The sequence below is a fragment of the Phalacrocorax aristotelis genome, chromosome 1, assembly GCF_949628215.1.
Source record: "Phalacrocorax aristotelis chromosome 1, bGulAri2.1, whole genome shotgun sequence".
NCBI lineage: Eukaryota > Metazoa > Chordata > Aves > Suliformes > Phalacrocoracidae > Phalacrocorax > Phalacrocorax aristotelis.
The window spans coordinates 103,184,809-103,415,988 of record NC_134276.1 but is presented as its reverse complement, the minus strand read 5'-3'; the positions used below and the strand labels follow the sequence as shown (position 1 = coordinate 103,415,988).

Below are 231,180 nucleotides of genomic sequence, written 5' to 3'. Positions count from 1 at the left end.
TACAAACGAATAATTAGACCCTATACAAGGGTACTGGTCGCCTGTCAGCCCATGAAATGCATCGCTCGACGTCTCCAAACATTGTTCTCTAGACTTAAATTGAAACCAGAGCTTTTGCTTTCAGCAAGAGTTATTCCCGGAGAAGCACAGTGATAAGGAGGACTGGAAAAAGTCTTGTTCTGATAAACTGTTAGATATGAAATGCCAACAGCTGAAACAGCAGTGGAAGATGAAGGAGGTTGTTACGTCAGAAAGAGAAAATTAAAATCAAGTCAGAGATCGATCAAAAATTTGATTATTTTTCCTATTTACAAGTAATAAATAAAAGCAATATTAATATTTTTACATTTTTCCGGACGTCAGTTTTAGTGAAAACTGTTTTTTTAACAAAATACTGTTTAAAAAAAAAAAAGTGATCCAGAAGAGGGCAACATTGAGAGCCGTTCTAGGATTTAGGATGGACAAATGCTTTAATGTTGATGGAAAATGCTGCAATATTCTGAGAACAGATGGTGGGGTAAAATGAAGGTGAAGTTAGGAGGCACAAAAGGGTAAAATAGAAGGACTACATGGGACTGGGAAAAAAGGAAACATGCAAATAAGAGTTGCTAGATACTAGATACAAGGGCTTTTAAAAAGTAGCTTAGAAGAACAAGGCTAAAAAGCATCTTAATGCTGCTAGTTACATCTTACTCCAAACTGCTAATCATTTATCATACTTCCAGAAATACTTAATTTTAACTCGGTAGATTTCAACTATTTTTCTGCTTGTTTTCATAGCAGTTTCATTTGGAATTCACCATAATATAGCAAATTCTGTGCAAAGGCACAATTCAATTCTTCCATAAAATTCTGTTCAGTTCTTCCATAAAACATTAGTGATGGGTTGTTCTGGATGAAGGGAAACCTTTGTTTCAACCTTACAGTTTTCTTGAAAATTAATTGAAGGTATGCAGATATACAAATGTATTTGCAATTTCAGAGGCTGGGGGGGACGTAGTAAGGAAAGTAAATAAGATTCTCAAGAGGGAGTTCTGTTTTCGAGGGGATGAAAAGGAAGGCTAGAGCTAGTAGAACCGAACAGTATTTATTTAGCACAGCTTTTAAAAGGCTCAAAGCACCCACAGTGATATCTTCCAGGTAAAAGTCACAGGCTTACAAGCCTGATCACTATCATCACACCATATTTCATAGAATATGTAGTATAAAAATACTACTGCAAAATGCTAGTGAAAATTATTTTTATTCCAACTTTAAATTCAATGATTCTCCCCCCTCACTGCCTGAGTAGCTGTCATAGGCTTTAATGAGAATGGTGAGGAAGACTGCTAGTTTCACTTCAAGACAGATTACTTCCATGTTCTTGCCATAGTGTACTTTGAAGCCTATGTCCTTTTCTTTCTCTATTATATTTATTACAATCTTTCTCCCCCAAGTCTGTTTTTTGGCCAGCTCCATTCATGGAGGCCCAATTGAAGAATGAGACCTCAAGTTCAGACAAAGTTCATCTGCTCTGTTTTGCCTACATGTTTAACAGATGTAAGCAGTGAATGAGTCGTGTTAATTTCTGAGCTGCCCAGTTTTCAGTAAATCAAGATATACTTCTGTGATTCTTGCCAGATGAACCTATAATCATATCCAAGATACACATTGCCCCTTTGCCATTTTCTAGTCTGAAAAATAATTGTCAGTCCCTCTCATGAACCTTAGCTCTCGCCCTTGTTCAATGAACAGTTCCAGCTACAAAACTAATTGAGCCAAGTGACCCTTTTCTGCATCAGCCATAATCTGACCTCTGAAGCCTTTACTGGCTGGAACAGTATCTAAAGTAACAAGCCCCAGCCCTGCAGTCCTGCCTAATTTGCCTTTGCCTCCCAAACTTAATCCTTATTATTCCTAGCTCTAGCATCCTCACTCATGCAATCCTGAAGACAAAATCGGTTTGGCAGATTAGGCCAGTTCTTACCCAATAGCTTCACCAAGGTCTTCTGGTTTCAGCCCTGAACTCTCCTATCCCAGAGAGGGACCAGGGGGAGAGGTAGGGTTCTCTGGCCTTTAGCTATAGCTCAGCAATACTTGCTGTGCCAGCCCTGTAGTTTAAGTCTGCTGGTATGAACTTGTATCATTTCCTAACTGTGCCCTGGTGACCCTTACTAAGCTCAGCCTGATATCCTGATGCGCAACCTCACACTACAGATGAGCGACTATCCCTATGAGCAGGGCTGCTGATAGACCCATGCCTAAATAGAGCTTTACAGCCCATGATAATCCCGGATCAGACTTGACCACTGATGTTTGGTTTAATGGAGCCCCTGGCAGTTAGAGTAGCACTACACCACTACTGCTGTCAGTGGTGGTGGTATTACTTAATGGCCATATATGAACTGTGATCCCCTACTCCAGACTAATTTTGATCAAGAGCGTGTAGGAAATGCAGTAGTTTCTTACCATGAATTTTTCATTTGATGTTTAAAATTGATGTATAAATTATAGAGAGCATTCAGAGGGACTGAATTACATTTAAAAAAATCTTTAAAATGGTCATTCTCAATGTTCTTTCATGGTTTACAGAATTATTTCCTGGAAAAGTTTCCTTCAGTTCTTCCCAAAATTTCAAGTTCCTGTGTGGCATACAGCTGTTTATCAGACCTTTCTGCTTTCCAGCACTTGACACCTGAGGCATGGGATCAGAGAGGGCGAGAGGGTGGATGCTGCCAAGAGGTGGGCTAAGTGTCAGAACCACTTCCTCCACACAGCCTTGCAAGACAGGACTATTGCCAACATGGCCCAACATCATCACTTTTTCCTCATCACATGCCCAAATACCCTGTGCCCCATGCTCCTACCACCCTCGTTCTGATCAGCCCGGTGTCAGCTCACACGCTTGGGGACATAGACATTGCAAAGCTTGAATTAGAGAAATTTAGAAAGAAGGGGGCTGGGCAGTGCACATGATTGGTGTATGGCCTCAGGAGCTACGTGGGCAGGCTGGGCTGAGGCAATAACCCCAGTGAGACTGCCCTGCAATGCCAGTGCCTCTCTGGCAGAAGCAGTTACAGCAATTTAGTAAAATCACAACTTTTTTTGCTCTTGACGCTGGAAAAAAAAATTACATGCACACCCCTCCTCCTCCAGTCTCTTAGTTATTTCAGCTGGAGCAGCACTTTTCTGAATAGCTAAAGGAGTGCATTTTAAAACCTGACTAATGACAGTTTATCTTCCCTACCATTACACTAGAGCCCTATCGATATCAAAGGACCTACCTCGCCTGCGGCGTCAGCAATACGAACATGCATTAGCACCAGGGTTTTGAGCCAGGGCACAGTGTGAGTTAGGAATCAGGCTGCTTGCCCAGACGCTGAAGATGGATGGAAAGATCAGAAACGAAGGGAAGAGGACAGAAGAGCAGGAAGGTCAGTGAGCAGGCTGGGATGAGCTAGAGGAGGTATAAGCTGAAAGCAGCTATGGGTATCTACTTGTGATAAACTGAATAAACCCTGTAGTTCAATATACAGAACAGGACCTTTGGCACTACAGGATAGTTACATCCAGGGGCAAAAAAAAGGTATCTTCCGTGCACACTGAAAACCTTCCCACCTTCTATACATGGAATATCTCCAACCCTCATCAAGCCTGAATTAGTTTAACCATAGTCACTGAGCATCTCTTCAGAATTTACCACAGAACCCTTATGGTCCTGAGAAGAAAAGCGAGCATTTAGAAACAGTGCAATATTATTGTCAAATTTTGTTATTTGGTTCTAATTTTGGGGTGCTCAGGTTGAATTAGTGTGAGGTCTGGATCTCAAACCTGTTAACTGTCACTGATTAGATAGTGATAACAGGCTACTCTTCTGAAACACTACCAGGTTTGCATGCTTTTGCATACCTCACTTGAGAGACCTTGAGACCTGATTTTCCAAGGCTATTTAAAAAGCCACCAATTTTTCAGTGCTTTGACATTGATTCTGTGGCTTTAAAAAGCTGCTGTCTTGAGTTTCAAGTATACGAAATCATCAGTTATTTTGGAAAATCTGAGCCTAAATACATATTAAAGCAGAAACAGTGACAACAACCAGCCAAAAGGCAGCCTCGTAAACCCATTATAAGGCACTTTCAGAAGTAAACAGGCTGACTTCCAAGACTGTGGTCCACCCAGCAGCTCCGTCCTAATGTCCTTCCTAAACTGAGAGGCAAGACGCATGGTCTGTTCCAGTCCATCTTTGAAGATTCTTCTCAGGAAGTGACAAGGGATGACTGACATGCTTTAAGAGGGCAAGGACAACAATGCCAGGACCTTTTTCTTGGTGCGTTTGTTCTTCCTCCACCTTCGGTCTTTTTTCTTCTTTCCAGCAGTAAGCTGTGTGAGATGGGGCATGCCTCTTACTTCATGTCTATACAAGTGCCCAGGTGTACTGCTAGAAAAAATAATCTGTATACAGGAGAGGTGCCAGTAAGGCTGGCAGCATTCAGGAGGATGAGGAGCGGTGACCTTCCTGCTACGTGCAATGAGGAAGTTGGAATAAGATTTCATTCAGATGGGATTAAACACGAGGAGATGGGTTTTACAAACTTAATGTTACATCTTACTGCTTTTTTGTGAAGTGCTCAGGGTCTCTATGACATTCTGATGAGTTTGGCCAAGAGCTGACTATGCAGGAAGCAGCTGACCACAAAACACAAAACTCAAAACTTGTCAGCTAACTTTGCCCTCTCTGAGTCCAAAAAAATGGCAGAAAACAGCAAATGTTTTCCCTGCTTTAAACCTGCTGGGTGAAGTACTGTACTCTGTATTCATTCAAACTTCTGCTTACATGCATAGGAATGTTTCCTAACTACGGCTTGCAGAATTGGTCCTCTCAAGGTCAAATTGCTGCACACTTGAAGATCTTCTTAGAACTTAAAATCTGTAGCACCCCATGAGTATTTACAGCATCCAAAACACATTTAGAATTGAAAAAATACAAGAGAGGCTTCACTACCACAGTTTTCCTTCATGTATCCATAGAAATAGGGGTTGAATTGGGAAAAATGTGCTATGTTATTTTAAGTAATCACCATATAGTGATTACTGTAAAGCATGCGCTTTGTTTTAACTGGTCTGACACTCATTTCCATAGAAACAGGGGGAGGATAGCAGCCCACTTGTTTGAACTGTCTTGTAGATTTCATCTGTGTCAGAATGCAGGAATATAAAGCATTTAAAAATGTGGGAAAAGTCTGGGGTTTTATGCTTCTTTTTTTTATTATTTTTTTAATCTCCAAAAGCCAAAAAGAACATTAGTGAATTTCTTGGAAACTTTATTCTGGGAGAAGAGAATGAAAATGACACATATCTGCTTCTCCGCTTCCAATAAATTTATTGGGGAGAAAAGAGGAAGAAAAAGTAGTAGTAGGTACAGCGGGGAGATGTGTTTATATAGATGTAAAAAAGTGTTTTCTGAGCTTATATATTTCTGATAGTTTTTTTACTGTGCTATAGCTCTTGTAGTGATTTTTTTTACTAATAGAAAATTTTAGGCCATCTAACTCAACTGCCTTCTATTATTTCACACTGTTTGTTTATTTCCTAACTGACAGCACTGATTTTGTTTGAATTTCCATACACTAAACCATGATCTGAGTTTCAAATTGGCAGTTTGGCTGAAGTTCAGAGAAAAAAAATGAAAAATATGGAGAGAAAAATAAATGGAGAGCTCATATTTTGGCCTTGCTCTTGCAAAGCTTCCATGCAACTCCACAGTTCCTGGATTTCTGACACTGTGACATGATTTCTCCCCAAACTCAAACGAGAGAAACTCTTTGAAGCAGACATGATACCTAGCCTGGATTGTAACTTACAGGCTTTCATTTTTCCTTGGGGGTTAAAAATGGATCTCACTCCTGTTGATCATAAGGAAAGGCCAAGGCTGATTCTGTAATTCTACATGCTGAACATGTCTGGATCAGTTATGTTGTCTTCCAACTACTGAGCATTGCCAGCTTGTAGAAACTGCTTTCAAGGCTATGGCAAGGAAACACATTCTGCACATCAGGAAAAATTATACTTTCTGCCTCCCTACCTTTGTGTTGTTTTACACTGCTGTCTCTAAGTATTTGAGCACTACCAATAGCAGGGAATAGCAGGGATTATGAAAAACTATGAAATTATGACAGATTTTAGGGCAATGTTGAATAGCAAAGTATCCCCCATTCAGGGAAAAAAACAAAAAACAAAAAAAGAAAAAAAATTGTCAATGGCATTTTACTGAAAGCATATCTTTAACTCCTGTTGGCTGCAATGTCCGTAAGTTGCTCTCCTCCATAGGAAGGCTTCCCTAAAAGGCAGGTACGTACACATAGGAGTACCCAGCTGCCTCTTGTGTTGTTACTCAGCCCTCGCTGCCTCACATCCCTGGAGGTTACCTACAACATTTTGAACCTCTCCCAGTTCAGTCATTCCATTTCAAAACTGCCTTTGCCTTTGGGTTATACCTGCACAGCGCCAAAAGCACACCAGGCTCCTTCATGCTCTGCTGGATGGTCTTTTTCTTACAGCACCATGGGGCTAGAAAAGGCAATGTTATCTCATTGGAAAGAGAAGATTCATAAGTTCTTCTTAGGCAAACCAGCCCCATGGGATCTTCTGATTCAAAGCCTTTCAAGCATGAGTGAGGCTATTTCGCAGTGATTTTTGCCATTTTATCTATTCTTCTGCGTTGATCGTGTGCTTCTCACAGATCCACTGTCTACTCAGAGTCACCCACAGCAGACTGAATTGCCATCCTTGACATCTGTGTTCCAGGGATTAGGGAGCAATTCAAAGAGGAGGAGGTGACACACTCCCTGCTAGAGCTATAGCAGGTGGCCTGAATATGAGATTTTTTTCCACTGACTGTGTAGGGAGTGAGGGTCTGGCATCCTGAAGCCATAGGTCATCCCCGACTGCACTCACCTGAAGTTGTGGTAGATATGTAGTTATGGCAGACATTGCAGGTATGAAGTTAGGGCAGACAAATAAGTTCACCATAGTCATCTAGGCACCTTTCTGGAAGATCTGAGTATGGCTTCCAAATGCTTTCTTTTATGGAGGGGTAAAAATCTGTGCTACTTAAAATATTTCCCTGGCATTCATTTCTGCCTTTGGTGGAACTGGCCTGTGACAGCAAGTGCAGGGAGTGTCAGATTAAATGACCAGGTATGGCAAGATCAAGCGAAGAAATGAGAGGAGTAAGCAGGAGACTCCTGCGAGTCTCCTTCCAACACCACAGTTGGAAGGCAAGGCGTAACTGGTTTAGCTCAGAGGCAAACACTGTCCTTATCTGAAGCAGCCAGGAGGAAGAACTTCACACACCTGGCAGAGCTACTGGTCTCTCTTCCCATCCGTGTTTGCAGCTGCAGATGCTTCAGAGCTATTCCATTTTATCCTGTTACTTCGGCATCTTTGATCCCATTTATCTGAGTTCGGTAAAACTTGAGGTCCCTGACCTCAGGCAGGTTCGTGTGAAACCTGGTTTGCTTTTATCTGCCCAAGACCAAGGAAGCATGACTATAATGTATGTGTTATCCAGTTGTTGTTCTGTGTGTGAAGAGAGGAGAGGGTGAGGAAAGAAAGTGGATTCAGATTTGAACATGAAGTTCAAGCTGGTCGAAGTTCAGTGTAACCTCCAGAAAGAGGTGCCAAAGTTTGGAAATTCAAAGCTGGACATCATCCAACTTCAGTTGGAGCAGGAGGAGAGGAACGGATTTAACGGAATTAGTTTGGTTCCGTCATCTCTCACCTACTCGCTCATGGTTTTTTTCAGGAGAAAGGAGATCAGTGAAAACATGCATGCCAGGATGTAAACAGCTAGATGTTCTTGCCTACCCACTTTATACCCAAGCACAACCCCAGGGCAGAAGATGCTTTCATGCCCCGTTTCCAGTGTTGCTTCTAGGCTGTTTTCCCCGAGGGCAGCTCAGGGACTAGGAAATGAGTGTCCTGATTTATTCCCTTTAGTCCCTCATACCTTAAAAGGAGCTCCAAATTATATGTGAAGGTGGCTTAGCAGGTTGTAACGACAAGTTGTTTGAACTTCCCACTGGTTTACTTTTCAGTCTTACAAAAGATTTCAGGGAACAACCTGAACTCCCTCAAAAGGTAACTTCAAGATGTTTTCTCACTTTGCAGTGAATGCTTTAAGCAAGCCTACGCACTTCAAACTCAGCACTTCAAACTCAGCTATGCTGAATAGCACGGGTCTTAAAGCTAAGGGCTGTGATAAGGTGTTGTCAGGCAACCACGCAAGGAAACAGAGAAAGTTTCTTTTGCAACATGGAAGAGTCAGGGCCGTTCCTTAACATGGTTGTTTGCCCACTCAAATCCCTCATCTAGGGGTCCTGACAGCCAGAACTGTCAGCCGGGTTTATCCCAGAGACCTGTGAGCCAACGTATAAAGGCAGGAGCCGGGTGGAGCAGTAGGTTTGGCAGGGTCTGGCATGTAGGGCAAGGAGAACTGAAGGAGGGGGAAGCGGGGAAGCGGCCTTGCTGGGGACAGGGGGTGATGGGGACCACCCTGCATCTGTCTTGGGAAAAATATACAAGCAGGGAAACGTTGTCAAGTAAGTCGGGTGTGTGTGGGTCCGTGACAACCCTCCAGCCATTGCCAAACAGGAATGGGGGGGGGGGGGAAATAAGTTAAAAATAAAGCCCTTCGCACGGAGCATGAAGACGAAATCAAGCCTCTTCGCCAAGAGGGAGGTGCCGGGACCTCGAACTGCCCGGAGAGGGGTGGAGAGAGCCGGGGGAGGGCGGGCGAGGTGCCGCCGGCTCTGAGTCAGCCCGGCCCGCACGATGTGCGCTGAGGGCAGTGCCGGGCACGGCGCCGCCGAGAAGGCTCTTCCCTTCCCCGCCGCCCTCGGGGGCTCCCCCGCGGCGGCAGCGCGGCTCCGGGGATCCCCTCCCGCCGCGGCGGGGGGCGGCTGCGCTGCGGCATCGGCCTCGGGCAGGGCTGCTCCGCCCTCCTCCTCCTCCTCCTCCTCCTCCACCCGCGCCCCGCCGCCCGCGCGGTCCCGGGGCAGCCGGCGCTGCCCCGCGGCGGAGGGCGCCCGGCGGGCCGGGGGTGGCCGTGCCGCCAGCCGGGGCCGGCTCCATCATGTGAGGCGGCGGGTCTGCCCCCCCCGCCCCGAGCTGCCCTCACCCGCACCATGAGGGACGGGGATGCGGGGCAGCACCCACGCCGCAGACAGGTAGAGCCCGGCCGGCTCCTCCGCCTCCTCTCCTGCGTGATCCTCGTGTGCGGCGCGGAGGTCGCGGCGCTCGCCGACTTCTCAGGTACGGGGCGGGCCCGGCGGTGGCGGCGGGACAACCGGCACCGACTGACGGTCACCCCACCCGGGACGCGACGGCGGGCGCCGGGGGCTCTCCCGGCCGCCCGCCCTCCCTAACGCCTCAGGAGGAGGGGCGAGCCGTCCGAGCCTGGCACCCCCGGAGGGGCGCGGGCGCGGGCGTGGGGTGCCGCCGGTCCTCGCCGCGGGAGGGCCGGGGCTGCCCGCCTCCTGCGCTCCCCGGCCCGGCGGCGGACCCCGCCCGAAACAGCTTCGGAAGCGGCGTACGGACGGGCGAGCTCCGGGCACGTCGTGTCCCGGGGCCGGGACGCGGGCCCGCACCCAGGGGAGCGCGGGGTCGCGACTCCGATGTGCCGAGGCTGCGGCGCCCCGGGAGGGACGGGGGGGGAGGAAGAGAGGGTTAAGAGCTTCCAGAGGGGTCAGCGGGGAAGGGACGCGAGGACTTGAACTGCTGGTTTCTCCTCAGCTGCCCGGCGGGAAGGCTGGGCGTGAATCGGCCAGGGCCTGACCAAAAGTGCGTGGAAGCCCCTGGAAAGGTTCCCACTTTCCCCGGGAGACTTGGAGTCGGGCCCTGAGCGAGCCCGTCCCTAACTCCGGTAGCGAGCAAGCGCTGCGCTTCCCCCCTGCCTGGGGGAGCGTTTCGCCTCGTAGCGCTGGGACGGCGAGAGCCGCTTCAAAGCGAGCAGAGGCACTGGTTGTCACTCGGAAATGACATACGTGGTCGCTGCGAGGCTGCTGTGGCAGCGCAAGATGAAGTGGCTGTAGAAACCGGAAAGATGTCCTTGTTCCCAGCAGAACGGAGAAGCGATTTTTCTTTTCTGTTTGAGAAGATTGCACTCTCGTAATTTTTCTTGTGCTCCAGGATGTCTCGCTGATGTCGGAAAGTTATTTAGAAGGGAGGTTTCTCTCCTTTCTATATTTCACAGTAAGCACAGCATATTCCTGGCAGTTGCAAGCTTGAGGAACTGCCTCTAGGGCAGAAAGCAAACCTTACCCTTAATGAACAGAGCAGGACTTTCAAAAAGCCAGTCAAGTGCACCGGAACAAAGTTAGTATATAATTAATAGGCCAAATGTGTTATGCATATTAACATAGTTCGTGTTAATACAGTTCAAAATGCCGGTGGTGGTTCCGTACAAACTATTTTCTCTGCAATAGGAGAATACAGTTTGTGATATTGTGTGCAACTCCATAAGCCTGAACATCTCTAAGCAAGCAACTGACAAATGTAAAGACCAGAATGATATACTTAGACAAACTATGTTTCTCCTATTAGATTCCCTTCACATGTAGAAGGCTTTTAAATGCTTGCTGTCTCATTCTTTGGTGTTTTTTTGGCTTAACTGCTGGCTTGTAGATGTTAGTTTTGGAATCACATGGTAGTTCTCCACAAGAAAATAAAATAAATGTTCAAATTTTTCCTTTCAAATAGCCACAGAGTTTAAAAATATCCCTCTAGTTTATCTAGGAAAGTTCCTCTCACAGAAGTCTATTCACTTTTCAAACTAAGTTATTTAGATAAGGTTTATCCAAGGTACATTTCAGAAGTACAGCTGTATTCAGTATTCATTGTGCACTGAACTTTCCAAATAGGTAGAATGACCAACGAAGAATCTCTGTCTCACCCCAGAGATCAGTATTAAAAATGTCACACAGACAATTCAGTAAATAAGATGTAGAAAAGAAAATCAGATTCCAGAATTCTTGCCAGACTGGGAAGTTTCCAGGCCTGAACAAGTTCTGCTCATATTTTCTTTTTACTTCTAACATGGAGATTTAATCCAGAATGACAGAAAAGACTAAAATGTTGCTGGAGCCTTTTTTAAAAAAAAAAGTATCCAGAGCACACAGAGAAGTTTTTAGCTACTTCAAAAGTAGGTGCTGTGGACCAGGAACTGTCAGACATAAGATGACACCCTGCAGTGCCATCTCCAGTCCATTTAGTACCTGTTAAAGGATTACAACAAGCCCCATAACAGCAGCCTCAAGCTGAGCCTCTAGAGTTGCTGAATTTCCTTATTTGCTTCCTCCCTCAGCAGGAACAGCGACTTGATTTTCATAAGCTCTGTTCAACTTGCATGAAAACAAATCTGCCCCGTTTAAAGGGGTAGCGCCCTGCAGCTGGCAAGGTGCAGGCAGCTCCTGGGGGATTATCCCAAAGGATGAGGAGTGGGGACCTGGCTCCCCTGCTTTACCCACCGCCTGTACTTTCAGTCTTCTGGAAAGGGTCGGATCCAGCCCTGTCCTTCTGAGGGTAAAGCTTCCAGGCAGCAGGTTATAAGGTTTCCACAGGCAGCCCGTGTCATACCAAAAGGAACTGAGATCTGCACCTTGAATGTGTTCTGCATAATTTGATCTGGTACTGGGAATTTAGGAGTGCACAGAGAATTGTTAGGCCAGTTGCTTCAACTTTTCCTCCTTTTCACAGGTTTCAGGCTTTTATACTCAGATTATCAGGTGCATAATTTCTTGGGCCATTGCCTTTTCCGCTCTGTGTGTTTCCAGCATCAGATCTCTACCTCAGCAGCCCCAAACTCTGTTCCTTTCTCCTCCTTCCCCCCCCCCCCCCTTCTGGCAGCTTTTGAGAATGACTTCCCAGACTGCTGTCAGATTGCAACAACTGCACATGTAATCTTTGTTGTTCTCTTTATGTACATATTAAATGCTAACCTGCCCAGAGTCCATTTGTTAATCACAAGACCTAGCTGCTTGCTTGTAGCAACACAAAGATGACCCCTCTTGGGATCTGTTTGATGTTTTGGAAAGAGGAGCAGGGAACAGTGTATGTGGATAGTGAAGGGTTATTCTCTTTTTTTATGTTTGACTTGTATTTATTTCTCCATTTAGAAAACTGTGGTCATTTTTTATGGATCACTTCACAGAACAGAAGCAGTGAAGCTATTACAGTGTTTATCCCTTCCTTTCCGTAAGAGAGAGGTTGGCAGCTCTGGCTATGAGTAGAATCTCTTCTTTTGGTTATTGCAGGTCAACTGCTATTGTGGTCTTGTTATTACTCTTGCCCTTATAGGATATAGAGCTGCAGGTGCTTGTTCTCATGTGTTTCTCAGTCCAGCTTTTAACTATAAAAAAAATTTGTTAGTGGTTTTTGGATTTTCTTTTGGAGACATTTCTTCACTGTGCAGTAAGATTTTATGAATTGGTATGTGAATTGGTATTTTCTAGGGAGAAGAATGTTCTGACACAAGGCTTCAGCAGCAGTTCTAAATCAAACGCGGTGGGGATGACTCAGTGTCAGTAAGCAAAACTAGTTTCTCCTTTTAATAACAGGAGATACTGGAGGTTAAAGGGATGTTGATACACACAACACACACAACACTTAAAGATGTGCATAATCTATTCTTCTCTAGCAGTTTGGTGGTAACAAAGAGCATATCTATTAATAGCATTGGTTATTGAAAGTGTAGGTTTGTTCTGAGGTCTGCAGTCCTCTGTGTGATTAATTTTTAGGGGAATCCAGGCATTTATGCCCAAATTTGAAACTGAAGGCTGAAGGTTTGGAGGGAGAGAGAGATCAATCTAATCCAGAGTTCTTTCCTTAGAACTTCGTGCATACCGGTTTGATCCTACAGCTAGAGATTTTTCTTCCTCTCATGCCTACTCTTCAAAACACATCTAAAATACATTTTCACCAGAATATTTATTCATGTCCATAGTTTCATTCCTACTTGACAAAGCTCTGTCCTCACATTGTTTTCTCAGTGATCTCTTACAGCTTTCACATTTCAGATCAGGTCCCAGTCCAGGAGACTGAAGACTGCTGTGAATTTTGCGAATTCTCCAGACTCTGGGAGCCAAAATCTTAAATACTCTGGGCTTCCAGGAGACTGTCAGAAGTGAAGAGAGCCATATTTTTCAAGACATCAAAGCCACATGACAGGTGTTTCCCCGCAGCTCCTCTGTGTTCAAGGACTGGTTCCCAAAACAGGCAAAATAAGGAGCTGGCAAAATCAGCAAACTTCTATACCTACACTTAACTTATATACCTATACTGGTGCTATAGAAAGCCCAACTGTATGCTACCACTGCTGCTGAGGAAGAGTTGGTTTTGCTGGGGATGGTGGCATTTGCTCAGGAGCGTGTACCGTCCCAACAGCAGGAGTCACTGCTCTCTCGTCTCATCCCGCTGCCCTCCTTGCTGTCAATGGGAAAAGTGCTCGGCTCTCCCCTTGGCTCTCTGTCCTAGCGCTGCTCCTTCTCCCACCTTTTCCCCATCTGCTGCCAAAGTGAACTGATCTATCATCTGTCTGGGAACAAATTCCTTCTCTCTGGCAACACTGAGGAACACCCATTCGCCTTTTTTTACACCCCTTTCTTCCTCTTCTTCTTTTCTCTGTGCTACTTTGAGCTTAGGCTTTCTGCTTGAACTGGTCTCCTTTGCTCACTTCATCAGCCAATCTCCCTTTCTTTACCTTAGTCCCAGCCAGGTTTTCTGGGCAGCTTTCAAGAAATGTGGCTGTAACTGAAGATCAAAAATGAAGTAACTGTGTGATTGCATAACTGGGCTGAAGAATGACTTTCTGGATGTGAACAGAAAAAGCAGCCGCTGCTTAGGTAGAACCTTTTAATCTTTGTTGGCTGGTGCCAGCTTTTCTTTCTTTTCCCAGAACAGTTCAGACAGAACTAGGCATTGCTTTAACTCCATGGACTTGATCTTCTGACCCAACAATAGAAAACAAATGGATCTAATGAAAAAGCAAACCAGTTCACCCAATAAATATAATCTGATCCTGTGGCCTTCCTGCATTAAAAGCTTCCATTAAGTTCTGTGGCATTCACCCATTCCAGATTCCCCCAGGCAAAAAGAAATCAAACACACGCTTTGAGCAAATGCTTTGTTTGTAATAACGTGGCAGGATCAATCATGACCGACCACAATGATGCAGAGGCTTTTTTGTTGGTTTTGTCTTGGTCAGATAAAACCCTGTGTAAATTTTCTTGAGTCAGTGCTGTTGCCTCACCGTGGCAAGTGGAGCTTGTCCTTCGACCAGGATATTTAGAGAGATGCTAAGAGGAGTGATGTCAATGGTGCATCTTCTTGATACTGCCTTGTAAAAGTCAAATGAAAATTTTGGTTGCTTTGTTTAAAGAAAAACATTTCATTTTAGAGATATGTTTTACTTCAGTAATATGGGAGTTAAACCTTGAAATCTGATGTAAAGGTTCTCAAAGTAGAGCAAGTTTGGATCTGGGATTTGTTCTGTGGAACAGACAGGTGTGTGTTGAAAGTGAGATTTTAGTTTAGATCATGGTGCTGAGATCCAAGGTTTAGTTTCAGGCCTGTCTCTGCAGTTCTTGCTGCTTTCCTGAGGAAGCATATCTTACGAAATTCCATTTAAATGTGGATTTTGCCTAATATTTTTTGTTAAATCCACTGATCAGATTAATAATCCTTGTTAGAGAAGTAAAAGCTTTGCTTCTATGAAGTTACTACACCTTTTGTGGGCATAAGCAGCTAGGCCCTGCTAGCATCCCCAAGAAAGGGTGCGGTTCCAAAATCTCTCCCGACATGAATTAAAGCATGGTGTGATGTCCTACCCCTACAACAGATGTTGGGGAATTCAGGCATGAGACACAGATATATAGCAAACCTGACTTCCTGAGCTCCACTGCTCAGAGGCCAATATGTTTGAGTCTGTCTTTCAGATTCTTACACCTTTGGGGCAGGAACTCTCTTTGTTCTTACTGTGAAGATTGCTGGCACCTGACACATCATATGATATTTTTATTCAAAATAAATAGCAGGGATTAGCTCCCCCATGCCTTTCTATGCCATCTGCTGCTGATACCCTTCTTAGTAAGGCAGAGCTTCCAGACAGTCTCAGCTTTATTAGAGAAAGGGGTTACAGACCTGTTCCAGATAAGTACTCAGATTTTGACAGAAGTGTCCCCAGACAGAGAAGGCACTGTCTGACCAGCCACCAGTTATCAGAATTCTGTCATTTGCCAACCATAATCTACAATTAAAATTGAAATATTTTGATATATTACCAAACACAGAGAAAACAGTGTCTTAAAGGGAGCTGAAGAGCAGAAGGAGGCATGGTTGCGCCTTATTGGTTCAGCATTGGTGAGTCATTTCATCTGAATTTCTGTGCATTTTAAGAGTTTTGTTTCAAAGGTCTATTGTGTGGCTTCTGGCAACAAATTAAATACCAGTGATGTTTGGCTCTTAATTTAGAATTAATTTTAAAACATCACTCATAATATAAGCCCTGAGTGAAAGCCTATGGTCACTGGAAGGATTCCCAAGGATTTCACTGGGCTCTGGATGAGGGTCTCAACCCACAAATACCTGTTTATTTTTCTTCATTTTATTTTTTCTTGGATGGGAAGACAAGCACTGGTTTTTCAGAATCATTTTGCAGTTTTGGACTTTTAATTTCTTCAAGCTAAAACTGAGTTGGGGACCATGAAATGTTGTAAAGAAAATCGTCAGGCTATGGTGGTAAGGTGGTGGTTTGGTTTTTTTTTTCTTTTCTGGCTTGGACTCACTGTACTATAAGCCATCATAACACTGCAGATCTGTGAGCTGCCAGGGGATGGACTTAGTGATTCAGTAGGCAAATTCCCTGATCCCTAATTGATCTGATTTTTTGAGTGTCAAATATAAATGGGAATACAAAAAATGCAGAGTTTGAGTTCTGTTTGCAAAACAAAACCTGTATTTGGTTTTCTGAGGAGCTGGCACTGAACAGGCCCCCTCCCCCCTCAAGTTTGTGTGGAGGTTCAAGTTCATAAATCCAAGTTTTCAACCAAATATTTTCTTCTAGTCCCTGAGGTTCTCCTACTTGCAGTCTTGGGAAGATTATAGCTTTGCTGTCTCTTGGGCATAATGATTCACTCATTCTGTCCCCAGAAGCAGTTGCCTCCAGCTGAGCCTTTCTCTTCTTACTTCTTGTTAATGGCACTAGAAGAGGCTACTCTGTCTTCAATCAAAAGAAGGATTTTTTGGCAAGGGCAGAAAAGAGCCTCACAGTCTCCCTTAACAGTGTTGTACCTCTTGTCAGCATCTTAGGATAGGAGGGAGAAAATCTTCCTTTTCTACTGTAACAGTTCCATATTAAGGCCCAGGACAAGTGTTTGCCCTGTGGCTTCATGGAATAGCTGAGAGAAGCATAACTGACCTTAGCATGGGGTTTATGACAGACTGAAATCTTTGGGCATCAGTAATAGTTTGCCTCTTCCTAACACAAGAAGGGAAGAAGGAAATAAAAAGAGAAACTGAGTGAGAAGATGGAAGTGCTTAGGGACCTATCTTACTTCCTGAGAAAGACATTAGGATACAACGAAAATTAGCATCACTCCAAGGCGACAACACAAGGGATTATGAAACTGTAGATCTGAAGGGGACAGAGAACACCTGTGGCAGGATATGAGAGATATGAGGTATCTGGTCTGCGAGTGCAGGATTCATGGATTTTCCTACTCTGCAGAAATTTAATACACACAACTGCAAGTCTGAGCTGAGTGGCATGGATGTGCATGGATGCGCTTCCTGGAGAAACAATGCCCATTTGGCATTACCAAAAAGCTACAGGAGGTCTGTACTTTCTTCATGATGTCTTGGTTTTATTTTTCAAAAAAGAGCTCATAGCTTGGCTTCTTGCATGTGCTGCTTCTCACTGAATAAACCCTGTTCACATACTAGAGTTTGTATGTGTTTTTATGTTGAATTATCTGCTGGTTACCTGGGTCCTTTCTCAGGCTTAAGTGAAACCAAGCTCTTGCTTAATTTGACACTCAGGTTTAGCAGACTGTGAGAGTTGGGTTCATTAAGATGGTTATGATCCACATTATGGTCAATACGGTATGACTATGAGGGACAAAATTAAACAAGACAATTTCCTTAGGAAAGCACACGTGTTGATAAAGCAGTTCATGGAAAATATGACTGATGTCTTCATCACTGATGCCTGTGTTGATTGCCATACTATCCTGAAAATATTTTCACTTTTAACTTAAGCATTTTCTTATTGAGGGCTTAATCCTTGATCTGTCATTAAGGCCAATGAAAACAAATTGCTCCATCAGTGGGCGGCCGATTAGCTCTCCACTGGAAGTATGCTGTCTCTTCAGCATCCAGTTGACTTTTAGCATTAGTCAATTAGATTGAGTTGGAAGTGACAGTTCCTACTTTGACCTGTCAGCTCAGACTTCAATTTTCATGTAACTTGTAGGAACTTTGTTTCTTTGAGCCCTGTACCCCTCAGGTGTGAAAGTGGCCCTTGAGCTTAGAAGCTGTTGACTTGAGTAAGGGAGTGGCAGATGGACAGAGATCATGATCTCATAAGCTTCAGCTCCTTTAGAAATGGTCAAGTGAAAACTCTCAATGACTGATTATAAGAAAAGCAACAGCTTTAGGTGCTCTGAAACCAAACTAGACATTTGGAAATGCAAAGTTCTTCTATGGTCACTAGCTTATCAGTGAAACTAGATTACAACTAGTTTTTCCAAGTGAACATCTATCACCACATCAAAAAGGTTTAGGTAATATAAAAAATACAGTGATTATAGAAAAAATATTTCCCTTGCATGGTAAACCAGCTTTTCATGCCATCTCCCACAGTACAAGCAAAAGGATGAAGTTACTGGGATAGCAGTCACTTGTAAAGAGTATGAGTGTTGAGAGGAATAGTGGAAAAAGGCACACTGAAAAATAAAAAGCAATGGAGGGGAATTAAGTCAAATTAGTGACTACGCAAAACAGCATGTATTAAGCAAGTATGGATTTTTATGTGTATCTGCTAAGTGGAGCTGTTCTACTCACTGTTCAGAAATGAGCATAATAAACAATGCTTCTGCCTAAGGGTATTTCTTACTGCTAAAAGACTGTAAGAGCAAGTCTGGTTGGAATGACTCAAACAGTACGCTTACAAGGCACTTGGATGAAAAGGAATAAAACGATGGGGCAAGAAACGTAGTGTTTTGAATTTTAGAAACAGTGTCTTTCCTGGATAACATTTTGCCCTCTGTCATGAATACTAATTGTAAAAAAGACCTTCCACAGAAAGAACTTGCAGAAAACCAAGGTAAGAGGTTAAAGAGAATTATGAGAGGCAGATACTTGCTTCTGTGAATGGAGCCAAATAGGCACTGTCATATCCACACACAGAGCCTGGCTCTGAAAGCAGTGATTATGCAGTAACCCTGAACAGCATGGTCTGTGTCACAGCTGCCTCTGAAGACCAGTGGAGGGTATGGCAGAGGGGATGGGGGAAGAAACTTAGGGGTTAATTTCTCTTCAATGCTGTCTTCACAAACCATTGGACAAAATATTGCCGGAGAAGGACTGCAGCTGGATCCCAAATACCAATAAATATCAGACTGATGCTTCTAATGGTGTTTGTAATAGAGTTGATCAACAATTCAGTTATCATCGCATGAGATCTCTTCCTTCAAACTTGCCAGTCTTTCTTGTGTATTTTTAATGACTGTTGGCACAATTCTTCATAAAACTGCAGGAGCTGATGCAGAGTTACCGAATGGATTACCCTTCTGGGACTCCCACAACAATATGTGTGCTATTTCAATCTATTTTGATCTAAAATTGATTTGTGTGTCTTTAAAACAGGAGAGCAAATTGCTGTGCTAATTAAGCTAGATTGAACAATGCACAGGAACTAATATTACTAATTCTGCATATGAAGGCCCGATTCTGAGAATCCTTGTAGGCTGTGTGCTACTCAGCTTCAGGCTCTAAAAATACTATATTGCAAAGCTGCTTTCTTGCCAAAAAGACATTACATCCATCAGCGCTGAGATTACCTTTAATATGTGCTAGGCATTAGACTCACAGCCTGAAATGCTGTTCTCCTTGGTGCTTCCATATGGTGAGGTTCATGCCAGTGCAGTGAGGCTGGACAGAACAAACACGTTTCTTTTTTACTCTAGTGCTGACAATGGAAAAAGGACCTTAAGGCCTTGTGTTAGCATCCTCCACCACAAGGAATGAATCCAGCAAATCTGAGTACCCTGGACTGTCTTGTGCCATATGCAGGACGTGTAACACATCTCTTGGCTGACTGCTTCCAGGCTTCTTAGTAGCCATATATTTTAAACCAAAATTTTCTAAGTTCCCAGTTTTTCAGTGTTTTTAAGAAAAAAAAATTCTTCCTGGATTTTCATACCTTCAGGTTCATTACTACCATTATTGTTGCTATTCAAAGCAATAATGCCAGGAGCAAATACTGAGTATAAAAACTATAACCTTTTAAGAGCTGCATTTCATACAAAGAGGTATCTATTTACAACCTTTACTTTCTTAGGCCAGTTATTTTTGTCTGTCATTGTTATTACAGTTCATCAGTCCTCCTTTGCAAAAAGAAGTGATTGGTAAGGCTTAAAGCTTTGTTCAGCTGCTCAGCCTCAGTGTTCTGTGTGTTTTTCTGGTGCTGTGTTTTTTTAGTTGAAGTTCTTTGTCAACACAGTGGATGCTGTGACTAATTTGGCTAATTCTGGAAGAAAGGATTACGCTTGGATTCTGCATTGGTGTTTTAAGTCTCAGTGAAAAGTTACAATGAGTGAGTAGTCTGGGTTATGCAGACAGTTGGGTGGGATGATACCTTCTGGCCTTCAAATCAATGGGATCTGTTTATTGCCGTATGATTCAGGCTTAACTTCTGAGCCAGCCTGGAACATCTTGTACATGATTTTGTATGCAGAGCACCCCATACATTGCTTATGAATGTGTGTCTTGGATAAATGGGAAAGCTCCTAGTGGGGCTTTCACACAGAGGCGTAGAGATTTTATTGGGACACTGCAGTATTGCCAAGTTTTTTGACTTTAAACAATTCTCACAGTAGTTGACATTTTTTTGTAAAGTTTCCTATTGTTTTAAAGAAGAGTGACATTTATTATTTTTAAATGAAGAAAGAGGAAATCTATAGTCCTCCTCATTGCACAATAACACTCGAAAAAATGAGTGCTGTAGCTAAACACCACCTCTGCCCCCATCACCCAACAACTCAGAAAACAGAGAAAAAACCCAACATTCAGTTTAAAACATGAAGTCATCTAAGGATTTTTAAAGGGTCTGCTTAAGATTCTCTTTTCTCAGGGTAAGAAACCCCATAACTCACAAGAATTATGGTTTCCCAGTCCAGACACACACAGAGCTGTGACCTCCCTCCAGCACGCTGGGGCGAGCCGTGGTTGCGCTCCAGCCCTTCCTGTGCCCTGCTTTCCAGGTGAAGGGAATCTCCTCATGTGCTGGCTGGAGAGGAGCTAGTGAGTACTTCCCTAGCATGCAGGGGACCAGGACTTTGAGGTGTGTTGTAGTCCAGGCACAGCCTCTAGCTCCCATGTTAGATATTTTTTAAAAAATAATTTTCTCATAATTCACAACTAACAGATATTGATTAATTAAAAAAATACAAAATGAGAGATTTTGAAAGACAAATAGTGCCCTGAAGTGCCTGTAGCCCAGGCAATGTGCTGGGCCACTGCCTGAAAGTGACACAATCCTGCTGTCTGATTTGGGCAGTGACACAACCCTGCTGTCTGTTTTGGATGACCTGATTTAATTGCTCCAGTTGAGAGAAATGCAGAAAAGGAAGCATGCCTCAGAAAGAGTGACAGACACATTCAACTGTTACAATGCCCTCTCTCCTGATAATCATGGCTGTTATTAATTGTAGAGATAAGAACATATTTTTCCGCTAACCTTACATTGTCATTTGGATAAATTTTCTGCCTTGAGGGAAGTGCGTTTCTGTACAGAATTTGGTAAACAATATAGGGATACTCATGGTCTCAAGAAGATGAAGCTTTCTAGCAGGGGGACTACAAGCCCATGCTGCCCAGGAAAGGAGGAAAGACAAGTGGAAACTGCTCCCTCCTGCACAAGCACCTCTCCAGGACCAAGGTGAGAGGCGGCAGCTGCTGAGAAAACTTTATTCCCTTGCAGAAGCGTAGGGTAAGGAGCGCCCCGGTACTTGAAGAGGGCCAGCATGAGGAGAGGAAAGCAGCTGGAGTTTTTCAGGGAAGAGCAAGAGGAAATCGTGACTTTTCAAGTGGTATTTCTTTCTCAGCGTGGGATGTGAGCTGCCCAGTTGGCACGGCTCTTTGCAAAGGGCTGACAGCTCCACCTGTGCCTCCGTAGTCTGTGTGTATAGTAATAAAAAATGCAGGTTTATGTGGTCTGCCGTGTGAGACAAGCAATTTAGACTAGTACGTCACCACTTCTCTTATCAGAGAACATTAGGTTTCAGCCAATTTCCATTACTAATTTTATCCTTTATTGTGTGCAAATACACAAGGATTTTAATAACAGCAGAGGCACTTTAAATGCCGCTTGGAAGGCTGGAGAGCATGTTCTCTTACTTTCACCGGTCCATCTAATGCTAGTTTTACAAGTGAACCATATTGCTTATACAGAGTCAGAGCAAGTTTTTTATAAAGGCATTTTTTTAAAAGGATTGAATAGTCACAATTGTTGGAGAAAGGTGCTCAGATACTGGATTAGGAATTTGCAGGATCAAAGTAGCAGTTAAGATGCCAGGGAACTCATCCAAATCACAACATAGCTGATATTCTTTAGGGAATACTGGGCTGTTTTGTACACAGCGCTCTTGGCTCCAAGTAACTTAAAACCCGAAGAATTGAAATGATTACAAATATCGGGCTAAATCTTTCAGGGTGTTGAGTGCCCACAACTCACGTTGGGCTGGATACTCTCTTACACTGTGGCCCTTTATGCCATGATGGCAATGTCAAAGGCATTCAGCAGCAGCAAATGCTGCTGGAGGCCCCTTTACAGTATTGGACCATAGCAAAGTTGCTTGGGTACAATTGGGCATTTGGCCCATTTTCCTGGCAATACTCAGCACCTTTCAGGAGCAGGCCGACACAGGAGTGGCTCTGGCAGGAAAGCTCAATTATTTGTGATCTCAGTTACACAGAAGATCTAGGGGATGGATTCGTTCGTTTGTTTGGGTTGAGTTTTTTTTAACCCTTGAGAAGCCATGGGGATTTCTGCTGGTGTTGAGATCTGCTTGAGATCTGCTCCTTGAGATCTGGACTGCAAATACAGGGCATGAAATTCTCTCCATCCTGCTTTTAGTGCCAGTGCACAGACTGAGTTCAATGAGGTGAGGAACTCACCTATGTCTTTGCTGCACTGGCAAGTGCATCTAGCTGACTGCTGTCCTCTCTTGGCCTCTAGATGAGAATCAGCAAAGACAATAGCAGAGCAGGCTTCTCCTTTCTCCAGACTTAGTAACTGACAGGGGAGCTGAATTTTCCTATCCAGTTGCACAGCTGGAGCTGGAAAAGGTGCCAGAGAACTGAAATATTTTATTTTCATAACATTTACTTGGAATACTTAAATTTCTATTTTAAAAACTTTTTTTCAATTGCTCATCTTTGGTGAAAGGTTTAAAAAGGGCAAAAACTGTAAAAATTCAATGGCATGAGCAAACTTTTTTTCAATATTTTCTTTGAGGAAACCAATTTTTGTTTTAATGATACAAAAATCTAGTAATTCTCGTTCTGATTCAGCCACCAAAACAAGAAAGTATGGTTTGGGTTTTTTACTCTGTTATGCTTAACAGTAATAATGTTGCTGTCACCACAAGGGGGTAAGCAAGGCTTCTGAAGAGAAGATGCTAGCTTTTGTCTTTAATTAGACCAACTATATGTTTAGAAAAGCAGCAAAGATAGGAAAACTATAATTTTTGAACTTAAAAAGATACTAATGTTATCATGGTCTCAGTTTCAAAACTAAAACTTCTACAAATCTTTTCTCAAAGAAATTAGTGGAAGCTCTGAGGGCTTTCTCATTACTTAACATGTTGTGTTTGGAGAATTTTGTTTGGGTTTTTTGATGTGAATGTGGATGAACTTGGTGTTCTAGAAGCTGGGAATTGATTTTAGGGAGAATTATACAAAATTTAATGCATGTATAAGAGTAAGGAAACTATTAAAATATAGTTATTGTATGCACATTAATAAAAGGTTTGGCTAATAGCAGAGGAATTAGAAAACAGATTTGCTTTGATTGTAGTATATTGGGTTGTCATAAAACTCATGGGGGGAAAAGTGGATTTGGGTCTAATTTCCTTGAGTTTACAGATGAGGGATGAGGAAGGATATTGCTCCATTTGTGGACTGGTACTTTGTATCCTTTCTCTCTCCTGTCCCTCATGCCTCTTCTTCCCCTTCACCCACAAACGTTTTCTGCTTAAAGATAGATTTCAATCAAGTGTGGCAGAGAGGTAGAGATATCAGAGCTTCATAGTATAGGTGAGGAAAGTCTTTGAATTAAATGACCTCTAATAGTTTCCCATCACAATGGCTAATTTGTAATGGTCAAAGGTAGCAGCCTGCATGTTTCCATTAAAGTATTCTACAGAACAGAGGGAAGAGCACTAGGAGATTGAATTTGTAAATGTTTGTGGTGATAACAAATCTCAGCTGAAGAGACAATACTTGATGAAATACAAATAAAAAAACCCCAGCTGTCATTAGCTCTGCTGCTCATGGTCTTACTTATTAGAGATGCCAATGGATTGTACAGGTGGACAGCTGCATACAGATCCTACCTCTCCCTCTCCTGCTAACACCAACAAACTCTAGCAAATAAAATCAATGAATCTTACTTCTGGGTTTCTGTCCAGCACCTATGGTGTCCAGCACCTCTGTTATCCTAGCATCTGATTCAGTGATACAGAGAAAATCACTTTTATTGTCGCTTGTGTGAAACACAATTGGCTAGGAACCCAGAAGCGCAAAGCATCAGTTTGACAAGATATAAGGAATACCTTAGCTAGCTGGAATGCAAGAGTCTAGCCTGCAAAACCTAGTAATAGCCCTTTGACTTCTGCAAACACGCCCTGGGATTGTTAGCAGTCGCGACTGGCAAGGGCCTGAGCCCATTAATTGTCTGTGAAACGACATCTACGACAAAGTGCCGCTGCTGGAGTACTGGTAGGGCTCTGACTCACTGCCATGTGACCTCTTGTTTTCCAGACCTTAGTGTTACTAGCTTGTAAAGGTTGACCCATTCACAGAACCATGTAGTGTGGCAGTGGGCCATATGTATAACCTTGACTACAATGCCCTTTCCAGAGACTGATTGTGGTTTTCTTATTATCTAATGAGCTTGCCATTTCCTGTACTAGTTGTAACAGAGCTGAATATTTTCTAGGTTACCTAACCAAACTTCTGCAGAATCATACTGCCTATGCCTGCGATGGGGAACATTTGAGTCTGCACTGTCCTCGGCATTCAACAATAAGTGTTCAGTCAGCATTTTACGGGCAAGACTACCACATGTGTAGAACTAAGGAGCCTGAAACCAGGATGACAGCACCCATAAACTGTGTGGCACCCACCTCTTTGCAGGTATCGCATGTTGTAAAGGTTCTTAATGCACAAAATGTTTTTGATTATTTCCCTGCTGTGAGCTATGCTGTGTGAAAACAGCAAGTGTTCACAACATTGAATGAAATGACATTGTGTCTCTGTCAGTTTACCATCAAAAGTATTACAACTGAAAGGGTTTGTCTGACCAGCAGGATTTCACCATAGGATTGTGAAAGCTTTGTAGATTGCCTTCTATTTTGATGAGCTTAGCTTTGGAAGCCCCATTCTCAAAGTTCCCTAAAATAATCAATTCCCTTCTAATCAAATGCTGGTCATGACTGAGCAGACCAGTCTTAATCCGTCACACAGGCCCTCCTTGTTCCTGAGAGAGGATACAAACATTGGACAGAGGTGGGTTACAAATCCAGTGAATAAGATGGCTTTCTGGTTGGCATTTGGCTTTTTCCATGCCTATCTTCACTCACTGAAAAGGCACTGTGACAGATAAATAGCAGATCCTAAGCACTTCTCCAGATATCTGCATTTCCATGAATACATGATTTGTATCAGCAGTATCCTATGGTTTGTTTGCTGGGCCCACTTAAGTATAGCTTAAAATTATTTGTACTTTGTAAGTTATTACTTTCTGCTGTGGAGCCTTTTGTAACAAGGCTTAGAAGGTCCGACTTACACTGCTGTGAAAGGCTTGTTTCATCATAGCAAAAATGCCCAGTGTTAGGCCAAATTCAGTAAATCATTGCAAAAATGAGCAGTCAGTGGAATCTGAACATGATCTGTTGGTGAAGCTGTTGTAAATGCTCTACAGAAGCTTTGATGAAGCTTGAAACATTTGTACTTGCAGCCAACACATTGCTTCTTGACAATAGGGAATGTCTGTTCCCACCACTAGTGAGTTGGAAGAGTTTCATAGGGTGGTTTGGCGGTAATATCTTCTCTCCAGAAACAGTATTAAGGCAGTTTTATAAGTGTGGCTTGCCCATGCTGTATTGCAACTTCTAAAGACATTCCAGATGTGACCTATGGGCCATGTGAAAGTACATCTCTCCACCAAAAACAGTAGGCCAGATGCATCCTTGATGTCATTTTACTGACTACAGTGAAATGACACCAATGGCTATTTTGGGCTTGTGAGTGCCTTTGTGAGGTCTCCATGGGCAGTTTTTTCCCTTCAATATAATAAACACAGCATGGGATAACTGTTCTATAAACTATCGTGGTTATTCAGGCACTGTCACTGATCAAAGGCATGAAAGTATTTTGACGAGGTCACAAACATGAGCAATACAAATTCTCTGCATCTCAGGGAGATCCGGTTCTGTCAAGAAGAGTCACATCCTATAAACTGATTTCTTAGGAAAGAGCACCAGTGATCTCATCCCTCCTCCCCTTCCCTTTGGAACTGCATCTGCAGTCTGCATTATCAGGCGTGATGCTACTCTGCAGCCGGGAGGAAGCATAACAGGCATTTTCACAGTGACCTCCTATTAAGAAGGATCACTGCAAAGTTAGATCTGTCTCAAGCTATTAACAGCCCAGTCCTATCTCATTAAGAGTATGATTGTTTGCTTTTGTGGTTGCGTGATTTGCACAACAAAATGATAGAAAATGTGACTGCTGTTTGCATTGAGTAGGAGAAAATACAAACAGACGCACAGGAGATGATTCAGCTCAGGTGCAAACAGAAGGTGACTCAGTAGGGGACAGCTATCTCCACTCTAGACATAACTCTTATTTCACTGGCCTGTTCCAGACCCATCCAAATTAAGAGGAGTTATTTGTTTGACTTGCGACTCTGTAAAAGAAAAATTGACTGATAAAATTAGGTCTTCTGTGCTTTTTCCCCCCTTTTAAGCTCTTTAGAGGGCACTTAATGCTCAAAAAATGTTGCATGCAAGTCCTCTTCTACCAATGGGAACAAAAAGGCAAGAGCGTTACAGGATCACTGCAATGTGCTGCCAATGTATATCAATCTGCTTGGGAGGGTTGGCTTCCAGGGATGACAGGAGAGATTCAGCCACTGCCAACTCTGTCAGCCTGGAAACAAGAGTGCAGCTTGTGCTATCACAGTGGTAAATTTGTCATTTGGCCTCTTGGTATGACTGAGACCCCTTCTGATGAGATACAAGGCAAAAATTCCCATAGATTTTACGGGGGTACCTAAAACTATGGGAGAATGGTATCTTACACTTACTCCTGTTAAGAGTGGGGTGACCCAGAGACAATGCCCTCCTTATTGCAGCCTGCTCTGATTTTAAGCACCAAGAATCCTGAGCCCAACACCACAGACCGTCCAAAAATAGTGTATGGAAAGCCCTCTAAACTGGGCTTTAAGGTGAATAAGAATTTCATAAGTACGCTGCTGCATTTAAACTGGGTTTTTTTCGGTGCTTTGCCTTATGACTGTGTTAAAAACTGGACTCGGACTCATCTTGGGCAATGTCTTCATATTTTCTACAGCTCAGCTCTGAAATCACTGATGAAGTGGGAACACCAGTGTGAGCTCTAGGGGTACTCAGTCCTTTTGCTGAATCTGGAGAGGGTCCACATGACCCTTTGCATATAGCACTACTGACTTTTTTATTGTCCTCCTTCTGTTGCCACTCCCAGTGAAGCAGCACAGTAAGAACCAGGATAGATTGTTGGGCCAAAAAATCTGAGGTAGATATGGCCTTAGAAGAGCATTTAAAAAAAAAAAAAAAGACAACTCTGTGCTATCCAATTAAACCAATTCTGGAATTTGTTCAAGTGGCAAGTCAAGTAAATATCTGATAATGTGTGTAACTGCAAGCAAGAAGTAAGTGCCCCTTAAACAGGAGGTCCTATGTACGGCTTAAAGCTGGGTTTGTGCCCAAGTGTCATTAAGCACACCAAGTCATTAATTAAAACTCTTTCAAGTGAAGATATTACAGAGCATGATCAAGTAAACTTAAGCAGATTGAGATGAAATGGTTAAAAAGTCATGTTTTTGCATTACCATGCTTCACCTCCACCTTGCACTCCTATAAATGCTGTGAGGAGTGTGTGAGTGCCTCAGGCACATCAGTGAAGAGGCTGGGGGCTGAGCATGTTCCCACTTGCTCTGGGCCCTGCACAGAGTCCCAAGCACCACTGGGGCTGTGGTGGCACACAGCAAGGTCTGGCCTACTGGCTGGGAGCAGAGGGAAAAGTGACAAACAACAGCAAATTGGTAACATCCAAAGTTGCCATGGGCATCACTGTGATGAGTATGTTCCCATAAGCTTGGCCATGACTCAGAGCCCAGCAGAGATGTGGCTTAAATCCAGTGATACAGATGCATCTTATGTGTTTATAGCCAAAAAGTTGCAAAGGTGTGGTTTCTTTCCTGTATAGAACAAAGTACAACTAAGTGTTCTCATTGCTGTGTAGCTTCATACCTTGTTTTCAAGCCTATCCTTTTTGCCCGTTGTTCTAGAAAGTGCTGGATGAATGCCAAAACCTGAGATCCTGCCAGCTCCTTGTCAATAGTCGGGTTTTTGGACCTGATCTGTGTCCAGGGACCACTAAATTCCTCCTTGTCTCCTTTAAATGCAAACCTAGTAAGTAATCTACATCAGGCAAATGTGTTTTTATGTGTGTTTCGTTGTTTGTTTTGGTTAAAATGCCACTGCACAAGGCTTTGCATAAATCCCTGTGAAGTTTTGGGACTTCCAGATTAATAGCAAATTGTTTTTTTCTGCTTTACCTTAGCTCTTTACTGTGTTTACAACTTCAGTGTGCTTGCTGCCAATTTAATGACCAGTGTACTTTGGCACGGTCAGATGTCAGACATCAGCCTAGAAAGGAAGAATGTTTTGGAAATTATTTTCATAGAGATGGCAAAGATAATGTCATATTAGAAAGATAGAGCTGAAGAGCAAAAACAGATGCTTGGGCTAAGGATCCAAATGATGAAGAAGATATCATTATAAGGGGTACGCAAAAATGCTTGAGGAGGTAGGGCCAAAGCTTTCAAAGATCCTCTGCTGCTACCTCTCATTTATAGAAAAATGGCTGGAGGGTACACGTGTGGCTAAACTTTATTACAGAATTTCATTGTGGAATCACCTGTATCTACGCAGGTAATTGATGTTGATATGTAAAGGGACAAATCCTGCCTCAAAGAGAATGCACTTTGTGAACATGAGAAAAGTGTAAGAAAGATTAAGAGAATTATCATGAGGTTTCATTTACTGGTGTATTTTGATTGTTTTTCTTGTTGCTATTGTATATGAGAACAAGCCCCAGTAGCCTGGGGGCTCAGCTTTTTTTGGCAGCTAATCCCCAGTGTGGCTGAAATGGGTCCCAAAGGAAATAGTTGAATGATGATTTATGGGTAGGTTCACCAGCCAACTCAGAAATACCATCCCACAACTAAAGGAAAAAGCACAAAAGAGATTTTCTTTAATCGGAGCATTAAGATAGACATCATTGGTGGAATAGAAACAGGGGTGGCAATCAAACTGAGAGGCAAATTTATGCAGAGTATTGAAGTCAGAGCAGAGATAGAGGAACAGAGTAGGCAGGTGTTATCTTTGGCAAGGTACTGACACAAGAATGCCAGGGAGATTTACTGGGCCAGTCATCAGAAGGAAAAAATGTCTGAAATTTAACATTTTTATGATCTGTTTCATTATCTTATAGTTTAAAGATTTTTTTTTACGTATTACAATTACTGCATTATTAGTAGATGGATTTGAATATCATAACTGTGTCTGTGTCATCCAAAACCTCTTTTTACTAATCAAAAGTGGATTAGGATCCTGTCTGTTAACTTTTTTAAGCTGCTTAATATTTTTCCCACTGGAAATGAGCTACTTTGAATATATAATATTCTCTGTAATCTGGATTTTACAAAAGCTGGTGAAAAGTGTATTTAACAGCAAGTGCTGCCTCCAGAACTGAGGAATAGTCCAGTTCCAGTGCAAATTACATGATTTCATGTGACAGGACATTTATATTTGTAAGTAAGATACCAATATTGTTAGGCTTGGCTGTGGAAAACATCCGTACTCAGGAAGTCACTTGACTATAACTTTAAGTGTATTTTACAATGTCCTTGCTTTCAAGTGGGCACTTAAGCAATTGTCTGAGTCCCTTAGTTTTTACTCTATTTAGAAATATTTTATTTTCACCTGTTGCTGTATCTCTACAGATGTCTCTGGTGTATTCTTCCCTTTGTCTTATGCCACTTGCAGGTTTTTTTTCTGTTGTCTGTGCTTCCATGGCCTCTGCAGCAACCACGGAGCACAGCTGTACAGACACAAAGCCCCACTTTAGACTGTCAGCCCTCAGATCAGAGCCTCTGTTTTCTTGGCATGGTCTCATGGGTGTACGGTATGGCAGGTGCTTCTGCAGAGGTAACAATCTGCAGCAGGTCAATTATTTTTTAAAATCACTCTTTTTAGACTTAAACTTATGACTGCTGGTGAGCTTGAATGGAAGAAACTGGACTATTACCAAGAACATTAAGCCATTTTTTTTATCTGTTCTATTCTAAACAAAACAATAATGCTTTCTTTATTGAATAGATAGGAGGTTTTACTCTCTTCAGTGCCCCTAGCACCAACACCCACACTCCACTCACAAGGATACCAGTCAGTAACAATAAGGTTTCCCTTTTTTCCTGCTCAGCTCAGGAACCTCCTTTTCCTGTTTTCACATTTTTGAAGGACAAAAAAAATGGAGCAGAATATACTCTTCTCCCTGGCCTTATCTGCAGTATAAAGGTTTGCCACCATACATAGACAGGAAGACTTGAGCAGTAACATGCTGCAAGCAGAGCTGCTGCTTAGGCCAGCAAGAGACCTCCTTGGCCAGATGGCAGATTTTAACCAGTTCCCTAGGAGGGATAAACTATGCTGTCTGGAAGACGATCTCACTGGCTTCCCCACCTCTGTGCTGAGAGCACTGCCAGTGTGCCTGTGCCAGCTGAGAAAGGGAGGGGGTGTATTTTTCTCAGGCTCCCGATTCACATAGCTTTGTCAGGAAAAACTTCCAAATGAGCCCTTGCTGGATAGTCACGCCCAGGGAAACCCACTGACCTTGGTGGAGCCATGCAAATACAGCTGAGAGCACTGTCTGGCTCAGGATACGCAGCCCATCCCCATGCCTTTGTGCCTCCCATTCTTTGGCGGTCGCTCAGTGCTGTATGCGGTGGCACTGGGTGATGCCAGCCATCCCCATGATTGATGAGTGGTCGGAGGCTCTCAGCACTCAGGCGGGCGTCTGAAGTAGGCATAGAATGCACCATTGTCCTGAGGAGAGACAAAAGGAATGGAAGAGGCTTCTCCTACTGAGCAGTGGTGGAAAGCAAGCCAGGAAATTGGGCAGGAAGGGGGGAGGCTGTTCCACTGGGAGAAGAGATTGGCAAAAGTTAACTTTATAATTCATTTCAAAAAGGAACCGGAGGCTTTAGGTAGTCATATGGGAGCAATTGAGTTGGAGGAAACACTCTGCTTTGCTCTTGGCTTTGTCTCTGGTTATAATAGTGCCACATACCACTTGCAACAGAACTTGCAGAAAAGCTGTTTTCTGTCGTGCTGCTATTTGCAGTCCAGCTGAGTAAATTGCCTCATGCTACCATATTGTTGTTTGCTTTTCTTTTAGCTGAATACAAAACCAAATCAGCATGTGAAAACCAGGAGCTCAAACTCCACTGTCAGGAGTCCAAGTTCCTTATCATCTATTCTGCCACCTATGGCAGATGGGCACACGAGGAGAACGTCTGCTCAACAGAAGTGGAGCACGTTCCCCCCTTCGGTATGTTTTTACATTGTTGCTAGACTTTCTCCAAATGAGTGCACGAGGATGGGGAGAAAACTTCAGGTGCAAGTGCAATGGCATTTTGGAAGCACCAGTGGTTGAAGCATGTGAGAGATTATTTCTGAAACTCAAACAAATTGCCCAGTGTGAGGGAGAAACATAGAGTAAGAAATGCAGCAAAGTGATAAACTTTCATATAGTTGATCGGTCCTTAGTATGATTAACATCAAAAACTCTAGTTCTGTTGGCTGTCTTGAACTTGGGTGATGTATACTAAATGCCAGCCTTTCTTCCTCCTTTTAACTTCCAACAATGATTAGGCAACCCAAGTGTCATGACACCTTGTCTTACTGTTACCTTCTTCTTTAATGTCTGTTTCTGCCAGCTCTTCCTTGCCTTAAATGCAGGCTGTAAGGATAGGATCCGTAGGTTAGGGTCCATTGCTTTAGATGCTGTTGTATGACCAGACTCCAAGACTGTGGTAATACACTAGAAAATTAAATGTGCCTGGGACTTCTCTCTGGTACCAAGCCCAGCAGGCAGGAACGCCCTGTGTAGGCAGTACTAAATTCTTACCCTCCAAAGCAGGATGACTGCTTGGGGCTGCCTGGCCTGTGCTAGCTCCTCAGCTGTGATAGGGAGTTGCTGAGAGGATGCTGTTGACCCGGGCCAGATGGGTGCAGGGACTGTACTGATCAGAATGGAGCACTGCGTTGCAGTGCCAGAAACATGCCCTCTCACTGCTGATTTACCAGTGCAGATGCATCCTGATATATATATTAATAAACAATATTAATGTCACTGTATTATTAGTAATTCACATATAAGCAGTATGTTAATGTTGCTGTAATAGTAATATTACTTTGGTCAGACTGTGAACACTTTCAGGCACAGACCCTTTTAAATAGGTAAAAGAATCCAAAACATAAGTAATTGTATGGTCTATGTTGATAACCAGTCATTGACTTCGCTGTATAGTCTCAGCTGATATATGATTAAAGACTTCTGACTCGCTTTTTATTGCTAAATATCTATATATAGTATAGTATATATATAGTAGTATAGTAGTATAGTATATATAGTATAGTATAGTATATAGTGTGTATATATATAGTATATATATAGTATAGTATATATATAGTATAGTATATATAGTATAGTAGCATGTGGTTGTGAGGGTGCTTGATGCTTGTATGAATAATATATTCAGCAGTTGACACTGAAGGTGTGAAGGTAAATTTTTATGCTGTGGAGAAGGCCAGCACAAGGTACGCGTGCTGTTTGCAACCTTTAATACCACACAGGGAAGGACTTACATGACTGATGCCAGTCCCATGCAAAGGCTGAACTTTACTCCTAAGAAACATGCTACAAGTGAAATCTGTAAAAAGCATCTCTTAACATTAAGAAGAGATCAGTTATTAGTCTTAAAAGCCATTTGTCTGCAAGCCAATGTTTCTATTTAGTTGTATAGATATTATTACAAATGTATTGGCTGAAATTGTAATCTGTTCTTAGAAAATAATCTATTTAAAATTTCCAGATCTGTGTTTCACACAGGCTATCTTGTGTGGCCCTTCACACAGACTTTAGCTCTAGCTATCTATTCTGTGGAGGAAACATTTTAGCAGGTTTCTGACAGACTCATACATCCTTCATGACGGTGGTATTAGTGTATGACACAAAGCAGATCAGAGATAGCTCGGTTGGTTGGGAAAGGCTGCCATCTTATTTATTTCTTGCACTTCAGTCACCTCTGGAAATCATTCACATGCCTCTAATGTCAGCACTTACAGTTCACAGATCAGAATGCTGCAAACCCTCCTTACTGGATAAAGTTTCCCAGTATAAACAGAGAAAGAATTTGCAACAGCATCAAACTCTTTGCTGTGGCCCCCTGCATGCCAGCACCTCTTGAGCTCACTGGCTGTTGCTGGTTTTGTGTTCTATAAAGCAACCTAAAACTGTGTTAATAGGAGAGAGCAAAAACCTGAGACAAACACAAGGTAGATCTAGAAGGTAGATCCTTGTGTACATTTCCCGTTACTTAATGAAAGTGCTTGGCTTCTTCCTGCATGGTACCAGTAACCCTCTGCAGTGAGTATAATTTTCAAAAGCACCTATGTGGTTTGGGAGTATGCATTCAGTTATCACAAAAGACTTAGCACTTAGTAACCAAATCAAATTGACTCTAGATCTATCCATCTCGAGTTTAAATCTTATTTATGTGGTTATTTAAGCACAGTCAGATGTGAGCGGGTGCATGATTAGACTTTTTAAATGTCTGTGTACCTTTCTTTCAGAGAAAGCAATGGCAATTTTAATGTCAGTGTGATTTTAATGATTTGAGACAATCTAGAAAACTTCAGCTTCAGCAGCTTCAGCTGCTCTTCATTCCTGAATCAGGGCCCACATGCTTGTATATGTTTACACCAAATGCTAAATCTGCTCCAACAGACATCCATGTTGTTTCTACCCACATTTGTGCATCTCAGCCTAAAGGCAGTGCTTGAGACTTTCCAGTTCTTGCACCCCATCACAGGAAACTGTGAGGCATTTTTTTAGTACTACCCAGAAGAGAAGTCATCTGTAGGTCCTGATGACAAGTATCAGAAGTCTCTTTTGAGCTCAGAAGTTTTGCATTTACCCATACTTGATATGGCCCTGCTAGGAGTACTGGTCATTGAATTGATTAGATACTTCTCTAGATTTTGGTGACCTCATTTACATTTAATGTAGCTGATAAGCAATTAATGACAAACAGCAGCTTTGGACTGAGACAGATGTATTCTGAACTATTGCTTTTCTGTGAACAGTCTACCCAATCAGCTGACAGATCTTCAGAGCTTTGCTTCAAAGGGAACACAGGAAAACATAAAATTTCTTTAGCATAAAGGCTCTTCTCCATATAGGAAGCAGAGTATATAAATCCATCTCTGGTATTTGTGATATCTGTGTGGCCTCGGAGCACTTGTAGGATCCCAAGCCTCAGCTGAACATTTAGCATGACTGCCTCCTTTTGGAACCAGTTTTCTGAGCCAGTTTAATAATGTAAGTTAGGTACCATTTTCAATACAGAGGAGGAAGAAGAGTAACGGCATCAGGGTGTCATCCCTGCTAGATAAAGCCTTTACAGTAGAGTTGTCCTCTGGTCTGGCTAAGTCTTGCTTACCCTAGGCAATGGAACAGCTTTAGCATGAGACAAAGCCAATTGAAAAGCCTACACAGGGTGGGTTTTGGGAAACATGCATTCGAGTCCCTATTCTGATTCAGGTAAGATTTGAATCTGGGTAAAGATTTGAACTACTGAGGACAACAAACTCTCTAATGTGTACTGTAGGTAAGACAGCACTACTTCAGTCCAAGACTGATACCTAATTATATGTGTAACTTGCACCTTTTATTTCAAGATATCTCTTGTTTTTGTTAAAAATGACCAGAAACAAAATCTACACTTAGAAAACTCATCTTGCTCGATGCAGTTTGGGGGGGAGAGGGAAGATTTGTCGAAGAAGGTGAAGTTTCCATATAAGATCGCTACAAAACATTTTTCCTGGTTTTTACCACTTTCACCATCAAACTGAAGTATTTTTACATGTGTCTAGACTTGCTCTCTGAGTTATCATCAGGGCCATTCATTCCTATGAGTTGTCACTGTTGCCCACTTCAAAGAACAGTGTGTAAAATCTTGTCTCCAGGCATTTTAGGATATTTTGCCTTCAGGAAAAGTTTCTTCTGCAAAGTAAGCTCTGACCATAAGTAGCAGAGTTCACTGAAGAACAGGGAATTATTTCCATTATAAGATCTCTGGATCATTGCAGGAAAATAAAAAAACTCCGAGCAGTGTACTGCTTCTGCAGCTGTTCAAATGACTGGCACTGTTAAGGCTGTACAGAATTTAGAGAAAGTAAGTTCCCTGTTTTCCTAAGATTATAAAAAACTTCTCAAGAAAACTAAAACCTTTTTGGGTGCAGTTTTGTAGCAGATGGTTCTGCTTAGAGGAATCTATTGTGCCTAGCACCAAAGCAGGAAGCTGTAGCAGTTTGTTCCTGTGTGAGTTGTTGCCTTTTCTGACATATTATCTTTGTGCTAACATGTGCATGAGGAAAAGGAAAATTTGTTGGCCAAAAGAAGTTAAAGAGTTGTGCCAGAACAGGTTACCACAGAGAGTACAAGGAAGATTCAGGTCAACAAACACTTCTTAAATCATAAATTACTCTTGTTAATACATGAAAGTACTTGAAAGAAGGTTTGGTAGTGGGTCATCTCTAGCTGCAACTTGCAAGCTAGTGCACTAAAATGTCCTTCCCAGAAATTTCACGTGGATGTGCATTGGCTGGTCAGATGTGCATTCCCTTGAGCACTAATGACCAGCAGAGCCCTGAATTGCATATCTTCATTGCTGGAAGCTAGGGTCCTTTCCAGCACAGCCCTCTCTCTTCTCCTCTGTTCCCACTTTTGGGAGGTTGAGAGGAGAGGTGGAGAATTCAGGCACTCTCATCATAGCTTGCACCATGGCGTGACATGCCCTGGGGCTGGGTGTTGTCCTAATCCCCTTTTCCCAGTGAAATGGCATTCAGCTGAGAAGAAGGGGTGTTAGCAAGGCAGGAAAGAAAGATTTCCAAGATCCTGTAGGTTCCTTCCAGCCCAACAAGGCATCATGATTTTGTTACATAACAGTATTTTGTGATACTGTGATTCCTTTTTTTTCTTTTTTTATTTTTTGTATCAGTATTGTGCACAATTCAAAGGGCCTACATCTATTACTAACAGTGGTTGAAAAGCTTTTGGTTTCTTTCTCTTACTGAGAGACGTGTACTCCTACTGTGAGCCAGTCCTTTGTATAAGTCTCCTGAGAGCAGATGTAAATGAAATAAAGGTACAAATGGCTATAGGCAGATCTGGAAATGCTTACATACTGAAGTTATTATGTTCATGCTAGCTATAGACTTCTAGATGCAATAAAACAGAAACCATGTAAGTTGGCCAAAATTTAGGAAATGCTGGATATTGACACTTCAAGGAGCACTTAGTCAATTAACAGAAACACTGAGGCCAGTTGTCTGCTGGGGGAAGAAGCCAGAGCTTATAGCTCAGAGCTGCTACAAAGAAGGTGACTAAGTCCTTTCTAGACTGCAAGTATCACTGGTTCAAGGTCTGGGTATGCCCTTCCATTCCTGAGCATCCTAAGCTTAGCATATATTTACCAGCTATGGGGTTGATTTCAAACACAAGCCCTGTGGGCAGTCTTGCCAGGGGCAAGCTCCTGAATGGAAGAAGGCTGGGGCTGCAGAGCAGTTATTTTAATAACCCAGTACAGGATCTCTTACAGGGGCACCGTGAAAGAGCAAGTGTGCTCCAGCTGTGAAGGCAGAGTGAAGGTGCAAGCAGGGTAGATGCAGATGCATTGTTCTATAGCAGGACCAGGGCTCAGGGATGTGGGGTAGGTTGACATCTGCTTTTGCAGCTTCTGCCACTAGTGTCTTGCAGCTTTGGGTGTGGGAGACAACAGTGAACTGAATTTTGTGGGTTATTGTGGTTTAACCCCAGCCAACAACTAAGCCCCATGCAGCTGCTTGTTCACTCCCCCCTGGTGGGATGGAGGAGAGAATCAGAAGGGTAAAAGTGAAAAAACTCATGGGTTTAGATAAAGATGGTTTAACAGGTAAAGCAAAAGCCATACACACAAGCAAAGCAAGACAAGGAATTCATTCACCACTTCCCATTGGCAGGCAGGTGTGCAGCCATATCCAGTAAAGCAGGGCTCCATCACACGTAATGATTACTTGGAACACAAACACCGTCACTCCAAACATCCCCCACTTCCTTATTTTCTCCTCCAGCTGTATATACTGAGCATGACGTCATACGGTATGGAATATCCCTTTGGTCAGTTGGGGTCAGCTGTCCCAGCCGCATCCCCTCCCCAGCTTCTTGTGCACCCGGCAGGTCATGGGAAGCTGAAAAAGTCCTTGACTAGTGCAAGCACTACTTAGCTGCAACTAAAACATCTCCACATTATCAACACTGTTTTTAGCACAAGTCCAAAACAAAGCCCCGTACTAGCTACTCTGAAGAAAATTAACTCTATCCCAGCTGAAACCAGGTCATGCGTGCAAAAGTAAAGATAAAATTGTTCAATTTTGCTTCCACCACAGAAATCCTTAAGTCAACTCCCTTTGTGTGCAGACCTCAGATATGAAAAGTTCTTTGTCTGGGCAGCCTGAGCAAACTGGGAAGCTTAGTAGCTGTTTTGGGCCCCAGAAGGTGCCAGCAGGAGCCATTGCACCCCTTGGCGCCAGCAAGTCTTGTCAAGACAAAGCTTCCCAAAAAGAAAAAGTGTTCAAATCAATGGCAGGAGAGAAGCCATTGTTTGAAGGGAAGAAGAGAGCAGCCACCATTTTTAAAGTCCAGTTAACTTTCTGCTGAGATGAAGAGGGAAGGTCACATTTGGCTGAGCAGCTGTTTGAAGTTGCTTGAATTTACTTGAAGTTGCTCAGATGCACATCACTTCATCCATTAAAGTTTTCTTTACTAGCAGTTCATGGACTTTCTGGTGTACAGTTTTTCCTAGCTTAGATTTTTGAACTGTTTGGAAAAGTACACTTGGCGCTCGAGTCTAAAGTAAGCCAAGGAACTCCTGCCTGTATACATGGCGACCCAAGTGGTGCAAAACAAAGCAACAAGCATTTGAGCAGAGGGTTCCTGCTGCTGCCAGCAAGTGGGGAGCTCCACTTGTCTCTTGCCCTTGGTGTTTGTGCTGGCAGTTGGATCCTCCACTCTGTCCATATGCATGTGCAGGAAGGAGAGAAAGACCAGGTTGGGTTTTTTTTTTTTGTGCAAAATACTTACAGACTGAATTCTGAACTCAGAGCCACTTGTAAATAAAACCAAGCAATGGGCTAATCTCACGCAGGCTACAAGTGCCTCACAACAGGCACTGCAGTGAGAGGGAGAGAGAGGGTGCAGCTTTTCAGAAAGCCTGGGTGCTGTAGTCACTTCTAAGGAATGGCCTACGCTGGCAGTAAGTAGTATTTTTAGCGTATCGTACTGCCTTGTTTACTGACAATACTTGGACCTGGAATGTGTTTTGCTAGAATCCGAGGTTCAAATGGCTCTTTTCTGATTCATAGGCAGGACCTTGTGTGCCATGCTCTTGCATAAATTACCATATTATTACAGTAACTTTCTTTAGGAGTCTGCAGCCTTAGCTTGCTCTGAACTCCATAGTTTACCCTTGTCAGTTCTTATCCCCAGAGATGATATTGGGGCTCCACAAAGCACAAGCCATCCTGATTTGGTAGTGTGAAATCTTTGCTTTCAGTTGATTTTAACAGCAAGCTCCTTATCCTTTTGCGGGTAGGCACAGCCCAGAAAGCAGAAAGCAGCATAGGTTTGGGATGAAAGCAAGAAGCAGCTGGGCTCCAGTATTGGAGTGACAAATTGTGGAGGGGTTTCTTTTTTGGGTGCCCTGGTCCTTCACCATCACATTACTTTATATGTCATGCGGATCTACATTTGAGACACATCCCCACCCACCATGTCTTAAGGCTGACCCAGTACACAGTGATTTGGGAGAAGACAGCAATTAGTAATGTTTGGAGAGGGTGTGACAGGATGCTGTTGCCAGCGCTTTGGCACAAGACACTTAGGCCAGCTCTGGCTGCTTCATCACTGGCAGGTCTTGTGTGGCGGGGGGAAAGAAAGGGAGGGAAAGCTCCTACTGTCTGAAGTGAGAGAAGCCTTAAGAAACCAGAAGACAAATTGCTTCTCATTAAAGCCTGCATGATTTATGGCATGTCATTTGCATGCCAAAACTTTCCTAAACAAAGCCAATTACAGAGCTGAAAGAGCCCTTCCTCCAGAAAAAAGGCTTTCTACTCTAACTGTTAAATAGCGGCAGTCAGATTTGATAGTTTATTACTGAATGAAGAACCTCTTCTTGACACCCATATCTCCATGCCATCCATGTAAGTGTCTATTTCAAAAGATCCACCAGCAGTCTTGGTGTATAGCAGGCAACTTTGGGAGAAAGGCGTGAAGAATGGAGTGTTTTCCCAGCCACACATTGCTGCCTTTTCCACCACTGCTAGCGGATGCCACCAGCCTTGTAGCGTGCTGGGAACATGCCTTTCAAGAGGCAGTATATTTTAAACATATGGTACCAATTTAGCAAGCCCCATAAACATGCGTAGTTCAAACATTACTTAGATATTCAAAAAGAAGACACATTGCATATTTATGTTCATCTCCTGACTGTGATTTCTTCGGGACCGTTCAGTGGGACTATGCTGCACTGACTGAATCCTTGTCTCATTCAGACACTGCAGTGGGGTGTTTGGCCAGAAGGAGGATAAGTTACTACTAATGCAAGTTCTGCGTTGCTGCAGCTGGATTGCTATTAGACCCCAAACAAGTTTGGCTGAAAATAGCTTGAATGTCCCTTTGGCACACACTGATTCCTCTGAATTGGGTGGAGGTACACTTGTGTGATGTCTGCTTGTGTGAGATTGCACAGAGAAAAGATGCAGCCATTAAAAAAATGGCCTTCAGTACCAAGTACACAGAATTCCTGCAAGCTGAACTCATTGCTCAGCTGGTGTTGTAGCTGCTGGGAGAGCGAGTGGGGAGATAGCAAGGATGCACGTAAACCAGAGAGAGAAAAACTGAACATTTTTTGACTGAATCACTAAAAGCCAAAATCTTGTTAGACCACAGGAAGCTGTTTAAATAGAGGTTTTTGTTGTTGTTGTTGTTGTTGTTATAGGTCTTTTCCAGTTAACTTCTGTGCTGTCCTGCAAAAGCAAGCCAGCCTTGGTTTGCATTTACTCTCCTGTGTCACCAGGCGAGCCTTGGGAAGTTATCTAAAAACTGGCCTGCCAACAGCTTGCAGGCATATGACAACTGGCTCCTCAGGTAGTAGAGCCAAATCCAACATGAATATAGATGATAAGGAACTATTAACTCCCACAGAAACATGAGCAAACATCTACCAAAGGCAAAATGAAACATGTACTGATACACGTCACTGAATTTGTAGAAAACCATCAGCACAACAGCCTCCTGTTTTTTAAGACACTGTGTGTAGCTCCCAGGGCAGGAAATTTTGTAGAAAACATAATTCAGTTTACCAGGTTGTTATTGCGCTTCCAGTCCATTCATTTATGAATTATGGGACCTGATGAGTTGCATCTGTGGCTCCTGAGGAAGCTGGCGCATGAAGTTGCTAAGCCACTATCCATCACATTTGAGAAGTTGTGGCAGTCCAGTGAAGTTCCCGCTGACTGGAAAAGGGCAAACATAACCCCCATTTTAAAAAAGGGAGAAAAGGGAGACCTGGGGAACTACAGGCCAGTCAGTCTCACCTCTGTGCCCAGCCAGATCATGGAGTATATCCTCCTGGAAACTTTGCTAAGGCATATGGAAAATAAGGAGGTGAGTGGTGACAGCCAACATGGCTTCACTAAGGGCAAATCATGCCTGACAAATTTGGTGGCCTCCTACGACAGGGTTATAGGGTTGATGGATAAGGGAAGAGCAACTGACATAATCTATTTGGACTTGTGCAAAGCATTTGACACTGTCCTGCATGGCATCCTTGCCTCTAAATTGGAGAGACATGTATTTGATGGATGGACTGCTTGGTGGATAAGGAATTGGCTGGATGGTCACACTCAAAGCATTGCAGTCAATGGCTCAATGTCCAGGTAGAGACCAGTGATGAGTGGCGTTCCTCAGGGGTCGGTATTGGGACTGGTGCCGTTTAACATCTTTGTTGGCTACATGGACAGTGGGATTGAGTGTGCCCTCAGCAAGTTTGCCAACAACACCAAGCTGTGTACTGCAGTCAACACGCTGGGGGATAGGGATGCCACCCAGAGGGACCTTGAGAAGTGGGCGTGTGTCAACCTCATGAAGTTCAGCAAGGCCAAGTGCAGGGTCCTGCATATGGGTTGGGGCAATCCCAAGCACGAACACAGGCTGGGCAGAGAATGGATCGAGAGCATCCCTGAGGAGAAGGACTTGGGGGTGTTGGTTGGTAAGAAGCTCAACGTGACCCAGCAACATGAACTTGCAGCCCAGAATGCCAACCAGATCCTGGGCTGCATCAAAAGTAGTGTGGCCAGCAAGTTGAGGGAGGTGATTCTGCCCCTCTACTCTGCTCTGGTGGGACCCCACCTGGAGTACTGTGTCCAGCTCTGGAGCTCTCAACACAAGAAGGACATGGACCTGTTGGAGCGAGTTCAGAGGAGGGCCACAAAGATGATCAGACAGGTGGAGCACCTCCTCTCTGAGGACAGGCTGAGAGAGTTGGAGTTGCTCAGCCTGGAGAAGAGAAGACTGTGGGGACACCTTATAGCAGTCTTCCAGTGCCCCAAGGGGGCCTACCAGAAAGAAGGGGACAAATGTTTTAGCAGGGCATGTATTGATAGGACAAGGGGTAGTGGCTTTAAACTGAAAGAAGGTAGATTTAGATTAGATGTAAGGAAGAAATTCTTCACTGTGGGGGTGGTGAAGCACTGGAACAGGTTGCCCAGGGAAGTGGTGCATGCCCCATGCCTGGCAGTGTTCAAGGCCAGGTTGGATGGGGCTTTGAGTGACCTGGTCTAGTGGAAGGTGTCCCTGCCCATGGCAGGGGGTTGGACTAGATGATCTTTAAGGTTCCTCCCAACCCAAACCCTTCTATGATTCTAGATGATAATTCCTCCTGGGTTGTTTCCGTACTTGCCAAAATAAGCTCGTTGGCTGCCTAAAATGTCCACCTAAATATATCCTTAGTCATCTAAAATTGCCATCTAAAAAGGATGAGTTACTTAATCAGAACTATCCAATGTTTTAGTTCAGCCTTCCCTGCTGGCCCAGCAGCCTCCTGGGACACATGGGTGTTAGGTTTTTAGGTCTATGGAAAGAAAGAGTTGCTCACCTAAAAATCCATGTCCAAAGATAACCCATGAGCCCTTTGCCAAACAAACAAATCAGCCCAGTATCTCCTACTGGCTCTGCTCAAGTATATGGCTTGTGTAGTGCTGGCGTCAGGGGATTAACTCTCAAAATCACAAATCTGCCCCATTTTCACATATTAAAGGTGAATCTTCTTTGTCAAGAACCCCAGTCTCAAACCTCCCGTTTCTTTCCAAACAAGACTGATTTGGGAAACTTCTGGAGTGCCTTTGCGAACACTGTTCTTCCTCTGAAGAGCCACAAATGAGCTTCAGCAGTTGGAAGGTGACAAGGTGCCATCCTTATTTGAGTTTTGTTACAGGAAGGAGGAGTGCTTTAATGCCCAGAGAAATAACGCTTTCACACCTCTAGAGTGTCACTACCTCAGAAGGCTTGAGTGGGAAATACCTGCCGTCCACAGAAAGTCACAAAATGCATGAGGTGGCACTGACTGGAAGCAGACAGCTTCAGGAAAGTATTACTTACTCCACACTTGTCGTTTCTGCATACTTTCTGTTTAGAAACAAAAACTAAGGGGTGTTTTTCCTTTGTGGCTTGGAGTTTAACACATGCGGATACTGGGAATTTAATGACATTCTTTTTTTAAAGTTTGCCTGACACACATACTTTCCCACTCAAATAATTTCAGCTTCAATGTACAATCCTGATAATCAAGTTTTTATTATTTTATAAATTGTGGTAGAAGGCACAAGTCTCAAATAAAAAAACCCAACTCCAAGTGTAGAGGTTAGCAAGGCAGGTTTTCACACATGGCGCATGCTTCTTGCTCAGTCATCAGGGAGAGGTTCAGCAATCTGGACTCTCCATCTGCACAAAGTCGGGGTGGTTTAGGCTGCTTTGAAAATGATGTGGGTTACTTCATGTAATTAGGGAATGAAGGCAGTGCAGTGTAGATGCCGTTGAGGTTGCTTTAGGCATGCAAACTTGGCTTGTGGTTGCAGCCTTACTAGAACAGCCTGGAATTTGGTATGGGAGGAAGAAGCCAAATGTTTCCCTCGTTAAATATTGAGCCTGTTTTGACCTCTTCTCCATGGCAACAGGCATAAAAAATCAAAGGCTACCTTCACTACGTTGAACTTCACTGTGGCTGTGGCTGATATGACACACAAAGATTGATCTCACCTGACTTGAACTGAAATTAGGCATTCCATCAAAATGTCTCGATAACCTAGGGTCCAAGAGAAAGCCCTGCAAGCAGCATTGCCTCTCCCTTTACTTGCACACTCATCTTGAGATGGAATAGATGGAGAGCTATTTGAATGTGCTTATTTTTCCCAAGTCATCATGAAGGGAACATAGAGGTCTTATATTTGGCACCTCATTTGGAGGTTGACATGAATCTTACTTCAACCAAGGCATGCACCTGGGAGTCAGCATGAGGTAGGTAGGTTGCTGCAAGTTAACATTCTCATTGCAGCTGACGTCCTTGCATTGACAAACCTTAATAGTTATTTAATTCTGAAATCTTGCATAGGCAAACGTATATCTGAAATAAATAGCAGATTTGTATCTCTAGTTGTGCACGTAGCGGCTCTATTTCTGATAACACCAGTGTTGTATATTTATGGTTTGTATTTTTCTTTCAGACTGTTTGTCTTACACGGCACTAGAAGTTTTATCAAAAAGGTGTTCCGGGAAACAAAGGTGCAAAATCATTGTCACTAGCCGGGAATTTGGAAGTCCGTGCCTACCTGGAGTGACAAAATACCTTAACGTCAGCTATGCGTGTGGTAAGAGTAAATGCATGATCATTTTAAAGCCATCATTCTGTTTGCAAAGCAGACCAATGCCAAATGGTGCACACGTATGGGGAGAGACACGCACATGCGCGCGCACACACAGGCTTCCTAAATCTCCCTTTACTTTTAACATCAGAAGTTTGTGACATAGCCATACAAGAACAACCAAATACCTGAACAATCCCGTAGGCAGAGCTCGACCTAATATAAACTCAGGCATTAAGGGTTTTTTCCCCTATAAAAATGCAATTGACAATAAAATATAAAGTATGTGTTTTAATATTTTGAGAAATACTATCAGAATGAGAGTCTGTTCTACAGAATTCACCTGCAACAAACCTAGGAAAAATAACGTGGCATTGCCTGCAGTCAGTGCAGGTAAAGCAGTCCGGCATAATTGAAGCACTGTGTACAAGCCCAGTCCTGAAACTTGATTCACATGAGCACACCTACAGCATTCAGCCTTGCAGAGGGATCTCCTTTCTCATGGGCAAAGTCTCACTAAAAGTAAAGGTCTGAGCTTATACATCCCTTGCAGGACTGTAGCCTGCTTCAGCTTATTCCTCAGAGAAGTGGGAAGTTTTCTGTATTCTTTACCATAGACTAATATATTTACATTGGGGAAAGCAGAATTCCCTACAAGTCTTTTTCTCAAAAGCAAAGGCCGTGGGACAGCGAAGTGTAATATCAATGAAGGTGAGAGAAAAGTGGTTGCAGAACTTAAGTGTAGTGCCTTATTTTGGTATTGCACATTTTTAGGAATGGCTGCGCATTTCTTCAGCTTTGAACAGCTTTCCTCAGGCTCTGCTTTCTGCTGCTGGCTAGCTGTGGGGCGGAAGGGTGAGGGTCAGGGGTGATTGTCTCTCAGGCACCTCTGCTTCAACCAGAGGATGCATAAAAGCTTTTGCACCAAGTTACCTCTCTGCTTACTGTGCATCGCTTGGAAAGCTGCCGGCCCTGCTCCTTTCTGGCTCTTTCTGGTCCGTAGGGAGTCCCAGCAGTAGCTGCATGGGGCCGTATCAGAGTCCTTTTGCTGCATCTCTAGCAAGTAGTGGTCAAAGGGCACAGGTTATCTGAGACGTGCTTTTGGGAACAGCAGTGTAGGTTTGATTACCAGGTCACTGTGTACCCAAAGATCATTGGAAAATGAGTCCTGGCTGCTTCCTTGCTGGCATAAGAGATTTTCCTTCTCAGTCTCCTCATGAGTTAGTTGTCAGGTGAGAGGCATTGCAGTAATTCAGCTTTATATTTTTGAAGAGAGCTGAAGATCTGCCTTTGCACTAATATGTTATGTTATGTTATTGTGCAGTTGCTTTCATGCTGTAGTAACTTTATGAATGACTTAATGGAATTCTCTTTAATTACAGTGCGGCTAATTGTAACAGATCATTCTTTCTTGCACATCTATGTACTAGAAAACCAGTGTATGTTTGTTTGCAGTGAGATTATGCATTCTGTTATTTAGTGAAGTGGTTTTGCAAAAAACATGTGGGTAGTAAATAGTGTTCTTGTGTGTTGCTGGCACACTTCGAAGACTTCTTCTTCTGCCAAATCCTACTGAGCTGTGCAGTCTGAAGCATTAGGCAATGATTTGCAGGTCTAATTATTTTACATATCATCTAGTGAACATGGGAAGAGTTTGGGCATATTCCAGAATGACATTTTACATTCTTTCCCCTCACTAGAAGATCGCTGCTAACCTGATGTTGCCCAAGATAAGGTAAACAGGCCTCCCACTGAAGTGACAGGAGCACAACAGAGCAGACCATTTTCTCGGAAGGCTGTGCTACACTTGAAATGATTTCCATCATGGTCAGGAATGTGAAAAAAATCATACTCCCACCTCCGTGATCAGCAACTGTTTAGGGCCAGTGTGTCTGGTTGCATTTTTATTTTTGCAGTTAATTCCTGCTAGTAAAAACTTAGCAGGAGCCACGAGGTGCTGGTTTCTCACAGTCTCAGTGTCCCTGATGACCTGCTCAGCGTCATTTCATGTTTGCACAACATGACATCTCCTGGCCCTTGCTGAGGCTGGATTTCAGGAGCCTTGATCAGGAAACAGCTCCCAGTGCCCTGTGTTGTATCTGTGCTCCCTGGATACCATTCAAAATCCTTCTGTGGGCTGCCTTTGGCAACTTGCAGTAGGTGACTGACTCCAACCCTACTTGACAAAGCAGTGCTGGCACAAGTTGTAGTATAGATGTGATTATCTTGATAAAAATTCCTCATGCTAGTACCAGTTATTCTGTTCAGCGACCTGATGCAGCCTGTCCTAGGTGAAGTCCTTGTGTCTGAAGCAAAGCCATAATGAAAATTAACAACGCAAGCAAACAGGAGCCTTTTTTTTTTGTCCATGCCATTTTGAATTAAGCATTCCCCTACAACAAATATTTGAATGGCATATTAAATAGCCATTCAAACCTGATGGGAACACATGGGGAAAGGATTCAGTTCTGTAGCGAGCAAAGCCATGGGAAGTTCCCCCTGGGAGGGGAGCAGGAGGGACATCAGCACAGATGAAGGAGTCCCCACATGGGCACCAGGCTATGCGACAGGAGCCTCAGGTCACACAAAGGCGCTGCGTATGGTGCATCCTCCCAGGATGTTGTTCGTAACACATGCACATTGTTCATAACAGCCAGGCCTGCAAATTCAAACTGCAGTCTGAAAGCAGACCAACCTGGTCACTCTCTGCCTCATGCACTAACAAAAACACTCTGCTGCTGGAAAACGGTTCAGAATCACGACGAGGTGCAAGCCAAAATAGAAATGAGCTCATTCTCCCTTAGCTCTGTTGGCCTTCTATTGCAAACAGGAGCTAAAAGTCCCAAAAAATTCCTTCGTCAGGAAAGGAAACAGCTATGACTTTGAGCCCACACACAAAGAAAAGTTCTGCTCAGAAAGACATGCTATTTTTAGTTATTTTTCAAATGAAAACTATGCTGCGGCCCAAACCTCAGTCCCCTCTGTTTCATTTAACTTTCCTTAACACTATTTATTGGCAAATGTTTCTTTGTGGAATAGAGGTGAGTTTCATACTTGAAATTTCTTCTTTTTCCCCCCCCCTTCACATCAGTCTGAAAATCAATCAATCTGCCTTCACATAGTGCAGGGAACAGGTGCCAAGATCTGGGTAGCTGAAGGGCCCATTCATCTAACACAGAGTAAGTGAACTCTCAATGTCTGCATGATGCACCTGCTTTTAGCTCTTCTAATTATTTTAAGAAAACTTATCAAAGGAAGAATTAATGAAATGAGAAGTACGCAGCCCACTCCCACCCAGTGCATTTCTTCCCATCCTGAGCACCTTCCTCCTTGGTGACCATTTGTCCCAGAGGCTGTGCAGGGGGTGTCGCCCAAGACTTTAAACAAATAGTTATCTCAGGAATACAGTGAATTTATCTTCATGGAAAAACAGTATCTAGACACAGTTTAGCATCTGACTGTAGTCCAGTTGTTGGCCAATTTTATCTCCTATCCACTGGTTGGCACACCCCTTGTGGAGTAGAAAAAAAGGAGGGGCAGAAAACAAGGGGGCAGGACCCCCCACTGTATGCAGCTGCATTGATGTTCCTGGAGCTCTACGGGGGCGCAGGACCAAGTGTGTGAATCTGGTCACAGGTCCAGAGCTGCCCTTAGTAGCCTTTAGCAAGAGACAACAGCATTCATTATCTGTCCCCTTTGGTGTTTTGCTGATCTTGAGGTGAAAATTATTGACTCTTTTCCTGTGCATCCCATCCCTCAGGCTCACTCTGCCTGCCTCACTTGCCCTTTTCTCCCTTCCCTGCCCACCCAATCTTCTTTTCAGTCCTCTTCCCAGTTACTTTATTCTCCTTCCCACCTCCTTTTTCTCCCCACCCAGTGGTAACCTCGTGAGCAGCGGCCTTATTGCCACTCTCTCATGCCACAGCATCCCAGTGTGGGATGTGGGTGGTGGTGGAGGGAGAAGGACACGTCACAGCACAGCCCCTCTCCTGGGGCTCCTGCATATGCAGGGACCTGCATTTGCCAGCTGTCAGGGTTAGAGTATTACTAGGTTAGTAAAAGTCAAGGCAACACAGTGGCAGCAGCCCCAGCAGGGGCTGGTATGGTGGGGATAAGCAGCACAGCTCTGCCTGGGGCCGCACCACCACCACCATTGCAAACGCTCCTGGCCTTTGGGCGTGAGGGAGCATCCCTGGGCTACTGAGGAAGCGCAGGCTGGCTGCAGCACCGGGGCCAGGGTTGCACACCGGCAGGGCTGGCACTTGCTCACGCTGGCTCTGGATGCAGCCACTCATTCTGATCTCTGAGCAGTGGAGCCACTTGCTCCAATCCCTTCAGTACCACCATTGGAAACCCAGTTAATAAAGCCAGGGTTAGCAGTGGGATTGGTAAGTAACTGGGGATCTGGTTCCTCAAACTAACAGTACATAATTTGTCTTTCATCTTTTCAGTTCCTAAATTTATCCTCACGGCTGTCAACCCCCTGGCCACTGATAGCAAGTCTTCCGTCAAGCAGAACGATGGTACGAACCATCAAAAAAATATGGTTTGCCGTTGTCCTTTGTCTTTGATTGAAACAGGACATTTTCCCACTGCAGAGCTTGGTCTGAGGGGGGGCGGGACGAGGTAATGGAAACCCTGCTGAAGTAGCTGCTCTTCCCCATGGAGGGCGGCGTGATGGGCTGGGAGCAGGACGGGACCCACACGAGCACGGTCCTGCTGTCACAGCGCTGCTGCAAAATGAGTGACCCATCCAGACCTACCCATAACCAGCATGCTGCCTTCTAACTTTGGTTGAACTGAGGGAAGAGTAAAAGTGAAACTGCAGTTGTTTCAGGGTGAAGAGTCTTTTAAGAGTTATGCCAACACCTGCCCTTCGCAAAGGCAAATCAAATTAATGATATGGCTGATGCGTATTCGCTGTCATCAATAACAGGAGTGTACTGCAATGATTGGACTGGGAAGTCCATTTGAGAGCTGTGAAGCTTAATGGAAATAAATTATTTCAGAAAGCTTAATGGGAATCAGCAAGGGGTTTCACTTAGTAATAGATTCTTTTAAGTAATTTTGCAATTTTCTAGATATTCGATATTTTCAATACTTTGTTATTTATACTTCATTTCAATATTTTTTTTTAAATTAAACATTGCTTGGTCTAATGCTCTGTAAGTTTCTTACGGCATAGTACTGGCCTGCCTGTGTTTTAGAGAGACCTGTTTGTTAGTTCAAAAGTTATTGGGTGAGTATCAGCTTCTCAGCTTCATCATCTATGATATGATTGAATTTGCTTTCCCTCTTCGTGTCACAGGTATTGACCTTGATCCAAAGGAATCAAGACTTCCAAAGAAAGATGGAACTTTTGTTAGCAACTCCTTGGCTACATTTGCATACATTAGAGGTAGGAAAATGAGGCTGAGATTCTTTGGTTCATTAGATTGTGGCATTTTGGGAAAAATGAGGATCACCTCAGAAGGTCACAACTGGTTATACCACACTCATAGTAATGTTATTATTACAATATAATCACGGTCTTGTGGATGGGACAATTGCATCATAATTGATATTTATAGAATATTTTCCATCTTGAAGGATCCAAACTCTTTTAGAGACTGCCGCCAAGATTTTTTTTTAAATGAATATTTTCAATGGGGACTGTCAGTTGTTCACTATTTTTGAAAACCTGGTCCTGATCTGGGAGCAGCACTGGAGACATCCATTTTTGGAAATATTGGTGTGCATACATACAAGGATCATTGAGGAGCATTAAAAAAACCCACCAAACCCAGCTGTCTCTGATATGGGGCATGGCAGGTTTTGTGACTTAGCAGCACTAAGGCAAATTTTGTTTAGGCAAATAAATTAGTGACTACCAGATGTCTAACAACACCACAGAACATCATGGATTTTAGAAGTGAGCAAAGGCTGATGTTGAGAAGTGATTCTGGAGCTAAGGCTGCTGATCTAGAAAACACCAAGAGCCACACAGCTGTCGAGCATCATTGTGCAGCCTTTGCAAGGGCTTCCCCCACCCACACTAAGGGTGGCTGCAGCCTGCTGACTGTCCCTGCCGGTGGCACCTGGCTTACCCCAGCAGCTGTCCCCAAGCCCTCAGACCCACCTCAAGACCTCCCAGCAACACCCCAAGCAGCCAGGGTAGGATTTTACAACCCATTGAGAAAGGCCTTTTCCACATCTGTCTCGCTTGTTGCTGTGCTGAGAAGTGGTCTCAGACTATGTTGAGGAAGAAAAATGCTGCCAACCCAGCCTGGCCTGGAGATGCTGCTGTAGCTCTGGGGAGCCTGGACTTGCTCTTCCCATGCCCCCCTTCATGAGGGTAAGGCCTGTCTTGGCAGGATGGCTGGGAGAAAAAAAAAGGGTCTGCTTCTGGTAGCTCGTTGGCAATGCTAGCAAACTGCTGATAAAACGATGGGATAATGTTGTTATTTTAGAATGTTATTAAGAGGCTGAGATTTTTCCACAGTGATTTGAAGAGGCAGAGGCGGCAGCATTCAGACAGCAAGTGAGGGTGCTTTTGGTGCATGACAGAGCCTCCCAGGTACCCCCACCATTATGGCCACGTAATGCGGGGAGCTTCAGAAATGGCAGCTGACTTTTTTTGTAGCTAGGCTTTGGCAGAGTTTGTAAAGTGTTTAAGGACTGGCTTTCTGATTTCAGATCACCCTGAAAGAACTGCCCTCCTGTTCGTATCCAGCGTTTGTGTGGGATTATTATTCACGCTGTGTGCTTTGGTGATTCGCGTGTCATGCTCAAATGACTTCCAGAAATTGCACAGAAAGAAGGATCAGTTAGTGCCAGAAAGTGACAGAGCGTACGAGACCAGTGAAAATGAGGAGGAGGAGGAAGATTCCTCCGATTCGGACGTCCAGGATGAGATAGCGGGACTTTACAGACCTTCTTACTCAGGTTATAATTCAACAGAGGCGGCAGAACTGGCCGAAAGGATAGAGCGCAGGGAGCAGATCATGCAAGAAATTTGGATGAACAGTGGTTTGGATATGACACCTCCAAGAAACATGAATACGTTTTATATCAATGAACAATAAATGGCTTATTTTGGATGATGCCCTAGCCCTTTTTTTTAAAAAAAAAATGTACCTTCTGTGAAGGAACATTTGTATCAGTGCATATAAGTATTTGTAAAGTAAGAAGAAATAAATGCAATAAAAGGAAAGTTTCAAACCCTTGACTGCCTATAAATTGTTCTGTGAAAAACACATTTTCAGTCTTTCGTGGTTTTATGTTATGGCTTACTTTTCACTGTAATTTGGGATCAGTCGCCATGTGCAGGTTAAGGAATATTAAAACAGGACAAAAATATTTAAGCAGCATAACATGGAGAAACTCCCGCATTAGGATGTGGCGCTTGTAACCTGTTCGTGTGTCGCAGCTCATGAATTACGTGAGAGTGCTCTATTGATGAGAAATATAAGTATTCTTAAGAGAGCGAGCAGGACGAAGCAAAATGAAACACAGGTTCTTGAAGCTTTTCTGCTGTTTCATTAAGCCAACCTTTCCCTAATAAATCCCGTTCCTTCAGTAACGGTGATCCTGATTAGAAGGGGGTTTATACTCTGCTCACTTGAGTCCAGCTGATGCAAATACTTAGAAGAGAGACATGAAAGAAGGGTCCCTCTCTGGGCTGGAAGGCCTGGACACTAAGCTGCGAAAAAGTGCCCAGTATTTCAGTGAAAATGTTCAGGGTTTGAGAATGAGTTTCCTTAGTAGCAGTCCTCTTGATGGTGATGTAACGGCACCTGAAGTCAGGCACACTTGGGTGTGCAGAGATTTCACAATACCCCTCAAGCCTACAGCTTCTTTTTTAAAGCACATAGCCACCAGATAAGGCTAGCCCTAGGAAGAGAAGCGCTGCTGAAGCATGGACATAATGGCAGAAATGAATCTGCAATCAAGACCTTCCATCCTCCATTGTTAAGGAAAAGGTCACCGTTCAGCCACCAGAATATACCTGCCCGAGACGTAAGTGCTGCTACCCATGCTGGCAAATTTGTGAAGCACAAGTTGAAAATGGCTGCTTTCATAAAAGACACTTGAAGTTGACACGTACTAAGAACACTTACTCCCTAAATGAAATGCTGTGTTAATTTTTCTGATATTAAATCATGGCTTAGAGTCAGCACTTGACTGAAGGTTAAATTCTCAAGATTTTTTATACATTCCCAATTTTCGCTTGAAAATTGTTCAGACTAGTCAGATTTGGTTTCAGTCAGAAAATGAAACCAGAAATGTAGCTCAAGTTGAAAATGCAACCTTCCTGCCTTTAAATAAAATGTCTCCAATATTTTAACTGCACTCCATAGGGAATTTACTGAACAAAAGGAGGAAAAATGTCACTTCCTATTGGTAATACTTCATGAGTTCATTGTGCTTTCCCGCTCAGACGCTGTGTGTCTAGGTAGAGTGAAGTAGTATGAAACATTTGGAAAGACAAAAACTGACATGACTTGTCATTTCCTACCGATACAAAGTCAAATTAAGCATGGGAAAACTTTAAAGGGAGGAAGGGGGCTTGCTCAAATGACTAAGGCGCAAGCCTGTGCTTAACTGGAAAAATCTTAGCAGCAATTAGCATCCTATCAGCGGAAGGAAGAGAGGCTGAAGAGGCGGCCGGGGAGCTTAGGTCACCCGTGGCACTGGGAAACTTCATGAAACGGCTCGGCGCAGCCCAGGAGCCTGGCTGCACGCCCACTGGGACTCGACTCTCCCCCTTGCCAATAGAAAATCATCACAGCCTGTGCCACTCCACGATATTGATGAATAGGTTTTGGGCTGGAAAAACCCAATGCCTTTGTCCTGAGGGTGGAAGAAGGTGTTTTTTTTCCTTTTGCCGGCCTTGTGGGTAGGTGTAGGACAGCTCTGGTCAGGAGCTGGCTCCTTCCTCCTGAGTCATGGGGGCAGGTGCCACCCATTTCCCGCTCAGAAAGAAAGGGAGTCTGACCTACATCCCCAAAATACCCCTCCTGACAGACCACACTAGTAAAAAATTTGATCCCCTTCCTCTCATTGACCCTTTGAAGAGGCTGTCATTTGATTGCAGAGAGTGGACTGGGCTCCACCGCACAGCAAGCAGGGCTGAGGGCAGGGGCTCCCAGGGGCTTCCCCTTCCCCAGCGCAGGGCCCTGCTCTGGTTGTCTCCCCAAAACTGAGAGCCCCAGTGAAACTCCCTCCTGAAGAGCCTGGGGCCCACAGGCCAGCTGATCTCCAACTGATCTATTTTTGGAAGTTATCTGTCTGGCAGTTAATGTTTATACTCACTTAAATTTGTGTATTTTCTGTCTTCATTCTTTATCCGTAAGCCTCCATGGGTTTTAGTCCCAAAGCTGACATCATAACAAAACCCAGGAGTTAGTCTTTTCCACCAGACTGTCACATTGCTCAAGCCTAGGTAAAATTAGTATGTCCTAAGGGGTGGCCGCAGAACCACAGACTGCTTAAGGTTGGAAAGCACCTCTGGAGGTCCTCTGGTCCAACCCCCTTGCTCAAGCAGGGCCACCTACAGCAGGCTGTCCAGGACCGTGTCCAGACAGCTTTTGAGTATCTCCAGGGATGGAGACTCTGTGACCTCCCTGGGCAACCCATGCCAGTGCTTGGTCACCCTCACAGAGAAAAAGTGTCTCCTGATCTTCAGAGGGAACCTCCTGTGTTTCAGTCTGTGCCCGTTGCCTCTGGTCCTGTCACTGGGCACCGCTGCTCCTTTCCCTGTTGTTCACTTCATCCATGCACGTCTTCCATTTGACAGCCCTGCTTTGGGGTTCCCAGCTGAAAACGGGTGTTCACTGCTTGTGATGAAGCAACCAAAGTGGCAGTGGATCAGCAGAAACCAGCCTGTAACTTCAAGGTTAGTCCCTTCCTTGGAGGAAAACTGCAAAATACTTCAGTTTTCCCAACTCCCAGTTCTCTCCTCTACTTTTACAACCCTGGAGGAAAAAATACTTTGCATTAAAGTGAAGATTAGCAACTTATTTTTCTGTCACCTTTGCACGTTTGCCTGTAAATGACTTAACAGACCTGATTCTCTCTGCCACAGGCTGCAGGCAGGCAGTAAAAGATTTCCATGGGTGCCAGAGAAGAGCCTGCTTCCCAATATGGAGCATTTCACAGCCTCTGGGAATGTATTTTGAGAAAAAAAATGTGCTTAATAACTCATGCTTGTTTAAATGTATCCTCAAACATGGTGGCAAAGCCATATCATGAGCCCCAGCACCAGGAGTAACTCGGCAGGGCAGGGAAAGGAGCTTTTGCTCCAGAGCAGGAGGTCGAGCTTCACTCAGGAGCTCTTCCCCTGACTGAATTGTTCATAGCCTGAGTTTGGGTTGCTATTTCATTCTTTTTCTATAAACTTTCCAGGCCTAATTGGGGAAAGCTATCAATTACCAGTTCTCTTCATTCCCAAATGTTCACTGTTCACAGTCCTCTGAAAGCTAGAGTGAAAACAACGAAAAACCAAAGCAACAGACACTGAATTATTTTGATCTTTCCGAAATGACACCCTCTGCAAAAAAAGCATCCAGCATAGAAAACAGAGAATTAATGGGGAATGTACTTACCTGACCCAAGCCCACACAAATCATAATTTTATGGGAAAACAGAACGTATGCCACTTAAAGAGAACCAGTGTACAGTGAGCCAGGCTGGTTTCAATGGCAGGTGTGCTTTACTGTAACACCAGCAATGGTAAGAAGCAATTGGATTTGGCTGGTTATTAGTGGGATGTGTAGGCTGAAAAAAATAAGAAGCAGAAACGCCTTAGCTGGTATCGACTTCATTTCCAGGCTAAGGGCAGAAATACCATTGAAGAGGGTGCCATAGGGCAGTAGCAACACTATGGGGAGGGCATTCAGTGCTAGCAGGAGGAGGAAGTTTCAGCAGTAAAATCCCTGTAAGGGCACAGCAAAGCAGCCTAAGAAGAAAATATGACAAAGGAAAGCTTGCAAGTTGTTTAGCCTTAACTATTAGATTTGTGCTACGTGCATAAAATGAAAATGGTATGACCCAGCATTAACACCTAAACTTGCTGGATGGCGGTGCGCAGTGCTGGTGTAGCTGTTTTAACTCCCCACTCCTGCCTTTAAAATAACCCAGAGTTTCCCACCAGGAATCCCTGGCTGGGCTTTCAGGAAGCAGTAAATAAATCCTTCTGAAACTCGCACCTTTTATCAGCAGCCGCTCAGGTGTGGTGTGCCTAACGCCTGTGTGACACTGCAGACAAAAATCACCGACGTCACCCCAGCGATTTTGCAGGCGGCACCTGTGATCAGCGGGTCGGCACGCTGGTGCCCGGGCGGCCGGAGGGAGGGGGCAGCAGGGAAGGAAGGTGCGGGCAGGGCTGGGGGCGAGCTGGGGGGAGGGTAGAGTCTGGAGCAACCTGGGAAAGCAACATCTTGTGCGTGCGAGCAAGGAGCGAAGGATCAAAACCAGATGTGGAAACCATCCTGTTGGCTTCGTCTGCAGTTTGGGAAGCATGTGAGGTAAATGACCACAAACATCCTTTTTTGCAAGGCTGAGCGATGGAGAATTCAAGCGTGGGCCAAGACAGGGGATTTCACATTGCCTGTGACGTTGTCTGCAGTGGGTTTTCTTGGGCTCCCAAAGCCCGCCCAGGCCCTGTGAATCAAACAGGGGTCACTCTCCAGTGAGCTTTGGAGCGAGCCCTGCAAAGCACCACTGAGGCAGCAGTGCTGTTGCTGTCAGAGGAGGTGCGGGTTCAGGCACCAAAAAGCTTGGCTGCAGCTTGGGAGAACAAAAGCAACAGGGAGACCCTGCCAAGGAGCGCAGCTCAGCCCCTCTGCATTTGCAGCGCACAGAGCCCCTCACCAGCACACCACACTGGCCGGGCCTGTGCCCAAAATACCCCGTCTGCTGGGGCATCTCACCCTACGGTTTCAGCGGTGCTGAGGGTGCTCCCCACTCTGTTGCCAAGTGTCCCTTTTAGAGATGAAGAGAAAGTGGGGCTCCTGCCAGCCCCTGAGCACTGCTGCCCCAACAGAACCCCTGGGTGGCTGGCCCACAGTGGTCACCCTTGGTCCAGGCGCTCTGAGATGCCCCAGGCAAACCTAGTCTTCCAGGGATCTCCTTTAGCATTAGGGGACTGAGGTTTTTTTCTCATGTTCTTGTTTCTGGGAGAAAAAAAAAAACACGGCCCAAACATGTGGTTGGCCCAGTACTGTAGTAAAAACTCCTTTTCCAGCACTGTAGAAAATGGCAAGACTTCTGGCTTCTTGTGGAGAGAGAGAATATTTGCATCTATGGAACAGGAGCATATCATCCCAGATTGATGTTACAAACAGCTCTGGTGACATCCTGGTTACAGCCTGGGCAGGCATCAGATGCCAGGAACATGCCTTCAAATGCCCAGGACACCTGAGAATATGCACCCAGGGAGGCAGGGTGTGCATTAGTGACTATGCATTAACAATCCCTGTTGCAGAGTAATTACAGCTGTAGAAGATCACCGGCATGCCAGCCACAGGGTGAGTGCTGACCCAGCCCTATCCAACTCCACAGCTTCTTTTTTAAGACTGTTGGATTTTTAAGACCATGTATGTTTGAGACCCAAAGACACGATGGTACTGCCCAGTCACTCTTCTCCTGGGGTAGCGAGAGCTTGAAAGCATCAACACGAGCTCACACCTTCTTCATACAGTAAAGTCAACAAGAAGGGAGGTAAAAGTCTGTAGGAAATCTTGGTAGGTTCAGTCACAATGGAGCTGCCTTTTGTTTGTTTGTCTTTTGAAAAATCAGGACTGTGAGCAACATGATCTAGTTTTGAAGCTGGATCTAGCTCAGAACGAGGCCCCCCTCCAAGTGCATGGTAGGACCAGCAGCCCTCAGGCGGTCCTCCTGACCTAAATCAGTTTATGAGCCCATGACCAGCTCTAAGCACACCTGGAAGCCAGCCTTCAGAGCTGCAACAACCCCTGCTCTCGAGCCTTTTGGTTGTGTCGCAATGCCCCCCCACCCTGTTGATTTATCCGCAGCAAAAATTTAAAGTGGAGTTTCCAAAAAAATCCCTCAAGAAAGAGGTGGAATGTCCTTTTCTGAACAAGGCTGCAGGGTATTGCTGAGGGAGGGAGAAGCAGGAAGAAACAAAGCTGCAAACTCACAACTGACCGCTGCACTAGGGACAATTATGGGTTGACTCCTTAAACCGCAGGAGCTGTCGTTTGGGTGAGAGGCAAAGCAGAGGTGGTGTGAAATATCGCACCACTTGCACAGCAGTGCCCCCAGACCCGTTCAAGGTAACATGAGTGGCAGCTGTAAACTGGTTATCAGGGCAAAAAAATCCCCACACACCCATTTTTAACCGCAGCATTGTAAGTACTTGGCTGTATTACTCAGCCCTTGCTGAGAGCTGCTCTTACAAACACAACCCTTGGAATAAAACAATAATTACCTTTTCTTTTTCCTTGAGGAAGTGCCAGATTTCCTATTTTTGCTATAAACTTCCTCATTCTCAACACAACCCCGCTGTGGCTGCTGTACAGCCCGTACTCACCGCAGTATGGATGGGGACACGCACAGCCCTTGATGCAGTGGGGCAGGTGGGTTTGGGGGAGGCACAGTTGTGCCCCCAGCATGTGTGGGCAGCCGCGGCTGGATGGCAAGGAGGGGGCAGCCCGCAGGCGCCCTGGGCCACCGCCGCCCCGGGCTACCACCGCCCCATCACCCAGCATCCTGAGATGGTGGGCGAGGACAGGAACAGCCAGAGGGAAGGTGCAAGCTTGTGCTCTTGGTGACTCCTGACTCGCACACAGATAACAGGCAGCAGGTGGATGCAATTCGTTGCATCTTCCTCCAAGACTGGCGTGACAGAGTGCACGGGCTTGGGAGGGCACTGGCAGCCGGGAAATCCTCCCATCTGCTGGCAGGGAGGCCTTGCTGCCCACGGTGACCGGTGTCCTCCGCTTTCTGCTCCTATCAGGCCACACCCGGCTCCCACAGTTGTCAGTGCTGAGCAGGAGCAAGAGCTGCACCAAGGCAGGACATCAGCGCTGCCAAAAGCAGCAGCTCCAGCTCCCTGTGCCCACTGGGCCCCCACCTCTGGCATGGAGTTGGGGACCGGGTGCTCACTGGCCCCCTGGTGTCACCTCTGCAGCAGGGGCTGCCCACCACAGACACCCCATCCTGCAGCCATACGGACAGTGGTCCCCTCCTGACATTTGCAAAACCCACAATGGAGCACAAGGGTTTGTGGGGTGGTGGAGAGGGGGACAGAGAGATAAAATAATCAGGAAATGTCACTGGAGTATTTTAAAACATTTTGTGTGTATCAGGCTCACCCTGCTCTAAGACCTTCCAGTACAACAGCTAAATTCCAGCTCCCTGGTGGCTTTTGCCTGTGACCCTCACATGTCGCAAAACAGGAAAATACAAAAACGAAATAAGGAAATACGTTTGTGGCATATTCAGGAGATTCGGGAGAACCCACTGGTGGGCGCAGGGCAGGCCTGGAGTGGTGTCAGCACCCCAGGGCAGAGCAGCACCTGCAGAGCAGCGCCTGCCCCGCACCCTGGGGAGCACAGCCCACCTGCCAGGGCGGGCAGCGCAGGAGCCGCGTCCACACAGCACCAAGTGGCCGTGCTTTGCTTCCTCTCACGCTCCTGTTCAAGCAAACTGCAATAGCACGTCAAGGACTATAATGGCATTAGCAACTCTCACAACACATAAGATAAACTTCCGTTAATCAGGACAGCGATACGGCCGCAAAATAAACATTTTAGCTTCATTCTGCTGTGCGTGTCCTTTGATAGAGAACGGATTTTCCCCTTAGAAAGGCACGTGTGCTATCAAACTTCCAGAAATAAACAGTTTAGAAGAAAGATAAAATGTTTTCACACATTTGCAACCTCCATGGGTGTTCCTATCTCATAATTCTTGAATAAATTCTTTGGAGTAGATACATAAATATAGAGAGCCTTTGTTTTGTTCCTGTACTCTTTCATCTTTCTCCAGTAAGTTCATTCAACTTCAGCCGCAAGAAATGAACCCAGCAGATCCCCAGGTGCTGTTGCGAGAACTCAGAAGAGCACTGATCCTATCAACTGTTTTCTCAGCTAAAAAAGAAAATGGCCAATTACAGCAGAGAACAGCATTCAACAGTAGGTAGAATAAAATGGAGTCTCTTCTGCGTTAATTACTTCCTATGCCTCATTTTCCCTCACTTTTAGAGGGGAAACGACAATATTATAAGCACCATAATCAAAGGTCCTATTCAGGCGCCCCCCTCGGAATCCTCCGTATAATGGTAATTTAAAAGTCTCTTTTTCACTGAAACAATAACTCTCAATAGGTCTTGAAAATACAGGAAAGCTTCTTGGGCTCCTTTGGCACGTATGCCAGCTGCAGAGAGGACTCTGCCAGCAGGAAGGCGCTAGCAACGCGTTAGGGTTTTGTCACAGAAAACCAGTTACTTGCAATCGTGGATGAGTGGCGGGGTTTCATGAGCGAGATGCGGGGAGTATAGATACCTTACCGCTTACATTATTTTCTTTTTGTCTCCTCTGCTATTGAACACTTTCCTGGTATCAAGGACATTAAATCAAATAGTCAAAAGCCAGCAATGACTTCTCTTATTTACAGGACTGGGAGCCCACAGAACAAACTGCTCAGAATAACACTAATCTAAGATGATAGCTCTATTTGTAAGAGGGATTCAGTTGGGTATTTTCAAGCGTTCACTATGACTGATCCAAAACATCTGGGAAGGTTCCTGCCAAGGCCACTAATCCCAATGCAGTTATGACTAAACTCAAGTAACTAAAAAAAAAAAGCTACTTTCAAATGACATGGAGCAGGAGAATACGTACCGGTGTGCATAAATGCCAATGAAAAAGCCCCACTAGGTAAGATCACATTGCAACTCCCGATCCCAGAGCGGACCTCTGGACCCGGTAGCTTATGGGCAAGTCCGTCTTTTGGGAGTCTCCCTCCCAGGTCGGCAGGATGAAACCAACACGGCACAGCTGGCTGTCCTCAGCCAGCTTCTTAACAGAAAAGATGAGATTTTGGGGAGCGGGAGGCATTGCCACAAGCAGCACAGGAAACAAAGTGATCCCTGGAGCAATTTGGTTTGGGAACCACCAGGTTGTAACTCCCCCCGGATACAAAACGTGCCAGGCTGCCACACAACTCGCTTTAGAAGCTCATAAACAGGGCTATATTTTTTTCTGGCTGCCAAACAGACGTAAATATTTTAGAACATTGCTGGAAAAGAGGGGAACAAATGTACAACAACCCTAAGTCATTAATCTATAAATAGTCATTAATCTATAAATAGTAATTTGATTTTTTTGAAGAAGATATAGTCGCCCAAACAAAATAATTACTTCCCTGAACCTGTTTTGAAATTTGGGACCTTGTACACATCCCTGTGAAACCCATTAAGGAGAGCACTGCAAGAGAGAGTGGAGGGGAGTGGCGGGGAGTGGAGGTTGTATAGCTGTAGAAGCCCCCTTAAAAGCCACAGCAACCCTTCTGGCAACCTGGGCCTCTTACAACTGGGAGGACTGACTAGGAGCTGGAGCTAGGTGGCTAACAGCTTTTATAATAAATACAGGAATTTTATGATTTTATAATGATTTCCCCGAGTGCTGCTAATCCCAGTTATGGACCGCAAAGATTCATCGTATCTCTGAGGGTTGCAATGATGCCAGTGATATTAAGAAATTAAGTATTTCCAGATTTTCTTCATGCCACCCTTTGATGACAGCAAAGGAGCATGTTAGGAAAAAAGCCTTCAGCTATAGAAATGGTTAAAAATTCACCTCCTAACCTCCAAAGAATTGTACAAGACACTGATTTTCATCTGACAGCGTGGTAGAACAAGGTATTCTTTTAAAACATGCTCAATGCTCCTGACACATTGAAATAATTCCAAGTAGTTTTAAAATAGAAAATATTTGAAGTTTTACAACTTGGAAAAATCCCACACACACAGATTTTTTTTTTTTTTTGGTAAAAAACATGTTACTGTAAAGTTGATATTCCAGAAAAAGCCCCAGACACAAAGCTTTCCTAAAAGTAAATGAATCAGTGATTGAAGTAAAAACACCATTAAGTTAATGGCATGAATTCTTATTTCTGGATCCAATCTTCCAGCTGCAAGTTCAATGAACACTGCAGTTTAACTTGATCAGTGTCTCTTGAATCATATTAATACTTAAAGAAAATGATGATTTTTTAATTGCAGTGGAGAAATCCAGCCAGCAAAACACTGTCTTTTTGTTATTTCACAACGACTCAAGCAAACAGAGATTTAGGCCAGCACTATTGAGATTTGTGAATCTGCAGAGCCACAGCCAGGTATTTTTAGCAGACAGTCAACAACCACAGGGTTTACTTCCATCTTCTTGCACTGGCAGGTTTGGCAAGACAGGAAGCTTCTGGCTGGTAATACCTCAGATGTTTGTGTTTTCAAATGTCTCTGCCACTAAGCCCTCCTGACATGAGGTAAGACAAAAAAACCCCTATCAATGAAAAATGTCAAATACAGGCATAAGTTCAGAGAGCAAACATAAGCCATCTGACTTCCAGAGTTGCTGCGCAGCCCTAGCACCACAGTGCCATACCATGGCACCTGCAAAAAAATATTTCACGTTAAAATTTGACTTAAACTACGTGCTGTTGAGCAACTGCCTGTTCTGCAGGCTGATGTAGTCTGCGAACATGACCTAGTTTGGCTCAGGTGGAAAGGACGCACACATCTGCAGGGGCAGCTTGGCATCCTGAAGTCTATTGCAAACCACAAAACAAATATCCTCAGCTGGCTTGCCTTTCTGCGCTGCAGAACTGACAAGGTGGGCACTCGGCTCCCTGCTGCCCTAGGGACAACTGCTTCGGGGCGTGAACAAAGGCATCATTTTAGCTGTTGGCTCTGAGTGCCACATCGGTTCACCTCTTTTTAAAACACTCAGATGATCCTTACACAGTATTTTCAGGGCATCATGGCTTTCCACAGCTCAGCAACCTGATGAGGATGCACATCTGCCTGCATAGAAAAGCATCACCTTTAAGGACACAGAAGTCTAAACATGTAAAACTTGAGCAACTTGTTCCTAAACATTAATTATCTACTTAGACAATTCTAGAGATTTAACTATCCATTAGTCATAGAGTATTCCAAATCAGAATCCTCCCTTCAAAAACAGACACAATATTTGCTTCAAGACTACTGGCATTTCCTTTTTAGTCTTGAACCCAGAACTGACCGTTGATACATTTTAGAAATGGTAACAGGATTCTAAACATTGAGCATATAGTGGAAACGTTCTCCAATAAATTGAATGATTTCTCATTTTAAAATGCTGATTTGTTAGAAACCAAACGCTTCTAATCCAGTCATAACCTTAGAAGTACTTCCACGTTAGCGATCTTGCCCTATTAATCTTTGTTTTATTCTATCCAACCTACTTGCAAATGATGCTTACTTTTGTACACAGATTCCTGTCAATCTTTATATAAAAGCATCAAGGCTAACAGCTTGTTAAACTGAATGAGATCATTACGTTGGCTTCCAATGTCAAGGAAAAGTAAGCCAAAAGAATGAAAATAAAGCATTCCACGAGCATTTTCTTGTTATTTGTGCTTACATAAAAATAATTCCTTTGAAGAACTGTTAAGAGGTCAACTCATTTAAAAAATGGTAGTTTGGAACTAGCTATGTTGACATGCAAAAAAACACATTAAAAAAAATCACTAACTTGCATGAGATCAGCCTGGGAAATCTGATCTCTTATAAAATAAATTACCTTGTACAGATCGTACCGTCTAAAAGAAATGCAAGAATCAGGAAGAAAGTATAAAGACCACTTAAAACAACACCAAACATTCTAGTGCATATTTCCTAGATATATTACCCATGAAATAGTTTAATATTTCAATATTCAAATTACAAGTTTCTAATAGAATAACAAACTTCAACCGGATTGATTCTATTCTCTGCAGAGACAAGTGCTGCTAGAGTTACACAGAAATGTAAACGTTTCTTGAAAACCTAAGGCTGAAACAGGCAGCTGCTACAGAAGTGACAATTTCAGCTTTTGTCAGCAGAATCTACCGCACACAACACAACTCCTCATTGCAAACAAGTGTGTCAACCAAAGAGCTTGAAGAGGCAAAAAGGTGTTTCCAGAGCTTCATCTTGGCCTCCATTTGATGTCTTTTACACCATGAAATTGCCTTTTCAAAGCGTGGCTGTCTGCCCACTCAGCATTTAGAAAGGAGTCGTCGTCATCCTCTTCCAGTTTCTGCAAACAGAACCGACAGGTTAAGAAGGCAGTAATGAATGTCACCTGCCGTCAGCATCTGCCACAGCACAGCTCACATACTGTAAAAAGACACTGTTACCTTAAGCTCCTCCTGCTTTCTGTAGTAATACAGCATCATCTGTTTTTGCTCTTCATGACTAATCAGAGGTTCACGCCCTGGAGCTCCTTGTCCTTTCTGAAAGGGAAATCATAAATTTTATTTATGATGGCATTTGCAATACAAAAGAGAAGCTGCTATGAAAAGATAGCAAAATATTTCTTCAGACAACAGGATTTCTCAAACTTAATAAGGTCCCTCAAGACAGGAAGATAAATGCTGAGAAACTTCTGCTGCATTCAAAAGAGAATTATTTTTCCATCTCAGCATCTGAATCACACTGTCAATTTTGTGGACATCAATGGAAGCTGCAAACAGGATTGAATCTATTTTACTTAAACTTCTGCTCTACAACACATAATAAATCTCTTTGCTTTAAGGCCATTCTAGACAGTTCAAGGTGGGCCCATCCATCTTTAGCTCCCCTGCTCATATAGACTCAGATGGCATATGACTTAGTAAAGCAGGGAAGGAAGGCAGTCACAAAACACTACAAATAAACTAAATTTTATTTGCTACTACAAAGAAACATTGGTTGTTTTTTTTTCCAGGCAACTGTCCTCATGGAAGAAATGATGCGCACAGCAGAAAATAGCTGATGACAGCTACTGTCAACAATAGCAAACAGAACAGTCTGAATGGAGATGGTGAATCCTTTCTGGAACAAAAAGGGTCTGAGGTGGTTTAAATTTTGTCTCCAACCCAAGAATGCAGGCATTCCTTGGCAGATAGAAAACTACCGTACTACTTTGCATTCTCTGAAGAGGTCCATCAACTAAAGAGTAAGACAACTTTCCTGGGAGCCTATACTACAATGGCTGTTGAGTCGTCACACAATTTTTCAGTCACCCTGATAGGAAAGAGAAAGCAATTCTGGTCTTCGAAATGACAAACACATAAATGACCTGATTTATCTTTGAGGAATTGTACTGCAGACAACTGCAAATAACAACATCTACCATAAATATTAATGCTTTCTGTGGCAGAGCAGCTCTCACTGACACATAAGTGAAATGCAGCTCCAGAATAATTCTGAGCTATGGATAAGTACTCTGAGATGTTTGACATTCACAAAAGCAACCTATGAATGTGGTATTTTATTTTTATATATACATACACACATACATGAACAGGGTGAGCATCTTCTGACAAAGCTATGAAAGTGAACTGGAACACCAAATGAACATTCTTCCCTTGAGCATGGCACTCTCAGAGATGAGCACAACTGTGCAGTTGGTACAAAATCACTTTGTCAAAAAAAAGTCCCAGTAGCTTGGTGCTAATGCTGATATTGCAAGACATGATCATTGCATCAAACACTTTAATGCTGCCTGCAGCTTCCTCACAAGGGGAGGAGGAGGGGCAGGCGCTGATCTCTTCTCTCTGGTGACCAACGACAGGACCCGAGGGAATGGCAGGAAGATGTGCCAGGGGAGGTTTGGGTTGGGCATGAGGAAAAGGTTCTTCCCCCAGAGGGTGGTGGAGCACTGGAACAGGCTCCCCAGGGAGGCAGTCACGGCGCCAAGGCTGACGATATTCAAGAGCACTTGGACAACGCCCTCAGAGATATGGTGTGAATTTTGGGGCTGTCCTGTGCAGGGACAGGAGTTGGACTTGATGATCCTTGTGGGTCCCTTCCAACTCAGGACATTCGATGACCAGTATACACTTAATGAATGGCTTTTGCTGAAGCATCAAGTCTATAAAACTGAGGAGCAGCAGATCTTTGCCTCATTTTAGCTCACTACTCCAGAGGATGACTCAGACCTGTGTTCACAACTAATACAGAAGGCTTCATCTGCTTCACTACATCTGACAACTGGAAGGTCTCCCTTTTTCAAAAAAATTTCAGCTGGGAGCTTTAGGTGAGCTGAAACTGACAGCGCAACTGGGTGGTGCAGGCCTAGCACCTTGTTCTTCCTTCTAGCACCCAGCAAGTTCCCACTGCACACTTTGGGACATTGTTAAGTTCAGGCTCTTCCACAACCCTGTGTCCTCTCAAAGATGATGCATGTCCACATTTCCAAGGGAACTGAGACAGTCTGAGGACCTGCCATCAAGGAACTCAGGACATCACAGGCAGGAAATCAATGAGTTACAGACACCGTCTTTCAGACACAGAACAGACTGAAATGGGGACGAGAGGTGTCCACATCACATGTGCACAAAACATTAAAAATGTTTTTTGAAAGCCAGAATATGGAGACAAAAATGTTCACAAGTACAATTAGAAAAACTGGGCAGACTGAATGAGTGGGTCTGTTCAGTGCTCTGCACCGAGATGAAACAGTTGAGGGTTTTTTAAAAACTTTTCAGTTTGTATTTCTTCTATTTTTACATACCTCTTTGCTGTACTTTAGAAAAGTGCTATGGAGCAAGTAATAGCAACTACAGTATTTATCTGACAGGCAAAGGAATTACTAAAGAAAAACTTAGTATATAATAGATTAAACCTTAAAATAGATGTACTGTTTTAGGACACTCAAGCCGGAACTAATCTAATTCATTTTATATACCTACAGACAATTCTCTTCCACAGAAACTTAGACAGCCAAAGGTAAATAACTTGTCGAGAAACCTTCCAGCAATACTTACTTTCTGTATCTTGACAATGATGGTTGTTTTCTCATTTTTGCCTACATAGTCAGAGAGCAACTTTGTTTCTTTCAACTCCTTTCCTGCCCACCATAATTGCGCTTCTGATTCTTCTATAACTTCAAGTCCAGCCTGTGACAAAAAACCAAACAAGGTGACGTGTTGGGGGGTGTTGTTTTTAGCTTTTTTTCAAAACCAGAAAAATTTTCTGGGAAAATCTGTCCAGAATTCCTAACAGAAAGGCCAGTGTAATTTTACACTATACTTCTGCTTCATCTTTCTTCTCATACTAATCTACAGCATTTTTGTTCATATTCCATTCAATCTTGATCTAACATAAATGCTTTGGGCAATAAATTCTCAATACTGGCATTAGAAAGAAATGACAAGCTATTTAAAATGAGTCCCAGACTTACCTGAACTTTGTATGTAGCATTTGAAATAAACTTTACGCATCTGATTTCTAGCTAAGCTACTGGTGTGCGTTTACATAAACTATCAGACAAAAATATTAAACAAAACTTGCCATGCAAAAACAACCTTCACTGATAAAGCGGAGATCAGCATAGCACATATTTAACGCAGGCACTACATATAAACCAAATACGTTACTGCATACGTGAGTTCCCGACAAGTCTTCTTTATCTTCAAACTCCATCCTAATTGGGTCATGTGGAGGCAATCCCATTGGATACACAATCATCACAGCCCCTCGGAGCTGGTCCAATGCATCTTTCACCATCTCCATAGTAACACACACGTTGGCCTGAACTTGTTTCTGAAATACATGCAGGGATCATCGGTTATTTAAAAAAACATGAAGAAAGATATTGCTTTGTAGTCAGTTCAAAGGTTCAACAGTGGGATATTTAAGCAAAGCTAACTGGCTGCACAAAGTTATTAGGAGCACAAATTTTCTCGTTTGAATGTCAACTTTTGAACACATCACTACACGTTTGCCCTCTCCATTTAGCTTGCTTTCACTGCTGAGGGGGAAAAGAGATCTTCACTACATTTGTGTAGGAGACATTTAGTAACAAATATCTGTGGGATACAGGCATTCAAATAAGTACGCGTATGACCACAGAAAGTGGATGGGGAGTCTTTTGTTCCAAGTACTTGTGATGCATGACCAAGATTCAAAACAGCAGAATTTAAGTGAGGGCTTGAGACGGGGCCTAAAACTTGAGGGGAAAAAATAGAGCACATGTGAGCAGAAGCATAAAGCTTGGCATATTGCACAGCTTATGCAGAGATCTGCAAGATCAAATACTTGAGATCATTCCAGACCTTACTGCAACAGAATGAGGAAAACCAAGAAACATCTGGAAGAGAAGAAAAAGTTTTTGCTTATGGATTTAACAGTTCCATTTTAAGTAACAAGGTTTATAAGAAAGAGAGTAAGAGAATGTTGCCTCCTTGTGGCCATTCTTAAACCAGTTAAGTGGCTAGCCCAATTGGCTTCTCAATCTCAGAAAAGCAACCATTTTTCTTTAAATACACAGACATATTTCTTCATTTTCATCATTTTAAAATGATGAACGTAACTTCACAAACTATCTTTAACTTAATTCACTAGCGAATGGCAGTAATTTCTGTAGTAAGTCAGCATGCAGTGAGGCAATTTTGCAACTTTTAATTGTAAATGACAACATGGTATGTATGGAAGTTTCACCCAGGCAGACACACAAATGGGAGACCGGATCTGCAGATATTTTCGACTCAAGATGTAAGAAGTACATATTATTAATTTCCTCTCTGTTTAGAAATAGAGTTGGTGAGGTGCAATCCAACAGAAAAAAAAAGTCCATCTGGAGAAAATCTTTATAGTCCAGAAGCTGTAATCTGAAACATCTCTCATTTTGCGTAGATTTTGCTATGACGTAGAACAGTTTGGCTGAAGTCTTGCCTCAATTCAGGAAAGGTTTGCTGCAACTCAGTGCACTGGAAGCATTGCCAGGCAACAGGGTAGCTCCCCCGCTTGTCTCCACAAGGCCTCTGGAAATACTGAGCTGCTCACTCTACATGACTGATAGGACACTGTTATCAGCAAAAAAACAGCCAAGAAGGCCAATTTAAGTGCACAGGCAACACTAAAAATTCAGTAACATTATCTATTCACATAACTAGTCTAAAGCTGTTTTAAAGTTCCACACATACTAATTCCCAGAATTGTAGGGGTGGGGAGAAGAAAATTACTTGCAGATGTTTACAAAAAAAGCAATCTGATAATAAATACTACTTAATTTGCGTTTCAAAGGTATATGAAAGCTGAGTCACAATACAGAGCATCTACAGATTTGATAAAGTGAAGTTGAATAATTGAGGCTATGGTCCCATCAGGGCATACCCTCACACTTAACTTTAAAATCACAGGCTCATGAGGACTGAGCATGAGTCCAAGTGCTTGTAAAACCAAGGCCTAATCTAAGAGATTAGAACACATTTTTCAATTAATTATACGTAAAAGTTTAAAGACTATGTTAAAGAGCAAAAGGTACTATGCCAGGAACATCACAGCATGCAGTTAATTTTTCACCAGGAAACACGAAAAGCATTCACCCAAAGAATGCATCAATAGCAAATTAAAAGCGTGTGGATAAAATTAAATGTGATTCTATGATTCAATGTTGTCTCAGCTGCCAGCATTCACTTGGGGTTTAATATCTGATTCCTTAACTTGCCGAACCAGCTTGCCAAAAGCCATTAAGAAAATCATTAACAGAAATGTCAGTTTTTATTAGACTGTTCACTTTGTGACATTAGTCAAAAATTGTTAGCCCTTACACTGAAGAAAGTCTATTTTTCCTTAAGCTGCCCAACTACACAGCACCTATTAAAAAGGTCCCACACACCACACGCTACTTCAGGCAACTTACCTTAGAGATTAATGCCTTAGCTTCCTCTATTGTCTTCTTTATAACTTGCTGCATTTTTTCATTTGGAGCTAAAAAGGAGACACATATTTAATAGTCTACACTTACTACAAAGAAACCAAGAAAATTACTTGTCCAGGTTATTCTCTACTGTAAGCAAATGAAACATTGTTAAATCATAAAGCAAGAGAGACTCTACTAAGTTGCTGTCTATTTACCAGTTTGCTAGTTCATTGCCATGTTTCTTACTGACTTTAGAAACAAAACAGTATTTCTCCACAGAGAGCCAAACCTACTTTTCCACAAAGGCATTTGATTGGTATTTGGAACTTCATTTGGGACAAAAATACTGTGTAGAAAGCAACAGCCATAATCTCATACTCACCACAACCAAAACCAAGGCTCTCTTTCCTGTGCCGCACTTACAACTGTTGTGGGCTGTGCTGGCAGATGGGCATAAAAGGGGACAAGAGCTTGGCATTTTCTGGCTTTTTTCCAATTAAAATCTCAAGTTAACAGCAAATGCAGTTTTGTAAATACCACGTGCATTTCATATTATAGTTACCTGTTTTAATTGTTATAAGAAGCCTCTCCCCAAAACCAAAAATCCAATTAAATCATACTCATTCACAGCTGAACATTTAAATGCCTCATCTGGTGGTATTTAGTTTGGCTCACATTTACATATGATAATATTATATCAATATTATAACTTTGTTAATACTACAAACAAATTCATCCCACTAACAAACAAATGCACAAATACAACTACAAGTGGCCCTGTCCTTAAGTTAACATTGCTTGCAAAGTTTTATTTTAAGGCCCCACACAGCTCACAACCATGACACTCAGCTCAGCTAGTTCTTAGAACACAGTTAGGAGGGAAAGCATTTCATGATAACATAAGCTCTTAATCAAGTTCACAAAAGGTTTAAATTTGACTGGGCAATGAGCTGCGTTACAAGAATTATCTTCCCCAAAACAAGACACTTGGAATAACCTCTTTGTGTCTGACAAGTTAATCTTAAGTTATTCAAAGATTCCTCCTTAACTGAGCTGCCCTGCAATCAACTAAATCAGTCTAAAGGGCTGCTGTGGTGTCAGGAGTGCAGGGGCAGACAGCAAGAAGACAATCGTGGTCTCTTCTGTGCAATCAGTTCTCATGCTCTCGACTTCAAAGTGGTGCTCGACACACATACCAAGTGCCAAGGCAAAACCACTTGGCTGGAGTCTCAGAAGGAAAAAATGACAGGACTGAGTTCAGTAAGTCTGTGTCACAGCAAATGAGAGAAAAGGAGAAATGTTACAAAAACAGCCTGTGGATGTATCTTGGAGCCTCTGGAGAAAAACTGTACATAACTATGCATTTAAAAACAGGGAGAATAATTAAAGTGAAACAGTCAAACTTGCTTCTGCTAATTGTTTACTTATCTTTGGAGTTTACTTCCAAGTACTAGAGTTGCAAAGTTAAATAACAGATGTGCTGAAGAGATATACTACTACTTAGGCTTTTATATCAACATTACACCAGGCCCTAATCCAAGACAGAAGACTTTGGTATGTAACTGATATTTTAGCTGATCCATTGTGAAAGCAGGCTCTTGAAATAGCTACTCCTTAACAAATCTATGACTACCTTTAATATAGTTTATTTATAGGTTTATATTTAGCAAATAAGCATGAGCCAGCTAAGATGCTGGCCTGAAATATGTATACTTAATATCTACTCATTGTTCTCCCTCTTTCAGGGCAGTGAGGTAAAAGTGAAAGTTCCAGAATTATGGTGTTCCTGTTCCTCATTCTATTATAGATTATCTCTGTCTGCTGGGAAAGATACATTTATGACTGATTTACCATGTCCGTTTCTGCGCCTCATTTCATCCTTCTTGAAGACACTTCCACCGCTCGGTACACACTTTTCTGCCCACTCATCCTTTAACTTCAGTTCTTCGATTTGCTCATCTGTCAGTCCTTGCATATTATAAGGCAAGAAAACACCATGCTCTGCCAGCTCCTCCATCTCTTTAGCGTTTGGAGAACAAGATTTAAAATATGTGTTATTGAGAACATACCATTTAGAAAAGCCTTTCACATTACGTACACGCAGGCAAAACTTACTCCTTGCCTTCAGTTTCAGAAAAGGTAGGTAACTATATGGAATAAAAAATAAGGTACGTATATACACACAAATATATAGCTGTATGCGCTGTAATTGCATTATAATTCATACGTTTCACATATATATGAGACAACATAACAAATGACACAGTACAGGCATGCAAACCTAGACAATACTTGCTGGCCGTAACTTTTTCTTCTTGGTATTTCCTTAGTCAGCTTTAGCTGACTGCATATTCCTTTGCCTAAGTACTTTTAGGAAAGCAACTTCTTTCGAAAGGAAAAAATGAATTTCTTTACAGTTCAGGATATATGTAACTGGACTCCCTATAGCTTTGTCCATATGACATCCAACACAAGGGCTCAAATTCACACCCAGAATGAAATAAAAAGGTCTCTACAGTAATTTATGTCTAATCAAGAAACAATGGTACAGGGGAATTCTAGCTGAGACAACAGAGAGATGTAAACACTGGTTACCAATGCACAGCCTGACGCAGCGAGAGCAGACAGCGTGTGGATACAGTTTCCTAACCCTTTTGACTATCCTATCACGTCTGATCCACTGCCTGCAAGCTATACTCACTACTTTCCCCCAGAACAACTTAATCCTCGAAGGCCCTCCAGCCTCTTTGCCATAACCATATTAATTAAAGTGCATCTAACTCACAATAGACACCAGAAGTACCCCAAATCCCAAGAAATGGCAATTCTGTTCCTGTGGCTGGCAACATCGGTATACACGTGAAAACATGAAGGCCGAAACTAAATTAGCAAGTACAGTGGACCAACAGCAACAGATCTGTAGAAAGAGTGAGTGCTGAAAATACAGTAACCACGGTGTTTGGGTTTTGGAATTTCTTTTACATCAGATTAGCCTCAGGTGCTATGTACGCATCTGAGGCTGGAGCATATCAGGCGTGGATGACTGCACCCTTCAGGTCAGCCCCATCTGAACGGAATCCCAGCCCACGCGTCCCCAGGCTGATCCACAAAGCAAACCAAAGTGCAGTAAGTAGAGACAAACAGCGGGTATTTTTCAAAAGCCAACTCCTGAATTAATCTAAAGCACTAATTTAGACACATTCTGTGACTCTCTATCAATCACATGGCAAAGGGATGCCTCGCACCACCCGTGCACTAGGCAACGTGAGAATTTCATTCATGTATCGGGTACACCTCTGGTTGCAAAGGATTTATGTGGCCGCTGTGGGATGGAACACGCTGCAATTCAATCAAGCGATGGAAGAATTTTCAGCCAGGTACAATGGGAAGCTCAGAGCTCCAAACGGTCTCCAAAAAATAGGGACTACTAAAACACCGGAAAGTGGGAACTTACACACGGCTTGACAACTTCAGCGGGGATTCACTGTTCTCTTAAACTTAGGGTAGGATGGCTTGCCTGTTGCTACGCTGGGGTTTGAGAGGCACACCTTCAGCCGCTGCAGATCCCCTGAGAGGCTGCAGCCAGGTAACCCCTCCCAGCGCCGCCCCTCAGCCCCCGGCCTGGGGGCCAGAGGGTGGGGGTGGGGGGGCAGACACCCAGGACACCGAGCAGCGCTCCAGCCCGGGGCAGCCGGTCCCCCCTCGCCCTGAGCGCAGCCTCAGAGCTCCGCACCCACCAAGGACGCGGCCAGGCCCGGGCGGCGGCGAGCCCACCCTTCCGTAGGCTGCGGGGAGGGACGGGGGCCACGGGGCGGAGCCGGTGCCCGCCGTGGCGGGGGATGAGGCCGGCGGAGCCGGTACCTGAACACAGCCGCTGCACCTTCAGCCTCCCGTTGTAGATGCGGGCAACGAGGGGCGCCAGCTGGGCGAGGCGGGAGCTGCCGGCCGCCTCCAGCAGGAACTGGCTCTCGTCGCCGCGTTTCACGTGCAGCCGCACCATGGCGGGGCCGGCGGCGGCGGGACCACTCCGCGCCTGCGGGGGGAGAGGAGGAGGCCGTTAGTGCCGTTGCAGCCGGCGGTCTCGTCTCCCCTCCCCCTCGCAGCAACGGATCCGCGTCCCTGGATACCAGCGGCGGGGAGGGAGCGCAGCGAGGGAGGGGGACAGAGGCCACTCCGAGGGCGCCGCCCACCGCCCGCCTTCCGCCTCCGCCGCCCCAGCGCCCACCGGAGCCGCGAGCAACGGTACCGCCCGCCCGGCGCCAACCCCGCCCCTCCGGCCCGCGGGCGCTTCCGCTTCCGGCCCCGCCGTGGCGCCTTCAGTGACGCTGTGGGCGCTCCGCCCTCCCTCGTAGCCACAACCGCGAGCACCGGCGTTCAGTGGTCGCGAGGGTCGCGGGGAAGCACCTGAGATACAAAGAGAGGGGGGAAAAAAAAAAAGCTAAACTTTCTTAAGGGCAGGTATGTTTATTTGACGAATACACCACCGCCTTCCACAGGGTAGATACGGAACGTGGTACGCCACCGCGTCGCACAGTGCGGCTCTGGAAAGGATACAGCCATAAGTATTCGTGTGCCACAAGCAAGAAAACTGTTACACTTAACAGAGCAGTTTACCACAGGGAACACAGACTTCATGAAGACGTGTTGAGCGTTTCTAATTTTAATTCTTAGTATTTTCAGAACTTCTGCTAGTAGTTCTTGTCGTTAATGCACATTACAGCGGTTAGCTATGTATCTACACACTATATTTTTGGAGCATTTCTTGTGATCCTTGCAGCGCTTTGCTGTCAATAATCCTGTAAAGTGTAGAGGTGCTGTACGCCAGGTACATTTTAGACAGTAGCTTTTAATCCCTGTTATTATTCAACAAAGAACATATTTATCACGTAACTCCCACTAGCAAAAAGTTTTCCCCCCAGAATTGTTTTGCTAATGTAAGAATATACCAAAACACCAATCACACAGATGTTTATAGCAACAGTTTTAAACAAGGTAATTCACATACCGAAGCACAAGAGTATAGTACCATCGCTGTTTTAAAGTGTACAAGTACTGTTCAATGACCTGAACGGAAAAAAAGCACAATATAAAACTCACTGTCGTTACTCCTCTATCCAACTGCAGCTCATGGCTAACCATATACTGTTCAAAGAAAGAGTGGATTATTTTATAAATACTGTTTTGATACCATTTGAGAATTTTTTAAAAAAGGTACCATCGTCGTGTATTTTGTTACTAGAAATATAACGCTGTATAATGTTGTGTTCAGCCCCTGGTTTTGCAGAACCAGTACAGTTTGTTCGCCAGTAAGCCAATGTGCGTGGGCATGTATTTGCAGTCCCGCAAGAGATGACAACATTGTGACATGTTTGGCTCTGGGTGAAAGCACACAGCTGCGGATGGGAGTTATGCCCTAAGCCACTGCGAATTGTAAGGAAAACTGCAGGGTTTTAAAGCATACATAAATGGAGCTAAGGAAATCAGTTATTTTAAAGATAACAAAATACCGTGTTTTATGTAATCTCATGTGAACTTTAGAAAATCATAAAAGCACAAAGAGTTGTGTTTTTGTAGCATAATATGTAGAACCGTGACAGCCTTCACTAGCCTCAAAGCAGCACCACACAGAGGATGGTCACGGTCTCTGGACAAGAAAGAGTCACTGATTTAGTTTTAACTGCAAAAGTGACAGAATGATATTGTTCAGCTCAGAGAATTACTGTTCTCCTGTTTCCTTTGAAAGTGAGATTTAAAAAATACTGCAGGAAGTCTAGTAGCTGGGGAGGATGCTGAGCAGACAGCCCAATCCAATACCATTAACATGACTTTCTCCTCTGACGTTGTAACATGGGGGCGGCTTCCCTCACTCAGGTCTTTCTATAGGACAGGAAAGCCCTTCTAATGTGCAAAAGAGGAGAGTGGGACAAGCCAACTCCAATATGTTCTCTGCAACTGGTAAAGACTGCTTTATCTCAAAACCCAAGGGGAATATTTTTCCAGAGTTTGCGGGAAAACTTGTTGTATCGGTCATTTCCAATTTGTAGAAAAAAGTATCTTTAAAATAGCCATGAATAAATGGATGATATGGAACAATATTCTGAAGTAATGCTAGTGAATATATGTCACAATAATATTTAATAGCTGAAATGTACTGACACAGAAAACTAAAGTCAAATACTGAATATATTAATATGCAAAGTTTTGTTTGTATTTTGAAATTACTTTTGTTGTGCCTCAAATTCAAATATAAGCCTTACAAATATCCATAGCCTCTGTTATAAATTAAACAACTTCTAAACAATACTTGTCAACATTCAAATCTCATAAACTTTGGCAGCTCTTTGGTAAATACTTATAAATATCAATTAACAAAACAGTAAAAAGGGGGTGGGGAGGCTACCAGTAGGGAGCCTCCTTTTTTTTTTTAAAATTCCACAAAGGGGAACAGAAATGAGAGAGCTCCCTCAGCAAAAACTATTTCCAAGATCGGTATATTTTAATGAGGTTAGTAGCTCATCCTTCTCTTCTCTGTCTATTCAAATACTATTACATCAGGATTTTAATAAATTTCAGACAATCTTTTGTGCTCTACCATATATACATACTCAAAATTTATACACAAACAATAGTGGTTGTTTATGAGTAGAGTTAAGTTTCAGTGCATTTGACAATTAATTATTGCACACAGAATAATCTCAAATGCCCAATTATTCTACTGGATAAATGTATCAATAAATATAACCTCTTCTATTTTTGAACATCTATCTTTCTGTGAAATCTTGCGTTGGTGACACCTTAGGTGCCAAAGAAGTGAAAGGATCTGCGGGGGATCTGTTGCTGGTTATTCTTGATGGTACAGGAGGTGCAGGTGGTCTTCTTGCTGGCATTGTATAGAAGCAATCAGCAGAACTTTTATTCCAGTCATTATCAAAGTTAAAGTCTGAACCAAGAAAAGTATTTCGTTCAGTGCCCAGCAAATCTGGAGATCCAGCTGACTCCCTGGAACCGATCTGCTTAAAATCTGGAACACTGTTAGATGGCTTTAGCTTTACATTGAAATTCTCATCATCATCATCATCATCAAACGTTACCCATCCTTTTGGCTGTACATTTTTTACCATGAGAGATTTACTTCGCAAGCAAAAAGTGTTTTCAGATGCATCAAGAGAAAATACAGGCTTGCTTGTATTACAACTGGGGGGATTTAGAGAAGGGAAAGGGTTGCAAGCGGCACGTCGTTCTAGCAAATGTGAAGTTATTTCAGACTCTTGTGTCTCCATTCTAAATGGGTTTCCGGCATTAGGAGTTCTTTCAGTGAATGGATTTGTGCAGTTCAGTCCAGTAATAAATGGATTTGGAGAGGTGCGCATATATTCCTGGGACGTGTTAAAGGTTGGAATAGTAGGCATTGCTGGCATGCAATTTACAGTATTCAAAATATCAGCATTTCTTTGTGTTGCTGAAGGCAACTTTATCAACTCCTTTTGGTTTAAAGTCGAAACGGATGATGTTCGAACAGACGTCTGCATCTTTGACACAAGCAGCTTAAATGACAAATCTTCAAAAGGGTCACTGTCTAACTGTGTTTGAAGTTTAGTGCCATATGTTCCATTTGTTTTAACCTGGAAAGAAAACAAGATGCTCAGTAATCACGTGGCTGGCTGTTTTAAGATTATTACTAAATTCCCATTTCTCACTCTTCTATGACAAGAAAAGAAGCTCTTGGGCTTAAACGGAAACGTCAATACAATCTGGTTCTAACTTACACAACGCGCTTGCAGTAGAACGATTGCTTCTTTTCTGGAAGACAATAACCCTTAACCCCTTCTCTGAAGAAAAGCCTACTAGCCGTTAAACACAATTTCCCCCCTTGTTGGCTGATGCATCCTGAATCTACGTCATGCAGGTCGGAATCCTAGCCAAAGGCACTAGTGGACATTGCATTAAAAAATCCTCATGAAACTTGGGAAATTATGCTGTATTCTGAACAAGTGGTAACCCAGCACGATTATGAAATAAAAAGCTCTAGGTTTCATTGTTTGAGAGTTTATAACACTGATGTTACAGGCAATATTTAAGCATCACAATGAAAGGAAAAATTAGTGTTATTAGTATAAGCACTTCAGACATTTCTGTGCAGTCAAGAAGCACTGGAGATGCCTACAGATGTGTATGTCATGTGAAGGTACAATCATCAGTCTGTAATGTTTTAAAATGACAAGTTATTGTTTAGAATAATACCAAATGGAGAAGACAATTTTCTCCACAGAACTTCTCATCTTTTAAAAACAAAATATGCCTGGTTTTGTAAATTTCTTCAAACAGCAATGCCACTTTTATACCTTATAACCACCGTCCAAAAAGGTAGAATATCTACCTTTGTTTAAGTCATCACGCTGACAGAACAGAGTTTGGAGCTTCCCCTCATTAAACGAATGCAAAGAATTATGCTTAAGTTAAAACAGCTTCTGAGAAATCAGATTTCACAAATTTGTCACTTTAACACATCACCTTAATATACTCAGATTGTTTGCATATTTAGCATGAAAATTCTGTTAACTAATGTTTTGTTGCACTAGGATGCCAGCTAAAGCTATTAACTAAAACACAGTATTGTTATAGCCTAACCTCAATTTTAAACGTCTTGGGTTTACTGCATTTATTGTGAATAGTTTGAAGCATGTCTCCACATATCCACTGCCTAAGCAGTTACGCAAAATTAGTCTACAGGCTTTAGAGACCCTCAGGAATAGTAAGAATATTATACGTTTTTCCCATGTACCCAGCATAGCAATTTCTTTTAAAAAATTGCAGTCGTAGCTTGAACTGGTTGGCAGAAGAAACAAAGTAGGCTGGCAACAGTCCCTTTGCTCTGGTGTTTTTTTTGAAACAACAATGTCGGATACATGCATCCCTGGTACTACTACGTCAGAGAGTTTCTAAAATAGGTGAGGCCTAATGTTACCAAACCACAGAGTAGTTCAATATTGGTATTTTTGTATGTATACAGTAAGTGTTTTGGAAAATAATATTAAAACAAAGGCATCAAGTAACTGAGGGGGGAAATGTTAAAAATTGAACTGTAGAAAGCATATAAATCAAATGCAACTTGGCACCAGCTGGTTAAGTTTTGTGTTCATTAACTAAGTAATCAAAAAGTACAAGATCCCAAAGAAACTATCAATGCCAGTTGCTCTTTATGTTAAGTAAAAATTTGCTCTGAATAATTCTGGAACCAAACGCTTTTAAAATCGTAAAAACCAATATATTTTACTTTGGGTAATAGTGAGGTCTCTGTTCTCTGAGAAATGTGAAATATGGGTTTTATTTTGAAAAAACTTCAGCAGTGCAATTGCATCGGGATTTATTTGTATTAAAGAGAAATGTTAACTCCACATAGACTGAGACCAGGAGGTTCAGCAGTGACCAAGCAACGTACGTGAGGTTCCAATTGTTTCATAAGAGATGATGAAGCAAAATATTTGCTATGGCACTAATAAATACAGTTAACAGTATCAATTATAATTGCATTATGAAAGGAAAAAGCAAACCATGGTATGACAGTCAATTCATTAATGTGGACGGGTGATTTTTAATGCGGATGAGACTGCAGATGTATGAAAACAAGATTCATACATCTTTTCTGCTTGAATAGATGGAGACCACATACAACACTGGTAAATAGTCAGATACCTGTTACCCTGATGGTTGCTCCTGCTTGTGAAAGAGAAACAGACATCAAAGGAAAGAAAATTAGGAAGAAAATCCAAGTATCAAAGCAACCTCATATTAAAAATACTTCAAGTTTTCACAAAGCCATTTTTTGAGATATGAATACAAACCAAAAATATTTATTACACACCATACTAAATTTTAAATTTCTGTTGTATTCTGTTGTAAGACTTATAAGCTCTACTATTAAGATTAAAAAAAACCCAAAAAACAACAGCTCAAGCCAATTCTGATGTTACTTCCATAGAGACAGTCATTGTGCAGCTGATTGTCCTATTTTTTAAAGACTTATAAGAATTTGACTACTATTGATCTAATTCTAACCATCTATTAACATGAAAAGCACTATAGCCCTCATTCTGGGAACTGTCTTGGTATATTCAACTCATCTATAGTAATAGTTTTTCAAGCTGGAAAAAACATAAGACTTCTCGTTCAGTCAAAAACCAAAAATCTCCTTAATTTACAATAAAGAAAAGTAGTTATTGTATACAGTTTTTTTAATGTACCGCTATCCTTAAACTATCTAGTTTGGATATTGTTAACAGTATAGCCGCAGCATTACACAGCTCAAAAACCTGTTTTCGGTGTTCTTGAGCATCTTGTTGATTACTGTGTATACACAGAGATTAATGTAATTTTCGTAATAATTTTGAAAGAACTGCTTGCACCTCTTTCACAAAATGATCAGTAGTAAAACTACATTTAGAAGGTGTGAGGCTTTCAAAAGTGACACAATGCAATCTGTTTCTATTCACAAAACTGGTATGTTCTCAAGTACCTTATGCCTCCATGTATATTCTCTGCTGGCAACACTTCATACTTTCTAACAAACTACGAAAGCCCTGATATGCTACCTGTATATTCAGAAATATCCTCTGTTTTTTGGCCTAAGTTTCCAAAATTAAAAAAAGTTAACAGGCAGAGAGAGAGCTTCAGCAGAAAGAAAAGCAGAGCATTTAAAGATTTTTCAATTAGAATTCAAAATCAACACAGTGAGGACTGAATCTGGCTGGTTCACTGTGGTACAAAATAGGTATTAACTAACTGCTTTAGTGCAAGTGGGCTTCAGATGCAGAGATAAGGTAAAATCTAAAATACTGATGAAAGCTTATGTAGTCATAAATATCCACAGCTGAGTGTGTTTAAAAAAAACCAAAACAAAACAAAACAAAAAAAAAACCCACAAAACAAACACCAGAGAACAAAACCACAAATATACTCTTGGTAAGAACTGGACATAAATCCATCAGCTTCAGTAAAATCTGTGCATTTATTCAAGTAGTGTATTATCTGGCCTAGCACCTGATACTGTAAAAACTAACAGCACTGGCCTTCAGTGAAAAAGTTTAGCCTTATGTATATATAAAAAACACTGAAAACTGACTTCTGCGTTTTTTCAAGAGTAGTTAGAAACTATGGCTTTTCCCAGAAAAAGGGATTTTTTTAAAATAACAATCTAAATGGTCCCACAGAACAGAATATTTTTGTTACTGTATTAAATTTTCAGATTATTTTGATATGCTTCTATATTTTAATTGACACTGGTGAATGGGGAGAAATGTACTTCTCTTAAGTATCTCAGTATCGTCTTCCTGCAATGAATTACCATCAACATAAAGCACCACATCGTGCAATCTATAAAGCTTACTTTATAATCAAAACCTGTCTTAGCTAGTTACTATACAGTTTGTCATGCACGTGCCATTATAAAATTAAATTTCTTAGACTGAGTACTTCTCCATACAAAGTTATCAAATGACAACATAATTTTAAGAACAAGCTGTCCATAAGTTGTAAGTCTGTCATACGAAATCTTAAGTTAAATGTTTAGTATTTGAGATGTTAGTTATTCATGGACAATACATAAGCAATTAATTACTATCCTACTACAGCCTGATCTTTGAATCCAATCTTTGGACCTTTATTTTTGTTTGTTTGCTTGCTTTAGGAGATTCTTACAAATCTACAGCATTCATTACAAGCTGTGTTAATTTACGTAATGAAAAAACATATATACGAGGTTTTTACTTACTTGTGGCTGTGAAGGAGCAGATTCAGAAGGCAAACTGTGAGATGATCGGCTACGAGGAGGCGGTTGTGGGGGTTCCAGACTTTGTGGGGCACTCATCTGAGCTGGATGCGATGCCACAGGTATCAGAGGCTCCTGCATCCTTAGCACAGGCGGTGGCTGAGTGGTGGGCTGAGCAGGTCCAGCAGCCTGAGGCTTTAGTGGTTCAGGAAGCAACGGTGAGCCTGCAAGTATATTTGCAGTGTTTTTCATTGTAAAGAACTGTAATAGAAATCTTGAGCATGGCACGAATGAGAACACATGGCTGCAGAAGCACCAGACAGAACTGCAGAAGAAGGGGCTGTGAGAACAGCAGGTGTTCATGGCAACTAGATCAGAAGTCATCAAAAGCTCAGCATATCTCCATTAAAAATTATTACTGCAGATACAAAATAGAGAACCAGAAACTGTGTCATTCTGAAGTGTACTTCAGTTGCATTTAAAAGTATTTTGGAAGTCACTGTTATGAAATGCATATGTTGATATTAATACAATTTTAAAAACCCTTTAAGCTTAGGAAGTGGCTTCGAGAGTCAAACATAAACAGTGTTCCAAGTATTATGATTACAGAGCAACCGTTGCAGAGAATGATCCAGTGGTCAACACCTATGATAGGACATGCCAATGTGCCCAGACCAAAACACAGATGCAATCTGATCAGAGTTTCTCTTGACAGCTTGAGCTCTGTGGGTCTAGATCTCTTCTGACTGCTGCCTATTATCTGATAAGGGTTTACAATACTTGTGGATGATTCAAGACTAACAGAAACTGCCAGATGTTACTATATTTGGGAATCTTCATTTCTAGTGAAAAATGAAGACATCTGTTGAAAACAAAGCATTCAAACCAGAGGCAGTACCTCTTGACCGAACAGTGACATTTATTTTTACCTTCTAAAGTAAACTTACCCCTTGGTGGTTCAGCTGGTTTGGTTTGAATTTCAGGTGCTGGTCTTCCCCCAGAGGGACGGACATGGCTTTGTGGTGCGCTAATAACGCCAGCTCGAGGTGGAACAGTCTGTTGCAATAATTGGTAAAAGGCCATTATTTTAGTTCTACTTCAGCTCTGTGGTCATCTACTGTTAAATGATTCAGGATAATTAGGACTCCATGAAAAATACTTTGGTAACAGTTGCTGACCTGTTTTTTTTATGCACATATAAAAGCAAAGAATATATTTGCAAAACATTATGAGGGTTCAATTCAAAGCAAAGGATTTTTACAACTGTTTTCAACTTTCTATAAATATTTACCTGTGCAACGTTTGAAACACTTATTATTTTAGTATTAGTAAGATAAATTTACCTAACAAGTCTGTGAATTGTTGTAAGCAACAGAACTAACAACAACTACTTTATTTGGCGATCTCATAAGGACACAGTGATAACCCACAGTCACGCGACTGTAGACACCATCCACCTTTTAGGCTGCAATTATAACCTGCCATTTGCAAACAGCTACAGTCAATTTTACACAGCAAACGTCCAAGATATGCTAAAAGACCGTGGTTAGTTCTTTTCTCTCAGACTTATGTTTGCTAACTGTGAGGTAGATACTGTTTTTCCTCAGCAAACGGTATTAATGAAACATACATTCTGCCTCATCTGTAGGCTGGAGTCTTCCTAAACTTGTTGGAATAGAAGTTAATATGCTGGGAATGGAATTGCTCTCATAAAACAAAATAAAAAAAGTCTACATCAGTATTTAATGAGAAATAGGAAACTATTCCAGATTACAACTGAAGGTGAATGAATTACAAGCACCACGTTTGAAAGCTGAATGTAAAGCACTGAATAAAAATGCTAGATTTCAGTGGAAAAAAAATAAGATCACAAGACAAGATAGTTTGTAGGATTTGTTTCCTCTAAAATTTTGTGTACTTGGTATATTCTGACAAAAGCTTAGCAACAGTGGACATTCTAGAAATGGTTTTTAGAGCAAAACCCAGTACACAGCTCTCTACACAAACATGACTTAAACCCAAGCAAATACACTTCACGACTACAAAACAGGTATCATCCTTGATCTTACTTTTGCTAGATCTATGTACTCTACTTCAAAGACTTTGTATAACATCTGATTCATTATGCTTGGCTGAGTCCATTTAACAACCCTCTCCATGCTTTAAACCACCTAACCTCTGAAATACTTGTCTTCCCTTTGATTACCAAGATGCATGTTGTCATTTCATTGAATATTTTGCGAGTAGGCAGAAGGATGGCTGGATTAAATGCCAAAATGTATTTTAAAAAAAAAACAAACCAAAAAACCCAAAACAAACCATCAAAAAGGAACGGAAAAGAAACAGAAGAGAAGTCTAACATAATCCTCAGGACCACTCAGTGGGAAGTGGTGCCTGCTGTGGCTACTGTCCCTGGTCCTGAAATCCTTGAAATGCTGCCCAAAAAACAACCCGAGGAAAACAAAGGAGCATTGGTCGCTTAGGAAATCCAAACAAGGGGTGAGCTGAGGCTTGAAAAGCCCAGAATATCTTAGGAGCTGTTTTTTCAGACCTTCCATTACATTTGTTTAGTTGGTTTGTTGCGGGGCTTTTATTTTGGTTTTTGTTTTGTTTTGGTGTATTTTACAGAAAATCTCAACATCAGCAAAAGAAGAGACGCAGTCAGCTTTGTCTTGTCAAATTATGCTGGCAATTGCAGTACCATGGTCCTTTCTGGAAACGAGCAAGCAGCTCTGACTGTAATCCAGACTGGGTGTTGAGAAGCACAGCACAAGAAAATATTACTACTTTTTTTCCATCTTGTTCATATGAACAAAAATTCTTGCACTTGTGCCAATTCCAAGACACTGGTGGAGTCTCTTCTGTATGCCCAATCTTTTTACTGAATTATTTTGATTTAGAAATGGCATATCCCATACTAGCTCCAGATTACCAAAAAAGAAAAAAAGAGTGAGGCATATTGTGATAAATGAATACATGCTTTCCTGTGTATACCAGGTTTTCTTTATCCAAATTTTAGAAGAGGGTGTTTTACATTTCTGGTAAAATAACAAAAAAGCGCAAAGATCAGTAACTGTTCACTGTGAGAATCAATCTCTGAGAAAAATGAATCTGCAACAAGTGACTTCAATGGTGGCTTTCAACAGTAGTTTTTAGTGGTTTCAGTATTGTACAAGACTACAACAGAAATGTCAAATACCAGTAAGGTGCAACTCCTTTAAGCTCTACACGTACTCTGATATCTCTGCACAGCTGGCAGCATTCGTGTGTTTCTTGCTCATTAAAAAGGTGGAAAGGCACTCTACAACCTTTTATAAAACAAATTTAAATGGATTTAACTTAAACTCTTGTGGTTAGCAGCATCTCTCTCTCTCTCTCTTCCCCTCTCTCCCTCTCTGTCCCCCCTACCCCCACCCCAACTGGTCTATCACTGTACCTGAAAGGAAGATACAGCATTAAAGAAGAGGTGCCATGTTTGTAGATAGATCAAAAATCTCATCAGTCTCTATCCTACTGACATTTATTCAAACAGAATGCTTTTTAGCCTTACTAAAGGACTTGTGTTTGTGCCCTCCGTCCTGTCAGCGTCATTGTGAACATTATACCAATGAGAAGAGCAAAATGCCTTAAAGAAGGAAAACAAAGTTCTCCAATGACCAAGAAACTGATACGAAAGAGCCAACTTTTGCTGCTGCTTCATCTATAAAACATCCAGGTATGAAGAGGCATGATCTAAGTTGAAGAGCCTGGAACTGCCAGAACAGAGGGAACAAAGTAAGCACAAATACTGTGGTTGATGTAGACAGAGAAAGAAAAGTCAAGTCCTTCATGCTGCTGCAAAAATTCTCTCTGAAATATGCTGCAAAGTCTAAAGAATTATGATCAAACAATGCCATTTCTTAGTAATTCTTTAAGGAGACCTATAGCTATTAAAACACTTTCTCCTTCCCTAACATAAGGCTCCTACTTGCTGCTGTTAAGAGAAATAAGGCAGATGTCTTCCAACTCTTCATTTCTTGCTTGTAGTGAAGCACTCAAGCACCCATAAATCCTTCATTCAGTTCTTTCAAGTTCAGTTCCACAAATAAAGAATGAAATGCAGGACTAAGGTTTGTTGAATGTTTTGTTTAACTAGTTGAATGTTTCACTTTTACAGGAAGACCCTTATCAAAAGGGTCTTTGTAATATCTCTGTTAGTGATAGCCTTGGCTGCAGTGATCATAATATTGTGGAGCTTGGGATCCTGCTGAGCGTGCTGAAGGTCAGCTCTAAGACAAGGGTTCTGGATTTTAGAAAAGCAAACTTCAGTTCACTCAGGGCTCAGCTGGGAGGGATTCCATGGGATGCTTCCACGGAAGATAAAGGAGCTAGTGAGTGTGTCAGGGACTAGAAACGTTTCTCAACATTGTTGGCAGGCAAGTTTCTCTAACAAAGCCTGATCATTACAGCAGCTGAGCAGAACAGTTCAATCACCAAGGTCGACCCAACAGGAATGTGCGCCCTGTTATCTAGGAGTATGCGTCCTCTGCACATATGCCCGAACTCAGGGCCAGCTGGCAATGTGGGGGGAAGCGGCTTGGACCCGCTAGAACTTTCAAGCACCCTCTAGTGACAGTACTGGGCATGCGCCCCACCGCCAAGTGGGAGGCGTGGGTATGCAGAACAGTTATTGACTATGCAAGAGCACAACATTATAAAAGGGGAAACCAGCAGAGACAACGGGGGAGCGTTCTGGAACATCACCCCCTCCACTGGCTTCAAAGATACATCGGACACCCGAAACCCCCACCCCAGATCCCACCCTCCACCCCCCCAAGACCGCCACAGATCCATGGTGATAGCTATCACAACAGTCCCACTCTCTCCCTCCCTCTGGTTCTCTTTTTCACCTTTTTTTCCTCTTTCTTTGCTTTTCTCTCATGTATCTATTTTTGGCCAAATAAAGTGACTTGGCACTTGACTCCATTTTGAGTCTTAATTCTGTTCCTGAGAATGTAAAAGGAACCTAGTCACAATAACACATTGGAATTAATCAGAAGTTAAGCCCAGCCGCCCCCAACCTCCCAGTATTATCCGCGGTTGGTTGGAAAGCAAAGGGGTTTAAGCTCTGCCAAACTATTCAACCCAACAGTGGATCGTGATAGAGTGCTGGGAGTTCTTCAAGAACTCTTTCTTGGAAGCACAAAACCAGTTTATCCCCTATAAAGGAAAGGGAAGTAAGCGGAGCAAGAGGCCCCCTTGGCTCAACCATGACCTCCTGGGTCTACTCAAATCCAAAAGGGAAGCATGCCAGAGATGGAGTAGTGGAGGATTATCCGTTGAGAACTACAAGGGCATAGCCAGAGAGTGCAGAGATGCCGTTAGAAAAGCAAAAGCCCAGCTCGAATTGAAACTGGCCGTAGATGTCAAAAATAACAAGAAAGGTTTCTTCAGACATGTCAACCACAAGCAGAAAAAGAAGGGAAACATAGGCCCAGAGTTAAACAGAATAGGAGAGTCAGTCACCAATGACGCAGAAAAGGCAGAGGTCCTCAACATTTTCTTCACCTCTGTCTTTACCAGCACTGCCAGGTCCCAGGCTTTGGGAACGAAATTCCCAGTTGATCCAAACACCAACCCACCATCAGTGAAGGAAGAGTTAGTACATGAATTATTACAGGAGCTTGACCCCTACAAATCAATGGGCCCTGACACCATCCACCCGAGGGTGTTGAGCGAGCTGGCTGACATCATCGCAAGGCCACTCTCCATAATCTTTGAGAAGTCGTGGAGAATGGGGGATGTCCCAGAGGGCTGGAGGAAGGCAAATGTTACCCCTATCTACAAGAAAGGCTTGAGGGAGGATCTGGATAACTACAGGCCCATCAGTCTTACTTCAATCCCTGGGAAAGTTATGGAACGAATCCTCCTGGGGGCCATCACAAGTCAAATGAAGCAGGTGATTGAGAAAAGCCAACATGGCTTCACTAAATGCACACCTTGCTTGACAAACCTGGTGGCCTTCTATGACAAAGTGACTTGCCTGGTTGACATGGGGCGGGCAGTGGACATTGTCTACCTGGACTTCTCCAAGGCCTTTGATAAGGTCCCCCACAGTCTTCTCCTGGAGAAATTAATGCATTACGGCCTAGACAAGTGGTCTGTGCAGTGGGTGGGGAACTGGCTGACAGGCGACACCCAAAGGGTGGTGGTAAATAGCTGTTTTCCAAAGTGGCAATCTGTCACAGGTGCAGTCCCCCAGGGATCGATACTGGGCCCAACGTAATTCAACATCTTCATAAGTGATCTCGATAACAGCATCAAGTGCAGCCTGATGAAGTTTGTGGATGACACCAAATTGAGTGGGGAAGTAGACGCTCCAGAAGGGAGAGCAGCTCTGCAGGGAGATCTGGATAGGCTGGAAGAGTAGGCCAGCAAGAACCTGATGATGTTCAACAAGGACAAGTGTAAGGTCATGCACCTGGGAAAACATAATCCGGAGCGCAGCACAGGCTGGGATCCGCCTGGCTGGAGAGCAGCTCTGTGGAAAGGGACCTGGGGGTCCTGGTGGACAGAAAGCTCAACATGAGCGAACAGTGTGCTGCTGCGGCCAAGAAGGCCAACAGGATGCTGGGTTGCATCAAAAAGGGCATCGCCAGCAGAGATAAAGAAGTCATCATCCCACTCTACTCAGCACTTGTCAGGCCGCACCTAGAGTATTGTGTACAGTTCTGGTCCCTGCTATACAAAAAGGATGTGGACAGGCTGGAAGGGGTCCAGAGAAGGGCCACCAAGATGATCAGAGGACTGGACAGCCTGCCATACGAGGATAGTCTGGGAGAACTGGGTTTGTTCAGCCTTCAGAAAAGGAGCCTTGGAGGGGATCTCATCACCATGTACCAGTACTTAAGGGGTAGCTACAAAGAAGACGGAGACTCCCTTTTTACAAGGAGTCACATGGAGAGGACAAGGGGGAATGGACACAAGTTGCTCTTGGGGAGATTCCAACTGGACACAAGAGGGAAATTTTTCACAGTGAGGACAGTCACCCATTGGAATAATCTCCCCAGGGAAGTGGGTGACTCGGCCACATTGGACACTTTCAAGATTCGGCTGGACAGGGTGCTGGGCCGTCTTGTCTAGACTGTGCTCTTCCTAGGAAGGTTGGACTAGATGATCCCTGAGGTCCCTTCCAACCTGTGGTTCTGTGAAAATTAATTTTTAAAACAAGGTACAAGATTCCATTACATATGAAGTAATCAGCAATATAATAAATCAGCTACCCATATAATGCATAACTCCTTGCAAGCAATTAACTGCCATCAGGATATACATTTCAGCACAGAAGATAATACATTTTATCATATCAAATAAGCAACATAGTCAACAGGAACATATAATACAAAGAATAACTCTGCATTTTGCAGTTATTTGAAAGTGGATATAAAACGTGGTATTACTTGGGAGCCTATGAAGTGACTACATAGAGTGCAAACCAATAAAGTCATGTCCAGTATATATATATTCTGAAGTATTCTTAGTCAACAGACAAGAATTGCTGAGGGAATTAACTCATAAAAGCTGTAAAATGACTAGTCAATTTTGCTGTTTTCTTGCATCTGTTATGACTTACAAAAATCCACCGCCAGTGTAATAAGTTCTAGAAACTTAGGAGAAAAATTATTTTAAGCCAGAATACCCACCGGTCTGGTTGTACCATATCCAGCAGTTCCTGTGCTTGAAATTCCAGTTGAAGGTGGAGGCTGATTACGAACTGGAACAGATATTAGAGATTGCCGTCTTAGAACATATTTCAAAAACAACTTCTTTCTGTATTATAATTAGTACAAAACATGTATCTGTATTACCCAAGTTATCTTTTCTTTGTGTTCCAGGACTTTTTTGTGCTTTGAAGCATGGAAAAAAAAAATTAGATTATCTTTGTTAGATAAACTAAAACAGGTATTATACGGCAATGGTATATTATCACTAATGGAAATGGGCGCGAAAAAGACATTAGTGATTTTTTCTGAAGTTGTAACATATTAAAGTCTATCCATCAGGTAAGCTGTTACACTAGTACACTCTTACCCCATGGCACATGTGAAGTAATTTGATCCTTCTAATTACAAATTAAGTAAAATCACCTCCTATTTGTTGCAAGCTAAAGATGCCTACTTATACATGTACCCTGTGTTCTCAATCGTGCTAGAAGCTGTTTTCTTTTGTAGTATATTCTGCAAATATTCTGACAGCAGTCTTTAAAACAAAAAGAACTTGTATAACATGCTGATTCAAAAAAATCATGCAATCAGAAGAGTACATCTGTAATTATACATGGTTCAGCAATCTACAGGGTCTACACCAAAGTTCCTGAAACTACTCACTTTGTTCATGGGATAAATATTACAGCACCAACCTCAACATTTACATGCTGATGCTAATGATGACCTTGTATGCAACATTCAAGCTGTGAAGTGCAAGATATGAAAGAAATCACCTTTACCTCAGACAAGTGCACAATTGCTAACAGGCAAAGAGGTTTAGGATTCTGTTGCCTATTTCCCAGGAAGGTAATATCACCATGTCAGTTACAGAAACTGGAAGGAATACTCTGTGGTACATAAGACACTTAGTTTATCAGATCATCTTCCAGTTGTCAGACAACCCTGCTGTCTCAGAACCAGTTAGAATAGGTTTCTGGGAACAGTTCTCAGTAGTGCAACTCGTACCCTGAGCAACCTGGTGCCAGTTTACCCTACTCTGAGCAGGAGGCTGGACTAGATAACTTCCAGAGGTCCCTTCCAACCTAAACTATTCTATGCATATAGGGATTTTGCCAATTTAGAAAAAGGAAGCAGCAATATAGTCAAAATAAATTGTAGTATCTGGAGGACATCTTGACTGTATCAGGACTTTTATTGCCACACCTATATTTGCTACAAAGGGACACATTCCTGAGGGGATCAGAAGAAACCCCAAAACATGTCTCTGCTGGCATGGCTAAAACAGCACCCATTCAGCACTATATGCGCATACACGCCAACTAGAATAATGCAAGAGAAATGCTTCTCATAAATGTATGTCACATACAATTAGATATCAGAATCAAAATACCTACACTGTGCTCTTTAGAAAGAGACAAAATATTAAATTATAGGCTAAATTATTTAAATGGAAATTTCTCTCCCCCAAATATTTGAACATATGTAGTTCTTCAGGAAAAATTAGGCTTCCTAGATTCCGGATTTAGTTACAGGTATAGTATTTACTCTAGCAATCGGTCAGCTACAGCTTCCTCTGAAAGTCAGCCTTGAAAGCATTCTTCTTGATTAATGCAGTCTAAGTTTTCACTTCATTTTTCATAAATGAAGACTGCCTTCTATAACAATTTACACCACCACTGAAAAACAGGAAGCAACTTGGCTGTCTGAAAACCGTAAATAAAAGAAGAAAGATCCTACACAATAAATGCCTTCATGAAACCACCTTTAATGTCACAAGGGCAGTAATATTATTCAGGTATTAAATGAGAAATCCAATTCTAGAATACAAAAATTGTTATGTTACCTTCTACTTCTCTCCTAGCTACCCCAGGACTGGGAGGAGCTCCAAGACCTTGTCAGAGAAAGAAGAGAAGCTGTACATTGCATAAGAAAAGCAGTAGATTGAGAAAGTAAAACCAGAAAGAACACTGCCACAAAACAGCTTTACATAATTAAAAAACGGCCTGGCTAGATTGTAGCTACTTGTGGGAGATAATTGTACCAGCATGGGGAAACCAGACTGATACGAATTAGAGATCAGCAAGTAGGGTCGTGTTTAGAAACATGCCATTATTTCAATTTTACATTACAGTTGAAAGAGAATTTCATTCCTTCAGCATTCACCCTCCACAAACTTTTGTAAATTCAGAATGATATTAAATGTCAGTCTTGATACTCTTCTAAAGCAGAGCACATGCCTATACTCAAACACTTGAAAATAAACAGGTACATCAGTTATACCCTGCAACATTAAGTCTGCTTCCTGTAATTTAGAAGGCCACTACATAGTATGTTTCTGCCAAGACTACATCTGAATAAGCAATTTCATGGAAGAAATAAGTTCCCCACTTTATATAATGCATTGTATCCTACAGAACTGTATCATTAAGTTATCTCCAAGCAGCACTCTGTACTTGGGAAAGCTGTATCGACTGGTGCACAGTAAAAGTTACAGTTTAGATTGAGAGAAAGATTTTCAATCATGCATAACCATGCTGAATTACTTTATTTCTGCAAGATGATCAAGCATATACAGGGTCCATCAAATTGTATGGTAAAACATGGCAGGACATAGATAACACTAAACAGTATGCAAGGAGAAATCCTTAAGGCATGCGCATAGGAAAAAGTAACAGTAATATCTGGCAACTCTGGAGTGGCTCAAGTATAGAGGAAGGAAAGGGAGCCAGTGTTCAAGAAGCCTACCTTAAGAGCAACTTTTGCCTTAGCGATGACACAGCCTCATGCTTTCTCATCATGTGCCAATGTGTGGTATCTGCTCAGGAGCTCCCTATGATCTGGAAAGAGTGCTGTGAATTTTGTCAGATATGGGTGGAGGTGTCACTCAGAGTAGGAAGAGTGAAGGTTGCATATGAGGCTGGTATGTGATTATCTCCAGAGATATCAGATCTCTGGTTTTGCTGAACATCTGGTTCAAATATGTTAAAAGACTAACATATGTTATATATTCTGTATGAGTTCCAGGCTCTGCCAATTAACGTTAGATTTCTATTGCAAAAGTTTCTGGCAGAGGACTTCTCTGCGAGAGAAGCAGCACTCGGGAGGGATGAACAGAGAGCGTTTGTAAGGAGGGGGCACAGGAGGAGAGCACTGCCTGAGAACACTTCATTGCTTTCAGGTACTAGCTCTGCCCTTCTCCCGTGCAACCCAGAGGAACCCTTGGGGAGAAAAGAAAGCGGTAACCCTTCGGCTACGAGAAGCCTACCTGCTAACTGGAGAAAAATAAAGGGAAGTAGAGAGCAGCCCGACAGTACAGGACACCCCTCTGAACCCTCTGTCGTTAGAGGCATAAAGCTTACTGTTCATCTCAAGAGTGGTCATGGAAATGGACAAAATAAAACCTCTCCTAGAGCAGGGAACTAGTCTGTTCATTTCACAGATGATTTGCACTTTCCCCTCCCAAAGCTCAGCCCATACTTTGAATAGGTATTCTCAGGATGCTCTTAAGCACATGTCGTTTTATGCAAGATGATTAATGAAGTTGACTCCTTTCAGGAGAAGGAAGGCAGAGAACCTCTTTGACCATAGCACATAGACATGTTCCTATATTGTTGCACCATCCAGATGGAGACTTCTGTGCAGGAGAATTTTAAAAAGTTTTGCAAATTTAAAAATATTCATTATATGGGAGAAAAAGGGCATAAAGGTCAAATACCAAGTTTCACTTACTAATAATACTCTTCAACAGTGATAAAGCAAAATTATGGTGCTGGGATAATGCCATCACAATCGATACTACAGGAAGATTTTAATCTTAAGCACAGTGAAAAATGCACATCTGAACCTGAAACACATTTTTAGGTATCATTTTAAACTGTTACTGTAGTCTGTATATAGCTCAAAATCTGTATTGCAGTTTGAAACAGTATTTTGCAAGTAAAGACATCACATACTTGTTTTAAATAGTATTTTAAGGAAAGAGTGTGGATTTATACAGAAACCACCTGTAATTTATGCCCTGACATCTTTTAGACGGAACTGCATATTTTGCAAAGATTACATTTACACATTAGCTTAATGGAAGATAGAGCAACCCCAGCTTCTCATGCACAAGTAAAATGTGCACGTGTGTGCACATGTGCGTGTCTGTGTGTATGTGTGCATGAGCGTGTGTGTATATATGTATGTGAAATCCAGGCCATTTGCCTACATTTGAACAACACATTTACTGTTTTAGCATTAAGGCTTCTTGTTTCCTCCATTATTGAACATTCCTTCTTTAGCAAGAAAAGAAGAAAGGCACTCTTCCCCATATTTAAAGAAAAAAGCCAAACCAATTAAAAAAGCTTTTTCAAAATGACTCCCATATCTTAATGCACCCAAACAATCTGAACTGTGCTCTGGGGAGAGAAAAAAAAAAAGGCAGCTACAGAGGAAGAATAAAGATGTTGAATGGTTCTTGCAAGGCTGTGTTTAATGTGTGAACATAAATATCTGTGTACACTAATAGACTGCTTGGGTGTATTATTTTCATAGCTTAACATACTTGCATTTCTTTTAATGTCAACTTTATTACTGTATTTCCTAGGTCTACTTAATTTATTTGGAAGATACAGTGAAAATGTAATGCATTTTACCCAAATTATTGCATATACTGAAAATACTGTGCATTCTCTCAATCTTAGCCCCATTTTAACAGTTTAAACCAATGATAAAAGACAACTATAAGCCTCTCCTGCATTAATCAGAAAAGTCTGACTAGTATTATTAAAAGAAAAAACCCCAAAACAAATATTATTTTTTCACTTCAAGTAATTGACAATTAGCAGCCTTTATAATTTTTAATGTTATGTAAGAATTTACTCCGTAATGTATTAAAAAAAACCTTGGGTAAACAGAGTGCAACATTTTAATTTTTAACTATAAACAACTGAGAGCTTATAAAATCATCAGTGGAAATGTTTCGTATTGGCAGGTGAAAAGTCTACACTTTGCAAACACCCTGCAAAGAGTACATAGCTTTGTTTCCTTGAATTCTGAGTTAATTCTGATGTAAAATATGACCAAACTAAAAAAAATATACACCAAAAAAGAACAACCAAAACCAAAATCAACCCAAACGGAAAAAAAACCCAAACAAAACCCCAAAAACTTAGATGTCCAAATCCTGCTCCCACCTTAAAAGCATTCGGAGCCATTAGAAGAAATGTTATGGGCATTGAAGGGAATGAAGCACTCAGGTAAAAATGGTTAAAACACATGAGAAAAAAAAAAAACACATTTAAAATGCACAACATTTTAAAGACATAATCGATGTCACTTTGCATGGGCTACAGAAGTCTAAAATCAAAGTTTGATACACTTATACAGCACATGGATATTTTCACAGTGCTTCAGGAGCCTTCGTTCTAGGTAAGAGAAACAGATGCCATTTCCCCAGGCATAGTAACACACTATGACATTTACACTGCTTCCAGTCCTGTGCTAGCTTGCTCAGAGCTGAGCTCAGGTACTGCTAAAAGCAAAGCATTATGCCTCATAAATGTATGCCATCAGTGGAAAATGAAGAAGATAGAAAAAGTAGGATGAGCTTTAGGTCAGAATAATATATGAAAAAATCATACTACTATCTCTTTTAAAAGATTGCATGAAAAGCAAGTTTTATGCAAGTTACAATTCTTTATGGAAAGCTATGTTGGTAAAAGAGGGTAAAGAAAAAAAGCAAGCTAGTCTTTGCACAATTGAGACAAACTAGGCAAACAGGATCGTGCCAGTGCACATAAAACTATATAGGACTGAAGCAGTATAATGAATGAAACCTCACATGTTGCATGTTATGTATAAACTGGCTATTTTCTAAAACTTAAGCATTTTAACTAATTCAAAATATTATGCCTTTGACATAATAACCTCCTCCCCTCAACTGTATCTAAGAGCCACGCACATCTCCACCTGAAATCAGAATAAGTTAGCTAATATTTATATATTATATAAAATAGTTTACTTATTTTCTGAGATTGCTCAAAACTTTTTAATTATTTTCTTCAAAAACCCTCTTTCCTACCAACTGAGTGGCAGTGGCCAAAAAGCCATTAAGAAACTATTTCGGAGCCACTAACTCTTCCCACTCTATCCCATATATTAATGAGCTGATTTAAGTCCAAGCAGGACAGCTCAACTAAGAAGCATGTGACAAAGGAGGACAAAGATTAGTTTTAAGAAGAAGCACTTCTGACAGGACAGGAGTTGATATTACATGCAAAACCAGACCAAGCTGGAAAAAACCAAAACCAGCCTGAAGGTTTGATAAAGCCCTCTCAGCATTATCAAAAGGGAAGGAATTAGGGAGAACTATTTCAGGATTTTGTAAAGACCTGTAGCTCTTGCATGCCTCAGAGTAACTGAATAAATTCCTTTGCTAAGTTTGTGTTTCTGAAGTATACCCTAGTTCCAAGAACTATGGAGGGTGCTTCATGTCTCTAGGAAGGGTTTAGGAGCACATTTCAGACTTGGAAACAGAAAACAAACTACTCATATGTCAGTGTTCAGCTTAGAGACAAATATGGCTCAGTGATCTGGAGCTCTCTGTTAACTGGGGAAACTGGGCCAGACCAGCACCAGTTTCAACTTGAAAAATTAATTAATGGATAATCGCTGCAAGTAGCTACAATCACAATCCAGTTTACAATGTTCCTTATCACAGACTGTGAAGAAAAAAGCTCACATTTTCACAACTAAAGACAAGTTTCCACTTTCACAGAAAAGCTAGCTGGGTGTATTTTGACCAGGACAAGGCAATAAAAACCTGGAACAACTTTAATCTCTCTGACTATAATGTACCAACTTCTGGAGAAATATTTCTTCACTAAAACATCAAATGTAATTCAGAGTAGGATACAAACCCTGAGAAAGAAATTACATTGACATTCAAGAATTAGCTGGTTTTATACCTTTGGACATCATCATAAGTATTATCACAACAGACCACCATAGTAGTTTTGCTATGTAGTCATATTCAGAAACAATTAAAATCATTACCTCCAAATTCTTTTCTAGCAGGTGCAGGACTCCTACCGCCTTACAGTATTTAAGAAATGAATGCAGCAATAATGAAAAACATCAGTACAGTAAGAGGGGAGAAAAAGAATGAGAAAGTTAAAAATGACAAGGGTCACTTTGTTGTTAACTATGTTGCCCATATGCTTCTGAACATCCAGTTTCTCTTAGTGCTCAATTGTTTACATTTTCAGATGATCCAGATGAACTCTACATTCAAAACTTGGACATGATAAAATGCATACACACTGATGCCAAAATTAAAGGAATATAAATCAATGAATGCACAAGATAATTTTTAAAATAAAAGATAAATAAAGATGCTATAAAAATGAAAGTGTTGAGTAAACACCGCTGTAGGAAGCCCACATTTTAAAACTGTGAAAGTAAGTCTATAAAAATTTTAAAATTTATTCACTAAGCAAAGACAACAGTATTTAAATGGTACTGAAAAATGCTGTCACTTCCCATGCTGTTATTGCTATTAAATGTACCAACTAAATATTTTAGTGAAAAAAACATTGTGTTCTACTGAGCCCCAAACCAGCAGTACAATATGCAGTTGGGGTGTGGACTTCAAAGTTCATCTCACAGACTTGTAACAAAATATTCCTGAACACCTGATACACGTCACTGTATTACCTGACGGTGGAGGCGGCCTCTGTGGTGGAGCAGGGCGTGCAGGAGGAGCAACGGGGCGAGGTGGTGGAGGACGCTTAGGCTCCAAGCTCGGAGAAGACTCTTTCTGCTGGGTACCAAGCTGACATTCAGCTGAAGAACGTGACAGAAAACAATGCAAAAATGAATCATTTGTACATTCTAATCACAGTAAAGCTTTTTTAATAGCCAGTTATTTTCACAGAGAGGACAGTCAGTCCCCAGCCTTGGAAACAAGGATACAGAAGTGCATGAGAGAGGGAAAACAAGAGGAATAAATCAATGGTGAAAAGAAGCACATTTCCTAAACCAAGGTTTTTTCTTTATCTGCTTTATATGCTTTTATCAGTATACGCTTTTCATGGAATCCTGAACATTCTTACAAATTGCAGAGTTCCAAATTTAGATTTTGACCCTTATCTGTGAACTAAGTACTCTGGAAAAAGATGTTACAAGGGGAATTCTGAAGGCATTTTAGCAGTCTTTGTGAAGTTACTCCAAGTTACATTGAAATGAACTGTTCTAGAAGCCATTCCAAACATTATAATTCTAAATTTCCACTTCGTCACTAAAATAAAATTGTGTCTAAACAGAAACTTTCATATTATACACCCAATTTATGAATCTAGTGATTACCATTTACATATCACAGCTGATCGAAGCATTAATTGAAATGGGCTGTATTTGAAGACTATGACTAAAGTGAACTAGGATTATACTGACACATTGCAATAGAACTTTTGAACAGAGGTTTCAAAGTAATCAACTTAGCCTATTAATCACAACTTTTTGAGATGTCTCTTTCATGATAAAATGCTGAAGAACTAGAGCAAATTAAGTAGTTGGCAGCAGCATAGATCAGTGGACAATGTACTAAAGACGACTCAGGAAACAAAGCTCTTCCACTGCCCGTAAGGAAAACCAGGACACAAAGAATGAGGTGATCTGCCCAAGGCCACTTATGCATAAAATACAGGATAATGACAAGAATAGCCTTTTATATTAATCTAAAAGCTCTGTTAAAAGTAATCTATAAGCCAGTATTCTACCACTGGACCATACAGCTGCCAGACTGTAGCATAGTAATAGAGGCAGTCGAGCAATGTAATACACACTGTGTGCAGAAACAGGTGGGCCAGGAGTTTTTGTTGGTGCTCGGCTCGGTCTCACTGGGAGCGTAGGTCCATCTGAAAGTGTAGGGGATTGACAAGGACTGGAACGTGGTGAAGAGCTTGGGGAGGTTCCAAGACCAGAGCTTGAAGTTGGCTGTAGATGCTGAGGAAGGATTTCTTCTACTTCAGCACTATAGTCATCAACATCTCCTAAAAAACAAACCCCACCCCAAAAAATAAAAATCATGTAAAATAAAGGGAACAACAGTTACTTATTTTAAGAAGTGGTGAAATTATAACCTGGTTCTGGCCATGGGATTTTCTGCAAAGAGCCCTCAAGTTCCAAGGAATTAGCTCAACAACCAAAGTATGATTCTTGCATCATAAAATTACACATGAATAATGCATATGTATTCAAGCCAACTGAAAATACTCCAAATGCATATTATAGATATATATTATAGGTAATTATAATACTGTGGTAACTGTAATGTTGCTTAATCTAAGAAACAGTCAGCTTTACAAAGACCTTTGCAAAAATTCTTTCCCCACTTTGCAATAGATGGCAAGCTTCACTTATTCTTCAGAAGGCTGGGCAGGAGATTTCAAGATATCTGCTATTTGTGATGACTTCTCTTTGAAAAGGTGGAATGATGTTTTAAAAAAAACAGTTCAGCATGGACGTGCCTTTAACAGTAGAAAGTCAATTTAGAATATTTTAATGTTGATATTCAAAATGCCTGAAATAGACAAGTATCCCATCACACTCCAATAAAACCGTAGTAATCCTTTCTTCCATAACTTCTAGGCTTCTCTCTCTTCAGGTATATGAACAACACAAAATGTTCTACAGAAGTTCCAGCTTCAACTCTCCACTGCTCAGCAGTAACGGAGTAACCAGGCTGCAAATTAGATGTTAGCTCTTGATTTAAGGGTCTTGTGGGATTTGAGATGTCACATTTTAAGGGAATCATACCATTTCATGTAGGACTATTAATCAAATCCACCAATCATACAGGCATCTAAACTGCTGAAGTCCTGTTTCCTACCAGCATTAGAAAACAGATTAAGTATCTTATGACATCAAGACGAGGAATACTATTTCAACAAACCTTCCATATCATAGTCTGCAGTAACCTCAGCATCTTCACAAAGCAAAGTGGAGCTTGTTGATGAAGGCAGCCCAATATTAATCTTCTCTAGATTCATTTCATCTTCCAAACTTCTGATCCAATCCGGATTTTTCAAGCTTATGTTTATAATCCTTCCTAGTAGCTGAATTGCCCAAAAGGTGTGCATAAAACAGAAATTGTTAAGAGTAGGAACATTAAAATTCAGTGTTCTCGATTTAAAAAGAAAAAAAGTTACTGAAAATGTCACAAATAAGGCTATCAGAATTTCTGGGTCTGAACGATGAGTGACACGTCACAAAAATAATTACACTTTTCACTTTATTTTGGTAACTAAGTATATTTATGTAGTTTAAACTGTTGGTAACTATATAATATTTTTCTAAAGAGAAACTAACAACTTGTCTCATAAGATTTTCCTTTTCAGTTAATAGGAAAGCTTCTGGTTTCTTTATTCCAACAGGAACACTACTCTTTTTTAAAGAAAAACAGACTTGCTATAAACATTAATAAAGCCATTTTTAGAGGCTGATAAGACAGCAGGCCTTCATTCTGCAAACTGACACGATACTGAGCCCTTATCCCGCGTGGACTGCCAGTGAAATTCTCAGCAGATGCAAGAATCCATCTGCAAACATCACATTACAGAATCTAAGTATTAACAGGAACATAGATCAGTAAAAATTTGAACATGAAAATTAAAATTTTTACAAAAATTAAGTATTGGCCCTACAGAAGTCAACGAGAGCTGAAATTTTGACATTTTAAAGTGACTGAAGTACAGGTATGCTGAATTTTAAATAATTGCAGGCTATAAATATGATAAACCGGTTCATACTACAAACTTAAGGTGAAATCTCTGCTTTTTAAATTATTAAAAAAATAATAATTTTAAAATCCCTCATTTGATGAAGATGCCCCTCTACATAGGACCTTCAATTCTCTACCAGCCCTCCTCCTCAGAATGAAGTTTGATACTTTTCTTAACTGGCCTTTGAAACTTAACATAATGCTATGTGACTATCAAAAGTGGAGAAAAAAAAAAAAAAAAAAAAAAAAAAGAGATGCAATGGTCTAGTATGGAACATGAAAAACATTTAAGAATTAAAAAAACAAAACCCAAACCACCCAAGTATTCTTTAAAAAGTTAGATATTCTCTTGTTGTACAAAAGTTCAGTAATTTTTACATTACCTCAGTACCATTCAAATTCATAACATTCAGAGCGGAACTTCCTTCCAGAAATGTTACCCACATCTTGTCTTCCACAAACCTGCAAAGTCCATTGGAAACAATAATTAAAATACATTATCCTACCTACTAATTTTTGAAGCTTCTTGTCTTAAAGGGTCTTTAATGTTTCATTTGATGGAGAAGAATTATTTCTTAAGTTCATCAAAATATATAGAATTGGCTAATAAGCTTTAACTGAATGTATCCATGCAACAACAACAACAAAAAAGCAAAAGAGAACCATGTAATTATCACACAGTGAAAGCACTGTCCACCTAAAAATTACGTGACTACAGTTACGCATTCAATAGTAATTGTTTGGCAACAGGTTAGATATTTGTATTAGGTGTTCCACGTTACATCACAGTATGGATTTGGGACTATGCTCCCAGTCTGGGAAAAAACCAAAACAAAACAAAAAACCCAACACAAAACCCTAAAAAAAACCCCAAAAAACCCACAAAACCCCAAAACCCAATCCCAAACCAAAACAATCCCCCAAAAATCCTAAGCAAACCACCACAACACTTATAGTTCCATTAACAGCTTAGTGAAAATGCAACATTCACAAGGGTCCTTTTATCTTCGCTTCATTTAAAACTACTAACCTAATTTTAGAAGATAAAATTTGTATGAAATTATATAAATAACAAATTTTAACTCTGACTGGTTTCTGACAAAGTCAATATGATACTCTATCTCAAAAATAAAAAGTATCTGGAAAAATTAAGTCTGAAAAACTGAGACACATACAGGTATATAAAAATAATTTTCAACTGTAAAGACATTAAAGTTGAAATCTAACTGTTAAAAATGAAGCAGATCATAACTTAAATGCCCGCTAAGAAAGTAACTTTATTCACAAAATAAGTGGGAACAACGCAACGCAGAAGAATAGAGATTAAAAAGAAAAAGTCTTTTTAACCTTATAAGTATAACTTCTCCATAGCTTGCAAATTTTTTAAGCAGCTCATCAATCAAGTTATCATCAAAATAGTTTTCTTCTGCTGAAGAACTTTTGATCGAGACCATTACAGTACCATCAGGCGGTCCTTGCATTGCTATCACCTCCTTATAAACTTTTTGTCTCTCTTCTGCTTCAATTTCAAATATGTCGATGTCAATCAATGCAACCACAGGCCTTGGAAAAAAATTACACAGGAAAAACCTGTAAGCGGAGTATCTGAGCAACAAACTATAGGACATGAATATTAAATCTTCAATGATTAGGAAGTAATGTATAGAATAAAACCAAAACCTATGATCAGATGTTTTCAGCTCTGCTCTTCCGTAGTGCAACAAGGTACCAGGATTCCATGTATAAGGGACGTTACTGTCATCGTGAAAACTAGCGTTCAGAAGATCCAGGTCTTCAGCTATGTTCAGTATTAAAGAAAACAAAAGAGGAAAACCACACTGATTGCAAGAATATGCTTTAAAAAATAAGCTCTTTGTAAAAAAGAAAAAAGAAAGTAAACCAAAAGCAAGTATTTTACAGCAAACTACTGAAATATCAGTAACTGGTATCTGATTCTTGATCCTCCTGTTCAGCGTCACTGTATTTACTGCAGATGCTATTATAAGCTTTCTGTCTCATACAAAGTCAGGGATAGAAGCTCAGAATCACTGGCACTGTGAATGTCACTAAATGGATCTTACAAGCCAGTTAAAAGAATATTTTAAGTAATTTAAGGAAGCACTCAAACCTGATCGGTCAAAAGGCCATTTTCTTCTTCTCCAAAGAATACGATCTGTCCATGCTGGTGTGCGACATTTTTCACTGGTGTCATAGTCATCAGAAAACAGATCATATTTGTATGTAGGAGCAAAATTTATTTTCCCTTCCAAAAATCCCCTAAAAATCTGTAAGAAACAAAGCAGTTATGTGCCATGCCAGAAGACAGAAACAGATGGGAAACAGCTTGAAACTAATCAGAATTCTCTTTTCTAACAGTGAAAACCTGTATACACATCTCAATTTAAAAAAAAAAAACAAAAATCACTTGATAATATAAAACCTTCTCCAAATTTTATCTGCTGAAAACATTCTACATTTGCCACTAAGACTAAATAGTGACCCAGACAGATCATCGTTAAACAGAAGTATGTCAACATTTATATCTTTAAACACAGGCTCATGAGCAACATGCTGTTCCTCCAATGTCATTCAGAACTTGAGGTCATCTAGAACACAGATGCTGTCCACAGCACTTTTATTAATTAGTTAGTTGCTCATGTGTCAGCAAAAGTTGGGAATTAAGGTTTACATTTTATGTACCCATCTGAACGTGCAAAACATTTCCCCAAATTAACACAAGACGCCCCACCAATAAATAGGAGTAAAGGTTATAAAAAAAAAAAAAAAAAAAGGGAAAGAGTCCTTAATACATTCAATATTTAACCCGAAGATCAGAGACATAATATCACCATATCTTCTCAAGTTCTCAAGAATAAAAAGAGAAGTATGTGAAATTATCTGCCAAGAGTACATATGATATTTAGAGATACAGAGGCAATTGAAAGGAATCAAAAAATCCATTGGGTACTTTGCAACATAAACAGATAACAGCCAGCTGACACAAGACCCTAGAAGGCCAGGAGATTTGCTCATTCCTTAAGTGTTTAAACTAAAACCCTTTAGTTAACTAGCTCCAGTCTTGAGTTTAATCTTGTATGGGAAATTTCACTTCATATCAGAGATCTTTAAAATATAAATCTAACTTAGATCTTCTAGTCAAGCCTGCATCAAATGACAGGTTAGCCTGCTTTTCTTGTCGGAAATCAAAATTGAAATCCCATCAATTTAAAAATCTATGTCAGAAGATCAACGTTCAGAATGTCAGAAGGTCTGTAACTTCTGAGATTATTTATTAATCTCTTTGCTTTTGGTAATTATTTCTTAGCCTACTTTTACGAAGAAAGTTGCTACGTAAACACCTTTACTGGACAGCACATACTCTGGTTAACAGCCACATGCAACAACTGTGGAGCTAACCTCACTAGCCAGCGAATACCTGCTGCCGCCCAGCCAGCCACTTCCAAATAACGGAATATTACCCCAACAGTGCAATATCACCCCTTCTCCCCAGCCAGGAGACTATTTTAAGTCTTTTTCATAATCCAGTAGTTTCCACAGATCTTTCCAGCTTTATAACTGCTGTAAGCATCCCCAAGAACCTCTCTTGTTTTGGTTGAATTAACAGATAAGCATGCTTTCTGCCCATTTGGATGTACATCTCTTTTCTCTAGGAACTGGGCTATAAAAAAAAAAAAAAAAAAAAAAAACAAACTTTAAAATTGTCAAGTGTTTTTCTTCCTGTTCTGTTGCAGAAGACACCAGCACAAATGGAAAAGAACTCTAATTCAGAAAAAAAACACTGCTTATGATCAAAGTGCTGGCAAGCACACAAAACTAACAACAGAGGATTGTCTCTCATTTTACCAGCTACACCATCACCACATAAAGCTGGAAAGAAAGAATACACACTTTCACACAAAATTTGATTAATTAGAAATATTCCTTTACTTGCCCCATGCTGCCTGCCAAGAAACCCTGAAAATCTAAAATCTGAAGCCTCCTTCAGACTTTGTTATTCCATGCCCTTTTTCTTTTTAGGTAAAAAGGTTGCTGTTTGGCCTGTTCCTTTTTCCAACAGAATGACAGTAACAGCATTAGACCTATTATTGCAGCAATTTAAAGTAAGCAGTAACATTACCAATAGAACTTCTGTAAGTATTTCTTAAATAGTTGCAATTAATAATAAGAAAAATACTATAACTGGTAAACTCCAAAGTTCTATGAGTTTCTTTCTTTTCAGGAGAGAAAGCAAAGCCTCACTCCTACAGCTGGTCACTGGATTTGTATCACTGCCTCTTCAGATCAGTTACTACAAATAAGTTAATAAACACTGGTATGTCCCACCCTTCCATACCACTACCTGGACAAAAGTGATAAGTAAAACATGCTGAGGATATAGATTTAGAGACGCAACACAGAAAAATGCTAAAGGCAAAAGGAAAAATAAAGTATTCTTAAGTGTGGTAACATTTTTAAGATACCTGTCCAGAATTTTTCTGATTGATAAGCTGGTCTCCTGCTAGAAGGGGATCCCAGTTCTGTTGTCGTATTAGGTCCTTCACCTCTTCATTTGGAATATCTATTCGATAATTAAAGTCACCACACCAAAATATATAGTCATGGGAGAAAAGCATCCTTCCCTGTAAAACACAAGCACACAACGATGTTAAAAACAACCAAGTGACAAATTTACTACTTCCAGGTGCAGAAGTTCAGTTTTTAACTGTAAAATATACGGAATTTCTAGCTGATGAGGACAACTGAATACATGTTAGTATTTAGTGTTCCTATGGTTAGAACAACATAGCCAACTGTATGGAATTCACACATCTAGAATATGAAAGAAGAAGTAACATTCCTTACATAGTTCGCACTTCTAAAGAAACATGAGTCATCTGAATTGGATTCTAAAATTCTTCATCTTTCTACTTCTGTTTTGGAAATCTGCTCTAAGATGATGACTACCACCTGTGTCACAAAGAGGTTACAAAGGAGAACAAAACACCATACTGGGATCTTGTGTCACAATATCCCGACAAACTGTGAATTGAGGGCTTTATTATTCACATTTAATCAAAGACTTCTCAGTTACATATAATTTTCATGGCTAGGAAGAGCCAGAAGGGCTCTGTTAGTTTAAACAAAGCCTCGGATTTAAAGTGAGAACTTTTACTTCCCTCTTTGTTTTGATTTTATCATTGCCCATAATTAAATCAAAGCATATAGACTGGCAGATTACAACAGCAGCATTTAGGCAACTGTTTCTGGGGACCAAAAAAATACAGTACTTTCAAGAAAAACTGAAACATGACCACTGGGACAAACAGAACAGTTAAAAAAAAAATTCCACCTGTAAAATAAGATGCCAGACTCCTGCACAGTGCCATAGAAACTAACAAAGGGCAGTTTGACCACAAAATTTAAGATAGCTTTAACTCTCAAGGAAGTATTTTGTTGCCCTGATAAAATTATCAAGTATTTACATGGTGTTCCTTCATGGTGTTTACTTGGATAATCATTCATGAGAATATGGTATAGAACCGTACAATCCAACTTGACAAAAATGAGTACACAAGAAGTTAAAATGAGTTCGCAAAAATCATTCTTGTGTACTGAAAATAGGGCAGCTTCCCATGGATTTTTTTCCCCCATAATTGATTAACTCCAGTGCTTTCGTTCTACTGCATGTCAGGAATCTATAAGGTCTCACTCCTATGCTAAATCCTTGATGCCTAAATGCAAGTGAATTCACGCTTCACCATCTCTATCAGTCATTGGATTGGAAAGGTCTATTCTTTCTGCCATCATCTACTTAAATAAAAATTGTGGGAACTTAATTATCTCTGAGACCTCTAACCCAAGAAAATTTGATTTCCACAGGAATCTGGGGAAGGGAAAATTTTTGGATGACACTGCTGGAGTTCAAAGGGTTTAACTTCTTATTCATTATGGAATTTGAACACTTTTGCTTACCATTGGAAAACCGAGCTTGCGAGCTATTTCTACGAAGTCTTCATTTCTCTCTTTAACTTGTGATTGCCCTGCAGCAAAATGACTGCAGACAAAGCAAAGACTGGATGTGTGAAACAACATCCGAATTGCTACTGCACCTTTATTACCAGTGGCTCCTCCCATGCCAGTCTTTACAGTATCAACAGCAACATCCCTAAAAGAGTTAAACAACTATTAAAACTTCAAATACAATGGCACAGAAGTTCACAGCTTTAAGTGTGTCTAAGTATGACATTATGCTGGTAGGAATACATTTTCACATTGTTCTTTCAGCAGTAAGGCCACTGGGCTATTTTAAAATAATGCCAACAGCTACTGAGCAGGTAACATAATACTTTACCTTGTCATATGATCATAGAATCATTAAGGTTGGAAAAGACCTCTAGGATCATCCAACTTTCCTGGTAACTGATGAGGCATTTAAAAACTAAGATAAAATAATTTAAGGAACTAGCTCCCCAGAAGATTGAACAGCTCTTTTAGAGCCCCATATGCTTCTTACTACACTTGTATGTTAGCTTGCAGTACAACACAAACTGAAGGCGACCCAACTTGGGTGCAGCTGTGTGTTCACTGACCTGATAAAAGGAGCATGCTGGGGCCTGATGAACACAAAAAGGCAGACGCCCACCAACTGCTCAGAAGCCAGCAGCACATACTTGTAATCTCTTGATATAGTCTTCTGCAGTTCAGCAGCCCAGAGCTTCTGATTGGTTGTGCTAGCAGTGAGAGTAAAAATGCCAGTTTTAAAATCAAATTAAACAGGTATCCAAACTGTTGAACTAGTTGAATAAACTTCATACAAAAACCTTAACTATAACTTGGGGTAGTAAGCCAAAGCTGAGTCGTGAATGGTGCTCAAATGCTTCTTAGCAGAGACACAGGCTACAGACTGTCATGACATCATCACTTCAAATTCAGCCTTATAAAATGCTATCTCACTTTTCTCAATGCCACAGACAATGTTAGGAGCCAGGGCTATTCTTCCTGTCTTTCCGAAGCTAGACGGGAGAAGCAAACCCTAAGAATTTTTCTAGGGAGTTACTTCCTAGCCTAGAGCTCAGTTAATACGGGAAAATAGAGGTGCCCATGGTCTTAGATCAAGAAGAAATTTCCTTGGAGACCTAATAGGCTACAGTTTTCAGAGCCAGCATTGGATATATATGAAAAATATCAGACCTGGAAACAGCATTAACTAGACATGGTGTGAAATTAGGGGATAATAAACTGCCACTTCGTCCTCAAGACAAAAGCCTGTGCAAAGGCTAACAGTGTTATAGGCTTTAGATGCTTCTTCCAATTAGTTAAAGCTTGCTAAACACCAGAAAGCATGCAAAACAGGCAGACAAAGCAATGGACAAAGCGAATACAATCCTAGGACTACACATAAAGACTTCATCACTGGTATCACCCACCACAGATAAAAATATATTTTCATAACCCACTCCGCTAGGAGTGAAAAATCCAAACTCCACGATAACATACACATGTAATACATGGAATGACAGCAAAAACTGACAGTATGGAAGGAAGCCTAGCTTTATACAGATCAAATCTGATGCAAGGCACTATATAAAGGCATACCAACAATACACACACTTTTGGAAGGAATTTCACAGGACTCGCTGTTCCCAGCAGTGCAAAGGCACAGAGACCGCAGAACACTACAAGCACTGGTGGTAAATTCCTCCGAAGTGTTAAATGAAGAAAAAAGTTGAGCAGCTGCTGAAGGCGCAATCCGAAATATGGCCAAGTACTGACTGTTTTGATCCTTGAGATTACATTATATGCAATCTAAGTGATCACAGCTTTTCTACGGAAAGCTGAGATGAAGTCTGCAATCCTGGCACAGAAACTGGCAGAGAGAACTGGAATGCAGTCAAAAATTAATCCAGACTAATCCTAACCATTACAACATAGGAGAAAAAATAAGTTAAATAACATTTTACTCAAAAAATGTGATTATCAACTAAACTAGTACTGTATAGAATGTATCACTTACCTGGCATTCACAATATTTCCTGCATTTAACTCCACCATTTCTTCAAATCCAATAGCAAATATGTCTACAGGCTTGCTTTTGCGATCTGCATTTAAACATTAAAAAAGCTATTTGTCATTTGTAATTAAGAACCAAGACCTCATACATCTATTTTAATGTTTATTATCTGATTATGAAAATCAGAGTTTTCAAGAAAAAATTGACAGAATACAAATCCTACCTTGGAACTCATGAACACCAGCTAACTTTGGTGCATCTAGAAGCCAGTCAGTGAGGGTCTGATTTCTAAAGGCAATACTTCGAAACTGTTTCCCCCCGTTGACGTTCCATGTCCCGACACAGACTCTAATTTTTTTCGGCTTTGCATACTTATAAAAGTTCTCACACATACTCTTTAGCACTTTTACAGATGCTGCAAAAACATTTGAGAAGACATTATTTTTTTATATAGAATGTTTCTTCCGAAAACTCGGCAATGAGATCTTTCCCTTAAAAAAACTGGCAACGAATCCATGCACAGACATATAGAAAGTTAAACTGTGAAAGCAAGATGAATGCAGCTTTTTCACAAGGGAAAGTACATTTGCAGACATATTAGTTGTCTGGGTAGGATACTGACTGAATGAAAGACAGTAGTAATTTGTCCAAAGTAACATATATATATAAATAATATATAAAAGAAACATAATTTCTACGTTTTATAAATATCTGTCATTCTTTCACCCTACCTGTGATTCCCTACGGAAACCATTATTTTTCATACATGCCACCACAGATAGCTACCTCATTTTCACAGATCATGTTTACAAAATTCAATTTCCATTACAAAAACAATTTATAGATACGTTAATTTCTAGAACTGTAAAAATGATTGATACACTACATTTACTAAAATAGATAAGGTTTGTTATTTTATCATATTAGAGTATGCCTATGTAAGCCATAAATCTGACTTATTTTGCAGGTCAGTTGAATTCCTAAAATTCTGCTTTAGTGAGGAAGATAAGCTATGATTCAAAACAATTAAACTCATTTCTCTGTCACACCAGCCCTTCTCTGTGCCTTGTTTCTATCTGCCAGATGGCAGAGAGAGTAATGACCCATCTGTAAAGGGCATTGTGAGAAACAAACAAACAAAAAGGATTCTTCAATGAGCAGACGCTAGATTTACATATATTGTAAAAGTCCCTTCATAAATCAGCTGTATAATATACAGATAAATTTCCTAATGTAAAGGAACAGATCAGAATATTTTTAAAAATTACGCTCTTTAATCTCAGTGGAATAAAAATTGCATCAGGTGTAAACAGTATTGTTTGCATTGTACTTTACCTAAGTGATATTAATTTACCTGTTTTGAATACTCTTATGTTTATGAGCCCCTGTGAGAATTGTATAAAAAATTTTCAGTGGAATTCTTCCCTTCACTGCGTGTGCTGTCTTGCAAAATGGTCAGCTACTGAGCACAATATTTTCATTCAAATCTCCAAAAGAGGATGATTAGTGAGCTGCTGTTGTCTTTTCAGTTATTCTTTTTAAGTTTACCACCTTTAAATTTGCTACTGAATCTTGGCTATACAATTAAAACAAAAGTCAGGGATTCTCTAGCCCTTGTGGTTTTGAAACAAACTGGAATCAACAGAAGAAAATAATATATTTATTGTTTGTGAACCCTTTCACAGCTGAACAAATCACATATCCATATATGGGCTAATCACATATAAAAGACAATGAACTGACCAGTGTCTCCTTGGGGTACTACAAGCAGATCATGCTTGGGATCGTATTTTCCTTTTCACAATCCAGGTAAACGAAGTCAACAAAACAGCACAGAGTCAACTGACCACTTTACACCTTCAAGTGAGAGCCAAATACTGAGTCTACTTCTGAATATGTCTACACGCTGGGTAACAGTTAAGTCAAGAAATCCACTAAATGCCAGAAAAGCCTCCAAGGGTCAAGGCCAGAAGCCATCCAAGCACCTGACCACTGAAGAGAAACCAGTCCAAGAAATATTGTAGCCACAATATACCAAAATCATCCAAAGGATTAGCTGAACCTGAGGAACCCAAAATGGGATCACAGACAGCTCTGAAGATCTGCACAGATTAGCCTTTGTAGTACTCTGAGCAAGTTTAAAAACAGAGTTTGGACTTTTATTCTTTCCACCTTAGACTCTTCTTTGTCTTTTGCAGATTTAGCAATTTTCAGCTTAATTTTAAGTAGTTACTCCAATAATTAATATTTGCTACCAAGCAGCTTTTAAGAAAAGCTGCAGAATTGAATTATTGCCTGTTTAACTTCTGACATTGTCATGAACCCGTAATGTGAAAAATCTTACCAGGATTGAATCTAACTTTAGCAGTGAACTGACAACACATTATTACAAACATGAAATTCATACCTTTAAACTAGCAAGCTTTCTAAATTGTAGAATGACTCTTTTTCTAAATTAGAATAAACAGAAGAAACGACATTTTAATCTATTTTCCAAAATACTGAATGAGCGAACTGCTTTTCTAAGCTCACGAGCCTCCTGCATACATTATTTTCCTACACATTTCTAGCTATTTATATTTTCAACAAAATTGTGTCTCAGTCTACAATGTAAAAAATCCAGTTAATTACATTTTCTGTGATTCTGCAGCAAAAATACTTTAACTGCTGTTCATACTAGGCAGGCAGACATTTGGAAGTCAGTTCTACAAAAGGAATATTAATTTAAAATTCTTGGTGGGATATTTCGTGCAACTGAACTTGAACTATTTTAGTACAACATCCAAATTACTGTAGATATGCTTCAAAAATGCAATTTGTATCCAGATGAACTCCACAGTGAAATGTTACATGGGGAGGTTAAAAAACAGTTGACGTGTGACTCTGCGTGAGTTATAAGCTAGACTGATATAGTCTAGACAGTAACATCATCAATGACAACGTGACTGTTTACTCCAATAAACAGTTTTTAACACTGACAAAATGCCAGTGAATCAGTTCATTTCAGGTGTACATTACCTGTGTCTCAGATTTCACTAAGTACTTGGTAAGAGTTAAGTAGATACAGTAAAACACTAACAGAAAAGGCAAAGCTGAGATTAATATAAAGGGGGAAAAAAAAACATTTAAAGCTCAAAAGTACAGATTATGGTTGAAGTGGTTTTCCAAAGGTGGGGGGGGGGGGAAGAGGACTGAAAAAAGGAAGCTTTAAACACTTCAGATGTATTTGAATAACAATCTCGCCAACAACAAATCCTCATGCTTTCTTCCAAGTATCCTCCCCTGTCAATCTTCAGTAGCTGGGGCTAGTGGCTACTACCCAAGCACACAGGTTCAGGGGATACTGTATAGAACTTCACTATTCCCTTAAAATGGGAGACTTGTCTGAACAATTAAGAGCTTCCTTGTTTCTCTCTCTCCTCCTCTCCCTTCACCTTCCAAGGTATTAAGAACGTACTTTTTTGCTCTCACCCAGAAACTAAGCATCTGATCTGGTCTCACTGAACCTACTTCCAACAGGCAGCACAGTGAACCCTATTAAGGCAATAGCTCAGAAAGCGCCATTTAAATTTTCTCAACACATAGTAAAATCTGAACATATGAGCATTAGGAATATTTAAAAAAATAATAGTTTCTGGGAACAAGGAGATGATGAATTATTGCACAGCTGACAAGTATTCGCAGCTCTCCCTTAAAAATACATTTTCAATATATATATATATATCACATCTCCCCAAGTGGAGCAGCTTCACACAAATAGCTTAAGTTACAACAAAAAGGAGAATTTCCACTGAGAATTAGAAGATTTTGAAAACAAAGTTCAAAGGCATTATGTTGCTTAGGTTGCTAACTTATTATAATAATCACTAAGAGTTTTTACTTTTCCTAAACTGAAGAGATCTTTCATGTAATTTTCCTCTATCTGGCTCATACTTACACATTCTTATTACATATCACTTCTTCATGTTCACAGAATTGCTGAATCCTCCAAAGCCAACCTCCCATATTTTAAGCCCAACACCACAGACATTGGTCAAGATATTACTGCAATGTCTCAAAGTAGAAGAGTTAACTATAAAGTTCACTCTTCAGGCCTTCTCTTCACTGAGAATTTTACCTAAACAGATGCTCTAATACTTTCATTTTGTGCCACATGCAGAGGTAACCATGTCTCAGTGGTTTTGACTGTACTTTTGCTCCACAAACACAAGTGCCAGCACATTGTTTCAGATCATTCCAGGACAATGTTATCCTTTGCTGGGAGATATTATGAAATCAGCCTGTCTCACGCAAGAACACAAGCCTTCTAACAGCAAATATGATGAAGTTACGAATTGTACCATAGAATTTTACCTCTTATCCTAAACAAAATATTCAGACAAAACAAAAATACAGAAGCTCCCAAACCAGATTAAAAAAGCAAAATCCTCTACAGCTAGAATAAAGCATTTGCAAAAATAACACCCGAAGAATTGTTTGCCTCTTCTCATAACTCACACCCAAGCACAACTGTAACATTTTTCACCCCTTATATTTTCTCTTTCCTTGTACTAAAGAGCTTTTCTTGGATTAAGGGATTTGGGGGCACAAGATTGCCAGATACAAACACTACTAGGAAAACATGAGCCCACAACCAAATATTATGCAAACAGGCACAAGAAAAAAAGCCAGAGAAGAACAACAGCTGCTCAGATATTCACAGCTTAATTTACTATACTATACCTGATTGCAATGATTGCTCTGAAACTACGGATGCAGTAAGAAGGAAACAAGAAAAAAATTAGTCAAATAAGTAATTAATTTTAATTTTCCAGCAATATGTGAGAGAACATGCTGTAATATGCAATTTATTACACATAACCATTTGCATCAAATGTTAAAGCACACCTTTTATGCTGCAAAATCTAAGCTGTTCCACAACAGTATTAACAAATTCTCTTTTCTTGCTTTATTAATAATGGATTTACATATGATGAAGTATCTCTCTAGTTAATTCACCACCTAGCAGACAATGCAAAGACATTATGTTCAGTGAAGAGGGATTAAAGTTCCTCAGCTGACAGGAGCTTCAAATATTGAAAGGACAGTTTGCATTCACAGGGAAAGTGAGAAGACATGAAAATGACTTTCAATTCATTTTGAGGTGAGGGCCAATTTAACAGGTTTCGGATAGAGGAAAAGTTACAATAGCACAAAACCTTGTGGTAAAGAAATGAGAAGAAAACATTCTTTCATGTTCCACAAAGGAAATATGTAAATACCCAGAAGATTAAGACTACAGTTGGGCAAGGTTTTTTTTGTGTGCGCCACAGATTTGCACTGAAGCTTTGACACATTTTTCTAATTCTAGGTTGAGAAGTGTTCAGGAGAAGGGGGGAAGGGAAAATTAAGAATGTTATTAATCCCTAAACCAGCAATAACCCACCATTTAGTACACTCATACCTGAGACGACTCAAATTTAAGTTCCTTCTCTGCCCAAGAATTAGCTCCTCTATTTTTTATATCCCAGGACAGTACTCTAAACACAGCCCTGCGTCTGGCCCAGTTACTATTTCCCTGCCCATCAGACCTGCAGAAGGATGGGACATGACTGTAGTCCTGGGGACCATGTAAGGCTACACCTCTGTTTGGGGATGCAGGATGCTGTGGTTCAGCTCCCTGTTCTGATTAGGTGAACCGCCTTCCTATAACCAGACCACCCAAGTCCCACATGGCTACTTTGCCTAAGCTGAGTTTCTTACTGAAATCTCTCTGATTTCGATGTAGAATTTCACCCACAGGCTGACAAGCTTTTGTGGTGCACACCTTCCTGGGAAAAGACTTCTCACAAAAAAACGTTTTGTGATGGAAAATCGGTCATCGGGAATTTTCCGATAGCTCCTGTTACCTTAAATTTTCTTCCATTACCAACCCCCCTTTTGTTGCTCAGTGCCTTAGAAACCAAAATGAAGGTAAATATCAGCATTTTTAAGCTTGAGACAAGAATAAATGCTTTCTATGTAGTTTAACACCATGGTGAGAATTTCTTCACTGACATAACAGATCAAATTAAGGAAGATATTTAACAAACAATAAAAACCCCTAATATTTTAATAAATCAGGATTTTTGTCCCCCAAATTCAGCACATAATTGTCATGATGAACACTTGCTATAAATGGATTTGAAGAACTGAACAGAACCTAACATGCATCTACAGTAAAGTTCTGACAAATAACGCTCCACAAATATTTACCTATTACACCACCAGACATCAACAAAATATAAACAGTAAAGAAATTACTGCAGCATGTTAGTTCAGTAACGTTAGTAAAGCAGAAGTAACTTTAATCTTTTAATAAGCCAACAGAACATAAAATAGCACTTATACTTTCCAATATTGCTTTGAAAACAGACTCCATACAGCTTTCTTACACCAAATAGTTATGAGACAGATTAAAATCCTGAAAGACACATACCGCGTAAACTGCTGGTGGTTAAGAGAGCCCGTGCTTTATCTGCTAAATCACTATTTAGGGTATTTCCCAATAACAAAACATCAATGGCCTCCTGCTTGGAGCTATCAAAAAAGTTATTTTGAATCGTTCTGGTCACAGAACGAGCACCATCCTTCAGCTTTCCAGCCTGTTAGGGAGGAACACGTATAAAATATTTTATGTTGGACACTGCTCACAATAACATTGGCAATATTCAGTAATGTATTTGTAAACTGCATTAATGATTCTAAACTCTACGGCAATTTCCTTCTTTAAGTGTTAAATAAAGTCTTCTGAGCCTACTGTACTATGTATGCTTTCCCCCGCCCCAAATGCTAAACACCACAGCAATACCTTCAAGGCATATCTAACAACCAGATTATTCCAGTTTAAATTACTTAAATTAAACAAAATGCTGCAGGGAAGGGAATATTTTTTTTTCCCCCTAAACCCTTGATCTTCAAAAATTAAATTGGTACAATGCCATGTTTAGACCATGATACGGGATTTAGGGCTTTTCCCCAAATAGTGAGAGATGAGCAAGCACTCGAGTCCAAATGTCATGATACATGACTATGTATGTATATGCACATATAAGCGTATTAGTTCAGAATTCACATTCTGAAATATCGAAAAAAGAGAGAGCTTCAACTTAGTAAGACACCTTAACTTTTTAAAATAACATGCAAGTCTCATGCAGTATCCCAGAAGGAACTTATAATCTATAGCTACATACATACAAAGACACTGTCGTTGCGCACCCTGCACACAAGTGGCACAACTGAACAGCGCCCAACTACCTGAACTAAACAAGAATCTCCAGGAGATGTACTGCTACTACAGATATTCCCTGTGGGTCAGGCACCTAGAGGATAATGTAATCAACGTGTCATGCAGTCTCACACTTGATTCAAAAACCAGCAGTGTTAATCTGCGTCCACAGCAGTGACAATGACAGGCACAAAGACATTTTCTTGATCACATGGTTTGTTGTGTCCTATACACATAAGTGTATATTGCCTGCGAGGTGTATGTAAGCACATGCTATTGCATGTATGTGAAATATAGACCGTAATCCATCAGGGATGCTGCATGGTATTATATTACTATAAATAATACTCCAAGTTTACAGCTTGCATTGTTCACGAAGGTCTCTTAAACGCATACCAAAAAAAAGACAAAAGCTTAAGAAAACCACAAAACTATCATTTAGTTCTATGAATTGTACTAGACAACAAGAAAGAAACTACTCTTTTGTCAAGGATAAGCAGTATTAAATTGGCATGATGATTTTTTGAAGACACTGTGGATGAGGTGCTGGGGAGCATACTATTGCAACAGGATTTTAATAGGATGCTGCTCCCTTTCTGTCAGACAACGTATAACTTATGACATGCTCCAAAAAACACACTCACCATTCACATATCAGGCAATTAATTGAAAGGAACCCAGAGAAAGCAAAAGAAAGAGTAGGTAAGGAGTTAGATGTAAGGAGTATTATAATACTTTAAAAAGGACTGTTTTTCAGTACAGAAACGTATATTGACACATTTAAGGTTAAAATTTTTTTCTCTTATCCTAAATTTCCATATTTTTACTTCTAAGTACTCTTGGACTTTGAAGAATCAAACTGACAAGCAAGAGATGGAAGAATTTCAACCATCAAACTTTTCATTTGAGAAATGAGAACACAACTAACAACTTCAAAACTACATTCTAAAATATATTATCAGAGTACTCAAGAGGATACTGAGCAGTGACCTGGTCAGGTTTCACTGAAACAATGGCAAGTATTGTATGGCTTTGCAAGTATTAAGGATCCTCTTCGAATAGATGGACTTCTGTCAGGGACACCGTGTTTGCTTTATGAGATGTTGTTCTCATTAACAGTTGTACCAGGGCAGGGATCCTGAGTCATTATGAAGACAGCAGAGTAAATGTACTCTGTGTTTTAAACATTAAAAATGGAAGCGTAAATACAGTAAATGCATTTTACAAAGTGAAAAATTTAAGAAGCCAAGTGAATGGCAGAAAACTATTAATTTAGGAAAAGAAACAAGTAAGGTTGAATGAGAAAGTTAGGAGAAGGGGAGACACCCCATAAAATACTTACTGTAGTTTTCCTGATGGTCTGGGTGACATTTTTGCAAGAAAATAAAACTAAACATCTTTAACCAAATTCCACTTTGTACTAAAATACAGGCAATTCCCAAATGAAAGTGTCTTGTATGCACCAATCAAGGGTAAACTAAGCAACATTTTTTAAAATTTTTATTTATTTATTTTCCTTTCATGTAGCTTACAGTGATGCCATTTGCAGAGAAGGACCCTGATATGGTCTGAATGAACAAGTGATGGAAAAAGGAAACAGTCAACTATGAGTACATAGTATATAATATGGAATGAGAAGCAGCACATTCTTGAATAAAAAGAATGGTATGAAAAGAGGCTCTTGAAGGAACTAAGGGCAAAAATTGTTATGGTTCAACATTTATTTATCTTGACAGGTATGACCTGATAAGAGAAAGAATTACGGAAACAAAAAAGCAACAGTGTTAGAAGAAAAATAAAAGACAGCATGAGAAAATCTGAACAACTCAGGCATCAACAAGGACAAAAGAAGTTGAAGAGAGAAAGAACATTACACTGTCATGGTAGTACAGAATTGTTATCACAATATTAGAAAGCAAGGTAGAAACAGAATTTGGGTTTTTTTCAGTAATTGCAAAACTAAAAAGAAATAGCTGGAGGAACATGCAAACAAAAAACACGCAGCTGCAACCTCTTTAATTTTAATGCTTAATAAATGCTAAGAGCATGAACAACGTCCAGTGAAACACATTTTAAAAGAAAGGCAATACAGTGAATGAAACTGGAACAATAGGAGGCAGAGGTACAGAGAGAAAAATGAAAATATTCAAAGAAACTAAAGCTGATTTGAATATACATTTTTTCTGAACTATGATCTAAAGAAATGAAAGTTTTGAGCCTTATCCTTTCCTACAGAATGGTGTTAATCTGGGAGGCATGGGCATGGATGAGAAAGAATGTACTGAAACAAGATCTGGTTATCGGCATAACCAACCTTTTTATGTTTTTTTTTTTTTTTTTTCTGGTCAGTCGGTTGGTTGGGTTTTTTAGGATTACAACAAAAGCACATTTTAAAAAAGAAAATCTCATGGTTGTTATATTCATGACAAATTTTTTAAAACCCATAGTGAATACTGCTGAAGTTTTAAATGAAATGTACTTTACCTTAGCTTTTCCTTCAAGGGCTCCAGTACCAGCATAAATTTTACTGACAGAATCACCATTCACAGACCACATGGATCGGAAAACTTCCTGAAAGCGAGTAACCAACTGAGGCTTCTCAGCTAATCCTAATACCTCCAGTTGTTTTGTTAGCATCTGCAACAGTTGAAGACAACATTTGCAAAAGAAAAATCTTTAAATGTATATATTAAAAGATACATCGTATTTTTTCAGTGTATATGGACAAAACCCCCCCCACCTTTGGTTTATATGTATCATTCTGAACAAACTGACACCATGACATGTTTGAAAGGCTGCATTGTACATGCAACTTTAAAAGAAAATAAAACACTAGCGATAAAGATAAGTAGTAATAAAGGAAAATAATTCTGTAGTTGATTTGTAAATATTTTAATCTAAAAATTCATTAGTTACAAGGTAAACTATTTTTGATTCTCCAGTTTTTCTACTTACTTAATATAGAATTAGAGCAATTCATGTTCTTCCCAAAGAAGCGTAATACCAAAACATACTGACCTCTGTTATCAAATACAGCAGCAGAGCTCTGTGATCAGTGAAATAGCAATGGCTTCTGTCATTCACTCTGTTTTCATGCATAACACCCTGCAATCTTTAGCCTTACAATCAATCTACCTGAATTAATTGTCTGTGATGCACAGCATACATTAAATGCATTTAAATTATATACATATACTACATGTAAATGTATTGTTTTACTTTTAAGTAATTACTTAAATTTACTTAAATTACTTAAATCTGAGTAATTACTTAAATGTAGCATTATGCTCATGGATGTAAAATGGGACATTGTACCTTGTCTGAAATCCTGGTTTATGGATCATGATTATTTAAAAAAATCAAGTAAGTTTCTAGTGTTTGTGGCTACCAACAAAATATAGAAAATAAATATAAAAAAAAAACCTAAAAAAAAAAATCTATTTTCAACAGCTTTAAAAAAAAAAAAATCTTAAAAATCTGGAGGTGTCCAATGGCAAAAAGGAGTCATCTAGAATGACGAACATAAAATGACATAAAGGCAAAATTCTGAAGGTTGGGCAGGAATTCACAAAAGTTACAACAGGAAACTTGCAGCCAAAATGAAGTAGAAATAAACAAGAAAAGAAGCTTCTGAAATTGTGTGCTTCATCTTGTAATTTTAAGTGGTCATCCAGACCTCAGTATGTGTTATATGAAGTATCTATCATGTTAGAAAAGTAAGAATTTAAATATCTTGTTTAAATAGAATCTTAAAATTAAGCAAGCAGCTCATGAGGATTTACCATTTTCGTTCTTATTAGTTAGGTTTATACTTTTAGTTCTCATAATTTAGCTGAAATCATAATTTAGCTCTCACTAAGGAAGAATTTGGCATACCTGGTCTAAAAACAAATGTCTATATTTAATCCAGTTCTTAAAAGGTTAAGAAAGGAAAAAAATAGAGCGGCAAAGCTAAGTTTGTCATAGGTACTATATGCATTAAGAGTGTATAAAGATTTGTTCTTATGCCATAGAAATGTATTATCAGTAAAATACAAGAGACAGTGTTTCTCATGGCTCATTTAAGAGAGCCTAATTGCTTATGTCAAACTTGCATTTCTCTCTGCAGTGAACTGTTAACCTCCAGCAAACAGATTCAGTCTCAGGAAAGACTTTAAAGCATGCCGCTACTCTTTCCAAAACATGGTGAACTAAAAAGAAGTATTTTTTAAAATTTTAGTAATTAGAAGGTGTGACCCACTATGGTACATGCAGAGCTGAAACAATGGAGAAGAAAAGCATTAGATCTCTCAAACTGTCTTGCATCTGCTACAGTACGTAATGATGTTGAGTGTTAAAAGAAAAATTTTCAGAGTATTTGCATGAGGGTAAATAGTCCAGTATTCTGTTTGATTGAAACACCAATGAACTGCCAACAGTGTTCGCTTGGTAAACGCAGCAGCAAAGCACTATGTATTCCAGAATCAGAAATGTTTGTTCTACAGCCAATGGATTTTGCAGTTCTCACAGAAATTCCTCCTATACATGCTAAAACAAGAGCATTTTAATTAAATGAAATTCAGAAAACAAAAGAATAATCCTTTACTTAGTTTGATATTACAGCATCCATAATTTTTCTTTTTTAAATATGCTAAGGATTTTATCTTTAGGAGTCAAACTTAGGTTATTAAGATGAATAGAGCTGTCAAAAGTTTTTCAGAGCTACTCTTTTAGCCCAATCAGTACTGTCTTACACCATCAATTCCGATCAGATTCTTGTGTTCAAGCTCTACTGTACAAGCCTGCAGGCTAGAACCTTTGTTTCAATAGCAAGCCAATATGCTGAAGCACAACCCTGCAGGAGGACTGAACCCCATGGTTAATTTCCAGCTACTCAACTGGAGTGTGGCCAAAGCCTCAACCATGATATTGTCCTACGAAGAATTCACGGCACAGTGCTGTGGAAATATGAACAGAAGCTAAGAACAGTAATCCTACATGCTGAAGAGCTTCCTCTAACAGAGTAACTGTGAATGCAAGTGTTCTTCTGAAGGACTACAACACTACTACCTCTTCTAGTACTGCAAGCCTGAACCTTAACAGACATAAGAAACTGACACCTAAAAAAGAATAAACATTTCTCATAATGCTGCACGACTACTGTTTAATTACAACTGCTACACAACTACTGCTTCTTTAACGACTAAGATCTGGGTTACCCCAGAAGACGAGAAGTATCATGCTATAAATCAAACTGCCATCTACAAAACATAATTCATCTTTCATAGGAAAGGTAATGCTACTTTTACAGCCTAATTGCTACAGAAGCATCAGGAGCAGTTGTGTATCTGGACACTGTTTTTCCTACCTCTAAGCCAAAGAAAGCCTGCACGCTGTTTGTTCTATCCAGACAGTCCAAGCAGTTTGTTCTGACAGTACCACTTTGAGATCTGTGCCAAGGACAACGAGAGACAGAGAGAGAAAACAACTGAAATAACTCATTTAACACACATACCATCAACAAAGACAGGGACATCAAGATCTGAACCAGAATAGTAAATCAGGGTATTGTGAGTGCAATGTTACTGCCATCACAAGTACGTTTATAAATGCATCAGCGATAGAGGGTTAGCTCCAATAACAGCAGTGAATTTTGCAGCAGTGTTCACGATACAAAACCGATCTACTTTCTGCAAATAAAATGAGTTTTTCTTCAGTTTTTCTCAATTCTCCTTACTTGCTCAGTTAAAATGTTATGCAGGATTAAGTTTTCTTTCCAAACAATCCAACTAACACACTTCCCAAGAATCTCAGAGGGAAATAACAACTCTTAGTTAAAACAAAAATGGAAAAAAATTAGGGGAGTTCTTGGATTTGTTTAACTAAACTAAAAGTGACAGGAATTTGTGATAAAACTAAAGCCAATTTCAACCCCCCACTACTTTCTCTTTCCTCCCCAAACAAAAATTAAAAATAAGCCTCTCTCCCTTAGCTCAACAGATGCTTGAAGCCCTCAGGCACTCTGAACTGCTCCCCTTTCTTTGAGAGAAGCCCGGTAACTCATGCTGTAAAGCTCTCAGAAGGATCATAATAGGCAACATCCATGTTCTTCTTGCCTGGCTATGAGTACAAAATTCTGATGGCTCTCCCAGTGATACACATACTTATTCTTTACTTTAGTCATTCCCACTACACACTTTGTCCAATTAAGTCAGTAAGGCTTCACCACATTTACTTGGATATCTAACCATAAATTGTAGAAACTTTGAATAACTTTCTCCAAGATAATTTTTTTCATTACTCTCTCTGTATTTGATTTGAAATATAAAGCAACTTGCTATCTTTGTTAGGAAACAACCTGACATTCTCCAATGGATTCCGTCCACGAACTTATAAAAATCATCACTGTATCTTTTATTAACGCAATTCTTCAAGCTATCACAAGCCACAGCCTATTTTGCTTTCATTCTATTGTCAGTCTTTTTGATGAGCGATCATATTATTTGAATCTCCATCAAGACCAAATGGTGTTCTCCCAGTACAAAGTGTCACACCACTTTTAAAGCTTTTTGGAGAATGGTCAGTGATGTTTTGCGGTGGAGATGGGACCTAAGCACCCTCCCACTAAATCTAATCTTATTCAGGCCTACTAAGACCTGCCCCTGGGGGATTTAACCCCACAGCCAGGTTAGAGCACAGAGCGTCACTGGAACCCTCTTTCCTCCTACTGCACTAGAAGATGAAACCCCACTGCGTGTGGCACAACCCCCTCACTCAACAATTCGCTTGCTCACAGAGAACATCACTCAGCAGTTTGCTCTTTTATTAATTAAAAGAAGGAAGGCTGTGGAAGGGAGACGAGTAGGAATGTTGTCTACTTCTAGCCTTGCTTCCCTTTTCCTGTTGAGATAAGCACAGCCTTTGGTGTAGAAAGAGGGGTGGGGAAATAGGGACAGAAGTACAAGTACAGCAGGACTGGGAAGTATGGAGCAGGGCAGAAAACATGCATCCCATTCATACTTTGTGGAGAACCGAATCCTCTCAAATGAGGGATCCAGGTGCAAACAGATTTAGAAAAAGATTACACCGAACAACATCAGCATTTACAACAAGCAGAAAATGGTATGCTCCATTGCTGAGACAAGTATGAACAACATTATACAGGAAGATGGAAAAATATTCATTCTTCAGTCCCATGTGGGAACACCCAAGAAAAAGGACAATTGCCCGTTTTCACCAAAATCATGAGGTCAAAGGCCTAAAATTAAGTCATGCTCCATCAATGTCTCAGAGATACTTTCCATTAAGATTTTTAGAGCATATTCAGAATGAGACAAAATTTTAATAAAGTGACTCGTATTTCAGTTGTTGAGCATCATCTTGGATACAATAAAAACACAAGAGAAGTAACAATTTTTCTCTTATCTTCTTGTTAAGGGGTGAAAAGCATCCCAAAACCATAACTTAATTTGAAGACCTTTACAGAAGTTATACACACAAACCTTTTAACTTCCTTTCCATCAAAATAAAAAAATCCACACTCTAAGAATTTCTGGACTTGAGGTTTAAGCACACTATGTAGTTTTTCTGCCTTTCCACCTTTAACCATTTGATGGTAGTCAAAGTTCACCATTTTGATATCAGCTGAATGTTCAGATGCTTTCAAATGGCTCTGACATGGTAAAGAGAGAAGAAAAAAGTATAAATATACCAATATCTGAACATATAGTAGTATAAGCTAAATAAGAAGCTACAAATATTTTTAAAGCCGTTTTATTACCTATCTTGTTTATTGCATGCTTTCTCTTAGATAAAATGGAACCATTTTTTCCACTACTGTTCAACAAGACACTCAGAACTGATTAATATTTCACCTGTATTTTTTCTTGTCACAAAGTCAGTTTTTTCCTTACTATCCTAGGGATCAACAAGACAGTGTAGAGCCTCTTCTACTCTTAAAATGCTTTGATTTGCAAAGAGCTGTTTCAGTGGAAACCCATTTCAGTAACAGTCACCATTTTAGACATACCTGCCAGCAATGGGAACGGAGTAAATGCTCCATAAACTACTACTGAAAAAACCAGACAAATTATTCAGGTTGCTGTGGAGGTTGGCTTGAACAACACTTTCCCTAATATTCCTGGAAAAATCCTGCTCACACAATCTTTGTTGGCAAAGCTATGATCTGCATTGGGCACTGACGTGCATCTGGGAGGCACTACTGTCTCCTACCAGGATAGCTGGATACAGAAAAGATACTAGTGAACAGACTAAGATATTCAACCATTGTAATACAAAGGGAACAGGAAAAGTGGAAAGGGAAATAACAGATGGCTATTGACATGTTCTCTGGCTTCAGACAGAGCTTCTGAAATTGTTCGTATTTATGGACTACAACATGACAGTTATTTTTAACCTTACTAGTGGGAATTCATTAAAATTGCCATTTATATTTAACATCTTCTGAACAAACATTTCTATTTAATCACGAAGCAGCTTTTATGTTGAAATTGATAAACAAAAAAACCACAAATTAATTTTTTTAAAAATGTTAAAGAATATATCCAGGAATCCCAAGGGAAAGAATTTTAAAAGAAACATCACAGTTTGAAGTACCACAAAGTATCATTCATTTATTCACCAATTTTATAGTGCAAAAAATGATTTTGTTTTTTAAATGAAGCCACTAATAAGCATGAAATATGAAAATAACTGAAAATCCCTCAACATTGTCTATGTTGCTCTTATAATTTTTCAGTAAAGTAACCTATCTGAACATAATCAAACACTAATTGTATATAGAGCTTCTAAAAATTCATTTCATGGTATGTATCTTAAGCAGTGCTTTTACGATAAATACAATTTTAACCACAAGTGGTAGTTGCTCCAGAGCATAGCATACCTATTTCATTTTTCAAAGGTTATATAAAAGCTTCATTGCAAACAGGCAAATTCCAAGGATATGCACAGTGAGAGAATTGTCATACTCACCTGAAAAGCTTTGCTGAGCATGTGCTCCCCTTCTTTTGCCCCAAGTAAATTTACAATAATTTGCTTGCCATATAAATTTTTAAGAGTTTGGAAATGCCTGTTAACAGAACAAAAATTCCACGTTTGTCTTCTGGCACGCAGAAGCTTAACACAAACACCTGCAACACTGACCAAGATGCTGCAGAAACGTAATGGGTACTCTAATAACTGCCGCAAGCCTTTTATTATGTCATGTCCAAACAAATCAATATAACTCAATAATAGTCTACCACCATTGACTGCTATTTAATTAGGATAACAGCACCGATTTAACAACATACATTTAGTTAAAACCATAAGACTGTGAAGCTGAAGTGTCGTAGCAGGAATAAAATAAAAGTATAAATTTTACTTTTATACAGCAGCTGACAAATATAAATTATTCAATGTAAACATGCTATAATTTCTGTTTTCAATTTAACAAAGCATTTAACTACTCTAAATTTTCTTCAATCTTTTCAACAAAGCACTCAAAGGCAGAAGCAATCCTGTAGAAGTTTGAAAAAGCTTCCCAGGCAGTTTGCTGCTTTGCTGAATCACACATTTGTATTGACAAAGCTTCCCACTTGGAATAACATATCCTATACCTCTGATGCATCACTTATCTGAGGTTTGTAGTGCAGTAACAAAAGTTTAACACATTCTTTCACCTGTCAAAAGCTGGTGCGTTCGCCTCAAAACCCCTTGACATTCTGACACGATGGGATCCCACCTATGACATGAAAATTACATTAAATTATTTGTCTTTACACATTTGATTAATAATTCTTCAAAGACCTCTTTTGATCCTAAATACAGCCTGAAAATTCATTTCCCTTTCTAAATTAAACCTCCAAAATTTATTCTGCTTGCTATGGTGTGCATTCTTTTTGTAGGCTTTTCTTAAATTCCTCTGCTTTTTTCTAAAAAAAAAAAATCCCACTTCTTTGTATTTAATATATTTGATCATACAATCTAATTACTTCTTGTTGTAAGTAAAAGGCATGTAAATATTGCAACAGTTCTACTGCAAAATGCTTATAAGTCTAGTTTAAAGAACCTAGAGTCACTGTGAGGCATGAACTTTTTAAATCTTCCCTGGAAAAATTGTATCACAGTAGTAGCTGTTGATACAATCCCTCTTTCAAGAAAACTGGGATGAAATTATATTACAGTAACTTTTGATCCATACTGACTTCCTGAAAAAACTTATCCTCAAGAACAATTCAGAAGAAAACAGCTTCTTTGGGTGCCCTTTGACAACCTATTTTAAAATAGCAATTTTAATTAAAACAGGAAAACTCAGAACTTCAAAGAGAAAACATCTAAAAAGCAATGGACATTCAAATATTGTGCAAAACGGCATTCAGAGACTCAAGAGTTGCAGAGTTGGTGAATTAAACAATAGCACCAACTTCCTCCCAAAGGATAACCTCATCCTGACAAGTAACTGTGCAGAAGAGCCTAAATGCTACTCTAAGGTGTTTATAAGGACATGAATAAGAATTGTCTGTATAATTAGATCTACCTCCTGCTTACCTGCAGGCCTGGCTGTTCCCAGAATAATGGAACAGATCCTCGAATCTGTATGAAAGATGATACAGAGTCATCTAAAAATATCACCTGTTAAGAATAAAAAAAGCATAGTATTAATAGGTATTACAGAGTGTAAAGCTTTATATTTCTTAACCTTAGCTAAACGTAAATAAAATATATTTACATATTACATGTTCCACACTACAAGCTAAAATATTGTGTTCCCTAGACTTTTCTCTCTATCCCCTCTGAACAATTCATAAAAGAATTTCTGGCACTCTTATGCTTCCTTGCAGAATCATGATTCACAATGTCCAAGAAAATACAGCAAGCTTTTATTATTTGGGCCTGAATGACTTCTGTGCTAAGAGTAACTTGTTCTAAAAAACTTGGCGAGACCTCCCTGTAGGAAGTTGAAATGTACACCAATGCATAAAAAGTAATAATGCAGCCTACTCAGAACACCTGCACGGATTTTGTGCATCAGAATCCAAAATACAATGGTCTATTAGTATACAGGAAAGAAAACTTTAAGTAAAATGATATGCCACAGTCATCTAGTGACATCAGCCTGCCAGGAAACTCGGACAGAAAAACTGTAACAACAGTGTTCTGATTAAACTACTGAAACTGGGCATGTATAAGAAGAGCCCTTCCTGGATAAAATCCTACTGAAGTCACTTAGGCTCTGCAAAGAGTCAGTGAGTCAACCAAAGAAACCTACTCACATGAATAGAGTTGCAGGAACAAGATCTTGGTAACTAGGTTATCGTAAGAAGTGAGCAAAGAAAGGCCAGCAAAGACAGATTTAATAGCTTCTTGCTCTTCTGTATAATAAGGGCAAAGATATGCAATCGAATGCAGTGGAATTACAGTGACTTTAAAAACTGCCTTTCAAAGGAGCTGTGTTAGGTAACCATATGAATGCTTTTATCTTTCCTGAACCACAAGGTACCATATATTCGCCAAAAATCTCTTTTGCTTGTTTCTAAGGTCTTTTACTTTACTATTAGCTCAGGCCAAAAGAAGTCCACACTCAGGAGCCTAAAAGGAAGTACAGCCACCTGCAACAGTTCAGCTGATAGATAACAGCTTCTTAAGCTACTGAAGCACAGACCCATGCATACCCTTGCCCTAAGCTACACTGAAAACCAAGATCATCAAATTATGTAACCTACTTAGATTCCTTATTTAGCAGCCAATGAACTATTCCAATATCTGTTCGTTACAGACTTGCCCTGTAATCTGTTGATTTAGGGCAAAAAACTATCCACACACATGCTTGAGTTCATCAGCCAAGCAATGGGCACTGTAGCGTAACATACCTGCTCTGTTTCAACAAAATTAGCAACATGACCATCATCATTTGTTCCCCGGACATTAAATCTGGTGCCAGCCCGTTCACAGCTTAGTCGTGAAATGAGACAAGCCTTTGCCTGCTTGTGAGCTGCATAAATCGTCCTTATCTCCACTCCTCCACACATGAGACGTAACAACCAGTCATCACAGTTCACACCATAGTGCTTCAGATGTAAATGCAGTGACTGGTTCCTATCAGCGGGGGAAAAAAATTAAAATAACTGGAAAGAAATCAAATACAGCTCAAATTGTTAAGCCAGCTACTAACTTTTTATATTTTATGCCTACTACTACAAATAAAAAAAGAAAATATGCATGTTATTGTTTTATGACATAACTCTTATTTAAACGTACTTGAAATAGCAAAGTTTACAAGAGAACAACTTAAGTGTTTGCACAGTAAGAACATGGGGGGAAGCCATGAATTCTAATGACCTTAAAAAATAACTCTTATAGCCTCTGCTCTTCACGCAGCAAAAAACAAACAAACAAACAAAACCCAAAAATAACAACAATAAAAAAAACCCCAAACCACTCCAAGCTTGTTTATATTTCTCCACTCAGCCTCGCTTCGAGAAGTCAAAGATTACGGACTCTGGGAAAGCCAAGTCAGAATTCCAATTACAGGGTTACTTTTTGTGACGGGTAAAGAGCCACTCAGTTTCACACCACCATAAAATAAAGCTAGAAAAAAAATTCTTGTCAGTATACACTGATTATTTCTATTATACGCCACCATAACACATCACTTGCCCAGACAAGCTTCCAGGAGTACATTCATAACCAACTGATTTTCAAATTTCTGTAAATAACAATTTCAGGGTTAAGTGTTGGTACACTATATACTGCATATACTGTTCTCTAATACCAATTACTGCTCAAATGAAAGATCCAGTATGGATACACCTGTGCACTAAACAGTACTGATCAACACTGTAGTAAGACTGAAGTTTGAGTTTTGTGAGTTTTTTTGTTTTACCTCACTCTAGTGGGGCTTGGCTTTTGATCTTCTTTGGAAACATTCACTTGTATAAAAAGGAAGTAAAGTTTTCTGCATAGCAAAGAAAAGTAAACTCTAGTAAGACGGCTGGTTTTGTCACCGCCCAGAAAATTCTACCATAATTGCAAATAACATATTTGGTATATAGGTTGAAGCTATTCACTTTTATTTTAGCCTTTTCATTCTAAACTTCCAATTAAAAAAAAAAAACCAGCAACTTATCAAACACATCAGTTCAAACATCAATGAAGATTTAAATCCCATGAACCAAGTATGCATTGACTTTACAGAGAAGTATTTCTAAAATATTCTGTAAAAAGACAGCGAGTTCAGCAGCCAAGCAATGTGCACTGTGTAGCGTAGCCTGCTTGCTCTGTTTCAACAGAATCAGCAACATGACAGTTACCTGTGTAATAAAACTTTTAAAGCCCTTTTATATGTTGGAACCAAGTTGGAAACTATATATAAACAACACACCATTTTAGAATCCAGAATCTTCAAAAGATTAAAATTTTCTTTAAAGCTCCATTACCACATTCATTTGAAAAAACTGACACACTTGATTAAGAATTAAGAGATACCAAAGCTGAGACACAACATCACAACAACTGTTTGGATCAAAGCATAATACTATAAGCAGTGAAAATCTGTGTCTTCCAATTAAGAAACTGTAAGTGGCCATGGAAACGTTGTATCATTAATAACATACTTATGACCTTAGAGTTAAAATAATTCTATTCTACCTCATCAACATTTGTGGGACAAAGGTGTACATTTAAGAGCTGATAAAGTATAAAAACTTGCCGCAGATTATATAGAGAAATGCATGCCTGTACAAACTAATGTCTGATAAAATGCACTATGAACTCACCAGAAAAACCTATTGTCAGTGGTGTGCTCCTGCATGCTGCGGTGAGCGTTGAGACTAAGATCTAAACTGACACCAGTTGCAGACCATGCAAAATAAAAGTTTCCCGAGTTCAAAACTTTGCGCACTTCTGAAATACGATCCTCATCTGTTGAATCGATTCGTAACGATACAAATTCAGTGGAAGTAACTCGAAAAACTTCAGAGTCTTGAATCTTTCCCACAGACATGCATCCTGTTACTAGAACCAGATAATGTAACAATGTGTCTCCTGTAAAACAAGAAAAGGCATGTGTAACACAATCTCACTGGAACGTGACTTTGATGTGTGTATATATATATACAGACACACACACACACATATATATGCATGCTTAAATGCACAATCTGACCCCAGTTTGCCTGAAAAAAAGTACAACAAGAAAAAAAAAACCAACAGCATCAAGAACTCATTCTCAAGTTCTATAGAAGAAAAGGAAACGCAAACAGAAGAAACTATGCTGCAAATAACAGGGACTGTGAAAACGGAAGTTATTTTTGTCCACTCCCTCATTTCTGGGAATGCTCCAAACTTGCAAGTTACTCTACAAAGACAAGAAGTAAAAAGAAAAGAGCCCAGTTCCTGTTGTGAAGATGCTGCGCTGTGCAGTTCTACAGGAGGAGCACAATTTTCTTTCCCAAATTAAAAACTACGGTCTTGCATATTATACTCACCCAGGTTTAACCTTAATACACCCAAGAGCCCATATGCATCCATTACTTTGGAGTAGGTATTCTTGATTGTGTCTTTTTCTGCGGAAGCTATGGAGAGAAAACAAAGTTTTATGATATAAACACCCTACACTATGGCAGAGAGAATGAGTCCACTCTAAACTGAAAATCCAAGAGACTACAAAAGTAGCGTTAACGTGAAACTTCTGGAAAGAAATCAATATGTATAAGCATATGGCATTTTATAATGGAAAATGAGTGATTTTATGACCAAGTATGATCATGCTATGTTTTTAGGCAACAAAAAGATGACTTGCAAAAACTCCAAGTGATACTAACGGAGAACGTTGGAATTTTTAACATCATAGTCATCTGTTAACATAAAAAGCATCTAAAACACAGGCAAATGAGTTCCATTATAATGTTCTCCTGTAATTAGTTAAAATTAGAGTTGTACTAAATGCTGCTTTTTAATGAAAAAAATTATCCTCTTTCTCCAAGAATATAACCGTGATGCGGCAGTATTATTTCCAGATAAGTAAACAAGGTTATCACAAGTGCATTTTAGCTAGTTTCAGATATATTCCAAGGAAATCAAAACTCTTGCAGGTCCACAAGATAAAAGAATTTAAAAGCCATGTCTTAGATCAGGAAAACACAATTTTCAGACATTTTTGAAAAAAAAAAATTGTAATATTTTTAGAAGAAACTGAAGTGTATATACCATTATTCACCTGGGAATTAATGTTAGTGTACACATCAGAACTTTAATCAGCACTTGAAAAACCAGGCCCACAAGCTTGACTGCACAGCCAGGTGACAGAGATGCTGCAGAGCAGAAACCAGATCCCACCTGCCCTGAGCTTTTGTTCATGACTGAGACTGCACCTGAAGTGCAAAGATTGACAATTCTAGCTGTGCCACTGGATAGACATGGATAGAGATTTCTGGATCACCAAGGATCAGCACCTCCTCCCTCATCAGAAATGATCTGCTTATTAATTTTCACTTTGATACTAAAAAAAAATAATCAGAATTTGACATATAGAAGAGTGTAAATCAAAATACCTATTGCCCTGGCATTCTGCTGTGCTCTCTCTCACATCGGCTATATCTTCTTCAGAATTACTCTTGTGAATCTTTCTAATGAGTATTCCCTAAGCTTAGCATAGCCCTGCCTGTGCACAAGCCTACCCCTTCTGTTCAAATGTCTGCCAGCTTTATTTTTAAAGTGGATCAGAAACTCCAATATAGATGAAACAATTATTTAACCTCAGCCTGAAATCTAAGCTCATTCAATGTTTTAAAAGACATTGAAGCATTTAAAAAAAACAACCTTCTTTAACTATTTGTACTGATATGCTGTATTCCTGTAATCCAGATGCTAAAGACAAGAGAGTTATAGCAGCATGATTATTTCCAAAGTCCTCACCCATAATGAGCGTTAAGACTTACAGCCAATTTAAACGCATTGTTTACAGACAGTGATTTTGTCAGCATCACCAAACTGTGTTTTTCTTAACCAGATCACCATCAGGCTGGAAGGAAAAACTTCTAAACTTCAAAACCTAGTTCTTTCAATCCATTTTTCCAGCAAGCATTTAATTATGTCAACGTACTCTTCTAAACTCAACTTTTGGTAAACAGAGAACTGCCATGTTCTTCTTTCAACATTTCAAATTATTAATGAAAGATGAGGTCTAGTTTCAAGATTTTTGCAGGATTTTTCTTAAAGGCACCTACCAGCATTTAATGACATTTCAGAACAATGGCTTTTCTGTATTCTATGGATTTATTCCCTTTTTCCATTGCATAAACACCCGTCATCCTTGCTAAGCCTTAATAAGTAAATGCCTGAAGTAAATTAAGTAATACGGGCCTTGCAAATTCAGATCAACAAAAGAGGCTACTGCTAATAAAGCGGCAAAGGGTTGCAAAAATGAGGACAAAAAATGGAAATAGAAAAACTTACTGTCACTAGTCAATTATTTTCTTAACAAAGCACCCAAGCACCAACCAAAAGCACTTTATGCCACATTCTCCAGTTACTTTAGACCTCATACAGTCTGAACTCTGAGAAAAGCTTTTCCACAGGGGGCATGTAAGGATTTCTACCTCACACTGCCTGCACTTTTCATATTTTTTTTTTAAGGCCAGAATTGGCATGGGAAAATGGCAAACATCACACGCCTCAGAAGATTCACTTCATCCATCCTGCCCTGGCCCATCCTAACCTACACCCAGGTTTCAGCCACTGCCTCGGCAGAACTCAGTCTAGGCTCAAGGTGCATTTCCCAGGCCCTGCAGCAGGGAGCTGGGACACAAAAGAGCTTACCTGCAACACGCTCCTACCACCCCACCATAAGGAACATCATGACTACTACGAGTTACAACTTTATAACATAAACTCATAAGGCTTCTTCCCCTTCATTGAGGGCCCCATTTGAACCTCTAGAGGTCAGCGTCCACAAAATCTGAAAGAATTATGAAATTTGGTGATGACTGATATTGGCCAATACAGAAGGATAAAAAATGGTTAACACATAAACCTGCTTTTCCTTAAGAAACTGAGCTAAAAAGAAAGCAGCCACAAAAGTAGCACCAACAGCAGAAAAGGGAGCAACTCCACAGCACCGCACTGCCACCTTGTCCCTACCGCAGCAGCACCAACCCACGCTATGCAGGGATGTTTTGGATGGTTGACTGCAGCAGTGCTCAGGCTGCTTTTGGGGTAATGCACAATAAGGGACACCCCACGATCTGGAGTGTTACAATATTAAGGAAAGGCACTTGCGTTTTCTGAAAACTAAGGTTAAATCGGGAACAAGACACAGCTATATCACACTCCTTTCTATTTTCTTCCATTTGAACTGTTGGGACACTGTGGGGATCAGGATCTCCCTGGGGGCCAGGGAACTGGTAGCCATGGGGGCTTCCCCAGGGAGACGGGGCAGGCTGGGGGCAGCCCCAGTCCAGGACACGAGGCACCTCCATGGGGATGGGGCTGAGGCCAGCCCAGGATGTCAGTCTGCGAGCAAGGGTCAGCCCGGTGAGGGTAACCAGGGCCAGATACAGTCCCAGAAAGGCCAAGCAGGCCATGGGGGCAGGGACAGGCAAAGGCTGGGCAGGGCTGCAGAGAGCTGGAGACCAGCACTTTGCTGCAGCATCTTTGGGGCAGGGACTGACAGCCCTGAGGGGACTGCAGTGGGGTCCTGAGCTGTGGGCAGGGAGGGGGAAGCCCCAGGGGAACTGGGCAGCAACAGTCAGGGCTGATGGTATCCTCATGGCCCTGACATGAAGCAATCATGCTATGAAAACATGCAAATTGTTGTACCAATAGTTTAGATCAAAAGTCCATTTAGCCGCCAAACATTTACAAGAATTTCTTGAGCCAGCATCTCCACCAGTGCTAGCAATAAGGATACCTCTCATTAATGGATGCTAGAAGAAAAAAAAACGAAACGCCCATGCCAGAGTATAATCTATTACTGACTGCCACTGCACACGGCATTTCCCATTTCTGAAGATACCAAAAGTAAATCTGCAAGTTTTCATATCACTCCATACCAGACAGTGTTAATAACCTAAGTGCTCTGGAACCATCCAGATTCTCCCCGTAAGTATCATATTTGACTCTTCCTTCTTCACCAGAGCAGTAAGCTTCATGAAGATCTATGCTCTCTCACTTCATTCAGCATGTAAAGTCATTGGATACAGCCAGATATGCAAGAGCCACTGAAGTTAGAGAAATACATGGCTAAGACCCCATCACTATAATATCTTACATTCAGTGTATGCAAAGCCAAGTTTCAGTTTCCTCTATGAATAGCTGAAACTACCAACTGGGTGAACTACAGCTTGGAAGTTAAACTGCAGGAAGGCTAAGGTAACCCTGACAGAAGGGAAGAGCATTTCCAAGAGCATTTCCTCATTTCCTCTGTGACATTCTTAACGAATAAGAACATCACTTCACAGAATGGTAGGTTGGCCTGCAGCCATGAGAACCCTTTTGACTTTGATTTATGAGCTCTGTATCCTGAAAAAGATGCAGCTAATATAAACATGCACTCAGAAAAACATTAAGTCCTACAAATTAATGAACCTATTTTTCCTCGAAAAACTGACTTTTCTATTTATTCATCTTTAAATAGCTGGAAGTAAGGGAACACAATTAAGGCTGTCTGAAAAAATATGAAACTTTGTATGAAGAATTAATTAAGACATGCAACTTCAAAAGACAGAAATTACCAGCTGGAATGACAATTTTCATCCATAACACTGGACTTAGGTTTTAAATTATACTGTAGAGGGGCACTAAACAGTGGACAATGCAAGCATACATATATCTGTATTTAAAGATGTACACAAAACGTTATGAGGCAGTATTTCTTTTATTACCTTGTGTCAGTTCAGATTTAAGCAGAAAGGAAATTAAAAGCAGCTTCTGCTTAACCCACTGCATTAATTAGATTCAAGTTGATTAATTTCTAAAACAGAAATAATGACTTGCTATTTAGCAGTACAAAAAAAACCACAACACTTTTAATGTGGTTTTCAGGTCAAGTTGTAACGCATTCTTGTAGAAAGCCTGCAAGCCTCATTTGCAGTGTCAAGAGAAAAAGAATAAAATAATTTCAAGTCAACCTTTATCAAAACTTAATAGGTCACAGTATTTTAAAATGTTAACATCTCATTTGTTCCAAGTTAAATCACAAGCATGCATCTGCAATAATCACACCTTATCAACCACTGACTCATTTGAAAAAGGTGACTGATTAAAATATTTTAGAGGGATTATGTCAGCTCTCTTACTGTTATGCAAATGGAATCCCATTAAAAATCCTGTCTTCAGGACAACTTGGTTCAACATTTATTCTGCTTAATTACAGATTAGAAATTAGGTTTTCAACTTTAACAATTATAAAGCTAAGATCACGTTAAAAGTTATCATTTAGGCTTTCTACAGTTATATTCTCTTCCTGGTGGGTTTACAAGGTGCCATGATGACACGCTGTGAGTTAGTGGCTACAATTCCCAGCTAGAACATGGGACACTGAGCTAGGAACAAAGACACGCCCCTGAAATTATGTGCAGTTCCTTCAGAAACAAGACTTCTCATTTAAGTTAGACGAGAAAAAGCTTACGCTACTGACACTTTAAAAAGTTTAAAAATCTTTAAAAGTTTAAAAAGTTTAAAATATTATGAACTATTCTTATACAGTTTGATTTTGAGCTTTTAAGACTGAGGTTTTCAAGCTTTTTGTCAAATTAAGACAGTTAACTTTCAGTATTTAAATTAAAGCCAACACTTTAATATTACCACATAGGTGACATTAAAATCAGAGTGGAGTCACCACTTTCATTTATAAATCAACCAACTGAAGAACCATTTTAATTCTTATGATAGTCTGCTGACAGGAATAGATGCACAGAAAACTGGACGACAGCTGATATTTAAATCTGCCATAATTCATACAATATTTGCTTTGAATTAATAGGATTTTTTTCACCCTATTTGCTAGTTCAAATTACAAAGTACCATTATTCCCTTCACAAAGACATTTATATGTTACCATAATCAACAAGTATCTTAAGATTACAGGGAGGAACACCCAAATAACAAATCACCTCCACCCAGCAATGAAAAAAAAACCCCAGACATCTCTAGATGTTAGCAGTTATATTTACATACACTAGGAAAAAACCCACTGTTTGGAAGAACGACAAAAAAAAAAATTTGCTCATCTGTTACACTAAAAGGCTTGGTTGCTTTAACACCATTTTTCAATACTATGCAAATTTATTTCACAAAATGTATCATTTCAACTAAAACCACTGACAAGGGGGAAAAAAATAAACTGAGGAATAAAAGTGTGAAAACAAAGCTGACCTATGTTAACAGCCTACAAGCCCTTCCTTTCCATCAGATTTGGGCCTTCTGACCCTGTTGCATGTTCTCTACTGAAAACAAAACTTTATAGCACCAATAATCTACAAAGATTTTCTTCTAATACTGAATGCTTTGATTAAAATATAGTTATTTTACATGAAAGCCAACAGTTGAATATTTTGCCTGTACAAGTCAATTCACAAAATTACAAAATTTTCAACTGAAATCCATGCTAGCACATAAAAAAAGCTACCAAATTACCTGAAATGCATAAATGCTAATTAGTTTTTTCTGAATTATGTCTGAGTAACTCCAGGAGTATGCAAACTAGGCTTCTGAAGAGACAATTAGCAAGACCTATCATTCACTGGATGGCCAGAGGGGTAAAGCCAAGACTTTTAGTATCACATGTGCTACCGCAGAAAGGAGAATTTACTGAATTGAAAAGGGAATATTTATAAAGAGAATTATTTGTTGTCAGTGAAATCCCTTGTGAAAATTATGCAAAGGGCTGTGGTACACATACAGAATAGTCTATCTTAAGGAGCAAAAAGCCTTCAGATTCTGTTCTAAGTAACTTATTTTTAATATTTCCAGAACTGTGGACCAAATTCTGGCAAATCCATTATGCCATTCAAAGGGGTCATAGTCCTCCAGGCAAGAGTTACTGTCTCCACCAACTTCCTGGGAAGATTCTAACTGTACTTCTTGTGCTTTTCAAAGCATGCTAGGCTAGCATACGTGGTCTTTGTTAAACCATGTGATTTTGTTGGAAATGCCTGGAAAGCATTGAGGGGAACATATTCCCAGTAGATTTGAAAGGACAGTGAATTCTGGCAGAATCCTAAGAAAGGCACCTGATGACAGCAGAACAGGTTACAGCCAACAGCCTCCTCCACCAGCACCATCCACTGTAGCTGCTGCTTCCTTGCAGCTTCTAAAGTGTTTTAAGATACTGTTTAATGGGAAGGCATAGTCTGGAAGATGACACGTAACCAAAACAGTAATAAAGACAGGAAGGTGAAATTACTATTTGCCTTTGCATCCTAGTCCCTTCACGCTGGTCCCTTCAAACTGGCTTCAGATGAATATAATATTACATCAAAATATGTTTAAAAATTTTTCTGCCACACCCTCGATTTGACCTTTCCTCTCTAACAGAAAGACACTCTTTCCAGAGGATAAATCACTGCTTGAAGAATTTTAATTCTTATTATTGGACCTTTATATAGGCATATAAAACAGGAAAACATTTGTATTAAGCTTATTTTATAGGATCCCATAATGAAAAACAGAATGTAGTAATTTATTTGGCCATATTCTCCTTCCCTAGTTAAGGGGGATGTGGTCCCACTCAAAAATCTGTATAAACGTTATCGTGTGGGTGGGGAGAATCACGCAGTGACAGTTCATTACTGGTGGCAGCAAACACCGAAGGAAAAAAAACCACAACTGTGGTTGTGAGCACACATAATGTAACCCTCCTTAATAATTATGTACATATAGCAGGCACTCATCAAATGTATCTGTCAGTATTTTTCTTTTCGGGGTGTCTAAGCTTCCTCAAGCACCATATCAACTTAAAATCTCTTGCAGAATTAATATATCCCATCTATTGCTGTGGATAGATAATAGCATATCTGCTTCCCCACCCTGCCCCCCACTCCCCAAGAATGCAGTGTGGCAGAATTTTGTTTTTAAAAAGAATGTGAATGGGTGAGAGAGTAGCACTGCTAACCACGACTATGAATACCAGCATGCCTGCTACACACAGGTTATTACAGCTCTTTCTTCATCTAGCTCTACAGAAGGCTCAGGGCAGGCATAGCGCCTCTTCCTGTTCACAGCCACTCCCTTCTCAGCTTTGCCGTAAGACTGAAGTCAAAGGATGTGCACGAAGCTCCTGCTCTCTCCACTCAGGGCTCACTATTTTCCCAGACGACAGAACATTCTCCTTTACTCATTGCAGGCGACAGGAGTAAAGATAGCTTCCCACTCATTTCGTTCTGACTCACCAGAGAGGAACAGGGAGAGAGAACACCCCCCTGCTTGGTCAATGAAATCTTCACAGGTAAGATATCTCATTAGAGAGTCCTATTTCAAAGAACAAATATACTGTCTATTTTATATGTCAAATAAGAAAAAATAGATCTATGACATCCTCCCACCAAATTTTAACCAAATCTGCAGTGAAGCTGCTGACATTTAAAACTAAGTGCTCTTACAAGGCCTTGAGAAGCAAGTTGACAGGATCCCCTCAGATTTCAATATCTTGGGCTAACCCAATACTAGGTGTGAGTCAATAAAATAGGTCTTAAATATATAAAGGCAAGCAAAGTACTTCTCAGATGTTTTGGCAACCATAATGTTGGCTAATCCACACTACAAGCAGCACAGAGAACACTTCCAGCAGAAGCGTGGCTTGGGCTGCTTCCACGTTAAGACGGAATAATTATGCAGCTACCACCTCTCTGAACTATCCCTTCGACTGTCTTCCTTTCTGGCATCTGAATAACAGATTCAGTGCACATACATACAGGACGCACTGAAAATCACACAACACGTGTTATATAGCATTTCATGCAGAGACCTAACTAAACCCTCTGAATCATCTTGCAATGCTTCATTGAATGTAAAGAGGATGAAGGCTAATACCGTTATCCTTCCCTCAGCAAAATGACAGATGTACGTCCTTTAAGATGATATTGAAAGGATCAGTAAGCTTTCATTCCTTTCTCTCAGCGCATTTCAAACCCAAATTTCTATAGATGGATACCCCAGAAGATGCATTTCACTAAGGCTCTCAGAACTGAGCCACGTGAATCACCTTCGATGGTAAAGTGTATTTCACTAGGTAGTGCCTATACTATACATTCTACGCACAGGTAAGAACTATGATCAGGTATAAGGCTGAACACCTTATTTTATCTTTAGTATTTAATAAAATCTTCTGAAAAATATCTAACATTTTGAGATCAGTACTGTCAATTTATGTAGAGTCTAAAAAGTGTTAGCACTATTTGCAAAAAATATGAGTTTTTAAAAGTTTAAAGTGATGCCGTTCTGGATTTAAACAGATATGTACTTGACCTGACCATTTTTCTATCTATTCACACAGATTTTACAAACAGCTGGAGAGTCTTCCCAAAGGTCAGTCTTTCATTAACTTTGGCTTTTAGATTTGTAGCAGTATCCAGAAGTTTGTAAGGCTACAGACTAGAATCTTCTGACTAGTCTCTGTGGCATGTCTGCAGAGACGCAGTAGTACTTTAAAAATCTTCCCCATGCACTAATAATTGTACTCCTTTAAATATGTATTGAAAATAATAGATACCAGAAACAAACAGCAAGCAGAAGGAGGGGGGAGGGGGTGTGGAATCCTGAGCAGGGAACTCTAGCGCTGTGATCTTTCAACCGTTAACAAAAGAATCACGTTTCAGTACCTGAAGAGTTTAGGTACAAAAAGGGAGTTAAAGCAAAATGCCATAGCTAAATATGCATCGGGAAAATATGCCCATCTACCAGATAGAAGAAGAGTAAGCAGTTTATAGGTTAAGGTTACTGACAACCATATTCAGAGTAACCACTTCTAGCTAAGTATGAATGTTTACTATGTTGTAACCTACCAATAAGAATACCAAGGGCAAACCTTTATAGATTAATAACATGCTATTACTAAGTACAGAATCCAAGAGAAGAGAGGCTTTCAAACTTCCTCTGCTTGGTAAAAACATGACGCATAGAAGAGGGCAGGAACTTTGATATGGTTTTTAATTTTTAGAGAAGAAAGTTTATCCAGGTGCGTGCAGTATATCACAGCACAAAAAGCAACTAACTCACTGGCCTTTTTGAGCATAACTTCCAGAAATAAATTGTTTTTAATACATTGCTCCTTAAGTAGCTTAAGCATGTGCAGTGATTACTAAATACATACTAAAATAAAGTTTTCCACAGATATTCAAAGCATTTTTCCTCTTTTATGGATTTCACTAAACCTGTTCGCTAGGTTTGACTGGCCACTTATTCCCAACCCAATCCACACTACACGATGCCTTTCAAATACTTCTGGCAAAATCAATGGGATTACTTAAAATACACAGTAAGAAGAAACTGTGTCAAAAAAAAAAAAACAAACAACCCTTAAAAATAGGAGAAAAGCACTTACTGTTTTTCACCTGGATCATCATACAATTGCAGCTATAACGTCAATCATGCTGGCATGTCCCATTACTAGGCCTCTAACAGTTAACGGCAGATTGTTCTAATCGCACATTAAAGATGCAGATTAAGCTGTATGCTAGAGACCACTTGTTCATACAGCCTGTCCAGTACAGATGACTCTATGGCCTGACTTTTAAGAACCTTACACAGGAGATAGGTACAGCAGGCATCTCAGAAAGAGACCATACCACTGCCAAGATGCACACTCGTATATAGAAGAGGCAATCGCAAATACCAAAGAAAGGAAATGTATCTCAAGTCTCTGGAAATCACATTTCTAACTCTGAGTCGTGTTAGAGAACACACTCCCCATTCAGCCTACTCCACAGTCTCAAAGCCAGAGCATCCTCCTGAAAGGTAGGTAGAGTCAATTCAGACATCAGGCAGTGAATCAAATCTCTCATTTTCTCATCGGGTGCTCAGAATAGTGACGCTAGAAAACCTCAAACAGGCATCAGAATGAATTAATCAAAAAGTTATTGACTGGGAAAAAAAAAAAAACTTCCACGGTATGAAAGCTTTCTGTAGAAGAGTCAAAAACAAGCTCAGAACCCCTGTGCAACCAGGTGCTCAGGCTTTCTGAAGAATACAAACCGAACTACAATCTAAAACCCTATCTACAGGCATCACAGATCTCTTCTGTACTTCTCAGTGCCCTCCTTCAACTAGGACTTAAAAAAAAAAGGAGGTGGGAGGTGGGAGAGGGACAAAAAGAATTTAAGGAAAACATTTAATGCATTTATCACTGAAAACATTTAAAAATAACTTTGCAATGCAAGACACCTTGCTCCAAGTGTTACTAATTTTATTACAAGACAAATCCATACAGAGTATCAAGATAGGTTAAAAATACAGGGGCAAAATAAAGCTAAAAACCAAAAAGCCATCAAAGATCACGATAAAAAAATGAGATAAAAAACAAATTAAGATAATGTACCATTTAAGAAAATAGAATTATTTTATTATGAAATACAACATAGAGAATTTCAATTAATGTTATCATGTATTCAAAAGGAGAAGGTTGCTCAGAACCAAAGAAATAAGCAGATGCTGTTGGAAGCTATTAGAAGAAAATTTAGTATACACAGAAACATACATGCAGATGAAATGTAATTAAATGTATAAAATTCTCTCTCAAGAGATGAAGATATGAAAATTAGCAAATAAGAAAACAGAATAGTTGCTTCTTTATATTCCATAAATAAACCGCTTACACAATGCCAAGTGTGCGTACTTTTTACATTGTAGTTATCAAAACATATCGACTTACAGAGGACAGCCACAGCTCCAGATTCAAACATGAGACATTCTTCTCTGTTTCTGGCTTCCACTATCACGCTGAATGGAAGTGGATCCAGCTTGTGATAGACACGGTATCCTTTACTGAAAGCCATTTTGCCTTTATCAGAGGCAGTCCTGTCCAACACAAGATGATGTTAGTGAAACCTTCATGCACTTCCAGATACCTTCTGCAAAGCAGGTCTGACTTGCATCCTTTCCTAGGGATTTGACATGTTTAACAAAAACAAACAACAACGACAAAAAAGACCTGCTCGCTCCTTCTAGGTCATGAGCCTTATTTTATCTCATGTTCCAAAACAAATATAGGGCCTACCTAAAGACAACATTGAAATTTTTCAAAAACACAATTAACCAGAGAAACATCTTTCAAAATAAAAGATTTATTTAAAAGCTTCTCAGAAACGATGAGAATTTCATTCACAATATTTAATACAAAGGATTTCTTCTTCGGAAAAAAAGGAATGAAAATAAGGATCTCTAGCCACCACGAGTATGTAGGAATGGCAACTACCTTAATCGTAAAGTAATGCCAAATGCAGAGGACCAGAAGCCTGGGCAGGCTTCAATTCTAGATCTCTTTTACCGATTCTGACCTTGTACAAAAGGACCGTATATTTTAAACACTAAAGCTGTTAAGACGTTTTAAAAGATCATACAAAAACGTTAACCTATACTGTTTTTCTTTTTTTTAAAGGAAAGCAGGTTTGTGTTTGGATTTAAACCCTCCCCTGCAGCGGCTGACGACCGAAAACACTGTACTAGTGAAACTGCCCGTAAGCCACGGAGGTAAGGTCTTCCTCTAAAACAATAATTTAAAAACCAAATAAGAAACTATAAACAAAGGCGAGAGTTGCCAAATCTTAAGGGCTTAAGCTCAGGAAACAAACGGCAGGGCAGATTCTCCCTGAAAGCCGGGAGCAGGATTTTCTGCCCTCTCCCTTCCCTCCAGCTCCTGTCCGCAGCCTCTGGGGCGATCACGGACTTCACGCCGCCGGTAGGGTCATGCCGGCCCCCGCCCTCCAGCGCAGCCCCTGGGGCGCGGCACCGCCCCGGAGCGCCGGTCCGGCCCCCCACCCAGAGCCCCTCTGCATTGCCGGGCGGGCGGAGAGGGGCCAGCAACCACACGCCCGCTTCCCACCGCCCGCCCGAGAGGCAGCCCCGCAGCCGGCACACCGGGCCAGCAGATCCCCGCTCCGCTCCCACCTGCCGCCCGCCACAGCACGGTGCCGCCGGTACTCGCGACGCTGACAGAGCCTCCATCTTGTCTAGCGCCAGCGGCGCCCCCGCCGCCCGAGCTCCCACAACAGCGACAGCGGAGCGGCTCCGCCGCGCACTGTCAGGGGCGGAACGCCACCCCCCCACACCCGCCCCAGCCGCAGCGGTACCGTCGCCCCCCTCACCGGCCGCGCCGCCTGCCACCGACGGCCGCCCGCGCAGCTCCGCGCCGCTCCGCTCGGTGCCGCGGGAGCCGGCGGGACCTCACTTCCGCTCCGGCCCCGCCGTCCCTTCCGCATTGCGCCTCCCGCCACCGGAAGTCGGTAGAGGGCGGGGGGGGGGGAGGGGGATGGCGGCAGCGCGGGGGCGGAGGGCCCAGTGTGAGGCGGGGCGCGAGGGTGGCCGGTAAGCGGTTGTCAGCCGCCCCACGGGAGAGCGGGAGGGCGGCTGAGGGACGCGACGCGACGCGTGTGCTAGGTCCGGGGCCCTGTCAGGGGCACGCTGAGCCCGAGCGTTGGGCGATTCCTGCTGTCAGGGTGGAGCTCAGCCTGGGGAAACGTGGCCCCTGAGGGAAAAGCGAAAAGAGGGCCCTTAGAGTTCCCCTTTCGTGTTGTCTCATTGCAGTGCTGGATTGCAGGCTTCAGGGCTGAAAAATGTGCCCTGGATGGGTGCATGGTGAGGCTATGTTAAAACACAGTCCGCCCCAGTCGCGGTTGTGTATTTCTCACAGTTGCAGCAGGGAGAAAAATCTTAAGGGTAGGCTCAGGAATAGCAGCGCAAGCTGAAAAACCTCGCCGCATAAATTGCGCTGGGCGTTGAGGCTGTCGGTGTAGGTGCTCAGCGAGTGCCTCGGGTCAGGTGGGAGCACTGAATCACGGCTAAAGCCTGCCTTTTCCTGACGGGCTTTAAAAGTTTTGGGGGCATAAGCACCGCTTTGGAAATTTCCATTCAGCCTGTGCAGGCTGTAAGCGGAGGAGGAGGACAGCTTCACAGGAGCTTTACTGTATTGTGCGAGTGATACATTGCAAGCTGCTGAGGAGACTACAGAAGGCAGGTTTGAGGACTATGTGCTAAAATTGAGAGAGAAGTGGGCTTTGCTGGACTTCAGGTAACGCTGGGGCCAGGGTGTCACTTTGAGTGCAGAGCTGAAGTAGAAAAATTTGAAAAACTCTGGAGAAACTTTCTTCACTGAGGCTATAATTTGAATGGAGGAATATGCATAGGGACAAGTATGAGAAGTACAGTCACCTCCTGAGATGAGAGCTGGGCCATCTTTGTTGTTAGTTTGTAGCATTTCTTCCCACTACCTTCTCATCCAAGATCAGCTTCCATTGTTTTTCATTTTTACCCTTCACAGACCTTTTTTGGTCTTACAAACTCTATATTGAAACTAAAAGTTACATTTTATATGTGTTCCCTAAATAGCTCTGGCCTATTCTAAAGAAACAGTAGATTGTAAATGTAATCTTTTTGATATTTAAAAAATATGGTCTTATCCCGCATACCTACCACGGCTAATTACCAGGTAAATGGAGTACGGTGGTGGGAGAGAACCCACCAGTAAAATACCGTGTAAGTAATCTTTGTGTGTATTTAGCTGGCTGAATTCCTACATGCGTTACGATGACCCCAGAGAAAGTGTTCTATAAGTAAATAAAAGTATGGTATTTTAAAAGTCTATTTAAAGATAACTTTCATGGGTTTTGAAATCACTAGAATGCCTAATTGCTAGCAGCTTATCACAGCTTATGCGATTTCTCACCTGCTCATGGTAGACACGTTAATTGAACCATCTCTAGCATAGCTTCACAGAGAAACTCATTAAACTTTCTTACCATTGAGAATGTAAAACTAAAAGAACGACGATGTGGCTGCTGTGGAATCAAAGCAAGTGTGTCCTGGTTTTATCTATGCATAAAGATTACTAAGAGGGACAGCAATTTAAGTGTTGCTTTACAAGATACACACAAGGCTAAAATGATATATTTTTGTAGCATAAAACAATTGATGTCTCAAGTTTATTCAGTTTTCTTAGCAGATAAAATATATTCAGATGGCATGTGTGGTGGTTTTCTTATGAACACACACATTTTGCCTCAGGGTAATAGATTTTTTTTTTCTGAAAAGATTATATTATGCAGTTGAAAATGGACTACTCTGTTATTTGCTTAGTGCCTCAGCTGAAAACAGAATCACAGAATCATCGAATCACAGAATGGTTTGGGTTGGAAGGGACCTTCAACGACCATCTAGTCCAACCCCCCTGCCATGGGCAGGGGCATCTTTCACTAGACCAGGTTTCTCAGAGCCCCATCCAGCCTGGGCTTGGACACTTCCAATGATGGGGCACCCACATATTCTCTGAGCCACCTGTTCTAGCGTCTCACCACCCTCATCATAAGTAATATCTTCCTTATGCCCAATCTAAACCTAAGTTTTTTCAGTTTAAAACCATTGCCCCTTGTCCTGTCACTACAGGCCTTGGTAAAAAGTACCCCTCCAGCTTTCTTGTAGGCCCCCTTCAGGTATTGGAAGGCTGCTGTAGGGTCTCCCTGGAGCCTTCTCTTCTCCAGGCTGAGCAACCCCAATTCTCTTAGTCTGTCTGCATAGGAGAGGTGCTCCAGCCTTCCCAAATGGGAGGCCCCCATTTTTGTGGCCCTCCTCTGGACCCAGTCTAACAGGGTTGTGTCTGTCTTGGGATGGGGACCCCAGAGCTGGATGCATTGAGCCACATGTGAGGGAGAATCACCTCCCTCTACCTGCTGGCCATGCTTCTTGTTATGTGGCCTGGGATACAACTGGCTTTCTGGGCTGCGAGCACGCATTGCTGGCTCATGTCCCATTTTTCATCCAGCAGTATCAGTTTACATCAGCTTAGAATGTAAAAAATGTATTGCTATCCAATAGTGGGAGCTTTGATAAAGCTATTATTAACTTCAGAAAATACTGCTGTTCATAAGTTAATGGAAAGTGAGAATATTTGATTCTAACTAATTACCAATGTAATATACTGCATAATATAACAAAGCATAGTACAAGCAAAGTTTAATTTGTTTTTCAATTTTGTGTAATAAAAGGTTTTGGTAATTTTTCCCCACCTGCCAACTGAATTTCAGAATCTCACCAACTCAAATATACGGAAATGTTGGGAAATACCTCTGTAACTGGAGCTCAGGGAACTGGGGCGGGGGGGGGGGTACAGGAGTTGGGAATGAAGAAGTGAAGTTGAGCCTGTGATAAAGGGGTGGGGAGGGACAGTGCTGTGTAAATTATCTTTGTTTCTCAGTATCCAAATCTACTTTAATTGGCAATAAATTAAATTGATTCCCCAAGTCAAGTATCTTTCCCATGATGGTTAAGTGTTCTCACCATTTTTGTCTTGATCCATGAGCTTTTTCATCCTATTTTCTCACTGTCCTGTTGAAGAAGGGAGTGAGAGAGCGTCTGGGTGGGCATCTGGCTGCAGTCCAAGCTCAACCCACCATGACTTCACCGGGCATCAGAGCAGAACCTGTTTAAAACTTCTTTGTCCTCTGAAAGCAGAGTTGGCGCAACACTTCTCAGCAACCTGGGCAACATTTAGCTTTGGTCTCAGGAAGGTGGGAAAGCCCAGGGCCATGCTGCATCTGGCACAGGGAAGACACATGTAAAGGCAGAATTAGGATGCCTGAAAGGGGAAGGGGAGGGTTTCTGGGCCTGCCAATCGTGCTGCAAAATTGGGAGGAGGAGTGCAAAAAACAGCAACAGCAAAAAATGGGGAGAGAGTAAGCCTCAGCCTCAGCAGTATCAGCAGCTTCGCACAGCCCACCTCTCCCCTTGGCAGCAGCAGCAGCCCAGGGCTGCCAGGCTCTGGCACGTGCGCCACTGGCAGCGAGGCCAACAACTGTTTTACCCATTCCACTAAGTGTTCAAACTACCATTTTCTCAGGGGCATCTGTGGTGCTGTACATCGCTAAATTGGCACATCAACAGCAAATAAATGATATTTAGTTTGCATAGCCTTCCTAGCATTTACATTAGGCCTTATTCTTGCCAACTCCTACCGCTTATTACATCTTTAAAGCTGAGTTTGCTCCATCTACCACTTGTCTGCAGAGGTAGGTTCCCTGAACTGCTAGCTCCTTGAGGTAGCAACCATGTGTGTACGCTATCATTTTAGTACCATTAGTTCAGTGAATGTTTTATCCTGATTGGAGCTTTTGGGTAAAATGGCAATACGTCGTTTAAGGATTTTGAGCCACATGTCCCCAAGGTGTGTGAGGCCCATAGTCACGCAACCTACACCCCACTCAATGGTTTCTGTTAGCTAGGTACCACAAAAGTCTTAAGACAGTAAATAGACAATACTCAAGAACTTTTGTGAAATCTAGGCTATGAGAATTTGGGCTTAAACACTTAAGAAAAATACTATACTAAATCTTGGAGGTACATCTGTGCTTTACTCCAGGTCTCTGCGCTAGGAAAACATTTAACTATGCACATGAAGCACAAGTGCAATGTAAGCGGAGTCAGTAGGACAGTTCACGCATTTGAGCAAAACCATATGCTTAAGTCTTGGTTGGAGCGGAGCCTTAAGTTGCAGGCTCTTGTATTATTAAGTTTGTCTCCATGTGATTGTTTTAACCCCATTGATTTATTTCTGCATATTTAAGGCGTTTTAGTTATATACAGAAATTACAGAAATTACAGAAATTAAATGCTCTTGGACAAAAAATCCTACATTTCATGGTGCAGACAGACTAATTCAACTGACAGTTGTAAGGCCAGTTTTCTGTCTGGAGTACCACATACAGGGCAGAACAGCTCAACTGTCATCCATCTTGTAGGTTGCATGCGAATTTCTCAAAAAACCGCGACCGTCCTCCCTCCTTGCCACAACCATTTTTGAAGCCTCCTCAGAGTTCTTTTTTCTGTACACACCACTACTAACGTCTGCAGGAATGGTTTGCTTGTGACTTCGCAGGGAAGGCCTAACGGTCAGGTCACAGGTATTGTGATTTCCTTTTAGAGCACTGATCACAGGACACTTAGTTTTCACCGGGCAACCAATACACCGAAGATGACAGGGGGGCTGCTTTTAAGCACCACCACGTGCAAGAGGACAGTTCAGCTTGTTAAAACCTCAGCAAGTCATTCTACCCAAGCTGTACATCAAACTGCAGGTGCATATCCCCACCCCCCCACTCCCCCGTACATATATTTAGGGTTCTTTCTTAAAAAGTGCCTTTTTTGTAGAGTAACTTAGGGAGAACTGAAAGCAGAACCACCGATTAGCAAACTTTTGCAGAAAATGCAATGTATCTGAAAGGAGGAGAAAGGAATCATGTGGCTCCCTGTATCTGCACAATTTTTCTTGAAATGTTTCCATTTCAGGTCTCATGTTGTTTTCCTTTATAGTAAAGGTCAAGGTTTTCCCTTTGCTATTGGTGACCTTTAGGGTAAAGGTAATTCTGTACTAACTGTAACCATACATAGCTGTATAATAAAATAGTTATAATAAATAACTGTAATAATTCTGTAATATATTATCCTGTTCATAAAAATGTCATTGACTGGCAATTTAACATGCAATTTTTTTCTTATGTGTTCTACATCTTTCCTTTTCCTAAACAATGCTAACTACTAAAGAGGTTGTTAGACTTTTGCAAGCCTCTGTAGGGTTCTGAGCAGAAATAAGATTGCCACATCACTTAACATGTTAGTACCTTCTCACGTGGTATTTTGTCATCATCCAGGACATCAGCCTCTTAAATGCTATAATTATTTGTTAATTTTGGTAGTGAACAGTGAGATACACATGGTAAACTGTGGGAGACTGATGTTAAAGCAGTTGTCCTTGGATTATAGCTCAACCAAGCAGCAGTTGTGTAGCGTTGTTTAAAGATCATTACATTAAGTATGACCACTTTGCTACTAGTGTTTAATCTGCAGCAATAAATGAGATACAGGTGAAGTGGTAGACGCGAAAGTGGTTATTTCACTTATAAATAAAATTGGGTAACATTATTTACATAAAATCAGTGTCTATACAATTCTAACCATTTATGCATAGGAAAGGTGCCACGTTGCCCAAAATGAGAAGTTAGAGTACTTATGACCTGTAAGCATACTTTGCTGCAAGTTTCTTCATGTTATTGTTCTCCAAATACGACGTCGTAAGGGGTCAGGAGGGAGGAACTCCTCAAGTGTACAAGGGCTTAGGTACCATGGCCATATGGTGTCATCGTAGCAGGGGCGGACGGGCTAAGTGTAATATGAATAGCTGTTTTCCGCAGCAGTTAATTAGGAAAATGCCTACAGCTTACCTTGAAAAAAGATTTCTCTGTAGCTATAACTTAGAATGAGATTACAAGGAAGATATTTTTTTCATTCCCTCCCTTACAGTCCAAGTCACAATCTGAATTGAAGGAAAACGTCTATACTTTTAATTGTCTTGAGCTTTGCTGCTCCTCTAGTCTGGAGCTCCCTTTGGTGGTGCGCACACCTACTGTAAAGTTACTGACCTGCGTTTAAGTTCTGTAGTTATATACACTATTAGAAGAAAAGCGAAGTTTGAGATGATAGCAGATATGTCCTGAACCCGTAGCTTTTCTCCTCCCTGAACTGCAACCAGGAAGAGAGCGAGCGAATGACTGACCACGAGTATTGTTCCCAGGGAGGCAGTAGAGTGTGAGTAAACACAATTTCCAAAACAAATCCAGTTCCCCTTGTTTTGTTAGCCCAGCCCAGCACACCACCACCACAGGGAGGCCGGGTGGGCAGCAGAGCAAGGCTGAAGAGGGCTTTCAGTGCAGATGGATTACTGTTAACCATCTTTTGTGAACAGGCCACATTTTTCAGCAGAGGCACTCGGCACCAAAAGAGAATACTTGACTCCAAGCCTTCTCCCATGCTCCCTAGCTTTATTATCCCCAGCTGTTTAAAAATTTTGTAATTGAAAATCCAGTCTGACAACTCCTGGCCCAGTACTTGCCTTATTTTCCAGTTTTGAGATCTCTGAATCTGCCATGTATTAGATGGCAGTCAAAATTCGGGATGTGGAAAAACCAGCAAGCAGCTCTGGCATTTGGGGTTTTACTCAAGTGATTCTGAATGAATTTGACAGTATGCAATGTGCGCTTACATGAATATATTCAGAGAGGATAGGCTCCTCAATTTTTGCAACTGATTCAGTAATTTCAGTTAAAGAAAACCCATTGTCTAAAATACCCAAATAAAGTACATTTTCACCCCGGCATTAGTATTAGCTGTTTATGTTCATTTGCAAACAGCAACACTAAGCATCCAGCTGGACAACCAACCTAACTTAGCAGCACAGGTCTTAGAACTGCTTGCACGTGTTTTATTCTGTCCAGGATACCATACCTGCCCCCAGCCCCGCTACATAATCACAGGTGTGAGGGTAGCAGCTATTCTGAATACAGGCAGTAGTTTTTTTGTACTATAAAAACCTATGTTAAAAGACTATCCTGCAGGCAGGAAGTTAACCTTCACCAAGCTCTGTACTGCAGTGGCTACACTAGAGTCGCCAGACTAGACTCTGCAAAAGGTGTCTGAACTACGCCTCCTCACCCCCGCAGATCCTGCGACTGGAAGGTAGGCATGGGTTAAGATGCAGAGAAGTTTCTGACAGTATTGTTCCTCCTCATAAAAAAAACCAAGCAAATTAACTTAAACCTCATTTTATGTATTTTTGATTACCCCCTCCCTTCTCCCTCCCTCAGCCAAACACTCTGCAACGTTGAAGCTCTGATGATTAAGTCGCCTGCGTATAAATACTCTTTTAGAAACGTTGGCAGCATGGATTATTTACGTCCTCTTCAGTCTAACAAAATACTAAAGTTAGTTAAATTTTAAGCATAGAAAAGGTCATGTCTGTCACTATTAAAGCATGTAACTACCAGCATGATAACCTTTCAGAATATCTTAACTACTCCTTACATAGGTATGAGTTCCAGTGTTTATCCTATTGCTTTTCCAAAGTAAAGACACTTCTGTTCACTCAAAAAAACCACCTTCTAAAGACTATTTGTTCCTTCTGACATTGAGAGAGTGGCAGCTAGCACGCCCACCATTTCCTTTACCACCTTCCTAAAGGAATAAAGCTTAGCAAGTTGCACTGCAACAGCTCCTTGACAGACAAGTTTATTGAAACAATTTTTAAAAGCAGATATTTCTGAATGTACTCCATCAATCCCAACAGTTCAGAAAAACAATTGTTCAGGGTCCAAATGAAGTGTGCATGTTACAAATTGTACATTTTTTCATATACTCATTTATACCACATGACATGAGCATAAAATACAATGATTTCTTATGTTATTCAGTATGCCAATTTATTGCTACAGTTCCCCCCAGAAGTAGGGCACACCTGGAAATAGCTCTTAATCCAAGGCTATTACAGCTGTTCTCACGCCTTGGACCCCAAGATCAAGTCACTAGTGTTCCAATGTAAATAACCAGATTTTTAAAGTGTTTTCTTTTTAATTTACATTAAATGCTTTTTTTGCAAGACTATTCTTAGATGGTATTTAGTGGGAAGTGTGACATTTGAATATTTACTACAATATAAATACTTAAAATCATAGGATATAAAATTTTCTTCACCTTCATTTTGCTTGACATCTTTAGCCATACCAAGCAGAAGAAACAGGTTCCACGTATAAAGTTACAAAAAACCCAAACCAACAAAATCCCCCAAATCCCCAAGCACAAACTGAATTTAATCAACTTGCACAAGGAACGGAGGTCCAGAGTTCATGGGGAAACTATTACTCCTAAAATGCAAGGTGTTTGGGGTTTAGGATGAGCTGTCATGTATGTAATCACAAGTTCTCATTGTATGCCTGTATTAAAAAAAATAATTAACCATTGATTTGGTTAATTTCTGTTTTGTTTCTAAGAACAGTCTTAAGAGTCCATATTCTGAATGTAAATGATTTTTTAGCTATTCTAATTGGAGTGCAGCACAGCTGCTTTTTCAAGGTCAGGTTCCATTAGAAAGTGTCTCTTCAGGTCAAATGATTTTCACGTATTTGAATGTTTTGCCAGCCCTTTTGACCAATAATATGATCATTTTATTGTCAAAATAAGTATTTCTTAGCAAATTAAAAGCTTATTCCAACAGTACAAGATCTCTATATCCAGTGTGAAAGCAACATGGTGGTATAAATATACGCATACATTGTATTACACATAATATATTATACACATTCCAGTTAGCCATGGAACAATTAACAGGAGTAGATGGCTACCAATCATGGGTACAAAGCATTTTTGTAAACAAGATTGAGAAACTTTAAGGAAAATCTGATTTCTGGAAAGATGACAATCTTGGGATTCCATTTTTGCTTTCAAAGAAGTCAAATTTTTTTTTTTAAAAGGATGCTGTATATAAGAATGCACTTTGTATTAAAACAAAGATCAATACTTTACAGTTTAAGAAACTTTACATATGTACATAAATTACACATCAGGAATGGTTTTAAAGCTCAAAATGAGTTGTCGGAAAAGTCTATTTTCCTTCTATTAAAATCTTTAACTCTTTGACGTTGTGATCATTTGCAACTGTCACAGCATGATCCAGTGCTCGGATACTTGCTAGAAGCTTTATGATCTGTTTTATGTGCTCCCTAAAAAAGAAGTCAATACAGGAATGAATGATCACGTACAAGTATTAATATTTCAACAGAGGACCACATTATGAATCCATAGAGCAAATCAGTGTCAGAAAACCAACTTATTTTATCAGACTAAGCAAGCAGAGGAGCAGATGATACGAAGTTACCAGCTTTGTACTGAAATGGAAAAATTTATTTTGGGAGTAGGAATTAATCATACAATATGGTTTAATACTAGATGCAGTATAATCTCAAGGAAAAGTCTTGGATTAATTATGGTACTGTCCAATGAGTCACAGCTCTCTTGGTAACTAATGTTTAAGGAAAAAAAAAAAAAAACTCAAAAACACCCTCCCAAAAACCCACAAAAAATCCCCCAAGGCAGCAAGTATGCTTTAATGCATGCCTTAAAAAGGTATGAAATGAACTGTTTTACAATTCAGGTCAGTCTAGGAAGCTTAGAGTGAACAAACTGCTAGGACTGTACTACTTTGCCTGCCAAGAACAATTTTGGTATCTCGCTAGGAGGACCGACATGAGATTTAGACCAGTCTCTCAAAATTAATCTTAAAAATGAACCTAGCTGATCTGTGTAAAAGCATCCAACATTTGGAGAATGCACCAACTGACATAGGTAAAGATACTCTTCCCTCTCGGCAGAAATGAATGCATTTTTGTTTCAAACAACTGTACTAGGTTTTACATGAAAAGACGTGACATTCTTCAGTTATAGAAAATAGTATTTCTCATGCAGACTTATCTGCTTAATGGGGGCAATGGCAACAGATTTGTTAAATGCTGGGAAAAAGGACGACAGAAGATAGAAATTAAATTAGAGCTCACTATGAAAAAAAGGATTATTTAGATGTTTCTCTTCCAACACAAAGTTTTACCAAGTTATCATTTCAGCCGGTAAAGAAAGTTCTTTCAAAGTTAGAAACAGGCTATCAAAAGAGAGAAAGTTTAATCTCTGCTGGATCCTCTCTCAACTCCTTCATTTCAATTCCAGTATCATGCTAGGCTAGGCATTTTGGTTTCAGAAAGGAAGGAGTAACAAATCTATTATGAATTGGAATCACAGGGAAATTTAAATTGGTATGTGACACTACTATTATACTTTGGACACAAAGTTCTGAGGCATAACCTGAGAGTGGATAAAAAGTTGTCTGAGCACAACCCAGCGTGGCACAAAGCTCTGTATTCTCTGAATACGAGATGATTCATATGCCACAACCAAAAGTGACTCTAAAGACAGAAAAGTGTCTAATAACCAACATCGTCATTGGAAAAAAAATGATACCAGGAAAAAAAAAACCCAAACCTCTTAACCAAGATTTTTCTGCTATGGTTCAAGGGAAATTTCTGACTCTGTTTCAGTGCTATGTGTAAGATCAAAACAGGAGAAGGATCTAACACCCCAGAGAGCCTCAATAATTAAGGAGTAACTCAATAATGGCTGAAGAACTATCAAGAATGACACATGCAGGTAGCGAGAGAGTTCACCTTTCCATGTTTCAGGTTTGCTGGAACAACAGAACTATTGACCTTGAAACCTCTCCTCCTCGTGCAACAGCACAGAAATAAACAATCTGCCAGTGCTGTATTCCTGCATATCAGTGCAACAATTTGCCTTTTACGTCTATCATTGCTTAAAACGATCCGCCCATGGCATTTCAGGTCATTTGTCCCACAGTAATATTTATGCATCTAATCCGAACTTTTAACTACAATGGTTATCAGATACAAGTAAACTGACTCTTCGATCTAGGAGAAAACAGGTTCATCTAGTCGGTTGTGTAAATAAAGCCAGAACTTTTGTACTGCATACAAAAGCAGTTTGTAATTTAGAAGCCATTCGCAGGAATCTGCAACAGGCTCGCAAGGAGGAACAGTCCAAAACCAGTAGCTACAAAATTTGCCAGAATCAGTGACTTTAAGCAGTAGTGCAGAATACATTATTAATGTTTAAAGATTTCCAGCAGTTGCTGTTTTCAGGCACCTTAAAAATCTCCCCATCTACCATATCGTAACATTTTTGAAGTTTGAGTTCAAAGAAGTTTCAAAGCACATGCAGCAGTATGGAGATATTTACCCATGTTTGCATGCATCAGCAAAATAACACAACGGACAAGAATTGCAACTGCATTAGCTCTAAAGTTACCTTGCATTTCTTTTCTCTACATCAGAGCAACCAATGCTGTTTCTATAAATCGTATCAGCCAGATGAACAAGGTATCTACAGAAGTTTTCTAGCTGAGAAATAGTCTTGTCTCCTTTTAGATTAGCAAACCACTGCTTAGGAAAGCAAGCAATTACCTAGAGATAACAGGAAAAAGTTAGTTAAACACAACATAACAAAAATTTAAAAGCTATCTAACTTGATTTGTGAAGTCTGCCAGGTTTGTGTATTTAAAAAAACATGATCTATTTTTCACTGACATTACAACTTTGAGATATCAAAACCAACATTTCATAAACCTCAACTTTTAACTACATTCTTCCTTCCTTCAGGTGAAACCAGTGAATTACAAGTGATTTTAAAGATTGTTTGATTTTACTTACACTTTGAGCTTTCTTAATGCTGTCCTCTCCATACTCAGAGTTTTGAAATGCCATAAGAATATATCTGTTTAGCAGACCATCTATCGACAGTTCCTGGAGAGTTTTGTTTGAAAGGATTCCATACCACTGGAGAAAGTTTCCTAATAACTGAAAATACAACACAGGGAAAATAAGTATTTTAAAATGCACTTGAAACCAGGGAGTTGATCAAACACTCTAGAGCCTCTTCAAATGCAACAGCACGGCCAAGGTAAGCAGTGGAAATATGCCTTCTGTTAGCTTCAAAACTATCCAGAATCCATAAAGTACCAGCCTAGAGTGTTACGAATTCTCATACAACCACCACCACCACCTCAACTTTGCTGATGTTTTGCACAAGAAATCAGAAAAAAAAAGAATTGAAGTCTTAAGCCATCTTGTTCTCAAAAACTGATGTCAATGTCAAGCTAAGTGAGGCCTAGGGTATGCCATAGGGGGGCAAATTCATAGCCCCATTGTCAGTGAAGTCCCCAGCTATGCTGTCAGCATACCCTTATTTCCACGGCACAGTGACACAAGACAGACGGAAAGTGTCACAGGGGAGTGCTGGCTAAGCCAACTGTGCAGCTTGTTATACCCCACTGGTGTATGGCCTGCGGAGAATCGCTGCCAGCCTCGTACAGATGCAGCCTACAGTTTACTGTTGAGGCAGATCATCAGGAAACAGTAAATGAGTACTTGCCTCCCAGCTTCTATTTCTCCTTGCCTGTGATGCTATAACTGACTTGCTAGCGCAAGAGAGCTGTGTTTTTAATGCTTCCCTAAAAAAAAAAGCAACCAAAAACCAAACCACCCAAAAACGCCAGTGGCAACAGCATGTATACTTCTAAACTGCCCAGGCTCCAACAGACATTGCCAGAAGCGGGCAATTTCACTCTTAAGAGACACACGCCCTAAATAAGTGATCTGTTTCACTTTCAACTACAGCATTTTAATAAGTGAGCTGTGTGCATTTTTTCTCTAGACAGCATTTAAGAAGTTTCCTTTTATTTCAAAGTGAAAGAATTCAGTGCCAAATATTTTAAGTAAATGAAGCGATTGCAAACCTGTTCAGAATACAGTCTCCCTCATTGCTGCAATTTAAATAGAAAATTCCAGATAAGTGTTCTGTTTGTGTGATCACGGGGATCAGCAGTTCAGTCAACACTGGTCCCATACGTTTACTTTCCTGTTTAGTTGGGAGTTAATCTTCCTCACAGCCTTTTATTTCGGAAATAAACTACAACTGTCATAGCTTCTTACACACCTTTGCAAACTCTGTATTGCACATTCCACATATGGACTTTTTCTTTCACACTCTATCATTTCAATTAAACTGAGATTACAAATGCTCTTATACTTCACAAATAGCAGTGAGCTTTCCTAAAGGGGCCAACTTGTTTTCACTAAGATTCTCACTATGTGTGTGTATATATATATATGTATATATATAAAAAACACAAAGCAAGCTCTCTCATTCCCACATAGGTGAAATAAAAGCAGCCTCTTTTATTCTGACAAGCACAATGGCATTAAAAAAACTGGATTGAGTATGCTAAATAAACCCACAACGTACAAGTTAAAATGATGGTGGTTTCACTTGGCAATCTTTTGAAGCGGGCACAGTGCATTATCAAAGGTTAAGAATCCTAATTTAGAGTTCTTTCAAATGAAGTTAAAGCAATTTCCATATACCATTTTCCATGAATTTGAAGAAGATTTTATTGCTACACTGTCTAGACCAAAGATTTACCAGATGTATTTACTGACTTACCTTAACAGAGGACCAAAATTGACGTTGGAAAAACAAATATGGACCAGAGTTCTTGTTTTCTAAGATGCTGGAAAGTAAGAGATTTCTTTAATGAGCAACCAAGACCACCTCTGTCTGGAGTTTGCTGGCTTCCTCCTTCCCACACACAGTTCATTTCTATAACTATTCCCTTCCATCCTGCTTGTCTTTGCTAAATCCTCACAGGACGATAACGAAAGATCTCCTGTCTCCAGCCAGTGAACCATACTGGGAAAAAAACCCTGTTAACTATGAAGCAGAAGACACCAACTTGCTAATAAAGGTCTAACACCATGGTTGAAAGCAAACTTACTTTTTTGGATATAAGGGCATGAATACATCATCATCTAGTGTTCTCCTCATTCTTAGCAACAATGCCTTTAAAAGCATCTGAAATAGATAAATTTTTTTAAGTGTCCAAAGCACTGCTTAGTAATTAACTACTCAGAAGTTTATTTTCAAAGCAAAAAAGAACATTTGTGACACTAACTGTAGAAGGCATATGTACTTAAGCACACATAGAAATAATGTCTTAGAGAAGCCTACAACAATTAACAGAGCTGAATTTTGAGGCTTTCAATAAAAACTGAAGGCAATGGAATTACTTTATGGTTAAGCTTGGCTACACAATTAGCTTCAGGGCTTTTGTCATTTTTAATCTTCTGCTAACTTCCCCATACATGCACACTTTGCCTTATCTCCCATTATTCTAAAGGCAGCGCATACATTGCATCAGCTATGGCATCCTGAACTTGTGATATTGGTTCTTGTATTCATAAAAGTTAAGTAAAACAATCACATTTCAAGGCAACACAGTTGAAAAGGTAACAAAGATCTGAAAAATAAATGCCTGACTATTTGTAGCTGACCCTTAAAGCAAAACTGCTCACCAGCAAGTCTTAGTACATTTGGTACCTCTTTCTATCTCTAGCATCTCTTCAGGGGACACTTCACCAAGTTCTCCTCCTAATTTATCACCATACTTGACTCTCCATAACTAGGCTGCAGAGCATCACATAATTGCAAAATTCTCCTTCTTGCTCCTCACTAAGCATGCTGTGTCTCCAGTATCATGTATTAAAAATCCTAAACCCCCTTAACTTATGCAAGATATTTAACAAAACAACTTACTTCTGTATTTTTGTTTTCTGCATTCACCACTGAGGGATATCCATCTATTAGTTTCTGTACAATTGCTACCATTCTAGATGTTTGTGTTGTAGAAAACGGATCCCATATATTTTCAGAAATCACTGTAAGAGATTAAAGAATTACTCCACTTTGCAAATACTCAAATGCAGGTACTAAGACAGTCAGTTAATAATTTACAAAACAGTGAAATCTGAAAGCACAAACAAGCATCAGCTTCCACACACCCCCCTTTCCCCCCATTTTCTTTCTAAGACTATACCTGTTAATTTAGGAAGAACAACTCTTTCTACAATGGTAGGCAACAGTGAAATATCAGCATCATCTTTCACTTGCTCCTGTTCTTCACAGCCATAAAACAGCAGCGACTCAAACCACAACATAGTCTCAAAATCTCGACACTTGCCCTAATAAAAAAAAAAGAATTTATATTAGATTTCTAAGAGATTTAAAGTCAACATGTTAAAAAAGTAACATATATGCAGGTATGATACACTCACAAAACACTACAAAACTACTTTAAGACAGTCTACCAAGTGTGCTAAGCAGGCAGGGCGAGCAGCAGTTGAGTGCAATGACTCAAAAAATCTCCTTTTTGTCTACATGTCAGCTACTCACCTGCACTGGAAATAATAAAAAAAAATCCCAAAAGATAGAGTGCCACAAGACACCTGTCTCTTAGTCTGGCACAAGGACAGGCAAATTACTTCACCTGCATTGGCTCCCCTACTTCTGAAGCAGCGATACAAATTCCTTCAGAAACATAGGCAAGCCTGATTCCTGAGAAGCAAAGAAGTCCTGCCTCTTTGCCTGGACACTACTAATCATAACATCATAGGTCAGATTAGTATCTATGGACAACCCAACACAACCAAAACCTCAGAGAGGATGGGGAGCAAGGACAATTTTCCATAAATCAGCCAAATGAACCAATTCACTCTACAACCACACAATGACTAAATGTAAGGAAAGTGAAAATGGTGGAAGTAAGACTGCTTTTTTTGGTAGCTGTTGCCCTACAGATTCTAACTTCTAATTACACCCAAGCCAAATAAAAGCCCACAGGTTAGGGTAAAAGTGAGAAGTATAGTTCATTTGGGCTGCATTACAAAACTGCTTTCCGGATTAAAAACCTCTTTTTATGAATGCCTTGTAACTTTTCTAACTTAACAAAATGCTGAACAGGACCAGTAACACAGAGTAGCGAAAACAATTAGATTTGAGAATTCCGTACCATGTTTCCAACTAACTAGAGCTTTGTTTTGTCAGACTGGGAACTCACATAGAAATAGCATGGGGGAACGGAGTATGTACACACACAGTTTTAAATTTAATCAGGACACCTTTCATAGATTTTTTCCCTTGTTTATTCAAATTAAGTGCTCTGAATGCTCTCTAAAGATGACTCATGCTTCCTTCCTCTGCAGTCAGAGCAGAGGCGACAGAAGATCCCCTTCTACAAATATTCTCTTAGTAGTTAAGAAAAAAAACCACACTTCTGAAAAAAGGAGAGATTCAGTCATTTGTGAAATAGGCTGACACATTAGCAGATGGTGCTGTAGATGAGCTAAGTTTTGAAATGGAAGATGACAATCTGCCTTATTAGCCTAGTTTCCTTAAAAAACAAAACACCAACCAACCACCACCAAAACACAAAACAAACAAAAACAACAAACACACCCCAAAATCACCAAAGAAACAAAAAACCAAACCCCAACCAAGCTTATGCAATTGCACTAACTCTGTGCCTTGATCCACTCCCATTCCCCAGTAAAAGCCAACATGGCAGAAAAAACTAACTTCCTACTGGTACCCAGCTGCAGGAGGAAAACCATACAAGAGCTGTCACTGGTAGGAAGAACAGAGCGGGAGTCAAAAGCTACCTGAACTGTTTGTCCTGATGGCTGCTCATGTCAGCACACATATGCAGGCTGGACAATGAATATGTGCCAGGGATACTGGGCAGCAACAATGCTGTCCTGCTTTTCCCACGTTCCCTACCAAACGACTGGGCAAAGAGTACTATGAGGAAGGCCTGGAAATTGCCAGCCAGAGTTCTACAGGGTATGAAGGTCTAGGTGAGAGAAAGTTAAATGTATAACATAGAGACATAAGGTTGTAAGTCAACATAAGCGCAGTCGTCTTAGTTCCACTTCTGAAGAAACAACACCTCTAGAATCACAATTTTCTCTTAAGTATTTAAAAACCTAAATGTATTCTTTAAGAAGTTGTTTGCCTTTTTGGTGTACACCACTCGTTGAGAAGGTACTGGCATGTGCTGAATTAAACTCTGGCCTGCTGGGAATGCACAGGGCATCAGCCCAGAAACAGCCCAGAAAAGCTTCACCCCAGGCGAGGTGCCCATTTTAAACTTCATGCCTAGAACACACATTTACGAGAAGCACATAAAGGTGCAATTTACTTTGCTCTGCGGAAGTGTGAAAGAACCACTACATAGAAGCTTACACAGATGTTGCTTGCAGAGGACCTTACCTCCAAAGGAGTCCAGATAAGCAGCTGAAGTCTGATTAAAGGGTTAAACAGCTTTGGTAAACAGAGACCAATATAAGCATCCTTGTAAGAAGCAAAGTACTTTGAGCGCCAAGCTTCAAACTGTGACTTAATACAATCAATTGAGTAAAAGCTTTCCAAAACATCTTCAAAAACTTTGCTGGATTCTTTCAATATACGATCTGGTGGGGGAGAAAAAGAGTAGTAAGTTAATCACCTATTCTCTCTAATACTGCTTTCAAAATGGACTTTGATGCTCACTGGCATAAGCTATCTCCTATTAAAAAAACAAAAATGAAAAAACCATCATCTTTAGAAGTTCTGATACTTCTGCCTCACATACACAAAGCAATAAAAACATGAGCACGAGTACTCTCTGATATATTGTTTTATCACAGGTCTGTCTTTAAACATTTCATACAATGATTTTCAGTCACCTCACATTGGACTGGTGATGTATTGGGCTATATTTAATGTGGATCTAACTTCAAAGCTGGCCTTGCTCTGCATGGGAGTTGGGAACAGCTGATCTCCAGGTCCCTTCCAACCCACATTGTTCTACAACTTTGCTTATCCAACTGCAAGTACAGGAGGGCATCTCAGATAAGCCAACTGAACTGGCATTTCAGACAGAGTGTCCTGGCAGACACCGTGCCAAACCGCTGAGCATAACATGGCCGTTCGCACTGGCAACCATTACAATCCTCAGCATCTTCCTTACTTTTTTTTAATTGCATTTACGGTACCAGTATTGTATGCAGTCCAAAACTCTTTATCTATATATTACTTTTCCTTCATCTTTTCTACTTCCCAGGATTAGTTTCATTTTAAGCAGTCACCTTTGCTGCCTCCACGGTTTTAAATGTTTGATTAGAGTAGTAACCCATACACAACAAACATAACTTGTACACACAGCAGGTAAAGACAGGGCTGAGGGAACATAAGATCATGTCATATAAACACGCTTTTCACACTGGTATCAAGAAGAGATGCTACAAATAAAGTTAGCAGGTCCAAAGTGCATCCCTCTGTCCCATATAGCTCACTGCTGATTCTGGACTAATATGAGAACAACGAATGATAAAAAGCTTTAGAAATACCATGCTTACTCAGAAAGTGATGAAACTCCTATGAAAGGCTTCTGTACACATCGAAGTGCCAAGTTACAAAGAGTAATTCAGCCACCCTGCATTTTTAATCTAGATCATTTAACTTCGCAGTTAATTATAGCACCTAACAACCCTAAACAGTTGCTCTGTTTATCAAAGCGCCCTCCCTGCATCCAAAATGTTGGTACACCAGACAGCAACTAAAGGTGCGGAAACTGGACTTCTGAAGGATCCAACTGCTGATTGCTGATCTGATTGCTTTTTTAATCTGTTCATACTTGGGTCTTCACAACCACCTACAGCAATGACTCTTGCATTTTTTTATTACACACTCTGTGGAAAGTGACTTGTTTACTTTAAAGCTATCTTATAATTTAATTTCATGCCCCATAGGTCTAATGCTGTGAGAAGTCAACATCGTTCTCCTAGCTGAAGGGTCCGAAACTGTTTAATCCCAACATAAGCAATTCTATATATGTGATCCTTTCTCTTCCCCTTCTCCACATTTCTTCTAATCTGATTAAATTCTCTTTAATCAGAGAGAATGATAATTGTACTCGTGTTCAAAAGAGAAGGTAACAAGATTACTACGGTGATCTACTTTCTTCACTACTGGTTTCACGGCAACCACTGCAACTGTTTGCCTTCTAACTGCTGCGGTAGAGATGACTGTTCCATCAAACTATTCATACTTCCCCTAATCTCAGGTTTCTTGCAGTTTTTCTTGTAAATTAAGCTAATGCTTTATTAATTACCATTTATTGCATAATTAGGGTTATGTATAAATGCATAACAACAGTTACTTTGAGCAAATAACCATAAAACTGCAGATGAATTTAAAGTCAATTCAGTACCACAGATCTTTCTGAAATGTTTGCATTCAACATTGTTTTCTGTCATCTGCAAAGTTTGCCAGGTTATAACAAGAGTCTGCAAACGTTTTGTTGTTGCATTTCTAGATGCTTACACAGAACTCCAGAAAATACTTTCTACCAAGCAAAAAGTTTTCTAAAGCACTGAGGTTTTCAGAATTTCACATGTAAAACAAACAGGTATTTGAAGAATGATGAACCACATTACAAATTAGAAGGAAGACGTAGTATCCACTGAAGGTACAAAAGCTTACTGCTTGCCAGCAAAAGAACGGCTGAATTAAATAAAAAGAATCTCAATAAGGATGGGGTATTTGGTTAGCTGCAATCTGCACCACAGGTTGGCGAAAGAGACTGTTTCGGTCACATTGGTGATCCAGCAAGGAACAGTTCCTAATCTTTCACCGATATATGGTGAAATATACTAACACGGCTGCATTTGGGTATTTTTTTTCCTGCCAAACTTTCTGTATTTTGTTACATAGAGCTTCAGTAGCTCTTCTAACCTCGCTCCATGTTGAAGTTTGTAATATCTGTTGAAGTTTCCTCATCATCACTGGAAAGGCCTTCAAGGTGATCTGCCATCTTCCCAGTTTGTTCTCTTGCTTGTCTACGACGAGCTCTGAAAAGGATCAGCAGTATAAACATAACTATTACTTTTTTCCCCCCATACAATGAACAGACCCACCTAAACTTTTAATGCAAGAAAATACAGGTTGGGAAAAAAACCCCAACCCAAAATTTTCACTATGTCACCACCTCAAACATTCCATTACATTGCTGCCTCAAACAGTGGAAGGAAGAGAAACCAGCAGAGACCATAGAGCTACAGAATAGGTTTTCTATGCATTCTTTTATTGATTTTAAATCCGTATCATGTAACGGTGCCTTGGTTTTTTTACTTACATTACTATGTCACACAGGACAACTGTATTCTCTGCAAGCAGGCAAAGACTCCTAATAGACAAGAAATCTCAGTACTCTACCTTCTAGCCTCTCTTTCTGCAGTCCGACGCTTTACTTGTTCTTGATAGATCACTCTGTCTCGTCCAAAAGATTCAAGATTTGGTGCCATCAGTGCTTTATCTGTAAAATTACATTGATGAAAATTAAAATGCTTACCTACAATCATATAAATGTGTTGTAGGCAGTTTCATAAGAGCCTTTTACCTATTCAAACTAAGTGTAATTTGAAGTAGAAAGTTGAAGTTTTCAAAAAGATGCACCCAGAAGCCTGCATCCGCAAGCACAGAGGTTAAAAGAGGAAGTAGTGGAGTTTGGAAAAATCTCCACTTAAATGTGAACAAGTTTTCACTATACTTCACTCTTGTCCCTCTCACAACAGTGCCCAACTATACAGAAGTCAACAGTTTTAACAGAAATTGCTTATGTTGAATGTTCTAAAGCAAAAACTGCTCCTTATATGAACACATTCACCATGTATCTTTTGAAAAGAAAATGAACAAGAAGAAAGGCAGAGAGGAGTGACCAGAGCAGGATTATATGATATTTCAGGTTGTAGTCAGTGTTTTCTAAGTTTATGTGCTTTTGATTGCCTGAAGTTTAGAACACATCAAAATCTACAGGAAAAAAATCAATCATCTTCCCTCCTCTTTTTAAGCTGCGATCCATTATAGATGTTCCTGATAATAGAAAACAACACAGCTAACCAGTGAAGCTGATCAGCAACCAGGAGGCAGACCCAAGGGTGTTTCCAGTTCATCCTTTTCAGGTAAATTTTTAAAAGTGGACTGAATGTTAGCCAGTTCTCAAGTCCACCCGCTAAAATATAAACGTCAAAATTTTAACAAAAGCCTACCCAAATTTCAGGAGTAAATGTACATGTTCTAACTAAATCTATTCATAAATCCATCATTGAAAACATTAATGATGATCTATGTCGGTATTCCAATTCTATACCAGAACTCCTAAGAGCCTTAACATACAGATGAAGCCATCATTTGCCCAATTCTTTAAAATGTTACTTGAAGCTGAGCAACTTGTCTTTACACAGAAGTAAAGCAAAACTTGGCAGACAAACTTAAATTCACTTCTAGCCCTTTAGCATTCTGACAATGTATGAAGAAAAGCAGATTGTCTATGTCCACAACACATGTCAAATCAAAGGCTGGCATCAATTCCTAGTTTCCTGTGATAATTTGAGGGACAGATCTGAACTATTTCTAGACACAGTTAAATTAATTTTCAAGACTCCAAGACACTAAGATCTCTCTTTAAAACCCAGCCTTGACAATGACAACTACTCCCACCCCGCCATTAAATTCAAGTCTAAAATAATCCATCTTAAGCTTCTTTTAGGAAATATGTTCCTAGTACATTAGGTTTCTAGTTCTCACAACAGCATTTTCACAGTAAAACTGCAAGGTCTACATGTGTTGCCTGGGACTCCAAATAAAGTCCTAAAGGGAATATGTATGCTAACCACTCCATAAAGGGATGACCAACTCTGATGCCCTAATGCTTTATCACCCTCAGTAAGTTCTAACAATATTAACAAAATGCCATCTATGGACACACTGTGGCAGAATAGGAAATGGCTTTTATTATAGGATTTTAGGTCAGCAATAGGACAGACAAGCAAGCCATTTTTAAAAATGGGAAGCTCTCCAAAGCAAAAATACAACTACTGTTGATATATTTTACCCATCATTTAACATGCTGAATAAAACCTCCTCCAAGGAGCGCATATTTCCATCCAAGTTCACATTTATACTCTTGTGGAGCTTTACATACTGAAGAGTAACGACCACAAGAAAACTCAACGAGAATCCCCCATCCACACACTCACAGTAAACAGGTATTTTAACTGGCTAATTTTAAGCTGTATTTCTTATAGGGTCACTTGGTATTAGTCTGATTTTTAACGATGGCACCAGTCTCTTCCAGTTCTTTAGCTTTACCAGTTAAGTGTCTGAAATGAAATACTTATGCTGCCTACAAAATAGACCATTAGATAGAGGTCAACGTTAGCCCAGTGCTTCATGGCTTTCTGTACAGAGTTAACTGTAGATGTTACAGGAAATTTACAGATTCAAGGAGGTTTTTTTAAAAAAAAAGTCCTGACATAAGAGGAGGATCAGGAGTCACATGCTACCACTGCCACCATGCATTCATTTTCAGTGCTAGTAAAGAGAAAATATAGTTAAGAGCAACAGAAAGGACAGATGAAGTCAGAGTTAGAGTGGCTTTGTGTTTAAAACAAAACACATTAGAGAACTTATTTAAACTTGTTTCTACCTGTCTCAAGAGCAAGGATAAACTTTAAGGCAGTCACACTTTAAACATTTACATTTAAATTAAGCCATGCTAAGTAAACAAGGTTGTTTAATGAATAATAAAAACCTTCAAGATGGACTGACTTGAATGGCTTGAAAACTCCGAAGATTCATCTTTAATATCATCTTGTCGTCTTTGGACAAGGCGGGAAGCTCGCTGTTTGTACAGCTGGTGCATTGCGGATTCAAGTTCGTTAATCAGAGGCACCTGTAAAAATACAACACACTACGTAATATCGAATTCTTCAGGTGCTTAGCTTCTGGGGTACCATACTATTCCGAAGCATAATGCTGGCACTGTATTTCTAGCAGACAAACTGTTTCTTTTTACCCATTTGTGTCATTTGGACCAGCAAACATTTCAACATGAAGAAAATGCATGCATTTAACAACGTTGACAGCTTTCAACCATAACAATAGCATTCTGAAAGTAACTTCTGTTGATGGAATGAGCCTACACAGTAAGATAACCATTCTAGAGAGTGTGAAATGTTATTTCAGGTACTCATTTTCTCTACCAAGTGCATTACATATTGTGTTACAGTGCTTACAATTCTCAGACCCCATTGTTTCCTCTCTATCTTTAAACAAGAATGTAGCAGTATTATATACTTTAATGAGAAAATACCTGACTCTATACAGTGAAAAAACCAAGCATGAATCTAACCTCCTGAAGCCAGCAGGTATTGTTTTGTTGTAACTTTTATTAGCATATGCTGAAGTATTATTACTGAAATGCAATAAAACACTGCACAAGGGTGTTACGCCAACAGGCAATTCAAATCAGTAAAGCGTTCCTCTAGCCTATCATTAAAATTGTACAATTCTTGAGAGTTATGAATTAAGTATAACCTTTGCATGATACAGACTTAAGCTGGGTCAGACCTGCCACTTTTTTTTAAGTGGACTAAATTTCAGTAGTAACTATATCAAAAATAGATGAACAACTACAGATTTCCTGGCATTAAATAGATTCCCTGCTCACTTTTGCCAAAATTCGTTTTCTGGGACAAGTTAAAATTAGATTATTATAAGTATTCAAATGCAAACCAGTACTTTTCACAATCTTAATTTGGAAAGGCAAGTTCTTTTGCTATGAGCACTTAAGCCATGTCCTCCTTACCTCCGAGACATATGCTTAGTCCACAGTCTTCCAGCTTTTTAGCTCAAATATTTCCTTGCTGCCTACCATCCAGGATTAAGTTTTTTTCAGAACAAAAGAATCAGAAATTGTTTCCTGATGTAATTTAGAATGTGACTCAGCAGCTACTAGAGAACCTCCTCCAGTAAAACATAAGATTATAGCTACAGGGCCATTTCAGCTATCTAAGAATGACACACACACCAGAGGAAATACTAAAAGGAAAGAAGTATTAGCTCTCTGTGGTATAAACTGGGCTACAGGGATTAAAACGAAAGCAACTCTGCACCAACTCAAAATATGTACATCTTTCTTTTGGAGAAAACAGAGTAGAGAGAAACAGGAAGAGGAAATATCCCAGCACTGAAAATGTATATTTGGAATTTAAGACAATTTTGAAAACAGAAATAATAATTAAATACTAGTTTTACTAAAGTTTACCATAGAAAATATAGCTTCTTTTCTTAAGCGTATAATGGGAATTCTAAAATTGAAAAGTTAAATGAGAATTTTTCAAAGCATCCCTGGAGGTTCTTTCTATAGTTGCCTCAGGATGCCCCAGCTATATATTCAGATATATGAATCCACTCAAAATATTTCCCATTCAAAACACAAGGGACTTAGAAGCCACTATTCTTCTATAATCAACACTGTGGTTGATGAGTGACTGACAATGTCACCAACTACTATAAAGTTACAGCTCTCATTCACTGTGTTTTGTTTAGTCAATACCCTTAATTCAGTGTCTCGTGGTTTTTTTTTTTTCTTATTTCACTGGAAACAGTATAAGAGGAAAAGTAGAAAGCTCCCTGAACATTTAGATGACACACATAATTTTAAGTTAAAGTCTCCCGCTCTGACACACACCGTGTGTTTTGATAATTTGCTTTTGCAAGTAACATAACAGTTCATCTAACTGTGCTGTCAAAGATATGCTTGGAACAGTTTAATCTTTCTGTATTCCTTGCATATTCCTACACTCAAAATGTAAAGACACCATTACCACTTTCTAGCCTTCTCGGAAAGCATAATTTTGACAGTAATTACTTGTGAAGGAAGTCAAGCAAGCATCTTCTGCTCCACTGGCTTTATCATTTTTTGGGGGGGAAAAAAACCCAAACATCAGAGGATTTGACATTCCCATTGCTTATTTCTAAAATTCGCATAATAGCTGCCTCCTTATGCTCTCCGCTGCACCTTACCAATAAGCAAAGTCTTTCTAACATTCAAAATCTCTTCAAAACAATACAAACAAAATGGTTTTGCTTGATTAGGGGTCGCGAAGGGTTAAGCATGGTGAATAGGTGCAGAAATAAGATGGTAGGGGGAAGAAAGTCTAATTTATGATGATGTTTTTTGTTCTCCGGAACTAAGTCAATAGACATACAAGAGAACTCTAGGGGAACGGACTCTTTAGGAGTGGACAAGTGTACTGTGAACCCACTGCTGCTTCTTCAGCAGACCACTTTCTCATTCAGACCAGTACCAATGTGAATTTGACTAATCACCATGACTAGTCCTAACAAAATAAAGAGAAAGCATCAAAGCATCATATTTGAGAGGACAGGGAGGGACCTAGCTTTGTACGTATTTAGGATATGTGCTCATGTATGTATGTGTGTATATATATACACACACAGTATTTTTATTACACATAGGGATACACATTTTATATGCTTATGTATATTATAATCATGCCAACCACATACATTATATATTATAAACACACACGCTTTAAATATGAAGTAGTCAGGTTCTACAAAAGTGCTGAAGGTAATTTATTTCTACATTCAAAAGATAAGAATTTACTATCCTGCTGCATTTCATTATTTCATTTATATAAAAACTGATACTGATTTTATTACTTTATTTTGTCCCCTCCCCCCACCTCCTTTTTAGAAAACCTTGTGGTGTCCTGAATTTAATCTGATAGTACTTTTGTCATGCTGAAAGCACTGAATTCCAAAACAGATTATCTGGCCAAAGAACTGAGGAATATATAGGACACTGATATCATAATAAATGAAACACTCCTGTTAAACTGACCACGTCACCTCCTAATTTTGCAACTCATTGTCCATACAGGTACTGCAGCAGCCTCCAACTGAAAACAGCAAAACTCTATGAATGCCCCTAAGAAGCATGAGATGACAAAAATCACACCTTAGAAGTTCAATGTACTGGCATTGCAGATGGGGTATGGGGAAGGTGGGAAGGTGTTCAAGTGTAGAATCCTTAGAAGACCAACTACCAGGAAAGCAAAGGTATATTTTAAGAAAGCAACTTTAACAAGCCTGTTTATTAAATTATCAGCAGTTAATTTGCTGTATAGCAGCTGGAATTGATTTATTTTTATTTACTAGTTTAGCTAGATGGATCGATAAACTTCCTACAAACTAAACTGAGATTGTTACACTATTACCTGGTTTACACAAATCTGGGAGACTAAAAGACTTGGCTTATACTCAGAATGATGCATTCTAAAACAATTTGTTTAAAGCAAATATTTGAACAAGACAGCATGGGCTATCATGTTTAGTTATCACAAAACAAATTTAACAAGAGGTCTTTAGAAAGGAAATGCTGAATAGATACAGGCATTTAACTTGTCTTCCGAAATACAAGTTTATCTCAGAGAAAGAATATACAAGGTTATCTTTAAGTGGGAATTTAGGCATATGGGCAACCAGCACTGACAGAGCCCCAAAGGAAAGTACCTTTACTACCCCTCAACAGCTAATGCCAATACAGACTCAGGAACACTGCTGCTTCAGCGAACAGTATCTATTGTAACTGATGAATTAGTTGGGTGAATTAACTGGTCCACGCTTCCTGGTTTTGTTCACAACATAGCTATTCTTCGACTTACAGGACTGAAGATGGGACTCTCCCAATACCACTAATGCTGGACAATTAATAACTAACCAATTAGCAACCAGAATGCTTTTATATTCCTCTCCCACACCTAACAAGCTAGGTAAGCAGTAGCTTCAACTACTCAAGTAATTCTGACAGCTAATGTATTAAGAAGATAATATATCATTGTATGCAAGTCAGAAGACAACAAAGAAATAGCCTATGTACTGCTAACAGAATTTTACAGCTCCTGCATGTGTCTAATATATATATATGAAAAATACATATATATTCAGGAGCTCCTCTTATATTTACAGCAAAGTAAGTCATTAAAGCATAATGAATAACATAAGAAAGAAAGACTAAGTTTCCAAATTAGATATATACAAAAGTATCACACTAGATGAAAGAAGCATATTTTTAAGTTTGGGTGTCTTCAGACAGCTCCACTAGTTTTAAAACTTTTCTCCTTCAGACCCTAAAGCAATACCAAGTATGTGAAACTGCCTGGCAGGAGGAAGTTTATAACAACACACAAAATACAAGTCTTCGTTACTGTGTTCATAAAGCATTCCAGAAACTAGCAATGTTGTAATTCAGCCCTTATTTTTGTTAACCTCATATCCAACGCAAGTAAAAAGCAGCATCTGAGTAAAGTTGAAATGCGAGAATATCTACAAAATCCTAAAGACACACAATCTCAAAGTGGTTTTAGGCAATCTGAAGTCAGTGATCTCTAACACTGTGAAAGAGAGGTGTCTGATAACCAACTTAGCATGATGAAAAGTTATCTTTTCAACCCTTGAATAACCAAACCTTTGGAAGAATATGTTCTCAGGGGACTTTTTTCAAAAACAGAGGGAGATGTGGTGTTTGGCATGTATTAAGAGTCCCTACTTTTTTTTTTTTTGTGAAAAAAGATGAATGTTTTTGCATCCTTACCTTTTCACTGAAACACTCAAGCAAGTCTTGGACATACCCTCGCATTTCTTGCAAAAACTTATACTGTTCACCAATACCCCCAGAAGACCCTTCTAATCTTTCAATTGCCTTGGTAGAGTCCTCTCGGCTTTGCTGATGTTTCTCATATTGCTGCCGATTAGCTTTGTGCAATTCTTTCATAGAGTCCAACCTGAAGGGCAATGGATAAATAGCAAATTTACATCCAAAACTCTGTATATTTCAGACCATTGAGATATTAAACAGACAGTGCAAGTACCAAGTCTATATATGGGAAATACTGCAAAGACATATTCTCTAACTTTCATTTGTCCCTTTCTTCCCTGCCTACATAAATAGCAAGGCTGATGGTTTAAATTAATTTGCTAGACTATGCTGAGTGCATTGCACTGCCCACTCCCACAAATTTTTACAGGAGTTGATAGCGCTTAGCATAGCACAAGGCTGGCCCTGAAGTAGAACAGGGAGGGAAAGGTTTTGGGGTGGGGAAGGGCAGGGAGAACTATAGCTTATACAAAGCAGCGTTATTCCTCTACTAACTTGATTCACTGTCAAAGACTGTAACACTACAAGGGGCATACAAACCAATTTTGAAGACATGTAAAGTGCAAGCGGTTCATTACAAATGATTTCTCACTGCAATTGGGTTGTTCATTCAGTAGGACCTTTTGCGTACCTGACAAGCAGATTACAGTGTTTAAACCAAAAAAACCAAACAACCCTGTATACACTAAAATCTAAATTCTTTAGCTACTGAAGGGGAAAAATCTGATTCACAGTTTAAAAGAATGCAACGTGACAAGCTAAACACCTCACTGGCCTTTCAATTCTTGACTATAAGACTGTGCAGTGTCCAGAAGATGCAACTCAGACCTGTCTTCAACAAGATCAATGGCCTCATATTTAAAGCTTCACTTCCAGGGAAGCAATCCAAGGAGATTTTCGAACAAAGTGTCAACGTCATCTTCACTTTGAGCTTTTTTTTTGTTTGCCTTTTTATTTTTTTTAATGGATGTGCCAGTCAGTACTTTTCCAGCGATGAAACTCTGTGTTTGCTCACCGAGACTAAAAGACGCCTGAGGAACAGAAAGCTAGGGGACAGGTCTTTAAGTCTAAAAAGATGGTCTGTCCTACCTGTCTTTAAGCTGTTTCTTTACCAAATCAATAGTAACAGGAGTCATCTCATTACTGGGAGTTTTGAAAGGAACTGTATTATCTGTTTTTTGAGACTTGGTTTCTGATGATCCATATGCAGCATAAGTGTATGGAATGCCATACGATGAACCATAAGACAGTGTCTGGTAAGTGTTCTGGTAGTACAGATTATTCACTTCAGCAGGCTGACTTGGTTGAACCTAATAAAAGAAGAAATGCAGTTGTACTACATTAGACTTTAAAGAAGGGAGAAACTTATTTTCTTTCACATCTCAAATGTTATAAAATGAAAAATGTAGGTGGGCACATTTACAAAATGTAATTATCAAGTGTAGAACTTTCATCACCTAGGGTGGAAGAAAAATTCCCTCATAAACACCTTATTAAATGGACAAACTCTTAGTATCATTATAATAATAAAAATTTATACTTGTAACAAGTTACTAAAGGACAATTTTAACCAGCCTGTAACTCCTATAATAACCAAGTGTTTAGGACTATACTAGATTTTGCTAAGACTATTTAATAGAATGACGTAGGTTCTTCGAGTCAGTGTTTGGCTGCAATTTTGCTAATTTTTTTTTTTAAAAATCCCTATCATCATCAACTGAGTGACAAATTCACTATGAATGCACAGACAACGTATGATACAACCTGCTACAAATTCCAACTCTATGCTGCAACACAAGATACAGAAAGAACAGAGAAACACACACTGTTTACAGACTCTGCAAACCCAATGATAAACAAGGAGAGATCTCTTCTAGGTGGCATTATTCTAGCTGTGTTTTAGGCTGCAAATAAATGCTGATTAACAGCACCACAAACAGCCTTCTCTAAACTACCCAAGTTTGTAACGGATTTACCCCATATATGCAGAAACAAACCAAAGAGTTCACAACTAAATACATGCCTGAGGTATGTTGATTCCTTTCCGTATCTGTTCTTGCTCCCATCTACTGAGTTCTTCATCTTGCTCCCCTGCCACCAGTGCTTCATCATCGCTTCCCTCAATACCTTAATACGAGTGAAACAGACAGATAACAAGGAGAAGATAATGTATTCATAGTAAGGGCCATGAGTTCAAAAACCTGAGAGACCATGCTTCTGTGCGAACATCTCAGTGCATCCTCCTTTCCTCTTCACAAGGAATTAAGGATGCTAGCCTATAAATTATTATCACCAAAGTTCCACTTAAAAAACCCCAACGGGTGAATTTGCAATTAACTGCCAGTAAAACCCTCTAACATTCAAATCCTATATATCTTACTAATTCCCTTTTTCCAAAAAAGTTATTTCATCCACTTGTCAGCAAGAAGAATGCTATATGGAAGAACTAGTGTTTTTCTTTTCACAACTATATACTTCCTAAAAACCAAAATACGGAAACAATACTAACTGATCCTTAGCATAAGTTTCTACCAGACTCAGTAGAGTTGCATGCTTCTAAGCACAGGACCATAGTTTGTGCTCAAAATTTTGTAGAGATTCCTTTATGCAGTACTTCTCCTTAGAAATGGAATACAACTCCAGATTCATGCCTGTTTGAAAAAAACGCGCTGTTTAAAAATGTCAAATGGGAGCACTTGCAGTGAAAACAGTGAAAACCTTTATCAGTTTTCCTTCTAAAAAGGTTTTACCTATTTCCTCAGCAATCTTTTGCCTTTGGGATTTTTCCTTCACTGTAAAAACTATCCTCCTCTTCTCGTCATCATCTTCATCATCACTGGCATCATTTTCATCTTCTCGAACAAGGCGGCCTTTACCTGGTTCACTGTCAACGGGAGTAAAGTCTCCGAGTTCACGAGCCATTTGACGCTTTTTCCTAGCGGCATGAATAAAAGCAGCATCTGGAATTTCTCCTAGAGACAGACGTTTGCACCGTTAAACAACCACTGCAACGAAACAGGTATTACGACTTCTTATTACTCATCTTTGCCACCCTACCAAATCATCTTTGCAAACAGAAAAAAATGAGAGGGAAAAAAAAAATCCATACTCACAGAAACATTTGCAAGCAACTCACAAGCTGCACATGCAAACTTTCTGACCAGAAACCCTCAAGGCTGGCATCTTTCCCAAAAAGCCTGGCTCTGCTTCCAGCAGCTCATGTGCCGTAAGAGCAGGAGCTTGGTGTTCCTATGGGAAATATTCCTAAAGAACAGGAAGCCCTTGACAGGAGCTGACTATTGTAAAGGGATGAAGGAAACAAGATTCTTGACTCTGTCACTTCCCATCCTGATATTGCTCCCAACTCTTCTTATTTCGGGGAACAAAAAACACTGGCCATTTCAAAATATGATGGCAGCTCAGAGATTAAGAGGGCACTAAACCAGACAAATCTAATATGAAAAGACTATACAATCAAAGGGAAACAAGAAAAGCTGACCTAATTAAAAAAATCTAAAACCTCTAGCACAAAATTAATGCAACTTACATAAGTCATAAAGAACAGTCTCCAAAAATAAATTTTTTGAAACGTGAATAATTTTTACCACACCTTTGATTAGGCACGCACAAAAGGTTAAATTTCAGATTCTCTTTATACTTGACATGAGATACTCTAGTCAAGCCAGCAATATCTTTAGAGATGCAACAACGTACATATCGCACCACTTTGCGATTATCCCTAAAAGTAAAAATTATTTGGGAGTCAACTAGGAAGTTCTTTTTCCATTTAAATATGGCCAAGACTGTGGACCCAGGACATCAACCTTCTATTTGGGGAGCAGGCTACCATGATTTAGCTAACAATTTGTAAACTAGTTTCAAAAATACTTTCTCAGACTGATTTCTTTGGCCGCAGGGCCCGACTTGAACATCATTAGGCAAAACGAGATAGGAAAACATTTGAGATATCTTGCAGACCTGTAACTGAGACATCTGAACTAAAGAAAGAATTTTAATTGAAAGCAGTTAAAATCCATTTCAAGTCACCTATTCCAAATCTAGATTTTCTTAACAGTTTTGTCAAGGAATTTGAGAGACAAATTCCTGCTCTGAGATCAAGATGAAGCATTCTACAGTAAAACATTTTCTCTCATAAGGCTTGTAAAATTGAACAGCTTTGGGAAGTAGCAGTTTCCTGAATTCTCAGATACTGGATATAATGCTGGAAAGTATTTCCTCATCTCTCAAACACATCAGTCTGCTGTAAATGCTGGCTAAAGCATTTGTTAACATATCAGACACGTTACAATAACCAACCTGGGCGGAGAACATTCAGTGATGACAGAGCACTTGAAAAAGCCCCACCAGCTTTTGGTTTTTCTTCTTCCTTCTCGCTTTCAACTTCCATTTCTTCTTCACCATGCTCACTGTTTGCAGTCCCATCTTCTTGACCTATATCCTTAATCTGTCCTGTCTTTTCTAGCAGTGGTTCGACTGGTGAGACAACAAAGCCCATGTTTTACTCTTTTTATAAAGACCACCTGGAAGTATTTTTAAGGTCTAACCACCAAAAGTAAAAATCAAATTAAAAAGTTAAATGATAATTTTGTTGTCTGAGATCTAGTAAAACATGCCTTCCTAGCTCTGATTAAGTCACTGACATCCCCTCAAAATAAAATTTGACAAAGCAGACACCCCAACCACCTCTAAAAATTCTACATATTGCCAAGTATTAAAAAACATGAGGGAACTCAATAATTAAGATCAGACGTGCAGCCTTCACACAGCCTCTTACACATGTAATTAGAAAGCTCTGTTTGTGTTACAGCAAGTCTTTCCACAAGAACACACTCATTTCAAAAGAGCCCTTTCATTTTCCTCTTGGGCTGCGTGCAACATTACCCTACGTTAGCTAGGTAACATACAGATACAGGCAGCAGGTTCAAATATTACATAAAAAACATGTTAAATCCAGCTATCCAATCCAAGTTGCACATATCTGAGTTTGCAGACTTCAGCATTTTTTTACAGAAGCCAGACTACTGACTCAGTCGCAGCTACGAGGTCTTTGCATTATAACCAAACCAACTACAGAGACTGCAAAACAGATAAAGAGAAAATAAGCACACACTAGCCATGTGCAAAATGCAATTTTTTTAAGGATCTTTGTGGCAGAAGCAAGAATTCACATCCAGGTTTCCACAGTTCACCTGAACATTAGCCACAGAAATTATAATTCCTGGTTTTGCTTATGCCCCATACTCCCACATAAGCAACTTAGAGATTCTAATAAGAAAGAATTTGTGGGTTTTTTTAAATGCAGACAAAGCCTTTTTAGAAGACTAATTTAATTGACTTTAAAAAGGGCAATTTTCTGCATGGGACCATGTTCGACTCTCATATGCTTCAGCATATTTAAATATTGCAATATTTAGATCATAAGCCTGTCAGCTTGTGCTTATAGTGTTATAGGTTATTACTCTACAGAAAAACCTAGCTGGAAAAAGAATCAATATGCTTCCCAAAAACCAACAGCAGAAGTGCAATGAAATTGACATCCCAGGCCCTATTCCCCAAGCTCTGGAGGACTGTACATTGTTAGAAGATCCTTCTGCTCCAACACTTTCATCCTGTCATCTTAATCATCAAGTCTACTCTAAGGTCCAAGTCCTGAAACAAGCAGCTGTTGAGTAATTTACTTAATAACAGAGAACATCACTCTGCTCACCCCAAAAATCTTTCTTTTCAAGATGATGCATTACGAGGACACATCCTGTCAGATAAGCTCCAGACACAGTTCTAAACTAATTTAATTCCTTCCTAATTCTGTAGGAAGAAACTCATCTGACAAACATAGCTGAAACAGAAAGTACTGAGGTCTACTGACAACAGTACATGTAGCTGAGAAATTTCATCCTTCTACATTAATTTCCCCATGAGAATCAAAGAACTCTACTAGCTTCAGAACAGCGTTTGTAAGTTTCAAATGAACATATTTAATGCATGCTTTACTTCACTTCCAAATGCTAAATCTTCTAAAAAGACTAAGAATTCACCTTGAAGACAAGTAATTTGTATTTACAATACTTCATCTTTCCCATTACAAAAGTTAGTCAGTTTTGCACTTACCGTCTGTTGGAGAATTGACTTCTGTTCTAACTTTTGATTTTTCGAGGTCTTCTTTGTATTCTTTCTTCAATTGTTTTACAATCTTTTTGCTGTAACTTGATTTCTTCACTTTAAAAACTTCTTCAGTTTCTTTAAAAAAAAGTTGGAAAACATTACGTTAGACCTACAAAGAAGCATACTTACCTATTAAATGGCTTAATTTTGTACTTAGAACTTAATAAATGCCACTAACAACATAATTTAATGTGACTTTACATTTGCAGAGTTGCAACAAAACCAGTCCCATATCCTTGCATGTGGACTCGCATCTACTGGGCCTTTTTGTAGTCATTTTCAAGTGTATTCATCCCACTCACAGCACAGTCAGAGAAAAGCAAGGCAGAAGTTCCACGAAAGGGTACACACACAATCTGACCGTTGTAATCTTTTTTTGGGTCAACAGTCTTTTCACAGCAACACATACGCACAGCTAATGAGTATGGGAATGGCTGGTTTTGGTTGTACTACCAGTTTGAATGCCTGCAGCACTACCACCTACCAAAAGGCATGCAAAAAGTTCAAGAACTAAACAGCACAGAAAAAACCCAAATAATTAAAGTTTAATGTAGGAAATCCAAAAGTGCTTAGATTTAAGTCTATGCTGTAATTCCACATGTCCGGTATTTCTATCAAGATTTCAAATCACTAAGTCTTAGAATCCAAATTCCGGCGATTACAGGAGAATTCCTTCTAAGAAAATTCAAAATGCATACTAACTCTCCTGCTGACAAAAGCTATCACAAAAATAAGCTCCTCATTTTCATTCACCCTGAACCTCTCAGATGCAACGAACTCTGGAGTTTGAGTGGGTTTTGATTGTTTTTTGGTAATTTTTAATATGTAATAACTGTTGTCCATAATCAGATTCTCTGAGTGTGAATGGACCAATTCATGAGCACAGTACCTGCTGGAATCCAGAATTATTAGCTGAGGCACTGTACAAACACAACTATGCTATTTTTCCAAAAGCCGAGGTCCAGAAACTGCTCAACCACTTCTACTATTTGTGATGGTTAATCTAATGAACCTGGCAGACAGCTGGATGAACTAACTCTGCAACAAAACACCCACGGCTTCATACGCAGCTTGCTCGGACAACGGGCAGCCCAACGTGACCTGCGAACGCCAGAACGAACTGGACACAAAGCCGCTGGAAAGATGCTCCTCAACCAGCGCTGCTGGTGCTGGGGGGAGGCAGGGGGGCTGCACAGCCGCTGGGCCTAGCACCCGCTGCCTCACACACCCAGCTCAGGCTAAAGCCCGCGCCCTGACCAGCAACCCACCCAGCTGCGGCGAGCGCAACACGCGTGGGTGCAACAGTCGGCCAGGCCCGCAGTACAGAAGCAGGGGCGATCTAGCCCGTTAGACCTCACTCAAACCGGCGGGGCGATTCAAACCCCCTCTTAGGCGACCCCTCATCACCCCCATGTCACACGGGGCGGCCCGACCGCCATTAAAAATAAACAAACAAGGCCCCCGGCTCTCTCGGGGTGGGGGGCTGGGGGGTGCGCAGACGACGGTGGGAGGCCCGCTGCAAGCCCCCCAGCTCCGGGTCCCCTCCCGCCCCAGCAGGCGGAGGCCAAAGGCCGGGCAGCCCGCCGCCTCACCCTCCTCCTCGTCCTGGAAGCTGAGCAGGCTGGCCCGCGGCACCTCTTTGTTCTCCCGCGGCCGCTTCTTCTCCTTGGGGCGCCCGGACCCCGGCAGCCCGTTGCCCTGCTGCGGCGGCGGCGGCGGCGGGGGCAGGAAGGCGGGGGCCGGCAGAGGCCCCAGGCCTGGCCTGTCGCCTCCCACCAAGCCCAGCCCCAAGCCTAGAGCCGCGCCGTAGCCCGCGGCGCAGGCGAAGGCCGCGGGGCTACCGGGCAGGGCGAGGGGCACGCAGCCGGCGGGCAGCGGCAGGAGCCCGGCGCCCGCCGCCAGCGCCATGGAGGCCTCGCCGGGCCCTTCCCCCGCCGCCCCGGCCACTGGCTCCTGAGGCAGCTCCTCGTCTCGCTCCTCGTCCTCCTCCTCCGAGTCGTTCCGCTTCCGCACGTTCACCCTCCGCGCCTTGCGGAACATCCCGCCGAGCACCGGACCCCCGCACCGCTGCGCTCCGGCACCACTACCCGCTCCCGCCGCCACCCCACGCCGCGGCCCAGGCCCGGCTCCCAGAGCATGATAACCGCCGCGCCGGCGGCCACAGCGCCCCCTGCCGCCCGCCGCCCATCGCCGCCCGCCCTCCAGCGGCGAACGGCCGCCCGACCATAGAGAGCCGGCGGGGACGGAGGGTAGAGCGTGCGCGGCGAGGAGCGTAGAGAGCCGGGGATAGAGCGGCCCACCTCGCCGCCCGCCCCTCTCCTTTCCCAGCGGCCGACGCCGCCACCATCTTGTGTGGAGAAAGGGGCGGGAGCCCCCGTGGGAGCGCGCCATTGCAGGGAGGGGTCGGGGGTTGGCCGATGTCCCCGAACCCGGCGTCGGGGGCGCCGATCCTCGGCCTTCCCACCCCTATCCCCGCCCCGCCGGGCCCGATTTCCGTAACGAGCTTGGGGACTGCGGCGGCGTGTGCCTGGGGAGGATGCGGGTGCCCGGGCTCCGTACTGCCCCTGTCCTCGTCTCCTCAGCGGCCAGGGCCGGGCCTCGCTCTCCAGCGCTGCACGGCCTCTGCCTCCCTGAGGAAATACTAGCCTCTGGCTCGGAGTTGGGGGCGGGGAGGGCAGGGAATAATGCGGCGGTCGTCTTCCCTAGGGCGAAATAGCATCATTTTTCATGTGCAGGGCCCTATGGGGTGCGGTTTCACCCTCAGAAGCCGCTCCAGCCAGCCGTGGTGGCCACCATGTTGCCTAAAACGAAAAGCACAAGTTTGGTGGTAGATGCCAAAATATCGCTGGACTCATTAAAGACGGGCTCTTCTCGTACAACTGTTGGGGACTGGAAGGACCTCCTTCCGGCCTTCCCGCCGTAGCAGGAGGGACAGACTCCCTTGCGGCCCGTCCTTGCCAGCCGCCTTGGGAACCTGCCTAGCAGGAGGTGCAGCAAGTGCAAAGACCTGTAGAAAGCATTTCATTACCTTCGTGCTGTTCTCAGTCCGTATTGACTCCCCAAAGTCACACCAGAATTAGTAATAGGAAGGAGAACTGTAATTTTACAGCTCGGATCTCCATTTTTTTCTGATGTGAAAAAATTGACTCGGTTTGCATTGATTGGCATGTCCAGTAATCGTGCATCAGGGTTAAAAGACTGGCAACTGCATACAGGTTGAACCTGATATGTGGAGAATGAAACCATTGTGTATATAAATATTAACTGCTATAAAGAAATGGTCAAATGCCATAGGGTGTTGACTGTGGTTAAGTGTGAGCGTGTTACACTGGGATTTAAAACATGCACAAAAGCATATAGTTATTTCTGCAGAGTGATGGTTAATGTACCGCTGTGTGTAGTTTACATGCAGACAAAAGAAACAGAATTAATAATACTCCCAACATATGTGGAATATGTTTTGTATGCATTGCCCTGAAAGAATTCTGCAAACTTTTAATGCAGTACTTTCATATGGCAAAACCATGTAAAGTTGAAATTGGGAGAAACAGGTTCTTGGTATCTGCTGGAGAAGAACAGGGGAGTTGAAAAGATTACTGCAATATTGGTGCCATGGATTTCTGCTGCACATATAATTGAGAGGAGGATTTTCTTCCTGATTCCAGGAAAATCTCTGCAGTGCTTACTTGGGCACAGGAGTAAAAGGTCTTTTATGTCAGCCTTATTCAGAACACTACAGTGGCAAAAGTAACTGAGACTGCAATATGAAGTGTTAGGAAGCCCATGGATTTATCAATCTCATGGTTTCTTGCCAACAGGGTCAGAATACATACGTTCTCAGTTGCTGCTGCACGTGTGAATTTCGAACAGCAACAGCAGCCAACCACTGCTGTCACGGCCGTGTGGAAGGACTGTGTTATTCAGCACGGTTTTTACTAGAGGGCAGCAGAGCCTTAGTGAATTCACTGAGGTCATTTATGTTTGATTTTCCCAGATCTTGAAGAGAGGGTTGGTAACATTTAGAAATCAATTTATTTGTGTGTGTTCCAGCTCTTTTTTTTTTCAATGCTAACCTGGGTGGGATTAGTGACTAGCCGGTTTGTGAAGGCAAGGTTGCACAGATAGAGCATGCGATTCCTGGGCAGACAGTATGAATTATCTGCCTGTATCTGTAATACATTCCAGACATGTAACGTGCTCAGAACACCACCACCACTGCCAATCTCTGTCAGCCCAGCTCCAGCTCCTAACCATTTTGCAACTTGTCGTGCAATCATGGGAGGTATCACTAGAAATACTTGTGATTTGGGGAGAAGGCTTACGGTTTGTTGCCAAGGTGCTGACAAAGGAAACAACATCTTTACAACAGCTGATTTAATGGTTCTCTGGTTGAGTTAAATTAAGTTAAATCCCCAGCCTTCAAACACCCATGTGCTTACCAGCAAAACTGCTGCATCATTGATTACAGTTTTAGAAAAACTTTTTAAAGTTGTTGAGGCAAATTCGTTGGTGCCTCAGAGTCTTGATAGTCTTTCCCCTCAGTTCACATATTTTGTCCCAATTTCATGTAATCCTTTGCTGGCAAGGCAAGACTGTTAGGACTTGCTATTCCAAAGCCTTTACTGTATTGTATGGGTAGGTCCCGGCCTTAATCGTATCTTATAGAACGCAAATCTTGCAGACACGGGCAAGGAGCAGACTTTGGGCTAGGTAAATAGTCCTGATGTCTGTTTTTCAGGGGATGGCAATCTTTCGCCCACAATGCATCTGAAAGTTGTTTGCTACAGGTCTGCCAGAAGCCTCACCTCCCTTATCAGACGAGAGTCGTTGGATGGGGTCTTCCTCCTTTCTCATAGGGGAGAACATGAGCAGAGCTTGCCATTATCACAAAAGATGAAGTCAAGTTCCCTGCATTTGGGGAAATTGCAGGTGTCGGCTCATCCAACATGCCAAGAGACAAAGATGTCTTTTTCTCTCTGAGGCACAGTCTTGAAACAAAATTTATCTGCAGATTTTAATTCTTAGCTTACAATACATAAAACAAATTTGTACCGATGCTTTCCAAAACAGTCATTTCACATTTTCCTTAAGAAAGCATTTACTGAATTAGTCTGCTGAGTTTCTCTTACTTTAAACACCTCTTTGTAGGGTGCTATCGCAGTCAGGACTGTCCATCCCATAACAGCTCCCCCTGGCCAAACCAGACTTAAAGAAGTCCCATCTCTCTTTTAGCAGTTGGCCATGCCTCTGACTACTGAATATGTTAAATAACTCAGTAAATGAATGTTACAACATAGCTCTCGTTATCTGAGGTTGAGAAAACATCAGAGTACAGCAGACTGGGAAAGTGCTCCGTGACACTAGAGATGTTTTCCACACTGTATGACTTTAGCAAAGAATAGCCGTTGAAAAACGAGGTATCCAGGAAAGAAATATGTACAAGCGGTTGCCTGTCTTTGTTGTGCACTGCAAGCGAGTCTTCTTTTTTGTTGTTGCTGCTGCTGTAGATGGTTACGCTCTGCTCTGGGAATCCTCCCATGACCTTGTTTACCCGGAGCTTTCGAAGTCCCCAAATGGCCAAGTATTCTGTCGGGAGAGGAGTGGTGCCACAGAAGGACAGCTTCAAATCCCACACCCTTGTGAAATTGAGGAGCATCTCCAGCATAGAGGTGTCTGTGAACCAAATGGTCAGGTGGCTGCTGTAGGTAGTTTTTTCCATGGTAGAAGGCAGCACCGTTTTGCAATTGCACATCAAGTTTGCCAGGCAGTAATCACAATCATGGATATCCGCTGAGCAGCTGCAGTTGCGAATTGTGTTTTCCTTGGTGAAAATTAGCGTATGGTTCTTCTGACTTCTCACAAAACTGCCAGTGATGTGTGTGCCAAGGAAGCCAGCCAAAATGAGAGCCAGCCAAATGGAGAAAGCAGAGAAGGCTATTGGCTTCATTAGTACTGGTGCCAAGCTGCTAAGTGTCTCCTCCTTTTACTCAGTGAATTATATCACTTGGCTTTACCTACTGAGGAAAAACAATTTCTTTATTACACTAAAGACCACTCAACCCTTAATATTACTTTGCTCTTCCCATTCATTATCTGTCTCATCTATTCAGAGCCATATTGCAGTTTTGCAGGTTGTCCTGCATTAGAAGGGGAGCACAGCTACACTGGTTCCGAAAATGAATTGTGACTTCATGTTTGGGATTCTTCTTCCACTCCTCTTTTGCTCTAAACGGTTTCATCTGCTTATGGGATAGCTTGGACACCCTCTTCTCTATCCAGGCGGCAACTCAGCCTGCCCAGTGTGAAGGTAAGGGCAGGACTCGTCCTGCTCCTTTCTCCTTTCTGCTTTCTCTTTATCCACTTCCCAGCAGATAGGGGTGGCAAATGACCCAGTTCTCCACTTCACCGAGTAAGGCAGTGTGAGAAGGGCTAAAGACAAATGTTTTTTTCTACACCGGAATTGCTAAGTAAGGGTTGTGATAACCTTCCCCTTAAACTGAGTGGGGGATTCACTGGGCAAAGGGGAAGAGAGAAAGGGTGGTTAAGGGCAGGAGCACTGCTGGGTGCAGCACATATCCTTCTGCGCTTTGTGGTATGCTGATAAAACCTGCTTTTGATCCATATGAAGCTACGGCTGCTCCAGTCTTAGCCTGTAAGTTTTGGGGACCAAGGACCATCTCTCACTCTGTCTCTGCACAGCAACTAGCCCCCTTTCATTTACCCTGGCAAAGCAAAGTAGCACCTCCACGCATGCTTCGGACTGGAGCAAGTTTCCATTCCAGGCATGCTCCACCTCAAATGGTTGGGAGCATGTTTGGTGGGCACTCCTGGATTCTCAGCTACCAGCCCTTCGGTTTTCAGAGCTCCTGGCTCTTACCAGGAGCATCTGGATTCTCCTGGCCGGCCTGCTATTAGATGATGGTACAAGAAACAATGCAGAATGCAATTTCTCAACATGAATTAGAATATATTGGAAAGTTTGTCTGATTTGACTATAATTATTTTGAAGCACCAAGAGTCATTAGAGCCAAATTTTGACCAAAGGTGGCAGGGCCTAGTGAAGGCAGCAGTAGGGCATGTGCTGGGCAGAATTTGGTCCTTAGCATGTGAAAAGATTGATCCATGTCCAGAATGCATGTCCGCAGCACCTCCGAAAACATGGCAATAAACCTACAGTTTTGGAGAAACATACCAGGTAAACAGGAAAATAATAGTATTTATAATAAAACCACAGACTGTTTTTGTCTGTTATTCAGTCTTCCACCATTAGACAATGGAATCTTCTGCTATAAACTTCATGGTCATTTAACAGACAATTAAGAGAAAGTGTCTTTCAGAGCACAAGAGAGTTCTCCTAGTCATTAGCACTATCATATGCGTGGTAGTTTACCAGGTATCTGATTTAGATCAAAATGTTTTAAGCTCAATTCCTGCTGAAAATTCAAATGAGAGTGTTCTTTGACTAATATTAAATAAAAGAAAAAGCTGACAAAACTACATCTTGACAGAATCCACATTTCTCACTTAGAGAGAATACAGTCCTCTAGTCCAACTTTTTTCTTCGAAGTTCAGTCCTCTATCAGTGAATCTGTAGAAACTGTGGTGGTTTGTAAATGACCAGGACTTTGCCATCCATGGGAAAAGAAGAAAAGGGAAAGTTACATGCACTTGGGAGAAAAAATCTGCACTTAAGAAATGGTGGACTCTGGGCCAGACATTACCACCAGATCCTTTCCAGGAATTAGGTCTTTAGCTTGTGATAGACAGTTGCATGAAGACATCAGCTCATTGCTTAATAGCAGTCAAAAAGTGATTAAATTGTTAAGGTGTCATAGGAAAATGATGGGAAAAAAGAGACAGTGCTGTCGAGCTACTGCATAAATCACTTGTTTGCTGACACTTGCCTGTTGTGTGCAGTTCAGATCCCACCATTTCAGAAAGGATGCCACAAGACTGGAGTTCAGAGAAGAGCAACAAGAGTGGCAAGATATGGAAGGGCTTCCCTTGAAGTAAGGTGGGACTAGGTAAGGTAGGACTTTAGGTGGGAAAAGAGATGGTTGAGGCAGGATATGGTGGTGGCCTGTAACAGCACAAATATCATAGATATGGTGGGCGAAGAACAGGTTTTCACTGCTTCTTCCAAGAACAAGAGGAAGACATCTCAAATAAAACCAGTAGGGTCACAGCTGACTTGTTGATCCTTAGCAAAGGATGTTGGGGACACAAAAAGTTTTCACAAAGTCAAGACAGGATAAGTTCAGTGAGGAGAAGGCCACTGCTGTCATCATGTACGCAAGCACCACACCTGGCTACAGAAGGCCCTGTGCTGAAAATAGTTGGAGGCAAAGAAAGTTATAGCAGTAAGTATCCCATGTTCTTGCCCTGTTCAAAATCTCTCCTATGGACCTTCTTACAGCTGCACATGGAGATGGCTACTTGACTAGACGGATCTTTGGTCTGACAGATTATGGCCATTCTTATACAAGACCTATATAGTGTGAATGTACACAAACTGTAAATGACTCAAATGTGATTTAATTTTGTATGTACTCCCTGAATTTAGTATGTTGTTTTCTTAAGTGAAGGATACAGACATTTTAATGCTAAAATATTTAATCCATGTTGTGGAACATATCAGAAATACCAGCCCAACTGTTAGCTAATGTTTAACTTCAAAGGTCAGACTTATCCAAGCTGTAGCTGTTCTGGTATCATTACTGCTAGATTAATTTTGTCTCCAGTATCTAAGCGTCTAATCATGCATTACAATGAAAATCCTATTACTAAACCTCCACACTGTGCTCATTTTCTCAGCTCTTAACCATGGCTAGCAGTTGTTATAAATCAGAAATCTGTAATATCACCACTGTTTCACAACTGAATGAAATTATTTGGATTTATCTGCTTTGGAGCTGGAGGTACCTGAAGAGTGGATAACTTTTAGTTCTTTACTAGCTTGCAGCCCACCAAAGAAAATTCTCTTCCAAGTTTAGCTTAGCTGATAGCATTTGGGCTCCGTCCATCAAAATCCAAACAAAAATCTAAATCTTGGCATTCCAGGAAATGTTATCTCCAGAAATACTTGCTATCTTCTGCTCCCTGCAACACAGAAACATTCCTATCAATTCAGTTCTTGGTATTTAGTTTCTGTGAGGCTTTGGTAAGTGATACACAAGCAGTGAAATATATGTTGCAGGTTGTCTGTCCGTGGTGTGTCAAAGTCACCTGCAATGCACCTTTACTTAAGCTACCAATTATCTACAGAAAAAATGTGCATTATATGGCTCTTAATCAAATTACTTTGCTGTCTGCACTGGTTAAGGCTTGGGAAAAGGTTGGCTTTAATTTTTAGGGGTGGGGAGAGCTGCCTTGCAGGGAAGAAACAAGTTAAAACATAGATAAAACTTAACTGCACTAGCTTGATGACTCTGAGTTGTATCTTCTTGAATTATTACTGCTGTCAAGGCACTGTTAGGAGAGAAGGGGGTCACAACTTAGCAAGAGGTTGTTTTCACTAGAAGTCCAGGGAGAGGTCTTTAGCTTGTCTTCTCTAGGGGTGGCTCAGAAGAGTCTGAGTTTCAGTGAGGAAGATAAATAAAGAATGTGGAGCAAAAGTTGCAGACATGGCAGTTGAGGGACAGGACTTTGCCAGGGTAGAAGATGTAGAGAGAAGAGGATCAAATAAGAGCATGGGTCTGAAAAACAGGGCCAGGGCCTGAATGTATGCACCCACAGGATGACGTCTTGTTAATATGAAGCAACACGGTTGAGGTGATCTGAGTTTAATCATTGAAAGGACTGAAACACAGAATTGTTAATGTTTGGGTTTTTTTGTTTTTTTTTTTTTTTTAATTTCGTGTGTTGATGTCATGGTGAGCGACACAAAGAATAACCCCTTTGTCTCTCAGAAAGTATTTTTGATGTTGCAAAAGCTAACACAGTTATTTTCAAAAATCTTCCTCCGTTGCAGAGATTCCTTATATTGCTCGTAATTGTATTTTTGATTGCTTGTATTGCTAATATGCGTCCAGTAGGGCTCTTGGAGATATACAACAGCCCTTTGTTGAGATATTGCCATTAAGCTGAAAGAAAATAAGGGGTGATTCTCTTGCCTGTTGTGGGTCTGTGTTCTCCATCATCTTCAAATTCACAAAGAATGACAGAGTATCTTCAGGAAACTGGAGAATTTGGGCTGTGGGTTACATCTCTCCACCATGCTCTCTCTCCGAGCATTACCCACTCCCCTTAACAGAGATAATTTATCCACTGAGCTCACTAAAATATTTTTGATGTAACCTATAGAAACCCAAAGAATGCATCAGATCATGCTGAGATCAGAATTTCCATACAATTTTCTAGGGAAAATTGGTGGGTATGCCTCTTTCTTTTTCCTAATTTTCAAATCAAGCTTAGCTAGACTTCCAATATAATCAGTATATATCCAGAGACTAAGCAACAGTCTCATCATGTGCATTTAATATGCATGTGCTCAACTAGTTCTGCAGCCTTTTTCCTTGATTATGGCTAGGAGACAGCATTTCAGTGATAAAACAACCCAACAGACTGAGTCTATGTCTTACTGTTCTACTGTGCTACCAACTTTGACAAAAGGAAGCTTATCATATAGTTATGAAGAAAACATCTATGGGTGCTGTTTCTACTTAAAACTTTTTAAGTCTATAGCTATTTAATGACTCATCCACCTGACACAATGGATTTTACGACTGGTTTCTATAAACCATTTGACATTTCCTTGCATAACATAGCATAGCAGGTATCGCAGTCCTGTAAAAATCATATAAGCATTTTTCAGCTTTCCAGTTTGTACTAGAAGATTGCTGAACTCAGGAAATTAGAATGGTAGTTCAAATCTGAACTTGGCAAATGGTACTCACAGATAGGTAACCAAAACCTACTTGCTTTTATATATCTGTTCTGCTGCAAAGAATAACTCCTTTGTCCACAGAAGCTCAAGCTAAGAAGGATCTGGCCTGCTTTTTATTTCCATGTAATTGTTCATTTCAGCTGTTTTAGACAGTCATTCTTGTCCAACCTTATACCCAATGTTCATCAGTTCTTGAAAGTGGCTGGAGTAATAAAAATGGTAACATAACTTCATACCAGAAGTGATTGAAGTTATTAATTAACGAGTTGCAGTGAGCTGATTGATAAATACATTTTGATTAAACACAGAATGGCTCTGTAGCCTAAATGTGGTATGTGCTACAGGAGTCTTGTGCTATTGCTGAAGGCTTGGTTTAAACTTTCAGGTAGCGTCTAGAGCTCTACCAGGCTGCAAGATGACCTCCAGCAGAAGTAATACTGCCTTGGGCTCATCTCTGTCCAATGCAGCGAAGAAATAATTTGTCCAAACCAATGGTGGTTTATTCTAACAACATGGTTTCCTCATGGTGATATTATTTCTAACAACATCCCAAACAACTATGTTTCAAATGAGGCATAGGTGGGGTGTAATAACATGCCCTTCACTCAACTGCACTGATACTTTTTCTAAGTTAGTCTCATACAGTCAGCTAACAATTACACAGTGTTTGTAAGTGTGCGCTGTGATTGCAACGTTTCCTTTTACCAGTTACCAGTCAGTTTGTGTTACAGCTGCAACCTTCAACAAATCCACCCCCTGCACAGGTAAATTGGAGGTAAAGTCTACTTTCCTCCCCTTTCCATCTTTATGTGGTCCGGTTTTGGAAATACAATTAGAAGTCAAAAAAACAAGAGGCGAGTAAAACTGGTAGATAAATTGCTGAGTCATACGCCCCACACTGCCTTGCTGTCCAGAGTCACAATGTAGTAAGCATTTAGTGTTTGAGAATGAAGTAAAAAATTAAATCAGTGTATGAGAACGACTCAGTGCCTTGAATAGTAATTTGACTGTATTGCCCCAGAGGTCTTTTCTTATGCCTGCTTTTTCTTATGCCAGGGTAAGCAGTCACCCAACTTTACCGAGCACTGGTAGAGTACCACTAGCCTGTGGGAATTACTGATAGTTGATCTGGTTCTCCTCCAAAGAGCTGTCAGCGGTTTCCCAGTGGTTACCTGCCAATTACAGCATTTAAAACACCTCAGAAAGATTTTGAAGTGTGGATTTTGGTTTGTAAGAATTGGAGAGATACCTCAGTTCGTGTATTGGAAGGCAAAGGTTCAGCAATTACAAAAAGAATACTGATAGAAACTCTGCCACTGCAAGGGCTTTCTGGGAAAGAGGGAGTTGAAAGTGGGATATGTTCAAGATCAAGAGATTCTTAATTGGCCTGAAGATGTTAATCATCATCTTCTTGCTCTTCATCTGGCATTTAAGCTTCCTGCAGTCTAAAGCTACCGTCTGGTTTTCCTCATAGACTCTGTTAGAAAAGTCTTCCTTGTCATTGAAGGGAAGCTCTTGCATCTTCCCAAATTGGAGGGCTTTTTTTTATTACCAGGTCTGTTTAGCTGAATACTTCGAGAACAGTGAAGAAGGGTCATCACCAAAAGCAACTCCATAACAACTACCTAAGTCTGTAGTAAAGCATGTCTATGAGTACCTGGACACAGTACCTAAACCCCAGACCACAGACTTGGCAGATGCAGGTGGATGAGGAAACCACAGCAGCCTGTGTGGTGGAACAAGGAGGTAGCTGTGAGTGGAGGAGGCAGCTGTAGAGAGAAGAAATGGGAAAGGTGGTGATAAGAGGCTTGGTGGAGGAGAGGCAAATGCTGCCCGGAGATAGGATGGAGGAATGAAGGAGAAGTAAAGAGTAGCAAGCCTTCCTCAACAAATCAGGAAGCTCTTTAATAGGGCAGGACAGTGTACAGAAAGAGTACAAAGCTGAGGTCCTGGGGCAGGTTTTTTGCTAACTTTACAAACATGTCTTGACAGGAAGTAACAGAAGAAGAACAACATTTCTCTAGAAGAGCCGTCCATTCTGCTTCTGCTTTGGCTTCTGATTTGTGTGGTTTACATCCAATCCAATATTTGTTGTTCAGTAAAGAGTTGTTCCTTCCATGCAAAAACTGGAGAAAAACTAGATCCCAGCAGCTGCCTTGGAGTCCCTCCAGCCTGCAGTGCTGGCCTGGGGAGGGGTAAGGCAGCCACCACTTTGGAGCTGGGATCTCTGCATTAGGGAGGGGAGAAGAAAAGCTTCATTCTCTGCTTAGCAGCAAACAAAAATCCTAATTATTTTAGGGAAATTTTACTTGCTTCCAATAGCAATAACCTGCTTCTGAAAAAAACAGCTGTGAGTGATCTAAATATAGCAAATAATCTTTCATTTTTGTCCTGAGTGGGAGGCCTTTCAAGTGAGAATCAGATGAGACAGATACCAGCAGAAGATTGTTCCAGTCTGAGGACTTCAGCCATCCATGTTTTTAGATGTGTATCCTCTTTCCAGAATTGAAACCCCTGTTTTATTACTTTTTATCCCAAAAGTTTTCTAGTATGAGATTCCATCCCTGCTCCATTTTCTTCACAGGTTTTGATAGCTAAAGGAGATTTTCCATGCTTATTTAGTAATAGTATCATTTCAAGTTTCTGAATTTACTTTGATCATTCCCCCCCCCTTTTTTTCTTTTTTTTGCTACTTGCAGATCTGTGTATTAGGAAAACTGCAAAAAAGCAATAAAAAGCCTTTGACTGTTTTGTGAGAATGCTACTGTCTCAAGGAAAGTTAATCCTATTCAATGGAAGTCCCAAGCCTATGCAATTAATTTCTTCACAGGGTGCTTTCTTCCATTTTCTATTCAGAAAAAAACCTAATTAAAACCCCTCATTGATCACTTGTGTTAACATGTGCGTATGTGAAAGTGCTGTATTAAGCAAAGAGGAGCTTAAATCCATATAATCTTGTGCAGCTTGAGTAATGTACACAGGATGAATACCAAAACCATCCAATTTAGATCAAAATAGCGTGAAAGGCTGGACAACGCCAAAAGCATTTAGAAGGACTATGAACACTGCCTCTTTCTTTGCCTGTTTGCATGCAGGTATGGGAGGGGTGTGTAAAAAAATACATTTCAGAGTAAAGGTGGCAGCAAGGAGGTAGGTAGAGCAGTTTAACTGGGCTGATCTCAGTGGGGCCAATGCATTACTCTCCTGCTGTGCAGAAACCTCAAAAGGGAGACGGGGAAGAGGAGCACAGATGATGTCCTGCTACTCTAAGGAGCAAAGCACGCTCCAGGCTTACCTTCATCTGACCTGTAAAATGTTTGTTGAAAAAGGGATTTTGAAAGGCTGCGCAGGGCTACTGTTGGGTGACTCTGCTGTGTTCGCATCATAACTAACTGGAGGTTTTTGAAGTGCAATTTCTTTGGCATTTGAAAGAGTAAACTGAACTCTTTTTTTTTTTTTTTTGGCTCAAAGATAATGCTTACAATTTGCTTGAAAGCCTATCGGATCTTCTGGAAAAAACAATTTTATTGTTAAATTGTAACTAAAAAAACCCCCATCTCTGTTTTGCAGAGTGGTGTGTACATGAGAAAGGGTGAGGTTAGCTTTTAATATCTGCTGAACTAAGAAGGTGTTAAAATACAAGATTACAGGAAAATGTAAAGGGTTATATAAAATGCAAAGAGTCACTCCCTTAATAAGTCTAGTCTGAGTTTTCACCCAGAGTAGCTACATTATCTGCCCAGAAAGCTCTAGGGAGGCTCAGGCCTTGAGGGAAACAAAATGCTTCATTTGACCTTTTTACTGTGTGGGAGTTTCAGGATTTCCCTAAGTGGGCTGATGGCAGAGAGAGAGGTATTTTGTTTTCCATCTCTTTGTTTAAACAATTACCATATTTATTTACTTACTCCACAGATAAAAGTAGGAAAATAACTTTGTGATAAAAGCTGACGTTCTACAGACTTCCAGGCTGCAGCATGATCCATGATTGTTGTCAATAACTTGAAAATTGTATTTGCATTTGCTTGTGCAGTAAAAGTCTGGGCTGCTACCTTTAGGCTGAGCAGCCAGTGCTGTAGCGGTGGTGCTGTCAAGTGTAGCAGAACAAATTCCTTCCCAGCATGACAAAAATGCAAGATAAAATAGGCACTTCCGTTGCATTGAACTTGAACAACACAGAGACTCTTGAAAGTGTTCCTGTATGGGTATTTTGGTATTCAGATGTACACAGACTCTGGCACAGACAATTCATCTAAAAACACCTCTGCAAAACTGTCAAGGCTGTCCATCCCATGCAAAGCTTCTGTCCATACTGGAGGCAAATGTTACAGCGGGGAAAGTTGTGACATTTAACTGCAGGGAGGCAGATTAATAGCAGAAAACTCAAGGGAAAGGAGGAAGTCTTGTCCTCCCAAAGAATTAGGAGTGGTGATACCTCCCTTTTTTCCCTGGATAATGGTCACCCTCGGCAGGTCACAGCCTGATTATTCCCAACGCTGAGAGAGTAGAAGGGGTGCGTGTGTAAGGCCTTCATTTTCATGCGCCGCTTCACACATGCAGTCTGCACTTTTCCTGATAAAGAGTGGGGGACCAAGATGAGTGGCAGGATTTGCTTTGCCAGAACAGAGCTGGAGCTATTCCAGCTTGGAGGTGTGCACAGTACATGCTGTCCAGGAAGGCTGACACACACTGGGCTGGGTATTCACCTTTGAATTGCATCAGGATAAGCATTTACATAAATGAAAAGTGAGAAGAAAGTGGTATAAAGCTTTACCAGCTTGGGAGGAGAGCACTGTTCTTCACAGCTTTACAAAGCAGTAGCAGATCAAACATACCTTACCCACTTGAGCACCATAGGCAGGATTTGTCATTACACCTGTGTAAACTGGATTGAAAACAGTGGTATAAACCTGATCTAATAAAATGGAAAATCAGAATTTTATTTCTAGCAGTGCCATTATGGTGGTGTGCCTCCATCCTGCTTCCTAGTGCAACCTATGACTACAAGTCCGTTTTCTATTCAGTGGTTATGAAGTGCTTTAAGAGTCTCAGAGGGAAGGCATTATGGAAAAATAAGTTTCTTCCTGTTGCTGTCTAACCAGGCAGCTATTCCAGTCTGTTGGCTGTTTGATATTTGTCTGCAGTGCCTTCTGCAGCTTTCAAATAATAGAAGCACTAGTGGCTTGAACTCTTGTCCTGTTGCTTATGAGAGAGCCCTGTACCACAAAGGTGTCAGGAATACAAAATCATGCCCTGGCTTTGTGTTAAAGAGAGGCCCCAGAGTACACAGTTGTATGTTGCACTGTGAAAAGATATTACTTCTACTCTAAATGATCGATTAGTACTTTTCAATAACTTCCTTGTTAGCTTCTTGAACGATCTAGACTTTTGCCTTCCAATAGACTAATTTTATTTATTTTTGTAAAAGAGAAGCTTTAGCAAATACAATTTCCTTCAGTACTGGTGCTGACTCTGAATGCGCTGAATGTATGTAAGCTACAATGTTAGGGGGCTTGTGCTTCCTGTGATTTAAAGTCTGAGTATTAAAAAAAAAAAGTGCATACACAGGTAAGGGTGAATTTGTATACTCACGAATGCACAAGTGCATCACATTTTCATACAAGTACTTTTTAAATTGTAAGGTATGTGCAATCAAGTCCCTGTTTATTCATCTGTCCTCAGAAAGGGACACCTTCTGGGACATCAGGTGTTCCAAGGATGAGTGGTCAGCACCGCCTGAAAACCAGAGTTATCCCTGGTGGCTCAAGCAGAGCACTTGAACACTGAGGTACTGAAATTAATTTTAAAACCACTTTCTGAAGTTCTAATATTTTTATGTTGAACTAACTACTCCCTGGAGTAAGGGTACTTACACTGAATGAACTTTAAGAAAGAAAGCCTGACTGGAACTTTTTTGTTATTATTTCCCAGTGCCCTTTCTAACCTGACCTGGACAAAAGTTCAAGTTAAGCATTACACCACATTAAAGATTTGCCAAACCCAAAACAAAATGCTTACTTCATGAATGAAAATGGTATAAAAAGCATACTTTAATGCTTTATTTTCTATTGTCCAAATCCTAAATTAAGAATAAAAATATGTGAGAGGAGAAAGCTGCATGACAGAAAGCTGTAATGAAATATTAATGGTCACTAAGCAGCTGGAGACTGAAACTCTGGAGTAGGGCCTCCTGGTACCGGGTATCTCAGCTCCCAGTCACTCACTTGTGTAGTGGATGTTGTCATTGCCATTGAGACTCTAGAGCTATATAGAGACGGTATATTTACTTTGTTTTGTCCTTACTGTATCACTGGCTTGATTTATAAATGAAATGGCAGAATAAAACACACATCCAAGCTATTCTTTCCCCGATCCTCCTCTTCCAGTGCTCTTCTCAAGGCAGTTTTAACTGAATAAAATGACTCAAGTCCTGTCAGCTGGAGTAATTCCCACCAACATTTCTACCACCTTTAAAGATTTGCCTAAAGAAGTATTTGCAAAATGGAGCAAAATCATTCCACCGTTCTTTGTGGTTATTATTCATAGAGCTATTAATTATTATCTAAGCCATACAGATACAGCATATAAACAATTGCAACATATGAAAGACAAACTTTGCAGAATCTATTATTACACCATGATTACAAAACAACGAATCTGAAAAAAAATACCTGCCAGGAACAGAGTTACTGGCAAGTGCTGGGAGAGAAACAGCCTCATTCATAAAAATACAAGCCATTAAACGTTCCTCTGTTATTTAAGCCCCCCTTTTAGAGCCAAAACAAAGACGGTGACTTACTCTTTCTCCGAATGCCGGCAGATGGGTTCGTCACCGCCTGGCTTCCCGCTTGGCTGAGCTTGCTGAGGCAGGGATGCTCGGCTGCGGCTGGGAGTAGGGTCAGCCTGCGGGGCAGGCGGCAGTGCCTCCTTTCCCACTTGCTGCTGCTCTTTTATGTTTCTGGTGGCCAGCAACCCATGCTGTTCCCCTGACAACCGGGAGAGCGGTCCAAGGTCTACCCCTATCATTAACACCACAGCGGGAGGATCCCCACCTGCCTGTATTACCTCTGCTCCCACACTGTTGGGTGTGCTGTCGTATACCAGGGGCTTGCCTGGAAATGCTTAGAGGTGACTGACGGCCTCCCTGCTTGCTCTGAGAGGGGAGCTGGGGTGTAACTGAGCAGTGGGAGCTGGTGACCCATGTTCGCAGAGGGATGGCCAGCCTGGTGCTCAGGGAGGGAGAAAGGACCTCCGGAGTGCTGTGCTCCCCTCCTGACACTGCACTGGCCCTCCACTTGGGGAGCCCCATGACCATCCCCATGGGACACATGCTGCTGTGCCCACTTTCTGTGGTCTTTGTGTGTAGGCTTAAAACAGAAAACCCCCAGGTCTGGTTTGAAAGGCTGCTCGCCCAACTGGAAGGAGTAACTGTAAATTTTGAGTGACAACTTAGCAGAGGCACAACATGGCTCTCAATCATGGCTCAAATGGTGCAGATGCTTCTCCATGATCCAACATGAAAAACAACATCTTTGTGGCATGTTTTACAAGACTGTTACCACGGGTGAGTACCTACCAAAAGCTAGAATCTCTACAGCTAGCCTGGTACTAACTAACCTGAATAACCAGCAGGATTATTTGTTAAGGACAGGCCAGTCATAAGCAGCTTCACAAGGAAATGCAGTAGAAGCATCCTAAAAAACCCATGAGGCAACATGCTGCGGGGCAAAGGGACTCCAGCAGGGCACCTGCAGGGAACGCAGAGTAAGAATTCCTGTGATTCAAATTAAAAGATATTTGCTGCTTTTTCAAAAATGCCTAGCCTTTACATGCCTAGGAACCCTCTGGGAACTGCTGGTGCTGTTACCTCAGTAAGGGCATTTGGTCAAAGCCAGGAGTTAGACTGTCATTTAGGCCCAGTTCAGGGAAGTGTTTGGGCATTTTATTGTCACTGAAACCAATGGAAGTTAGACACTAAAATGCTGCTGTGATTCAAGCCCTACCTACTAATTTACAAGATGTATTGCATGTGCAAATGTAAAGGAAAAAATCCAACCAATTATACTATAGATATTTTTGGCAAGTTGTCTGATTTGTGAATTTGGGATTTGTGACTGTACTTTTTTATTCCTGGAAGAGCTGGTGCGTGAGAGACTTCAGTCCCCTCTTGACGTTATTCGGAGTTGAAGGAGCAGTGTTTCATTCTCTGCCCATCAGAGGTCCATTCAGATGCCTGAATTCCCGGGATGCCCATTCAGCTCCTGAAGGAGAGGTGCTCTGGAGAACCCTGTTTTGTAATAAATGCATGGGCTGCACATCAGGCAAATATGAGGAATGCATAGCATCTGTTCACTAGAGTACTTCTCTGTTGTTAATGTTACACAATAAGAGATACTTTGCCTCACTTATATCACACACACATAAGGTAGTGGCAAATATGATTCTGTATACACTTATCAGAAGGTCTGTTGTATTTCAGGATAAATTCCACTTTAAATCCATTTTGCCCTTATTGGATGGAAGGGGAAGACCTTCATTCCGTCTTTGCCCCAAACCATCCTTAGTTTTATGTTTTCCTTTAGGGCTAACACAAAGTGCCTTTATTTCTAGTAATTTCAGTCTTCCTTTTGGGTCCATTGGGTGTTGTCAAGTACTTTAAGAAAGGGTCTGACTGGCAGCCAGCTCAATAGTCCCCTGTGGAAACTGAGCAAACCTGGGTTCAACACCTGTACGCACCTCCACTCCAAGGACCTGTTGCCAACAAGTTCAGAGCAACTCTGAACATCCTTAAAAGAGAGCATTATTTGCCCTTGTCATTCAACAGCACAAAACATGAGGAAAGGGTAAACCAATAAAGAGTCTTCCCTTAACCAGGTTGTAATCTTTTCTTGCAAAATACTATCATCTGGCACAAGCAATATAGAAGAAAATGACAGGTTGTTGAGGCTGGCTCATCCTTCCTTTGTGCAGGGCTGAGCTGTCCCTGGGGCAAATGGGGAGAGAGTTTGAAGTTGAACTACTGCCAGCTTCTTGCTCTTCCACCTTGACACACCACATTGCTTGCTTATGTTGCTTCTGCCATGTTGCAGCACAAGGAGAGAAAGGTCCTATTGTTGATGTGCCTCACTGTGAAAGTATAAGATGCTGTCAATTATAAAACCATGGCTTATTAAAGGTTATTAGATTTTCCTCATACTTATTGTTTGTTGCTTTCATATACACTACAAAATGTGTGTGCCATTCATGCTAACTGTGAAATACAGTTATTTTTTGTCTTCTAGTGATTTCTAAAGAAATTTTGTATTGCAGTGCCCAAGAGTTTGATGTTCAAGAAAAACAGGATGAGGACCAAAGTATTACAAGTGATTTCATCTTGCTGCTGAGGACTTGCAGGCAATGTGTTTATTAGACACCGCTTGCATAGAGGTTGATGTTGCAAGTTCATATCATAGGTGGGAGGAATGGGAAGCTCTGGTCAGGACTCATTTGTCTCTTACACACTTGGGTCTGCACACGTGATTTTTGACATTTTGAAAAAGCTTGCTTGTCTTCTTCACACACATCCATGCAGGCAATGAGGCATAGAGCCAGCGTTTGCATCCCCAGCTCTTCAGCGTAGGAGGGTACTGTCAGGTAGGTAGTTTCACAGAATCCCAGAGTTGCTTAGCTGCAAGGGCCTTCAGATCTCTGGTCCAACCTCTTGCCCAGAGTAGGGCCTGCTCTGGCATCAGACCAGGCTCCTCAGGGTTTTTTCCAGTTAGGTCTTGAAAACCTCCAAGGATGGAGCCTGCATGACCCCTCTGGGGAGCCTGTTCCAGTGTCTGAGAATTTATTCCCCTTGTATCAAGTTGGATCCTCCTGTGTCTCCCACTGTCTCTTGTTCTCCCATTGTGCACCTCAGTAACAAGCCTAGCTGTATCTTTTTGATGACTTCCTGATAGATATGGGGAGATTGTTATTAGGCCCCCCTGCAACCCTCTTTTCTCAAGGCTGAAGAAGGCCCATTCCCTCTGCCTCTCCTCATAGGACAAGTGCTCCAGCCTTGACCATTCTGGTAGCCCTTTCCTGACCTTTCTCCAGTTTATCGATGTCTTTCTTGTACAGCAGATCCCCGAACTACAAGCACTACTCCAGATGCAGTCTAACAAGTGCCGAGTAAATGGGAAAAATCCCTTCCCTTGGTCTGCTGGCTGTGCTCCTGCTCAAAGAGCCCAGGATGCCGATGGCCCTCTCTGCTGCCAGGACAGGCTGCTGGCCCATGCTCAGCTTGCTGTCAGCCCAGGCCCCCAGGGTGTTCTCTGCAGAGCTGTCCCCAACCAGTCAGGCCCCAGACCTTATCATTGCAAGGGGCCATTTCTTCCCAGGTGCAGGATTTGGTAATTGTCCTTGTTGAATTTCTTGAGGTTCCTGACAGCCTTTCTTGCAGCCTGTTGAGGTCCCTCTGAGTGACAGCCCTGCCCTTGAGCATATCGACTCATCCCCCTAGTTTGGTTTGTTTGGTATTGAACTATTCACCCCAGTCTTTGAGCTCAGCACAGTGTTTATTTGCCTCAAGTTGCTCTATAGCTTCAGCTCTGGAAATGTTAATTGTCAAACCCAAGCATTTGGACAACACAGTGAAACAAACTGCTGGTAGCTTCAGGTCTATGCTAAAAATGCTGAGAATTTCTATGAAGTGAGATTTCAGTACCTGGCTATAGCTACACAGGTGAGGCAGCTTTCAAAGTCTGTGGTTTCCCTCAAGAGACCCTTCTTAAGAGCTGCTTACCTAGCACAAGAAGAGGGAGATGGCGAGATGGTGTCTGCAGGACAGCTCGGTGCAAGGTGCACGGCTGCCATCCTGTGGCACACAGCATGCTCGTGGGCATGCCGCAGGCCACAAGCCGCCTCTCCAACATCTGCTAGTACCAGTCATTAATATCCGAATTAGAGTAACATCTTCTGAGCCCAACTAACATCATACTGCTCTTTATGCAAGCTGCTGTACAAACTGAGAGGAGGCGCTTACCCTGAAAGGTCCAGAAAGAAACAGGGACCCAGGAGCAGAGCTCCTGGAGTCATGCAGTGAAGTGGAGGGGAAACTGGGGGGCTCTGCCTTTTGAATGACAGCACCTTTTCCTTTGTGTCTGCCTGGAGTTTAATCCTTGTTGTCAAGCCTTCCCTGTCCACACGGGAGAAAAGGCTCACTATTCCAACTAAGTCTCTGAATTATATAAAAATGAAAAACAAAACAAAACAAAACAAACCAAAAAAACACCTGGTCAGGAGTTCATTGTTTCAGTTGTACCTTCCTGCTCCACAGACACTGCCCACATTGCTGTGCTCTAGCTGTGGATGGGTTAGCTGACTGTTCTGGGCACATAAAAATTAATCACAGAAACCCTGAAAGGCAGAGCTTGAAGAGGTCTGAAAACCTTGTATACTCCGTTCCCTAGGCTGCAAAGCAACTTCCACTCATCTTTTTAAAATCTCCACTTAAAGAAATTCCAATGCCTTCCTGTTTACCTTGTGTCAGTATTTAATCAAACTTAGCTTTAGAAAGTTTTCCTGACTATAGAACCTGCAAATAAAGTAAATTGTCTTTTTCCCTCCCTCTTGGTGGACCACATTTTAAAAATAAATTTTAAAATGGTCATTTTGAGTCTTCCCTTTTCTGGAACAAACAGCTCTGTCACCTTCTGCTCCTCAGCCAAGTTTCTAGACTTGACTTTGCCAAGATGACGGCTGAAATCCAGCCCAATCTTTAGCCTTCCTTAAGGAAGGCCTTTTCCCTCTGACTCCCTGCATCTAGCAGGGTCATTGCAGCAGGAGCATGTCCTCTTTTCTACCTGCAGGTAGCTCTCTGCTCAGCCAAGGGGCTACCATGAGCAACCACCAACCCCCCATAGTACCATAGTCCATTAGACAGCAATTTCTTCCTCTCTTAATTGGTAAGTTACTTCCCTGAGGACCAGATTCTCCAATATGCCAGCTCTCACAACACTGCAGGATCAGACTCTAAACTTCTAATGGGTTCAGAGCCAGGCTGAGGGATGGATAGCAGCCTTTCCTGGGTTCAGCTCTGTTTTGTGGATTCATAAGTGAGCCAAGGGGCTTTTATCCAGCAGTGCTCCCACTTTTGTCGGCATCTCTCGGTATGCCATCACAGGGAACGGTAGCATGTTGCCATCGCTGTGCAAAGTGGACTGCTACAAAAGCACTTGCATAAGGTGACTGATACCTTTTGCCATTTGTCTTTGAAGGAAAAGAAATACATCTGTTAGCTGTTCTGTGTATGTGCCTATGTGTTCGAAGCTTTTTGAACTGGGAAATTACTCTGAGTTTCAGCATTCCTCCAGAATGTGAAGGCTTGAGATTGGGGTGCTTTTTCCCCTTGTCCTGTACATTCTTCTCCTGTGAATGTGAAGAGAATTCCTATAATGCATCAGAAATGCTACAGCCTTAGGTCAATAAAAATAAGCAGCAATTCTGCAAGAGGCTAAGTAGCAGAGAGGTTTTCTGGAACAGAGCATACATCCCACAGTATGGAATAGTATACTATCCCATATCCTGGCATAGAGTAACAATAAACACATATGTTATGTATATACATATTACAGCAGTATTAAAACCATGTGAATTGACTCATGATTGGGTATGATAGATTGATGATTGTTTCTGAGTTGACTAGGGTTAACTGTTAGGGTTGGTAGTCACTGCTCAGTATCATCCATAAAGTGAACTGGATGTTTTGTCCTGTTGTCAAGGAATAAACATTTCTAAACAAACACCAGAACTTCACTTTGGATAAACATTTCTAAGCAAACACCAAAACCCCACTTCCACGCTTGGCAGCAACCGGTGCTCGTCTGAACCCACAGGCCAAGGACTGTGTACACAGAAGTAAGATCACCTCTCCAGCTAAGGCTGGAGAAACCTGATGAAAAACAAGGAACTAGCTGTACTGATAGCCAGATTATTTCAGAGGACTTGACTTTGAATTCTTCTCAGAAGGAAGCCAAAATAACGTGCCTAGCCCAAAATGTGGAGCCCACCTGACATAATGTTCTTTCTTGTGCGTAGCCATGCTTGCTCCTACTGTTCTATGTACAGTACAAGCAATTTTACAGCACAAAAAGTTCTCAACAAAAACAAATCTAACCCTGTTAAAACACTTGCTTTGAAGACCTTATACTGACTTCATCCAATCCAACAGGTGATTTTGAGGAGTACAATTCTGCAGGGCACTTAGTTGTATTTTGTCATTGCATGCCATGAAAAAAAAATTATTTTAATGTTGTTTGGAAGAGCTGAGCAGCATGGGCCTCACCCATGATGAACAGTCATTATTCTGCTGCCACTAATATCTAGGTCTGGGCTTACATCACACAGAGCGACTGTAGTACTGTTTGTTTTAGGAACTATATGTCATGGCTTTCTTGTTGGCTTGCAGTTGGTCATGTCCAACAGTCCCTGAAGGAACTGTGCTGTCAGTTATGGCTGTAGTTTTTGTTGAGGAAACAGTCATGTGCTAACAGCTAGACTAAAACCTCTGGCTGATTTAATGTATGGCACCATTCAGGTGCTTGGTGGTTATGCCTAGATTTTTGGCTGACGTGTGGCTCAGCTGGTCTTAGCTTTGTGAACATCATTGCATCCGAGCAGCTGGGTACCGATTCCCAATAAAGCTCAGCTCTCCCATCTCCCACCTAATGCAGCAGCTTAGAGATCATTAAGAAGATTGGACTGCTGGTGTTCAGTGATGTGCCAGGCCAACTGTGCCATTCCTCCGTGTCCTTTGACAGAAGGAAGCTCTCGTCTGCCAGCTGGAGCCACTGATGTCTGAGGGAAGGAGAGGGACTCTTCTCTGTTCCTCAGAGAGATGCAACCTGTAGCAGGTCCATGAAACTGAACCTGGGTGCAATTGAGGTACAGGCTGAATTTTCCATCCCATCAACTTTTCCTTTTTATTCCTCTTCTAGTGCAACAGCTACCCTCTCAGGCAGTCTCTGAGTCAATTCTACAATCATAAATATAGCTAATAACAAAAAAAGTCTAGTAATCAACCACCTGTTTGGTCTTCAGGGAAGCAGATCGCCAGCTTCTCTTGACCGTCCAGAAGCACCGGAGGGGCAGGAGAAGCTCAGGTGTTGCAGGCACATCTCTGTGGTCCTCCTCAGGCAACAGAGAGGTTGCCTTGCCGCTGTGCCAGGCTGTACTGGCGGGGTGTGAGGTGGAAGTGGGGGAAGGACAGAGGACAGAAGGCATACTGCTGAATTTCAATTTGCAGCTGGCTTTTGTTTACCTGCCTCAGGGTGAGGGCAGCGGGAACTTGTACCTACCTGCAAAATGCTATGTAGACATACCTGTGGTTTGAAAAACCTGCTAAATTGGCGTGGGAGACATTGCAAAGATCTTAGCAGGAAATTGAGGAATTAGCGTCAATACAGGGATTTTCAGTACTGCAGGAGGGATTTATCTTTTATGTAAACAAAACACAGATGTGAAACCAAAGCCGAGGGGGAAAAGCAATCAAAAATTACGGTCTGTCAAAAGCCCCTAGCCAGGCTGCTGTTTCCAGAATTCATTTATGCTGCAGTCCGACTGCATTCAAGGATAACAAGCAACAGCAGCTGAAAATACTCCGTCCTGAATTCATCTGCCCAAGGTGGGCAGCGAAACAAACACGTTTGGGAGCGGGGAGAGACACGCACTTGCGGTGTGGGTGGGTGAATGTGACACGGGGGGGGTGTGTGTGAAGTACCGACGGGCTGCCACCGAGGGGTGGTGTTGCCCCTCCCGCCGGCCGCGGCCGCGGGAGGCGGCCGGCCCCGCAGCGCCCTCCCGCGCCGCCAGGCGGCGCCCGCAGGTGTGGCAGCTTTGGCCGCTGCGCAGCCGCGGCAGAGGCGCGCTTCTACCCGCGCGTAGCCGGCCCCGTCCCGCGGAGTGCGAGCGCCTCCTGGCGGCGTGGAGGGGCCCCGGCGGGCCGGGCGCGGGAGCGGGGCCCTCGGCGCCCCTGCGCAGGGCGCTGCGGCAGGAGTGGGGCCGAGGTGGCGTTGTGATAACGACCCGCACTCACCACCCCCCCCCCCCCCCACCCCTCGTTTTCTGTCGCAAAACCGCCCTTCCTGGCCGAAAGGAAAGGTCAGCTCCCTAGCTGTTATTGATCAGGTGATGTTATGGATTTCATCTCTCCAACTTAATGAGCAATTTGAGGTGGCGGATCTCGGGCGGCAGCATTGCTGGGTCATTTGCAATGCAGAAACAACTTCTTTTGCTCACACCGCAGGCTGCGGAGGACGTGAATTCATGGCAGGCCTGCCCCGTGCCATGTGCCGTGCCGGCTAAAGCAGTGCCCTTGCAGGAGGAAGACCCCCAGAATAGTTGCTCCCCTCCAGCTCAGCCCCCGGCCAGGAGGAGACACAGATGGCTGGGGAGAAACTGGAGATGGCTTAAGTCTTCCTCGTTCTGGCTGTGCTTGGGATTTCCCTTCAGCCCTGGCTGCTGTCCCCCGGTGGCTCCGGTTCCCTGCCGCAGGCAGGGCTGGGGCACAGCTCTTTGTCGGCGCAAACCAGGAGGCACCGCAGGGGCCTGTGTCAGTGAGAACGGATGCTCGGGGAGCCCAGGGCAACTGCTGGCCTCCTTTGGGGCAGATCCTTGCCAGAGCCTCCCTGGGCATGGAGGGAGCAGGACGTGGTCATGGGGGGAACAGGACAGGAGCACTGGGGGTAACCGCTGCTGCTGCATTCCTGGGAGCTTTGGGCCCAGGCTACTGAGCCACTAGTGTCTGTGGCTGTCCCAGCTCTGGCAGGGGTGCCTTGCAAGGGATTAGATGTGCCTATTTTGAGGTCAGTGCTGCGAGGGGCTCCTGAGCAGTAGCCCTCTCCAGGTGCCCAGCTGGCATCTCCGCAGCTGAGGGCAGGGCAGCTGGCAGGACCTCGGTACGCTGAGCGACTCCCGGCTTCAAACTGCCCGGGGTGTGCATCATGTTGACCATTAGGCTGCACTGCTGATCACGTATCTCTTCCTTCCCTCCTCTCTCCCTTTTTTTTTCCAAGGAGCAGGGAGGTTTGTGAAGCTGGGGAGAGCTTATGTATTAGGTCTGGGCAAGGGTAATTTTTATGGGGGGGATGGAGGGAGGAAATCCTGTTACCTGTCTCCCTGCCTCAGCCTTTGGAATTATTCTCCTAAGAGCCTGGGAAGGTGCTGGCTTGGTTTGTGTGCTTGAAAGTAACAGGGAATGAAAATAAAAGCAGGACTTACGTTAAAGATGCAATGGAAGGGTGCTATGTCTTGATTAGGAAAATAAGCAGAAGGTGCTTAAGACTCTGTGGTTTCAGTGGGAGTTAAGAAGTTGGCTTAAGCAAGAGCAAGATATTCCTGACTGCATTTTGACCATATGCTCATGGGAAAATTCATGGCCCCTCAGAGGCAGCAATGCTAGTAGAAAGCAAATAATTTTCATTGCCATTAAAATCCCTTAAGAAAATCTGATCAAACACAGGCTTAAAGACTAAAACTGTCGCTCTTACATACACTTATCTGTCATTTTTTTTGAGCCGATCTCTGCTCATCCTTTCTCAGTTTTCCTAAAGTGCCCCAAGTTCACCTCTAGAGTAATAAATCTCATTACTGATGCTCTGAGTTTCCTTTTAGTACATTTCTGTGTTTGAAGTGGAACACTGGAAACAATCGTATCTTTACTGATGATCAGTGTCTAATCATTTTTAAATGTTGATGCAATATGCTTGCACCAAGTATCATGCACGATTTCTATAATGTCTCCTTCCCTTTGTGTCACACCTTTATCTCATTACCCAAGGTAGGAATGGCGTTTAAATACAGGACATTTATTTCTTGCTAAGGAGAAGAGCCTCTTGTTTCCTATGTAAAATGTCCCTATGTAGGATCCTCCAGATTAATTGCTTTTCCCATATTCACTAACCATCACAAAACAAGGCACCGTCCAGTGAAAAGGATAGCTCTTTATGCAAAATGAAGGAAAGAAGCCTTACAGTAGAGCCTTTAATATCCCAGTCCTACCGAACAATTTGTTCAGACATCATTCAGGGCTCTCTATCAGACGAGGCAAGTGTGGCTGAATGAACTCGGTACCAGCAAACTTCCACTTAATCCTTATGCTTTTACAGAAGGCAAAAGGGCTTTCGTTAACTTTGTGTAATCAGGCTTTGAAAGAGCAGGCAGAGGAAAGAGGTGCGAAACATTCAGTGAAGCAGAGCCTCTGGCAAGCTTCATCTCCTCTGATCTCTGTCTACTACTACAACATATCCAGCAGCGAACACTGGAGGCAAAGGCTTAAAGCTTTTTCTTAGTTTAAGTGTAATTTTTTCAGGATGTGACCATTTTTACAAACTCAGAGTAACAAACTGAGGTCTATTACTGCTTATTGGACCCCAAATGTGCTTCTAGCACTGATACCCAACCAAATAACAAATTTGATCAGCAGGCTAGCTTTCCCCTCAGCACTCCTAATAACCCCCCTGCCTACCAAATCCACTCAGGACAAAAAAAATGAGGTGCTCAAATACAGACTGAGGATGTGAAAACTAACATGTTTCAGGGAGCAGGTGGAGCTTCAGCGAGCAGGAAGCTTCCCAGCTAAACAGACGTCATCTCTGTGCTTTACTCCTGGAAGTTAGAGGACAACAGCTGACCAATTCTGGAGAACAGTTAATTTTACAGAATTAAGAAACCACAGTAAATGAATACAAACATTTTACAAACATGGGATTTTATTCACGCCGTCTGTCAAGAGAACAATCACTAAAAAGCACAGAAAAAAATCTTAAGACTCCAATGTCGTATCAATTCTTTGAACTTCATACAGCCTTCATCAGCTCAGTTATTTATATGAAAAAAACGTTTCCATTTCATTCCTTCAGATTGATTTTGTAGTTTTTTTGAAGATTTTTTTTCCTTTCTAGGATGAAATCTCATCTTTCCCTATTTACTTGGCAGGGATAGATCCCAAGACAGTAATAGGGATAGTCTCAAAAACAGTGAATTGTGAGGATTTGGGAAGAAATGTGAGAAATTTTAGTTAGGATGGTGTTCAAATTTGTTAATTCTTTCAAATTATTTCCTAGGAAGTATATACATAACTGTATTCATATAAATCTCTTTACGTTGGTTTATATTATTTTAGGTTGTCATCTTTCAAGAGGCAACAGCCCCTCACATGTTTACTTGACAAGCTGTCTGTTTAAAGATGACTCCTTTAGCTAAAGTTTACTGTCTTGATAGCTATTTTGCTAGGAGATAGTATACTGGCCCTAAGCACACCTGCAGTTATTTCTCTGAAATAATGAGAAATCTGTTTAACTTCATATTGTGATGCCTGGAGACTTTTGAGATCCTTATGGTTTGAGACCATCACCGACCACATATTTCACTGTCTTATCCTTTTCTGGTTGAATCTTCCTGAGTGTCATCCATGGCCAAGCTCCCTTGGGGGCTCTGCACTCGTATTTGCCCCTACCAGCACTTCTGGCCTCTTCAGCAAAATGATGCCTGGCCAATGGGGCACCAATGGGGAGGTCTCACAGGGATGTCAGGGGAATGACGGAGGTTGAGAGAAGAACTTAGGGAATGGGGTCCATCATCACAAGGAAAACAGCTACTTTCCTCTTAGGATGAAGTATATCTTATGGTCTAGTCTTAAGGTTAGTGAGGCATCCTAGGCATTGCAGAAGCTCAAAGACAGCAATGGAACCAGAGAAGGGGGAAAAAAATAACTATTTGAGGGGCCTGCAGACAGTATTTGACCCAATTCAGACAACAGGTACAAATGACCGTGAAGTGAGCACCTTCTGTGGCAATAAGGGTGCTGTCTTCCTGGCAGCAGCTGCGTCCTTGGTCAGTCAGGTCAGGAGGGAGTTGAAGGAATCAATGTGGTCAAGTTGCCTTGTATTGACAACACTGAAGGAAGGAGAACTGGAATAATGTGGTCCAGGGTTTATGTGATACAATCAAGTCGGCCAACATGCAAGTGCCAGGACAGCCTGTTTTGGCATGGTGTAAATACATACGGGATTGCTCGAGTCAAGTCCATGAAGTTTGTTTCAGACATACCTTTTCAGCAGGTGTTACTGGCTGACCTGGGCAGGCTGGCTGCAGTGAATTGCATCCCATCCCCAACCCAAACCTCTTTCAGTGTGTAGGAAGCTTGGGTTCCTAGCTTAGCAGCAGGGATTTTATGTCAGGACCCAGGCATCAAATGGTTAGGTGTTGAGTTAATGAATGTCATAGCCCTGAAGGATTTGGCCTCTGGCACCTAGATAGGTGATGCTTCTGCATTCACTTGTGCTGGAAATTGTTACTAGAATAAACACTGCTTAGCCTGAGAACTGAGATCACAAGCCATACTCGTGTGGATGGAACTCTTGATGCCGTATACCAAATGATGCAGCTTTGAATAATACCTCTTTTGAGAGAACTTGTTTTACCACTGGATTTTCTTACAAGTGATAATGGCACAGGATGAAATCCTGCTTTACTTGAGTTGGTGAGGACTAAAACCATGATGAGATTTAAAGCCAGTCCAATAATAGACCATAAGGCATTTTAGGACACAGGAAAGTGCGCTAGTGCTTCCAGCAAGTCATATAATTGATAGTTACCATGAAGCTCAACAATTATCTAAAATGCTACCCTGAAAAATGAACATTTGGAAAGGTGCCAGATTGCAAACTCCAATGTTTATGATCAGACAACGCAGGCGATGCTTTCTTTTAGAAAGTGGGTACAATGAGAAACAAATGACAAAAGCATTTGATTTTATGTGTGTGGTCTTCATCAAATTAGCAAAAAATCCTCGGAGGGCACGATGAGAGTTTGCAGGCATCATTAAAGAAATTTATTTTTAAAGGGACCTTGAAAGAGGGCTGTATGAATAGCTGGGGAAAAAAGTCTGATTGGATGGTATATGGACAAATCAGAGGAGTTGCTACTAATTTTTGTTTTCATCTTTGGTAACCCATCCTAAGACATTGGAGATTTCCCGGAAAGACTCATCATTGTGAAAACAAGATCTGTTTAAGAGAGTCCTAAGTGCAGCATCCAAAAGTGGAGTCTCCACACGTTGCTGTTTACATGTGGAAATTTGGGCCAGCACTAGGCCAGTGCCTTATAGGGGTTTGGTTTTTTTTTCTTTTGCCTTTATGTGAAAAGTAGATTGGATTAGTATATGCTATAATTCAAACTTTTCTTCTGTTCCTGAGGTAGGAGTAATCTGACACTGAGGCTGGTCATTGCTTGTTTTTATGTTACTCTTTATAGTTTTTTTTTTTTGCATAAGCGAAGAAGATAAATACTGATGGACAAGTGAAAAAAAGATGTTAACAGGTGTTTTCTGTACAATGTGCTGCTCAGTGTTTTACGCTTAGCCAACTATACACGTGCTAGGACTTTTCTTTTTCAAAACTAAACCTAATTAGTCCACTTATTCTACATGCAGCAGGCATTTGAAGAAATATCTAATGAACATGTGATCAGCTCCGGTGCTGTAAATACAAATGAAAGGTCACAGGCAGAACAGCTTCTGCTTGTGAAGTCTCCTGATTTAAAATGTGGCTCCCAGACTGATGATCACACTGATCTTTTACTCATCCTTTTGGATACCAAATTCCTGCCCAAAGCAGCAGCAGCCAGTCAGATCTAGCCACTGCTCAGGTGAAGTGTCAATCTCACCACTCAAATAAAATAAAAATGAAGTTAAAAAAATTTCTTTCTTCTACAGTCTCCAGCCAAAAGCTCTTTTTGAAGAAAAATAGCTCTCCAGAAAAAAGATAGACAGAGGAGAGGATGATTTTTCCAGTTTCAAAGTGTATCGAAAATTGCAACATTATACCCTTTTGTCATCTAATTATGAGAAATAAAGGCTTCCCCCTTCTCCAGTTTTACATTTGCATTTATAATCGCATGTTGCCATGGCAAAATCTTATAATCCTTGACTTCCTTGATCGAAACACATCCTTATAGGAGTATAAGAAAAAAAAGGCCAGTCAAAACCAGCAGCATCCACGTTTTTTGCTCGGTTGGCCAGAGTCCTGCCTGCCGGTAGGCAGCTTTGCGGGCAGCGATGGAACTGGCAGCGCGGGTCCAGAGGCAGAGGCTGCCTGGGGCTGTTTCATCTCGGTGACACTCAGGGAGGGCGTCCCGTGCGGAGCACGCGGAGGTGGCGCGTCCTCGCCGGGGGGACAAAAGAGGGCTGGATATGTCAAATGGAATCAAGCCGCAAAAAGCTGGAGAAGCTGCCTATTGTCCCCAGCTTGTGCTATTAAATGTGGGATTAAGGAGGAAACAGCCCCCCGGCTCATTGGGCCCATTCAAGAGGAGCTTGTTCCAAAATTTTTTGACAGGGGTGGCTTCTATTCAGAGCCCCAGCTGATATCACCAGCCACACAAAGGGGCTTTAGGGGGTTAATTAAAACCAGGTAATGGAAAGAATTGAGTACTGACACTTCGCAAATGCCACCGTGGATCCAAAGCAAGAGAAAAGACATATGGTAGGAAGAGCAACCTCCCTGCTGCCACCAGCTCTCTTATGTTCAGCCAGTGATTGACACTTGATTATTTTTCAGGCAAAACTGAACATTAGCAGTTAGTTCCCATTCTTCTTCTGTGAAGCGTTAGCAGGATTGGTTCACAGCCAGCATCAGAGGGATCAGTAGCCCCTACCAGCCTCAGAGAATCCCGGATGGTTCCCCCAGATACCCCCGTATGAATCTCGCCGCACCTCCCTCACACTCATCTTCAGGTTATGAAATGCTCTGGTCAGTATTTCTCCCCGTGTCACTCCGGCATGAAAGCATGCAAGATGCCCCAAAACTAACTGTTTTCTGAGTGCTGTGCTTGAAGCATACCCGGGACCCAAAGGTGTTTGCCACAAACCTGCATGGCATCCAGGGCGCTGGGGTAGAGCAGCAATTCTGCGTGGGGCTTGCAGGCACTGGTGTTGGAATTTATAAATGTGAAAAATAATTATCTAGTTCTAGAACATCCCAAAATGGAGTGAATGAAAAGAAAATATGCACACTTAGGACATCCACTAAATGTCATAAGCTTATGCCAGGATTACCCAGTTGTGAACTCTCTGGGAACAACAGCCAGAGGCATTTATCATTTATAATGGGAGATTGTGGATGTGTATTAGGCATTTCTTTTATTAAATTTACTTTTGTTTTCTTTTCTAAAACCAAAGTACCTAAAACCAGAACAAAACTCTTCTATCTAGATAAAGGTTTGGCTTTGAGGTTTTGTTTCTTTTTATCCACCTTTTTTTTTATTTTTTGTGGAAATCCCCTTTTTTGATCCTGTACAGGGAACTGAGCTCTAGCTAGCAGTAAATCAGCAGCCCCAAACTTCTCTGCTAATGCCACTATTTACAGAGCGAGCGCTTTTTGTGATTTAACTGCTGAACGACATTGTATTTCAAGTGTGGTCTCAGCTCCTAAATTCAGAAGTGCTGCGCTAACTAGACATGAATATTACAGCCTGGAGAGAGGGGTCTATTCTAGAGATATTGACAGATGGACAATTTGCTGTAAATCAACCTGGGCCACTAACGCGCAGTACAACAGCTACTTCATGGCAATTTGTTTGCAAGTGGGCTATTACTCAGCAGCAAATGCGAAACAAACGCCCCTTCTCTTGAGGGAGCAGAAAGCTTCCTTCCTTCTCCCATGGGTTACCAGGGTAAGAGCATGGCTGCAAGCAGTTAATGCAAAAATGTGGAGATATAAACTCTCTTACCGCTGTGCGCTCCAGTCCGCAGGGGGTGCAGTGGTACCACCGGTGGGATGAAGTCGACTTTGGTGGTTTGGGGTGCACAAAGCATACCCCCCCACACTGAGAATGCTGTGTGGTAAATCTAACCCTTACACACCTCGCTGTCTTCCCTGACCTTCAGAAGGAGTTTGCCAGCATTTCCCTGCTTCGCAGGTATGTGGTAAGGATAAATCAGTTCATGCCTGGAAACCATTCAGATATTAGAGCTGTGGGGGGTGCTGGAGAAGAGGAGATGGATGGGGCGTATTATTCCCAAAGACAGATAACTTTCTCTCCACAAAACATTTTATGTGCTTTATTTCTTAAATTTTAAGAAATTTTAATTGAATCTTTAACATAGATTGTAACAAATATTGACCTGTCCCTTGCAAAATGGTATGGGGCAAATGTTGCATGGTCCTGAAGGCAGAAACCTTCAAATTCTGCCTTCTACTGACCATACACACCAAGCAGAAACTGAAGCAGTCTGGGCAGCAAACTGCTTTTAGCTTGAGGTGGAGGCTTGCTTTCTTCCCTGGAGGGAAGCCCCACTCCACCACTGGGGCTTTTCCCTACCTTAGATCTCTCCTGCTGGTCCCCTTCATTCCTCCTTTAGAAAAGGCTGTACTGCAGAGACCCAAACACTGCAAGTGTCCTGTTTGTCTCCTCTCCCACACTTGTTTCTCCAATGTTTTTGGAAAAGCAGAATGAAAATAAATGCTTCAAGCCTGAGCAAGGGTGGAGATGAGGCAAGTGGAGATCTCAGTCAGGTCTCGTGTTGTCCCCAGAACTGCTCACCCCTAGACGCCAGTCAATTTGTAATGAATTTGTAATGAAGACAAACTATTCTGATTATTATCATCTGTTATTGTTTAGTGCATGCCTTCACAGCACTGAGTGTTTGGAGTAAAGTCTGGTTTTCGCCCCACATCAGACTCCTCACACAGGGATTTTTATTCCCAGGTGTGTAAATCTGGCACATCCAGCAAGGCATGTTTGTCAGAGGTGCTACAAAACAACGCACGTGCTGTGGGTATACTGATGGCTCTGGAGCCATCACCTGGAAATTTTTACTGGTAAGAAGTAACAAATTCCTGACCTCTTATTAATACTCTAGCTTCCACATAATATTAATAATAAAATGAAAGCTGACTAGGGAACTCAGAAAGTGGTTATATACATAGAGCTTTTATGTTGTTTTAGAGCTACTGTAGGATCCTGCCTGATATGCATTGCTGTTGTTTACTTATACACGCCGGATAAGGGAGAACTAAAAGTTCAGCTGAGAGACATCCATCCCTATAAATACAGTTGTGTAGTAGTAGCAATGATATCAAAGTCTTAAAGAAAAAAAATATCTTTTTTCTCTTTTAACTTTCTTATTTTTCTTACCAGTTGAAGAAGTACATACCAAGGTGTTACCAGGCACTGTGTGGGGCTGGAGTTTTGCAGGCATAAGATACATTTTCCTTGGGAAGTAGTCTATGTGCTGCTGTAGTTTTGTGTGTTTTTCTGGTGTCAGGAGAGACTGTACCACAGTGAGGTTAGTAGCGAACACAATCGCCAGGCTGAGAGAACTCGAGGTGGAACATCATACTGAAAAGCAGAGATCCAGAACTAATGTTGCTTTGGCCCAGCACGTATAACTGCTGTGGGCATCCCACGAGAGCCGAGCATGATTGTATTTGAGGAACTCTAATCCTCAATTTTTATAAAATTAACCTTGAAACGGATGTGTCTGTATCACGGCATTCAGTCCCAGCACAGTGACATTTTTCAATCTCTCAATACATAAATGCGTATAAATTAGCAGCAGCATTTCTGTGGGATGCACACATTGCTTTACACCCTCTCCTGGAATCGGTGCTGCGGGGGCTGCTGACGTGGGAGAGAGGGGTTTGCAGGGCTTAACCTGCTGCTTTTGCCCTCCCACCTCGCTGCCACCATCCCCCTGCTCCCTCCCAGATGAGATGGCGAGAGGTCAGCTTTGGTAACTCAGACCTAGTCAGCCTGCTGGGGGGCAGTGTCCTGGGGCAAGGGGGGCAGAACCTGAGGGCTGATCTGAAGCACTGGATCAGACGCTTGCTGGTGACACCTTTCCTTGCAGTGTTTGCCAGCAGGTAACCGGATGCAAAGAGGCAGCTGCTGTAGGCTTGCAAGGGGTATCTAATCAAAGACTTTGAAGTTGTTTGGCTAAAGAGGATTAGCCGTGGTCCAACAGAGACAGGGTAAAGACTAACTAAATGAAACACAGTTCATATGGTTTCATGGGTCTGTTAACAGAAACATTGCCTTCTGGTAAAATGCGCTTTTTGTGCATTGTTTCTCTCTGCATCAGTCCTTTCCAGCCCCTGGACTTCTGTCTGTAAGAAAGATATTTCCTTATTACCCTGGTAGCACCTCCAAGGTAGGGAGACCTGCTGCCCCAATGGGCAAAAGGACACATCACTTCCAAAAAGCCCGTCGCAGATGGGGCTTGGGTAGATAGGCAGGGCACAGGGGCAGTGCAAGAGGCTGATGCTCAATCTGCCCAGGCGGAGAAGCTGCCCTTGGGAGGGAGAGAAGGAGGTGACAGGGCAAAGTGGGTTGGTGATCCTTGAAGAGTAGGATTTGCTGAACAAAAAAGCTGGGGAGTATGATGAGAAGCTTAAGGACTGGTGCCCACTCAGGGAGGAAAAATGGGACTGTATAAATAATACCCAAAGTAAATGTCCATTTCCATACTGACTGTGTTTTTTTCATGTTGATATTACTCAGATTAGTTTTGCATTATTTTCATGGCTTGGCAACAGTAACATTTGGTGTGATTTGTGTCCGCTAGTAATACAGTGAGGCGTTACAGAGATCATTTCATGGCATGATACAACTGGCAAAATATTTTGCTTTTAAATTAAAATATTCAAGTACAGTTTCTACTTGCATTCATGATCGCAGCAAATCGAGGAGAGATGTGCTTTGAACATAAAATGAAAGATGAGATGCTCTAGGGAATATGGTAGTAGTGGTTCAAATCAGTACCCAAATTAGCAAAATAGCTCCACACAGAGCAAGTTCTGGCTCAAAAGGCCTAATCACCTGAGACTCCTTGGCAGCCCTGATGCCACCAGAGCTGACCATGTGGTGCTAATTCAGCTGTCTCTCTGTGGTGCCCCCCTCTTTCCCTGGCTGCAGAAATACAACACCAATATCCAAGTTGTCTGGAAAGCAGTAATCCCTGTTGGACCCTGATTAACTCAGCATTAGCACTAGCTCAGGTGCCTCTGCATCAGTGGTCTGGTTTATCCCCAAACTAGGAGTAAATCCGTTATTATACTATAGGCATTTTGCATCATCACTCAAAATATTTAAAAAGTATGTTTCATTACATGACATAACCTTCCAGACTGCTGCAATTTAATTTCAGAAGTAGTCAAGCAAACAATATATTCCTTCCAAGTACCGTCAGCAGTCTCAGTGTTTTACCAAAAGCACCGACTTTATGTGTAAGCTCTGCAATGATGTTTGTCATAGGTTAATAGCCTTGATTTTTGATGTTGCAAACCTTTCATTCAAGTGTAGCCAGAGCTACCTTCAAAGTTCATCATGAATTCAATGAACATAGTAGTTGTTCAATACAATAATTCTACAGAAAAAGTAGTTACTGCATCTGAAAACAAATTTCCGTAGCTGACATACATATCCCAGATTGTGACATGTTTCTGTTAGTTTCACAAATACTAAATATTGGCATATTTTGTGCTGAATCTTTCAACAAGCATACAGGGTCTTTCATGTCCCAGGCAGCAGACAGCTGTGCAGGACTTGGGAGCCAGAGGAGTAAATCAGGAGAATACCTCGAAAGCCCAGGCCTGACCCAGCAGCTTTCAGCAGCTGGTCTGTGTTGACCAGATGACCGCACATATTTCCCACCGCACTGTTTCCAACAGCCTTGCTAACTTCGGCCTTTGAGGCAATGACTCCTTTTGCATCGACGTACTACTAATACATAGTGCAATTATGTAATGTCAGCTGATGCAGTTGGTCAGTCTCACTCACACTCCCGAAGGGAAGGCTGGCTATGCGTATCCCACAAAGACCACAGATATTTCTGACCTGGCCTAACATTTTGCTTTCTTCCAGCTTTGACACGCTCTTCCCGTCTCTGACAGATCTGCAGACTGACTCATGGTCTGAGGACTCTTCTCTCTGGATGGCACGCTTCCCCCACCACGGTGGCTCCTAACGCCCTTGCTTACCCACGTGGAGGTCCCATGCAGCCTCAGCAGCTGCTTTGGCTGCAAGCATTTAATAGGGATAAACTACATTTCCATCCCTGGTTAAAAGCAGCTCCCACAAAAAAGTCTACTCTCAGCAATTTTCATATGAAGTGGAACTTAAAACCACAGCAAAACACAGTGCTGAACAACATCAATGTTTAAATAACAAGTTTTTTTAGTTCATTACAGCTGTTGGAGGATGACCAGATGCATTTCAGGTGCCTTCATATCATCTATTTTCTCCCCATCTCAAATGAATAAACAGAAAAGGGGAGAGCGAGCCAGATTGCTCCCTTTGGAGGAGGAGGAGAGAAAGGACCAGATAAATTTACTCCTTTTTCAATTTTTTTCTGCATTTTTGTCTTGACTTCTTTAACCACCCTCTGTCTCAACATCACCTTCCTCACCAGCTCAGTGTGCTGCTCCCCCTCCAGTGGCCGGCCTGGAGAAGATTAAAACTTCCTGCCCTGTCTTGCCAGTTTTATTCAAGGAGCTTTGGAGTGTTTCAACACTTATAAAAAGAACTGAAAGCTAAAAGCCAAACCCTCTCTAATAATGTATTTTAAGAAGAAGGAAAATACAGAGACATTTTCTGCCTTTCTGTTTGTTACCGGCACAGACTGAGGTCCAGGAGTCACATCTGCAAAAAAAAGTCAGTCCTGTATTTTTATTGTCCACTTGCTGGTAGGAAACACAGTAGTAACTATTGACGTAGTTTCCACTCTGATCCCCTTTTCCTGTTGAGCAGCTTTTCAGAGAAATTCCTTTGTGCTCAAGCTTCCTGTTTGATCTCAGCTGGAAGAGGCCATTTTGGGAAACCTTAAAGAAAGCCTGCTCAAGACTTCTTTGAGTTATGCAAACGAGGGGAGAGCTTTCCTTTACGTTTGGATGGCAATGCTGCACGCAGAATCACGGTTATGATCAGCCTTGCTTATTTTTATTCCCCTTACTTGTGAAGCAATACAAGATCAAGGAAGAATTGTTTCGTACTTACAAAGCCCCAGATCGTTTAAACCAGAATGGAGAGATATGCACAGTTTGCAGTGGTGTGTATGTGTTGATAGTTAGCTTAAAAATTCACATAACAGTTTAATGATGTAAAGGCTGAAAGATAAACCAAAGAAAGACATGCTATGAAAGCTGTTTTTCATCTTTTCCTTCCCAGCCTTTCTCCTATTTCTCTTCATCAGTAAAATGAAAACAAGGGAATGAGACAATATCACCATTATTAGTGACAAGGTTGCAAAATCAAGCCATAAAAGTGGGGAAATGCAAATGATTAGGGATTCTCATACTGGCGCAAGTTGGCCATGTTACATTTAAAATTCATTGTATTGTTGCTGTCTTAAACTTCTACATATTTTGATGCTGTCCTAAACTTACCGTTTTCTTTCTTAATTTCTTTCTTCTTTCATCTTCGTCTTCCCAACTGGAGCACTGAATGAAGAAACAGCCCCTGATACTATGAATTAAATATATTACCCTCCCCACAGCTGCCCTTAGCAATACAAAGCTGCAGAGGGACCCAGCTGATTTTGGAAGAGCTTGGAGCACCAAAGCCACTGGTGTCCCGAGCAATCATCTGGCAGGATTAGCCAAGCAAACTCCTTCCTTGCTGAGCTGATTCCCAGACAGAGCTTACCAGGAGAGGAGATCGAACTGCCTGTGAAGGGGGGACGTGGAGCGACAGAGAAAGCTACACTCCTTTTTCACATCATTTTGTCTGGTAGGGGCAGTGAGTGGGCTCCAGAATTGTTAGTCTGGTGAAAAAGAGATAGGTGGCTGAACATTAACTCCCAGAGGTCACTAAGCCATATTACAAAACCAGTCCGCAGCGGGACCGAGCATCATTGGTGATCCCAGGGGATGGGCAAGGATGCCAAAACGGGCATTTTCCCTTTTGGAGGGCTTCCTGCTGAGCTCCTGCACTGCCACCTGCACCATACTGGTTGCATGGGATGGTCAGAGGGACTCGGCTGGGGAGCTGTCAGTGAGACTCTCTCCTCAAACTCTGCTTTCACGTAAAATGACTGAAATAAGTTTTACACATAGCAATTTCCACAGCGCTCGCATACAAGTGAAAAATATTTATGCTTTCCCTGTACTGACCAGAGTAGTCTCACTAACCTACAGTTTAGAAACTGCTCTCAATTAGCAGGTGCCCCTTTACCAGGCCAGCTACACGAGAAATTAATTAAATTTAATGGATGCCATTTTTTATTTGAAACCACCTTTTATTTAAAGCTTCAGGAGGAAGCATTTAATTGCAGTGTATACTGTGGATTCAAGAAAAAAAAAGAAAATCGTATAGGAAAATGTGATCTACTCTGATTTGCAAAACCAAACTAAGTCTGTGTTTCACTTAGATAGGAGGAAGATATTTGCCTACAGTTTAAGGATTCTGGTTCCAGTTCTGCTCATGGGAATCCCATAAAGAAGTATTTTTAGCACAGGTAAATTCCTGGCTGTTGGACATACCCTGATTTAAAAAGAAAAAGGAAAAAAAAGGAAAAAAGAGAGAGAAAACAATCACAGAATCCACATTAGTTTCTGTTTTGTAATTACACAACCAGGGCACAAAGCCACTGAATTGAAGTAGATCTGGATGTATTGCAGTTCACTCAACCTCAAGAATTGCCATCAGTTTAAATAATTTTCCAATTCTGATCAAGAACGAAAAGTTAAAATGTTGACAACTTCCAAAAAGCAAAATCCAAACAAATACCAGCTCAAACAAATATTAAATATCATGTCACTACAGTTTGATTCAAAAATTACAAAAGGCTTTATTTTAAGGGCAAAGCTTTTTACCTTTTTAGTATATGTCTGACTATACATTAACTTGACATTATGAGTGTCACTTTCTGTCCACACTGTATTTACATGGCCCTGGGTTCCGGGTGGGTGGGTGCAGCCCCAGAGCAGCTTGGCAATGCACACTAAATCATCAAAACAAGATGTGGAAATGCCTGCAGTTTTCTTCAGCTGGGTGCAAGCAAATAAGAAATGAAGCCTCAGTCCTAAAAACTGACAGACTAATAGTCTGAGGTTAGGAAGTTGTGTAGGAACCTCATGCCATATATTTTGGCACTCCCCCTTGGCTATATTGGTGGTTAAGGGCCTGATCCAGCACCTGGTGAAGCCATCAGGAATCTCCCCTTTGACTTGAGCTGGCTGTGAGTGGTATCCCCCAAATTACAAACATATTCATGTGGACCTGCAAGGGGGAAGCTCTGGGCTTTCCTGGGCTAGTTCAATTATCGCTCTTGACTTAATTGCCTGACACACTGACAGTCCCACCACAACAATCACACCAGCCACTCGCTCCCCCAAGAAGCTGGTTGTGTCCTGCCATTTCCATCCCCTCCCTCCTTTTTTAGCTGCAAGGCCACTGCAGGTGGCAGCTCTGCACAACCCCTCCCGTCACCCAGAAGAGCACCTCACTGCATCTCTCCACACCCCTCCAGCCCCATATAGCCACCCCCACTGCAGCCAAAAAATCCATCTCTCTCCTTGACAAGTGTGTAAAGCCTCACTCCTGCTTGGCCACAGCGTGATGGTTGAATTTGATCTTGCATCGTGGAGCAAAGAAAAAGAAAACCTGAAGTTTTGCCTTGAGTCCATGGGGAAAAATCATCTGCCCTGTCCTTTTTTTCCAGCAAGCGATGTAGGAAGGGAGGAGGAAAAGGGTCTTTTGGAGGCTCCTTTTTTCATCTGAGAGCGAGTCGGCAATTAAAGCTGACTCTGCTTATTCATTAGATCACATTAAAAAAAAAAAAACCAGCACAAGTGGAGGGGAAACTCTCTAAATAAATTTGGTGCACTCTTCCCTCATCCATCAATAGTTATGACTAGTCAATGCGCTCAATTTGTAAGCTAACTGCTTCTGAAGTAGAACCATATGGTTGCTTTAAAACATCTTTTTCGTGCTTAATTTGAGGCAATGATGCGCCCTAATCAGCCGTGTGTGGATGAGACCCGTAATTGATGAATAATGAATCACGTGCTCTCGCTCTGATTGCAGCATCACCAAATTGATCCTTTTAATCACTTGAAGTTGAATTGTTTTGCAGGCTGAGGTTTGTTTTAATGACCAAATCGTGGCACTGCAGGTGGAGGGGTTGCCTCGCAAGGTGCCGTCCTCCACTTGCTCTGGTGGCAAGGCTGCTCCTCTCCTACTTCTCCAGGGCACAGGAGACACATTGAGGAGGTCATGGCAAAACCTGGCATGTTAAGCTTTAACTGTGGGGAAAGAAAGGGCTTCATTTTCCCCCAGTGTCACCATGTCACTGTGGTCACTGTTCCCGCTCACCCCATGGTGGTTCACACGTACTGGTGTGAGGTGACTGAGACTGCGCCGATTTGGCAGGGGCAGGGGACAGTTTAGTCTGTGAAAGGATCCCCCCGCTGTGACAATAGCTTAATGGGGTGAGTACAAGCAAGTCACAACACTGAATGGTAAATACCAAGCCCGGGTGAAGGCTGGCAGTCCTTTCAGCCCACATTTCTGCCTTTACGTAAGGGGCTGTAACACCTGGCATGTTGGCCATGCCTGCTGAAGCTCAGCCTGATGGCACAGGAAAACCTAAGTAGGAAGGGGATCTCCCTGTCCATAGTCATAACCTAGTGGCTCCACATTTCTTTCCTCCTGAATTCATGATTGCTGATCTCTGCCCAGGGCTCACTCTGCCTCTGGTGCCATGGCCGTGTGCACACAGGGTCAGATTTTTAAATGACTTTCAATGCACCCAAGTCCGGATGCCTGCCAATGTGAGGAGACCTCAGATGGTTCCCTTCCCCTCTGCGGCAAACTGGGACAGGGCATTATTGCTGAAAATTTTCATGGCGGTTACCTGCGCAGACACTGAAACTGCCATGGGAAGACTTTGCTACATTTCTAAATTAATGTCCTCGCTTAGATCAGGACAGATACTGAACTTAAAGCAAAATTCTAAAGTTACATTTAATCAAAGAAGATACTTGTACACTAGCACTTAAAATAAGTAAAAAAAAAGTCAATAATGATTTGTCTGGTGTTCATTATAACACTGAAACATTTGTGCTATGTTATTTCTCCATTGCTACCTCCGAGCCTTTCATACAGAGGCTGAATTGATTATCCCTATCTGTCAGAAGCATCCAGCTCTGGCATTATTGACCTCATACAGTTAATTGCACAATTATCTTTCAACTCTGCAATGAAGTGCCGCTTATTCTTATGTTTTGAATTTTAAAAATCTTACTGTTGAACTCCTGTGTGTGGACCTTTAGCTGCAGGTGAATAAAAATTCCTATTTGCCCCTCTTCCTCACACTAATAAACATAAAATAGCCAGACTGGGCTGTATTGTCCTTCCGTTTTTAATGGCAACACAGTTCACAACTGTTTTAATAGTACTGAGCATAAACAGTACATATGCTCTTAGTGGTGCCTAGTGATCTCAGGGAGCCTACAAATAAGAAGGTAATTTACATCAAGAGGATGTGAATGCTTTAAATTAAAAGATGAAAGGCTCAACGATGCTGGCATGGAAAATTGTTCCAAAACGTTGCCGTGACTCTGTGTTACTAGGCTGCTTTGGTGCCCCATTCCTTCTCATACACAAAACAAACCTGGCCTTCTCTTGTTGATGCGATGCTAGGCAAAATAAACCCCTACGCAATGATATTTGCCCTTCAGTGTCTCTACAAAAGCTGGGATATTTGTGACTTCTGCTCTCCACAGTAGGTTAAAGGATGACCAGGTTTCCGAAGGCTGAGCTGTGCGCTTTCAGCTGGCAAGCCTCTCAGTCCTGTGTTTTCTGAAGGGCCTACAAGCTGGGGAAGGGAGAGCTTCTTGTCAGGGAGGACAATTTCAAGTGCTATGCCCTGATTCTCAGAAATTGCGCATAACTGCAACTCCCACTGAAGATTTAAAAAAGCAGGGCACAGAACTTTTTGGCGATACTTTAACCAAGTGCATTCCTCTTTAGTTTTCAGTAGTTGGATAGTTGTCAATAACACTATCATTTTATTAAAATACTTTCATCCAAAACAGTGCTACAACCCCACTAAATCTGTAGTTCCCCTATCAGATATCCATGCAGACACTGCCTTCTGTCCTCTCCAAAATGCAAAATCTCCTTTCCTACCCAACTGCAAACTCCAGCAGCTCCCCACACCTCCAGTTTTTCACCAAAGGGCACCAGGAAACTATTCCTGTCCTTTCTCTTTTTGCTGTATTCATTTTGGACATTCCCATCTCCACCTCTTCTACCCTTCCATCTAGGTCCCTATGTCTCACCACATGGCTGGTCCACTTCGTGTTGCCTCTACCTTGCAATCACAGCTGTGCAGTCTGGATACACCCATGTAAACTTTCAAATGAGCGATGTATGGTGGTGGGGTGGCTCCAGGCTTAGGGACGTGGCCAGGCAGGCAAGAGCTGGGAGAGCAGGGCTGCAGATACTACCAGATGTACTGCTCTGTGTCCTTATCCCTCTTGGTGTGGTGCTGGGTGGAGCTGGGGAGCTACCAGATGCTTTCTACATTTTGGGGGACTGGGCACAGACCTGCTTGTCTCTGTCCTCTGCTGGAGCTGCAGCAGTGGCAGCTGTAACCCAGATTGCAGCCATCTCAGGGTACTTCAGGGCATGAGATTCATCGCATCTCCCTTCACCCATCTAAGCTACATGCCCAGCCTGAAGGTGTCCTCCAGGCTCCCTCTATAGTCAGGGAAGAGGGAGGCCAGCTTCTCCAGAAGAGGATGATTTTGCTCTGTTAACAGACTCCAGAGATGCCCAGTTAGGCACCATGTGGTTGAACACAGTTTACAGGCTCAAGCTTCAGCTGCAAGACCGTGGCAGCCCCATGGCTTCAGGTTGGCTTGGAGCCTCAGCAGAGCAAGCTGGCAGCTCCCCGACAGATGCAGTGGGAGATAAGCCACATGAATCCAGACTCAGGCTGCAGGAGGCCTGTTGTCAGCTGCACCACTATTTCAGCATCCTCAGACTGGTCTGAAAAAAAACCAAACCCAAACAAAAACAATCCTTGTCACCTGAAAAAAAGGTTCTGGCTGACCCAGAGGCACATGAGCTTGCAGTGTACACTAAGCATCCCCCTGCCTTATCATTCTCCCATAAAAGCAGAGGCCATTGTCTCAGCTGAAGAGATTCTTTTGCCATCTTTGGTGCCCTGCAGAGTGGGGCAGTGGCTGGCCAGTAGGATGAATGGCCCTGTGAGCAGGAGAGGGTAGAACCACATCCCTCCTGCCCCTGTTTCTAATGAGGAAAATCACATCCACTGCAAATAAGACTCTTGCCAAAGGGGAAAATCTTGCCAATAGCCCTGAAATGCCACACCTGTACAGGTCTCGTGAGAGCTGGGCTGAGCACTGCAGCTTCCAGCTTCAGCTATCGAGGTAAGGGGACATAGCAGAGGTTTTGTACCGATGCCTCTATGGCTTTCACAGCTATTTCCCACGGCTGCTGGAAAAAAGCTGTCACCGTTGTCCCCTGTAGTCACAGTGACATCCCCATAACGTGATGTGAGGGGACCACACTACATCTGCAGGGTCACCCCCGGGGGACATACAATGGGGAGCAGCCAAGGCACCGGCTTGTCCCCGTGCATTGCCAGGGACGCGGCTTTCAGTTCCTCCAAATTTTGAGGGAATAAGGAGCCATGGTGGGGAGTCCAAGTGTAACCCCCAGCCCTGCTGCTGCACTTCTGCAGGGAAGGGGGTTTCTAAACCTATGTCCTCATGAGTGAAACGTGTCTTGGATGAGGCTGGTGCTCACAAGTTATTTCAAACACGTCCTGAGATTATCCTTGTTTGTTACTTGAAAACCATATTCGGCTGGCTATTTCGGGGCTTTGCAGAATGATGGTCATTATGTGATATTGCAGACAGCTATTATTCCTGCTCCAGCTTTAATAAACACCTGGCAGATTTAATAAAACTGATCCAGATTTAAAGTGTCCCTCTGGTGATAAATCACCTGGTAAAAATTTTCCACAGCCTACTCTCGCTCTGGGATTTCTGCTTAGTTCAATTCATTAGGCAAAACAAGTCACCCTACCTTATGAAAATCAAACTGTTTTCATCTAGTTCAGGCATAGCTGCTGAACAAAAGAGTTCATAAATCTAAATAATTATAGTTAATGATTAATGCAATTAAAAACAGAAAAATATTGCAAACAGTTTTAATCAGCAGGAATTAAAAATCATTGAAATGAATGCTGCAAATCCCCAGAATCGAGAATTAATTTGATCAGGCTTTCTGCTGCTTTGGAACTCAAAAGGGAGAAGCAGCTCAGGGGCTTCTGGCAAAACCAGGTTGCCCGAGTACGTTGCCTTTTGCCAAATGTAGGAGTAGGTGCTTCCCTGATCCACCTTTTCTTTTTCTTTTTTTTTTTTTTTTTTTTAATGGTGGAGAGGGGAGGAAACAACTCCTAAAACAAACTAATTTTTGGTCATTTTCTTCCCTTTGCAAACAGTTTGAAGACTGAGCGATTTGTACTTACAAATCTGTGCCATTAAGAGAGCGGGGACCCTAAATCCACATGCACACAAGCAGTAACTGTTTGTATGCCAAGCTGTTTGTAAGCCTGATTTGACAGCGTTGGGCTATTCATTCCTTTGTCAACCGTCCGTCGCAAAACGTTAACCTGCATGGGTCTTGGGGTATGGGAGAGCTAAATCTTCCTTCGACAACTGTATAATGACCAGACTGTTTCATTAGGAGGACAATTCACTCGACAAATCCAGCCCAAACAACTTATTTCACAATTTGTGAGTAGAATTAAATTTGGGGGGAGCGGCGCGGGGGGAGGCGGGAGGCGGGAGAAGGTGAGTGGCACACAATGTGCCGCAGGATCAGCGCATTAGGACAAGTGCTCCAGCCCATTGCAGCAGCGGTCGTGGGCCTGAATCCTGCAAGGCTCGCCGCATGCAGATCAGCGGATTAGGGGGTCCCCGGCATCAGGTCAAGTGTCTAGAGGGTAGCTGATAAACACCCCAAACCTGACAACAGATTTTTCTTTCTTCCTGCTCCACTTGTTAAGTGCCGGAGCAAATCTTCTGAATGGCGGTGGAGTTTACTTAGGGGCCTTTTCTTCCAGAAGACACTCTATCCATTTTCTGAAGCCTATTTCAGGCGGTCTCTAGAATAAATTTGCTACGCATCCCACACACAAAAAAACCCCCTCTTCCCTCCCCCTTCGCAGTCTTAACTATAGCCTTTGTCTCAAGGTGTGTGAACAAGGGGGGAAGAAATCTGCACTGAGAAAAGCAAAATCAAGTCCCCTGCGGATTAAGTCGAGCACTTTGAAGATTGTCTGAACAACTGACTTTTCATCTTCAAAAAAAGTTTTTTTTTTCCTTAGAGACAGCTCTACTTTTGAATAAACATAACAATTTTTTTTATTCCAGCACTTTTCACAAAAGGTGCCTGTTATTGGGCTGAGAATCTGATGGAGGGATTCTCTGATGGGAAGTAACTTTATTTGTCATGGTCACCTGGCAATTACAGCTCTCACTAAGGAGAAATGAAAGGGAACTTGGCCAAGAGGGCATGAAATATATTCAAAATATTAAAGCCATCTCATATTATAGAAGTGGGATGCCTCTTCGGCTTGACCCATGGATTCGGAGGTGGCAGTACAGGCAGCAGGCAATCTGCATATTTCATGCTCTGTTAGACACTGGAGGGTCTTAGCACTTCATGGGCACCTCCAGAGCCAGGACTGAAATGCAGCCTGCTCATGAGGTGAATAACTGTAGAGATTACTGCTGGTCTTATTTACCTTGGGGCTGGGGCTAAGAAGGATGGAGACTGCGGATGATGGCAGCCTTTACCTGCATTGCTGCTCCCGACAGCGCAGTCGCTTGTCCTCCAGACATCTTTGCCCTCCCAATGGCTCAGGCACGGGATGATCCCAGCTTCTGGAAGCAAGTGACAGATTATTCTCAATTTTAGAAAGGAGTCACTCTGTGGACCAGTTTGCAAGTGCAAAAAAAGGTTGGCTGGGGGGAAAACTCCTGACCCAAGAGCATTGGTCTCATGCCACCCAAATGGCTTCCACCATCCTCTGCCCTGCTTCAGAGGGCTCTGGACTGAAGTCCTGAGGATTTCCTTATCTTCACCCCCTTTATTCCTATGTATGGCAACTCTCTGCTATGTTGTGCCTCTCCTTTGCAGGGTCTGGGTCCTTCCTGCAGATGCTGGCATCTGCAAAAAATCCTTGGAAGTGTGTATGGAGACCTCAGCCTGCAGGAAGCTTCCACCCTTCACAGGTGCCTACAGCTCCAGGGAAGTTCAAACCTCCTTGCATTACTCAATCAAAAGACACCACAAGAATGACCTGACTTCTATTTTCCTCTGTTTTGCAGGTGAAAAAAGAAACACACATGCCCCAAATGGTGGCAGAGACCAACAGAGCAAACTACCCTTCTACAAATGCACCCTGCTCTTGCCCCACATCCACTGGGGTAAAATTTGCTGCAGTGGCTGTGGGACTTCCTCAGCACCAGACGACTGGTGGAGCGGATGCTGCCTTGCTGAGGCTGTGGATGCTGTGGACATGCAAGCCGGCTGCGAATGCTGCAGTAGCCCACAGCATCCACAGCCTCAGCAAGGCAGCATCTGCTCCACTGGTACCGTCATAGCACTTCCCACCGTGCTCACCTGCAGCTCCTGCAAAGCTGCTGTGCCTCAGGACCGCATGCTTGGTCCATTGAATGTGTTGCCCTGTTCCACTCCTCACGCGCTATTCTCATGCTCAGCATCTTCCTTTTAAGTTGCTTCCTTTTTTTCTAGCTGAGATGCGCTTCAGGTAGAAGAGAGGTAGGACATGGTGCTATGTGTTTGGCAACTAAACCTCCTGTGCTTTCTTCAACGTCCTGCCATCCTTAGCATGTATTGCTGCAAACAGCACCTATGTTTCCTCACAACCACCCCAAAACTGCAGGCATGCAGCTTCCCTTGACTTCAAAAGCACTTCTGTTTCAGGCAACAGCCTAAAAGAATTTCACCTATTGCCGCCTTCTCAGGGGCAAAGGCTTCAGGATGCCTTTGAGGCTGGAGGATCAGCAGTAGCACATAGCACCCATGATTCCGGGGTGCCAGGGCAAGACTAATGTTGCTGCTGTGATGATTCATTCAGCGATCAAAATTTATGGCAAGACTGGGACTTGCTGTTCTCTGTTTATCCAGGGACAAAGGGAAGCAGAAGCAGCCAGTGTGCAATCACAACGTAGGACCTGCTAAGTAACCTACAGATTTATTGAGAGTTAACAGGGTTTCTAGAGTGAGATGCAATTCCTTCTCATTAATTCAATACAACTTGTTTTCCCAAAGAGAGGATTATGAGCAGGTTGGTCTCACCCCTCTTCTGGTTTTGGTGTGATATAAGCATGGGTGTGCTTGGACAGCTGGACCCACCAAAATTCCTCGGCCAGGAAATCAGCGTGGCCTTGACATCCATGCTCCAGATGAAAAAGCAGTGGTTTACCTGGAGAAGAGCCCGCCTGCTTTCCATGTGTGGAAGGTGGGACCTCCTCTGAACTCACTCCCAGCAAGGACTGCAGGAAGAGTTTCTGCATCAGAGGCAGGATTTGTACAGCTAAGTGGCCTAACCCTGCTGACTGCATTGAAGAAAAACCATTAGAAGAAATCAGCTTTTGATGGGAAGTGTGGGATACATACAGGTCAGAGCACATAATGAGATAAACTTTAACTTGAAACTAATTCTTGAGCTTATTATACTGTAATAGCTTTGGGAAAATCACTTCACATGGACATATTACATTCTCTAAGATAGAGCTTCTACTAATGCTAAGCCAAAGAGGTTATTTTCCTCTTTATTTCTAAATGCACCAACTTTAAAGACGCTTTCACGGATTAGAAAAACGTGTTTCGGTTAAAAATGTGTTTCGGTGCTACCCATGTAGAGGTTGCATGTAATTAAATTCTATCATTGAGCTTAACAGTTATTAGATTATATATGTATTTTTAAAAAATGCAAGCATGTTTTTGCTTGTGTGACAAGGGTGGCACGAAGAAAAACAGTAGTACGTGCAAAGAATCAGTAAATAACTGATAAATAGGCTTAAGTTATTTAAACTGGCATCACAAGTAGCTTAAGCAGTATGTTTTGTATCATCTAAATTTCTAAATACCTGTAGTATATTTGTAAACATGGCAATCTAACATTTTGCTGAGCAGCACATTCACATTCAAATTAACATAAATGAGGATTTAACAGCTGATTGCACAGTGTGAATGATAGTAACTAATTGTCAGAGAGGGTGAGTTGTAAGATGATGGTCCTAATGCGATCAGAGAGGAATACGATGCCTTGCGGGACGAATGTGAGAGTTGTTTAAGGCTGCTGCCTGCCCCTGCGGAGGTGAACGTGACCGAGGGGCGATGTGGGCAAAGTGGGCAGTTGGAGAAGGGCGGCTTGGAGAGCTGGTGTGGGGGGCGGCATGAAACCTTGTTCCTGTGGGCCCCCACCTCCTTTATGGCGGGGATCAATGGGCTCCCTGGCTATTGAATGCTGGTCCTCCTGGAGGAAGCAATTGTTCAGAGGTGTGGCTCATTTCAGGCATTTAATCTCCGCTGAATGGGGGCTGTGTTACCCATTTTGCTTTCGGTCGGGGGATCGCAGGCAGCTGGTCAGTGGGAAGCAACAATGACCGCCGGTGCCAAATGGGGGCAAGTGCTGGGCTGTGGACGCCTGCGTCCCCACTGCTGACCCTGGTCATCCCCTTCCCCAGGGGGCCGTGTCATGCCCAGCGGGAGCCGAGCTTTCCTCCACGCTGCCATTGTAGCCTGGGGAGAGGCTTACCTGCAGGTTTTGTCCTTGCCTAATAACGTTTAGACCTGATAGACACATGCAACAGGGCCTGGAGCAGGGGGCCAATATGCACAGGGCTGCTGGAAGCAAAACAGGAAAACACCCCTCCTTATTTTCCATATGGGGGGTGGGACAGCCTCTCGGCATGCACAGGGCAGGGCTTTTCCTGCTGCTCAGGTCTGGGGGTTTCAGCATGTGTTTGCTCGAGCCCACCCTGCTGACTGCCCTGTAGCAGCCAGGCAAGAGAGCTTGCAGATGGACTTTCTTGGGGCAGCGAGCAGGTCAGCAGTCATGCAGTGAGTGGTAGGGTCTCTTTTTGGACAGGCTGGACTCACTCATGCTGGCGGAGGGGGTGATCCTGCTGCAAAAACGTCACTGGGAGCTTTGCAGTCACTGCGCCGGGGCGGTGGCTGGGCACCTGCAGCTGCTCTGCCCATGCAGCACAGGCTGCTGCTGCTTTGCTCGCTTCAGCAGGTGTCTGCCGTTACCCAGTTTCCCATCCTCAGAGGCTGAGCAGTTGTTCTCCAAGGGAGCCTTGCTGCATCTGGGCACTAATTTAAGTGGAAAAAAAGCAAGGTGTTAAAGGCAGTGGCTGTGGGGCAGTACCACAACCTCCATCTCCAGCATGGACACCTGGGAGGAAGCCTGGCAGAAAGTACCTGGGCTGCCTGCAATGTGTGCCCCTCAGTGGGGCAGATCATTTTCCCCCGAGGAGCTCTGAATACCTTCCTGAAGGATCCCGCCTCTCTCCACGAGCTGTGCAAGCAGCTGAGATTAGATGTCCTGTGTTCACCAGTGAGAATGCCTCACACCCAGTTGTGTTTTAATGACACTTTTCAGTTTGATGTGCTCACCTTTCACTCTGAGGCATTTGAGGTGCTATCCCCATCACTAAAGTCAGTGATAGCCCCCTCCACCTAGACCCATCTCCACTTCTTTCTTACCCGCCCACCCAGGGGCACAGGGAGCCCTGAGCAAACACCTCTCCCATCCTGATTTGCACCAAGTCACTGTCTCTGCCCCTCCATCCCCCAGGGAAAGGGAGGGGAAACATTTCTTCGTGTGGTGTTGACCATACTCAGACCACCTGCTCTGTGGGATGGGGACTCTGTCCTCCTTGGTACCCGCCACGGTGAGGCACCATCCCTGGGGGTGAACGAGTAACAATGAGGTAACACCAATGTTCCTTTTTGGAGAAACTTTCTCAGTTAAACCTGGTTTACATTTTGCCAAATAGTAATGACACCAGAAAGTAAAAGTGGCTGGGGTAACCTAAGCTGCTTATCTGGCCTGACTTCGCCTGTTCTGTCCAAGTTTAAAAACAAATACAAAACTAGAAAGAGTAGATTCATCACAGGAAGAAGAGCTGCTTTCAAGTTTATTCAGGAGCCAAAGTGGCTGCAGCACTCAGCCAAGCAAGACCTCCCTACCACACACACCCCAAAGAGCTTTGAGATCATGTTTTCCTGCCTGAGGAGAGGACTGCAGCCAGCAGGTTTCCCACACTTGGGTTCCTGGGTGCATTTGCTTTGTTTTGTTTTGTTTGAACTAGAAAAAAATTACTTATCAACCATGTTAAACAGCTTATTTCTCTATTCAGCTTCTGAATGGAAGATTCTTTTACTAGCAGAGCCTTGCATGACTCAAATCTCTGCTTCAGCCCTTTTCTTTAGACTGTCAGGTGCTCAAGCCCAAGCTCCCTGCTCTGCCTTTGCAGTGGATGCTCTGGCAGAGACTGCAGCCCCCTCATCTCCTGCCATCCCACTCATGCCTGGTTTACCCCACACGGGGACTTCGCTGCTTTCTTCTGCAGCCCCTCTCCTTGCCAGGGTGAGTCGCCCATCTTATTGACTTGGCTTAAGCTCTTTGAAATGGGGACACTGCAGCTGTGTGTCTGTATGTGGCCTGGTATAATCATGTCCTGACTTAGTGCTACCATGCACGAAGAATTATAACCAGGAAGGGAAACCTTGACAGCTGACTATTCACCATCACTTCTCTGTTACTTGACTTACTATCTCAAATACCCCTGTCGGATGCCAACTTCTCCCCACTCCTCCTGCATTTGCCTTTCAGTGTGGTTTTTTTTTTTGCTGTTGAAGGTAGCATTAAAAGCCATTTCTTTTTATAGGTGATCTACCCTATCATGTATCTGGGCAGTCCCATGAAAAGATCAGACAGCATCCATAAACACTTCCTATCTCTAAGCGCAGAGACCTGCCTGCGGGACGGTAGAGGAAAGGGAAGGACAAAGATTGCCTGAGAGAAGTTCTTGCACAGAGGTGCTGGCCAAAGCCTGGCCATAGGGAGGGAAGAACAGGGTTGCAAAACCAACCTGTGAGGACGATAACTCACTTGGATAGGGGCACTGAATGGCAGCCACGAAGAAACTCAGGTTCACTTTCTCTCCCACCATCCTCAAGGAAAACAGGCTAACAATGCTGCTGAGCTGAGCTGGGCTGTGGCTGCAGGGCAGCAGGTGAGGTTTCAGCTGCCGGGAACACCTTCTGCCTCTCCCTTGAGCAGCTCCTAATAATTTGGCAGCTCTGCAAAGGATCTGTTGGAGGCAATCACTTGCCTTAACTGAGAAGCCTGGACGGCTGGAAATTGGAGAGTTGATTGTGTCTGTGCTCCCCTTGGCGTCTCTGCCTTTGATGGTTTTATGCTCTGTTATAGCTCAGAATAACAGCCACTTGCCAGGCCATCTCAGCAAGGGATGAAATTGCTGAACATATTGGAGGTTTCTTTTTTTTTTTTCTATCAAGAACTCCTTATAGCATAACCCTATGATTAGCAGTATTAACCAGCCTGGCCTCTGTGAGGGTGACTTTTATTGGAAACAATGACGTTGGGATATCTACTAGACAAAAATAAAATAGTTACCAGGACCAAAAGCCTTAAGGAGATCTTCAGTTTCTAATAAAGGCATTTTAAAACATCAAAGATTTGAGCAAATGGGCAAAATACTTTGCGCAAAATCAAAAGTTTAATTGAAAGAAACATCAGAGTTAGTTAAAGAAGTGGCAAGAAAAAGGAACTTTAAAGCAGCCCTATCTTCCCGTGTAAACTAACACCGGTAGTGCCAACCTAGCTGTCTGAAAACAAAGCACATGGGAATTGGACTTTTTTTGAGTCCTGAATCATCAGATTAAAAACATGTATCCAGAGTCTGGCCACAGGCATATTCAGGCTTAGATGCAGCAGCAAAGTACCAACCTGGTACACAGAGACTATAAAAGCCAGAACTCAGCTCTGCAATCAGATCTAGGTTTTTTTGGCAATGCCCCAACACAGCATGACAGAAATTAATTGTTCTTGCAAATAGCAGGGACTGAATCATTGGTATTAAAACAAAATTTTCTTCCAAATGGTAGACCTTCAAGAGCAACTAGAGCATACCACACACAGAGCTATGGATAACTAGTTCTGATATGAAAACCATAGTATTGGATAATTGAATTGCACTTTTTTCCTTGGCATTTTATCTTTTCTGAAAGGCCCTGTCAAAATAATTCACAAATCATACCTGTCAGACCCAATTGAGATATGGGAGAGGAAACAGCAGTCAGCCATGACCCAGGGGCATCACAAGCTGGAGCTGCACCAGAGCTTAGCCCTGTGGTCAGGAGCCACCGCACTTTCAGTGCCAGTACAGAATAGATGAGGTCTTCCTTTTAAGACCTCATTGGAGACACAAACAAGCATCCTGATCTCTGGTCAAGCTCCATAACACAGTCTGCTTTTCAGCCTCTTTTGCTTGCTCTCCATGATACTCTTTCACCAAACACTGGCCTGTCATTATAGTCACTTGGGACTCTGCTGGTTCTCTCCCATGCTAGTCTTGCCAACACCATGAGCAGAGGGCAAGAGGAGGAGGCAGCGTTGCCCTGCCAGCACAGCTGGGTGTCAGTTCTGCTTCTGAGGGTCAGGAGAGTGTTTCTGCAGCTGCTTCACAGCATTGCACACACTCTCCAGACAGCACCCCTGGAACAAGCATGAGCATCCCCAGCACAGGACTGTGTTCTGCACACAGGTAAGCCTCATTTTTTTTCTCTTCCAAGTGCTTCTGACATGCTTTCTGGGTTTGCCTTGATGAGGATCCTAAAGAGCCTTCACAAAGCACAGGAATGGGTACCCAGCTAGCACATAGCCTTGGGGACCCATAGGAGGACATGGGGCTTTTGTCACTGGCAGAGTGATGAGGGATTGAGCCTCCAGAGCACTCTGGCCACTTGTGGAAACCCTGCAGACTGGTCGTCTGAAGAGCTGCTGTCCTCCATGAAGAGCGGGTGGGGATTAAATAAGCACCGTTCTCCAGCTGCACTGAAAAACTCCATTTCCTACTGACACAGGCAGCAGTGAGGCACCAGTTACAGCAGTCCTGGGAGGTGGTGCCCTTGGCAGCTATTGCAAGGCTTGTAAGGACACGTTAGGGCATCTTCATGAGGGTGATCAGAGCAGGCATGGACTCACAGGGTGAGGCATGGTCCAGACAGGTCAATTTACTCATCCCATGTCCCTCACTCCAACTGGCAGTATCTAAAATCCATCATATGTAAAGGTTTGTGTGACCCGTCCTTGAAGCCTCCCAAAGGGGAAGGCTTTGCTGTTTCTCCAGGTGACCTGCTCCGTACCTCATGGTAGGAAATAGGAGGCAGAACCTGACCCCGAACTAGGGGAAAGCAAGACCAAGGAAATAGGATGGAGGAGCACAGCTTCTCCAAGCAGCATGGTGGGCAGCCAGAAACAGGCAATAAGACTGTGTT

General features: G+C 41.6%; 5 protein-coding genes across 22 annotated transcripts; 1 reads left to right on the top strand and 4 right to left on the bottom strand.

Annotated features, from left to right (window-relative positions):
• The first annotated feature begins 8,830 nt into the window (after positions 1-8,830).
• On the top strand, positions 8,831-51,327 carry EVA1C (eva-1 homolog C). Of its 2 annotated transcripts, none has more exons than XM_075100985.1 (8): positions 8,831-9,291; positions 24,473-24,669; positions 28,085-28,208; positions 31,258-31,410; positions 43,962-44,105; positions 48,551-48,622; positions 49,408-49,497; positions 50,775-51,327. In XM_075100985.1, the coding sequence occupies exons 1-8, from the start codon at positions 9,165-9,167 to the stop codon at positions 51,161-51,163; spliced, it is 1,296 nt and encodes a 431-aa protein (XP_074957086.1). In that variant the 5' UTR covers positions 8,831-9,164; the 3' UTR covers positions 51,164-51,327. The 2 variants fall into 2 exon arrangements, with proteins under 2 accessions (XP_074957086.1, XP_074957084.1); XM_075100983.1 differs by lacking the exon at positions 8,831-9,291 and adding an exon at positions 19,811-21,190.
• Positions 51,328-62,986: 11,659 nt separating this feature from the next.
• On the bottom strand, positions 62,987-73,319 carry CFAP298 (cilia and flagella associated protein 298). 3 transcript variants are annotated; one of them, XM_075100974.1, is made up of 8 exons: positions 73,200-73,319; positions 72,836-73,007; positions 70,826-70,993; positions 68,975-69,042; positions 66,715-66,873; positions 66,096-66,227; positions 63,483-63,578; positions 62,987-63,382 (listed from the first exon to the last, which is right to left on the bottom strand). In XM_075100974.1, exons 2-8 carry the CDS (start codon positions 72,972-72,974, stop codon positions 63,272-63,274), a joined length of 873 nt encoding a protein of 290 aa, XP_074957075.1. In that variant the 5' UTR covers positions 72,975-73,007; positions 73,200-73,319; the 3' UTR covers positions 62,987-63,271. The 3 variants fall into 3 exon arrangements, with proteins under 3 accessions (XP_074957075.1, XP_074957076.1, XP_074957077.1); XM_075100975.1 differs by having other exon boundaries at positions 73,221-73,257; XM_075100976.1 differs by having other exon boundaries at positions 73,102-73,248.
• A 105-nt stretch (positions 73,320-73,424) lies between these two features.
• SYNJ1 (synaptojanin 1) lies at positions 73,425-141,857 on the bottom strand. 13 transcript variants are annotated; one of them, XM_075100965.1, is made up of 33 exons: positions 141,742-141,845; positions 140,310-140,455; positions 128,932-129,018; positions 128,221-128,488; positions 126,316-126,541; positions 124,994-125,077; positions 124,126-124,187; positions 123,437-123,533; positions 121,948-122,117; positions 119,814-119,895; positions 116,951-117,103; positions 113,678-113,843; positions 111,943-111,966; positions 107,444-107,635; positions 107,224-107,308; positions 105,800-105,940; positions 105,183-105,375; positions 103,691-103,849; positions 101,338-101,494; positions 100,890-101,007; positions 100,557-100,772; positions 99,593-99,671; positions 98,382-98,544; positions 97,273-97,479; positions 96,143-96,271; positions 95,483-95,521; positions 90,288-90,335; positions 88,586-88,624; positions 88,421-88,491; positions 81,686-81,794; positions 80,742-80,962; positions 78,668-78,691; positions 76,498-76,596 (listed from the first exon to the last, which is right to left on the bottom strand). In XM_075100965.1, exons 2-32 carry the CDS (start codon positions 140,431-140,433, stop codon positions 78,671-78,673), a joined length of 3,930 nt encoding a protein of 1,309 aa, XP_074957066.1. In that variant the 5' UTR covers positions 140,434-140,455; positions 141,742-141,845; the 3' UTR covers positions 76,498-76,596; positions 78,668-78,670. The 13 variants fall into 13 exon arrangements, with proteins under 13 accessions (XP_074957071.1, XP_074957053.1, XP_074957056.1 ...); XM_075100972.1 differs by having other exon boundaries at positions 113,678-113,834; XM_075100968.1 differs by having other exon boundaries at positions 76,521-76,596; positions 78,668-78,688.
• Positions 141,858-149,685: 7,828 nt separating this feature from the next.
• On the bottom strand, positions 149,686-177,818 carry PAXBP1 (PAX3 and PAX7 binding protein 1). 2 transcript variants are annotated; one of them, XM_075100933.1, is made up of 18 exons: positions 177,263-177,818; positions 175,617-175,745; positions 173,805-173,981; positions 172,238-172,459; positions 171,511-171,614; positions 170,577-170,797; positions 169,425-169,614; positions 164,570-164,693; positions 162,176-162,275; positions 161,696-161,811; positions 159,191-159,390; positions 156,960-157,104; positions 156,680-156,801; positions 155,862-155,938; positions 155,531-155,597; positions 153,739-153,885; positions 153,338-153,492; positions 149,686-151,188 (listed from the first exon to the last, which is right to left on the bottom strand). In XM_075100933.1, exons 1-18 carry the CDS (start codon positions 177,708-177,710, stop codon positions 151,071-151,073), a joined length of 2,862 nt encoding a protein of 953 aa, XP_074957034.1. In that variant the 5' UTR covers positions 177,711-177,818; the 3' UTR covers positions 149,686-151,070. The 2 variants fall into 2 exon arrangements, 1 of the variants encoding a protein (XP_074957034.1); XR_012661798.1 differs by lacking the exon at positions 155,531-155,597 and having other exon boundaries at positions 150,935-151,188; positions 177,263-177,800.
• Positions 177,819-179,587: 1,769 nt separating this feature from the next.
• Positions 179,588-193,623, bottom strand: EPCIP (exosomal polycystin 1 interacting protein). 2 transcript variants are annotated; one of them, XM_075081953.1, is made up of 3 exons: positions 193,352-193,623; positions 184,593-184,769; positions 179,588-181,687 (listed from the first exon to the last, which is right to left on the bottom strand). In XM_075081953.1, exon 3 carries the CDS (start codon positions 181,615-181,617, stop codon positions 180,943-180,945), a length of 675 nt encoding a protein of 224 aa, XP_074938054.1. In that variant the 5' UTR covers positions 181,618-181,687; positions 184,593-184,769; positions 193,352-193,623; the 3' UTR covers positions 179,588-180,942. The 2 variants fall into 2 exon arrangements, with proteins under 2 accessions (XP_074938054.1, XP_074938055.1); XM_075081954.1 differs by lacking the exon at positions 184,593-184,769.
• Positions 193,624-231,180: the final 37,557 nt, after the last annotated feature.

Coding starts and splice junctions, on each gene's coding strand:
- EVA1C (XM_075100985.1), top strand. CDS start 9,165: ATGAGGGACGGGGATGCGGGGCAGCACCCACGCCGCAGACAGGTAGAG. Junction 28,209..31,257: donor CTCCTTTAAATGCAAACCTA/GTAAGTAATCTA, acceptor CTTTTCTTTTAG/CTGAATACAAAACCAAATCA. Junction 31,411..43,961: donor GGAGCACGTTCCCCCCTTCG/GTATGTTTTTAC, acceptor TTTTTCTTTCAG/ACTGTTTGTCTTACACGGCA.
- CFAP298 (XM_075100974.1), bottom strand. CDS start 72,974: ATGGTGCGGCTGCACGTGAAACGCGGCGACGAGAGCCAGTTCCTGCTG. Junction 66,874..68,974: donor CTAAGGCATTAATCTCTAAG/GTAAGTTGCCTG, acceptor CATGTATTTCAG/AAACAAGTTCAGGCCAACGT. Junction 63,383..63,482: donor GAAAGCAGGAGGAGCTTAAG/GTAACAGTGTCT, acceptor TTCTGTTTGCAG/AAACTGGAAGAGGATGACGA.
- SYNJ1 (XM_075100952.1), bottom strand. CDS start 140,433: ATGGCTTTCAGTAAAGGATACCGTGTCTATCACAAGCTGGATCCACTT. Junction 117,104..119,813: donor AGGCTTTCTTTGGCTTAGAG/GTAGGAAAAACA, acceptor CAACTGTTGCAG/ATGCTAACAAAACAACTGGA. Junction 101,495..103,690: donor ATCAGAAAAATTCTGGACAG/GTATCTTAAAAA, acceptor TGTTTCTTACAG/ATTTTTAGGGGATTTTTGGA.
- PAXBP1 (XM_075100933.1), bottom strand. CDS start 177,710: ATGTTCCGCAAGGCGCGGAGGGTGAACGTGCGGAAGCGGAACGACTCG. Junction 161,812..162,175: donor GCAGAAAGAGAGGCTAGAAG/GTAGAGTACTGA, acceptor GATCCTTTTCAG/AGCTCGTCGTAGACAAGCAA. Junction 153,493..153,738: donor GCATTAAGAAAGCTCAAAGT/GTAAGTAAAATC, acceptor TGTTATCTCTAG/GTAATTGCTTGCTTTCCTAA.
- EPCIP (XM_075081953.1), bottom strand. CDS start 181,617: ATGAAGCCAATAGCCTTCTCTGCTTTCTCCATTTGGCTGGCTCTCATT.